Source organism: Thamnophis sirtalis, unplaced genomic scaffold, assembly GCF_051295495.1.
Source record: "Thamnophis sirtalis isolate CommonGarterSnake01/CBP01778 unplaced genomic scaffold, rThaSir2_p1.2 scaffold_1, whole genome shotgun sequence".
Lineage (NCBI taxonomy): Eukaryota > Metazoa > Chordata > Lepidosauria > Squamata > Natricidae > Thamnophis > Thamnophis sirtalis.
The window spans coordinates 171,252,024-171,540,381 of record NW_028261381.1 but is presented as its reverse complement, the minus strand read 5'-3'; the positions used below and the strand labels follow the sequence as shown (position 1 = coordinate 171,540,381).

At 45.5% G+C, this 288,358-nt stretch overlaps 3 protein-coding genes across 5 annotated transcripts; 1 reads left to right on the top strand and 2 right to left on the bottom strand.

The window, feature by feature from the left end:
- Positions 1-770: 770 nt before the first annotated feature.
- Positions 771-70,357, bottom strand: POLRMT (RNA polymerase mitochondrial). The gene is made up of 21 exons (XM_087703299.1): positions 70,248-70,357; positions 65,719-65,811; positions 61,313-61,956; positions 60,362-60,492; positions 55,656-55,839; positions 52,831-52,980; positions 49,064-49,225; positions 44,749-44,922; positions 42,779-43,018; positions 40,485-41,270; positions 36,655-36,777; positions 34,398-34,520; positions 31,969-32,148; positions 28,967-29,053; positions 25,406-25,519; positions 20,746-20,798; positions 18,740-18,838; positions 15,972-16,044; positions 14,858-14,949; positions 9,852-9,946; positions 771-1,379 (listed from the first exon to the last, which is right to left on the bottom strand). Exons 1-21 carry the CDS (start codon positions 70,282-70,284, stop codon positions 1,330-1,332), a joined length of 3,690 nt encoding a protein of 1,229 aa, XP_087559425.1. The 5' UTR covers positions 70,285-70,357; the 3' UTR covers positions 771-1,329.
- A 4,894-nt stretch (positions 70,358-75,251) lies between these two features.
- Positions 75,252-96,134, top strand: GPX4 (glutathione peroxidase 4). The gene is made up of 7 exons (XM_087703298.1): positions 75,252-75,412; positions 86,483-86,577; positions 89,383-89,527; positions 90,473-90,624; positions 92,091-92,115; positions 93,534-93,593; positions 95,882-96,134. The coding sequence occupies exons 1-7, from the start codon at positions 75,338-75,340 to the stop codon at positions 95,912-95,914; spliced, it is 585 nt and encodes a 194-aa protein (XP_087559424.1). The 5' UTR covers positions 75,252-75,337; the 3' UTR covers positions 95,915-96,134.
- A 6,405-nt stretch (positions 96,135-102,539) lies between these two features.
- On the bottom strand, positions 102,540-251,472 carry SBNO2 (strawberry notch homolog 2). 3 transcript variants are annotated; one of them, XM_087703295.1, is made up of 32 exons: positions 251,197-251,472; positions 205,581-205,806; positions 197,671-197,747; positions 186,618-186,741; positions 155,850-156,017; positions 150,770-150,874; positions 146,633-146,729; positions 143,926-144,086; positions 143,660-143,793; positions 142,330-142,420; positions 140,879-141,022; positions 139,243-139,360; positions 137,544-137,649; positions 136,660-136,813; positions 135,092-135,268; positions 133,970-134,067; positions 130,391-130,473; positions 129,341-129,559; positions 127,953-128,128; positions 127,366-127,497; positions 124,234-124,369; positions 122,954-123,066; positions 120,710-120,781; positions 118,730-118,838; positions 117,142-117,216; positions 114,689-114,832; positions 112,984-113,078; positions 111,426-111,518; positions 109,196-109,327; positions 109,019-109,095; positions 106,321-106,511; positions 102,540-103,842 (listed from the first exon to the last, which is right to left on the bottom strand). In XM_087703295.1, exons 2-32 carry the CDS (start codon positions 205,707-205,709, stop codon positions 103,244-103,246), a joined length of 4,329 nt encoding a protein of 1,442 aa, XP_087559421.1. In that variant the 5' UTR covers positions 205,710-205,806; positions 251,197-251,472; the 3' UTR covers positions 102,540-103,243. The 3 variants fall into 3 exon arrangements, with proteins under 3 accessions (XP_087559421.1, XP_087559422.1, XP_087559423.1); XM_087703296.1 differs by having other exon boundaries at positions 150,779-150,874; positions 251,197-251,471; XM_087703297.1 differs by lacking the exons at positions 186,618-186,741; positions 197,671-197,747; positions 205,581-205,806; positions 251,197-251,472 and adding an exon at positions 174,971-175,352.
- Between the last annotated feature and the right edge of the window lie 36,886 nt (positions 251,473-288,358).

The window sequence follows — 288,358 nt, the reverse complement described above, 5'->3', positions numbered from 1 at the left end:
TTTTTTCCTTAGTTCTAAGTTGGATATCTCTTTACTTCTTGTCCTGTCCTCAGCTGCTTCGGAGAACAAGTTTGACGCCCTCTTCTTTGTGAAAACTCCTCAAGTACTGGTATGTAGAGATTCTCAGTCATCCAAGTCAGGGTTGTCCCACAGGTGCTTTTGACCTGGATGACAGAGAATCTCTACGGGCTTTTAGCTCTACAATTTGGGATGAACACCCTGGTGTGGGAGAAGGAATGGCTTTCCAGAGGAAAAAAATGCAGAATGCAGGAACCATTTTGCACCACTCAGGTGACCCTAAGGATACAGAGAAACCTCCAAGCAGCTTCAACGACTCTCAAAATGGATACCAATGACCAGATGACTGCAAGGAATATTATAAATCCTTCCATTCCCCCATTGTCCAGTCAGAGCTGAAGAAGCTTCTTGGATGAGAAGCAAAACATCTTCAAAGAAAAAACAAGGAAGTCCAGTTGCCTCCCAAAAAAAAAGCACCTTTTGGACTCTCAAGTAATGGAAGACAGTTAACGTGTCGCCTCTAATCTTCCCCTTTGATAAGCAGATAGACTTATCTCCCACCACCGTTCATGATGTGATTTAGCCTCCAGAGCCCTCATCATCTTTGTTGCTCTTCTTTGCACATTTTTCTAGGCCTCTGCATCTTTTTTTCTTTTTCTTTTTTTGCATCGTGGTAACCAGCATTTTGCAGCCAAAGACTTTTTCTTTAAGCTTACACGACCCTTTGTAGCAAAACGATCGAAAAACTCAGCTTAAATTTCAAATATTTACTTTATTTGCAACTGCCAGAGGGAATTACCGGGATGGAGGGGCGGACGGCTGGCAAATCCAGCTCCCTCAACAGGAACAAAGTGCATAAAAATTTCAAAAAAGGGGGGGGAGAGGAAGAACGCAGTCTTGGTGGATTCGGTAACCCAAGGGTGAAAACGAATATGAACCTTTTTTCCCCCCTTCCAGAAGAGAACTGAAAGCCCAGCCTTTCTCCAGACAATTTAGGGAGAAACATGCTGTTTGTACCCTTAGACACAATTACCTCATTCCTCTCTAAAAACCCAGGTTTTGGGGGTGATGCGATTCTGCCTCCTCCGGGGGAGGGAGGGGAGGAATTCCTTGTCAGCCTGACTCCCTCCAGAAGCACAGAGGGAGGGACCAGATTTAAAGAACCAAGTAGGTTTTCAGTCCCGTTTTCAGTCCCGTTCAAGGAGACTGGAGAGAAACGGGAAACTGCTCCTTATGCCGGTCCGCCGGATACCCCGGCCGGGTCCAAGTCCGAATGCAGAAGATCAGGAGAAAGAGGACGATCTTGCCGGATCAGTTGAAAAAGTAAATCGATTTCTTCACCTTCTTTAATTTGAAATCGCCTGATGGGGAGAAACGGAGAGATCAGGAAAAAGAAGGTACCGTATTTTTCAGAGTATAAGACACACCAAGGTTTTGAAGAGGCAAATTTAAAAATACAAGTTTTTGCACTCTGCAGACCTCCCCAAAACGGCACATTTTTTTTGCAAAAATGGGCCCTTTTAAAAAAAAACCGGCATGAATAGCCTTTAGGAGGCTTGTAGAGTGCTGTTTTTTGCTCATTTCTGCCCTCCCCAGCCTCCAGGAGCACTCGGCAAGTCTTCTAAAGGCTATGCAGGGCCATTTTGGTGAAGGGGACGAGGTTTTCGGGAAGTAGAAAATGCTGTATTCAGTGTATAAGACGCACCCAGATTTTCAGCCCCTTTTTTGAGGGGAAATTGTGCGTCTTATACTCCCAAAAATATGGTATGCTGGTTGGTGAACATCTTTGCTTAATGACTGCTGCAAAAAAAGCTTGTAAAGGTGGACACAAAAACGGGGTGATCTGCTTAATGACCAACATGACATCACTGCAATTCTGGGATCAATTACAGTGGTAAGTTGGGAACCATTTGTAGTTTAATTAACAGTGGAAATGGATAATCTGGCCCATACAGGCTTGCAGCACTTCATTTAGTGACTGTTTGAAGTTACAAGGGCACTGAAAAAGTAACTTATGACCGTCTTTCGCACTTATGACCATTGCATCATCTCCATGGCCATACGACCAGTGAGTCATGATGGTTGCACTGTCTTGGGGTGGTGGGATCACCTTTTGTGACCTTCTGACCAAGTCAATAGGGAAGCCTGACTCACTTAACAACTGTCTTTTAGCAGCTGCAGTGATTCGCTTAGCAATGTGGCAAGGAAGGTCGTAAAACGGGGCAAAGCTCACTTAACAGCTGCCTTGCTTAGCAATGGAAATGTGGAGTTCAACTGCGATCAAAGGACGACCTGCAAGATAAAATTTAAATCAGCTTTTGAGAGCTCAGGCTTTTTAATCAAATTCCTTCGCTTGAAAAAGCGCCTGGGATTTTCCATTTTTTTCTTTGCTTAACATAAAGATACCCTAAGATGAACACTAAAGAGGATGTTCATTTGAACTTCAAGGCCTGGAGTGGGGAAAGCTACTGAAGAGTCTCAGCTTTGAGTCCAACAGGGACAAAAAAAAAAAAAGAGGAAGTGACAGATTGTAGCTGTGAGCCATGGATTCTCTCCGCAGGTGGGCACATGTCTGCCAACAGGGGCACCCCTAGGACCTCACAGGATGTGCTTGGGAGGGCACCGATATTGTCTTTCAAACCACGAGGCCCCTGTCGTTTGCTTTAATGCCACAGAATGGGCTGGGGGAGATGGTCCTCGGAACACCCCGAGGAGCAGTTTTTTTTGCCAAAAGCAGGTTTGCAGCGAACGCAAGCAAGAGCAGCATGGCGTGTGGCTGGTTGGTTGGTAAAACCGGTAAATCATACGGCATCAGGCCCAAACCGAAGGAGTTTGGTGCCCAGGTGAACCGAGATGCTTTGCTGAGATCAAGTGCAACGCAAGCGAAGGGTTGTAGAACGGGCACCGTTTCTCTTTCAAAAAGAGAAATATTGGGATAACAGCTTTATCCTGATTCCATAGATGCTTAAAATAAACATGAAAATGGAGCCAGTATTATTTTTCTTAGGCTTGATGGGCAAAGAGCTTGAATGAAAATTTGGGGATGGCCTAGAAACCAGGAGACGGTGAGTTCTAGTCCTGCTTTAGGCAAGAAAGCTGGGTGACATTGGGCAATCACCAGGAGACAGTGAGTTCTAGTCCCACCTTAGGCAAGAAAGCTGGATAGATGAGATTGGGCAAATCACCAGGAAACAGTGAGTTCTAGTCCCACCTTAGGTATGAAAGCTGGATGATGTTGGACAATCACCAGGAGACAGTGAGTTCTAGTCCCACCTTAGGCAAGAAAGCTGGGTGACATTGGGCAATCACCAGGAGACAGTGAGTTCTAGTCCCACCTTAGGTATGAAAGCTGGATAGATGAGATTGGGCAAATCACCAGGAAACAGTGAGTTCTAGTCCCACCTTAGGTATGAAAGCTGGATGATGTTGGACAATCACCAGGAGACAGTGAGTTCTAGTCCCACCTTAGGCAAGAAAGCTGGGTGACATTGGGCAATCACCAGGAGACAGTGAGTTCTAGTCCCACCTTAGGTATGAAAGCTGGATAGATGAGATTGGGCAAATCACCAGGAAACAGTGAGTTCTAGTCCCATCTTAGGTATGAAAGCTGGGTGACGTTGGACAATCACCAGGAGATAGTGAGTTCTAGTCCCACCTTAGGCAAGAAAGTTGGATAGATGAGATTGGGCAAATCACCAGGAGACAGTGAGTTCTAGTCCCACCTTAGGCAAGAACGTTAGCTGGGTGACTTTGGGCCAATCACCAGGAGACTGGGAGTTCTAGTTCTGCCCTAGGCCTGAAAGTTGGCTGGGTGACTTTGGGTTGTTGAAGAGAAATGAACAGGAGGAAGGAATATTAGGTATGCCCCCTGGTTTATTTGAAATAATAATAATAATAATAATAATAATAATAATCCATTATTAATAAATTAATAATTAATAATAAACCACAAATGATCCATTGGAATTTGTGCAAAAATTATAATATCAAAACAGCAAAAAACTGGTGGGAACATCAGCCTGAAAAAGTCACCGAAAATCAGATGGTCAAGATCTTGTGGGATTTCCGTATACAAACCGACAAAATACTGGCACATAATACACCAGAAATCACACTGGTTGAGAAAAATAAGGTCACAATCATAGACATCGCAATACCAGGTGATAGCAGGGTCGCTGAGAAGGAACATGAAAAAATCGCAAGATACCAGGACTTAAAAATCGAAATTCAACGACTATGGCACAAACCAGCAGTGGTAATTCCAGTGGTAATTGGCACACTGGGTGCTATTCCAAAAGCACTGGAATTACATTTAAAACAGTTAAAAATTGACAAAATCACCATCAGTCAAATGCAAAAAGCCGCACTGCTTGGATCTGCACGTATATTACGAAAATACGTTACGACGTCCTAGGCCCCTGGGTGGGGCCCGACTAGTAACCAATGCCAAATCCGGCGAAACAACTGGCCGCTGTGATACAATTGTGTAATAATAATAATAATAATAATAATAATAATAATAATAATAATAATAATAATAATAATAATAAGTCTGCCAAATGCAGACTTTGCAAAGAAGCTGATGAAACTGTTGATCACATACTCAGCTGCTGTAAAAAATCACGCAGACTGATTATAAATTGCGGCACAATTCAGTAGCACAAATGATCCATTGGAATTTGTGCAAAAATTATAATATCAAAACAGCAAAAAACTGGTGGGAACATCAGCCTGAAAAAGTCACCGAAAATCAGATGGTCAAGATCTTGTGGGATTTCCGTATACAAACCGACAAAATACTGGCGCATAATACACCAGACATCACACTGGTTGAGAAAAATAAGGTCACAATCATAGACATCGCAATACCAGGTGATAGCAGGGTCGCCGAGAAGGAACATGAAAAAATCGCAAGATACCAGGACTTAAAAATCGAAATTCAACGACTATGGCACAAACCAGCAGTGATAATTCCGCACTGCTTGGATCTGCACGCATATTACGAAAATACGTTATGACGTCCTAGGCCTCTGGGTGGGGCCCGACTAGTAACCAATGCCAAATCCGGCGAAACAACTGGCCGCTGTGATACAATTGTATAATAATAATAAAAGTGATACACCTCCCCAAACGCAGAGAATAAAATAAAATATCAAATAAAAATATTTTTTTCAAATAAATAAATAAAATTTTAAAAAAATATGGGAGGGTGAGGTATTTGGATGGAGCAGGCGGCTGAGAAAATGTCCAGCGCCTTGTACTGCCTCCCTCATTCCCCCCGCCCTCTTCTCATCCGAGCCTTTTCCCAGGGTCAGCCCGACAGAATCGCCAGTAAAGCTGCAACCTTGACACAGGTGTGGGAGCAGCGGCCTGCAGGAGCCCCATGTGGTTTGGAAGCTTTGTAGCCACCGGCAAATCAGAGGAAGCAGCCGAGTAAAAAGGAAGCATTTTTTTTTCCCTTTGAAAGGGAGTGAACGCTGCAGAAGAAAAAGAGGTAGAGAGAGAGACACAGCCGGGAAAAAAGCAAGCATAAAAAAGCAAGACGTGGAAAGTTGCAAATATTCCACAGGCTGGCCAGGAACAGGGAAGAGGAAGGCAAGAGGACATTCCAGGGAGAGGAATTCAGGCAGAACAGTTGGTTTGTCAGAAGAAATCGCTGTTATGTAACGCGGGCAGTCCTCGACTTACGATCAAAATTGAGCCCAAAATATATGTTTTGTCAAGTGAGACGTTGGTTAAGTGAGTTTTGCCCCCTTTTACGACTTTCCTTCACACAGTTGTTAGGTGAATGATTGCACCTGATAAGTAAGTAATCTGGTTGTTAAGCAAATCAGAAGTTGGTCGCATGACAACCCCCCCCCCCCAAAAAAAACAGGGACACTGCAACCGTCATAAGTATGAACCAGTTGCCAAGCGTTTGAAATTTTGATGACGTGATCCTGGGAATGCTGCCAAGGTCGTAAAGTAGCATTTTTCAGTGCCGCTCTAACTTTGACCGCTCCCTAAACAAACTGTTGTAAGTTGTGTAGAGCAGGGGTGTCAAACTCAAGGCTCGCAGATTGGATCTGGCCTGCAGGGTACCTAAATCTGGCCCATGGGGTGGGTGTGGAAATAGCAAAGGATTGGTCCGCAGTGCCTCTGGCAGCCAAAACAGGGCGCAGGTGGGCTGCATGCAGCCCCCCACCTCCCGTTTTTGGCCTGGGCGGACTCCTGCAGCACTCTGCCGGCCAAAACAGGGTGCGTGAGGGCCGTGTGTGGCCCCACCCACATGTAGGCTGTCTGGGGTGCTGCAGAAGGCGTCCATCCCATCTCACCCGCCCCTCCTTTCTGGCCCACAGAGGAGATCTATAAAAAGAGCCGAGGTGGCGCAGTGGTTAGGGTGCAGTACTGCAGGCCACTTCAGCTGACTGTTATCTGCAGTTCAGCGGTTCAAATCTCACCGGCTCAAGGTTGACTCAGCCTTCCATCCTTCCGAGGTGGGTGAAATGAGGACCCAGACTGACTCTGTAAACCGCTTAGAGAGGGCTGAAAGCCCTATGAAGCGGTATATAAGTCTAACTGCTATTGCTATAACGCTGATCTGGCCCTCAAAGAAAACCAGTTCGACACCCCTGCTGCAGGGTGCAGTATTGTAAGTCTCTGAATAGCAATGGAGTATACGAAGTATAGTTGTTATAGTAATTAGTGTACAATGGCTGGAAACTAATCAAGAAGAGGAATTAAGGAGAAACTTCCTAACAGTGAGGACAATTAACCAGTGGAACTACCAGCCTCGAGATTTTGTGCGTTCTCCAGAGAGGTGGGTTGCTGCTGGTTCGGCCCGGTTCGGCTGAACTGGTAGCGGAATTCAGGCGTGGGTCGCGGAACCGGCAGCGACCCAGGCCTAACATGCTTCCGAACCGGTTCCCTCACGGTCGCTTGGATGCCGCCATTTTGAATTTTAGTGACTGCGCATGTGAAGTTCACTGTAAATTGTTCTGCGCACAAGCGCAGGACAATTGACATAGAAAAGTGCATGCATGCGCGGTGCGTGTCAGGCACACACGCATGTTGAAAACTGGCAGTAACGCCGACAGCAACCCACTCCTGGTTCTCCATCCCTGGAGGTTTTTACGAAGAGACCGGACAGTCACTTTTCTGAAATGGTATAGGTTCTCCGGCTTGAGCAGGGGGCTGGACTAGAAGACCCCCAGGGTCCCTTCCAGCTCTATTCTCTTCTAAAACAAATATCAGCCCAAGGGCCCTGGTTGTGTGCGTTCAGGCAACTTCTACTAGAACAATGCAATCGCTTCAGTCTTTAATGCCTGGAAGAAGCCAATGGGGCTGCTTGGACCAAGGAATTTAGCAACTGGAGGTTAAGCCAATGACTCACCGCGTCACCAGGCTGAATCTTGCTATTGTACAGCTGGGGAGGAACATGATTCGAGTCACGGTTAACATTGGGGTGGGGGTGGGGCTGTAAGAGGGGGAGGCGTTGCGCATGTGAGCACAGCTGGCTGCGGAGTCTGTTCAGTGGTAAGGCTATTATAGGCTTAAGAAACAGCTTCTTACGCATGTTGTACCGCAAAACAATTGAGAACAGAGTGCTGTCAATTTTCATCAATCTTGGCCACTACGGGACGTCAATCACCTGGCTTTTGACACCCCCACCTACTCCTAAAACGCCATCAACTCCCCAAACGAACATTTGCAAAAGAAATTAACAAAAGTGCATCGCATTCGCTTGAAAGGACGTGACCCCTGATATTCCCATACAGGGAGTCCTCGACTTACGACCAAAACGGAGTCCAAATTTTCCTGTTTACGTGAATTTTGGGCCCCAGCTGACGACCCGTCTCGCTGCAGTTGTTAAGTGAATCACTGCAGTTCTTAAGTTAATGAGGTGGTTGTTAAGTGAACCCGGCTTCCCCACTGCCACAAAACGGGATTGCGTAACAACCCCCCCCCCGGACACTGCAACCGTCATAAATATGAGTCGGTTGCCAAGCGTCTTGAGTTTTGACGGTGAGAATCAGAAGCATGGAAAATGGTCACAAGTCACTTTTTCGGCGGCCTAACTTCTAACCATCACTAAATGAACTGTTGTAAGTCGAGGATTATCAGCAGAGGCTGTCCTTGACTTACGACCATTCGTTTAGTGTTAAGTGAATCCGGCTTCCTCACTGACTTTGTCAAAAGGTCACAAAAGGGGATCCCATGACCTCAGGACAGTGCAACCGTCACGAGTCACTTGCCAACCATTCGAATTTTGATCGTATGGCCATGGAGATGATGCAACGGTCGTAAGTGTGAAAAACGGCCATGAGGCACTTTTTCAGCGTAGCTTTGGCCCATTATACAGATGCAGGCTCTGCCTTCTCTTATTTGAATGTTCTCTAGGCCAGAAGTCGCCAACCTGGGCAACTTTATGACTTGTGGACTTCAACTCCCAGAATTCCTCAGCCAGGGCATTCTGGGAGTTGAAGTCCACCAGTCATAAAGTTGCCCAGGTTGGAGACCCTTGCTCTAGGCAGTATGGAAATGATTTGAGTGTTGCTGTGTGTGACATCCCTGTCAAAGCAGGACCACAGACTGTCGGTGAGAGAAGAGGAGAAGCAGATAAGATTAACAAGTGGGCTGTGTTGTGGCCCGCTAGCAGACAGTGAGGAGGTTGGGGAGGAACATGGGCCAGTCCTGGAGTCTGGGGAAGGCTCTGATGAGGGCTCTGTGTCAGAGGCAGAGAGGGGGCAGGAGCCCTCTGACAGTTATCAGCTGCCTTCACAGGCAGACATCAGTGAGGCAGAGGAACAGCTGGAGCCTGTTCCCAGTGTGTGCATGTACAGAGTGGCCAGAGGAAGGGAACAGCTAAAGAACAGGGGTCGACCTGGAAATAAGGCCACAGGTGGACGATGAATGGCCCTTCCCAGAGGAAATAAGAGAGGAGCGAAAGGGGAGTGGAGTTTGCAGGAGACAAGTAGGAGACAAATTCTGCAGATATCTGGCCTGGCAGCTCTCCAAGCCAGAGAAGGTCTGTGACCGTAAATCCTCCCTTGAAAAACTTTGCTGGCTGTGAATGAGGAGAATTCACAGTCAATTAATAAAAGGGTTTTTTTGTCAGGACAAGGAGTTTGCTTCATGCTTTTTGGAAGCCTCAGTCAGAACAGTAACAAGGAAGCTCAGAGAGCACCAAGCACCCCTCATTTCAACCCTGAGCTACAAATATTGCCTTCGACTGGTAAAATTTTCATCTTTAAAACAATTAAGCAGGGGCATCCATCGAGGATTTGCACAGCCTTCCCTTACAATCTCCTAAATACTGTATTTTTCGGAGTATAAGATGCACCAGAGTATAAGACGCAGGAAGGTTTTGAAGAGGAAAATTTTTTTAAAGTGTTTGCACTCTGCAAACCTCCCCAAAACGGCCCATTTTTTGCAAAAACGGGCCAGTTCCCCCCCCCAAAAATGGGGCATGAATAGCCTTTAGGAGGCTTGCAGAGTGCTCCTGGGGGGGGGGGCAAAACGAGCAAAAATGGCCCTTTTTCTGTCAAAAAAAAGGGCATGGATAGCCTTTAGGAAGCTTATAAAGCACTGCTGGGGGCTGGGAGGGCAAAAATGGGCTATTTTTTGCTTATTTCTGCCCTCCCCAGCCCTCAGGAGCTCTCTGAAAGCCTTCTAAAAGCTAAGTACGGCCATTTTGGTGAAGGGGGTGGGGTTTCTGGAGGCAAAATAATGCCGTATTCAGTGTATAAGACGCACCCAGATTTTCAGCCTCTTTTTTGAAGGAAAAAGGTGCGTCCTATACTCCGAAAAATACGGTACCTGGTCTCACAAATCAAGGGGCTTTTGAGTCTTACCTTTCTTGGGAATTTTAGGCAGTAAATCTTTCAGCTCCTGGATCCTGGCCTGGACAGCTCGCTGATTCTTTTTCTTTAGCTCGCCTTCAGGTATCCTTTGGGAGAGAAAGGGAACAAGTCAAGCAAAGAGGAGCTCAAGGCCATTTTCCCTCAACCTCATGGGTAAAATCGGTTCCCATCAAACCTAAAAACAGCAGTTTGGGCCCAATCCTTTCAGCAGAAACTTCACCAAACACAGTTGCTTGAACCGCAGGACAGTGCAACAGCCGTAAATCGGTGGTGTTGCCAAACACCCGAAATGTGGCTGCAAGAGTGAGCTGTGGAGTCCAGTTCTCAGACCCTCATCCTTACGCCGTAAATCCCTTTTTATAGGTAAGTCGCCACTTCGAACGGTTGCTAAGTCACCTGTCGTAAGTGGAGGACTACCTGTTTCCCCTAAAATTCGACCTAATCAGGGAAGTAAGCCCTAGCTCCTTGATGGCGAATCTGGGGCATGCGTGCCCAAAGTGGCCCGTGGAGCTAGATTGCCTGGCACGCGTGGCATGGCCTGTTCCTCATGTGCACCCAAAATGAGCCCTAATTAAGATCCCGGCTGCTCCAGGGTGCAGAGGTAAAAATTAAGCTAGGGTAGGGATGGGAGCAGTGGTGGGTTGCAGGCGGTATGCCCCGGTATGTGCGGACTGGTCCCTGCCGGAAGCAGCAGCCACCGTACTGGAACGGTGCTTTGGAGGGCCTGCCTGCCCTCGTTCCTTATCTGTATTTGAAGGAAACGGGCCATCTGCGCATGCACGCACAGCGCCTGTGCAATGCGTGGCTGAGCAGCTAGAGCATTGCAGGTGGTGGGTGTGCATGTGTGCGCAGTGTGCGTGCCCGAGGTGCATGCCCGGCTCCCGTTGCAGCATACCAGTTGTAACAGGAGTTGAAACCCACCACTGGATGGGGGTGGTGGTGTGTGGAGCTGCCCTACTACTTACCTTCGGACAGTTTGCAGCCAGGCTTCACACACCTTGGCCTATTTCTTCTGCAGGCTTTCCTGAAGGCCTCTCAATCTGGAGCTCTGTTATTGACTGAAGAGGCCTTCAGGAAAGCCTTGCTGGCCTAGACAGATGAAGACGTACCTGAAGGCCTCTGTAGCCGATAGCAGATCTCTGGATCGATCTGGAGAGGCCTTCAAGAAAGCCTTGCTGGCCTAGATGGATGAAGACGTACCTGAAGGCCTCTGTAGCCGATAGCAGATCTCTGGATCGACCTGGAGCTCTGTTATCGACTGAAGAGGCCTTCAGGAAAGCCTTGCTGGCCTAGAGGGATGAAGACGTACCTGAAGGCCTCTGTAGCCGATAGCAGATCTCTGGATCGATCTGGAGCTCTGTTATCGACTGAAGAGGCCTTCAGGAAAGCCTTGCTGGCCTAGATGGATGAAGACGTACCTGAAGGCCTCTGTAGCCGATAGCAGATCTCTGGATCGACCTGGAGCTCTGTTATCGACTGAAGAGGCCTTCAGGAAAGCCTTGCTGGCCTAGACGGATGAAGACGTACCTGAAGGCCTCTGTAGCCGATAGCAGATCTCTGGATCGATCTGGAGCTCTGTTATCGACTGAAGAGGCCTTCAGGAAAGCCTTGCTGGCCTAGACGGATGAAGACGTACCTGAAGGCCTCTGTAGCCGATAGCAGATCTCTGGATCGATCTGGAGCTCTGTTATCGACTGAAGAGGCCTTCAGGAAAGCCTTGCTGGCCTAGACGGATGAAGACGTACCTGAAGGCCTCTGTAGCCGATAGCAGATCTCTGGATCGATCTGGAGCTCTGTTATCGACTGAAGAGGCCTTCAGGAAAGCCTTGCTGGCCTAGACGGATGAAGACGTACCTGAAGGCCTCTGTAGCCGATAGCAGATCTCTGGATCGATCTGGAGCTCTGTTATCGACTGAAGAGGCCTTCAGGAAAGCCTTGCTGGCCTAGACGGATGAAGACGTACCTGAAGGCCTCTGTAGCCGATAGCAGATCTCTGGATCGATCTGGAGCTCTGTTATCGACTGAAGAGGCCTTCAGGAAAGCCTTGCTGGCCTAGACGGATGAAGACGTACCTGAAGGCCTCTGTAGCCGATAGCAGATCTCTGGATCGACCTGGAGCTCTGTTATCGACTGAAGAGGCCTTCAGGAAAGCCTTGCTGGCCTAGACGGATGAAGACGTACCTGAAGGCCTCTGTAGCCGATAGCAGATCTCTGGATCGATCTGGAGCTCTGTTATCGACTGAAGAGGCCTTCAGGAAAGCCTTGCTGGCCTAGACGGATGAAGACGTACCTGAAGGCCTCTGTAGCCGATAGCAGATCTCTGGATCGATCTGGAGCTCTGTTATCGACTGAAGAGGCCTTCAGGAAAGCCTTGCTGGCCTAGACGGATGAAGACGTACCTGAAGGCCTCTGTAGCCGATAGCAGATCTCTGGATCGATCTGGAGCTCTGTTATCGACTGAAGAGGCCTTCAGGAAAGCCTTGCTGGCCTAGACGGATGAAGACGTACCTGAAGGCCTCTGTAGCCGATAGCAGATCTCTGGATCGATCTGGAGCTCTGTTATCGACTGAAGAGGCCTTCAGGAAAGCCTTGCTGGCCTAGACGGATGAAGACGTACCTGAAGGCCTCTGTAGCCGATAGCAGATCTCTGGATCGATCTGGAGCTCTGTTATCGACTGAAGAGGCCTTCAGGAAAGCCTTGCTGGCCTAGACGGATGAAGACGTACCTGAAGGCCTCTGTAGCCGATAGCAGATCTCTGGATCGATCTGGAGCTCTGTTATCGACTGAAGAGGCCTTCAGGAAAGCCTTGCTGGCCTAGACGGATGAAGACGTACCTGAAGGCCTCTGTAGCCGATAGCAGATCTCTGGATCGACCTGGAGCTCTGTTATCGACTGAAGAGGCCTTCAGGAAAGCCTTGCTGGCCTAGACGGATGAAGACGTACCTGAAGGCCTCTGTAGCCGATAGCAGATCTCTGGATCGACCTAGAGCTCTGTTATCGACTGAAAAGGCCTTCAGGAAAGCCTTGCTGGCCTAGACGGATGAAGACGTACCTGAAGGCCTCTGTAGCCGATAGCAGATCTCTGGATCGATCTAGAGCTCTGTTATCGACTGAAAAGGCCTTCAGGAAAGCCTTGCTGGCCTAGACGGATGAAGACGTACCTGAAGGCCTCTGTAGCCGATAGCAGATCTCTGGATCGATCTGGAGCTCTGTTATCGACTGAAGAGGCCTTCAGGAAAGCCTTGCTGGCCTAGACGGATGAAGACGTACCTGAAGGCCTCTGTAGCCGATAGCAGATCTCTGGATCGATCTGGAGAGGCCTTCAGGAAAGCCTTGCTGGCCTAGATGGATGAAGACGTACCTGAAGGCCTCTGTAGCCGATAACAGGACATCGCCCTCCCCGCCCCCAAATAAGACCTGGCGGTACATCTAAATGCTTATAAAAGCTGCATAAGGCAAGCATCATCTTAAAAGGGAGTTCCTCCTCTTCTTTTACAGGCAAAAAGACACTTTTAGGCCTGCTGCTCTAAAAGCGATATGGAATAAGCTTTCCTGTTTCCAGTAAGATTTACTCAGGCGCAAAGTGGAGTAAGATTGTACAGAAAGCCCTCGACTTACAAACAGTTCGCTTAGCGACCGTTCAAAGTTACAACGGTGCTGAAAGAAGTGACTGTCAACTTGTAAAGCGTTACCATGACTATTATCAAGTTGACATTGGAGGGAAGATTCCATGCATACCTTTGGCCAGAGTCGGATCTCATATTTCTACAACCTCGTTGGTGGATATGATTTATGACACAGACTGAGGGAGGGGAGAGTTAGGGGTAAAGTGCAAAGACCAATAACAGGAAATCAGTTTCGGCTCCACAGAAGAACATGCCAAAATGTTGATCCTAATAAATGACTGGATTTCTTTTGAACTTTGTCTTGAGGCTCGTAAATTAATTAGGTCATCTTTTGGAAACTTCACAGTGACCTTATGACCATTTTTCACACTTATGACCGTTGCAGCATCCTGTTCTGACCCAGCTCCCCAAACACGACAAACACTCTTTGGTGAAATCAATGATTTCTTTATGCCAGCAGCCCCGGCAAAAAGTTTCTTTCACCTCAGGCTAAAAAGTCTGTCCGTCCGGGGGATGAATAGTTGTCTGCCACTTCTATTCATCTCCAGCCTTTGCCTTTTATCCCCAGAGTTAGGATGGGGCTTTGCTAGCAGCAGCGGCTCTTCCGTCCCGAGGACCGGCCCACGGATTTCCACTGCTCTCCTCTCCTTGGCCTTCTGCGCATCCATGCGTCAGGCACTGGACCCAGCTGTTCCCCCTCTTCCTCATCAGCCACCTCCAGACCTGGGGGCTGTTGACTCTCCCTCTGAGGGCTGACGGATGGCTCAGGCTCCACCTCTGTCTCTGTCTCTCTCTGACAGCTCCATTCTGTCAACTCATAAAGTTGCCGTGGTGAGGAAAGGGGGGGGGAAGCGCATTCCACGCATACCTTCGGCTAGAGTCGGATCTCAGATTACTACAGCAGGCTCGTGAGGCATGCACCTCATTGGTGAATGTGATTTATTACACAGACTGAGGGGAGGGAGGAAACAGGGGTAAAGTTCAGCCATAATTAAAATGAGATGAGATCTGCCTGCAATAGGGTATTGCCGGAATGGTGGTCCTAATAAATGACTGGTTATCTTTTAAAACTTGGCTCGAGGCTCATGAATTAATTAGGGCATCTTTCGGAAACCTGACCCATGCCCTCTCCCTTCCCTGCTGACCCTGACTCCCATGCCTCCTCCTCTTCCTCTGATTCGGCTGCTGGAGGGGCCGAGGCTGGCAGGCCAGAACCCATCCTGATGGTCACGTGATTTACATTCAGCCACTTGACAACTGAACTCACATTTATGACGGTTGCATGTCCCCTTTTGCGACCATCTAAACAAGCAAAGTCAAATGGCACGTAAAAGAGAAAATAAACACCCCAAAAGATTCTGAGAACTTACGCGGTGTTGGAACAATATTTCTCCAACATGAATTTCGAAAGGTCCTCCAAGATGGGTTGGCTGTGTAGTGCTACGAACTGTTCGCGGCATATCTAGGATTCAGAGAATAAATCCCTTAGACATTCTTCCTGAAACATGTAGGAACCCCACCCACCCACCCACAAAGGACAGGGAGTCCCCGAGCTACGACAGTTCATTTAGTGACCATTACAAGTTACGAACGGCACTGAAAACAGTAACTTACAGCTGCTTCTTGCACTTACGGCCATTGGGGCAGCCCCATGATCATGTGATCTAAGAACCGAGGTGGCGCAGTGGGTAGAGTGCAGTACTGCAGGCCACTTCAGCTGACTGCTATCTGCAGTTCAGCGGTTCAAATCTCACCGGCTCAGGGTTGACTCAGCCTTCTATCCTTCCGAAGGTGGGTAAAATGAGTACCCAGATTGTGGGGGCGATATGCTGACTCTGTAAACCACTTAGAGAGGGCTGAAAGCCCTATGAAGCGGTATATAAGTCTAACTGCTATTGCTATTTGAGCACTTGGCAGCCTTCAATTATTTAGAATGGTTGCAACATCTTTTATAAAGAACCGCTTCGTAAAACTCTAGTAAGACCACACCTGGAATACAGGTAATGCACAGATTACTAATGTTATCTTAGCGAACGTTCGAAGTTACCCAATAAGTGCCCCCTAACATTTGCGAACAAGGTCCAAAACTACAAATCTTGCAGCACCAAGACAATTGTTTGAGTCTCTGCAAAATTAGTCCTGCATGTTGCCAGCAGAAATGCAGCTTCTGAGGGGCGGGTGTGTGGTCGTAATTTGAGGACTACCTATTTATAGGTTTATCGTACGCTAATCCTCTCTACGAGAATCTGAACTACTAACAGTCAAAGCAAATTGGAGGTAGATAAGAATTCACAGTGGACTGGACTTAGAACTCTTTGTGGGTGCAAAGGGACTCGAGACTGATGATGTGTTTCACCCCCTCCCCCTTCCTCAGGTTCAGCCTGATCATCTCCTGCACCATCTTGGAGTCGCCAAGTTTCAAAAACAACATCTCGGACCAAGGCATGATACAGTGAGAGGGTGTTTGGGTGGCATTATTCTTACCTTATTCATTAAATCCACCGTGGCTGCATGCGTCCAGAAACAGTCATGCACAGAGACGAAGGTTAGCCCGGCCCTGAAAAAGAAGAGAAGCAGGTGAGTTTTCACACTCTAAGTCAAAATTATACATCTAGAGAACAATCTTTAAGGGAGAAATATTTGATATAAAGAGAGTATCTGGGAGCAATGTCAGCGTTTATCAATAACTAGCTGATATACCCGGAGCTGCCCGGGTATTTATTTATCCCAACCCTCCTTCCATCAATGTCGCTGCAATCTCTAATATTGGATTTCCCCCCTTATCAGAGGGAGCCCCCTTGTGGACTACGGTGAAGCCATTACGATGGCAACTCCACAGTAGAAACCATTTTAAGGCAGTACGGTAGAAGCCATTTTAAGGCACAACAGTCTGTATCTTAACAGAACACACACATTTTGAGAGGTGTTAGGGGTGTCTTATCCCCACAGTATTTGTTTCCAGAGGGTAAGTCATCTGTGTACCAAGTTTGGTTACAATTGCTTGAGGTGTTCCGGAGTTATGCTGGAACATACACACACACAGCTATGTTTATATATATAAAGCCATACAGCCATGTATATATATATATATATATATGTATATGTATATGTATATGTATATGTATATGTGTGTGTGTGTGTGTGCATATATATATATATATATATATATATATATATATATATATATATATGTATGTGTATGTGTATGTGTATGTGTATGTGTATGTGTATGTGTATGTGTGTGTGTGTGTGTGTGTGTGTGTATGTATGTATGTATGTATGTATGTATGTATGTGTGTGTGTATATATATATATATATATATATATATATATATATATATATATATATATATATATATATATATATATATATTATATATATATATATATATATATATATATATACTTAAAGTCACAACCCCTGGTATGCCCAAGTGTGGGAGGAAGGTCACACTTCCACTCTCTGTCATTAGGCTCGTCACAAGAGTCCATCCAGACAGAAACCCAATATTTTTACTGTTGCCTTTGTTATATTTGTGTTTTTTTTTTTATTTGTGCTGATAAATAAATAAAGGAAGACTAGTATAGATCTATTTCAGGCTAGCTGATGAGAGCTAAATAGCTTGAAATAGATCTATACTAGTCTTCCTTTATTTATTTATCAGCACAAATAAAAAAAAAACACATATATATATATATATATATATATATATATATATATATACACATACATACATACATACATACATACATACATACATACATACATACATACAGGCCATTAAGTGCTTATTGATATTTCATTTTCCAGCAAATACAGGTAGTCCTCCATTTACAACAGTTCGTTTACTGACTATTCAAAGTTATGACACTGCAGAAAGTAACTTATGGCTGTTTTTCACCCTTATGACTGAAACGGAGGAAACTGAATCCATTTAACAACCGCCTGATTCGCCTAACAACTGCAGTGGTTCTCTTAATCACCATGAAAAAAAAAAGGGGGTCATAAAAATTGAGTGCGAATCACTTTACAACAACCTGAGAAATTCTGGTCCCAAAGGTGTTCGTAAGTCGTGGGCTTACCTGTATGTCTTTTCTCATTTTTTTTTAAATGTAGTTATTTATTTTTTAAGTGTTTTAAAATAAGCAGAAAGCAAAGGCAAGCAGGTGAGTCGGCAACTGGACTTCCCCTGAACTAGCTATATCTAACTCCGGACTGACAGCGCAAAGTGGAAGATGATAAGCGCGGAAATTCATTACCGAAATGAATTGCTACACTGAATGCCCGTGTGAGCCCTTTATCAGCTTTTTCAGCTGAATGGTTTTGCCGAAGGCCGGTCACGGATCTTGCATTCTTTTCTATGTTTATATGCAATGGTTATTTAGGCTGATGTTTTGCTCGGATGGTATGTATATATGGCCCGTTTTTGGCCTCCAGCAGCACTCTGCCAGCCAAAAACGGGCTGTGTGGAGGCCCCGGGAGGCCCCCTTTTGGCTGGCAGAGTGCTGCAGGAGGCCAAAAATGGACTGTAGGGAGGCCCCACAAGGTCTCCCCCCACGACCCGTTTTGGCCAGCAGAGGCACCTGTAGAGGTTATACAAAGGTTATGTACAGACATGCGCAGCAAACTGCCATGATCCCAGTAACCGATGACCTCAACATCTATGAGCTCACCTAATTAGTAGCCAGGCACTACCAGGAATTGTTGTGTTACCCGAGATTCTAGAGCCAAGGTGGCGCAGTGGTTAAATGCAGCACTGCAGGCTACTGCTAGATCAGCAGTTCAGCGGTTCAAATCCCACCGGCTCAGGGTTGACTCAGCCTTCCATCCTTCCGAGGTGGGTAAAATGAGGACCCATATTGTTGGGGGCAATATGCTGACTCTCTGTAAACCGCTTAGAGAGGGCTGAAAGCCCTATGAAGCGGTATATAAGTCTACTGCTATTGCTAATATTACCCTGGCTGGGATGGCTTTAGCGATTGACAAGAAGAATGTACCAATAGGAGTTGTTGCTACCTATGTTTTTGCTTTGCTTGTTGAAACTGTATAAAAGCGAAATAAACTCTGCGTAAGGCAGACAGATATTTTGGACACCACCTGCTGTGATGGATTTCCGAGACCTACAGACACCGTGGGCCAGTCCTTTGATATTTCCAGGCCAGATTTAAGCACCCCGCGCGTTAGATCCAGCCCACAGGCCACACACACACACACACACCCCTCTCAAATCCCCCGTTCTCGGCCTTCTTACTTTTGACAATACAGAGCCGTCAACATCATGTGGCTGGAATCCAGAGAATGGATGAAGTTGGGCGGGAAGGCGTTTTTCTGCTTTCTCGTGTTTGGCTTCCTGTAGGTAAGGCAGAGCAGAGAAGCTTCTGAATTCCAGGTGCGTCTTACCCACCCCTAATCGAGACCCGTCTGAAGCAGCTACCAACATTTCAATCAAACAATCCTGTTAATCTAGCCTGGGGCTCTCCCAGCTTGGCCACTTGAAGGCTTCTGGACTTCAACTCCCAGAATTCCATGCTGGCTGGGGAATTCTGGGGATTGAAGTCCACCTCTCTCTTAAGGTGCCCAAGATTGAGAAACATCGCACACATGCTTTATCATGGAGCCCCTGAAGAATTCGGTGTATGATTGCTCGCTACAGTCCCTGGTTTGAGATGGGTGCCTAGACAAATCCAATCAATCAATCAATCAATTTTGCTAGAGAAAAGTGAGGTTAACTCTTCAGATGCCCCATTTGATACCAGGTAGGGAGCACATGAATTGATTTCATATATAATGTTAAACCTCTGACAAGAGATGAACAATTAAGAAACAGGAAAATAAACAATCCATATCAGCAATCCATATCAACCATCAGCACCAGTCAATGGTATTTATGATACATTTTTAAATGTTCAGTTAACTGTCATGTTAAATGAATAAAAGTTTATAATAATAGTAATGTCATTTATTAAGAATGATAATCTATCATCCTTTACTTGTACATAGTAGTCATCTTCCATTTTCTAATTTCTACCTCTATTTTCTAACCATGGATAAAACAAATCTCATATTAGAAAAATATTCTATATCTTCCTTATCCCTTAGCTTTACTGTCAACCTACCTATTCCTGCGTCTTCTAATGCTTTTTAAATTATATTTTTATCTGTAGGATTTTCCTCATTTTTGCAATACTGGGCAAATATTTTGGATTTGGAAACTAATAATAGCAGTAGACTTATATACCGCTTCATAGGCCTTACAGGCCTCTCTAAGCGGTTTACAGAGAGTCAGCATATTGCCCCCAACAATCTGGGTCCTCATTTTACCCACCTCGGAAGGATGGAAGGCTGAGTCAACCCTGAGCCGGTGAGATTTGAACCGCTGACCTGCTGATCTAGCAGTAGCCTGCAGTGCTGCATTTAACCACTGCGCCACCTTGGCTCATAAATCAATCAATCAATCTTTGGGGTTGGTAAACAAATCTAATAAACAAACAAAACTCCCTATTTACGACCCTGTAATCCCTTTATTCAAGATGCGAGTCGGGGCGACTGATTGGAGCAGAGCGCTTACTGGCTGGATGCCCTCCCTGATGCCCATGCGGGGTTCGCAGCAGATATTTCCTCTTTGTACACTGATAGAGAAACATCTGCCGGCTGCCTGGAATTGAACTCGCAACCATCTGAGTGGGAGGTGAGCATTTTCACCACCAGGTCACCACAGCGTTCTAAATCAATCAATAAAATGTATATTTCCTGGTTCAAAATCAGGGTTTGAATAATTTGTAAAAAAAATAAACAAACCTCACCACTCATTAAGGGTATCTGATCAATGGCATTTTATTTTTAAATCGGAGGAGGGTGCAAATAACCATAGATGGCATAGATCCTCCTAGACCATGCCAGCTGGAATGAAAGAGATCTTAACAGAATAATAGAATGACAGAGTTGGAAGGGACCTTGGAGGTCTTCTAGTCCAACCCCCTGCTCGGCAGGAAACCCTGTACCATTTCAGATGACTGGCTGTTCAATCTCTTCTTAAAAACCTTCAATGATGGAGCACCCACACGTTCTGTAGGCAAGTTGTTCCACCGATTAATTAATTATTTCTTATTGTCAGGAAATCCCTCCTTAGTTCTAGCTTGCTTCTCTCCTTGATTAGTTTGCTGCCATCTTGTCCTGCCATCCAACAAGTAGTTGGATGGCTACAGATTTCCCACTCTGGGCTTTAGAGAAAAGTATTTACTTCAGACAGATACTCACTGATCCACATTGTAGTTTGATTGTAAGTAGAGGCTCTGCAAGTCACCTTTTACCTGGATGGGAAGAGAGAAAGAAAAAAAACAATTTTGGTTATAAGAAGTATTCCTGGAAGTCAACACAGACACGGATCAAGAGTGAATTTCAGAGTATTTATCTGTAATTAGCCAATAACCTGGCGTTGCCCAGGTATTTATTTATAAGGGGAAAATGTCCAGACCAAATGTAATTTCTAAAGCTGGATTTTCCCCCTTACCAGAGGGAGCCCCCTCGTGGAGTACTGAGAAGCCGTTACAATGGCAACTCCACTATGCTGTACAGTAGAAACCATTTTACGGCAGTACAGTAGAAGCCATTTAAAGACACAACAGGCTGTATCTTAACAGAACACACACCCAAGGGGGGTTAGGGGTGTCTATATATGTATATATGTGTGTGTGTGTGTATCTATATCTATATATGTACATATGTGTACACACACACACACACACACACACACACGGGAAGGAGAATGGAACGCTGTTATCTTCCCACCAAAGGTGGTTCCTATTGTTCTACTTGCATTTTTTACTTGCTTTCGAACTGCTAGGTTGGCAGAAGCTGGGACAAGTATCAGGAGTTCAATCTGTTACGTGGCGCTAGGGAATCGGACCAAACCTTCATAAGCAACAAGCTCAGCATCTTTAGCCACTGAGCCGTGTCCCTCAAATTTAAGAATAGATCATTACAAAGTCATTCCCTCTGCAACCTTAAGGACATGACATAAGAGGGAATGGGAGCAAGGGTGGATGGAGAAGGGGAGGGGGGGGAAAGCAAACTCAGGTGTTGATTCCTCCAAGTGTTGTGTAGTTGCCTCTGACCAGCAGGTGGGGCTGGCTGCCCTCTGTTCCTCTGAAAGAGAGGGCCAGAGCATAAGGTCCTTCCATTCTTCAGGGCAACCGAGGTAATCACAGAGTAAATCCCAGCATTTTATCCGTAGGCCGTCAGACTCCCCAATATGCAATAACACCATAACTACGTGGGCAGGGGGTTGGACTAGAAGACCTCCAAGGTCCCCTTCCAACTCTGCTATTGTAATTGCAATTGCAATAGTACGATGGACTTGCAGGGCCGGCGCAACGTGTAACATGTTCACACGGGTGCAATAGGACTGGGTGTCTGTTAATAGGATTCCCTGGGTTATATGGAGTTCCAGTCTCCACTGTGAGTTGCGTTGTGTTGAGGAGGGGGTGCGTGCACCGAGGGAGCTCAACCAATCTCATTGTATCTATGTTGTGCACTGTCAATAAAGTAGTATCATTAGCATTGGATTCTGGGAGTTGAAGTCCACACATCTTAAAGGGGCCAAGACTGAGAAACACTGGCCCAGAGAAATGGATTGTGTGTGTGGGGGGGGGGGGGAGAAAGTAAGAGATGACCATTGCAAATATAACCAGCTCTGGTTTCTTTTCCTTTAAAAAAAAAAAAAGCTATTTCTTTTTAGAAATAGGTAGGAAGAGGCTGTACGGGCTTGTGTATTTGGAGAAGAAAAAACAAAACAAATTAAATAAATAAATAAACCCACGGAGCAAGACAACATTTCACTCTTTTCTTCCCGAAGCTTCAGCAGCTGTTTGCTCCTCCTGGCAAAATCCCCCCCTTGGCTGTCCTGCCTGCTGAGTCATCCTCCCCTCAATGGCTGACTCATACTTTCCAGCACTGCAAAATGCTGAGTCATGCCACCACTCTCCCCTCCTCCTTGGGTGGGAGGCTACTGCGGGGTGCTGTCTCGACAGTAAGGCTCCCCCCGCACCCCAGAAAAAGCCCAGCACCCACCATTCCTCTGGCCTCAGCTTTCTGTTTGAAGGGGGAGGGGAAGAGGAAAAAGAAGAGGGGGAGGAGGGGAGGGAAGGAAAAGTAAAGGGAGGGGAAGAGAAGGAGGAAAAGGAAAAAGGGAGGAAGTGGAAGGAGGGGAAGAAGATAGATACAGGAATAGGAGAAGAGGAAGAGGAGGAGGAGGAGGAGGAGGAGATAAGTTAGATGGAAGAAGAAAGGAGAGGAAGGTCATCTGGACACTACCCGGGGGAGGGCCTTCTCTGTGGCGGCTCCGGCCCTTTGGAACGAGCTCCCTGCAGAGATTCGGACCTTCACCTCTCTCCAGGCCTTCCGAAAAGCCGTTAAAACCTGGCTGTGTCAGCAGGCCTGGAGTCGATGAGTTCCCTTCCCCTCTCGAATCGTGTGGCTGTTGGTTGTTTTAAATGCCCTGTACTTTTTGTAGTTTTTGTGTTTTTCCCTCCCTCCCTCTTGGGTTTGTGCGCCGCCCTGAGTCCCGCTGGGAATAGGGCGGCATATAAATAAAATGAACCTCAAACCTCGAGGAGAAAGGGAGAAGAGGAAGAAAAGGGGGGTGGAGGAGAAGGAGGAAGAGGAAAAGGAGGAAAGGAGGGAGGGATAAGGAAAAAGAAGGAACAAGAAGAGGAGAAGTAATACAATACAATACAATACAATACAATACAATACAATACAATAGCAGAGTTGGAAGGGACTTTGGAGGTCTTCTAGTCCAACCCCCTGCTTAGCCAGGAAATCCTATACCGTTTTAGACAAATGACTACCCAACATCTTCTTAAAGACTTCCAGTGTTGGGGCATTCACAACTTCTGGAGGCAACTTCTGTTCCACGGATTAATTGTTCTAACTGTCAGGAAATTTGTCCTCAGTTCTAAGTTGCTTCTCTCCTTGATTAGTTTCCACCCATTGCTTCTTGTTCTACCCTCAGGTCCCTTGGAGAATAGTTGTGACTCCCTCTTCTTTATGGAAGCCCCTGAGATATTGGAAGACTGTGATCATGCCTCCCCTAGTCCTTCTTTTCATTAAACTAGACATACCCAGTTCCTGCAACCGTTCCTCATATGTTTTGGTCTCCAGTCCCCTAATCATCTTTGCTGCTCTTCTCTGCACTCTTTCTAGAGTCTCCACATCTTTTCTACATTGTGGTGACCAAAACTGAATGCTGTATTCCAAGTGTGGCCTTACCAAGGCATTATAAAGTGGTATTAACCCTTCCTGTGATCTTGATTCTATCCCTCTGTTGATACAGCCTAGAACTGTGTTGGCTTTTTTAGCAGCTGTTGCACACGGCTGGTTCCTATTTAAATGGTTGTCCACTAGGTCTCCAAGATCCCTCTCACAGTTACTATTATGTGAGAGAGGAGGACTAGAAAAGAGGAGAGGAAAAAGAGGAGGGAGGGAGAAGGAAAAAGAAGACTGGGGAAGGAGCAGAGGAAAAGGAGAAGGGAGATAGAGGAGGATGAGGAGGGGGAAAGACAGAAGAAAAAGGAGTTAGTCCTCTTTCACTGGTAACTTCATTCCTGTTTGTCACAAATTTAGCCAAGATGATTTGCAAAAATTGTAATGATCAAAACTATGGAGGATTCTAATCCCCAAGATCTCTTCTGCAGCCCAAACAGGAAGAACAGGAATTTACTGATTTAAGCCAAGGGTTTAGGTTTTTTGGGGACTGTTTAGGGCCGTGATGGCAAACCTGCGCCATGGGGAGCCATATTGCCGGCATGCCAGTCCTCAGCTCCAGCACGCATCGGCCAGCTGATTTTTGGCCTTCTGGAGGGCCAGGGCAGGCCGTTTTCTCCCTCCCCAGGCTTCAGGAGAGCCTTCAGAGCCTGGGGAGGGTGAAGAGGATCGCACCCACATGTGGGTGGAATGCACTCCCTAGGGGGGTCTGGGCATGTGCACAAGAGCGCATGCGCACAATTTTGGCACGCCTTTACAAAAAGGTTAGCCAACACTGGTACTGGTCGTCCTTGACTTACATTCATAATTGGGCACCAGGATTTCCATTGCTAAGTAAAGCGGCTGTTAACTGAGACAAGCCTGATTTTATGACCTTTTTGGGGAGGAGGGGCTACAGTTGTTATGTGGATCACTGCAGCTCTTAAGCGAATCATACGGCCATGAGCGAATCCGGCTTCTCCCACTGAGTTTGCATGTCAGAAGGGCCCCTGGGATGGTTGCAAAGGGTGATCTCATGTCCCCAGTATGCGCCCACTACAGATAGTCCTCGATTTACATAATTGGCCCCCAAATTTACGTTGTTAAGTGAGACATTTGTTAAGTAAGTTTTGCCCCATTTCACGACTTTTTTTTGGCACAGTGGTTAAGTGAATCACTGCAGTTGTTCAGTTAGTAGCACAGTCGTTAAATGAATCTGGTTATCCCACTGACTCCGCTTGTCGGAAGGTCGCAAATCACACGACCGCGGGGCACTGCAACCGCCATAAACGCGAGTCAGTTGTCAACCATCTGAATGTAAATCATGTGACCATAGGGATGCTGCAACGGTCATAAGTGTGAAAAATGGGCAGAATTCACTTTTTTCAGTGCCATTTTAACCTTGAATGGTCACTAAGCAAACTGTTTTAAGTCGAGGACTATCTGTATTGTAAAAAAAAGTGCCCAAATTTTGATGGTGTGACCGTGGGGATGCCGCAACAGTCTTAAGTGTGAGGACCGGTCTCTTTCCGGTGCCGTTGTCACTTCGAATGGTCACTAAGTGAATGGTCGTAAGTGGAGGATGACCTGTAGTTTGCAGCTAACACCTCCCACCAAGCGAGCGTCTGGATTCTGAGCTTTGAGTGACATAAACAAACATCCTTGAGGGTCTTACCAAAATGGATTTCTTGTTATGGTAAGGCTGAATGATGGGCAGACCCAGTGGGGTCACCCACTCCACCGTCTGGCCGGTCTTGGAAATCAGCCAGGCACTTTCGGTCAGCCAGTTCTGCAAGAACAAAAGAGATGGTGAGCCAGGCGGATTGAAGTAGAGCCGGGGTGGCCCATGTTGTGACCCGCCAGCAAAGCTGGCAGCAGAGTCGGACAGTGAGGAGGTTGGGGAGGAGCATGAGCCAGTCCTGGAGGCTGGGGAAGGCTCGGACGAGGGCTCTGCGTCGGAGGCAGAGAGGGGGCTGAGGCCGTCTGGCAGTGATCAGCTGCCTTCAGAGCGAGACAACAGTGAGGCAGAGGAACAGCTGGAGCCTGTTCCCAGTGTGCGCATGGGCAGAGCTGCCAGAAGAAAAGAACAACTCAGAAATCAGGGTCGACTTGGTAGTAAAGTTATAGGCGGAAGGTGATTGGCCCCTCCCATCGGACATAAAAGAGCAGCTAAAGAGGAGTGGGATTTTGCAGGAAACAATTCCTTCGTTTGGTCGTTAGATCCGTTTCAGGAGTGTGAAGATCTGTCCGTGAATCTCAGAGACTCTGTGCCCAGCCTTTCCTTGCGCAGCACCTCATTTGGGGAAATATTTACATGGCAGCTTTCCAAGCTAGATAAGGTCTGTGGTCATAAATATTCCTTTGAAAGAGAGGTCCTTTGTTTGCCAGGCCTTGGCTGAATGTGAATGAGAGGAATTCACATTCGTTTAACAAAACGAATTGTCGGGACCAGGAGTCTGCCTCGTGTTTTTTGGGGAAGCCTAGGTCAAAATAGTGCAGCGGTTAGAGTGCACTATTGCAGGCTATTTGTGCTTGACTGCCAGAGCCGAGGTGGCGCAGTGGTTAGGGTGCAGTACTGCAGGCCACTTCAGCTGACTGTTATCTGCAGTTCGGCAGTTCAAATCTCACCGGCTCAGGGTTGACTCAGCCTTCCATCCTTCCGAGGTGGGTGAAATGAGGACCCAGACTGTGGGGGCAATATGCTGACTCTGTAAACCGCTTAGAGAGGGCTGAAAGCCCTATGAAGTGGTATATAGGTCTAACTGCTATTGCTATTGCTATAGCTGCCTGGAATTTGACAGTTCGAATCTCACCAGGCTCCAGGTAGACTCAGCCTTCCGTCCTTCTGAGGTGGGTAAAATGAGATAAAATTGGGGGCAAGAGGCTGACTCTGTAAACCGCATAGAGAGGGCTGTACAAGCACTGTGAAGTGGTATATAAATCTAAGTGCTATTGCTGTATTTGGAATTTCAGGAGGCCGAAAGGGAAGAAGGTTTCCACAATGTAGTCTCCATGTTAGTTATGTGAGTTAAGAAGTCCGAGAACTGTACTCCAAATGCATAAGTGATTATAACATATTAAGAACCACTTTGGTCCAGAGGCTAAATACCACCAGGCTAGAATAGCAATAAGACTTAAGACTTGTATACCGCTTCACAGTGCTTTACGGCCTTCTCTAAATGGTTTACAGAATTCGCACCTTGTCCCCAACAATCCAGGTCCTCATTTTACCGACCTGGGAAGGATGGAAGGCTGAGTCAACCTTCAGCCGGTCACAATCGAACTGCTGGCAGCTGGCAGTCAGCAGAAGTAGCCTGCGGTACTGTATTGTAACCACCACAGCTCAAGAAAGTGGGAGATGGTGAATTACAGTCCTGCCTTAGGCACAAAAGCTGGGTGTGTGACTTTGGGCTGATCACCAGGAGACGTTGAGTTCTAGTCCCGCCTTAGGAATGAGAGCAGACTTGGTGACTTTGGGCTGATCACCAGGAGACGGTGAGTTCTAGTCCTGCCATAGGAATGACAGCATGCTTGGTGACTTGGGGCCGATCACCGGGAGACGGTGAGTTCTAGTCCCGCCTTAGGAATGAGAGCAGACTTGGTAACTTTGGGCCGATCACCAGGAGACGGTGAGTTCTAGTCCCGCCTTAGGAATGAGAGCAGACTTGGTAACTTTGGGCCGATCACCAGGAGACGGTGAGTTCTAGTCCCACCTTAAGAATGAGAGCAGACTTGGTGACTTTGGGCCGATTACCAGGAGACGGTGAGTTCTAGTCCCACCTTAGGAATGAGAGCAGACTTGGTAACTTTGGGCCGATTACCAGGAGACGGTGAGTTCTAGTCCCACCTTAGGAATGACAGCAGGCTTGGTGACTTTGGGCCGATCACCAGGAGACGGTGAGTTCTAGTCCCACCTTAGGAATGACGGCAGGCTTGGTGACTTTGGGCCGATCACCAAGACGGTGAGTTCTAATCCCGTCTTGAATATGAAAGCCAACTGGGTGATCTTGGACCAATCACCAGGAGATGGTGAGTTCTAGCTCTGCCTTAGGCATGAAAGCCAGCTGGGTGATTTTGGGCCGGTCCCTCTCTCCCAGCCTAATCTACCTCATAGAGTTGCTGTGTGGGAAACAGAGGAGGAGGAAGATGTATCAGGTATGTTCTCCACCATGAATGACTTATAAACAATAATAAAGGCAGGATTAAAGATCATATAATAATAAATAAACAACTCTACCCAACTGCCTATTTCCCATAATAAGCATAAATTCTGGCTACGTTTATCATCGCTTCACTACCGGGAGCCCCACAACAAATGCAATCTCTGATCCCCCAAAGTTCGTCCTCCTCTTGCTGGTAGCTTCTGCAGAACCAAAGGATTTTGATTCATTGAACAGAGGGAGTCCTCGACTTTCAACCACACACCGAGCTCAAAATTCAGCTGCTAAGCAAGACGGTTGTTAAGTGAGTTTTGCCCCACTTTACGATCTTTCTTGCCACAGTTATTAAGTGAATCGCTACGGCCGTTGACTTAGTAACATGGTTGTAAAGTAAATCCAGCTTCCCCATTGACTTTGCTCGTCAGGAGGTCATAAAAGGGGATCACATGACCCCCCCCGGACACTACAACCGTTGTAAGTACAAGTCACTTAGCAATAGCAATAGCAATAGCAGTTAGACTTATATACCGCTTCATAGGGCTTTCAGCCCTCTCTAAGCGGTTTACAGAGTCAGCATATTGCCCCCAACAACAATCCGGGTCCTCATTTTACCCACCTCGGAAGGATGGAAGGCTGAGTCAACTCTGAGCCGGTGAGATTTGAACAGCTGAACTGCAGAACTGCAGTCAGCTGAAGTAGCCTGCAGTGCTGCATTTAACCACTGCGCCACCTCGGCTCTCCTAGCCAAGCGTCTGAATTTTGATCACATTCAGATGCTGCGACAGTTGTAAGTGTGAAAAACAGCCATAAGTTACTTTTTCCCAGTGCTGCTGTAACTTCTAACATTCACTAAATGAATGGTTGTAAGTCAATGGCTATCTGCAAACCAGCATTAAACTCTTAATTGTTTTAGCACGGCGCTTACACCAAGCCAGAGAGCATGAGAGTAAAAGAGAGAAAAAGGAGCAAGCAAGTTCCTTTTAACGACAATCACAAGTAAGCATAAATAAGTATAATCTTTATTGTCATTGTACTTAAAATACAACGAAATTGCTTCATCAAATCATGAGTTTTACCTGAATTTCCCGAGACCCAGAAAACATTTCGGAGAGGCTCTGAAAGACTAGCTGGACGAGATACTTGGAAGCTTGCCAAACATCCTCCTAGAAGCAGGGAAAAAGAATCCATAAGAATGGTAGGCAGGTGATGCAATAGTCAGAGCACTTAGATTTATACAGTTATAGCAATAGCAATAGCAGTTAGACTTATATACCGCTTCATAGGGCTTTCAGCCCTCTCTAAGCGGTTTACAGAGTCAGCATATTGCCCCCAACAACAATCCAGGTCCTCATTTTACCCACCTCGGAAGGATGGAAGGCTGAGTCAACCTTGAGCCGGTGGGATTAGAACCGCTGAACTGCAGATAACAGTCAGCTGAAGTGGCCTGCAGTACTGCACCCTAACCACTGCGCCACCTCGGCTCTTATAGTTGTATAGACTTATATTCAGTGCTTCACAGCCCTCTCTAAGCAGTTTACGGAGTCAGCATATTGCCCCCGTCCCAACCCAACAATCTGCCTCCTCATTTTACCGACCTCGGAAAGATGGAAGGCTGAGTCAACCTTGAGCTGATCAGGATCAAACTCTTGGCAGTGAGCAGAGTTGCCCTGCAATATTGCATTCTCACCACTGTGCCACCACGGTCCATCCGTCCTCCCTCCTTCCCTAGCACCTAGGCTCATATACTGTTTCACAGTGCTCTATAGTCCACTCTAAGCGGTTTTACAGAGTCAGCCTCTTGCGCCCAACAATCTTGGAAAGATGGAAGGCTGAGTCAACCTTGAGCCGGTCAGGATCGAACTCCTGGCAGTGAGCAGAGTCATCCTGCAATTCTGCATTCTAAACCACTGTGCCTCCACAGCAGTCTCAAAACCTGGGCCTATCTAATCCAAGGATAGGGCTGGATCAGGAATTCTGGGAGTTGAAGTCCACAAGTCATAAAGGGGCCATCGTTCCTCACCTCTGATTTAATCTTTTAAAACGGACTGTCCACCAGGCAATTTAAGAACACCCTCTCCAGACAATCAAAATAATCCACCGTGATCAGCCATATTGGCTTATTGGGCTCAGAGCGGGAATTAATCCTCCCTTCTCCCTTTTGACACAGAGACATACTGTATTTTTTGGAGTATAAGACGCTCTGAAGTATAAGGCACACTTAGTTTTTGGGGAGGAAAACAAGAAAAAAATATCTGGGTCTGCCTCCCAGCAATTTGCCTCCTTGCACCAAACAGCTAGTTTCAGTTTCACTTTCAGCACAAGCAGATAATTGCCAGCTGGATAGGCCTCCCGACTATCAGCTGTTTCACGTTGCAGGGATTGCCATGGGTTATTGCCGCCTCCGGTTGCCCCATTTTCAGTCTCCACATCCCGTTTTCAGCCTCCGCACACCCTGTTTTTGGCTTCTGTGCGCCCCATTTTCCACCCGTTCTGGGCAGCAGGGATCAGAATGGGCAGAAAATGGGACACGCAGAGGCCAAAAGTAGGAAGTGCGGAGGCCAAAAATGGGGTGCATGGAGGCGGCAATAGGCAATCGCATTACCTGCAGCCTGAAACAGCTGATCGAACCAATCCAACCAACAATCAGCTGTTTGTGTTAATCAGGCTGTGCTGAAGCTAAAACTGAAACAGGCTGTTTGCTGCAAGGAGGCAAATTGCTGGGAGACAGAGGCCAAAGGGTGGGGGCCGGTGGGTGGGTGGGGCTATATTCAGTGTATAAGATGCACCCCAATTTCCACTCTCTTTGGGGGGCGGGGAATGCATCTTATACTCTGAAAATAGACCTCCAATAGACCGATCAGATCCCACAGATTAGGCCTCCTCCGAATTCCATCCGCCGGCCAATGTCGACTGGTGACTACCCGGAGGAGAGCCTTCTCTGTGGCTGTTCCGACCCTCTGGAACGAGCTCCCCGTGGAGATTCGAACCCTCACCACCCTCCAGGCCTTCCGCAAAGCCCTTAAAACCTGGCTGTTCCGACAGGCCTGGGGCTAAAGAGTTTTTGCCCCCCTTCTCGAATGGTATGGTTGTTGTGTGTTTTTTAAATTTTTGTATTGTTATGTCTCGTCTTTTTTTTTTTATTCCCTTGTCTGTACCCCCTTCCCTGATTGAATTGTGAGCCGCCCTGAGTCCCCTTCGGGGAAAAGGGCGGCATACAAATGTAATTAATAAATAAATAAATAAATAAATAAATAAATAAATAAATAAATAAATAAATAATACAGTAATCCTAGAAGGCCCTGCAAAAACAAAGCCACTCTAGGCACCCCTTCTCTTTTCCTTTAGTTATTTAGTGTCAGGCCTGCAATTATATCCCTTTTAGAATTTTGGCCTGCCACACTTTCTCGTTTCATTATGCTGTTTCATTAGTGTAGTTGATGGGAGGGGGGAATAGACAGGAGTAGGATTGTGGAATGTGTTGTTGTCATTCTTTTCTAGAAGCCCAAGGTCATCTTTTGTCTCTGCACCTTTGCACCTGACCGGAAGCAGCTGGGTGTAGATGCCAGCGTGGAAGAAGAAGATTGGACCATATGATGGATTGTGGGTGTGGGGACAAGATCATGAACTTTTAATTGGGTGGGATTCTGATGTAATTTCCAGAATTGGGATTACACAGATGTGCTAAGATGTCTGATTTATTAAATTGGAACTTTAAGGACTGTTTTGCCTTGGACTCTGATTTAATTCTACATGATACTTGGAACGCTGACATTTAGTTTTTTTTAACTTTCTGGTTATTATCCAGAAGGGGAGAGGAACCGACCTCACCTCATTCTGTTCATAGCAGCTATAATATGTTTTTCTCTGGAAAGTCACTGCTGTTCAAAAAACTAGATTCTCATCATGAATACATCGTTTAAGGTTAACAATGAATTCTTGAAAACAATGAATTCTGGGTGTTGAAATCAGCTCATCTTAAATGCTGCTGAGGTTGAGAAAGAGAAGAGCTCCCTGCAGCCCAGAAGAATGGGCTTCGTTAATCTTTGTTTTGGAGGGGGGGAGGGTGAAGAATACTCACCTTTGGGAAATTTTCAATCTCCTTGAGCTGCTTTTCTATCTGGAGGCGCCCCCCGTATTGGGTGACTCCGTACACAACCGTCATTACTGTTTGCTTCACCACCTTCCGAGTAACATAGCCATCCAGGACCTGAGCAATTTTGACTCCTTTTTCTGCATCTTTCTTCCGAGATAACTCCACCTGCGGTGGGGAAAACAATGAGGATGAAATGGTAGCAGATGGGAGATGCTTCTAAGCAGGCTCTGAGGAGCAGGGATCTTGATATTGCGTTGGCCGAGTAATGCCCCATATGCATAAGAGAGGTGCAATTGTTGCAGCCGGTGCCTTGTTAATAGATTATTAATATTTAGATAGATAGATGATAGATAGATAGAAAGACAGATAGAGATAGAAGATAGATGATAGATAGATAGACAGATAGAGATAGATGATAGATAGATGATAGATAGACAGATAGAGATAGATGATAGATAGATGATAGATAGATAGACAGATAGAGATAGATGATAGATAGATGATAGATAGATAGACAGATAGAGATAGATGATAGATAGATGATAGATAGATAGACAGACAGATAGAGATAGATGATAGATAGATGATAGATAGAAAGACAGAGATAGATGATAGATGATAGATAGATGATAGATAGACAGATAGAGATAGATGATAGATGATAGATAGATAGAAAGACAGATAGAGATAGATGATAGATAGATGATAGATAGATAGAAAGACAGAGATAGATGATAGATAGATGATAGATAGAAAGACAGATAGAGATAGATGATAGATGATAGATAGATGATAGATAGATAGACAGATAGAGATAGATGATAGATAGATAGAAAGACAGATAGAGATAGATGATAGATAGATGATAGATAGATGATAGATAGATGAGGGAGAGGGAGGGAGGGAGGGAGGGAGGGAGGGAGGGAGAGAGAGAGAGAGAGAGAGAGAGAGAGAGAGAGAGAGAGAGAGGGAGAGAGAGAGAAAGGTGGACCATCTGACAGCCCTCAGATGGAGAGTCAACAGCCCCCCAAATCTAGATATAGCTGATGAGGAAGAGGAGGAGCAGCTGGGTCCAGTGCCTGATCCGTGGATGTGCAGAAGGCATAGGAGAGGAGAGCATTGGAAATCCGTGGGCTGGTTCTCGAGACAGAAGAGCCACCACTAATAGCAAGGCCCCATCCTAACTCTGGGGATAAAAGGCAGGGGGTGGAGATGAATGGATGTGGCAGACAACTATTCATCTCCTGGATGGACAGACTTGTTAGCCTGCATTGAGGGAGAAATTTTTTGCTGTAGTGGCTGGCGCTCCTCATAAAGAAATCTTTTGAGTTAACCTCAGAGGGGTTTGTCATGTTTGGGGAGCTGGGTCAGAACCGTGACCCGTCAAAACCGCGGAGGACAAAATCGCGCTCGACGAAAGAGCGCATGTGACGTCATCACAGCGCGACGAAAAAAATTAAAAATTGAAATAAAATTAAAATTAAAGCAAGCCGATTCACATAAAGGTAAGGGTTAGGTTTAGGGTTAGGTTTGGGGGGGGGGGTTTAGGGTAAGGTTTTCGCTTTATTTTTACATTTTCCGATCACAGCGCGATGTTTTCGTCGCGCTGTGATGACGTCAAATGCGCTCTTTCGTCGAGCGCGATTTTGTCCTCCGCGGTTTTGTGGTGGAACCGGTCAGAACAGGTGTTGCCCCTTTGAATGGCCACTAAACGGATGGTTGTTAAGTCAAGAACTACCTGTATATACCACTGATGTTACGCTCTTCAGGAGTTTAATGTAGGGGGTAGTGTAGGGTTTTTACAGGGAATCATCTGAATGGTCCTTAGAACTGAGGTTACACGTGTAAGTAAAAACTGCAGCAATCTGCAGAAAATATTTGCCTGTCAGCTATTCTTTGCTCGCAGTGTGTTCCCAGGCATGATCAAGGACACGGGATGATGAAACAAAGTAAACCTGCAACATTTTATTCACTCATATGATAATACTTGATTCATTCAGCTGCAACAACATGCACATTCTCACGAACACCAATGATGTAAGGACTAACCAATTATTGTGCCTTGGAGACTTGTTAGCCAATAATGATATTACACGTAAAGTAGGTAGAGCTAAAGAAGCTGCAAACACTATAATAAGAATGATGTTTCATGATTAATAATTTTGCTGTTGATTCTGCTGCTGTTGATTCTGCCATCCATGGCATGATTCTACTTCATGCTGTTGATTCTGCTATCTATGGAATGTTTTGTTCAATAAAATTTGGTTGGTTTAGCTATCCGTGGGTGGATTACTTTGTTTCATCTTCAGCCTCAGGACCCTAAATGCTACAGGGTAGGATGAAACAAGGGGTAGGATGAAAGAAGGCCAAAGATGCTTATGCCAGCTGCTTTTCCCACCCGGCCACAGCCTCACCTGCTGAGCTACTGAAGTGTAGACGTCCTGAGGAAGTGCAGATGGGGTGAGATTGACGGAGAAGGCCCCAAGCATGTCGCGCCCAAGCGCAGCGTAATGCTGAAGCCCATTGCATGAGCCATCCTGCGGAGAGGAAAAGGTCGTCGGAGAGAATTAGCCAATGCCCGCAATTTGGAAACTGCAAAAGACTTTGGACAAAGTGGCGTCTTGACTCCCCACCCAAAAACCTCACCCCAAAACATCCTGATTGGAGTCGCAAATGATGCTAAATCTCAGCTTGAATCACAAAATTCAGGAAGCTCTACAGTGGCCGTCGGGATCTTCAAATAATGTTTTATTATTAATAACAACTATGCTAATAATTATAATTAAATAAAATTAAGACATAATAATGCGTAATTAAAATTATTTATATATTAAGCTTGTATGCCAGCCATAACTGCTGTCATAAATCAGCATGGGCACATGACCTGGCTCCTTTGATTATGCTCCTTACTGATGGGAGTTCCCAGACCCAAGTACGGTCAGTATGTGAGGACTGCCTGAATGGCACCGTTCAAATTTGTATTCATTGCAATCTGGTGTGTAAGTCTCACTGCCCACCAGTCTATGCAACATTGTGGGCGATCTCACCCTAGTACACAAAAGAGGGATTTGTGTATGCCTGTTGCCAAAGTGCCTGAATTTTGATCATCAGGTGATCATGGGGACGCTGCAAAGGTCGCAACTGTGAAAAATGGTCGCAAGTCCCTTTTTTTTCCATTTTGAAATTGATTCCGGATTTTGTGCTTGCGATGGGAAAAAAAAAAGAAACTTTGATTTTTGTTTTTGCTAATTAGATATAGGCTTATTGAATGAGAAATGACTGTTGTGTAAAAGTAAAAAGTTGTGGTTGTTATTAATGTTGTTATCTTCTATGCTAAAGAGCGTCGGAAGATGGTGCCTTTTTCTCCTCCTTTCCTTCTTTCCACCTGATCATTTTTTCCCCTTTTCCCTCACCTCCTCCTAGAATTTTCTATTACTTCTTTGAATTTCTCTTTGCATTTTGTATTTCGATAAACCAATAAAAAAAAGTTTGATAAAAAAATAAGTTGCTTTTCTGCATTTTATCTCTTGATAAACCAATAAAAAAATTTTTGACAAAAAAGAAGTAACTTTTCTTCAATTCCGTTGTAATTTTGAATTGTCACTGAACGAAGTATTGTTAAGTCGAGGATTATCTGTCATCTGACACAAGAAGAGCAAAACCGGGAAAGAAACAAGCAAAAGGAAAGTGATTGCAGATAGTCCTCTACTTACGACCTGTCACTTAGTGACTCTGAAGTTACGACACATCTCAAGGCTACTTACAACCTCTGACAGTCAAGCACATCACTCTCAGGGTCACATGATCGCATGTTGGGCACTATTTATATTTTTTGGGGAAGCAGAAACTGGTGTTTACTTCCAATCCCCAACAAAAAACACCTTTTGTGGATAACGGATTCACTTAAGGACTCTGGCCTTGGTTTGTTGACTGCAACATTTGCTTAACGACGGGCACATCAAAGGTCATAAGAACTCAAGCACGGTCAATAGTGACCCACTTAACAACCAGCATGACTTCCCATCCCAATGACTGTCAGAAGTTGAGGACTACTTATGCTTTAATTACATTTCCTCTCGTCCAAGGAAATCCGAAATGAAATAATTAATGTTTTAATACAGAAATAAATATCACCCAGAGTTGCCTTGTGACGAGATGGGTGGTAAACACATTTAATAAATAATAATAATATTTTTTTTAAAAATCCGGCTGCTGCCTCAAAGCTCCTAGGGCAGTGAGGGTGAACCTTTTTGGCACCGAGTGGGCAAATTGGAATGGGCGCATGCTGGAGTGCCGGAAATTCATAGACCAGCTGGCAAGCGTGTGCATGCCTGTATTTTGGTTAATTGGGGGGTGCTTTTGGCTTGAAAAACAGCCTGCTTTGGGGGCATTTTTGGGCCATTTTCAAGTTATTTTTCAGGCTGTTTTTCGGGCCATTTTTAGACCTTTTTCCGGGCCATTTTCCAGTCCTCCGCGGCCCGCGAAGACCAGCTGGCTGGCGCATTGGAAACCAGAAGAGCTGCTGGCAACGGTGTGCGTCCCCACAAAGAGGGCTCTGCGTGCCACCGCTGGCACGAGTGCCACAGGTTGGCCATCACGGCTCTAGGGGTTCACATCGCTTGCCCCGGTATAAATACAAAGGAGAAAAAGACCTCCAATCACATTCTCTACCTGATGAACGGGGAAATGGGAGATGTATTTCGAAGGATCGGGAGATCGCACCGCCTTGGCAATCTCCATGGAACACGCCAAAACTTGCCAGGGTTCGTCGGTGTCCATCCACCACCTCTTGCCCTGTCACCGGAGAAAGAAAGAAAACCAAATTTGAAAGATGACTGCAGGGAAGAATCGGCAAGCTTGGCTCTGCGGTAGCGGCGAGACTTCAAGAGGGGGGAGAAGCTGGGAAATGGCAACTGGGAAGCAAGGAGGCATCACCAACACCACTCTTGTCAACATCCTCATCGGTTGACAGAGTCCAGAAGGACCGATGGGCAGTTTACACTTTAAAACAAAAAATCAAAAATAAAGAAATTCACTTGTGTTCTCGACTTACCACGGCAATGGAGGCCAAGATTTCTGGTGCTAAGCAAAGCAGGTATCAAGTGAGCCATACCCCGTTTTATGACCTTTTTTTTTTTGCCATGGTTGTTAAAGGAATCGGTGCAGTTAAATGATCGTTAAGCCAATCTGCCTTCCCGCCATGGACTTTGCTCGCGGGAAGCTGGCTGGGAGGGCTACAGACGGTGATCACATGACCTCAGGACAGTGCAGCCATCATAAACACATGCCAGTTGCCAAGTGCCTGGGTTTTGATCACCTGACCGTGGGGTCGCTGCAACGGTCATTAAGTGCTGCAACTAGTCACAAGTCACTTTTTCAGTGCCGCTGCAACTTCAAAACAGTTAGAATGGTTGTAAGGTGAGGACTACCTGTATCAGGATTTCTCAACACAACTTGAAGGTGCGTGGACTTCAACTCCCAGAATTCCTCAGCCAGGATGTGAAGCCCACATATCTTAAAAGGCTGGAGAATTCTGGGAATTGAAGTCCGCACAGCTTCAATCTGTCACGGTCGAGAAACACTGCTCTACCGGTAGTCCTCGACTTACGACCCTAACTGAGCCCAGAAACTACATTCCCAAGCAAGACATTTATTGAGTTTTTGTCCCATCTGACAACTTCTCTTGCCACGTTTGTTAAGTGAATCACCGCAGTTATTAGATTAGTAACACAGTTGTTAAGTGAATCCAGCTTCCCCACTGACTTTGCCCGTCAGAAGAGGGGATCACGGGGATGCTGCAATGGTCATAAGTGTGAAAAATGGTCATAAGCAGTGGTGGGATTCAGCCAGTTTGCACCACTATGGGAGAACCGGTGGTTAGCTTTCTTAGCAGTTTGGGGAACTGGTGGTTGGAAGAAATCACTAGGGCAGAAAACCGGTTGTTCCATTATTTGAATCTCACCACTGGTTCTAAGTCACGTTTTTCGGTGCCGTTGTAACTTCAAACTGTTGCTAAACAAACCATTGTAAATCAAGGACTATCTGCGTAATGTTAATGGCGTGGCTTCTCTTTAAGAAAGGCGGCAACAGGCCAGAGGGGTAGAGAGAGTGTTAGGAATATAATCTAACGGTTGGCAATGTATAAATCACATAGCAATGCTGTACCTGTTTCTTTAAATCATACTGTAAAATGTAATTGGTTGCTGTTTTCCGCAATCGGCCATAAGAGGGAGCCAGAACGACTGTTAGCTCTCTGTTCGTTAGATGCTGGGCTGATCTGATCTGAGTGTTTTGGAAGCTGTTTGTTAGAAAGTGCCGTGAGCTATTGCAGGTTTTGCAACTGCAAGCAAACTTTGAGTACTGAACTGATTGTATGATTACTGGACTATGTTAATTGGATTATCCCTTAACTGAAAGACGTTGATGACTGACTGTCTTATCCGTGTATGACTTGGACTGTTTGATGGACTCTGATACCTCTATTTCCACGAAAGTAAAAGCCTATTTAAACTGCAGTGTCTCTGTATGCGGGTTTGTGTGTTCTCCAACACAACTCTCACAACGCTTCTCTGAACGTACTCGCTCTCCCGACTGGGAGCTTACCTAACAGAGAGATTCAGTTTTGAAAGCACCTAGTAAAGGAACTGGTTTAAAATTATAACATTATTTACTCTCTGCCACTGTGGTTCAGTCAGTCTGAGGCAGGAGTCCCCAAAGTTGGCAACGTTAAGACTTGTGGACTTGTGGAGTTGAAGTCCACAAGTCTTAACGTTGCCAACTTTGAAGACTTCTAGTCTGAGAAACAAACTGTGGCTTAAGGAATGTAACCACGATGCTCAAAATTGCTGTTCCTAATCGACAGAGACAGAGTTACAGGTAGTCCTCAACTTAAACAGTTTGCTGAATGACCAAGATTATAATGGCACTGAAAAAAATCTGCCCTACGACTGCTTCTCACACTTATGACCACTGCAGCACGCCCCTAGTCATGGGATTGAAATCCAGACACTTGACAACTGATTTGTATTTATGACAGTTGTAGTGCCCCAGAGCCACGTCGTTCCCCCGTTGGCGACCGACTGGCCAGCGAAGTCAATGGGGGAAGCCAGAATCACTTCTGCTAAACATCGGAAGGGATTCACTTAACAACCATGACAAGAAAAGTCATAAAATGGGGCAACTCACTTAGCAACAGAAATTTGGCTCAATTTTGGTCAAAGTCGAGAACGACCAATATTTTCTGGACAACTGGGGAGGGTTACTTCTGAAACACTTCCCACATTCCCTCCATCCCCCCCTCCCTGGTTTCACAGGTTATAAAACAGTACAATTTTTAAAAAATATGCCGAATGAATACTTTATTGTATAATAATATCTGGATGCAAGCTGGATCTGAAAATCCTTAACCATGAAAGCCAGTTTTCTGATTGGGCATGGCCAACAAAACCCCACTTTTACAACTGTACAAAGCGCTGGTGCATTTGTTAAAAAATAGTAATGCTGCCCCCCCTACCATTTTGCAGTAAAACATACGCAAACACTCCAATGCAAGCTCTGTAGTAGAAGGAAGGAAAGAAAGAAAAAAGGGAGGGAGAGAAGGAAGGGAAGGAGAAATAGGGGAGAAAGGAAGAAGAAGCGGGGAGAAAAGAGGAGGCGAGAAAGACAGGAAGGAAAGAGAGGAAGAGGAAGTTGGAAGAGTGAATGTTGGCTTTTGTTTTTAAATATGTTGTCTTTGTCCAGTTTTCCCCCTTTCCCCTTGTCTTTTGTGAGCCGCCCGGAGTCCTCCGGGAGTGGGCGGCATACAAGACAAACAAACAAACAAACAAACAAACAAACAAACAAACAAATAAATAGGAAGAAAGCAAGGAAGGGATGGATGAATGAAGGAGAGATCAGAAAAGGAGGGTAGGAGAATAGTAAGGAAGGGGGAAGAGGGGAGGAGAGGAGGGGAGGGGAGAGGAAAGAAGAGGTAGCATGTAGGAGAGGAAGGGGGGAGGGAGGAAAGGAGAGAGGGAGGAAGGAAGAGGAGAAAAGCAAAGAAGAGGTGAGAGAGACAGAAAGGAAGATGATCTAGCAGAGGAAGCAAGCAAGGAAGGAAGGAGAGATCACATAAGGAGGGTAAGAGAATAAGGAGGGAAGAGGGAAGACAAGACAAGAGGAGATGAGAGAGGAAAGGAAGGAAGAAAAGTTAGCAAGTATTAGAGAAGGAAGGAAGGAAGGAAGGAAGGAAGGAAGGAAGGAAGGAAGGAAGGAAGGAAGGAAGGACTCACAAGCTATCTCCAAGAACAAGAAACGTCACAATCCCAGTTCTGCTCACACAGGTTTACCACTGACATTTTCCCCATTCACTAGTGATCTTCCTCTACACATAGTCGCACACAACTTCTGAAGGAACGTCATTCCACGGATTAATTGCTCCCAGCCTACCACGATCTGCCCAGCCCTGTAACCCACAAAGTGCCCGAGTTCCCCAAAACATGGCACCTCCACTGAAGGTATACCGTTAGAGGGTTGTCGGCCGAATCCAAGATGTCCGCCATGATCTGATCAGCGTAGGCCAACCTCTCCTTCAGAGAGCGCTTCTTCCTCAGCCCAGTCAGGTTGACCAGGTGGATCTTCAGCCAATCCAGGCCGCGTGGCCCAAGGGGCTTCCCCTCCGCAAAGAGGAGAATCCCCCGCGTGAAGTCGCCCCCCAGGTGGTTGAAGTGAGGGGGACAGGGGTAGGTCCTCCCGCGGAAATCCAGGTTGTGGGGGAACCAGAAAACCTCGTCTTTCATGTGCTTGGCGATGGACAGCTTATAGAGCATGTCCATCCGCAGACCGTAGGTCTCCCTGGTCTTCTTACGGCATTGGGCCATCCTCCATTTCAGAGCCATCCGGGACATTGGCGCACTCTCGGCCAGCTGCCTGGCCAGCTCTTTGGCCTCCCAAGATGGCGGTGGAGGGACGTCCAATTTCTCATCGCCTTTATCGTTGAAGATGGAGATGATCACATCCAATACGGGTTGGTTGACTTTCCAAGGGCAGTTGCCCAGAAAGTTCAGCGCATCCAGGACCAAGCAGAGATGGTCATGAGGGCACTCGTCCAAAAGGAGATCGTGCTGGATGACCCCGTCTTGGCAACGCATTAGCTTGACCGGAGAGAGAGTGTAAGCCCCGAAGTGGGAAGAGACCCAGGGCACGGGGGGACACTGCATGGGGAGGACGAAAGAGTCAAAGGTGAGGGTCGTCTCCGAAGCCTCCTGAAGAATCCGGATCAGGAGATAGTGGGGTTTAATGAAACCTATCTGCAAAAGGAAAAGAAAGAGAATATATAATTAATAAATTAATTATAAATTAATATATATATAGCTAAAATATAAATTAATTATAATTAATTATAACTATAATAATTAATTATAATACATTAATTATAAATTAATATATATATAGCTAAGTGTTGTGGCCCAGCAGGAACCGTTGGAGCTGCCACCAGACTCCGACAGCGAGGGGCCCTATGAGTCGGCCCTGGAGGATGTGGAGGACCCTGGACAGGGTTCCAACTCAGAGCAGGGCGCAGAGAGACTGGTTGGCCACCAGGTGGCGCATGAGCCTTGGACCAGTGGGGAGGAGACAAGGGAGAGTGATCCAGAAACCAACAGTGAGTTGTTCTGGGATGCACGCCGTCAAAGAGCTACTCGGCGTCAAGAACAACTACGTAATTACAAGAGGTAATTACGCTCAGCTGAGGGTCATTAGGCTCCTCTCCAGACTATAAAAAAGACTGCTTGTGCCACGCCCTTCTTGCAGAAGTCAACGCTTTGACTAAAGAGAAACTAACTGCCAGAGTCTGTCTGAACTGCTGCCAAGATTTGTTGGCCTTGCTACCAAGGTCCTTATCTGTTTGTTTACTTGGCTTTCAGCCAGCGAGATTCTGGTCTTGTTATTAAAGGGCATTCCCATTAAGCGTGTCTCGGCTTTCGTTACTGGACAGAGGAGGGGGTCAGAATAGCTAAGGATCTGCCCACTTTGGCAAACCTGCAAATCCCACCCCTGGCTGGCGCTGCCCTGCCACTCCCAGGTGTCACCACGCGGCACTTTTTGGATGCCAGGTTAAGTGCAGGGCCTGCATGAAGCCTCCGGGAGGGTGACAAACGGGCCTTCCATAAGTTCTGGAAATCCGGAAATGGCCTTGTTTTCAGCCTCTGGAGCCCGAGGCAGGCCATGTTCGCTTTCCCAGAGGCTCAAGGAAAGCCTCCGGAGCCCAGGGAGGGGAAAAAACAGGTCTCCCGCCATAGTGCAGGAGGCCAACTAGGCCACACCCACCCAGCAACTGGGCAGAGAACCCGTTAAAATTTCTGAAGCCCACCCTGCTTGCAACATTTGTTTACTGAACGTACAGGCCAGTACGTTTTCACATTTGGGTTTTCCAATGACATCTCTAATAAAATGGGAATAGAGCCAAGGTGGTGCAGTGGTTAAATGCAGCACTGCAGGCTACTGCTAGATCAGCAGTTCAGCGGTTCAAATCCCACCGGCTCAGGGTTGACTCAGCCTTCCATCCTTCCGAGGTGGGTAAAATGAGGACCCAGATTGTTGGGGGCAATATGCTGACTCTCTGTAAACCGCTTAGAGAGGGCTGAAAGCCCTATGAAGCGGTATATAAGTCTACTGCTATTGCTATTGCTATTGCTATTGAGGAACACAACCCTCGGAGTTTCAGTTTATCGTTGTGTTTTTTTAGGGAACCCCGACATAAGTGAACACAGGAGCCTCGGCGTTTTGCACACTTGACCAGCCGTCCCAAGTTGCTCACCTGCTTGGTTCCGCGGAAAGAATAGACGTGATACAGAACAGGAATGACGGACGTCTCGGGAAGCGAAGGCAGCAGGCTGTGGTCCAGCTTGAGGGTTTGCACCATCAGTTCTATCAGCTGAAAACCCAGCTGAATCAAGAGGCTTGGGGGCCAGACGGACTGCTTGGATATCAAGGAAGGACTATAGCCCACCTCTGCTCTCAGCTTCTCCCAATATTCCCGCGGCAAAAAACCATTCACCTGCAGAGGCAAGGGACAGGGTGGAGTTCATATTCCGGAGGCCAACAGCAATTGCAATAGCACAGTAATGGCTAACATTTTGGTCCTTGCGTGTCAAAAGTTCGTGCCTGCACACATAATACAGTGCACGTGTGACCCCCACCCCACCCCCGTGTGTGTGTCTTGCCCCCCTGCGCATGCGACCCACCCCGTGTATGTATGCACGACTCCCCCAACCCATTTTGGGCTTAGCAGGCCTCCCTGAAGCCTCCTGGCACCTTGCTGCACCCTCCCGTATGTGTGCATGGCCCCGCCCATCCCCGCTCATGCATACACAATCCTCTGCTGCCCCCGTCCCCGTGCATGCGTACGCGTCTCCCGCATGCACGGCAGAGCCCAAAATCAGCTGGCCGGCGGGAGGTGGAGCTGAGCTGGGGCGACAGCTCACATGCCCGCAGAGAGGGCTCGCGGGCCATCGGTTCACTATCACGGCAATAGCACTTAGGCTTCCATACCTCTTCACAGTGCTTTACCGCTCTCTCTTAAGCAGTTCTCAAATGGCAGCCTCTTGTCCCCAACACTCTGGGTCCTCATTTTACTGAGCTCAGAAGGATGGAAGGCTGAGTCAACCTTGAGCCAGTGAGAATCGAACTCTTGGCTGTGGGCAGAATCATCCTGCAGTAGTGCATTCTAACCACTGTGTCCCCATGGCTCTCTCTGACTAAACTGGTTTGGATTCACACTTGAACTTGCTGGAGATGGTTGACGGGATAAGAAGACTGCTGCCAATTACCTCCAATAGACCGATCAGATCCCACAGATTAGGCCTCCTCCGAATTCCATCCGCCGGCCAATGCCGACTGGCGACTACCCGGAGGAGAGCCTTCTCTGTGGCTGCTCCGACCCTCTGGAACGAGCTCCCCGTGGAGATTCGAACCCTCACCACCCTCCAGGCCTTCCGCAAAGCCCTTAAAACCTGGCTGTTCCGACAGGCCTGGGGCTAAAGAGTTTTTGCCCCCCTTCTCGAATGGTATGGTTGTTGTGTGTTTTTAAATTTTGTATTGTTATGTCTCGTCTTTTTATCCCCCTGTCTGTACCTCCTTCCCTGATTGAATTGTGAGCCGCCCTGAGTCCCCTTCGGGGAAAAGGGCGGCATATAAATGTAATAAATCAATTAAATCAATCAATCAAGACTTCACCCTTAATGCCGTCTGTCTCCTTGGTCTTAACTCTTATGCCATGTTAACAGCTTGGTGACGCAGTGGTCGGAGTGCAGTACTGCAGGCTACTTCTGCTGACTGCCGGCTGACTGCAATTTGGCAGTTCGACTCTCACCAGGCTCAAGGTTGACTCAGCCTTCCATCCTTCTGAGGTGGGTAAAACGAGGAAGGTCGTAAAATGGGGCAAAACTCACTTAACAAATGTCTCACTTAACATCAATTTGTTTCAATTGTGTTGCAAGGTGAGGACTATCTTTGAATAGTTTAGTTTACATTATATTGCCAATTTTCAGTTTTCAGGATACTTTATTTTATTTTTTTAAACTAAAAGGTTCCATGAATTGAGAAAAAAACCTGAAAACATCTCTTCCAGATCAGATCAACCTTAGAAAGAAACTCTGAAAATTCTAGTTTTGGCCAAAAATAGCCCCGAGTTGGAACCCCCCCAAAAAACTCTCATCAAAGTGGTCAACCCAGAAACTAGAGATGGTTTAGTTAAAAGTGTCCCCTAAGGCAACTGAAGTTGCATACCTGCTTATTATCCCTGGCCAAAAGTTGGACGTAGCTATCGTAGGTCTTCTCAAAATTGACCTCCGAAATGGTACAGCTTTTCCTAAGGATGGTGTATTTATTGTAGATCCTGGTACCCAGTTCCTTCGCTAAGACGGTGACACATTCCCCAAGAGCTGGCAGGCTGAAAACCGTCTGAAAAGAAGGCAAGATAAATAAAAAAAACGACTTAAAGAGACTCAAGATATGACCTGTAGCAAAATCAATTAAAAATAAAAATAGAAAAGTTAAGAGGCATCGTTTTATTTTTGTTTCAGTTTTACTTTATTACTTAGTGTTTTTACTACCTAGCAAGAGCACTTAAGGCTCCCCAGGGTTTTTGCACACTTGACTGCACATAGCTGTAGGGTTTTTACAGGGAATCATCTGAATGGTCCCTAGAACTGAGGTTACACGTGTAAGTAAAAACTGCAGCAATCTGCAGAAAATATTTGCCTGTCAGCTATTCTTTGCTCGCAGTGTGTTCCCAGGCATGATCAAGGACACGGGATGATGAAACAAAGTAAACCTGCAACATTTTATTCACTCATAATACTTGATTCATTCAGCTGCAACAACATGCACATTCTCATGAACACCAATGATGTAAGGACTAACCAATTATTGTGCCTTGGAGACTTGTTAGCCAATAATGATATTTACACGTAAAGTAGGTAGAGCTAAAGAAGCTGCAAACACTATAATAAGGATGATGTTTCAAGATTAATAATTTTGCTGTTGATTCTGCTGTTGATTCTGCCATCCATGGCATGATTCTACTTCATGCTGTTGATTCTGCTATCTATGGAATGTTTTGTTCAATAAACTTTGGTTGGTTTAGCTATCCGTGGGTGGATTACTTTGTTTCATCTTCAGCCTCGGGACCCTAAATGCTACAGGGTAGGATGAAACAAGGGGTAGAATGAAAGAAGGCCAAAGATGCTTATGCCAGCTGCTTTTCCCACCCGGCCACAGCCTCACCTGCTGAGCTACTGAAGTGTTAGCCAATAATGATATTTACACGTAAAGTAGGTAGAACTAAAGAAGCTGCAAACACTATAAGAATGATGTTTCATGATTAATAATTTTGCTGTTGATTCTGCTATCTATGGAATGCTTTGTTCAATAAACTTTAGTTGGTTTAGCTATCCCCGGGTGGATTACATTCTTTCATCTTCAGCCTCGGGACCCTGATCACTACACATAGCAATAGCACTTATATACCGCTTCATAGGGCTTTTACAGCTCTCTCAAAGCGGTTTACAGCCTATTGCCCCCAAACAATCTGGGTCCTCAATTTACCCACCAAGGAAGCTGTTCTGACCCTCCCTTCTTTGCTCGCTCACAGACGACAGTCAGACAGACTCAAAAGGAAATAACTTTATCAGTCCTGGCTCACGCTGGCTGCGAGCCCAAAAATAAACATAAATAATGTCTCTGGCAAAAAGGTTACGCAGCAGAATGCAAAAACAAAGACCTATTACAGCAACACCAGGTTTACAGAAAGAAAGCAAATCACTTCTCCAAGTGCCTCTTGGAATCAGGGTTACAGAAAGCAAATCACTTATCCAAGTGCTTCTCACAAACAAACCACGACCGATGAACGACGAACCACGAACGAACGAGTGAACGTTGACTTCTGCAACCAGGGCATGGCACCATCAGTCCTTTTATCTCCAGAAGACGACACTAACGAGCCCCAGATGCATTGTTATTCCTGCATCCCGACTCAACTCACAGCAAACTTCTGCTGAGTCACAACAGAAGCATGGAAGGCTGAGTCAATCTTAAGCCGGTGAGAATCGAACTGCTGGCAGTCAGCAGAGTTAGCCTGCAATACTGCATTCTAACCACCGCGCCATTTGTTTGTTTATTCCATTTCCATAGCCACCCAATTCAACCAAAACAATGAAAAAAAAAAACATTAAAACATTAAAAAAAGCAATAAATTATTGTATGGCATCAACCCTGAAGTGAATCTGGCCATCTTTGTGGCTACAGATTTGACACTAGATGGGAGGGGGAGGGAGATAGTTAACTGGGGTTTTGCAGTCAAAACAAAAGGTTTTCCTGCGGGAACCAAGGTCATTCCAACAGGTGACTTGGGAGAGGAGGAGTGAAATAATCTGGCAACTGACCAGCACCTCTATTGGACCATGTGACTGATGACTTGGGGAAAGGGGAAAACTCACTTTTTAATTAGGTGAAAACCGCGGGAACTTTCAGAGTTGGTTTTCAGCAGTTGGGCCAATATGACGTATCCAATAAAATTGCTCTTTGAGGAATCTACCTGCCTCGGATTTCTGCTTTCTATGGGTGCATTACTTGGAACACTAGGATGCTCTGACCTAGGCTTCCATAGCAGCATGAAGCTCAGTCCTTGTCCCGATAAACTCCTGTTATTTAATTTACAGTGAATTCCTCTCCAGCAAAATCTTTCCTCTCCCACAGTCTTTCCAGATAGTTCACAATTACCGACCTTGATCACGCTTGGAGAGTGGCCAGGCGGATATCTTTCAGATGCCGCAATACTTGGCAAGATTGCAGGAATGAACTCATTGTCTCCTTCAAACTCCCCTCCCCTGTCGCTCCCCTTTTATTCCCTATGGGAGGGGCCATTCACCGTCCACCTGTGGCCTCACTCCCAAGTCAACCCTTGTTCCTTAGCTGTTCCCTTCTCCTGGCAGCTCTGCGCATGCGCACACTGGGAACAGGCTCCAGCTGTTCATCTGCCTCAGTGATTTCTGACTCTGAAGGCAGCTGATAATTGACATACAGCTCTGCCCCCCCTTCTCTGCCTCCAACACAGAGCCCTCATCAGTGCCTTCCCCAGACTCCAGGACTGGCCCATGTTCCTCCCCAACCTCCTCACTCTCCGAATCTATTGCCAGCTGTGCTGACTGCTGGTGGTCCAGAACATATGACTTATGACCCAAATGCAGGCAAATTAATTGCAATTCCTGTTTACAGTAAGGATGGAAACCAAAGTGGGGGGATAGCATGACCTCCACAGGGAAGGTGATCTACCTGTCTAGCACTCCTCCTGAGAAACAGCCCGATCCCCTCCTTTTGCAAATGGGTAGACGTTACAAAGGGGCATCGAATGCAAGAACTCTCCCACCGACACTCAGAAGCAGCAAGACGCTATATATAGGTAGTCCTCGACTTACAGCCACAACGTACCCACAATGTATGTGGTTTGGTGAGAGAAAGAGAAGTTTGTTAAGTGAGTTTTGCCCCATTTTACGACTTTTCTTGCCACTTTTTTGTTAAGTGAATCACTTTTAACAAAATTAGGGACATGGCTGTTAAGTGAATCTCGCCTCCTCACTGACTTTGCTTGTCGGAAAGTTGCAAAAGGGGATCACACGAACTTGGGATACTGCAGATGTCATAAATATGAGTCAAGCATTCCCATGATCGTGGGGATGCTGCAACAGCCCTAAGTTTGGCAAGTGGTCATGAGTCACTTTTGTCAGTGCCGTTGTAACTTCGAATGGTCACTAAATGAACTGTTGTAAGTCAAGGACTAACTTTATAAACAAAGAAGAAACCCCACTCCTTCTAGCACTGACGATGTTACCTAGTTGGGTTATGAAACGTCTGCAAGAAAATAGCCAAGGTCAGAGAGCACCAAGGACCCCACAGTCCTCCCCCCACTCCCCCTCTCTGCAAGCCCCTCACCCTTCTAGCACTGACAATGTTACCTAGTTGGGTCATGAAACGTCTGCAAGCAAGCAACCAAGCTCAGATAGAACCAAGGACCCCGCAGTCCTTCCCCCTCTCTGCAAGCCCCTCACCCTTCTAGCATTGATGATGTTACCTAGTTGGGTCGTGAAACGTCTAAAAGAAAACAGCCAAGCTCAGAGAGCACCAAGGACCCCGATAAGATCGCACAGGATGGGCCTTCTCCAGGTGCCATCAGCTGGACAATGTCGGCTGGCGACGCCTCGGAGTAGGGCCTTCTCTGTTGCCGCTCCGGCCCTATGGAATGAGCTACCCCCAGAGATCCGGGCCCTACCCACTCTCAAGCTATCAAAACCTGTCTATTCCGGCAGGCTTGGGGCTGTTGACCTCTTGACCGAGGTCCAGCCCCGATTAGACTGGGTGCATGTTGTGTTTCTTTTAATCTGCTGTGTTTTATTTGCTTTTAATCTTTTCTTAATATTTTTATTTCTGTAAGCCGCCCGAAGTCCTCCGGGATTGGGCGGCCTATAAATTTAATAAATAGAATAGAATAGAATAGTTCAACCCTGGGTTACAAGTATTCTCTTCTACCCGTGTAAATACAACTTACCTGCATCATAAGTTCTACATATTCCTTTTCGCTCAGCACACAAAGAAACGGATAGATGTCTAGTTTGGACAGACGCCAAATATTATCTTGCTTCTTGAGCTTCACCAGGTTGTGAAGCAAAGCTGCCTCCCATCGAGAACGAATCTTGCTCAAAATTTCCCTCTGTGGAAAGGAATGAGAATATAAAAAGATCATTAACCGTATAAGAAGAATTTGATCAATGACTACAATTGGGACCGGAATTTCGCCTGCTGAGTGATGCGGTCCTTAAGTGAGTCATCATGTGACCGTACCCGATTTTCTTATGGTTAGTAAGTGAATCACTGCAGCGGGCAGCAGTGGGGTAATGGGTGTGGTGGGCAATAGCAAGAGCAGTTAGACTTATATACCGCTTCATAGGGCTTTCAGCCCTCTCTAAGCGGTTTACAGAGTCAGCATATTGCCCCCAACAACAATCCGGGTCCTCATTTTACCCACCTCGGAAGGATGGAAGGCGGAGTCAACCCTGAGCCGGTGAGATTTGAACAGCCGAACTGCAGAACTGCAGTCAGCTGAAGTAGCCTGCAGTGCTGCATTTAACCACTGCGCCACCTCGGCTCAGCCTCGGCAGGGGCAGCGTCCCTCCACAACGGCCCCCGTTTCTCAGGTAGCTCCTTGGCAAAGTTAATGGCCCACTCCTGGATTAAGGCCACCCTCTAGCTGTTATTTCAATCACTCTGCTACCAAAACCTCAGCACTTACTACACCCTTGTCACGACTGGCGACTACCCGGAGGAGAGCCTTCTCTGTGGCTGCTCCGACCCTCTGGAACGAACTCCCCGTGGAGATTCGTACCCTCACCACCCTCCAGGCCTTCCGCATAGCCCTTAAAACCTGGCTGTTCCGACAGGCCTGGGGCTAAAGACTCGCTGCCCCACTTCGAATGGTATGATTGTTGTGCTTTTAACTATGTATGGTTTTTATGTTTTGTTATTCTGTTTGTATTCCCCTCCCTTTTGTGTTGTGAGCCGCCCTGAGTCCCTTCAGGGAAAAGGGCGGCATACAAATAAATTAAAATAAAATAAATAAATAAATAAATAAAACTGTTGTAGATCTCAAGCAAGTGTTACTCAACCATGGCAACTTGAAGATATGGGGACTTCAACTTAAGAGAATCTCCCCAACCAGCATGTCAAGGCACTGCCTGAGAAACATCACAGAATACCAGAGTTGGTAGGGACCATGGAGGTCTTCTAGTCCAACCCCCTGCTCAGGCAGGAAACCCTACACCACTTCAGACAAATGGTTGTCCAATCTCTCCTTGAAAACGTCCTGTGTGGCAGCAGCCACCACTTCCGGAGGCAAGTCGTTCCACTGATTTAATTTTTTTTTTCTGTCAGGAAATTTCTCCTTAGTTCTAAGTTGCTTCTCTCCTTGACGAGTTTCCATTCGTTGCTTCTTCTTCTGCTTGGAAAATAGGTTGTTGTGTGGAAGCCCCTCAAATATTGGCACTCTGCTATCATGTCACCCCCCTGCTCCTTCTTTCCACTAGATTAGACTAAGTGAGCATAGGCTCCCCAGGGTTTCGCACGCTTGACTGCACGTAGAAATAACACTTGTATACCGCTTCGTAGTGCTTTTACAGCCCTCTCTAAGCGGTTTTTACAGAGTCAGCTTCTAATCTGGGCCCTCATTTTACCAACCTCGGAAGGATGGAAGGCTGAGTCAACCTTGAACCAGTCAGGATCGAACTGCTGGCAGTGGGCAGAATTAGCCTGCAATATAACATTCCTAACCACTGCGCCGCCATGGCTCATAGCCAATTTCTGCAACTGTTCAGGATGGACAAGGAGTCTTCAATGGACGAACTGGTGGCTTAGTGATTGTTTGAAGTTTCAATGGACCTACCAGAGGGGAACTTATAGCCCAAATTAGAATGTGCAGTGGTCATGTGATTGCGCTTTGCGAGCATGGCAACTGGGCCACATTTACGACAGTTTTCAACATACCACAGACCCCTGACTGCATTTTACAAATGGGTTTGCCGAAAACCGGCATCTGTGTTCAGTTTTGAGCAAAACGGTACCCCATAATGAACTCCTGGTTTGCTTAATGGCTGCCACAAAAAAAAAAGGTTGTAATATTTATTAATAAATTCTTGTTTAGAGCTTGCTATAAAGGTAAAACTTCTTTTGGGCCTGATGAGAGGAGAGGTGATATAAATAGTAAATAATTTTTAGTTAACTACAAGAATTATAAGGAAATGTTAATGGATAATGCTTAATATTATATATATATATATATATATATATATATATATATATATATATATATATATATATATATATATATATATATATATATATATATATATATATATAAAATATTAAATATATTATATATAAATATTATATATATGATTAAAATCTAATAGATACCTTTCACCCTGGCTTATATATAATATTAAATATATTATATATAAATATTATATATATGATTAAAATCTAATAGATACCTTTCACCCTGGCTTCGCTGATAACGGATAAGAGCCTGTGGCCTAATGGCTAAGAAGTCTGCCTAGTATGTCATATAGCCCAGGTTCAAATCCCAGTAAGGGTATGGCTAGCTGATGAGAGCTAAATAGCTTGAAATAGATCTATACTAGTCTCCCTTTATTTATTTATCAGCACAAATAAAAAAACATGTGTGTGTGTGTGTGTTGTATTAGCAAAAGCAAATTGGAGATAAGCTTTAAAGTGTGAGTTGGGGAAAAAGGGGGGGGGGAATGCTTAGATATTTTATTAACTGACTTTGTTTTAGAATATGTTATAAAGGTGTAATGTTGTTGGAGGTTTACTGAAATTGCGAATGAATGCCAGTAGGTGGTTGTGCCTTTAAATACAAATGATTTTAGATAAAAGCACGTCAAAAGAATTGTAATTAAATGAGAATTGTGGTACAGTGATAGTAAAATTCATTAAAAAAATGATTTAAAATGTACAATTCGATTTGAATGAAGTATATGTAATGATTGTGGAAGAAACGCACGAAATGCATTTGTAACCAATCGAAACGCTTTCTACAAGATGTAACGAAAGATGATTTTTTGTGTGTGTTTTTGTTTAATTAAAACAGTAACACTTAAAAAAAAAAAGGTTGTAATATTGGGTCGGTTACATGACCAAACCATTTTACCACAGTCACGTGTTACAACCATGATGGGCAGGTTCCATTATGGTTGTAACTTGAGAACTTCCTGTATTTATCACTTCCCTTTGTGGAGACTCTGGAAAGAGTGCAGAGAAGAGCAACAAGGATGATTAGGGGACTGGAGGCTAAAACCTATGAAGAACGGTTGCAGGAACTGGTTATGTCTAGTTTAATAGAAAGAAGGACTAGGGGAGACATGATAGCAGTCTTCCAATATCTCAGGGGTTGCCACAAAGAAGAGGGAGTCAAACTATTCTCCAAAGCACCTGAGGGTAGAACAAGAAGCAATGGGTGGAAACTAATCAAGGAGAGAAGCAACTTAGAACTGAGGAGAAATTTCTTGACAGTGAGGACAATTAATCAGTGGAACAACTTCCTTCCAGAAGTTGTGGATGCTCCAATAACAGAAGTTTTTAAGAAGAGATTGGACAATCATTTGTCTGAAACGGTACAGGGTTTCCTGCCTAAGCAGGGGGTTGGACTAGAAGACCTCCAAGGTCCCTACCAATTCTGTTATTCTATTCTATTCTTTTTATTCTGGCCAGAAACGCAACTTTCTCCTCAGGAATCAATTTTACCGCTTTGATAGTTGTAGCTGTGATAGGTTTAGTGGCTTCCACCGACTCAACCGTGACCCTGTCGGACGTCTCCAAGTTGTATTGTCTTCGGAACCGCTGCTGAAGCTCTTCTGCTGTGAAATTTAACTTGGCGTAAGAAATGGGAAACTTCTAAGGGGAAAGAAAAGAGGAAGAAATCCGTGATGATGTCTCAGGCATACCCGTAGTCCTTAAAGTTAGACTTGGGACTTAGAATAACTTTGTCATTTTAAATGCACACTAATCGGCATACATTAAAATGAAATTTCGTTGCATACAGCTCTCAAAGGGTCACCACCGCTAATACATACTACAGAAACATGACAAAAATGTAAATAAATAAAAATTATGCATCTACCCACATATATTATATAACACAGAAAAACAACAGTCCAATTCAGATGTACATGGAGAAAAATGAATCTTGCGAGTTTATCAGACGGATGGCATAGGGAACATAGCTGTTACAGACTTGGTAGTTCTTTTAGAAATACTTTGAAACCTTACCCCCACCCCCACCCCCGAGGGGAGCCACAAAAAACAGACCGTAAAGTAGATGTGTGGGATCTCTAACAATGCTTTGAGATCTAAGCACATAGTGCTTATAAGCTGTATCCTGAACAATGGGAAACGAGCTTCCTATAATCTTCTCCACTGTCCTCACTACTCTCTGTATGGACTTTCTATTTGAGCTGCCAGCAAACCAAACAGTGACACAGTTTGTTAAAACAACCTCAATCGTGCCTCGGTAAAAAGTGGCCAGGACAGAACGAGAAAGATGCGCTCTCCTCATCCAATGCAGAAAATGGAGATGCCTTGACTTATGACCAATTGCTTAGCAAGCGTTTGAAGTTCAGACAGTCTACTTGGGGGATACAGGTTGCCCTCAATTTACAACCATACGTTTAGTGACCGTTCAGAGTTATGACAGCTCTGAAAAAAGTGATTTAGGACCGTTTTTCACAGTTATGACTGTTGCAGCCTCCCCACGGTCACATGATCAAAATTTGGATGCTTGGCAACTGGCTCGTATTTATGATGGTTGCAGTGTCCCAGGGTCATGTGATTCTCTTTTGTGACCTTCTGACAAGCAAAGTCAATGGGGAAGCCAGATTCACTTTACAACTCCTGTTAATAACTTAACAACTATAGTGATTCCCTTAACAAATGTGGCAAGAAAGGTCATAAATGGGGCACAACTGTCACACTTAGCAAAAGAAATTTTGGCCTCAATAGGGTTGTAAGTTGAAGACTACCTGTACTTAGGACCCAGATTCAAAATTCTAAAGCTTCCCCTCCCAAAGTCATGTGATCATACCAAACACAAATGGGATGGGATGGGATACGATGGAGTGGGGTAGAGTGGAATAAAGAGTGGAGTGCAGTGGGAATGGGAATAGAATAGAATAGGCTTTATTGGCCAAGTGTGATAGGACACGCAAGGAATTTGTCTCCAGTGTACATACAAACGATGAAGTGATAAGTCACAGATCATAAATCATATTACAGTCCTAAATAGAATAGAATAGAATAACAGAGTTGGAAGGGACCTTGGAGGTCTTCTAGTCCAACCCACTACTTAGGTAGGAAACTCTACACCACTTCAGACAAGTGGTTATCCAATGTCTTCTTAAAGACTTCCAGTGTTGGAGCATTCACAACTTCTGGAGGCAAGTTGTTCCACTGGTTAATTGTTCTAAATGTCAGGAAATTTCTCCTCAGTTCTAAGTTGCTTCTCTCCTTGATTAGTTTCCACCCATTGCTTCTTGTTCTATACTCAGGTGCTTTGGAGAATAGTTTGACTCCCTCTTCCTTGTTGCAACCCCAGAGATATTGGAAGACTGCTATCATGTCCCCCCTAGTCCTTCTTTCAATTAAACTAGACATACCCAGTTCCTGCAACCGTTCTTCATATGTTTTAGCCTCCAGTCCCTTAATCCTCTTTGCTGCTCTTCTCTGCACTCTTTCTAGAGTCTCCACATCTTTTCTACATCATGGAGACCAAAACTGAATGCCGTATTCCAAGTATGGCCTCACCAAGGCCTTATAAAGTGGTATTAACCCTTCACGTGATCTTGATTCTATCCCTCTGTTTATGCAGCCTAGAACTGTGTTGGCTTTTTTGGCAGCTGCTGCACACGGCTGGCTCCTATTTAAATGGTTGTCCACTAGGACTCCAAGATCCCTTTCACAGTTACTACTATGTGAGAGAAGAGGACTAGAAAAGAGGAGGAGGGGAGGAAAAAGAGGAGGGAGGGAGGGAGGGAGGGAGGGAGGGAGAAGGAAAAAGAAGACTGGGGAAGTAGCAAAGGAAAAGGAGAAGGGAGACAGAGGAGGAGGAGGGGGAAAGACAGAAGAAAAAGGAGTTAGTCTTCTTTCACTGGTAACTTCATTCCTGTTTGTCACAAATTTGTTACGAAACTGTGTTGACTTTTTTGGCAGCTGCTGCACACAGCTGGCTCCTATTTAAATGGTGGTCCCCTAGGACTCCAAGATCCCTCTCACAGCTACTATACTATTGAGCTAGGTACCACCTGTACTGTACCTGTGCAAATCATACGGTACAAACAACAAGTGATAAAACATAGGAACCAATAGGAGAAGGTAGTACGGTAGGAAAAATGAGAAGGTGAGAAAGACGAGAAGGATAATAGCAACACAGCCCTATTACATGGGTAAATATCCTTCGGCCCAAGATAGGGCCGTGGGAATTAGGAGCTTAGCAGAAAGATGGCCTGTGGGGGGGAAACACACCTACCAAATCAAACACAAAGACCTCGGAGGTAACAAAGACTTTCAAATTTTACCTTCTTGTAGAATTTGTCCAGTAGCGGGATGGTGGTGGTCGGAGGGGAGAAGAATTCCGGCTGGAAGTCCGGCTTCACCCTTTGGATGGCTGCCAGGATCATCTTGACTTCGTTGTCTTCGTACGTGGAATCCTTGAAGAAGCTTTGCAAGGAGAAACCGTCACTTTCCAGCTGTTCAATGCATCTGTTGGAGAGAGGAGAGAGCCTGAGCAGGAAGCCCTTGACGTACGACCATCTTAGGACCATTTTTCGCACTTAACGATTGCTGCAGCGTCTCCCTGGTCATCTGATCAAAATTCAGACTCTTGGCAACTGGCTCGTATTTATGACCGTTGCAATGTCCCGGGGTGACGTGATCCCCCGTTTGTGACCTTCTGACAAGCAAAGTCAATGGGGAAGCCAGGTTCTTATACGGGAGGATATTCCTCAAGTTACGACCGCAATTGGGATCCGAAGTGTCATTCCTAAGCAAAGAATGGTTTGCTAAGTGACTTGTGCCCAGTCTTACGACCTTTCCCGCTATGGTTGGTAAGCGAATCACCGCAGATGCTAAGACGATGCAGTCGTTATATGAATCTGACATTCCCCGCTGACAAATGGCAATCACATGATCTCGGGAGGCTCATGATTTAATTAGGGTCAGAATCCTGACACAGGGACTGTTACCAAAACAATTTGTTTGAATGCAATAATCATGGCCTTCCGAAAAGCTGTTCAAACCTGGCTATTCCGGCAGGCCTGGGGCTGTTGACCTCATTGCTAAGGTCCAGCCCCAATTAGATTGGGTGCATGGGTGATGTTTTAAATTGTTTTCCTTTATTTTTTATTAATTAGTCTTTTTTTCGCTTTGTAAGCCGCCCGGAGTCCTCCGGGATTGGGCGGCCTAGAAATCCACTAAATAAATAAATAAATAAATAAAAGAGAGGAAAGGGGAGAGAAAAGAAGAAACAGAAGAGGAAGGAGGGAAGGGATAGAAAGAGAAGGGGAGGAGGAGGAGGAAGAAAGGAGGAGGGGAGAAGCAAGGGAAGGAAAGGGAAAGGAGAGGAGGAAGGAAGGAAGTAGAGAAGGGAGGGAGGGTGAAAAGAAAAGAAAAATAGGGTGGTGATAATACAAAATAGGTACATGGGATGGTAATTAAAGCAACTCAGAACGTATATTTTAACCTTTTATAGGGAAAAAAATAGATGTAAAAGTGATAAAGATAAATACGAATAATACCTATGTGAATATATACCTGTAACTATACATGAGAATAAAAATAAAAAACTTTTTAAAAAAAGAATGTAATTGGACAGTTGGAGATAACCGGGAGGGATGGGGTGAGATGGGAAGAAATTAACAGAAGCTTTGCACATGAAAGCTCAGATCCGGCTTTGCTACACTGAAACCACATCTCTAGTAAAGTGTACTTTCACTAACCATGGATTCGAATGTCTTTCTTTTATAGTTGAACAAGTTGGGATGACTGACACAATCAATCAATCAATCAATCAATCAAAGTTTGTGGTGAGTGGTTACGATACCCCCCAAAGAAGCACTTGAGATGGGCTTTGGTCTCTCCACCCTCACAGCTTCTCTGACATAGTTTAAAATAACATTCATTCCCCTCATCCCACCGTCTTTGATTGATTCTGCTCCATCAAGTGGAGCAACCACATAAATACCCCTCCTTGACGTTCTGCGATTATCCTAAGATTAAAGGATAGAAGGTTGGCCAGAGGACAGCACTTTTTCATTTGTGGGTGGCTACAAGTGATTTATCTCGCCTGCAACTGTACTTTTATCTAGACCTTTTATCTGCGCTGGTCTTTGGTAACAGGATTCAATCCAGAGCAATTTCCCCCCCCCCCCCTTGCAGCATTTCAATTACAGAACGGCGTTTTTCTCTTGAGAATTCCTTCCACGGCATCTCAGTGGGTCTCCGTCAGCACTGCAGCTTGTCAGGAGCTGATCGGAGATTCGGACCCTCGCCACCCTTCGGGCCTTCCGGACGGCCGTGAAGACCTGGCTGTCCCAGCAAGCCTGGGGTTGAGTTCCCCCCACCCTACTCGAATTTGCTGTGTCTGTTGTGCTTTTAAATCGTTTGTATTGTCTGATTGTTTTTGTCTTACTTTTTATAATTTCCCCTCCCTTGGCTTTTATTCAGCCGCCCTGAGTCCCCTCGGGGAATAGGGCGGCCTACAAATTGAATAAATTCCAATTCCAATTCTTGCTTGGTCTGGAAACACCTCTCACCATTCCCCAGCAGATGGTACAGGTAGTCGATTGATCGGAACAGAGATGGAAAGGACCTTGGAGGTCATCTAGTCCAGCCCTCTGCTCAAGCAGGAGATCCTATCCCATTCCAGACAAGTGGCTGTCCAGTCTCTTCTTAAAAGCCTCCATTGATGGAGCACCCACAGCCTCTAGAGGCAAGCTGCTCCACTGGTTAACTCTTGTCCCTGTTAGGACGTTTCTCCTTAACTCCTTGACTAGTTTCCATCCATTGATTCTTGTCCTGCCTTCTGGTGGTTGGGAAAATGACCCCCCTCTTCTTTGGGGCAGCCCCTCAAATACTAGAATACCATATCACCCCTTATTTCCTCTAGACTGGTCCTACCCAGTTGATACAACCTTTTTTTTAAAAAAATATACTTTATTTTCCATTTTCATAACATACTATCTCATGTATACTATTACATAGCCAATATCCTATTGTATTAAGTAGCAATTACATCAGTTCCTCGTCATCAACACCCAAAAAGATAAAAACCCATTATTAGCTCTTCTGCTCTCCATACACCTCTTTCTTCTACCTCATTCCTTCCTTCTTTCTTCCCTCCAACATCCTTTCCTACTCTACTTCCCCTTCCTTTCTCCTTCTCCTCTCTCTACATTCCACTCCTCCTTATCCTCCTCATCTTCCCCCCTTACCCTCTCTCCTATCCCTCTCTTCCTATCTTTCTTCTCTCCTCTGTTTCCCACTCTTCCTCTCATTGGTGTATTTCCGCTTCTGAGCAAACTCCAATCTATGTTGATGGTATTTATATTTCCATAACAATATACTTAACATATCCTAGTTTTAAAGAAAAAATAAGAGAAGACAGTATACACGTGCAATCATATTACATTAAAATCTAACACCCCTCGTCAAACCTCCCTCCCTCCCCCCCCCAACCGCTCCCAGCCTTCCCTCCCCCGACTTCCCAGAACCCATACACAGTATAAATCTTTAACAAAAACAATCTAAAATATATTGGAAAAAAGAATAGAAAATTGATAACATCTTTACGTTGAGCTTAGCTCCTCCTTGCTAGGCTAACTTTAAACAATTTATATCATTCCTGATCTTAATCATAAGCTATCTGGAATTTCCTAGTCCTGTATTTATTTTGTATATAATCAATCCATTTTTCCCCGTCTCGTTTATCCATATTTATTTTGTGTATAATCAATCCATTTTTTCCAGTCTCATTTATATCTCTCGTTTATAAGATATGCAGATATTTTAGCCATCTCGGCTAAATTTGTGACTACAACCTTTCTTTATATGTTTTAGTCTCCAGGCCTAGTTGCTCTTCTTGGCACTTTTTCCAAAGTCTCCACATCTTTTTTGTAACATGGCAGTGGTGGGTTCCGGATACCGTTGCAACCAGTACAGTACAACGGGGCCCAGCGGCCAACACATGAACGCGTGCAGAGTGTGTGCATACGTCCTTACCTCCTGCAATGCTCCAGCTGAATTAGTTCACTCCTGCATTCTTGACAAGTATTGTGGTGTCTGAAAGATATGGGCCTGGCCTCTCTCCAAGCCTGATAAAGGTCAGTAATTGTGAACTATCTGAAAAGAAGATGTGCCAGGATTTTGCTGGAGAGGAATTCACTGTATATTAAATAAAAGGGGGTTATCGAGACGAGGACTCGGCTTCATGCTGCTGGGGAAGCCTCGGTCGGAACACCTCCTCATTTGGTGATCGGTATCGTTTTCAGAGCTACATAGCTAGAATGCTATTTTTCTCTTTTTATATTATTGGACTAGAAGACCTCCAAGGTCCCTTCCAACTGTGTTACTCTATGTCCGTCCCACTCCTCAGCTCCTCCCTAGCCCAATTCAAACAGGAACATCATCTCAAGACTGTCCTAAGAGAAAACATTTCTCAACTTTGACAAGAGCTTTAAGGTGTGTGGACTCGTGACCCGTCAAAACCGCGGTCCACTAAAGCGCGCCCGATCAAAGCGCGTACCTGACGTCATCAGCAGCGCGACAAATAAAATTAAAAATAAATTAAATTAAAATTAAAATTAAATTAAAGCAAGCCGATTCACGTAAAGATAAGGGTTAGGTTTAGGGTTAGGGTTAGGTTTAGGGTTACGTTAAGCGTTAGGGTTAGGTTTAGGGTTAGGTTAAGGGTTAGCGTTAGGTTAAGGGTTAGGTTTAGGGTTAGGCTTAGGGTTAGGTTTGGGGGGGTTAGGTTTAGATTTACGCGTTAATTTTAAATTTACCGCTCACAGCGTGCTGTTTTCGTCGCGCTGTGATGACGTCACGTACGCGCTTTCGTCGAGCGCGCTTTAGTCTACCGCGGTTTTGTGGTGGAACCGTGTGGACTTCGACTCCCAGGATTCCCTAGCCAGCCATGCTGGCTGAGGGAATGCTGGGAGAGTTGAGGTGCACACCTTAAAATCGGCAAGGTGGAGAAACGCTATTTAAGGGCATTGCGGCTCGTTACCTTGAAATGATATGGGGCTCGGTTTTGATCCGACCCATGCAGTTTAGCACCGCCATGTAACAATCAAGATTCGGCTTGAGGTCATTCTCCTCCAGCATGCAAAACAGCCAGCCAATTTTCTTAAGCGCGCCCTAAGCAGAGAAGGAAACAGGAATGAAATGCAACCACAGAGTCGATCCGGCTAATGATAGCTACACCCACCCCCAACTCTTAAAAAGAACCATGACACGATCCAGGATACAGAATGAGAGTTCTGCCGCTTGAAATAAAAATTGAAAATACTCCATGGCCCCATTTATATAGCACACTAAACTGTGCTGGGGATTAGCGTGTTGGGAGGACCCAGAAATGTGACCCCAAAAGGTTACCCCAGAAGCCTTCAGCTACAATTAATAGATTATGGCAGGGGTGTCCAAACTTGAGGACTTTTAAGACTTGCGGACTTCAACAATGGGGAGATAACAAGGGAGTGGGACAGAGAAGGGAAACTTAACTAGGAAATATCGTGACCCGACAAAAGCGCGAACGTCATAAGAGCGCTCACACCGCGGCGCTAAAACCGCGATGTCAAAAGCGCGCCGACAACAGTGCGCCGACAGAAGCGCGATTTAATTTAAGGTAAGATTTACAGTTAGGTTTAGGGTTACGTTACAGCGCGCTTCTGTCGGCGCGCTTTTGTTGGCGCGCTTTAGGGCTAATTCGTCGCTCATTCGTTACGTGGTTTTGTCACCGCGCTTTAGACACCGCGGTTTAGTCAGGCGCGCTTTTGTTGTGCGCGCATTTGTGGTGGAACCGGAAATATTTGCGCGTGAACTCTTAGATCCGGCTTTGCTCCCTATAACTAATTGGCTATTAGTAATGGAGTCAAGGGTGTTTCTTTCCTAATGGACCAAATTGGGTTAAGCCTGACAGTATGTATGTGCAAAAGAGGGGGAAGAAAAAAAACCCAACCTGCTTGGCGTAATGACACATGAGGAGACTGAACATCTGTACAGTCAGAAACTTCTTCAGCCCCGGGGTATTGTGGAAATATAACAAGCACTGCAAGGCTTTCCTCTTCTGGTTCTTGAACAGGGAAGTGTCCATGTAGGCTAAAATGGTCATCCGAATATCATCCTGGAAGATTTTCATTTCTGGAAGCGTCCTCCCATTAAGCATCAGCACAGGCTTAGCCGAGGCCTGGACATCAGAAGAAGCAGGATTTCTGTCCCAGACACGGATCCCCGTCATGGCGATTGTGCAGTCCGACTGTGCTTCGGAGCCATCGGCTGTAGTAGGCTGCCTGACAGATTTCAGGGGGTCCCTAACAGCTTTTTCCACCAGAGTTTCAGAACAGAGGATCGCTTCCAAGGTTTTGGCATCCACGGCCCAACGCTTCATTTTGCTGGCTTGTTTTTCCATCTTCACTTTGGCCTTCCAAGCATTCTCTTTGAGGATGCGGGCAGCTTTGTCCGTTGGGAGGGGCTTGCCCTGAGATGTTTGGGGTGCGGCACCCTGAAAGTAATTGAATTTCTTGATCTGGCATACTTGGATCTTGGGCTTCAGGATGTCCGATTCGTTATCAGCCCGGAGTTGCTTCACTCTAGCTTCCAAAACTGAGGGCAGTGTGGATGGGAGGAAACAAAACACAACATGTGATCTCTAATGGTGTAGGATAAACAGAAACAGGGATATACTGTATTTTCCCGAGTATAAGACGCATCAAGGTTTTGAAGGGGCAAATTAAAAAAAAAAAAGTTTTTGCACTCTGCAAACCTCCCCAAAACGGCCCGTTTTTTCACGAAAGGGCATGGATAGCCTTTAGGAAGCTTATAGAGTGTTCCTGGGGGCTGGGGGGGGAATCTTGCTGCCAATTCCACTGGCAGGCCACAACAATTATAAGGTATCTGGACAATGCGCAGAGATTCAAAAGAGCGATCCGGAAAGTAGAGAAGGGAGGGATGGAGAAAGGAAAGGGAAAGGAAAGGAGGATGGAAGGGAGAGAAAAGGAAGGAGAGAGGGTAGGAAGGGAAAGAGGAAGAGCAGGAGCAAAGGAGAGGTAAGGGAAAAAGGAAGGAGAAGGAGAGGAGGAAGGAAGGAAGTAGAGAAGGGAGAGAGGGTGGAAAGAAAGAGGTAAGGAGAGGAGGATGGAAAGGAGTAGGAGAGAGGGTAGGAAGGGGAAGAGGAAGAGCAGGAGTAGGAGAAAGGTACAGGAAGAAGGAAGGGAAAGGAGAGGAGGAAGGAAGGAAGAAAGTAGAGAAGGGAGGGAGGGAGAAAAGAAAGGGAAAATAAGGTGGTGTTATAACAGGAGGAAGGGATGGTAAACAAAGCAACCCAAACTGTATATTATAACCTATTAAATGAAATAATAAATGTATAAGAATGATAAATGTTAAAACACCTGTAACCAAACGACATGCTGTATGTGATGATGGGGGTTTTTTTCTGGTTTTTTTTTCTCCATTGTTGTGTGTATGTGTTGTCTGTGTAATATATATATATATATATATATATATATATATATATATATATATATATATATATATATATATATATATATATATATATATATATAGTGTCACAACCCTAGTAAGCCCAAATTATGGGAGGAAGCTAACAGCTTCTATTATCTGTCAATCGGCTCGTCACAAGAGTTCATCACGACAGAAACCCAATATTTTTACTGTTGCCTTTGTTACACATTTTGTGTTATATTTGTGCTGATAAATAAATAAAGGGAGACTAGTATAGATCTATTTCAAGCTATTTAGCTCTCATCAGCTAGCCATACCCTTACTGGGATTCGAACCTGTGCTATATTACATCTTAGGCAAACGTCTTAGCCATTAAGCCACAAGTTCTCCTCCTTATCAGCTGAAGCCAGGGAAGAAGGTATATATTTAGTGTCACAACCCCTATAGATAGATAGATAGATAGATAGATAGATAGATAGATAGATAGATAGATAGATAGATAGATAGATAGATAGATAGATAGATAGATAGATAGATAGATAGATAGATAGATATAGAGATAGATAGATAGATAGATAGATAGATAGATAGATAGATAGATAGATAGATAGATAGATAAATAAAAAAGAGCGATCCCTTCTCAAAGACTCATGGACGGATACAAAGGGGAAAAACGCTATTCTGATGGGCTCAGTGTTGACTGCGTCTTCCCTCCTTTCAAGGTTGGCAAAATGAGGAGCCAGATTGTTAGGGACAATAGGCTGGCATTGTAAACTGCCCAGAGAGTGCACTATGGGGCAGTTATTACGGTAAGTCTAAATAGCAATAGCAATAGCAATAGCAGTAGACTTATATACCGCTTCATAGGCCTTTCAGGCCTCTCTAAGCGGTTTACAGAGAGTCAGCATATTGACCCCAACAATCTGGGTCACAGATGTGGCTAAATAAACAAGACAAGCAAGTTCTTGATTTTTTTCAGGAAGTATTTCTCTAGCAATTTGGCTTGGAAGAGATTCCTAGGAAAAAGTTATCCACCAACTGGAATGGAGTGCAGGTAGTCCTCAACTTACAAGAGTTCATCTAATGACTGTTCAAAGTTACGACGGCACTGAAAAAACAGTGGCTTAAGAGCGCTTTTCACGTTTACGATCTTTGTAGCGTTTCCCCATGGTCACGTGATCACAATTCAGGCCCTTGACAAAACTGTCTCATACTTATGACCGTTGCTCTGTCCCGGGCGCATGTGAGATCCCCTTTGGCGACCTTTTTGACCAGCAATATCAATGGGGAAGCCTGGTTCACTTAACAACCGGGCGACTCACTTATCAACTGTGATGATTCACTTAACAACTGCGGCAAGAAAGATCGTAAAATGGGGCAAAATTCATTTAACAAATTGTCTCACAGAACAACAGAATGAACATTATTTGTCTGCTGGAAGTCCTCCACTTATGACCACAATTGGGACCAGAATTCCTGTCGCTAAGCAAGGTGGTTGTTAAGTGAGTTGCACCCCATTTTACAACCCCCCCTTTTTTGCCAAGGTTGTTAAGTATATCATTGCCGTTATGTGAATTATGTGGCCATTTTGCGGTCTTCTAACAAGCAAAGTCAATGGGAGCCCAATTCACTTAACAACCGTGTTACTCACTTCACGACTGCAACGATTCACTTAACAACTGCAGCAAGGAAGGTTGAAAAATGAGGCAAAACGCCCTTAGCAACTGTCTCGTTAGCAACAGAAATGGCAACTTCTTATAAAGAAAATCGATTTAAATGCTTTATAGATGGCATTTACCACCTGCCAGGTTAGCTGAAATGTTTAAAAATATGTCCGGCAAATGTTGGAAATGTAATCAAAAGAAGGGCACATTATATCGTATGGGCTGGACCTGTGCTAAAACAAACAAAAAACAAAAAAAATTGGGCAGAGATGGCATGCACAGTTGGCTAGACAAGATGATAGGGAAACATGTGGATTTTAAACCTGAACTATTTTTTATCAGGTATAACATCAGAAAAACCTGATAAGAAAAGTATGTACTTAATATTATATGTTGTAACAGCAGTGAAGATTACATTTACACAACATTGGAAACATGAAGAAACACTGGGAGACGAAGAGATAATTAAGAAGATACTAGACCTGTGATGGAGAACTTATGGCATGCGTGCCCAAAATGGCAGGCGGAGCTGTGTTGCCTGGCACACGCGATGTCGCCTGTTCCTCTTCTGGATTTATGGCCTGCATGCGCGCACGATGATCAGCTGGCCTTCGTGCCTACGGCAGTGCCGGAAACCGGAAGAGTTGGTCATTTATTTCCCAATGTGAGCATGCATGCCGGCCAGCTGATCATCGTGTGAGCATACGCCATTAACCGGAAGACTAGCCGGCTGGTGTGCATACGCGCACCGGAAATGAGAAGTTAATTTTTTGGCGCGCATATGCGCCTAAGAGATCGTCTTTCGGGTTGCACCCCAGATGAGCATGCGCTCTTTTTTCGGCATTCAGTGCCGAAAAGGTTTGCCAACACTGTACGTGCCAAAATGGATAGATCGACATTGAAAATTAAGCAGGAAGAAGACACAGAATACTATCAAACATGGAATCTGTTTTACCAGTAGTTGGAAAAACGGGGGTAGAGAATTGTCAAGCAAATTAAACACCCAGACAACACAATGTTTATTAAGCACTAAAAACGTAATTAATAAAAAAATCAATTAAAAAATTGTGGCTGTAAGTTGAGGACTACCTATATTCCTTTTAAGCTGCTCAATTACTCCCATTGCAAGAGTACAAATCACTGCCATCGATACGTCAAACGCGTAGACATCCAGTTCTGAATACGCACCGCGCATAAATATCTGCACAGCTTATTTTTTTATTCTGGTTTGTTGGCTTACCTTCCAACAGCTCCACCTGCTCATGTAACCATAGTTTCCAGCTTTCTTGCTTCACCCTGGTTGAGTAACATCTCATCCCAACACGGAGCCTCCCTGAAAAGGAGAGAAGGCTGATCATTATGGGAACTGGTTCCAAAGGGCCTGTCAGCCTCTGTTTTGCTGCTTGCTTTTTGGCTGCCATTGAAACGGGGAGGGAGGGCCCATGGTATTTGGGTGAGGAGGGGAGATTCCCACCAAGGCCAACTGTCCAGCATACCAACCTGATGATGATTTTTGAAGATGTCTCCCACCTGACCTCTGTGGAGATATACGATTGGACTATGGACTGGGGTACCAAGCGGAGGGGAATGAATCATGTATTGATATCAGGGGTGGGTTTCTCGCCCCGTTCCAACCGGTTCGGTTGGAACAGGGCCGGTGGCATCCTCGCGCACACGCGCAGCGCACGCATGCGTACTAGCGTCTATGCGATGCTCCAGCTGCTCCTGGAGGATCGCACAGGCGCTGTATGCGTCCTGCGCATGCATGGAAGCGCAAAACTCGTCAAAACCGGGTAAGGAGCGCGGGCGCGCGGGTGGGCGCTTCGCTGTTCCCGGAAGTTACTTACTTCCGGGTTCGCCGACCAACCGGTTCGCAGGGACCGCCGCGAACCGGTTGAAACCCACCCCTGATTGATATCTAATGCTTTCGCGCTCTTTTGCTCAGATCCAGCTTTGCTTGGCTTCTCATTACTTATAATCAGTAAAAGTACACAATTCTGTGAAATGGAGTTGAGTGGTTTCTTTCTTGGTTATTAAGAGACGCCATGACATGGCCATCGGGAAGAGAACAAACCAACATCTTTTCCTCCCTCTTGATTTCCCAGGCAGGGGAGCCTACGAGCAAGGCCCTGTTACCAGAGAAAAGCAGGTATCTTCCACTTGTAAAACACCACCAACGTAACTCCACTGGTGCCTATGTGACAACCTTTCGATCGCTGATATCATCTCTTTTATTTTCCAAAGCGTTTGAGAAACTCTATCAATGTTTCAAAAAACCCCAAAGGGGTGTTACTGCTTTACTGTGATTGGATTTCCTTCCTTCCTTTCCTTTTTTCTCTCTTCCCTTCTTCTTTCTCTTCCTTCCTCTCTTTCTCCCCTTCTTCCTCTCTCGTCACTTCTCTCCCTCCCTTCCTTTCTCTATCTCCCTTATAATTTCAGAAGATACAGTATTGATAAGTGTCGCTGCTTAATGTATTTATTTCTCTACTAGCCGATAACCTGGTGTTGTTCAGATATTTATTTATAGGGAGAGAATGTTCTGACCAAACTTAATTTCGATTGTTCGATTTTCCCGCTTACCAGAGGGAGCCCCATGTGGAGTATTGTGAAGCCGTTAACATGGCAAGTTCGCTGCCCTGTACGGTAGAAGCCATTTTACAGTACAGTAGAAGCCATTTTAAGGCACAACAGGCTGTATGTTAACAGAACACACATCCCAAGGGGTGTTAGGGGTGTCTTACCCCCACAGTATTTTTTCCCCAGAGAGTAAGTCATTTGTGTACCAAGTTTGGTTAACTGGAACACACAGACACAGACACAGACACACACACTTTATATATATAAGAAGATTGTGCTAGCTTTAGTGTGGGTTTTTATATTGTTTGCATCAGTGGTTCTTAACCTTTTCCTTCACCACGGACTCTCTTTAAATGCCTTTTGTGGCCACAGACCATGGCCACGGAACACCCAGATTTAATTCACAACATTTCAAGGCTTTGCAACCCCCCCTGTGGTGACCCCCTCAGGGAACCCCATACCAGAGGTTGAGAACCACTGGTTTACATAACAATTCTATTTTGGGTTTTTGTAAGGCCCTTCCTATCTATCACTCTGAGAACCTGTGTCTCTGGATGTTACAGATGTGCAATCAACCCATTTGTTCCATCTGCACATTTCAGATTGGTAGGGAAGTATATAAGCTTGACAAAGCAAGCAGCGGAAAAGGAGTAACATGGCCTCCTCTGAACTGCAAAGAAAGAATTTCATATCTGGCAAAAATGTTCATTTATTGGGCTCAAGAATGCTTAATATGGTTGGGGTTGGCACTCCAAAAATTGAAGAGGTTCATATATAAGACAGAAAATCAAGGATGAGCACTTTATCCATTATCTCACTCTTTCCCCTACTTTTAAATCAAACTATTATCCAAAGCACCTGAGAGTAAGACAAGAAGCAATGGGTGGAAACTAATCAAGGAGAGAAGCAACTTAAGGAGAAATTTCCTGATAGTTAGAACAATTAATCAATGGAACAACTTGCCTCCAGAAATTGCGGGTGCTCCAACACTGGACGTTTTTAAGATGATGTTGGAAAACCATTCGTTTGAAGTGATGTAGGGTTTTCTGTCTAGGCAGGGGGTTGGACTAGAGGACCTCCAAGGTCCCTTCCAACTCTGTTTCTATTCTATTCTAGCTAGTCTAATTCTATTCTTATCCTATCCTATTCTTTAGAGCAGTGTTTTTCAACCACTGTGCCGCGGCACACTAGTGTGCCGTGACATAGTGTAAGGTGTGCCGTGGGAAAATTACTTTATATATAGTCAATATAGGCATAGAGTTAATTTTTTTTAACATTTTCTAATGGTGATGTGCCTCGTGATTTTTTTCATGAAAAAAGTGTGCCTTTGCACAAAAAAGGTTGAAAAACACTGCTTTAGAGGGATGAGGGAATTAGTTCCTTCCTATTTCATTAAGAAGGTAAAACATCTTCTTAATGGCCATATTCACACCTGCTTTTTAAAATGATAAAACATCTCATCCAATATGCAACTCCAATCCCAAGAGAAATCCAAATCAAGTTTAGGATACTCTAATGTAACTGTTGCAGCTTTCACTGAGCAGGTTATATCTAAAACAACATTATAATACGCCAATTTAATAAAAAAAAAACAGTAAAGTTTGTTCATCTATTTCAGGGGTCCCCAAACTTGGCAAATTTAAGACTTGTGGACTTCAACTCTATGGCTATGCTACCTGGAGAATTCTGGGAGTTGAAGTCCACAAGTCTTAAAGTTGCCAGGTTTGGGGACCTCTGATCTATTTATTTTTATGAAATTTATAGACTAGTACTAATGTTAGGGGTGGAAATACAGGGCCTTATACACCTTTCTCCATTAGAGAGGGCAATGATTTCATTGAGAATTATGGGAAATATATATAGATAGTCAACTTACAAGTCATTCATTTAGTGACCGTTTGAAATTACAGCGGTGACATGACCACTTTTCACATGTAACAACCGTTGCAGCATCTCCATGGTCACAAGATCAATATCTGGACCCTTGGCAACTGGAATGTATTTATGACAGCTGCAGTGTCCCGGGGTTATGGGATCGCCGTTTGCGACCTTTTGACATGTAAATTCAATGTGGAAATCAGATTCACTTAACAACCATGTTACTAGCTTAAAAACCGCAGTGCTTCAGGTGTCAACTATGGTAAGAAAGGTGCTACAATGGGGCAAAACTCACTTAACAACGGTGCTGCTCAGCAAGGGAAAAATTAGTCTCAATTGTTTTGAAAGTTTTGGTCAGTACGATGTAAAAAAGATGTGGAGACTCTAGAAAGAGTTCAGAGAAGAACAAGAAAAATGATTAAGGGATTGAAGGCTAAAACATGTGAAGAACGTTTGCAGGAACTGGGTATGTCTAGTTTAATGAAAAGAAGGACTAGGGGAGACATGATAGCAGTCTTCCAATATCTCAGGGGTTGCAACAAAGAAGAGGGAGTCAAATTATTATCCAAAGCACCCGAGGGTAGGACAAGAAACAATGGGTGGAAACTAATCAAGGAGAGAAGCAACTTAGAATTGAGGAGAAATTTTCTGACAGTTAGAATAATTAATCAGTGGAACAGCTTGCCTCCAGAAGTTGTGAATGCTCCAACACTGGAAGTCTTTAAGAAGATGTTGGATAGCCATTTGTCTGAAGTGGTGTAGGAATTCCTGCCTGAGCAGGGGGTTGGACTAGAAGACCTCCAAGGTCCCTTCTAACTCTCTTATTCTATTCTATTCTGTATTCTATTGTCTATTCTATTCTATATTTTATTCTAATTGTGGACTACCTGTGTAGCAAGGGAGATTAAGTAACAGGCAAGATCTCCCTTCAGCCTGAGACTCTTGATCTCTTCATCTTGCATCCGGGCAAGTTTCTCAGCATCAACACAGGCGTGAGGCTGAATCCCGAGGCATCTAATTCAAGTTCCTCCTCCAGGCAGCCCTCGTGGCTCTCCTGGTGGTCTCCCGTTCAAGCGCCAACCCAATGGGCGAAAGGCTGTCAATCAACGAGGCCATTGAAGGTATCCAAATTTCAAGGCGTCCATAAGTGTGCTATTACCCCCCCTACCCCACCCCAAGAGGGAAATGGGTGGCGAGTTCAAATCCACCCACCTCCAGTAGGGCAAAGCACCCTTCTTCCCCAAAGATCCAGATCGAGGCGAAAGGTTCGCTACTTCCCACCCACCCCCCGCCCCACATGCCCCCCACACTGACCTTTGCCCCACAGCAGCGTCCCTTGCAGCTTCAGCATCGGTTCACCCCGCTGCCCTCTACATTTTATCGCCTGGCCGGGAGAGCACGCATGGTTCTCTATCCCGCTACTGCGCAGGCGCGGCGCTCTGCGCCCGCGAGGAAGACGCGTCTCTGTGGTTCCCTCGCCACCAAATGGGCCCGTCCGCTCGAGCGGCCGGGATAGAGTTGGAAACGACCAATCGTTGGAGGCATGGCGATAACATAGAGATAAGAAAAAATAAGAGAGGGCTGTTGCCTCGGCCATTCATCGCGAGGTTCATATGCAGCTTTCGCCCCCCCTCCTTTTCGTCTCGTTTGTAAGCTGCTCAAAGCCTTTTACGATCATATGAATCATATACGTAGGCAGTTTTTAAAAAATATTAAAAATCATAAGTAATTTAATACCTTTAAATGGTGGGATTTTGTAGAACTTTCATATTTTTATAGGGTTTGGAAAGTAAATACATTGGTAGCCTACAGCAGTGTTTTTCAACCTTGGCAACTTGAAGATGTCTGGACTTCAACTCCCAGAATTCCCCAGCCAGCATTCGCTGGCTGGGGAATTCTGGGAGTTGAAGTCCAGACATCTTCAAGTAGCCAAGGTTGAGAAACACTGGCCTACAGATGTTTTATGTTAGATTTATGCAGCTGTGAGCCTGGAAGCCATTATTTATGTATTAAATTTCTATCCTGCCCACCTGGCTATCAGGTGTTCTAGGCAGCTTACCAGATAAAAAAGAGAATGGAAATCATTAATAGGTTAAAATCATTAATATTAACATTAAAATATAAAAGCAATACAAAGTCAACCACAAAAATTGGAAAGAAACTTTAAAAAGCAGATAGGACTCTTCCTTTTAAAAAGTTCCAACCACTTCCCTTTAAAATATTATTTTATTCATTTATATTCTACCCTTATTATTTTTACAAATAATTCAAGGGGGCAAACACATTCTACACACCTTCCTCCTCACTACCACAACAACCCTGTGAGGTGGCTTGGCTGAGAGAGGACTGATGCAAAGTCACCCAGCCAGCTTTCATGCCTAAGGCAGCATTTGAATTCAAATTCTCTGACTTTCCAGCCTGGTGGCCTTAAATATTAGAACAAACTGGCTGCCAATTATCCTGATTATACCCAGCAATCCTATACAGGTAAGTCCTCAACTTAAGACCAAAATTGAGCCCAAAATTTATGTTGTTAAGGGAAACATTTGCTAAGTGACTTTTGCCCCCATTTTATGACTTTTCTTGCCACATTTGTTAAGTGAATCAGTAACACGGTTGTTAAGTGAACCTGGCTTCCCTATTGACTGCTTGTCAGAAGGTCGCAAAAGGGGACACTGGGTCATAAATGTGAGTCAGTTGTCAAGCATCTGAATGTAAATCACATGACCATGGCGATGCTGCAACAGTCACAAGTGTGAAAAATGGTCATAACTCACTTTTTTCAGTGCCGTTGTAATTTTGAATCATCACTAAATGAACTGTTGTAAGTCAAGGACTACATGTATACAGTATTAGCACTATGGAAGAAAAAGCAGGGAATATTATACGTATCTTTTCCCTCCTATTTGGATGTGGATTTGGTACTATATTCAGTTTTAATTCTGTATTTCCATTTTTATTCATCTTTTGTGGAATGCTGTTCCTAAAGAAATATGTTCATTAACTAATATGTTCATTAACTAGCCTTTTAACCTTTTTAATTTAAGTTTAAAATATCCTTGGCCAATTTGACCACCTCCAAAAGAAAGGCTAGAGTAGTGTTGCCTGTAAACTTAACCTTACTTTAGCCATGGTGGCTCAGTGGTTAGACTGCAGTATTGCAGGCTAACTCATGGCCAGCAGTTCAATCCTCACCAGCTCAATGTTTACTTAGCCTTCCATCCTTCCGAGGTCAGTCAAATGAAGACACAGATTGTTTGGAGTAATACGCTGACTCTGTAAACTGCTTAGAGGGAGCTGTCAAGTACTGAAAAAAGTCAGCACTCACTCCACCCTCCTAGAGAATGAAATGTTTTGGGAATATTGAAAAGGCAGGAGAGAATATTTCCCCTATAAAGAGAAATGGGTTTTTGTAAATAAAAAATTGTGTAAATGTCCCTCAGCATAAAATACATCAAGATTTAAAACATATTGGCATTTCATTTGCTATTTCTAAAATCCTCCAATAACATTGAATCCTTATGGCCTATTCCAGCTAAACATCCATAATATCTAGTAACAAAAATTTATAATTCTCCTTACAGTGATACCCTCTTTACTGTTTACAATTTACATCCAGTTTCCTTATGTTGTACTCATTCATATATATTTTCCTTTGTATCATTATCTCTCCTTTATTTGACTGTATCCTGTATCCTGAGTCTCCTTGAGAGTGGGCGCCATACAAATTAATTAAATAAATAAAATAAATAAATCATAACATTCTTCCCCCTTATAATCTTCGTGACATTGGATCCTCCTCCAGGATTTATTTTCTTTCTTTCTTTTTTTTCTTTTTCTTTTTGGTTTTAAATGTGTTTTTATTTTCCATTTCATTTTCGTACAGTCACATATATACTGTGCATAACCGGGGCCATATAACATTAAACAATAAACACAGCCATTCCTCTTGTCGACAATACCCCCCAAAATAAAAACCCAATGTACCTCTTCGACCCTCCATACACCCTTTCTTTCGCTCCCCTCCAACTTCCCTTCTTCCCTCCATCATTCCCCTCTACCCTACTTCCCCTCCCCCTCTACCACTCCTCTCTCCCGATACACTCCCTCCCTCCCTTCTCCCCCTCCCTCTAGTCCTCTCTCCCACCCTCGCTACCCCTCTTTCTTCTATCCCTCTACTCCTCCCTTTGGTGTATTTCTACAATCTATTAATATATTCAGCTTGTCCTATTTTTACAGTGAAATTAAAGAGCAACAGTATACAAGTGCCGTCACGTTACTTTAAACAGGATTTATTTTTTTAAGGGAGGCACAAACCAGCACCAGTCTCCCCATCCCAAGCAGAAACTGAGGAGGCCATTTTTTAGAAATGCAGATTTGGTAATCCATTCAGAAAGACTAGGTCAGAAACTCCAGATAAGCAACACAATTAGGCAAGACAAAATTAGCTCAGACAAACACCTTAGGATTTGCATTCCCCCTTTTGTCTATAGAGACAGCCATGGCCCCATAGGAATCCAGAAGGTATAAATCCCACCCCCCTCTCAACTCCATGTTTTAAACTGTTCCAGAATTACATGCTATTTGTTGGTAGTTCTGTTCATCAATAAACCAACATTCTTTCCAATCAGCCTCCATTTTATTCCTGGAATTTTTCTTCCTACAGTACCATGGGAAAATATATAAGTCTATATAAGTCTAAGTGCTATTGCTTGTTCTAATAAGACTGCTAATTGAATGATTTTGGGCAATCTTTGTAATTAACAAGGATGATGTACACAAGTACAATTAATTAAGAGTATAGAAGCCACTAAATCATGCTCAGAAAATTGACTGAACTTCTGGGAAGGTACTGTAGGAAGAAATGTCCTTCTGGGTTCGGCTCCAAGTGGGGAAAAAGACACCGGAGACATGGAGGCTGCTTGGAAAGATGGTTTTAATGGTGGACAGGATCACATGGCTTGAGTCCTGAACAGAAAAGGTGATCACATGCTTCAATGTTGGTGGAGAAGAGAAAGGAAGGGCGGAAGAGAAGCTGAGCCCCTGGTTTTATGCCCTCTCTGGCCTTTGATCTTGAGCTTATATTCGGATTGGTTGTCAGACTCCCATGGGCCCATGCAGGGACAACTTTCTAGGCTGCGTTTTGAATCCAGGTTTGGTTGAGTTCTCAGATGCCATGTGACAAGTTGGGTAAAGGGCCAATATTATCATGGCTTAATCCCATCCCCCTGGAGCTGAAGGGGAGAACTCTTTATTATGTAAAGTGGACTAGCTCAGCCTTTAATGGCTCATTGACAAAGAGGGATGGGCAGGAAGCTGCAGGCAGCTATTCTGTCTTTTAAAACATGTTTCTTCCTTTTCACATCCAGAGAAATATTCTGCCTTTTCAATATTTCCTAGGATATTTCATTTTTTCTGGGAGAGGGCTGGGTGATAACTTCCTACAGTACTACACACACCTTGGCTCCAGGTGTTCATTTTGTTGTCACACCTAAATTTTTTTGACCAGCAGATAGGGTGTAAAAATATCCATTGCCCTTATCTTATGATTTTTAAATTCTCAACAAATCTGTTTGTTCTACGGGATTTTGTAATTGAGAGGCTTGTTTTGTGTATTTTGTTATTTGATTTTAATTAGTTTGTTGACAATGAGTTGGGTTTTTTTTAATCTTGTTTAAAAATGTAATTAATCCTAGGTGCTGGGGTTTTAATCCTGTCTTGAATAGATTACCAAATCTGCATTTCTAAACTTGGCCTCTTAAGCAATAGAGCTGAGGCCATGAGTTTCTGTCTTTAGAAACATGTTTCTCATTTAGGGAAAATATAATATTCTGCCTTTTTAATATTTCCTAAAATATTTCATTCTAAGAGGGGTGGGTGCTAACTTTCTTCATATACAATTAAGCCTATCACATTTTGAATGAAAAAAGAGTGATGGGTCATGGGAGGGGAGAGAGAGAGAGAGAGAGGGAGAGAGAGAGAGAGAGAGGGAGAGAGACAGACAGAGTTCTACTACTTTGCTGCCATCTAGTGGATGAGCGCATTTTGGCAGCCCCCAGACACCTTAATTTAAACGTTGCTCGAGCTGCCTAACGGCTGCACCAAAGCAGTTGCGATGCAGTTTTTTCCGATTAGCTCGCTGAGCTGTCAATCACGGTAGGCCTCAGCCAATTGACGACCGTGTTCAAAGAAGCCAGAGATGAGAGGGACCAACCCTCTTGTTGCGCCACGCAACCCCGCCCTCCAACGCCCTTCCATTGGTCAAAGACTCAAGAGAGGCGTTCTCGCACCGGTGGGGTTGGGCGTGGCCAACGAGGATTAGCCATCTTGTGATTGGCCCTGTCGGGGAGGCGGAGGGGCGTGAAGAGCAGATTAAAGGAGGAGCGGAGAGACCTGCAGCTGAGATGAGTTTGCGGCGTTTCGCTTCCAAGACGCTTCTTTGTGGGTTCTTGGTAGGGCGCGGCCTCACAAGAGTGATGGTAAGTTGCCAGGGGGAGTGGGTCTCCAGTCGTAGACGTTCTAGTCATTGGCTGTGTTCTCTATGGTCGGACCATAGAGCGGTCACCTTAAAGGGCTACGTAGGGTCTCCTTGGAGGACCCATATAATCTTTTTTTAGAGCCCCTGGGAGGACTTTCACTCTAATCCGTTGAAGTGGTCGTTTTTACTACTTCTCTTCCAACGAGCATAATTTCCCCAAAACATTAGGCTAGGACGAGGCTGGAGGCCAGTAAGATGGCATATGGATGGAGAGGAAAGTGTTGCCCTGGGGAAGTATGAATTTTTATTGAATGTCATTACCATAATATGGGTTTTTGGAGGTTGTTTTTATTGTTTTGGGAGTGCCTGGGATGGTTGTTACACAAGGGTGTTTATCTAAGTCTTGTGATGTAAATAAAATACAATATAATGCAGCAAAGGTCTTTGCAGGTGACTTAAACCTTAATTCCTCAAAAATAGGGCAAAAACCATGTTTTTTCCCCATAATACTTTGGGCAGGTAGTCCTCAACCTACGGCTACAATTGAATCCAAAATTTCTATTACCAAGTGAGACATTAGTTCAATGAGTGTTTCCCCCCCATTTTACGACCTTTGGTGCCTGTTGTTAAGTGAATCATTGCAGTTGATAAGTGAGTCACACGGTAGTTAAGTGAATCCAGCTTTTGCTTGTCAAAAGCTTCCAAAGTGGGGTCACATGACCTTGGAACACAGCAATGGTCGTAAATGTGAGCCAATTGCCAAGCGCATGATCCTGGGACTGCTAGAAAGCTCGGAAGTGTGAAAAACGGTCAGAAGTAACTTTTTCAGTGGTGTAACTTTGAATGGTCACTAAATGAACTGCTGTAAGTCGAGGATTTACCTGTATTTGGACTTCAGGGTTACTGCTTTTCTAGAGCTGCTTGTCTGTCCCTACTGGGGTAAAGTAATGGTTTTAGGGTGTAAATTTCATTACAGTATAGAAGAATCATGAAACAGAAAGCTATCCCTGATGTCTTCAGGTGTCTCTCAGAGATGAAATTATAGTCTTAATTGTTTATCTTAAAACATGATCTGGGGTTGTTGGAGCTCCTTAGAGAATGGTTCTTGGATGAAGAAACAGCTGCAGCTTAGCTGCATTTGAGCCCTTGGGGTAGAATAAGATAAATTACATGTGTGCAAAAGGCATTTAAAGATTTAAAAGCCGGTTTTTAAATTAGGGACTAGCGCCAAAATGAGGACGTACTGAGCCTCTGCTCAGTGTCCCATAACAGACTCTCTTTCATGCTTTATATTTATGAAACCATTTATTAACTCTGCAAGTCGTGCCAGCAATTCTGGGAGAGTCCCTGAGAGTGGGGTGGATGAAGAAATTATCTTAAATAAAAATAAAATACTACGGATTAAACTTGAATGCCCCAGTCCAGCTGCTTTTTTGGATCAACTATAATCTGAATGATTGAGAAACTTCGCAGATGATTAAAACAGAAGTACAGAGAACTAGGTGGTTCTTTGTACTTCAATCCTCATTGCTTTGCCTCCTAAGGCTAGTTAAATTAGGATTTCACAACTCTTCTGAAGCCGCCTACTGTTTAAAAGGGCCTGCCTACTCCACAACCTTGTCCCTTTGTCATATAGAAAAATCTTCTGAACAGCTTTATGTCTTCTCCTTTGGCAGCCTGTTTCTGAAGACCAACTCTAGTTTGCTAATGGATTTTATAGTAAAGTATATGTATAGTATATGCCTATACATATGCTTGGTGGCTACAAGTTGATAAGAATCTGTTTTGAAACCTCCCTGAGCTGCTGACTTCCCGGCGGAAGCAATTCAGTGTTGCTTTCAGTAATCAAAAGCAAGCCAACCTTACTCAAGGATGCCTTTGTGAAAACATGCAATGTGAAAAACAATATCTGCATCTCAAGGTTGAACTGTGGGGTCCTTGGTGCTCTCTGAGCTTGGTGGTTTGCTTGCAGATCTTTCATTCCCCAACCAGGTAATAGCATCAGTGCTGGTAGGGAGTAGGGTTTACTCTTAATTTATGTCCTAGTGGCTTGCCCTGTCAGTATCTCCCTTCCAGTGCCTTGGACTGCAAGGCCATCCAACTGGTCAGTCCTAGAGGAGATCAACCCTGACTGCTCTTTAGAAGGCCAGATCCTGAAGAGGAAACTCACCTAATGAGAAGGAAGGACTCCCTGGAGAAGAGCCTCATGCTGGGAAAGATTGAGGGCAAAAGAAGGGGACAACAGAGAATGAGGTGGCTGGATGGAGTCACCGAAGCAGTTGGCATGAGCTTAAATGGACTCTGGGGGATGGTAGACAGGAAGGCCCAGAGGACTGTTGTCCATGGGGTCGTGATGGGTTGGACACGACTTTGCAACTAACAACTGTCAGTATTTATTAGTTACACAGCATTCATGCAAGTGACAGTGGGGGATTTGTTCCCTGTTTATATACAGTAGTCGGGCCCCGTGTTGATGGGGGTTGTCCCTTGGTTGGAGAATGCAAAAAAGTTAAATTGCCTTTCTATCCCATTCAAGAGATCCTAAAAACCTTGAGGGGAACAAAAAGACTAGAGAACAAAAAGCCAGCACCCAGTTAAGCAGGGTTTAACCCCAAACAAACAATTAAGTAGAAAGCAATAGCTTAATCAGCCAAGCTCCGAGAGCACCAAGGATTCCACTGAACACAATTAAGTTGTTCCTTTGCTCCACCTTCAATAAACAGAACCATACAAAAAGCAGCTCTTTGGGTCAGGATTATATCCTCCTCTGTGGTGGAATCAGAAAAGATTGTGGTTCTGCCAGAGGATGCCATGTAGGTCAGTTGCTGATGAGTTTGCAGCCTCATTTCATTTAGGGGTGGAGGGGTTGGTTGGAGAAGGGAAACGATCAGCAATGTTCTTGCCAAGATTAAAGCGAGACATTTTTCAGGAATATTTCTAGCGTGCCTTTTGATGTTTACGTGAAGCTCTTGAGTTAATTTGTAAACATTAAACGTAATTGGGATTTCAGGTTTACTTTCAGGTAGAGCAGCTTATTATTTCTTTTCATATTCTGACCATCTTCCCAGCTGGGAGAAATCCCAGCATTTCTAAATATGACAAATTAAGAGCCATTTGGCCATTATGGCTAATAGCTGTAATTATGTATTTTTTAAAAAATGCTGCTCCATATTGCAGCTTGTAGAAGTGAGTACAGATAGCCTTCAACTTACAGCCATTTGTTTAGGGACCGTTTCAAGGTACAACTGTACAGAAAATCGGGATTTGTGATCATTTTTTACAAGGTCATTGCAGCATCCCATAGTCGCCTGATCAAAATGAGGATGCTGGACAACTGGTATGGATTTATTTGCAGTGTCCCAGGTTTATGCGATCCCCTTTTGCCACCACCTGGCAAGCCAAGTGACTGGGGGAAGCCAGATTCACTTAACAACCATGTGACTCACTTAAGTGTTGTGATTCACTTAATAAATATGGCAAGAAAGGTCATAGAATGGGGCAAAATTCACTTAACTGTCTCACTTAGCAACATAAATGTTGGGTTCAATTGTGTCATAAGTTGAGGACTGCCTGTACTGCTAGCTAACTGAGTACAGTGTTTGGCCCTTCTGCTCCTCTTGATCCTTGGATGGTTTTGCTAGTTTAAGATTATAAAAGCTTTTCTGAGCTGTCCTTAGTGTTTAAAGCAGGGACCTTGGGAACATTAAGACCTGTGGATTCAACTCCCAGAATTCCTCAGCCAGCAAAGCTGACTGAGGAATTCTGGGAGTTGCAGTCCACAAGTCTTAAAGTTGCCACAGTTCAAGACCTCTGCTTTAAAGCTTCCAAGCCCTTCTGAATCTGTTTCCACGCAAAACAGAAATTCTAGCAAAACTGTTTTTCTTTTAAACTCCAGGAAAAACAAAGCAACTTCTGGATGAGAAATACATGGGCCTACCCAGTTTTATTCATTTATTTGTTTTATTTTGGGTGCAGTATATTTATTTGCTTCTGGGTGAAGACAAAGGCTGTTTTTGATTAAATGTGGCATGTGTGAAAGCAGCCTCATCTTCTCCCTTCCTCTTTTGCCTGCAATGCAGAAATGCAATTGTTTGCACAGCATCATTTTCAACATAGTTTTTATCTGAAAGTCAGTGGGAAGAGCTGAACAAATCACCAATGCCAGGACTTTGATCTTGTTTGTCCCTGGTTTATCGTGGATTGATAAATGTGATCCATAAAAAAGAAAACAAAAGTCTCAACCAACGTCCCCCTTCTGGCGCAATCCGTTGTTCTCTGTCCCCTTTGTTCTACTAATTGCATCATAATCCGGAGGCTCGTGAGACGGATTTGCGGTTGCGGGGAGGGCAATATGACTCCGCAGTGTCTCAGCTCATGTGATTGGGATGAGAAAACAGGCACAGATTAGATTGAGGAAAGGGGTGGGAAGGGAATTAACTTGCATTTCTGCTTGGTAAGACTGAGTGTTAGGATCAGGTAGTGGAGCCAAAGCTATAGGAAATCCTGAGTAAGAAGCTCCTATTCTTTTCTATTTCTATTATTTCTATTTACTCATTTAGACAGACAGACAGGGAGGAAGAAGAAAAAAGGGAGAAAGGAAGAGATAAAGAAAGAGCGAAAGAGAAATAGAGAGAGAGAAAGGAAGAGAAAAAAGAAAAAAGAGAGAGAAAGAGAGAGAAAGAAAGGGAGAGAAAGAAAAATAATAAAGAAAGAAAGAAATAGATGATCCGTAGACAGATGATAGAAATAAAATGAAACTGATTATCTTTAAAATGATACTGATGGATGGATGTACATAGATGGACAGAGAAAGAGAGAGACAACTAGACACAAACACACACACACACACACACACACACACACACACCACTGTCTATTTTGAATACACAACAGAAAGAGGAAGCTTGAAGGTTCACAAGGCTGATGCCACATGGCCCAGAACTGTGGCTGAATCAAGATGTTCTGCTTCGGATACCAGGAAGCCTTCCTCCCAGGTTGCGAAGAGGATGTGCCAAGTAGCAGAGGCTGTGTAGTGATGCTCACTTCATCAAACGATTGGCTTAACGGATGTTGAAATTAAATTGGGGAGGGGAGGGTGTTGCAGCACACAGAGGCATGTTACGTCGGAGGCACATTCCAGGCACATTATAGATTAGAAACTAATCTGCATCAAAATCTAGTTATGCTTGTTGAGGCCTTCTGAGATAACTTGGTTAGTTTAGAGCAGGGGCAACCTTAAACACACAAAGAGCCACAAACACATACACCCCTTCAATTCTGGAGCTGACCAGAAATCCGGTTCCCCCCCCCCCCCCATAGAGTCTCCTCCTAGCTCCTTTTTCCTCTACCTGTCCTAACCGAAAGCCCTATCTATTGTGGAGCCGACTGGCAATAGGGAGCCGCAGCAGAGGGATGAAAAAGCCACATGCGGCTCCCTGGTTTAAAGCAATGTTTCTCAACTTGACCAGCTTTTAAAAACTATGGACTTCAGCTGCCAGAATTCCCCACTCAGGGTGTTGAAGCTCACACACCTTAAAATGGCTGAAGTTGTGAAACATTGGCTAAGCTACAAAGAGTCCTTCACTTATCACAATGGCTGAAGTTGTGAAACATTGGCTAAGCTACAAGGAGTCCTTCACTTATTACAATTGGGAGCAGGATTTCTGTTGCTAAGCTGGGCGTTATTGAGTTGTGCCCAGTTTTTACAACCCTTTTGTGCCACGATTGTTAAGCAAATCCCTGCAGTGACTCACAGGGTCATTAAGTGAATCTGGCCTCCCTCATTGACTTTGCTTCTCAGAAGCCATTTTGCAACTTTTCCTGCCATAGTTGTTAAGTGAATCAATGCACTTGTCAAGTTAGTAACATGGTTGTTGAGTGAGTCTGGCTTCCCCCCCCCCCCCATTGATTTTTCTAGTCAGAAGGTCGCCAGAGTTGATCCCATGACCCCGGGGACACTGCAAGCATCATAAATATGAGTCAGTTGCCAAGCGTCTGAATTTTGATTGTGTGACTGTGGGGAATGCTGCAGCGGTCACAAGTGTGAGGACTGATTGTGGGACACTTCTTTCTGTTGTAACTTTGGATGGTCGCTAATTGAATAGTTGTAAATCAAGGACTTAACTTTCCAGATTAATTTATATATTATTAAAAAACTGAAGACAGGAAGCATGTGCCTTTTCATAATCTTTGTTAGATATTATTCCTCCTGATTTTGTGAGCATACTAAGAGGTTAATAAAATAAATAATTATTAATCAACTTATTATATAGGTTGCAGGTAGTTCTCGACTAACAATTAATCATTTAGTGACTGTTTGAAGTTACGACACTGAAAAAGTTACTTATGACAGTTTCCCCACACTTATGACCATTGCAGCATTCCCCTGGTCACGTGATCAAAATTCAGATGCTTGGCAACTGACCTATTTATGACGGTTGCAGTGTCCTGGAGTCACGGATCCCCTTTTGAGACCTGACAAAGTCAATGGGGAAGCCTGATTCACTTAACAACCGTGTCAGGAAAGAGAAAATGGGGCAAAACTCATGTCACAACTGTCTTGCTTAGCAATGGAATTTTTGATTCCATTGGGTACATTATTTGAGGACTATCTGTATTGATTACTACTACAGATAGTCCTGTCTGTTACTAATTATATGTATTCTCACTCTCTATATAACATCTGTGTCTTCTCCATCTCCCACCTCCCCCCCCACCCCCCAGCCTCAATCCATGGTAAATCCTACATCACTTTAGCTCTTCCAGGCCTCTAAAAAAAATGAGCCTACGGCTTTTAATAAAATTTGCAGAGGAACAAAAGCGCTCCTTAATGACATGACTCAGTCTATCTCAATCTCTGAAACAGGATATATTCTAATTATTTATAAAAGCTGGCTCTTTGGCTGGCACACCTTATAATGGTGCCAAATGGTTGGCTTGAAGACGCAGGAAGGGTTTTTATGACCTCACCACCAAAATTCCCCCCCCCCCCCAATCCAGTTATAACATCTTATGTATGTTATAATTTGCCTTGGTCTCTTCATATGTCATTCTTAGTGAAGCGTGCAAACCAGCATTTCCTGCATCGGATGAGGAGAGCACATCTTACTCCTCCTGTCCTGGCCACTTTTTACAGAGGCACAATTGTTTTAACAAACTGCATCACTGTTTGGTTTGGTGATGGCAGCACCTCAGATAGAAAGCCCATACAGAGAGTGATGAGGACAGTGGAGAAGTGTCAGGCCTGCGGTGGTTCCTTTAAGAATCTTTGGCCTGCCACACACTCATTAAGGGGGGGGGGCGGATTAGCAAGGGGTAGAATGTGTTGTTTTCAAAATAAATAAATAAATCCTTTCTAGAAGCTCAAGGTCATCTTTTGTCTCCGAAACCTTTGCACCTGATCGGAAGCAGTTGGGCGTAGGTGCTAACGTGGAAGAAGAAGATTGGACCATGTGATGGACTGTGGTATGGGGACAAGATCATGAACTTCTAACTGGGTGGATCCTAATATAACTTCCAGAATTGGGATTCCATAGCATGATGCCAACATGCCTGCCTTATTAAATTGGAACTTTAAGCATAGTTTTGCCTTCGACTCTGATTTAATTCTGCATGATATTTTGGAACGCTGACAAGAAGATTATAGGAAGCCCGTTTCTCATTGTTCAGGATACTGCTTATAAGGGCTATGTGCTGAGAGCTCAAAGCATTGTTAGAGATCCCACAGACCCACTTCACAATCTGTTTCTATTGCTGCCCTCTGGGAGGAGGTTTCAAAGTATTTCTAGCAGGAGTACCTTAGTGTGTAACAGCTTTGTTCTCTAGGCCATTCGTCTGGTAAACTCGCAAGATTCATTTCACTCCCATCATGTATAGGGATGCATTTGAATTACAGGTAGCCCTCAATGTACGATCACAACACAGCCCCAAATGTATGTTGCGACGTGAGAGGTTTGTAAAGTGAGTTTTGCCCCACTTTGCAACTTTTCCTGCTATGGGTCGTTAAGGGGGAATCACTGCGGTTGTGAAATTAGTAACACCGTTGTTAAGTGAATCTGGCTTCCCCGTTGACTTTGCTTGTCAGAAGGTCGCAAAACGTAGATCCCACAGGCCCCTGGGACAATATAAATATGAACCAGTTGACAGGCATCCGAATTTTGATCATGTGACCATGGGGATGCTGCCACGGTCGTAAGTGAAAAGTGGTGGTAAGTCACTTTTTTCAATGCCGTTGTAACTTCAAATTGATAAGAGAACTGTTGTAAGTTGAGGACTACCTGTAGACTGTGATGTTCCCTCCTGCGTTTTTTTGTGTGTGTGTGTGTGTGTGTGTAATGGTTATCTTTTGAGAGCCGAATGCAATTAAATTTCATTTTACTTTATGCTGATCAGTGTACATTTAAAGTGACAATAAAGTATTTATTCTTATGCCAATTTTTCTCAATCATGGAAACTTTAAAATGGCTGGACTTTAACTCCTAGAATTGAATTCCAGTTGTTTTAAAGTTGTGAAGATTAAGAAACATATTATAGGTTTAATGTCACTCATGTGATATCCATTCTTCTTAAAAAAATGTTAATTTAGACATTTGGATCCAGCCGGTGCAAATGTACAGATGAAAAATAATTGCATCTCTCCCAGGAAGTATCCCACTCATGCTATCTCTTGCAGGCAGATCTTGCTAATGATAGGTGTCGATCTGACAACAACAACAAAAGGACACAATTATTGTGCGCACACTCAGAGAGACACAGGAGAAGGACCCAATGAAATGAACGGTTTGCCCTCGATGTATGACCCCAACTGAGCCCAGAATTCCCGTTGCTAAGCAGGACAGTTGTTAAATGAGATTTGCCCCAATTTACAATCTTTTTCCACAGTTGTTAAGTGAAACCCTGACGTTAATAACACGGTTGTTAAGTGAATCTGGCTCCCCCCCATTGACTTTGCTTGCCAGAAGGTCACAAAAGGGGATTGTGTGACCATGGGACACACTGCAACCTTCATAAATATGAGTCAGTTGCCAAGCGTCTGAATTTCGATCATGTGAACAAGGGGATACTGTCATGGTCGTAAGTGAAAAACAGTCATAAGTCACTTTTTTCAGTGCTGTTTGTTAACTTTGAATGGTTGCTAAACAAATGGGCATAACTCAAGGACTACCTGTGCACTTGCAATCCTTATAGGATTAGATTTAGGATTTAAAGCAGAGGTTCTCAAACTATGGCCCGCGAGCATATACAGCCGCCAACACAATGTATCCAGTGCGCACAGTGGTGGGATTAAGCCCTGCCCCTCACTCCCAGCCACTCCTTTTCCCACCACCCTCATCGCCCCTCCTCCAGCCGCCAGCCTTATTATTTAAAGATTTAATTAGCATTATTCGTAATCGTTTTTGCAGTTCTCAATATTTTACTTTGGGGTATTTTCCATCCTTTTTGCAGGATTTCCCCTTGCAGAAGTAATGCTTCCCTTCTTCTTGCAAATAAAACTTTTGTTTCCTGTCCTCTGTTGAGTGGGGTAACGAATAAGCTCATACCGAAACTAGCAGCAATCCACTTCATAAGTTTCTCGTGTGAAATAAATTGCCCTTGGGAATCTACTGTGCGAAAGGCCCTGAACCTTTAAAGCAAGATTTGTCAAGCTTGGCAAATGTAAAGTTTGTGGACTTCAACTCCCAAATATCCTCAGCCAACATGGTGGCTGGGGGATTCTGGGGGATGAAGTCCACACGTCTTAAAAGTGGCCAAGGTTGAGAAAGACTGTTTAAAATAATGTCACGTGGGCCCTTTGAGGGTGAGGCACTGAATCTGAGTTTGCAAAGGTAAAGATTCCCCTCGCACATATGTGCTAGTCGTTCCAGACTCTAGGGGGCGGTGCTCATCTCCGTTTCAAAGCTGAAGAGCCAGCGCTGTCCAAAGACGTCTCCGTGGTCATGTGGCTGGCATGACTAAACGCCAAAGGCGCACGGAACACTGTTCCCTTCCCACCAAAGGTGGTTCCTATTTTTCTACTTGCATTTTTATGTGCTTTCAAATTGCTAGGTTGGCAGAAGCTGGGACAGGTAACGGGAGCTCACTTGTTGCACGGTGCTAGGGATTCGAACTACCAACTACCAACCTTTCTGATCAACAAGCTCAGTGTCTGAGCCCCTGAGCTACTGCGTCCTCTGAGTTTGTATTTGATGCCAAATCATGGTTTGATTCAAAAGCGGCTTGTTTGGGGCTTCGCATAAAACATGTGCCCAGCCTTGGGGTTGACAATTTTCACAGGCTGCCCTGCTAATGGGTCGCAATTGCAAAACTCAGAATTCCCTAGGTAGCTTCTTGGGTAAGAATTCTGGGAGCTGCAGTCCTCACATACCCAATGTTGGAGAAGACTAAAATATTACAGACCCCTTGACCCGCAGCGGCCCAGAGACCCCCCCTTGGTTGCAAGTTGTCTCAAAGTGTGGTGGAATACAGATTGTCCTCGAGTTACGACCACAACTGAGCCCAAAATTGAGACAGTTTTTCAGTGAGTTTGGCCCCATGTTATGTTTCTTTCCATAGTTGCTAAGCCAATCACAGCAGTGGTTAAGTTGGTAGCGTGGTGGTAAAATGACTCTGGCTTCCCCACCGAAGGCCCCCAGGTTACTGCAACCGTCATAAGTACAAGTCAGTGGCCAAGCATCTGAAATTTGATCATGTGACCCCCAAGGATGCGGCAATGGTCATGAGTCACGTTTTTCAGCGCTGTTGTAAATGAACTGTTGTACATCAATAACTACCTGTATAGTCCAGGCAGAGTCACAGGAGGGAGGGGCTCTTTTCCAGAGGGCGGAGCCTGGACTGTCTGGTGGGCAGGGAGAAAGATTGGGGGGGCACCCACCTTAACCATTTACAAGGACTATCTGTAATTATTGCAATAATAGTGGCTTTAATCTGGCACAGTTTCTGTTTGCAGGGGTACAGCAATAAAGGAACTATTCAGAAGTCACTCCGCTTGTCGTTCTTGATTTTGGGGGCCTGACAAGAAGGGAGATTCATTTTTCTCTAATTTCTCTCCCCCCTTTATATTTCTTCCCTGCAGTGTGCTCGGAAGGGTGAGTGGCAGTCGGCCACGTCGATGTACGACTTCCACGCACTGGATATTGACGGCAACGATGTCTCGCTGGAGAGATACAGGCAAGTTGTTTTCCCATCTGGGTTTGTTTGCTATCGGGCAGTAGGTCCAGCAGATGTGTCCAATCTTGGCGGCTGTAAGATGGTAACTTTGGTAACTTTGTGACTTGTCGACTTCAACTCCCAGAATTCCCCAGCCAACCAGCTATGCCATAATCCAGGGGTGTCCAAACTTGGGAACTTTAAGACTTGTGGACTTCAACTCCCAGAATTCCCCAGCCAACCAGCTATGCCATAATCCAGGGGTGTCCAAACTTGGGAACTTTAAGACTTGTGGACTTCAACTCCCAGAATTCCCCAGCCAACCAGCTATGCCATAATCCAGGGGTGTCCAAACTTGGGAACTTTAAGACTTGTGGACTTCAACTCCCAGAATTCTGGGAGTTGAAGGCCACACATTTTACAGCCGCCACGATTGAACACATCTGCTGGACCAATAGTCTTCGACTTTTCAACCATACCTTTGTGGGGGTACTTAACAATCTGGCTCCAATACCCACTGCCCCCTGCAGTCATGTGATGATATGCCGGACTCTTTGACAACTGACCCACACTTAAGGCCATTCGCAGCGCCATGCAGCCGTGTGTTTTAAAGCGGCTTCGTCAAAAACCAGCGTTTACTTTCTGGTTTTGGCAAAACCACCATTGGTTCACTTAACAACTGGCACGGGAAAGGTTGTAAAATCATGAATTGGAGCTATGGCGGGCAGGCTTCATTATGGTCATAGATCGAGAACTGCTTACATCTAATACAGGAGGAGGAGGAGGAGGAGAATGGGCCTCGGTTGAAGTTTGCCTGATTATGGCCTTTCCCTGCTAGGTTAAGTCCTGGATGGCATTTGATTTGCAAGCCAACATTGCTTGTTTGTTTTTTCCAATGGTGTTTGGAAGAATAGGTTGACAGTCCTGGCTCCTAAATATCCCATTTTTTTCCTTAAGTCTGTTGCCAATCAACTCTCTTCTGGGTGTGCATTTTTAAAAAACTACGAGTGTGTTTGACACATTTATTATTTGATGCTGTTTACCATCCGAAGTCACATTGTGTGGGATGGGCAACTGTAGAAGCTTGATAAATAAATAACACAACTCAGCATGAAAGCAGAAGTGCAGCTAGTGGAGAAATTCTGTACGATTCTGGGAAGAAAGGTTTAGAACCCATCAGTGTGCCTGGAATTCCCGGTGGCCCTAGTCCTCGACTTACAAAAGTTTATTTAGCGACCATTGGAAATGACAATGACACTGAAAAAGTGACTTACAGCTGTTTTTCACACTTAACGACTGTTGCATTATGACTCCATGGTCACATGATCCAAATTCAGACGCTTGGCAACCAACGTATATTTATGACGGTCGCAGCGTCCCGTGGTCATGGGATCCCATTTTGCGGCCTTCTGACAAGCTAAGTAGGGAAGCCATATTCAGTTAAACAAGCCTGTTGCTAACGTAATTACTGCAGGGATTCCTTTAATAGCCGTGGCAAGGAAGCTCGCAAAATGGCAGCAAAATTCACTCATCCGCTGTCTCACTTAACTATGGAAATGTTGAGCTCTGTTGTGGTTGTAAGTCGAGGACTACCTGTGACCCTCAATTATTCTGCTATGCATTTTCTATTGTGGGAAAATGGGGGAGGGGGAATTGTAAAGAGTTGCACACTACGTAGCCATAACCAAATTATTTCTAGAAAGCCAAGGTCATCCATTGTTTCTGCCCCTTTGCACCTGGCCGGAACTGGATGGATGGAACTGCCAGCATGGCAGCGGGAGCATACCACCCCTGGTATGCCCAAATATGGGAGGAAGCATACTGCTTCCTTTCTCTGTCTATCGTCTCACCCCAGGAGACCATCCAGACAGAAAGCCATTATTTTTACCGTTGCCTTTGTTACATTTATGACTCTGTTTATTTATTTATCGGCACAAATGCAACACACACCCCGCACGTGCGTACACACACACACACACACACACACAGTATTCTGTCACGACCCCTGGTATATGCCCAAATATAGGAGGCAGCATACCGCTTCCCTTTTTCTGTCTTTTGGTTCACCCTAGGAGCCATCCAGGCAGAAAGCCATTTTTTAGGTTTAGGTTTAAGCTAAACCTAAACCTTATGTTGCCTTTGTTGCATTTTATGTTGCCTTTGTTACATTACAGCACAAATGCAACACACACACACACACACACCACACACTCTATCTATCTATCTATCTATCTATCTATCTATCTATCTATCTATCTATCTATCTATCTATCTATCTATGTTTTCTGAGGTTTTCGCCGGTGTTAGTATGTAGGTCTCTAGTTTTCGCGGGTGTTAGTATGTAGGTCTCTAGATTCTCCAGACCATCTCCAATTCTACGCGGGAGAAAACCCGAACAACTAGAGACCTATACACACACACACACACACACACACACACACACACACACACACATAATATATATACACACAGACACACATACACACATATATATATACATACAGTATATAAAATACTTTTTTTAATAAACAAAAAAATCAATGTCTACATGAACAGTGTGTTGTCTGGGTATAGTTAATTTTGAGAAACAGTAATAATGATATTCATAACATTGATAATGATCACACAATAGTAATATGTACTTATCCACTTGAATAAACCTTCCTTATATAATTAATCATTCTCTTAAGCTTCTACATTTCTAACTTCTGTTTCTGTCAGTTAGCCATTGGTAAAACAAATCCCACGTTAAAAAAATATTCTGTTTCTTCTCCTTAATTTTAAGTCTTAATCTATCCATTTCTGCATTTCTGTCTCTCTCTCCAGGGGCACCGTCTGCATCATCACCAACGTGGCCTCCCAATGAGGCAAGACTGACGTAAACTACACTCAGTTTGTCCAACTGTATAGTAGATACGCTGAGAAAGGTTTACGCATTCTAGCCTTCCCCTGCAACCAGTTTGGCAAGCAGGTAGGAAAGGGGAGGGGGGTTGTTTGTGTGTATGTGTGTATGTTAATGTCTCAATGAAATGATCCCCCCCCCCCAAACACACAATTATCCTCTAAGGCAGTGGTTCTCAACCTTCCCAATGCCGCAACCCTTTAATGCAGTTCCTCGTGTTGTGGTGACCCTCAACCATAAAATTGGTGTCTCGGTTCCTAAGACCATCGAAAATATGTGTTTTCTGATGGTCTTAGGCGACCCCTGGTTGAGAACCCCTGCTCTAAGGAGAACCAACATGACACAGTGGGGAAAGTGATGGGCTAGGAGTGAGGATACCCAGGTGTTTTTCTCCCTTAGCCATGGAAGCTGATTGGCTGAATTTGGGCCAGTCTGTCCATCCCAGCAAAGAGCCAATCAGGCATAATGCAGAAAGGGCTGGAAAAAGGAATGGGAGACGCAGGTTCTATCCCCCTCAGCCATGGAATCCCATTGGCTGAATTTGGGCCAATCCTTCCATCTCCGCCCAAGAGCCAAGAGTAATTATGGAAGGGATGGATGAGATGTGAGGAGACCCACATCTGCACCTGAGGAAGGGTTCTAGTCCCCTTCTCAAATGCAGAAGCTCATTGGTGGACTTCGGGCCAGTCCTTTCCTCTCAATCCAACAGCCAATCGAGGAGTAGGGAAGGGGCTGGACTAGGGCTGGGGAGACCCAAATTCTATCCCCAGAGAGGAGACAGCCAGTGTGACATACATGGGGAAGATACTGGATTAGGAAAGAATCTATGACAAGCTGGCTAAAAAGAATCTTCAAACCTTCATTACATGATGCATTGATAGGTTCACCGTAAATGGTGAGCGAACGCAGTTCAGAAACATCTGGATCTACAACTTAAACAGACTGAAAGCTAAAGGCAACTGTTTTAAGATCGGTTTAACCATCTGTCTCCCTTTTGTTCTTGTTTTTTAATAGGAGCCTGGTACCGAGGAAGAAATTAAAGCATTTGCTGAAGGCTACGGGGTGAAATTCGACATGTTTAGCAAGGTTGAAGTCAATGGGGATAATGCTCATCCTCTCTGGAAGTGGCTGAAAAACCAACCCAAAGGCAGAGGCACTCTAGGAAAGTGAGTTCTCGCTGCCCCCAGTTCTGAACAAGTTTCTGAAATAGGCATAGCTAATATACCACACACACTGATTGACTTATTTTTAATTAAACTAAATGTCATAAAACAAGGGTTTTTAGAAGTTGACAACTTCAATCCGTGTGGACTTCAACTCCCAGAATTCCCCAGCCAGCCTGTTGTAATCTATTTGAAGGTTTAATAATGATATGAGGATGTTAGTTGCAAAGTCATGTCTGACCCATCGCGACCCCATGGACAACATTCTCCAGGCCTTCCTATCCTCTACCATCCTCTGGAATCCATTTAAGCTCACGCCTGTTGCTTCAGTGACTCCATCCAGCCCCCTCATTCTCCGTCGTCCCCTTCTTCTTCTTCTGCCCTCCATCATTCCCAGCATGAGGCTGTTCTCCAGGGAGTCCTTCCTTCTCATTAGGAGGCCAAAGTACTTGAGTTTCCTCTTCAGGATTTAGGACCTTCTAAAGAGCAGTCAGGGTTGATCTCCTCTAGGACTGACCGGTTGGATGGCCTTGCAGTCCAAGGGACTCACAGGAATCTTCTCCAGCACCAGAGTTCAAAGGCCTCCATTTTTTGGTGCTCAGCCTTCCTTATGGTCCAAACTTCACAGCCGTCCATTGCAATTGGGAAAACCAGAGCCTTGACTAGATGCACTTTTGTTGGCAGGGGGATGTCTCTGCTTTTTAGTAGGCTGTCTAGCTTTCCTGCCCAGGAGCAAGCGTCTTTTAATTTCTTGGCTGCAGTCCCCATTTGTGGTGATCTTGGAGCCCAGGAAAATAAAATCTGTCACTGCCTCCATTTCTTCCCCAACTATTTGCCAGGAATTGAGAGGGCCGGATGCCATGATCTTAGTTTTTATTTTAGTTTAATTGATATGATATCGACTTCCCAAATTTCTCTTTTTCTCTGCCTTTCTGGAGTGTGGTATTATTTTTATTTTTATATTATCTCTTTTATTCATTAAACATGAAAGCCAGCTGAACATTTAAAAATGTTATTCATGTTTTTATTATTAGCATTCTTGTTATTCCTGCTTTTCCCCGTTGGGTGTGTTTTAAGAATTCTGGGTCGGCTGGCATTATGGTGTCCGGTACCTGCTGCGTCGTACTTTTGCAATGGCATGTTTCTGTGTCACATTCCAACTCTGCTTTCCAAAAGCTAAGCTGCTAGTCCTGATGGTGGCTGGTTTGAAGAAAATACGATAGTTTTTGACTGGGAGGAAAAAATGGAACAAATAAATGGGCCATTGTGTTTCTTGGACTTTGACCCCATTTTCAAACAGGCTCTCTTTACTGGCAACGGATACCAGCCACTGTTCGTTTTGGTTTTAGTGTTGTTTTGAACGAAATATTAGAAATAAAAGTAATAAAGTAATTACTAGTTTATTACTAGAAGTAATAAAAACCTTTAGAGGTAAATGCTGTTTTTTTTCTTTCTTTCTTTCTCCCTAGTGCTATAAAGTGGAATTTTAGCAAGGTGAGTACCTTCAAATTTTTTTTGTGGCTGTATAATTTTTATTAAAACTTTTAAGCAAAAATGGGGCAAAGCTCACTTAACAACTACCCTGCTTAGCAGTGGAAACGGTGGGCTCAATTGTTGTAAGTCAAGGACTCCTGTATGTCGTTGGCTTTTTGTTCGGAAGTGTAGCACAAGGCGATATGAACGGTGCTTCCTCCAGTTTTTCTCCCCCAACAAACAGCCAGGGTGCTTAAGCTGGGGTGAGAAGGAGGAACCAGCCCCAAAATCCCTCTGAGAGCTGAGGAAGGACCAAAGCTGGTTGTCCCCACTTTTAGCCACTTTTCTACCCCCCCCCCCAAAGTGCTGGTTGAGTCTAATTTCTTTCCTAAGCTAGTAAAGAAAACAAAAATAAATCCCTGCGGATTTTACTCCGCTAGTCATTGCTGACTTTAGGCGGGGCAGTAATCCTCTCAATTTCAAGTCCATTGAGCCAGTGCTGTGTGAAGACATTTCTGTGGTCATGTGGCCAGCACGACATCGCAGAGCCCACCGTTGCCTTCCCACCGAAGTGGTACCTATTTATCTACTCGCATTTGCATGCTTTGGAACATGGCAGGAGTTGGAGCGAGGACAGGAGCTCCCCCTCGTCACATGGCGCTGGAGTCTCGAACCTGGGCTGCTGGCTTTTCAGCAGACAAGCACAACGTTGTAGCCGCTAAACCACCGTGCCATCTTTCCTAAGTTGGGTAGCCAAATAGCGTGTTTTCAAAGCCTTTCCTGGGTTAGATCTGCCTTTTCCCCAGCCCTTCCAGGTATTCTTCAGCCTTCAGGAAGCACACCTCCACCGAGTTTACTCCTTACTCCTAAGGACAGATGGAGCTCAGAGGAGGGGCAGGATGCAGTTAGTCCTCGGCTTACGACCGGTCACTTATTGACCATTGGAAGTTCTGACGCAGCCCCCATAAAGAGCTTGCAACCAGGTTCTGAAGTTCTGATGGACACACACACACACACACACACACACACAGACAGACACACACACTGGCCGTGGGATCATGTTTTGGACACACAACGATGCTGTTTGCAGTGTCATCCGGTTGTATGAAAACCTCGATTTGCAATGTTTTTTTTGCTGAAAACTGCTTTTCACTTCCATTTTTTGGCAAAAAATGCTCCATTGTAAAAACTATGGGTTTGCTTTACGATTGTCGTATTCGCTTTATGGCCATCATTGCCAAGCTCAACTATGATCATAAGTTGAGGATTGCCTGTACACATAATTCTGGGAAGCTGGAATCGCTTTACAGCGTATTGCTAGGCATTCAATCCAGCCCCCCTCGAATTGGGCGGTGGTCTTGTGGTCTTTGCAAATTTCCTGCCCCGATGAAATTTGGGCTTCCTTAATGGGTCACCTGCTCTCCCTTCTCTCCTTGCAGTTCCTGATCAACAGGGAAGGACAGGTGGTCAAGCGATTCAGCCCCATGGATGACCCCTTTGTAAGTTGTGTGTATTATTACGGGTTGGTTGCGCAGTCAGCCAGGTGTTTAGACTGGATATTAAGACTTTTTAGGCCACCCATCGAGACTGTTCCAAGGACCTGGGACATTGTCCAGTTGCAGAACTCAGCCTGAGCATCTGGCCCCAAAGCTGAGTTAGGTGCTTCACACACCATGCTAAACCCAGCCAGGCTGGGTTGAAAACCATGGTTGATAGCAGCCTTTCTATAGAGATAATCCAACCAACTGTAGACCCAATCCAGATGGAGGTCACTCATTTTTTGGTGGTGGTGGGGATTTATAGCAATAGTGCCTAGACCTATATGCCCCTTCTCAGTGCTTTCCAGCCCTGTGGCTCCCCAACAATCTGGGTCCTCATTTTACTCCGTCTTCCATCAGAAGGAGGAAAGGCCGAGTCAACCTTGAGCCTGGTGAGAGTTGAACTGCCAAATTGCAGGCAGCCGAAGTAGCCTGCAGTGCTGCACTCTAACCACTGCACTGGTGTGGCTCATTTAGGGCCCAAAACACCTTGCAAATCAAGCTAATGGTGCTTCATTCAATAATGTAAAGCAGTGCTTAGTGTGAATGCAAAAACACCCATCTCTTCCCCCCAAGTGTGACTGCCAGAAGGGTGTTTTTGGTCCAGTGCCTGCTGACATTTTAGGGAAATTTATACTGCTGCCCCTTTGCACGTGGTGACTCAAGGCGGCTTACAGGAGCATCAAAGCCTTAATACGGGCTGACGTGAGGGCAGTAATGACAAACCTTTTGGGCATGGCATGTAAAAAAACCCCCAGAAAATGCCTGATTTAACTCTGCTGGCATCTCACGGCTTCTCTTTCAACAAAAGCGGAGAATTCTCTCTCCTCTGAACCATAGCACTCAGTGGTAGTGCCGGAGCCTGGGTTGAGGTAGGCTTCAACTTGACTGCCACTTTGCATTGTTCTCCAAAAAGGATGAGCCTTGTGGAACGATGGCATGTCATGTGTCCCCCCCCCTCCCCCCCGTGCGGTTCAGTGCTTCCCAAGATCTGCCATGCGCTGCTTACCTTCATGGGGTGTTCTCTGCAGCCCTACCTGAGGCTGCTCCGGGTTGCACGAGGCCTTTATCCTTGAAGCCCCCTTCAGAGAACACCCTTCCGTGGCCTTTGAAACCCGCAAAAGCACGCCCCATTCTTGCACCCTTTTTGTAGCCTGTCAGAGGCCGTACAAGAGCACGGCCATCCTGCCCAACCTCCGAAGCTCCAAAAAATCAGGACGTTTCCATGTTTTGAAAAGGATAATTGTTGGGTGCTGGTGGGTCACTTGAAATGTCACAGCGTGTCATCTTTGAGATGAGTCTCAAGTGGTTTTTTTTTTTTTTTCAAAAGGCAGCGGGCCTATGTTCTTTTTTTTCCCCTTCAGCAAGAACCGATGAAGCTTCTTGGATGAGAAGTGAAACCTTTTCTTCTCCTTCAAGGGAAAAAAAAAACATAGGCCGGATACCTTTTGAAAAAGCACCTTTGAGACAATCCTGATTTGGATGACTGAGAATCTCCATGGACGTTGGGGCATACTGTATTATTTGGAGTATAAGACACACGTTTTTGCCCTCAAAAAAGAGGCTGAAAATCTGGGTGCGTCTTATACACTGAATGCAGGATTTTTGGCCTCCCGAAACCCTGCCCCCTTTGCAAAAATGGCCATGCATAGCTTTTAGGAGCCTTGCTATGCTTCCTATGTAGCCGAGGTGGCGCAGTGGTTAGAGTGCAGCACTGCAGGCCACTTCAGCTGACTGTTATCTGCAGTTCAGCGGTTCAAATCTCACCGGCTCAGGGTTGACTCAGCCTTCCATCCTTCCGAGGTGGGTGAAATGAGGACCCAGACTGTGGGGGCGATATGCTGACTCTGTAAACCGCTTAGAGAGGGCTGAAAGCCCTATGAAGCGGTATATAAGTCGAACTGCTATTGCTATTGCTATTGCAAAGTACTTCTGGCGGCTGGGGTGGGTAGAACTGAGCGAAAAACAGGCCATTTTTTTGCCCCCAGGAGCACTCTACAAGCCTTCTAAATGCTATGCACGCCCTTTTTTGTCAAAAAACAGGCCCGTTTTCACAGGCTGTTTTTAGGAGGTTCGCAGGGTGCAAAACCTTTTTTTTTTCATTTGCCTCTTCAAAATCTTAGTGCGCCTTATACTCTGAAAAATATGGTAAGTTTGCCATCGCTGCATTAGGCCAGATGCAGCCATCTCTCTCACACACACACACATACACACCTACCTGTTGTTTTCTCTTGTCTTGTCCTCTGCAGACGATGGAAAAGGACCTGCTCCGTTTCCTGTAAGCCCTGCCTGCCTCTTGCCAGCTCTGGCGGTGCTCTGCCAGCGTTCCTCTGCTTTGCCTGTGAATTTTGCCTGGATGACGGCCTGCCTTCAAGCCAAGCCTACTTGGTGAGGCCGGTCCGAGAGATTTGGCACGAGTTCACATGGGAGGCCAGCTGGAATGTCTGCATTTGCACCTCACCTTCCATCTTGCACAAATAAAGATGTTGTTTTTCCAACCAATTCAAGTGTCTTTGAGATCTGTGTGTAAGTGGCCTGTATCAGGCTTTGGGCTGAGGGGGGTGGGGGTGAGGGGAGGCAGCCATTTTAGGAGGGCAAAGTTACCTCAGATCTGCAGGTGAGACCCCCGTGCTGTCGAATGGGGAATGGAGGTCAACTTCATCTGTTAGCCTTGGGTGGGTTAGGGCAACTTCAGGCGCTCCAAAAGTTATTTTTTTATTTTCTTTATTGGTTATTTTTACAAATAACTCATGGTGGCAAAACATATCCTTCTCTTCTTCCCACCAGAACGCTGTGAGGTGGGTTGGGCTGAGAAATTGAGTGGCTCAAAGTCACCTTGCCAACTTCCATGCCTAAGGCAGGACTAGAACTCAGTCTGCTGGTGATTGGCCCAATCACCTAGCCAGATTTCATGAATAAGGCGGGACTAGAACTCAGTCTGCTGGTGATTGGCCCAGTCACCTAGCCAGATTTCATGCCTAAGGCGGGACTAGAACTCAGTCTGCTGGTGATTGGCCCAATCACCTAGCCAGATTTCATGAATAAGGCGGGACTAGAACTCAGTCTGCTGGTGATTGGCCCAGTCACCTAGCCAGATTTCATGCCTAAGGCGGGACTAGAACTCAGTCTGCTGGTGATTGGCCCAGTCACCTAGCCAGGAACAATTACGCAATTACAAGAGGTAATTGCACTCAGCTGATGGTCATTAGGCTCCTCTCCAGACTATAAGAAGGCTACTTGTGCACACACCCTCTTTGCAGAAGTCAACACAGAATCGAATGTTGGAGAACTTTGTGTGAGCTTGGCAGGCTGGATTGCTGCCAAGCCTTATCTGTGTTTATTGCTGCCCAAGCTTGTCTGTGCTGGTTTACTGCCAAGGACCTGTCTGTCTGTTAATTAAATGCTGTAATTTATCTCTAGCTCGGTGTGCTTTGGTGTGGAACGAGGGGGGGGGGTCAGAACACCTACCTACCTACCTTTCTCCTCATTCTTCATTTTTCTTGCCTTCTCTTTTCTCTCCCTCCCTCACTCCTCTTCCAATCCCCTTTTCTCCTCCCTCCTTCCCGCCTATTCTTCCTTTCTTCCTCCTATTCCCTCTTCCCTCTCTCCCTATTCTTCCTCCCTCCCTCCCTGCCACCTCCCCCACGTACATACACAAATCCTTCATTTCTTCAACTGAAATGCCAATATTTTAATCCTTCTGATGCAAGTACAAAATCCTGAAATCATTAGTCAAAAGGCACATTGTTCAACAGGGAAAAGGGAAAGAATCCTCCCCCGCTCTTTACATATATACATTTTTTTTTCAATTCATTATAAATATGCATAGGAATAAAACAAAATCAGGAGTCATTGAAAATCGGTTAAAAAGTGCCACGGGGTGGTAGGAAGAAAAAGGGTGGGGTTTTTTCCCCCCCATTTACAAAATACAATCAATAGAACAAACAACGTAATAATTTAATCAAAAAGTAGCTATGACATCATCTTTTTTCCCCCTTTCCTGACAAAAAATGGAGACAGGCCATTTTGGGGGGGGGGGGTTGGTTGGATGTCCTCTGTGGGGGGCCTCCTCGGCTTTATTAGCCCACCTTTCTGAGAAAGCCAGAAGAAAAATTGCATATTTTTTACTTCTCAGCTGAATGTGAAACAGCCACCCGACATTCTGAAGATCATGGAGAAAGAGGACAGGAGGCACTCAAAACATCTTAAAATCTTTCCTGAGTCGTAAGGCTTTTTAAAAAGTTCGCTTGCTGCTCGTCGGCCTGAACAACCTCCAATCGAGCTAACTGGGTTTATTATGGCTATTACGTTTTTTTTTTAAAAGGGACGCCGTGGCTCGGTGGCTAAGACGCTGAGCTTGTCGATCAGAAAGGTCGGCAGTTCGAATCCCTAGCGCCGCCTAATGGAGGGAGCTCCCGTGACTTGTCCCAGCTTCTGCCAACCTAGCAGTTCGAAAGCACGTAAAAAATGCAAGGAGAAAAATAGGGATCAGCTTTGGTGGGAAGGGAACAGCGTTCCGTGCGCCTTCGGCGTTTAGTCGTGACCACGGAGACGTCTTTGGACAGTGCTGGTGAGCACCGCCCCCTAGAGTCAGGAACGAGTAGCACATATGTGCGAGGGGAACCTTTACCTTACGTTTTTAAAACTTACTGGTTGGTGGGTCAGATGCTTAGTTTGGGGATTTCAAATCAGTTGTACCTATTTTGCATAGTTTTCTGGTTTTTATGCACCCATCGCCCAGCTCTTTCCAATCGTTATTTTCAAGGGGAAATTAAGTCACAAGGACCGAAAATCTAAGCAGGTAAAAAAGATCTGAAGCAGTGATTCTTAAGTTTAGCAAGTTTTAAGACACATGGAGAGCTCGGCTCCCAGAATTCCCCAGCCGCGGCAATGCTTAAATAAAACTGATTTAAAACACTTGTGGGTTGGGGGGGCAAGAAGAGCAAGGGGTTGGACTAGAAGACCTCCAAGGTCCCTTCCAACTCTTGTTAATCTGTTAAAAATATATATTCCTAATTTTTTGGTTCTTGGCTATTTAGAATGTGTGTCCCTCACACGGTTGTACCGGCAACGTGTGGTTGGGATACAGTGTGTGCATGTGTGTGTTTGTGTGTGTGTAAACTGCACAAAAGTGTCCAGCTTCATGGGAAGAAACTCGGAGTTTACTCTTGTACACATTTGATAATTGCCATGCTAGTTAGTTTAAAACCAGGGTTCTTCAGCATTGGCCAATTTAAGCCTGGGGGGACTTCAGCTCCCAGAATTCCCAACTCCCAGCGAAGCTGGGAGTTGGGAATTCTGGGAGTTGAAGTCCACCAGGCTTAAAGTGGCCAAGGTTGGAGAGCCCTGGTTTAAAAGGTTTAACTAGTTTTTTAAGAAGGTACAAAAGAGCTGAGTGGCAAGAATTATCCAAGAAAATGAAGATGCCTTTCCTATACGAGGAATCTTTTTTTTAAGATAAAAGAGTTGAAATTTCTCTGGACGTCACTGGCTAGGCCGAGGCCCGGCCGAATGCCTGCTGAAATGCAATGTTAGAGCCCTCCAACCCACGGATACAGGTAGTCCTCGGCTTACGACCATTCGCTGGGCGACCATTCAAAGTCATCACTTGGGGGCTACTTATGACCCGGATCTGAAGATCCGACGGTCACCTCCCCTGCAGTCACGCGAGCGGGTTTCATTCGCGTTGGAGAGGCCATCGCAGTCTCGCGATCAACGTGACTGTGTTTTGCTGAGGGGAAACTAGGCAAAACTAGCCCCCCCCCCCCCGGAGGATCATTGGTTCGCTTAATGACCGTGACGCTCGCTTAATGACCATGGCGGCTGCTTTAGGACTGTTGAGTTCACTTAATGACCACTAAGCTCGTAAAATCGGGTTGTTCCCATGACTGACCCATTTTAACGGCTGACACGATTGATGTCCAGGATGTGCAAGCTCCACCGTGGTCGTAAGTCGAAGACTACCTGGAGTGAAATGTATGAAAACAATGTTCCTTCTGGGGCAGATTTAGGAGGGCACCTAGGAACCCTTTGCATTGCAAAGAAGAGTTTGGGATGATATCCAATAACTTAGGAAATTTGCACAAAGGCTTTAATGCCAAGGATGGAAGAGAATTTGGTCTAGCAGCAGCTGTGAGTCAAAAAAAAAAAAAGGAAAATATTTGCAGCAGAAACAGACAAAGGAGTCCTTAAGGGTTTTAGCACAGCCTGCCAGCTGTGTTGAGAAGCGCCTGGTGTTTCTTTCTTTTTTTTTTGCTGTGGTAGTCCCCACACATCTGGGGAAGGGGAGGGCTCCATCCCAGAGCAGAGGCGGGCAATTACGGCACGTTTACGCCTTGTGGACTTCAACTCCCAGAATTCCTGAGCCAGCCATGTCTCCCAGGGCGTCATGTGATCAATGCTGGCTCGGGAATTCTGGGAGGTTAGGTTTAGGTTTATTGGATTTACATGCCGCCCTTCTCCCAAGGACTCAGAGTGGCGTACAACATTAAAAAAAAAACACATATTACAAAAATTAAAAGGGACATTAAATAAAGTATCCAAAAAAAAAACCCCAATTGATATTTACAATAAAAATTTAAAAATTAAATTAAAATTAACAACCAAATTAATCCTATATTTTATTCTATTCAGGCCAGGCCGGCTTGCTGGAAAAGCCAACTTTTTAGGGCGCGTCGGAAGGACCGGAAGTCGGGGATTATGCGAAGCTCCGGGGGCAGCTCATTCCAGAGGGGTGAAGTCCACAGGGCGTAGAGTGGAGGTGGTTACACACTCCTAGACTAGACCCTCAGCAGGAAAGACACACAGAAGAATCAGCACTGGAATAATCTTAGTTGCATGCAAACACCCCCCCCAACATTGGGTATGTGCAATCAAGAAGAGATCTGCCTTTAAAATAAAATAAAAAAATCTTTTGCATAGGACCCTGATGACGAATCTATGGCAATGCCTGCCACAGGTGGCACCTGGAACCCTCTCTGCGGAAACGCAAGCCGTCGCCCAGATCAGCTCCACCACGATGCGCGCACACCTCCCGCTAGCCAGCTCATTTTTGGGTCTCTGCCAGCACGTGGTAGACGCCCGTGCGGGGTTGCATGCACAGGGTGCGGGAGAGTATACAGTGGGTGCGATACCCCCTCTGCCCCATTTTTGGTCCCCGGAGGCTTCAGGGAGGCCTGCTAGGCCCAAAACAGGGCACGGTATGTGTGTGGGAGGGTTAGCGCGTATGCGTGGGGCAGGGGTCATGCGCAGGGGGCGGTGTGTGTGTGTGCACACATTGCACTATGAGTGTGGGCACACCCGCGCACGCTTTCGGCAGGCGAGGGCAAAAAGGTTTAGCCAACACTGGTGCAGGACATAAGCCACCTCTTTGGAGCTAGCCACTTTTGCAATGTTAATACCCTGAATTTTTGAAATGGGGAGGAAGCTGGCTTAGCCGTAAAGCTAAGCGGGTTATCCTAAGCTGCTCACACCTCTTCCCACCAACCGATTTTCCTGCCTTCATAAGATGAGGCTGGAGCCAGGAGATTCGGCCTGACCTCTTGAGCAACTCAAGCAAAGGCAGGTAAAGGTTAAAAAAAAAACCCAACAACTAGAAAGGGTGCAAGAAAAGTGTGGGAGATTAAGCATCCAAGTGCCTTCAACGACCATTTCTCACACGCAAGAAAACTCGGGTGTTTTCCTAAATCTTACCAGGGCAGGAAAAAGGGTAGAGAGAGAGTCCTGGACTTACAGGCCACAATTGAGCCTAAAATTCCCACTGCTAAAGCAAAACAGCGGATGGGCGAGTTCTGCTCTTATTTTACAACTTTTCTTGCCACGGTTGTTAAGTGAATCGCTGCAGTTGTTAAATTAGTAACCCGGTGGTTAAGGGAATCGGGCTTTCCCCTGAAGCACACAGTGAAAGCGTGCAAGGCTTGGAAAATACGGGCCCGAATCCCAAACGTGTGACTGGTAAACGAATGGTCGTAAGATCGAGGACCCCACTGTAGCCGAGAATCTACCGCTAATCTGATTGTGCAACATTTTTCCATTTGTGCAAAAAAAAAAAAAAAAAAAAAATTAAAATCAAACGAAGGACTTTGAGAAAGCTTTCTCCCCCACACTTTGGACTGTCACTTGACTTCTTTTGACAAGTCAGGTAGAAGGGATACAGGTAGTCCTCGGCTTATGACCACAGCTGAGCCCCAAACTTCTGCTGCTAAACGAAACATACGTTAAGTGATTTTGCCGAACTCCTTTTGCAACCTTCCTTGCCACAACTGTTAACTGAATCGAAGTAGTTTGTTCAATGAGTCAAACTGGTGTTAAAGTGAATCTGAGTCCCCTCCAATGGGCTTGTCAGAAGGTCGCAAAAGGAGAGATCGTGTGGCTCCAGGACACTGCAACCGTCGTAAATAGGAATCAAGAAGTGCCACAGGTCTGGATTTTGATCTCAGGACCGTGGGGCTGCTGTAACGGTCGTTAAGTGTGAAAAAACGGTGCTAAGTCACTTTTTTCAGCGCTGTTGTAACTTGGAATGGTTAATAAAAGAATTGTTGTAAGTCAAGGACTACCTGTATGCCTGTGGGCATCTATGTCTGAATGAATATATATAACTACACCTGGAACTCCTATTTTAGGATACTTCATATATATATATATATATATATATATATAGCACAGGTTCGAATCCCAGTAAGGGTATGGCTAGCTGATGAGAGCTAAATAGCTTGAAATAGATCTATACTAGTCTCCCTTTATTTATTTATCAGCACAAATAAAAAAAACCATTATATATATATATATATCCTATATATATATCCTATATATATATCCTATATATATATATCCTATATATATATCCTATATATATATCCTATATATATATATATCCTATATATATATCCTATATATATATCCTATATATATAAGAAGTATCCTAAAATAGGAGTTCCAGGTGTAGTTATAAAAGAAGAAACAGAGGTTGTGATCTCCGGAACTTACAATATATGGCTCACAGCTTTCATTAGTCTCTGCTAACATCAGGTGAGAGGTGGGAGGCGGGTGAATGGGCCTATCACATGCGCAATTGTCAAATTGATTAATGGTGTATAAAGGCAGATATCTCTTTAATGGGAGTTTTTACACTCTGGCGATGTTAGCAGAGGCTAATGGAAGCTAAGTGAGCAATACAACCATTTTATGATTCTCACTTTTCAAAGTCAGTAGTTTTTTGTTGTTGTTGTTGTTGTTGTTGTTGGGTAGCCCAGCCTGGTACTGAGAAGCAACAGGTGGATAAGGAAGCCGGCACGTAGCCGTTTTTCTAAAGTGCCCGATTCCCCTGGTATTTCGGCATAATTTTCCCTTCCCCCCACCCCTTCCATTTCTCTTCTCCCACAACCCTTCTTTGTACATATCTCTCTGTACATACATATAAAAAAATTAGTACAGGCTTGACTGTATATTATATATAAATAAACTTTGTTTCTCTTAAGTAGAGTTCTCTGCGCCCAGCCCCCCCTTTTTTTTGAAGTGGTCCGTTCCAACCCAGGATTAAAAACAAACACCCCCTCCCACGCATGGTGTAAAGAAGCCCCCCCCCCTCTCTTCTCCCCTCCCATTTCCCCAACTCAGCTGGCATCATAGAGGTCGGAGAGGGGTCCGCTGAACTGGATGACGCTCTGGCGCTCCTGCTCGCTGTTCTCGCCCACCAAACCGTTGGAGTTCAGCATCATCTCCTCCAAGAGTTCCCGGAAGTTCAGGCTGGCTGGGGAGAAATTGTCTGCCAGGGGGAGGGGCAGGGCTGGCGTCGGGGGCAAGGGTTCGTGCTGGGAAGGGGAGCCGCCGAGCGCCAGGCTGCCCACCAACGCTGCGCTGCTGTCGTAGGGCGCGTGGAAGTTGAACTGCGAGGGGGCAGGGGGGAGTGGAACGTTCGGCGGAGGAGGTGGCGGAGATGGGTGCGTCCAGAAGTCAGGAAGGACTTCCCCGGGTGGGCTGTTGGTCAGATCCCAGACCTCGTCCTGCAGCAAGGAAGTGGGCTGGGCAGAGAGAAATACTGGAGGCTGGCTGAGGTCCAGTGGTGGGACGACCTGCGGGTAGGGCTGGCTGGCCATCATGGGGCCCAACATGGCTTGAAGCTGCTGCTGCTTCTGCTTCTGCTTGACGTTCTCGTCCATCTGCTTCAACTCCTTCAACACCTGATGGACGCAATTTTCCGGTATCTTGATCCCTGCAGACGGGATAAAATGTACTGAGTCAACTTTTCGGCAGGAGGAGAGACGCTCAAATGCCACCCGCCCTCCTCCCGGTTACAGAGAAAGGAAGGGAAGGAAGTCGGCCAGTGAGGAATGAGAGGAGAATATGGGAAAAACAGGTAGTCCTCGACTTACAACCATTTACTTGTAACTTACAATCGTTTAGTGCCTGTTCAAAGTTACAAGGGCACTCTGTGAAAGATTAGAGAACTGGTGAATAGACCGGTTCCTAGTTGAGAGTGGGCAGGAAATCGTTCACAGGTGCTCCGGGTGGCTGCTCCTCATTAGGGAACCACAAAAAGTTATTCAATTTATCTAATATTTGTTGCAATTGGAAGATCGGAGGACACTTCTTTATATACGTACCGTATTTTTCGGAATATAAGACGCACCTTACCCCCCCCCCCAAAAGAGCGTGGAAGTGTTGGTGCATCATATACACCAAATGCAGCCCATTTTTGGCCTCCTGAAGCCCCGTCCCCACATCCCATTTTTGCAAAAAACGGGTCTTTTTTTGCAAAAACGGAGGCTTTTCTGCCTTCCCTCAGGCCCCAGAAGCACTGTGCAGGTTTCAGCAGGGCTGGGGGAAGGCAAAAATACCCCCATTTTTGTGAGAAACAACGCGTTTTCTGCCCATTTTTCACAAAAACGGGGGCTTTTTTGCCCTCCCGCAGCCCTACTGAAGCCTGCACAGTGCTTCTGTGGGTGGGGGAGGACAAAAACTTTTTTTTCTTACTTACCTCTTCTAAATCTTGGTGCGTCTTGTAGTCTGAAAAATACGGCATTTCCTTTAATCTTTAACATGTTCTTTTTCGTGCACTTTTTATTCTTTCTTACTCTTCTTTCTCCTTTAAGTATATCTTGTATTAGTTTCTTTTACAGGTAGTCCTCAACTTAGTGATGCTAAGTGACACCTTTGTTAAGTGAGCTTTGCCCCATTTTACAACCTTTCTTGCCACAGTTGTTAACTGAATGTCACTGCAGTTGTTAAGTTAGTCACACGGTTGTTAAGTGAATCTGGCTTCCCCACAGACTTTGCTTGTCAGAAGGTCACAAAAGGTGATCACATGAACCCAGGACACTGCAATAGTCGTAAATATGAGTCAGTTGCCAAGCGTCTGGATTTTGATCATGTGACCGCAGGGACGCTACCATGGTCATAAGTGTGAAACATTGTCATAAGTCACTTTTTTCAGTGCCCTTGTAACTTCGAGCAGTCACTAAATGAACTGTTGGTAAGGCAAGGATCACCTTACTGCAATCAATCTCTCTCTCTCTCTCTCTCTATCTATCTATCTATATCTCTCTTTCTATCTATCTATCTATCTATCTATCTATATCTCTCTTTCTCTATCTCTCTCTCTCTCTATCTATCTTCTATCTATCTATCTATCTATCTATCTATCTATCTATCTATCTATATCTTTCTTTCTATCTATCTCTATCTATCTATCTATCTATCTATATCTCTCTTTCTATCTATCTATCTATCTATCTATCTATATCTCTCTTTCTATCTATCTCTTTCTCTCTCTATCTATCTCTCTATCTATCTTCTATCTATCTATCTATCTATCTATCTATCATCTATCTATATCTCTCTTTCTATCTATCTATCTATCTATCTATCTATCTATCTATGTATCTATCTATGTATCTCTCTCTCTCTCTCTCTCTCTCTCTTCTATCTATCTATCTATCTATCTATCTATCTATCTATCTATCTATCTATCTATCTATCTATCTATCTATCTATCTATCTATCTATCTATCTATCTATCGCTGTGTATGTGTGTATGTATGTATGTTCCGGCATAACTCTGGAACGCCTCAACCAAGTTCAATCAAACTTGATACACAGATGACTTACTCTCTGGAGACAGGTACTGTTGGGGTAACACCCCTCAGCGTGTGTGTTAAGATGCAGCCTATTGTGCCTTTAAATGGATTCTACCGTACTGCCTTTAAATGGATTCTACTGTACAGCACAGTGGAATTGCCATGGTAACAGCTTCACACTACTCCACAAGGGGGCTCCCTCTGATGAGCGGGAAAATCCAGCATTAGAAATTACATTTGGTCTGGGCATTTTCCCCCTATAAATAAATATCCGGGCAACGCCGGGTTATCGGCTAGTCCTTAATAAAAGTTATAAACCCCCCCTCCAAAAAAAAAAAGGCCACCTTTATGTTCCTAAGGCAAAGATCCTTTGAACGCTCTGGCCCAGCTGAGTGGCTGGCTATGAGTTGAGCTCAAGCTTTTTGTGGTTTGCTGTTTTTACTGTTAATTGGCTGCTCTCTTTTCCATCCCTTTCTCTCCATCCCCAGCGACTCTCAACCAGGTTTCCATGGACTTAGGGGCCACTTCCAAATCTGGCAATTGATTGTCAGGATCTGGGATTGAGGCGATTCCACCCTTTGCCCCAAGGAGAACAGCTTGAGTTGGCCACTCACCCACTTGCTTCTTCTTCTCTTTGGTCTTGAGGCGGACGATCTGCAGGTAGCTGGTGTTGGTGATATTAGCCATGATGCTAGCGATTTTGGTCCAGACGCGCAAGAGAGCCCCGCAGAGCATGTAATAGTGCCGTAAACGCGTGCCTTGGAAACATTCCTTTCTTTCCTGGACAACCTTGCAGTTCCTGTTCCTGGGAGGGTGAGGGTTGTTAATGGGGAAGGTTGCGGGAAGCGGGGGGTGGGGAGGAAACACAAGAAAGAAAACACACCGTCAGGTGCAAAAGTTCATGTCCACAGGTCAATCTTCGATTCAACTGATTTATTGCTGTAGCCTTCGCCCAAGAATCTTCTCAACTAACAGTTGGCACCTGCTTGGAGTTAGATAAGCGTCAACAGCACTCAAGGAGGGGCTGGACTTAGTTCGTTTCTGGCTATGCAGGGATTCTAGGCTGATCCCTCTTTTCACACCGCCTCCCTCATCATGCTGCTAGCCTGCAAGGGTGGCTGTATGAAAACAGACACTGCTTTCTTCTTGCTCTTCCTCCCTTCTGTTGTGGCCTGTCGGCCGCCGGCCCCTCCAGCAATTGAATCAGATGAGGAAGAGTCAGGGTCAGCTTCAAGGCTGGGCTCCGAGGGGGAAGAGGGAATGGAACTGGCAGAGAGAGAGACAAATCCTGGGCTGTCCATCAGCCCGCAGATGGAGAGTCAACAGCCCCCAGGTCTGGAGGTGGCTGATAAGGAAGAGAAGGAACAGCTGGGTCCAGTGCCTGACGCGTGGATGTGCAGAAGGCAGGGGAGAGGAGAGCAGTGGAAATCTATGGGCTGGTCCTTGGGGCGGAAGAGCCACTGCTGCTAACAAAGCCCCACCCTAGCTTTGGAGATAAAAGGAGGGGGTGGAGATAAATGGGGCAGCCCTTGAAGAGCATTCAGAGACTTCAGCTTGTCCAGAATGCAGCCGCGCGAGCAATCGTTGGTGCACCTCGGTTCACCCACATAACACCTATCCTCCGCGAGCTGCACTGGCTGCCTATTGGTCTTCGGATACGATTCAAGGCACTAGTCGTCACTTATAAAGCCCTTCATGGTATTGGACCTGGGTACTTGAGAGACCGCCTGCTGCCAATCACCTCCACTAGACCGATTAGATCCCACAGATTAGGCCTCCTCCGAATTCCATCCACCGGCCAATGCCGACTGGCGACCACCCGGAGGAGAGCCTTCTCTGTGGCTGCTCCGACCCTCTGGAACGAGCTCCCCGTGGAGATTCGAACCCTCACCACCCTCCAGGCCTTCCGCAAAGCTCTTAAAACCTGGCTGTTCCAACAGGCCTGGGGCTAAAGAGCTTTTGCCCCCCCACCCCTCGAATGGTATGGTTGTCGTGTGCTTTTAAATTGTGTATTGTTATGTTCGTCTTTTTATCCCTTGTCTGTACCTCCTTCCCTGACTTGGATTGTGAGCCGCCCTGAGTCCCCTTCGGGGAAAAGGGCGGCATATAAATGCAATAAATTCCAATTCCGATTCCAATAAATAGATGTGGCAGACAACTATTCATCTCCCGGCCAGATTTGTTAGCCTGCTGTGAGAGAGAGACTTTTTGCCAGGACACTCCTAATAAAGGAATCGGTGATTAAGTACAGAACGTTTGTCGTGGTTGGGGAGCTGGGACAGAACACCTTCCTTCACCTCCTGAGCTCACCTCCAGATCTTTGCAAGGTAAGTGAGTGGTTGTGAGGGGCAGAGGAGGCCGAAGTGGCTGTGGGGACACCAAGGAGTCAGAAGTGGCTGTTGCAGGGGGGGGGGGGGGGGGGGCTTGGGAGGTCCAAGGCACGCATCCTCAAGGCATCCCATGCACACTTAACAATCCATGTATTCGGTTAACAAATGCATTGGGGAGAGAAGGGATACGGGCCAGTCATTAATGACGTGACTCATTTAACATCTTGACTTCCCACAATAATGGGCAGGCTCCATTGCTGTCATAACGTGAGGATTTCCTGTACATGCTAGTTGCCAAGCAGCCTATTTTCTCAGAGTGCTCACAGTGTGACTACTATTTCGAGACAACCCAGGAGCAAAATACAGTACACAGAGGTTTGTCTTTCAAACAGTGGTTTACAGTATATACAGGACTTATGTATACATACATACATGTGTCCGGCAAATACTAGGCAATCAATCAATCTTCAACTCTACACGGAGAACCACAATGGAGAGAGGTACACGAGGAGAGAGATACAGGAGGAGAGAGATACAGGAAGAGAGAGATACAGGAAGAGAGAGAGAGAGAGAGACGCCCTCACATGGCCTCTCTTATATATACAGCTTCTTAAAGTGGCAGTAACCCTGCTGACTCAACCTCATGTCATCATCTCAGTTTACAGACTTATAGCAGCTATTAAATCGTCATTACCCCAACATATTTTGGTCATCACCCTAGGGACACGGTGACGGTTGAAATCATTTTTTTTTCAGCACTGTTGTAATTTTGAATTAATTAATTAACTAACTAACTAATTAAATTAATAAAGGGTCGGACATTGAGGGATGTCTGTAAACATTACAACTCTATCAACATCGCCATCAGAAGGGCCTAACAATCTAGCAACCTACGTGCATCTTCTTCATTGTCTAAGAAACTAAGAAGCCTCTTGTTTTCTCAATGTTTCTGTCTTCGGAGCAACCCTCGAAGGTGACTTACCTTGCGGTGTGGTTGCAGTGCTTCAGGGAGAATTCGTAAGTGCTCTTCCAGTGGGGCTCAGCATCCGCCGGTGACACCTGCAGGGAAGGCCAGCGAGAAGGAACCATCAAGGAATGGCGGAGGAGGAAAAAAATGGATCTGCGGTCAGAACCGCCACTGCTGTAGACTGGGCCTTACCGGCTGGTACTTTCTAAAAAGGCTGTCCATGGTCTCCAGCTGGCTCTGCTTCCCGATGTTGGGCTTGTAGAGGGTGAAGTATTTCCCACGGGTCTGTTCGGCTAGGAGGCTAATATATTTGTTGCTTCGGAACTGCAGGGGGGCAAGAGTGCTCGTAGTTAGTTTAGGGAGTGGGGGAGAGAGAGTGGTGCTCCCCAAAACTAGGTACTGCAGATTAGGAACCTGGAGTCAGAGGTGGGCCAATGAGCTCAATGCACGGACGATTAGGTCCTTAAAAAGGTGGCAATGATCAGGTAAATCTCAAGACCTTAAATCAGGTAAATCTCAATACCCAAGATGGACACCTAACATCAAAAACGTCATCAAAAAAGCACAAGAAAGAATGTTTTTTCTGCGTCAACTCAGGAAGCTCAAACTGCCCAGGGAGTTGCTGATTCAGTTCTACAGAGGAATTACTGAGTCTGTCCTCTGCACCTCCATAACTGTCTGGTTTGGCTCTGCAACCCAACAAGACAGACACAGACTTCAGAGGATAATCAGAGCTGCAGAAAAAACAGGCCCGTTTTTTGTCCAAAAAAAAATTGCATGCATGGCCTTATAGAGTGCTGCTGGGGGCTGGGAGGGAAAAGGCCCATTTTTTGCTCATTTCTGCCCTCCCCAGCCCCCAGAAGCACTCTGAAAGGCTCTGCACGGCCATTTTGGTGAAGGGGCGGGGCTTCGGGAGGCAAAAAATGCTGTATTCCGTGTATAAGACGCACCCAGATTTTCAGCCTCTTTTTTGAGGGAAAAAGGTGTGTCTTATACTCTGAAAAATACGGTAGCTACCAATCTGCCCTCCACTGAGGACCTGTACACTGCACAAATCAAAAAGAGGGCTGTGAAAATATCTACAGACCCCTCACATCCTGGACATAAATTGTTTCAACTTATACTCTCCTAATGAGGCTATAGAGCATTGCACACCAGAACAACTAGGCATAAGGACAGGTTTTCCCCCCCGAATGCCATCATTCTGCTTAATAACTAATTTCCACTACACTGTCAAATAATTTACTAAGAATGTATTACTATTATTCTTCTCTCCCTTCCTAGTACCTATCTCTTCCCACTTATGACTATAACCATGTTGCTCGTATCTTTCAATTTATATTGTTTTTATTTGTTTCCTAGTATGATTTGATAGCTTATTACTAAACTTGACTATCACTAAGTGTTGAATCTTTTTATTCTTAATGAATGTATTTTATTCTCCTATGTACACTGAGAGCATCTGCACCAAAGACAAATTCCTTGTGTGTCCAATCACACTTGGCCAATAAAGAATTCTATTCTATTCTATTCCAATTCTAATTCTATTCTTATTCCATTCCATTCCTATTCCATTCCTATTCCATTCCTATTCTTTTCTATTCTAATTCTATTCTATTCTATTCTTATTCTCTCTATTCTATTCTATTCCAATTCTAATTCTATTCTTATTCCATTCCATTCCTATTCTATTCCTATTCTTTTCTATTCTAATTCTATTCTATTCTTATTCTCTCTATTCTATTCTATTCCAATTCTAATTCTATTCTTATTCCATTCCATTCCTATTCTATTCCTATTCTTTTCTATTCTAATTCTATTCTATTCTTATTCTCTCTATTCTATTCTATTCCAATTCTAATTCTATTCTTATTCCATTCCATTCCTATTTCTATTCTATTTCTATTCTTTTCTATTCTAATTCTATTCTATTCTTATTCTATCTCATTCTATTCTATTCCATTCCATTCCATTCTTATTCTTATTCTATTCTATACTGTAACAACTAGCAAGCCTGAAGCAGAATCACCACACAACCCAAAGTGGCTTGAGCAGAGAGTATATAGTAGAATCTCCAGCTAAAGTAGAGGGAGGTGTTAAGAGGGGGTCAAGATTAGAATCCTTGCACTGCAGAAAACTTGACCTTTGCCACAATCCCTTAAATCTTATCTGATCGTTCCCAAGAGATTCTTGTAACAGAGGTGACTAACAATAAAACGTTTTCTAGAGATTAATGGCTAGGGTGTGGAATGGAATATATGCCAGAATAACCTCCTCCTCCTCAAATCCCCTGAAAACAGAACAACTAAAAAGGGAAGATTTTTCACTTCTGATGAAGATCCCTGCCAACCTCTTTTTTCCTTGCGGAAAAAAACTATCACCCCAAAATTCCCACCAGTCCATCCCCACCAATTTGTCTTACCTTGTGGGACAGGTAGAACCCATCATTGGGGCCCGTCAGATGAAGTGACTTCTCGTAGGCCTCCTCCCACTTCAACCCTCTGTCCACACTGATCTAAAGGCAGGGCAGAAATAAGCAAAGAAGCTGTTTAGAGCAGTGTTTCCCAACCTTGGCAACTTGAAGATGTCCGGACTTCAACTCCCAGAATTCCCCAGCCAGCGAATGCTGGCTGGGGAATTCTGGGAGTTGAAGTCCGGACATCTTCAAGTTGCCAAGGTTGGGAAACACTGGTTTAGAGTACAGGTAGTTGTTGACTCATGCCCATTCGCCTAGCAAAATTAGAACCACACTTAAAAATAATGACTTATGGCTGGTCATCACACTTATCACTGTGGCAGCATCCCTATAGTCATATGATCAAAATTAGGCGCTCGGCAACTAGCGTGTATTTATAATCATTGCAACGTCCCACAGGGCCCTGTGATCACCAAGAAAGTTTAAAACGGTTATGAGGAATCTGCAGAATTGTACAGGTCATGAGAAAACAGGCAGAGGCCTTCTTGGTTTCAGCTTGGAATACTTTTTGTTATTGTGTTGTGGTCCGTCGGTGGCTTGCGGAGCTGACAGCAGAGTCGGACAGTAAGGAGGTTGGGGAGAAATATGAGCCAGTCCTGGAGTCTGGGGAAGGATCGGATGAGGGCTCTGCGTCGGAGGCAGAGAGGGGGCCAGGGCCATCTGGGAGTTATGTGCTGTTTCCGGAGCCTCCAGAGATGGACATCAGCGAGGAAGAGGAACAGGGGGAGCCTATTCCCAGTGTACGCATGCACAGATCTGTCAGAAGGGCAGCTAAGACAAAAGGGACGACTCAAGAGTAAGGCTTGGAGATGATTGGTCCCTCCCATAAGACAATAAAGGAGGATCACAGGCACATGAGCCTTTGCAGGAAGCAACTTTGTTCCTTCTGGCCGGTTTAAATTCTGAAGCTCCGTTTTGACTCTGTCCTCCATGTGGCCTTGCAAAGCTAATTGGCAATTAGGTCTTTGGCAGCATTTCAAGGGAGATAAAGGTGGGTGCTTGGTGCTTATCAGCCTTATCAGGAAAGATTGTGGCAGACTTCTGTTGGACTCTTTACAAACTATTTGTGACTCATTACGGGCTGTGAATGAACGTAATTCACAGCCGTTGAAATAAAAAGAGGGTCTTTGGGACTAAGTGTGTGCTTTGTACCGTCTTGGGAAGCCTAGGACAGCACATATTGTGAGCTCAAAATATTTTGTCACTAGCGGCATCTTACTGAAAGTACACAAGCTTTGCAAGTAGAACAGTGCTTCTCAACCTTAGCCATTCTAAGATGTGTGGACTTCAACTCCCAGAATTCCCCAGCCAGCCGCTGGCTGGGGAATTCTGGGAGTTGAAGTCCACACATCTTAGAATGGCTAAGGTTGAGAAGCACCAGTGGCATCTCCAGACAAAGCTAGGAAAATTCCAGTCTGAGGCTTGTAAGAGGCAGCCGAGTCAGAAGAAACAAAGGTGGCCCATTGCCAAAAAGAGGTTGGCGAACCCTCTTGCGAAGTCTTACCTTGTAAAAGACCACCTGGCCATCCTGTGGGTGGCCTGGCGTTAGGAAAACCTCTTTGCTCTCTTCGTAGATTTCGTCAATGCCCGGAGCCAAGTCTGAGGAATGGAGAAGGCGGTGAGAATGAGGAGGATGATATCTTGGGTTGGATGAAGCTCAAAAAAAACCCCAGATAACTTCTTAACTTATCTCTCCCTCCCCTGACATGCACATGTATGACCATTGTTCCATCTCCCCTTCCATTGCAGTTGTGTAATGTTGCAGTGTAGCCGGGGCTGCAAATTTAACAAATTGAGTCCACCCCTTTCGCCAAGTAATCTGACTTACGGGACACCACAGAATAGCGTGACCCAACAAAAGCGCACCCGACAACAGCGCGCCGACAAAACTGCGTCGATAAAACCGCGACGTCGATAGCGCACCCACAAAGGCGCGCCGACAGAAGCGCCATTACGGTTAAGGTAAGGGTTAGGGTTAGGTTAGGGTTAGGTTTAGGGTTAGGTTTAGGGTTACGTTTAGGGTTAGGTTAAGAGTGCGCTTCTGTCGGCGTGCTGTTGTCGGCGCGCTTCTGTCCTCATTCTTCGGCACGATTTTCAACTCGTGCTTTTGTCCCCGCGCTTTTGTCGGTGGGCTTTTGTCGAGGGCGCATTTGTCAGTGAACCCAGAATAGGTAAGGTTCAATTCAATCCAATTCAGAATGGAGCTGGAAGGGACCTTGGAGGTCCTCTAGTCCAACCCTACGCTCAAGCAGGAGACCCTATACCATTTCAGACAGGTGACTGTCCAGTCTCTTCTTGAAAACCTCCTGTGATGGAGCACCCACAACCTCTGGAGGCAAACTGTTCCTCTGGTTACTGTGTTTCCCCAAAAATAAAACAGAGTCTTATTTTCTTTTGACCCCCGAAATAAGCACTTAAAACCTGGCTGTTCCGACAGGCCTGGGGCTAAAGAACCGTTGCCCCCGTCTCGAATGGTATGACTGTCGGGTGTTTTAAATCATGCATTGTTTTGTGTCATTTTTAATTTTGTCTGTATCCCCCCCTTCCCTGGTTTGAGTTGTAAGCCGCCCTGAGTCCCCTTTGGGGGAAAAGAGCGGCATATAAATAAAATAAACATTCAAACATTCAAACACTTGACCTTATTTTTGGGGAGGCCCTATTGTTTTTGAGGTGCCTGAGTTGGCGAGCGTGGTCACCTCGTAGCTGCTGCTGTGTTGCAATATTTTTGGGGAGGTCTTATTTTCGGGGAAACAGGGTATTTGTCCTCACTGTTAAGAAATTTCTCCTTAATTCCAGGTTGTTTCCCTCTTTGATTAGTTTCCGTCTCCTGTTTCTTGTCCTGCCCTCAGGTGCTTTGGAGAATAAGGGAGTCAAACTATTCTCCAAGGCACCTGAGGCTAGAACAAGAAGCAATGGGTGGAAACTAATCAAGGAGAGAAGCAACTTAGAACTGAGGAGAAATTTCCTAACAGTTAGAACAATTAATCAGTGGAACAGAAGTTGCCTCCAGAAGTTGTGAATGCCCCAACACTGGAAGTCTTTAAGAAGATGTTGGATAGCCATTTGTCTGGAATGGTATAGAGTTTCCTGCCTAGGCAGGGGGTTGGACTAGAAGCCCTCCAAGGTCCCTTCCAACTCTGCTATTGTATTGTATTGTATAATCTCTCTCACCAAAAGTGTTGCCACCTCGGTGTGAGCCTCCTGCTTACCCAGAATCCCCATGTCGTATTTGCCATCTTTCTTGTCCCGCTCGATCAGGTAGTCGAAAGTGTCATTGAAGTACTGGAAGAGCAGGTTCTGTTTGTCAACCTCCAGGCCCAAAATGCGATTTAGGAACTTGGTGATGGAACAGTCTGTGAAGGGGGGGAAATAAAGAGAGAGAGAGAAAATGACATCATGCATTTCGTTCATCTCGGACACCAGTTTCCTAACTCGCAAAGATTTATCCAAGGTCCAAGTTATGAGTTATGAGTTTATGAGTTTATTATTTATAGGCCGCCCTTTTCCCTGAGGGGACTCAGGGCGGCTTACAATTTATAGGGAAGGGGGGGTACAAGACAATAAAACAATAAACATAAAAACAGTGCAAGTAAGAATAAAACACAACATTCATCATTCGGGTGGGGCTAGTTACGATTTTTATCCCCAGGCCTGACGGGATAGCCAGGTCTTGAGAGCTGTGCAGAAGGTCTGGAGGGTGGTGAGGGTACGAATCTCCACGGGGAGATCGTTCCAAAGGGTCGGAGCTACTACTGAAAAGGCTCTCCTCCGCGTAGTTGCCAGTCGGCACTGACTGGCGGATGGAACTCGGAGTACATCTCAGGTCTGAGAAGGTGCTCCACATCTCTTAACATACTCCATGCGTATGTGCATATTCACGTAGACTCAAACTCAAGGCCTGCAGGCTGGATTCAGCCCGCGAGGTGCTTAAATCTGGTCCGCAGGGCTGGCCTGGAAATATCAAAGGACCGGCCTGCGGTGCCTCACTAAGGTCTGTTTTTGGCCACCCCAGCCTCCAACAGCGCTCTGCCAGCCAAAATGGGCCAGACAGAGGCCTCGCGCATGGTTTTTGGCTGGCAGAGTGGTGCTGGTAGCCGGGGAGGCCAAAAACAGGCTGCGGGGGACCCTCGCAGGGCCCGTTTTTGGCCAGCAGAGTGGTGCAGAAGGCCATGGAGGCGCCTGTCCTTTCCCCCCCTCCCCCCCCGGCCCACAGAGCAGAACTACAATGCTGATCCGGCCCTCAAAGAAATCCAGTTTGACACCCCTGGTGTAGATCTTTAGTGCAAAATAAACTACAGGTAGTCCTCCACTTATGACCACAATTGAGCCCACAATTTCCACTGCTGAGCAAGACAGTGGTGAAATGAGTTTTGCTCCATTTTCCTCTGACCTTTCTTGCCAAAGTTGTTAAGCGAATCACTGTAACTGTTAAGTTAGTAACATGGTTGTAAAGCGAATCTGGCTTCCCCCTCGTCTTTGCTCATCGGAAGATCGCAAAAGGGGGGAAAATCACACAACCCCAGGACACTGCAGCCGTCATACATTTGAGTCCGGTGCCAGGGGTCTGAATTTTGATCACGTGACCGCGGGGATCCCGCAACGGTCATAAAAGCGTGAAAACGGATCATGGGTCACTTTTTTCAGGGGCTGTTTTAACTTTGAACGGTCACGAAACGAATGGTTGTAAGTCGAGAACCGGCTGTATCAGTTGCCTAAGCTAAGAGTAAAGAAACACGAACAAAGGTTTTGTTCCAAATTTGTGATCAACGCTGCAATTGAGTTTTGCAAGCCCTTCTCACTCAAAATCATGTCCACGTTTTGTTTCGAAACACGTGAGAACCAATGTGATGGCATGGCACAAAGGCCAAACAGTCAGAGAACTGGTAGGAGTCCCTTGATTGGCTCCAATTTTGCTCCCAATGTTCTGTTACACTCCGACCTCTCTCACAAACCTGGAGCAGCCTCTGACTGCAGATACTCCAGTCCAAACGCTGTAAGCAGAATGACTGCAATCAATCACTCCAGCAGGGCAAAATAATGAATCCCAGAAGAATAATCCCAGCAAGACAAGATAAGCACACCAAAGGAAGGAACGAATCCAAACAGTCCAGAAGGATGCCAGGAAGGCAGGCCACAATGCTAGATGAATTCGGTGTTTGTTCCCGACAAATGCCCCTCCCAACTGCCTCTCCTTTAAACTCCATCCCCAGGTGTGCCTTGTGAAAGGAATCAGGGCCCTTTACTTCCTTGTAAGCCATGCAACCCACGTTGCTCTCTTCTGCGTCCTTCCCTGTGCGCCCTAGGATGAGGAGGGGGTGGCCCTTGGTCTTCATCGGAACCCCCCTCTCCCTTGTTCTACCTCTCCCCTGCTCTGCCCAGGCCGACTTTGCCCTTCCCCAGTTTCCTCCACAGCCACTCTCCCGCTCTCTGTCAGCTGTTCGTCTTCCATCTCAGAATCAGAAGACTCCAATGGGGGCATGACAACCGAAGGGTCGAGATTTTAAGAAAGAGTGTGGGGTTTTCACAAAGAACTGGAGAATGATTTATAATCAAACGAAAGTTCATTATAACTTTCCCCCGACTCGTACCGCAGGCCGAGAGAAGCACAGACGAGAACCACCGTGTAGAACAGAAGCTGAGGGAAAGGGTGCATGCAGCTTACCTTTCTCCATGGTCATGAAGCCATATCGCATCTCCTTGCAAGAGATTCCCACGGAGAGGAGGGACTGCTTCATTTCTGAAAACCAGGGATTAATTTTAACAGATGGAAAGCAGGTAATTGACAAGGCATATTACATTGACTTCCCTGCGGATTAACTGTAATGCGGCGTTTTAAAAATGCAGCGGCCTCAAAAACCAAGGTAAGGGTTTTCAACCAAGTCGGAATCAGAATAGAGCTGGAAGGGACCTTGGAGGTCTTCTAGTCCAGCCCCCTGCTGGGGCAGGAGATCCTATAATCATTCTGAACAAACGGCTGTCCATTTGTCTTTTCCTGAAAAATCTCCAGTGTTGGATCACCCACAACTTCTGGAGGCCAGCTGTTCCACTTAATTGTCCTCACTGCTAGGAAGTTTCTCCTTAATTGAGGTTGCTTCTTTCCTTGATTAGTTCAATCAATTCAAGAATTCTGCAAGGAAGCGGGACGCCATTGGTTTGGGGGCATATGCTTGACTAATCCTCAGGGTTTCGAATTAATCATTTAACCAATGGAATCCTGAATTCTGTCTAGTCCCCAAACTTCATGTACTTGTGTGGCCAAAATGGGAAGATACTTTTTGTGGCTAATCATTACCAGAAACTTTTTTTTTTTTTTTTAAATCACAGCTTTTTGGCAGCAGAACATCTTTCTCTACCAACAGAAACAAAATATTTCTTTGTCTGCAGGTATTCCAGCAGATAGTGGCCTCCAATTGCAAAATCCTCAGATATGGCATGGGATAAAGAATGCAGGATAACAGAATTGGAAAGGACCTTGGAGGTCTTCTAGTCCAACTCCCTGCTCAAGCAGGGGCCCCTGGCCTATTTGATTCCAGACAAGTGGTTGTCCAATCACTTCTTAAAAGCCTCCAGTGATGGAGCACACCCACAAGTTCTGGAGGCAAGTTGTTCCACTGATTAATTGTTCTTTTTTTTTTTTGTATTTGTAAATTTTTATTTTATTTTGATCCAAACAACATCTTGCATTAAACAGTGTGTCGTCCGGTACATTTATTTTGTGCAAATATTTTATACAATAACAATTACAATTTACAGCCATATTTATTATTGTATCTATTCTTAACTTCATATTAATACTAATATATACCATACATAATACTATAGCAATCCTCTTCTTAACTTACTTAATTTTGTTAAAGTATTGTCTCTATTTTACTCTTCTGCTTTTTTCCACTTTTCATATTTATTCTCTGACCATTGATAAAATAATTCCCATGTATTATAATAATCAGATTGTTCCTTCTCTTTAATTTCAAACGTTAGCCTATTCATTTCTACACATTCTAATATCTTCCTGATCACTGATTTAATTGTTCTCGGTGTCAGGAAATTGTCTCCTAAGTTCCAGGTTGGTTCTCTTAAACTTGTTAGGTTTCCATTGCAATGACCTCTGAATCCCTTCTCCAAGGTTAAGTTTTGATTAGATGGTGGGAACCATCCAGAAGCTTTATACCTCACATCTTTCATTACAGCTAAAGATCAGCATTGCCCTCGTCTTTATTAACATTATAGTCCATCCCGTCCTTGCTTACCGCTGAAAAAAGCCGCATCCCCTTCTTGATAAATCTCTGGCACGGGGACTTTGCTCTCCATCTGCTGGAAGATGGTGCGCAGGACTTTATCGAGCGCTCTGATTCCATACTGGGGAGAGGCAGAGAAAGGCATCAAAAATCTAGGCCCTACACCGGGAAAGAGCATCCTGGCTGGATGCAACTCACATTAAGGAAATCAACCCCTTCCCCTGTTCAGCCACCCCAGGTCATAAAATGGGGCAAAACTCAGCTATCAAAAGCTTGGCATACTACCACATGTGGTGGATTTGCATTGAAGCTAAAAGATACTGGACTAAAATCCACATGTGGTTGGAGAAAATGACACACAAACAAATAGACTTTAAACCAGAGGTCTTCTTATTGGGGATCATACCAGAAATCTACAACAAAGACTTAAAATATTTGATTGTAAATGTGTTAACAGCAGCCAGAATTGTATTTGCAAAAAACTGGAAAAACGAAACAATACCAAAACAGGAAGAAGTTATCCGAAAAATAATGGACTGTGCTGAAATGAGTAAATTGACACTTGAAATTAGAGAACAAGAGGATGAGCAATTTTATAAGATATGGGATTTGTTTTATCGGTGGCTAGGGGGGGGGGGAACCTTGGAAATGAAAAATGATATACTTATGCTTTAATTGAAGAAGTTGAATGATGATATAACTAAGAGCCAAGGTGGCGCAGTGGTTAAATGCAGCACTGCAGGCTACTGCTAGATCAGCAGTTCAGCGGTTCAAATCTCACCGGCTCAGGGTTGACTCAGCCTTCCATCCTTCCGAGGTGGGTAAAATGAGGACCCAGATTGTTGGGGGCAATATGCTGACTCTCTGTAAACCGCTTAGAGAGGCCTGAAAGGCCTATGAAGCGGTATATAAGTCTACTGCTATTGCTATTGCTATGCTGTGAAATAATCTAACAATGATACAATGAAAAATTAATATAAGGTCTGGTGATATAATGTATAATGTTAAGAACATATTATAATGATATTTCGCTGCTGATAAACAATTTTAACAAGGGAATAATTGAAAACTGGTATATATATGCAGTGACGTTTTGATGAAAAACGAAGGAATAAGATCTCTGTTTGAAGGTATGAAATACAAGGACAATAATGAACATAAGTATATTTTCTGAAAAAAATAATACTGAATATATATTGTAGAATGAAAATGAGGTTTTTAATTTTACTAGATGAAAAGTTTGAGACTGTAAATATTATTCGAGGATGTGGATGTTAAAACACTTGTAACCAAACGACATGTTGCATGTGATGATGGTTTTTTTTTCATCCCTTCCTTTTTAATTTTATTTTATTGTTGTGTCTATTAAATATATAACAGAGAGATACGGGTTGTGTATGTGGGGGGAAACATAGTTGGGATGGACTGCCACAGGTAGGGGAATAAGAAACGATACTAAATTATAATCTATTAAATGAAACAATGAATCTATAAGAATGATAAATGTTAAAAGACCTGTAACCAAACGACATACTGTATGTGATGATGGGCTTGGGGTTTTTTTTTGCTTTTCTTTTTCTATTGTTGTGTGTATATGTTGTCTATGTAATAAAAAAAAACTTTTTTTATATATATATAAAAAAGCTTGGCTTAGCAAGAGAAAACTTGGGCTCAATTGGGGCCGTAATCTGAAGATGACCTGTACTTTGTTGGGTAATGAATGAGATGTTTGAAAACAACCAAGCTCAGAGAGCACCCAAGGTTGTATGTTTTAAGGATTAAACTCCTGTCCTCATTTAACCCGAAGAAAATACAGCACTAGCTGCATTTTCCACCATGCGCATCTGCTTGAAATGTTATCCTTTGAGGACCCCACGCACCAGATGCCGTGAAAAATAAAGGCAAAGGTTACGAATCCATAGCAACCTTTTCTAACCAACAGATTTTACCGAAAGGGCAGGAGTTTTGGAAGAGCTTCAGATATAACCTCACCTTATTCTCAAAGTTGTATTTGCTGAGGTCCCGGGATTCAGTCGCTCTTCGGTCACCGTGAGTTAAGGCACCCTGTGGTCAAGAGAAGGTCACACATGAAACTGGACACAACAACAACAGTTTGTGTTTTGCTGTGGCTTATTCTATGTTTTGCTAACACAATTAAGAGCCCGGCTTGACTTCTATTCTTGGAGTAATTTCCTATCGGGGGAAAAACCCAAATCATTTAAGGGTTCATCTCACTTTTTCTCCGCTGTTTTCTTTCTTGCAGAGTTAACTTTTAATGTTAAAGTTTTTAACATTCTAATTGTTTCATGCTGTTGCTTTATGGTGTTGTAAGCCATCCAGAATCACTTGCTGGTGAGATAGCCGGTATATAAATTTAATAAATAAAATAAATAGTCGTTGTTAATTGACTGGAAATGATAATCAAATGAGAGTTACCTGTTTAATAAATAAAATAAAATAGTCGTTGTTAATTGACTAGAAATGATAATCAAATGAGAGTTACATGTTTGAAGAGAGTATTTCTTATAAGGTCACCAGCTGGAGGTGGATCAAAAAAAGGGCTTGCATCAGTGGTGAAATTCAAATTTTTTCCCTACTGGTTCTGTGGGTGTGGCTTGGTGGTCATATGACTGGGCGGGCATGGCTTGGTGGTCATGTGACCGGGTGGGCGTGGCTGCACAACTGACTCAGCACACAATATAAAAGGAGCTGGGTTTCACACAAAATATCCTCTGCAACAAGCAGGAACCTCACAGACAATCAGGCACAGCTGATTGTCACACAGCTGATTGTGGGAACTTTTCAAAAACTTTTAAAAGCCTTTTTTTACTACCGGTTCAGGCGAACCAGCCCAAACTGGTAGCATTTAAACCCTGTCTCACATCCTGCTCCTGAGCTAAACGGCAAGAGGCCAAGGAACCGCATGTCCTTTTGATGTTTCAGACTACAACCCCCACAATCCTTTACTGTGGTGCTTGGAGTTGATACGACAAAAACTGAACTAGGTTTGAAACAGGAAAGCAGCTTGGGAGAGTTTCTCCCTCCCGTTTTCATTTCAGTTTTTAATGCTTTTAATCTAATTTTAATTGGTGTTTGTTTTGTTTTTTTGCACTTTTAAACTTCCTGTTACTTTGTAAGCCACCCAGAAACGCTGAGTTAATGAGATGGGTGGCATAGAAATGTAATAAATAAATACATTTCCCAGATAAAAACTTTTACAAGTCCCTGTGAAGCTGACTGGGCCAAGTGGCCGCAGATGATTCCACGTGGGATAACTCAATGCGATCGATATTTCTTCGACAATATTTGCCTTGACAAAAATGGAAAGAATGTCGAAGAAACAGTGGCGCATAACATTTATCACACGGAGTTATCCTGCACGGAATCGTCTGTGGCGAGTTGTCTATGGTGAGTCGGCTGCGGCAAATTGGCCATGCCAAGTTGGCTGCAAAGAGTTGTCCTAGATCGGGGGTCGGCAACGCGCGGCTCTGGAGCCGCATGTGGCTTTTTCATCCCTCTGCTGTGGCTCCCTGTCGCTCAAAATACGTGTCACAGCCACCAATGTTGCACACCTGCGTCACACGATTGATTGAGCTTTCCGATCCCCAGTAGTTTTGGGGGTTCCCGGTCTTTTCTTTACTTGAGAGACCGCCTACTGCCAATAACCTCCACTAGGCCGATACGAACCCATAGATTAGGCCTCCTCCAAATTCCATCAGCTGGCCAATGTCGGCTGGCAACTACCCGGAGGAGAGCCTTCTCGGTGGTTGTTCCGACCCTCTGGAACGAACTCCCCGTGGAGATTCGTACCCTCACCACCCTCCAGGCCTTCCGCGTAGTCCTTAAGTCCTGGCTGTCCCGACAGGCCTGGGGCTAAAGATTTCAACCCCACTCGAATTGCATGACTGTTGTGTTTTTAATGATGTATCGTTTTTCATGTTTGTGACTTGTTTGTCCTCCCTCCCCTTGAGTTGTGAGCCGCCCTGAGTCCCCCCAGGGAAAAGGGCGGCATACAAATAAAGCATCTCAATCTCAATCTCTCTTTCCTGTGGGAAACTGATCCCAATGGCTCTTTGAGTGTTTAAGGTTGCCGACCCCTGTCCTAGACTCCCTATAAAATAGGCTCAATATTATTATTCTCTCCCAAAGGAAGCGGAGCAGGAGGTGGAAAAAAAGGTGACTTTTCTCAAGGTTTCTGGGTAAGGAGAAAAAAAAAAGAGAGAGAGAGTAACTTACAAGGCTTTCTAGGCGTTTCGCCACAATAGATGCAAACCGCCGCTCCCCAGCCAGTTCGGAGATGAGAAAAATGTACTCTGGAGCAGAGACCTGGTTGGAACGGTGTGTGCGGCCTGGAAGGAAAAGGCAGGTCGTGAACGGACTATCCCACATATAGATTAACAGAGAGGGAAGGGACCTTGTAGGTCATTTAGTCCAGCCCCCCCCTGCCCAAGCACCATTTCTGACAGTGTATTTTCTTTGTCAAACAAAAATAGAAACTCCTTTTCCCCCCACAAACCCAACTCTATTTTTAGGAAGCTGAATGCGGCAACCAATATTTTATTCTATATTTCCCTTCCACAACCCTTCCCTTCCGAGCAGAACAACAGAGTTGGAAGGCAACTTGGAGGTCTTCTAGTCCAACCCCCTGCTTAGGCAGGAAACCCTACACCAGATGAATGGATATCCAACATCTTAAAGACTTCCAGTGTTGGGGCATTCACAGCTTCTGGAGGCAAGCTGTTCCACTGATTAATTGTTCTCACTGTCAGGAAATTCCTCCTCAGTTCTAAGTTGCTTCTCTCCTTGATTAGTTTCCACCCATTGCTTCTTGTTCTACCCCTCAGGTGCCTTGGAGAATAGTTTGACTCCCTCTTCTTTGTTGCCAACCCCTGAGATATTGGAAGACTGTTATCATGTCTCCCCTAGCCCTTCTGGTTAGGAATATAATTTTAACAGTTGGGTTGGCAATATATAAATCATATAGCAATGCTGTAACTGTGTCTTTAAATCATACTGTAAAATGTGATTGGTTGCTGCTTTCCCTCAATCGGCCATAAGGGGGAGCCAGAATGACTGTTAGCTCCCTCTGTTTGTTAGATGCTGGGCTGATCTGATCTGAGTGTTTTGGAAGCTGGCTGTTAGAAAGTGCCTTGAGCTATTGTAAGTTTTGCAGCTGTTATCAAACTTTGATTACTGGACTGATTATATGATACTGGACTATGTTATTTGGATTATCCCTTAACTGAAAGACGTTGATGACTGACTGAATTATCCGTGTATGACTTGGACTGTTTGATGGACTCTGATACCTCTATTTCCACAAAAGTAAAAGCCTATTTAAACTGCAGTGTCTCTGTATGGTGGTTTGTGTGTTCTCCAACACAATTCTCACAATGCTTCGCTGAACGTAATTGCTCTCCCAACGGGGAGCTTAGCTAACACTTCTTTTCATCAAACTAATTTCCTACTTCTGGACATTCCTACAGGAGACACCAAAGGTGGCTCGAATGTCTTACCAAACTGCTGTATGGCTCGGTCAGCACTCCAGGGCAATTCCAGCGTCATGTGGACCCGCCGTTTCTGATTCTTTACCCGTCTGTCTGCTTGGAGAGAAATCCCTGAGCTGGAGGCCTCCGAGATTATTGCTACGAGCTAAGAGAGAGAGAGAGAGAGAGACAGGAAGCGAGAGAGAAGAGTGTCAATTTTGCCAGATGGCTCTTTGGAAGACGGCAGCCTCCTTCAATGTTTCCAAGCAAGTTGGCTCAACCCCTGCCCTGTGCGTTACGTTGGCCCGGGGGGGGGGGGGGGGGGGCATTTTCAAATTAAAAGTGGAAAGGAATTATCAATCGACGAGCTGCTGTAATCCACCCCTTTGGTTCGTTCAATGAACCTATTTTTTTCAATGGGGGTTTTGAGTCAGAAATCGGAAGAAAAGCCATACCCTGATAACAGCCATCAAAATTGCAGTCCAACAACCGTGGCTGTTAGGAATATAATTCTAACGGTTGGGTTGGCAATATATAAATCATATAGCAATGCTATACCTGTTTCTTTAAATCATACTGTAAAATGTGATTGGTTGCTGTTTTCCTCAATCGGCCATAAGAGGGAGCCAGAATGACTGTTAGCTCTCTGTTTGTTAGATGCTGGGCTGATCTGATCTGAGTGTTTTGGAAGCTGGCTGTTAGAAAGTGCCTTGAGCTATTGTAAGTTTTGCAGCTGTTATCAAACTTTGATTACTGGACTGATTATATGATACTCAAGAGCCAAGGTGGCGCAGTGGTTAAATGCAGCACTGCAGGCTACTGCTAGATCAGCAGGTCAGCGGTTCAAATCTCACCGGCTCAGGGTTGACTCAGCCTTCCATCCTTCCGAGGTGGGTAAAATGAGGACCCAGATTGTTGGGGGCAATATGCTGACTCTCTGTAAACCGCTTAGAGAAGCCTGAAAGGCCTATGAAGCGGTATATAAGTCTACTGCTATTGCTATATTGCTATTGCTATACTGGACTATGTTAATTGGATTATCCCTTAACTGAAATACGTTGATGACTGACTGAATTATCCGTGTATGACTTGGACTGTTTGATGGACTCTGATACCTCTATTTCCACGAAATTAAAAGCCTATTTAAACTGCAGTGTCTCTGTATGCTGGTTTGTGTGTTCTCCAACACAACTCTCACAATGCTTCACTGAACGTACTCGCTCTCCCAACGGGGAGCTTGCCTAACAGTGGCAATGGCTGCCAATGTGAGCTGTTTGCCAAGCACCCAAAAGGCAATCCTGTGACTTGGGAGTGGGGGCAACCATCAGAATTCCAGAGGCAGGTCAAAAGTAGCTCCAGGAAGGTCCAAGTTTAACAATCAAAAGGTAAATAGCAATAGCACTTAGACTTATACACCGCTTCACAGGGCTGTTTGTTACAGCCCTCTCTAAGCGGTTGACAGAGTCAGCCTCTTGCCCTCAACAATCTGGCTCCTCATTTTACCCACCTCGGAAGGATGGAAGGCTGAGTCAATCTTGAGCCTGGCGAGATTCGAACTGCCAAATTGAACTGCAGGCAGCTGGTAGGCAGGAGAAGCAGCCTGCAATACTGCTCTCTAATCACTAATCAATTGCTCTACATGGGGCAGCCCTTGAAGAGCATTCGGAGACTTCAGCTTGTCCAGAATGCAGCCGCGCGAGCGATTGTGGGTGCACCTTGGTACACCCATGTTACATCTATCCTCCGCGAGCTGCACTGGCTGCCTATTGGTCTTCGGATACGCTTCAAGGCGCTAGTCGTCACTTATAAAGCCCTTCATGGTATTGGACCTGGGTACTTGAGACTGCCTACTGCCAATTACCTCCCTACGACCAATTAGATCCCACAGATTAGGCCTCCTCCGAATTCCATCCACTGGCCAATGCCGACTGGCGACCACCCGGAGGAGAGCCTTCTCTGTGGCTGCTCCGGCCCTTTGGAACGAGCTCCCCGTGGAGATTCGGACCCTCACCACCCTCCAGGCTTCCCACAAAGCCCTCAAAACCTGGCTGTTCCGACAGGCCTGGGGCTGATGAGTTCCTGTCCCCGCTCGAACTGTGTGGCTGTTGAGTTGTTTTAAATTGTGGTATTGTCTGTCCATGTCTCTTTTTTCCCCTATTTGTATCCCCTACCCCCCCCCCCCCATACGGGTTGTGAGCCGCCTTGAGTCCCTTCAGGGAAAAGGGCGGCATAGAAATATAATCAATTCAAATCAATTCAATTCAATTCACTGTGCCACCTTGGCTCATATAATAGCAATAGCAATAGCAGTAGACTTATATACCGCTTCATAGGCCTTTCAGCCCTCTCTAAGCGGTTTACAGAGAGTCAGCATATTGCCCCCAACAATCTGGGTCCTCATTTTACCCACCTCGGAAGGATGGAAGGCTGAGTCAACCCTGAGCCGGTGAGATTTGAACCGCTGACCTGCTGATCTAGCAGTAGCCTGCAGTGCTGCATTTAACCACTGCGCCACCTTATGCGATACCCCAATCAAGGAACTGCTAAATAAGCTAACTGTAAACATCCCAATCAAGGAGCTGCCAAGACCCATCAATAGCACGAGAATATAAACTGAGAGCAAACCTCACTCCCTACTAGCACTGATAATGTTACCTAGTTGGGTAATGAAATGTCTGCAAAGAAAACAACCAAGCTCAGAGAGCACCAAGGCTCCCAAGGTACACAACAGCCTAATCAAGGAACTGCCAAGGCTACCCCCACCAATACTGACAGGCCAATCCACTAGAATATAAATTGAGAGCAAACCCCACGCCCTACTAGAGCACTGATGATGCTACCTAGCTGGGTAATGAAACGTCTGCAAAAAAGCCACCCAGCTCAGAGAGCAGCAAGGATTCCTTGTTTCATTTCAACCCTGAGCTACAAATATTCTATCAGCTTCTAACAATGACTGAGCGATCGGTCATTAAGTGAGGACTACCTGAATTCAGCCTGCGTGAGCATTCAAGAGAAATCAGTGCTTCCTTGATCATTTCCAGCCACGGGGAGCTCAACATCAAAACATAAGAGGGGTCCAATGCCTATCATGACTCTGGAAAGGCGGGGGGTCCCTCCCAATCCCATTCCTGGGCAGTGTCCCCACCCCACCCCGGCACTCACTTTGTCTCCATTCATGAAGCGCTCCTTCTCCTTGAGGTTCACGTGGTCGATCGAAAGGCTTTGCTCAGCTCGCGATTCAAACACCACAGAGCCACCGGGCCTCCGCACGACTCGTCCCTTCCGCCCGGTCATCTGGGGAGGGAAAAGGGGACATGGAAAAGTGACCCTTCAGATGGGCAAATCGTCTCTAAGGAATTAATTAAATCTATTTTATCTATCTATCTCTGAGGAAAGCATAACTGCCCAGAGTCACCATGGAGGGGTGGAATGGGACAACTCAACGCAGTCAAATTGTTGCGGCCCGCCAGCGGCGTTGGCAGCAGATTCGGACATGTTCCTCCCCAAACTCCTCACTGTCCGAATCTGGCAGGCCACAACAGGGCCACCAAAGTTGGCCACTTTAACCCTTGTTGACTTCAACTCCCAGGATTCCTCAGCCACAGCTGGCTGAGGAATTCTGGGAATTGAAGCCCACGAGTCTTAAAGTGGCCAACTTTGGAGGCTCCTGGTCTAGGCCAGGAATTGACTTTGTGAGACATAGAAGACAAAAACTTTCTGCGACCTTTCTCTGGTCCCTAATGTTTTACCTCTGCTACTTTTTCCGGGCCTCCAAAGTAGTCGATCAGTTCATCCAAAGTGTTAAGAGGTAGCTCTTTGCCCAGTTTCTTCACTTGAGACAGCAGTTCCTGCTTCATGTTCTCCACGCATTCCGGAGTCCCTAATCCGTTCATCTCCTTTTGGGGGTTCGGCCAATATAGGCCAACTGCAAAGGGGAAGAGGAAGAGATTGTAGCTCGTCTTCTCTTTTTTTCTTTTCTTTTCGGAGAGAGGAAAACAAGAAGGCAGAGTAGGGCAAAGGTAGCCTTGTAGCTTGCATCGGTTGTAGGATTAGAATAGAATAGAATAAGAACAGGATAGGATAGGATAGGATGGAATGGAAATGGGAAGGGGAATAGGAATTAGAATAGAATAGAATAAGAACAGGATAGGATAGGATGGAATTGGAATGGGAATAGGAACTAGAATAGAAAGGAATAGGAATAGGAATAGGAATAGGAATAGGAATAGGAATAGAATAGAATTAGAATTAGAATGGAATAGAATGGAATAGAAAGGAATAGGGAATAGGAATAGAAAATAGAGAATAGAATAGAATAGAATAAGAACAAGAACAGGGTAGGATAGGACGGAATGGGAATGGGAATAGGAATGAGAACAGAATAGGAATAGGAAGAAAGAATAGAGAATAGAATAAAAAGGAATAGGAATAGAATAGAATTAGAATGAGAATGGAATGGAATAGAAAGAAATAGGGAATAGGAATAGGAATAAGAATAGAACAGAACAGAACAGAATAGAATATTGGAATGAAGAATAATATATATTAGAATGTGTGTGTGTGTGTGTGTGTATGCAGGGAGGGAGGGAGGGAGGGAGAGGGAGAGGGAGAGGGAGAGGGAGAGGGAGATATAGATATAGATATAGATATAGATATAGATATAGATATAGATATAGATATAGATATATAGAACCTTAGCTCTGGGGATGAAAGGCAGGGAGTGGAGATGAATAGGTGTGGCAGACAACTATTCATATCCCTGAAGTTAGCCACTGATAGCCTGCACTTCTGACTCCTGTCTGGAAATTATCAGAATTCGTCTTGGAATCTGTAGTGGGGTGTGTGTGTGTGTGTCTGTCTGTGTGTGTGTCTGTCTGTCTGTCTGTCTGTCTGTCTGTCGGAAGAAAGTGAGCACATCCTCCAGGACTTCCTTTGCAAGTATGGGAAGAGAGATAAAGAGATTCCTGGTGTGTTGGGCCAGTCCAGGGGGAAAGGGAGCGAGAGCCACTTTCCACAGGACGTGGAGACTTCCTAGCCTGTTGTGCGAGAAAAGTGGCTGCCGGCACTCCTAATAAAGGGGACGTTTCATTAACTACAAAGGGCTTGTCGTGTTTGGGAGCTGGGTCTGAACACTTACGTGGTTCGTTACACATGGTGCCATTGATGGGCTTGTATCTGCTGGCCACGTCCTCCATTTCCATGAGGGACTCCGGAGAGGAATTGAAATCGCTCTCCAAACCCGGCTCAGAATCGGTGCTGCTCTCGGAGCTGATCTTAATGATGTCGCTGCTGCTGTTGTTGTAGTGGTCGTGGGTGGTTCTCATCACTTTGTTAAGGCCTCGGACTCTCTGCTTCACTGGAGGGAAAGAGGGGAGAGGGAAACAGGATGGAAGAAGAAGCGTTGAAAGATCAATTCCATGCAGATCGGCGTTTCTCAACCTGAGCAACTTTTAAGACTGGTGGACTTCGACTCTCAGAATTCCCAAGGTCAGCACACTGACTGAAGAATTATGGGAATTGAAGTCCACTCCCGTGGTTCACATTGAGCAGGGGTGTCAAACTCAAGGCCCATGGGGTGCTTACATCTGGAAACAGCAAAGGTCCATGGTGCCTTTGCCAGCAAAAACAGAGTTTTTGTCAAACTCAATTTGGGCAGCCTCCCCCACGCCCCGTTTTCAGCAGGGACGGCCTCCGTCGAGCTGGCCACGCCCACGCCCACCCGGCCCTCCGAGGTCAAACACAACCTCGGTGCGGCCCTCAATGAAATTTGAGTTTGACACCCCTGATGTTGAGAAAAAACTGCATCAAGGACTACCCATTAATGAGAAACTTTGGGAACACGACAGGTTCTTCACCCCTCAGTGAAGAAGGAGGAAGGGACACCGCAGGCCAGGATTAGACGGGAAAACCGTACCAGAAATTGCGTGAATGTGAAAAGCACAGGAGACCTAGAACAAGCCCCAGCTGCAAATGGAAGGGATGAAACAGCTAGAAATTATAAACAGTGGAAAGAAAAAGGAGTTTGGAAGAGCAAAATGGAGGAATGGGAAAACGGGGACAGGAATGAGGAGGGAGAGAACAGGATATAAGCTGCAAGGGCCCCCCCCCCCCCCGCAGAAGGTCTGAGATATCAGGGTTTTGTTTAAAGGGGGAAGGGGGTGGGGAGTGAGGATAAGAAGGCTCTTACGTTTTCTTTTATTGTTACTTCCTCTTTCTCTTTTTCGTTTGGTTGAAGGAAAGTGCTTCTGAATTAGTGAAAGGAAGACGCCTCTGAAAGTTAAGAGGGGATATTTTATTCTAGCTGCCCAGGACAACCAAAGTGCTCACTTGAAAATGACAAAACGACCCCCCCAAAAAAAAAAAGGCACAGAGAAAAATCAAAACTTAAAACAGACAACCTAAAGGAGGCTTTTTTTAAAAAAAAAAAAAATTGCAAAATGAAGGGTCCGGAGTCTTGAACCTGCTCTTGTTTAGCCGCCCTAAAATTGGTAGCCGTTACGCTTTTCAAAAACAAGTGTGCGTGTGTGTGTTTGCAATGCTGCCTAGGATATCTAGGCATGGTGGGGTTCTTATAGAGCCAAGGTGGCGCAGTGGTTAAATGCAGCACTGCAGGCTACTTCAGCTGACTGCAGTTCTGCAGTTCTGCTGTTCAAATCTCACCGGCTCAGGGTTGACTCAGCCTTCCATCCTTCCGAGGTGGGTAAAATGAGGACCCAGACTGTGGAGGCGATATGCTGACTCTGTAAACCGCTTAGAGAGGGCTGAAAGCCCTATGAAGCGGTATATGTCTAACTGCTATTGCTATTGCTATTTGGTGCTCTCTTGAGCATAGTTGTTTTTCTTGCAGACATTTTCATTACCCATCCAGGTAACGTCATCAGTGCTAGAAGGAAGCGAGGTTTCCTCTTTTGTATACAGGTGGCTTGCCTTGCCGGTGTGGTTGAAAGTGTTCTTGGCAGTTCCTTGCTTGGACATTTCTTTACCGTTTGTTTGTCTGAGTTGCTGATGGCAAGCCCCTGTATACAAAATGAGAGCAAACCCCACTCCCTTCTAGCATTGATGGCGTAACCTAGCTGGGTCGTGAAATGTCAACCAAGCTCAGAGTGCACCAAGTTCAATCCTGAACTACAAATATTATCTTCTATTGATAAGATACGGAGTTTCCTGATATATAATGGTCATTTGGACATTATTTTCACAATGTGTGTATTTCTTTCCAGGCAGACCTTCCCAATTAGCAATAGCAATAGCAATAGCAGTTGGATTTATATACCGCTTCATAGGGCTTTCAGCCCTCTCTAAGCGGTTCACAGAGTCAGCATATCGCCCCCAACAACAATCTGGGTCCTCATTTTACCCACCTCGGAAGGATGGAAAGCTGAGTCAACCTTGAGCCGGTGAGATTTGAACAGCCGAACTGCAGAACTGCAGTCAGCTGAAGTAGCCTGCAGTACTGCACCCTAACCACTGTGCCACCTCGGCTCAGTAACGGTTAATGCTGCACTGCCACGAACAGTAATTAACATTAAGAAAATTGAATGGTAACTAATTTTCCGTTGCAGCAGGGGTTCAAAATATAAAATACCGTATTTTTCGGAGTATAAGATGCACCTTTTTCCCTCAAAAAAGAGGGTGAAAATCTGGGTGCATCTTATACACTGAATACAGCTTTTTATGCCTCCTGAAACCCCGCCCCCTTCACCAAAATGGACGTGCAGAGCCGTTAGGAGGCTTTCAGAGTGCTCCTGGGGGCTGGGGAGGGCAGAAATGAGAGGTAAACTGGCAGCTTTTTGCTCAATTCTGCCCCCACCAGCCCCAAGAGCACTCTGAAAGCCTTCTAAAGGCTATGCATGCCCTTTTTTTGACAAAAAACTGGCCCATTCTCGTGAAAAACGGGCCATTTTTTGCTTCTCTCTCCGCCCCCCCCCCCCCCCGCAGGAGCACTCTACAAGCCTCCTAAAGGCTATGCATGCCCTTTTTTTTTTAAGAAAAAAAACCGGGCCGTTTTTGGGAGGTCTGCAGAGTGCAAAAACTTTTTTTTTAATTTGCCTCTTCAAAACCTTGGTGGGTCTTATACTCTGATGCGTCTTATACTCCGAAAAATACGGTAGATTTGCATTCAAATGCCAGCTTAACAAACATTTCCATGGTCTAGACCAGGGGTCTCCAACCCCTGGCCGCAGCCGAGTACCGGGCCATGGCCCATTCGGAACCTGCAGGCGAATGTGTGTGTGTGTCTCCGCAGCTCCACTTCTACGAGCGGCGGGCGAGCAGGGGCACACGTGCAGCTCCATTTGCGCGAGCGTTGTGTCTGTGAGTGCCCACCGCTGGCGCAAATGGAGCTGCGTCCTTACCCACCCCTCGTGCAGAGCCATCCCCTCTCCCCACCCCCTTGCTGGTGAGCATGCCGGTTGGGGGAATTCTGGGAAGTTGGAATCCACCCATCTTAAATTGGTCAAGGATAGAGAAAGGCCACTCTAGGCAGCCCAGATTCCTGGCTTGGCAGCTCTTGATGCCAACTGCTATGATGTCAGAGAATGCTATTGTATCAAGCAAGGTAAAGCCAACAGAAAGGGGCATTTTTAATGTGAGAGAATCTAGGGCAGTGATGGCAAACCTTTTTGGCTCCGGTGCCCAAACCGGAACATGTGTGCATGTGAGCGCATGCACACTGGAACCCTAAAGACCAACTGGCCGCCTCACACATGCCTATTTTGGGAGCATTTTTTTTGCCCATTTTCAGAGCATTTTTCAAAAACAGTCTGAAAATGGGCCGAAAAATGCCTTGAAAACAGCCCAAAAATGGCCTGGTTTTTTGGCTGTTTTGGGGGACTGTTTTCAGGCACCTGTGAAGTCTAGCTGGCCAATGCGCGTGTGAGCGCCAGAAACCAGAGGAGCAGCTGGTGAGGGCATGCGTGGCCACAGAGGGGGCTCGGCGTGCCACCTCTGGCACGCATGGCATAGGTTCGCCATCAGGGGTCTAGGGGAAACTCTGGAAAGGTTTGTTCTGAGGCAGGGAAGGTCTGGGAGGGGGTGGGACTCACATGTAAGGCCTTACATAAGCAAGCAGCTGATGAGAAGGACGGATAACGACATGCTCTCTTTCAAATTAGGCAAGCTTTGTCCTTCTTGCTTGGCTACAGACCGGAGTCTTCACAAGACCAGATAGGAAAGGACTAAACAATGCAAAAAAGGGGGGTGGAAAGAGGGTTGTGGTGGGATGGTCTCGATGTTGATGACAGAGCTTTTGGGGGAAGGGGGTGGGTGGGGGAATGCGCCTGAGATGTCTCCCGTCTTCACACACCCACACACGCCCCTCCCCAAATGCATGGTAGGTCATGGAGGAAGCAGCGAGGGCGCGCACACAATCAAGATGGCCAAAGGGAGGGGGAAAAAAACAAAACACCAGAATGAGGTGGCTGTGGGAATGGCGTGGCCTGAGCTTGGCGGCTTGTTTCAGACAGAAGATGCAGAGTTTGGGAAACTCTAAGGCAGCCAATTGAATGGCATTTCCACCGGGTGCCAATCAAAGGCCAAAAGGAAGCGCAGCTTCGTTCAGAATGTCAATCATGGAAAGGAAGTTCCGGGTTTCTTAAAGGCCGCATGAAGGGTAACGTCCATATCACAAGGCAACGGAGCAGTGACTTTCGGGGGCTCCCTCCGAGCTTTCTGCAAAATTGGGGGGGGGATTTCCTAGCCCCAACATCTTGGGCAGGGACAGTGATGGACTTTACAAAACGTGCATCCTCCCCCATGGAAAACTCACTCGGCTGCCGAGACAAAGTAGTTCAGGTGCCCCTCGTTCTCATCCAGGACTTCCCGGGTGCGGGCTTCCCCCGTCGACTGCAACCCGATCACCACGCACTGCGGAAGGCAAGCCGGGGAAGAAATGAGACCAAGGATGGCCAGCATGTGGAAAAGAGCAAACATCAAGATGTGGAACAGAACTGGCTGATAAAACTCAGGAATTGAAAGTGATGGGAGGAGTGGGAGGGGTGGGGAAAGGAGGAAGAGGAGACAGAGGAGGAAGAGAAAGGAAAATGGGAAGGAGGTAAAGGAGGAGGGAGGGGGAGGGGGGAAAGGAGAAGGAAGATGAGGAGGAGGAAGTGAGAAGGAAAAGGACAAGGACAGGGAGAAGGAAGAAGAGAAGAAGGAAGAGAAGGAAAAGGAGGAGGAGGAGAGGGAGGGAAAGGAGAATGAGAAGGAAAAGGAGGAAGAAGAGAAAAAGGAGGAGGAGGAAGAGAGGTGGTGAAGGAGGAGGAGGGAGGGAAAGGGAATGAGAAGGAAGAGGAGGAGGAAGAAGTGAGAAGGAAAAGGACAGGGAAGAAGAGAAGGTGGAAGAGAAAGAAAGAGGAGAGGAGGAGGAGGAAGAGAAAGAAAAGGAAGAGAAGGAGGAGGAGGAGGAAAAGGAGAAGGAGGAAGACAGGGGGTGAAGGAGGAGGAGGAGGGAGGGAAGGAATGAGAAGGAAGAGGAGGAGGGGGAGGAAGGGAAAGGAGAATGAGAAGGAAAAGGAGGAGGAAGAGGAAAAGGAGGAGGAGGAAGAGAGGTAGTGAAGGAGGAGGAGGAGGGAAGGAGGAAGGGGAAGAGAAGGGGAAGGAGAAGGGAGAGGAGGAGGAAGTGAGAAGGAAAAGGACAGGGAGAAGGAAAAGGAGGAGGAAGAGGAGGGAGGGAAAGGAAAACGAGAAGGAAAAGGAGGAAGAGGAGGAGGGAGGGAAGGAGGGAAAGAGGAGGGAAAGAGAAGGAAGAGGAGGAGGAGGAGGAGGAGGAGGAGGAGGAAAAGGAGAATATTTGAATGGTTAATCGAAAGAAAAACCTTCTCGCTCACATTCATGAAGAACGAGAGGCAGAAGGAAGGGAAAGGACAGGCTCTCCCTTCTCCGTCCTCACCTTGCCCTTGCTGAGCTCCTCCTTGGCCAGCTCCACCAGGCGCCGGACTTTGGCAGCAATGCAGAGGTACTTGAAGAAGCGCTGGTGAGCCCCCCAGAACTGACCCCACAGAGACTTCCGGGACTCCAGGCCAATGAGGTCCGCAGCCTTTTGGAAAACCACCAGGGCTTCTGCCCACTGCAGACAAAGGGGGCGGGGGAGAGTGTTTTATTTATTCTACTTTATTTAATAGCATTTTCAAGATTTTATTTAGTATGAGTTTTATACTGTATTTAACCCTGTGAGAGGGGAGGGACTTGCCCAAAACCAGCCAATGAGCTTCCGTGCCTGAGGAGGGATTAGAACCTGGGCCCTCCCACTCCTAATCCATCTTTTTTTTGCCCTATATACCTGATTGGTTCTTGGGCTGAGAGGGAGGGAACAGCCCAGGGTCAGCCAATGTTTGAGGGGGGAACAAGGAACTGGACTTTTCCTCTCCTTCTTCACTATACTGGCTAAGTAGGTGGGACTGGCCTAAAATCAGCCAACAAGCTTCTGTATCTGAGGAGGGATTAGAATCTGGGTCTTCCCACTCATAATCCGTTTTTTTAATTATTTATTTCATTATTTTATTTATTTAGGAAAAAAAATCTAGAATATTTTTTTTTGCCCTATTGGCTCTTGGGCTGGGAGGGCGGGGCCAGCCCAGAGTCAGCCAATGAGTTTCCGTGGCTAAGGGGGAAGGGGCGGAGAAACTAGATTTTCCCTCTCCAAGTTCCTGGCAAAATGGGAGGGACTGGCCCCAAGTCGGCCAATGAGCTTCATAGTGGTGGAGTAGAGTGTGGATCTCCCTCTTCCTAGACCAGCCCCCTTCCCCACTCTGCTTCATTGGTTCTTGGGCTGAGAGGGAGGGTCTATCCGAAAACTTTGAGGGCTCCTGGGGCTAAGCAGAGATTTGGACCCAGGTCTCACTGCTCCTTCTCTAACCATTACACCACACTGTCCCAAAACCCCGATTAGGGACCCAAGAGATGCTGAGGGGGTCCATACTCTGGACTCTCCTCTTCCAAACCAGCTACAGCAGTGGTGTCCAAACTTGGGAGCTTTAAGACTTGTGGACTTCAGCTCCCAGAATTCCCCAGCCAGCCATGCTGGCTGGGGATTTCTGGGAGTTGAAGTCCACAAGTCTTAAAGTTCCCAAGTTTGGACACCCCTGAGCTACAGTGTTGGCTCTACAACTTGTAACAGAATAACTGAGTTGGAAGGGACCTTGGAGGTCTTCTAGTCCAACCCCCTGCTTAAGCAAGAAACCCTGTACCTAGCAAAATAGGGGAGCGCCAGTTCAATAGCATTACAAAACCCATCCTGCAAATATTACAAAGTCCATATTGCTTGGCCCTCAGGAGAAAAGAGGGGGGGGGAATACCAGTATCCCCCCCCCCCTATAGCAGAGCTCTCCAACCTTGGCAACTTTAAGCCTGACGGACTTCAACTCCCAGAATTCCCCAGCCAGCTGACCATAGACTCCAGGTGGCTCCAGCAAGTGAGTCCAGCTATATCAGAAGAGCCCCCAAAGCATAAAAGCTTACCAGCTTCGCTGCCTTGTTGTACACATCCTTATATGCCGCGTCCAGGGGGATTTCTTCTATCCGGAACGTGACTCCGGAAAAGCTGAGTTGTCGAGCGATGTACATCCCATTCACTTTCATATCCATGGCAACGATCTCCATAGCCCCAACACCTCTGTGGTGGTAGTGGTGGTGGTGGTGGAGGTGGAGGAGGAGGAGGAGGAGGAGGAGGAGGAGGAGAAGAAGAGGTACAGGTGACCTTTAGAGCTGCGGATTTTCCATCACCACCACAAATTCATTCATTCATTTATTCATTCATTCGTATTTATAAGCCCTTTTTCCCACCCCAAAAAGAAAACAATCAAAACACCACAAGCAGAGTTTGGAGATAGCGTGTGACGTCAATGTTTGTTAGAAAAATACATTGCTAGGTGTGTTGGAAAAACTCCCAGGCCTCTCAAAAGCCAGACACACAAGTCAAACAGATGAAACGAAGATAAGGCTGCACAAACAACTGAAACCCCTTTTGCAGCCTGATATAATGTTGATGGAGACAGGTGAAGTTAGGAAAAAATAATATCCTTTTCCAGCTTGGGTCAGCTTTAGCCTTCAAAATCTAAAAAAACCTGTCAAATGGAAAATGCAATGGGGTTTATTTTTAATGCCCCAGAGGCATTAAACCTACAAAGGTGGCCATTCGGACCAAACATCAAGAGGAAGTGTTGGCCAGTGGAACAGGCTGCCTCATGAACTGGGGGTTTCTTCACTAGAAATAGAGGAGGAGGGGGAGTCATCTGCCAGAGGTGCTAAAGGAGATCCTGCACTGAACAGGAGGTTGAACTAGATGAGCCCCCCCCCCCCCCCCCCCAATTCTGGGGTTCTGTGATAACCGGATGCAGCTTTACCTCTTTTCGATGGCATGGAGGAAGTCATCAAAGGAGCGAAAGGGGGTGCCTTCTCCCCATATTCCCAGCCGACTCATGTAAATCATATTCTTTGGCTCAGAGGCACCTGCCGAAGAAGACAGGCCGGTGGGTTGGATGGGAGAAGGAATTGTTAGATGCATTATTTCAGTGGATCAGGCCTTCTACCTTCTCCCATGCTAGCTGAGGAATTCTGGGAGTTGGAGTCCACAAAAAGTTGCTGAGTTTGAGAAACTCCTCTCCTCTCGGCTGTGCCTGCTACCTGCCTGTCTACCTACGGTACCTACCTATCTCTATCAGCTACCTACCTACCTATAGATCTATATCTATCTACCTACCTATATCTCATCTATCCTATCTGTCATCTATCCTATCTATTCTATTCTACTCTGTCTATCTATCACGCTATCATCTATCTACCTATCTATATCTAATCTATCCTATCTGTCATCTATCCTATCTATCCTATCCTATCCTATCCTATCCTATCTATTCTATCTATCACTCTATCATCTACCTATCTATATCTAATCTATCCTATGTGTCATCTATCCTATCTATCCTATCCTATCCTATCTATTCTATCTATCACTCTATCATCTACCTATCTATATCTAATCTATCCTATCTGTCATCTATCCTATCCTATCTACTCTATTCTATCTATTCTATTCTATTAGATTCTGTCTATCACTCTATCATCTATCTACCTATCTATATCTAATCTATGGTATCTGTCATCTATCCTATCCTATCCTATCTATTCTATCCTATCCTATCCTATCTATTCTTCTATTCTATTCTATTCTATTCTATTCTATTCTATTCTGTCTATGTATCACTCTATCATCTATCTACCTATCTGTATATATCATCTATCCTATCTATTCTCTCTCTCTCTCTTTCTCTCATGTATCTCCTATCTGTGCCTATCATTTAGTCTGTCTGTCTGTCTGTCTGTTTGTCTCTCTACCTACCTTTCTATCATCTATCTACCTGTGTCTATAATCTAGTCAGTCAGTTTGTCTGTCCGTCTGTCTACCTACCTTTCTATCATCTACCTACCTATTTGTGTCTATCATCTAGTTTATCTGTCTGTCTGTCTTATCTTTCTATCTGTCTGTCTGTCTATCTATCTATCTATCTATCTATCTATCTATCTATCATCTATCTATCTATCTATCTATCTATCTATCTATCTATCTATCTATCTATCTATCTATCATCTATCATTTACCTACCTACCTACCTACCTACCTAATCTATCTATTCTATCTATCTCCTAACTTCAGGTCCATTTTCCTTTCTCCCATCCTTCCCTTTGTCTCGCTACCATTTTTAAAACCACAACCCTCCCACATGGTCCGGAATAGAGAAATGTGTCACAGTTTCTGGGAAGTCTAAAGACCACATCCTTTGTTCCCCAGAAACGGATGTTCAGAGCTAGCCTGGCTACACACACTTGGGAAAAAAGGGTGTGTTAAACAAGAAGCTCGTGTGTGAAATGCTGGGTGAGGCTAGCCTTCTCTAGCTGGGTTCATGCTGGATGGAGCTTCGACATCCAGAAACAGTCTACCCCCTAGTGTCAATGTGTCTTGATTTAAAGCTGCCCAGAGATGATGCTCTAGCTATAGGGCTGCCCTCCCTCTAAAATGGGCTCAGCGCGATGTGCATCGCTCACCTGTGGCACTGGCGTAGACGACCCTCGCCTTAGGCAGGTTTTTCTGCAGGTCCAATACTGCTTTGCCCATCTTGGTAGAGCTGGCATTTTTGGCTTTGTGGCATTCGTCGAACACAATCTGAGAGCGGAAGTCTCGTTAAGGAGAGACCTTTAAAAAAGGGCGGAGGGGTTCTGGCAGATGGTGGGGGTGGGGGGTGTACGACAAATGGAAGCAGTTCTGAAGGCAAGGGGGGTGTTCTAACCAAGGCTTCCCCAAAAAGCACGAAGCAGAGTCCTGATCCCAACAAAACCCCTTTTGTTAAACGAAAGCAAAGTCCTGGCAAACAGTCTTTCAAAGGAGTATTTATGACCACAGACCTTATCTAGCTTGGAAAGCTGCCATGTAAATATTTTCCAAAGGAGGTGCTATGCAAGGAAAGACTGGGCACAGAGTCTCTGAGATTCACGGACAGATCTTCACACTCCTGAAATGAACGAACGAATAAACGAATTGTTTCCTGCAAAAGCCCCCTCCCCTTTCACTCCTCTTTTATTTCCTATGGGAGGGGCCATTCAGCATCCATCCACCTGTGGCTTTACTCCCAAGTCAACCCTGATTTCTGAGCTGTTCGTTTCTTCTGGCAGCTCTGCGCATGCGCACACTGGGAACAGGTTCCAGCTGTTCGTGTGCCTCCCTGATGTCCGACTCTGAAGGGAGCTGATAACTGTCAGAGGGTCCTGGCCCCCTCTCTGCCTCTGACACAGAGCCCTCATCAGAGCCTTCCCCAGACTCCAGGACTGGCCCATCTTCCTCCCCACCCTCCTCACTACAGGAGGGGAGAGTAAATCATGACTATGGGCAGGTGTGGTCAAAAAAGTCAAGATGGCAGCCAGCCACAAGAGTACAAATGAAGATCTACCTGGAATAGCCTGAGTTGAGTGGGGGAGGGAGAAAACTATCCCCCGTTTCAGGGCTATAAGAAAAATTAAAGCAGTCAATAAATCCAACACTTATCATCTATAAGCCGCCAAAAGGAGGTCCAAAGTACAGGTAGTCCTTGACTTACGACCACAATTGAGCCCCAAATTTCTGCCGCTAAGTGAGATGGTTCCGAAGTGGGTTTCTGTCACATTTTACGACCTTTCTGGCCGCAGTTCGTAATTGAATCACCGCCGCTGTTAAAGTGAGTAACCTGGTTGTTAAACCAATCTGGCTTCCCCATTGGCTTCCCTTGTCAGATGGTGGCAAACCGTCTGGGAATCTGGGTCCCTGAAACCGTCATAAGAAGGGGCCAGTTGCCAAGCATCTGAATTTTGATCATGTGACCACGTGGATGCCGCAACGGTCGTAAGTGTGAAAAATGGTCACCGGTCACTATTTTTCAATGCTGTTGTTGTAACTTCGAACGGTCACTAAATGAAATGGTCGTAGGTCGAGGACCACCTGCCACCTGTGCATTAACCAAAGCCCCTAAAGCAGTGTTTCTCAACCTTGGCAACTTGAGGTCCTGTGGACTTCAACTCTCAGAATTCCCCAGCCAGCTATGCTGGCTGGGGGATTCTGGGAGTTGAAGTCCACAGGACTTCAAGTTGTCAAGGTTGAGAAACACTGCCCTAAAGCCTACAGAGACTTGCTAGTTTATTTCTGTCAGGATACAACACCATCGAAATCATCCTTGCACCAATCCAGAATCTGGTTCAACCGTGTCCTGTGCTGGCCGCCCGCTTGGCTTTCACCGATCAAGGCGGAATAAGTGGCGAATAAAATCCCCTCCGAGGTAGCCGTGTCACCGTATTTAATCTGCAGCAGGGAAAGGTTTTTAAAAATGCAAAATAAATATAAAAAAAAAGATGAGAGGTTTTCACATGCTTCAATGCTGATGCTTTCGGCACAGAAAGGCATCCCAGGTATATGAACAGAGGTCGGGGGGGGGGGGGAATCACGGATGACATATTTCAGTGTTTCCTTAACCTTGGCAAATGTAAGGCAGGTGGACTTCAACTCCCAGAATTCCCCAGTGAGCCAAACACGGACATATTTAATGCAGGGCCATTGAGTGTGAGTGAGCGAGTGAGTGAATGTGGGAAGGAAGGAAGGAAGGAAGGAAGGAAAGAGGGGGAGGAAGGGAGGGAGAAAAGGAAGGAGGGAGGGAAGGAAAGTGGGGGAGGGAAGGCGGAAGAAATGGAAGGCGGGAGGGAAGGAAGGAGGGAGAGGGAGGGAGGGAGGGAGGAAGAAAAGAAAGGAGGGATGGATGGAAGGAAGGAAGGAAAGAGGGGGAGGGAAGGAGGAAGAAACAGAAGGAGGGAAGGAAGGAAGGAAGGAAGGAGGGAGAGGGAGGGAGGAAGAAAAGAAAGGAGGGATGGAAGAAAGGAAGGATGAGGGGGAGGGAGGAAGAAATGGAAGGAGGGAGGAAAGGAAGGAAGGAAGAGGGGGAGGGAGGGAAGGAAGGAAGGAAAGAGGGGGAGGGAAGGAGGAAGAAAGAAGGAGGGAGGGAAGGAAGGAGGGAGAGGGAGGGAGGAAGAAAAGAAAGGAGGGATGGAAGGAAGGAAGGATGAGGGGGAGGGAGGAACAAATGGAAGGAGGGAGGGAAGGAAGGAAGGGGGGGAGGGAAGGAAGGAAGGAAAGAGGGGGAGGGAGGGAGAAAAGAAAGGAGGGAGGGAGGGAAGGAAAGAGGTGGAGGGAAGGAGGAAGAAACAGAAGGAGGGAGGGAAGGAAGGAGGGAGAGGGAGGGAGGAAGAAAAGAAAGGAGGGATGGAAGGAAGGAAGGAGAAGAGGGAGGGAAGGAAGGAAGGAGGAGGGGGAGGGAAGGAAGGACATTTTTCTCTCTTTCTCTCAATAACTATGCAATGCCATCCAATCTATGATATTCTCAAAGGCACCAAAACACAAATAAAACATCCAAACTCAAGAGAGTCCATGGTTACTGGTATCTCAATTTCTGTAAATGAAACCATCTATTTATCATAAACAAACGTTAACAAGAATAAATATGGGCAAATGCAGAATCCCCCGTGCCGAGTTCCCGGTGCTGCCAGTCAGCTTTCCCCATGGGGGTTGGGGTGGGAGGGAAGAGAAAGGAAGCAAAAGGAGAGGGAAAAAAAACGTACCTTGTTTAAAGCATGGACAGGGAGGTGAGGGGCTTCAATATCCTTCAGGTCCCTCTCAGCATCGTATTTCAGATCATTTGAGACGCTGAACCTGAAAAGGGGGGGTGGGGGTGGATGAGCGGAAGAACCAGAAAGAACAGGGGGAGAGGTTTACAAAGGAAGCCGCTTGACTGGCCTCTCAAATACCATACTTTCATTTACAGCCAGTCCTTGACTTATAACTGAGCCTAAATGACAATTACAAGCTACTTTTGAAAAACCTTGCCAAGAAAATGCCAAGAGTATTGGACTCAACAGAATGTAAAAGAGATGGGGGGAGGGAGAGAGAAAGGAGAGAGGAGAGGGAGAGAGAGAGAGAGAGGAGAGGGAGGAGAGGAGAGAGGAGAGGAGAGAGGGATGGAGACGAGAGACAGAAAGGAGAGAGGGGGAGAAAGGGAGGAAGGGGAAAGGAGAGAGATGAGAGAGAAAGAGAGAGGGAGGAAGAGAGGGGAGAGAGGAGAGACAGAGAGGAGAGAGAGAGACAGGGAAGGAGAGAGGGAGGGAGGGGAGGGAAAGGACAGAGACGAGAGAAAGAGAGAAGAGAGGGGGAAGAGAGAGAGGAGAGAGGGGGGGAGAGGAGAGAGAAAAGGGGAGGAGGGAGGGAGGGGAGGGAAAGGAGAGAGAGGAGAGAGAAAGAGAGGGAGGGAGCAATGGAGAGAGGAGAGAGGGGGAGGGAGAGAGAGAGGGAGGGAAAGAGAGGGAAAGGAGAGAGAGGAGAGAGAGAAAGAGAGTGGGAGGGAGGGAGGAGAGAGAGGGGGAGTGGAGAGAGAGAAGGAAGGAGAGAGAGAGGGAAAGGAGAGAGAGACGAGAGAGAGAGGAGGGAGAGGGAGGGAGAGAGGAGAGAGAGGGAGGGAGAGAGGAGAGAGAGTGGGAAGGAGAGAGAAAGGAGGGAGAGAGGAGAGAGAGGGAGGGAAGGAGAGGGAAAGGAGAGAGAGGAGAGAGAAAGAGGGAGGGAGGGAGAGAGGGGAGAGAGGGAGAGGAGAGAGAGAGGGAAGGAGAGAGGGAGGGAATGGAGGGAAAGGAGAGAAAGAGGAGAGAGGAGAGAGAGGGATGGAGAGAGGAGAGGGAGGGAGAGAGGAGAGAGAGAGGGAAGGAGAGGGAAAGGAGGGAGAGAAAGAGAGGAGAGAGTGAACTCCTATTATAGAATGGCTACTCAAATTCTCTTTCTTGAACTAAGTTGGGGGGGGGGGGATAAGCCTTGGGAACCCTATTAATTGGGAAAGGGATACAGAAAAGAGATTTCAATGCAATTCCTGAGAGCTTTAAAACAGAACACGAGGCGATCACTCACCACAGAGCCTTCTTCCTTCCCTTCAGATAATTTTCATAGATGATCCCTGCAACGGTCCGGCCTTTCCCTACGCCCGCCCCATCTCCTATCAGGAATCCAGCTCTCTGACCGCTGGGAAGCAAGTTCTCGTGTTCCTAGAAACCCAGCAAAAAGGAATCAAACAGGGGGGAATCCAGCACTACAGGAGCAAATCCCAGCCACTCGGAAACCTATGACCCCTCTCGGCCGTGTTTCATCAGAACCGCCCAAACCCGGGTCGTGCGTACCTGGCAGGCGTAAACGATGGCTTCCAGCTGCAGTGCAGAGAGCAACCCGTTTTCGGCAATGGATTCGGGGAGGGAGAGGACATAGGTGATATCTGGAGGAGGGACACTGGAAAGCGTGCTGGTTTCTACCACCCGGTCAGGGTGCTGCTTCCCAATTCTCGCTGCGAGACGAAGCAAAAAGACAAGCGTCAAAACCCTTCGAAGCTATTTTTCCAGCTTCTCTGCAGAAACTTTCAAGTTCTCTGCAAGGATCAAATGGCGTGTTCGACCCAAAAAGCCAACAATTCAATGAAAACCCTATTTGAGGCGGGAGGGATTAGGGGCCCTTACCAGCTTTCATTCATATATATGTATATATATATGAATGAATGTCCATTTTGAATTGATTTCAGGCCACCATCGCCTCTGGCTGTTGTTAACTGCCCTATTCTGAGCCTTCAAATCTCCCAGGGGCCATCAGTGGTTTCTCCATAGCTGCTAACCAGTGCATGCGCGCGAAACCACCCGCCCCACCACAGTCCATTTTGGGCCTAGCAGGCCTCGTTGAAGCCTCCTGGGACTAAAAACCGTCGTCCCCTCTCTCTCCACATGCGCGCGTGACCCCTCCCACACACCCCACACATGCGCACGGGTCTTCCGCATGTGCCTTCCCCTGCGCACATATGCGGCAGAGACACAAAACCCAGCTGGCCAGTGGGAGGCACGCACGCGTGGTGGAGCTGTGCTTGGGAGACAGCTCGGGTGCCCGCAGAGAGGGCTCCATGTGCCAATTGTGGCACCCATGCCATAGGTTCGCCATCACGGAGGTAGGGTATTAACTGCCTCTTTAATAGCCTCTTCAGTCATGCCCAGAAGGCAAACAATGATCTAAGACAGGAGGAGGCAGGAGTTTTGGCAAAAATGGGACGCACTGGGCGGAGTTTCAGGAGGCCAAAAATAGCCATATTTGGTGTATAAGACGCATTGACATTTCCTACTATACAATACAATACAATAGCAGAGTTGGAAGGGGACTTGGAGGACTTCTAGTCCAACCCCCTACCTAGGCAGGAAACCCTATACCGTTTCAGACAAATGGCTATCCAACATCTTCTTAAAGACTTCCAGTGTTGGGGCATTCACAACTTCTGGAGGCAACTTCTGTTCCACGGATTAATTGTTCCAACTGTCTGGAAATTTTTCCTCAGTTCTAAGTTGCTTCTCTCCTTGATTAGTTTCCACCCATTGCTTCTTGTTCTACCCTCAGGTGCCTTGGAGAATAGTTTGACTCCCTCTTCTTTGTGGGAACCCCTGAGATATTGGAAGACTGTTATCATGTCTCCCCTAGTCCTTCTTTCTATTAAACTAGACATACCCAGTTCCTGCAACCGTTCTTCATATATTTTAGTCTCCAGTCCCCTAATCATCTTTGTTGCTCTTCTCTGCGCTCTTTCTAGAGTCTCCACATCTTTTCTACATCGTGGCGACCAAAACTGAATGTCGTATTCCAAGTATGGCCTTACCAAGGCATTATAAAGTGGTATTAACACTTCATGTAATCTTGATTCTATCCCTCTGTTTATTTAGCCTAGAAATGGGTTGGCTTTTTTGGCAGCTGCTGCCCATGGCTGGCTCATATTTAAATGGTTGTCCACTAGGACTCCAAGATCCCTCTCACAGTTACTACTGTTGAGCAAGGTACCACCTATACCGTACCTGTGCATTTCGTTTTTGTTGCCTAAATGTAGAACCTTACTCTTTTCACCACTGAATTTCATTTTATTAGATAGTGCCCAATGTTCAAGTTTGTCAAGATCCTTCTGTATCTTGAGCCTATCTTCTGGAGTGTTGGCTATTCCTGCCAGCTTGGTGTCATCTGCAAATTTGATGAGTTCCCCATTTATTCCCTCATCCAAATCATTGATGAAGATGTTGAAGAGTACTGGGCCCAAAACAGAGCCTTGGGGTACTCCACTGCATACTTCCCTCCATGAAGATGCAGCTCCATTGAGGACTACTTGTTGAGTACGGCTTGTCAGCCAGTTGCGAATCCATCTAGTGGTGAAGCTCTCTATCCCACTTTTTTTCTAGCTTACGAAAAAGTAGGTTGTGGTCTACCTTGTCAAATGCCTTGCTAAAGTTTAAGTATATTATGTTCACAGTATTTCGCTGGTCTACTAATTTAGTCACTATGGTTTCATTGCCCCTTGTTATGCTACTATCATGTTGAAACCAAGGAAGCACTTATGGTTATCCTGTTTACAGATATGCTAAGAGGGAAACGGTGATTTGGTTGTAAGGAGTTCTGGGGGATTTCCTACTCACAAAACCTGCCCCACCCACTACCGCCCACACAGTTTAGGCTTCAAATATTTGCAGAGTCAGGAAGTTGAACAACACAACATTACCCCTGCCTTCCATTGGTTGCTTAGAAAAGGGTTTCCCAAACTGGGCCACTTTAAGAGACATGGACTTCATGGCCGGCTGGGGAATTCTGGGAGTTGAAGTCCATATGTCTTAAAGTGGCCAAGGTTAGGAAACCCTAGAAAGATTAAATTTCCCACTTCCTAAAATTGTCAACAGCTTTGCCGCTTGAGGATTCTGGGAAGCGAAGTCTAATAGAACTGGGAGCACCAAGCTGGGGAAGACAGGGCTACCCACATAAGAAAATGCCTGGGAGCAGATCTGCTAAATCTGAAGCAGAAACCAGTTGGGTTGATCCACTCACATTTGGAAGGGATATAATCGGCATACGTCTCTGTGTGACCCAGTTCCTCTGTTTCGTCATCGTCACCCTCCTCTTCCTCTTCTACCTGAGTTTGGGACTGGAATGGAATGGAAAAAAAACCAGAAATGTCAAGACAGGCGAGTAGCAAAATGGCAACAGAGCAAGTCCATGAGTGATGCTTGAAGAATCAGAGGTGAAGATACGGAAGGGCTAGTATTTGGAGAGAGATTGAGAGTGGGTGGAGTCAAACGGGAAATTAGCTTAGAGTCTCTACATACTCCCGAGAGGACAAACTCCAACTTCCCTTGAGTACCGTTGAATCTTACCTAGTTTTACCCAGGTGCAAACTGTGAGTCCAAGAAGATTCCTGTATGTGGGCTTGAGCAATAAAACAATAAATTGAAACCTTCGCAGGTGGACCTAATTGTTCATACCTGACATTATTTATATTAGATTCTCTAAAAACATTAACAGATTTTTTTAGATTCTCTAAAAACATTAACAGAGCTGAGGTGGCGCAGTGGTTAAATGCAGCACTGCAGGCTACTTTAGCTGACTGCAGTTCTGCAGTTCGGCTGTTCAAATCTCACCGGCTCAGGGTTGACTCAGCCTTCCATCCTTCCGAGGTGGGTAAAATGAGGACCCGGATTGTTGTTGGGGGCAATATGCTGACTCCGTAAACCGCTTAGAGAGGGCTGAAAGCCCTATGAAGCGGTATATAAGTCTAACTGCTATTGCTATTAATGTTGTCTCGGCAGCTGTTAGTCTTAAAACACATGTTCATGGGCTTTCAATAAAATATAGGAAGTGGGAGAGGCTGCACGGGATGCAGTTACTCTCTGAATGCTATAACCCAAAGCCTCAGGAAACCTATTGTTGAAAAGTCTTGACTTCTGTTAAGGAACTGGAAATACGATTTTTCATAACAAAATCTGGAAGTGAGTGAAAATGTGGGCTGGATCAAACCTTGGGATCAAGAAGGAAATATCATGCTTGTTCTATTATTATTATTATTATTATTGTGTGGTTAATCTTTGGGGAGATTCACAGCCTTTGGGGCTGGTTGGTAGCTCAACAGCTCGAGTCCTAACCAAGGACCTAGGAACTGTTAAGGTAACGTCAGAGGTTATTAGCTGTTCCAAGTAGGGTGGTTTTTTGTAGAATCGGAATGTTCAAGTCTGATAAATTTAGAATTTCCAAATAGCGAGGTAGCCCTTTGGGTATTGCTCCAAGGGCTCCAATTACAATTGGGACAACACACGATTTCTTTTTCCACAGTCGCTCAACTTCAATTTGCAAGTCCCGGTACTTTGTGGTTTTTTTTTCTTGCTGTTTATCTTCAATTCGTGCATCTCCAGGTATTGTAATGTTAATGAACCATACTTTTTTCTTTTCAACTATTGTTATGTTGGGTGTGTTGTGGGCCAAGTGCCTGTCAGTCTGGATTCTGAAGTCCCACAAGATCTTGACTTTCTCATTCTCTAAAACCTTCTTAACCTGACGGTCCCAGTGGTTTTTGCTATACTCAAATCCAAACTTTTGGCACAATTTCCGGTGAATGATCTTAGCAACGCGGTCATGGAGTTGTAGGTAGTCAGTTTGTGAAATTTTGCTGCATCCACTGATCAAGTGGTCAACTGTTTCGTCTTTCTCATTACAAAGGCGACATTTGCTGTTGGTGGTAACATGTTGAATTTTTTCTTTCATGCAGTTTGTGGCTAAGGCTTGTTCTTGAGCTGCCAAAATAAAGCCTTCTGTTTCTTTTTTCAGTGCTCCTGATCTTAACCAGTTCCAAGTTAGCTTTTGCTCAGCTTTGCCTTCAATACTTTTCAAGTATTGGCCTTGCATAGCTTTGTTTTTCCAATTTTCAGCTCGCTTCTCAATTACTTCTTTCTTATATTCAGCTTTTGACTTAGTTGTCTTTAAAAGGCCTCCTTTATTTACTTCCTTAATCATTGGTTCTTCACTTTTCTGGATGTAATCATTCAAGCTGTGTTTTTCTTCTTCCACAGTCTGTTTTACTTGTAGGAGTCCTCAACCACCCTCTGCTCTTGATAGATATAATCAGTCAACATCACTTTTAGGGTGCAAAGCATGATTCATTGTCATAAGCTTCCTTGTTTTTCTGTCCAAATCGTCCAACTCCATCTGGGTCCAGTCAATTATTCCTACGGAGTATCGAATCACAGGTATAGCCCAGGTATTTATGGCTTTTATGATGTTTCCTCCATTCAACTTGGATTTTAATATCTTGCGAATTTGTCAAATGTACTTGGCTGAAGTTAATTCCTTGACTTTATTATGCATTAAGTCAGAGGCCTCTAAACTCCCCAAGTACTTGTAGCCTTCTTCTGGTTTTACTGCCTTTATCATTTCTTCATTCTCAAGTTCTATTCCATCATCTTCTATGACCTTGCCTGCTTTGGTTGCCATTGTTGCACATTTGTCAATTCCAAACTGCATCATCATCATCATCATCATCATCATCATCATCATCATCATCATCATACTTTATTCATTAAATATGAAACTCTGTCAACTGAACATTCAAAAATGCCTCACAAATACCAGTGACTGGTGCTAATGGTTGATGCAAAGTTGGGTGGGCATAACGCATCTGGCACGCGGGCTGCCAGTTTGACACCCCTGCCATAGATGAATAAAAATGCCAACTACAACCAGTCTGGATGTGGCTGACTGTGCATTCAGCCATAATACAGGCAGTCCTCGACTTACGATCATAGCTGAGCCCAACATTTTTGTTGCTAAGCAAGACACTAGTTAAGTTTTACCATGCCATGGTTGTTACGTGAATCACTGCAGTTATTAAGTCACACGGTGGTTAAGTGAATATGACTTCCCCGTTGACTTCGCTTGTCAGAAGGTTGTAAAAGGAGGAAATCACATGACACTGCAGCCATCATAAATAAGAGTCAATTGCCAGCTGTCTGAATTTTGATCATGGAAATGCCGCCATGGTTGTAAGTCAGAGGTGGGTTCCTGCCAGTTCTAGCCTCTTCTATAGAAGAGGTTACACAAACTACAGTGCCGTTTAGAACCGGTTCCAGCTCCCTCCCCCCGCCCGTTCCCACATCATCAAGATGAAGAGCGAGAGGAGGAATTCTGGGAGTTGAAGTCCACAAGTCTTAAAGCTGTCAAGTCTGAACACCCTGGGGTTTTTTTTTCCTAAAGGGTTAGGGGTGCAAGGGTCTTGTAACTTAACAGCTTTAAGACTTGCGTGCTTCAAATGCCAGAGTTTCTGAGCCAACATTTTGGTTGCTAAGCAAGAGCGTTGTTAAATGAGTTCCACCATTTTACAAGATGGCCACGCCCACCCAGTCACATGACTGCCAAATCACTCCCACCCAGTCACATGGCCGGCAAACCACTCCCACCTGATCACATGGCCAGCAAGCCACTCCCACAAAGCAGGCCACACCTACAGAAGAGGTTCTAAAATTTTTTGAAACCCAGCACCGTTGTAAGTGTGAAAAACGGTCATAAGTCCCTTTTTGCGGTGCTGTTGTAACTTAGGCTGGTAACTACCATATTTTTCAGACTGTAAGATGCACCTTTGTCCCTCAAAAAAAAAAGAGGCTGAAAATCTGGGTGCGTGTTATACACTGAATACAGCATTTTTTGCCTCCTGAAACCCCGCCCACTTCAACAAAATGGCCATGAAGAGCCTATAGGAGGCTTCCAGAGTGCTCCTGGGGGTTGGGGAAGGCAGAAATGAGTGAAAAACGGGACTTTTTCGCTCAATTTCCCCCCCAGCCCCCAGGAGTATAAGCCTCCTAAAGGCTATGCAAGCAATTCTTTTGACCAAAAAATGGGCCTGTTTTTGCAAAAAACACGCCGTCTTTTGCTTGTTTGGGGGGGGGGCACCCCCTAGGAGCACTCTGCAAGCCTCCTAAAGGCTATTCATGTCTTTGGGGGGGAGGGAATGGGCCCGTTTTCGTGAAAAACGGGATATTTTGGGCATGTTTGCAGAGTGCAAAAACATTTTTTTTTTAATTTGCCTCTTCAAAACCTTGGTGCGCCTTGTACTCCGGTGCTGCTCACACTCCGAAAAATACGGTAAATGAATTATTGTAAGTCGAGGACTACCTGTGATAACGACTGGCCTGCCTTCATTACCTTTATTACCTGAATGCTTGAAAGACGAGGGATGTCCTGAGTGGCAGTGATGTGGTTTTCTATTCCCTGTAAGCCTTCTAGACTTCCCAAATCGGGAGGCAAGACCTGAACGGAAAAAGAAATATGGAAATTACCGTATTTTCCCCAAAAAGAAGACAGGGTCTTATTTTCTTTTGACCCCTGAAATAAGCGCTTGGCCTTATTTTCGGGGAGGTCTTGTTATTTTTGAGGTGCAGGAGGCTCCTTAACCTTGGCCTGCGGCCCATGACTCAGCTGATCCAAGGTGATCGCAGTGGTTAAATGCAGCACTGCAGGCTACTGCTAGATCAGCAGGTCAGCGGTTCAAATCTCACCGGCTCAGGGTTGACTCAGCCTTCCATCCTTCCGAGGTGGGTAAAATGAGGACCCAGATTGTTGGGGGCAATATGCTGACTCTCTGTAAACCGCTTAGAGAGGCCTGAAAGGCCTATGAAGCGGTATATAAGTCTACTGCTATTGCTATTGCTATTGCTATTGATCCAGAGAGGGCCGGAAGTTCTGTCTCTGTTTGTGGCACACTCTTGCCAGCCCTAGCGTCACTGAGCCTGGTGCTCTTTTTGCGACCGCCACTAAGAGAAGGGGCACTGTAGCTAGGGCTTGTGGGAGTGACCTCTGCGAGGCCGTTCTGCATGGATGGCAGGTATATACGGGGCACGTGCGCATGTTCCCCCTCCTTTCCCCCCCAGGAAATGGCGGCAACTAGCTGCGCATACGTTTAAATATTTTAGGGGAGGGCTTATTTTAGTGCATGCGCTCAAAAGCCCGATTTGGCTTATTATCCAGGGAGGTCTTATTTTCAGGGAAACAGGGTAGAACCATGTTAGAGCAAATCCCAGCCAACCTCATTGGGGTGCAGAAGCTAATCTTGTTAGTCAGAGGATGGGAAGGTACCAGCGGCCTTTAGGGTTGTAGTCTAGATTGAAAAAATGGGGGTTTCTTACACGCCTTTGCTGTTGTTTTTTTTCTCACTGCAACATTTGTGATTGTTTAGTTCAGTTGGAGATTGGGAGATGCTACAGCTGTTCTGAGGGCAGAAAGGGACGTATGCACCCCATTGAATTTTTGGGCAGAGGTTTTTTTTAAAAAAAAGCTCCCAAGAGTTCCCAGGAGTCCTAGGAGCATCCCAGCAAAAGGCTGAATGAACTACTGATTCAACAAAATAGAAAACATATGCTGGTTGTTGTTGTTTGGCTGGAAAGTTGTAGAATTGCTCCTGAGGGTGAGATGGGCAGCGTATCAATTTAATAAATAAATAAATGCACACCAACAGATTGTGGTTGATACTCTGATCAATTCCTGAGCAGAAGAAAGTATAGGTTGGTTGCTGATTCCAGAGGAGAATATTATCTATCTATCTATCTATCTATCTATCTATCTATCTATCTATCTATCTATCTATCTATCTATCTATCTATCTATCTATCTATCATCTATCTATCTATCATCTATCTATCATCTATCTACCTGTGTCTATAATCTAGTCAGTCAGTTTGTCTATCCGTCTGTCTACCTTTCTATCATCTACCTACCTATTGTGTCTATCATCTAGTCTGTCTGTCTGTCTGTCTCTCTCCCTACCTTTCTATCATCTACCTATTTGTGTCTATAATCTGTCTGTCCTATCTATCTATCTATCTATCTATCTATCTATCTATCTATCTATCTATCTATCTATCTATCTATCTATCTATCATCTATCTATCATCTATCTATCATCTATCTATCTATCTATCTATCTATCTATCTACATTATCAATCATCTACGTCTGTCTGTCTGTCTGTCTGTCTGTCTGTCTGTCTGTCTCTCTCTATCTATCTATCTATCTATCTATCTATCTATCTATCTATCTATCTACCTACCTACCTACCTACCTACCTACCTACCTACCTACCAACCAACCAACCAACCAACCAACCAACCAACCTACCATCCCTCCCTCCCTCTATCACCTTCTCTCTCCCATCCATCCATCAATCCATCCATCCATCCTATTGCACTATCCAAAGCCACTCTGGGTACTGTATAAATCCATTCATTTGTTCTTGTTCCTTTATTCATCCGTTTGTTCAATTTCTGCAGTCGTAATCCTGACAAGGGGAAGGCCCACCAAGCCCCCTCCATCAGCCAGGTGGGCACCATTGTAGGAGGATTTGCTTTCTTGTACTCCGTCCAGTCAGGATTAACACCCAGGCGACAAATGTCAACAGCAGCCCTGGGATAACTACCGTTGCCAAGAACCCACAACCTTTTTCCTCTCCGGCCCTTGACCAAAGAGAAGAATATCAAGGAGGTTAACCTCTCCCGACTTATCAGCAGAGGGAGTTGCTGCCCCAAATTGGCTCTTTCCCTTCCTCTTCCCTCCCCCTCCATTCTTTCTTCTTGCATTGCATGTTAAGTTGCTCAATGTGTGAGACACATCCTCCCTTCTGGGGTTTTGTTTATATTTATTGTTCAAATTGGTTCTGTGGGTTGTTTTACGAGTGTTTTAAATGTTTGCTTTATTGTGCGCAGCCCAGAGTCACATGCCTAAGAGGGGAGGATATGTAAATTAGATAAATAAATTGCAACCCATCTTACTTTTATGTATCTTGGATATGGGATTTTTTTATATATATATTGGCACCAGAAGAGATTTGAAGATTCTCTAATTTCAGTTGCTCATTTTATTGTTCTCTATTCATGCTATTTTGAATAGAAAAGAATAGAAAAGAATAGAAAAGAATAGAATAGAATAGAATAGAATAGAATAGAATAGAATGGAATGGAATGGAATGGAATAGAATGGAGTAGAATAGAATAACAGAGTTGGAAGGGACCCTGGAGGTCTTCTAGTCCAACCCCCTGCCGAGGCAGGAAACCCTACAGCACTTCAGACAAATGGTTGTCCAAGCTCTTCTTAAAAACTTCCAGTGTGGGAGCATTCACAACTTCTGGAGGGAAAGTTGTTCCACTGATTGATTGTTCTAACTGTCAGGAAATTTCTCCTCAGTTCTAAGTTGCTTCTCTCCTTCATTAATTTCCACATTTATAATGCATGTTAATGTGCAATTGGGGAAAAACAGTACAATAAACAAAAACAGCACTTGTTCTTGTGATGTTGAACTAAATGTAGTCCTGGACTCACAACTTTTCATTTAGTGACTGTTCAAAGTTCCGAGGGCACCGAAAAAAAGCGACTTATGACCACTTTTCCACACTTGTGACTGTTACAGCATCCCTTTGGTTAGGTGATCAAAATTCAGATAGGTGGCAACTGATTCGTATTTACGACGATTGCAGTGTCCTGGGGGGGGACACGTGATTCCTCTTTTGCGACCTTCTGACAAGCAAAGTCAATGGGGAAGCCCGATTCACTTCACGACCGTGTTTCTAACTTAAAACAACTTGCAGGGGTTTACTTCAGCAAGAAAGGTCGTAAAATGGGGCAAAAATTACAACTGTGTCACTTAGCAATTCCACTTTTGGGCTCTATTGTGGTTGTGTGGGAAAACAGGGATGCTGCACCGGTTGTTAAGTGTGAAAAAATCATCCTGAATCACTTTTTGTCAGTGCCATTGTTAACTTTGAGCAGTCAGTAAATAAATGGTTGTAAGTTGAGGACTATCTATATCTAAGAGGAAGCTCGTGCATCTAACCACAAATACAAGAAAAAGGATCCGGCAACTAAATTCATCCATCAGTGCTTTGAGTAATCAAAACCACACAGTACTTCTTAAGTTTGAAGCAACACTGCCAAAAAAACAACCCCAAAAATAAACCAGCATAACCCAACAATTGCTAGAATTAAAAAAAAAGCCTTTTTCAAAAGTTCTTCTTCAACTTTTATAGCCAGATGCTGATTATCTCTATAAAAGAATAAAAAATGCATTCCTGAACTGAAATCTGGATAAACCCTAAAAGCACAAATATGCTGTAATTATTTCCCTTTTTGTTCACACACACACACAGACAAAAAAACCCACCCCTTTTACAAACTCTCTTCCATTACTGGAAGTCTGAGTCACAATTACCAGCAGGAAGTTGGACGGCAAAGTGGGGGAAGTTTTGCGTATTTTCAAGGCTGACGAACGGCAAACTACAGGTAATCCAGCTGTTGTTGTTGACTGTGCCTAGCAGCCCTTCAACCGGTTGGTTAATCACCCCACAGCCCCACATGGACAGATTTTCCCCCTCCCCAAATTAAAAGATCACTGTGGTGGCAACCTTAGGATTGATTTTTCAATAAAAGGCAGTTGTTTTCTCATCAAACAGGGCAATATTTTAAGCATTTATGCAAAGAAGATGTATCTGATTCCACAAATGGTTCTAAGCAGGGGTGAGGTATGCAATTAGAATTAGAATAACAGAGCTGGAAGGGACTTTGGAGGTCTTACAGTCCAACCCCCTGTTTAGGCAGGAAGCCCTACACCACTTCAGACAAATGATTATCCAACATCTTCTTAAAAATTTCCAGTGTTGGAGCTTCTGGAGGCAAGTTGTTCCACTGATTAATTGTTCTAACTGTTAGGAAATTTCTCCTCAGTTCTAGGTTGTTTCTCTCCTTGATTAGTTTCCACCCATTGCTTCTTGTTCTGCCCTCTGGTGTGTTGGAGAATAGCTTGACTCTCTCTTCTTTGTGGCAACCCCTGAGATATTGGAAGACTGCTATCATGTCTCCCCTAGTCCTTCTTTTGATCAAACTAGACATACCCAATTCCTGCAACCGTTCTTCCTATGTGTTAGCCTCCAGTCCCCTAATTATCTTTGTTGCTCTTCTCTGCACTCTTTCTAGAGTCCCCACATCGACAAGAGAAAGACAGGGAGGGAGGGAGGGAGAGAGGGAGGGAGTGGGAGAGACAAGGAAGACAAAGAAAAAGAAAGAAAGAAAGAAAGAAAGAAAGAAAGAAAGAAAGAAAGAAAGAAAGAAAGAAAGAAAAAGAAAGAAAGAAAGAAAGAAAGAAAGAGGTCAGAGGCTGGCCTCCATATGGTTGAAGAGAAAGAAAAAGAGAGAGAGGGAGGGAAGGAGGGAGAGAGGGAGGGAGAGAAAGATCAGGGGCTGACCTCCATATGGTTCTGCTGTGGCACATTGACGTTGACGTCCCATATCGTTGGCACCTGGGTGAGGCTGTCAGCAGGCAGGAATTCCTGAGCATCGGCAATATCCGAGAGAGAGTCAGCGGGAGAGGAGAAGAGGGAATTGTTGGAGAGTTCATTGAGGTATGCAGAATCCTGGAGGGTTAGTAGGGGAAAACAAACAAACCAGCATTACCTTTCAGTCATTACAGCAACATGAGGACTACCCATATCCCCAGAACATTCCTGAAACCACAGGGTCTCCAGCCTTGGCAACTTCACGACTTGTGGACCTCAACTCCCAGAATTCCTGGGAGTTGAAGTCCATAAGTCATAAAGTTGCCAAGGTTGGAGACCCCTGATTTATAGGATCTAGAAACCAGACGTAGTTTGATATTTTTCAATTATGTTACACAACCCTGCTTACACTCTTGCTGGCCACAGATGTAGTTGTACTTCCCATTGTCTTAAACACACCAGTCTGGGGAAGGCTGATCCCTGATATTGCTATTTGTTTTTTATTTGCAATGATTTATTTATTTGAATAGACTAGACTAGTCAAGACTAGAATATACTAACAGAGTTTGAAGGGACCTAAGAGGTCTTCTGGTTCAGCCCTCTGCTTAGGCAGGAAACCCTACACCACTTCAGACAAATGGTTCTCCAACATCTTCTTTAAAACTTCCAGGGTTGGAGCATTCACAACTTCTGGAGGCAAGTTGTTCCACTGATTAATTGTTGAATTGTTGACGATGTTCAACCTATGGCACATGTGCACTTGCCACCTGGTCTTCCGGTTTCTGGCATGCATGCTCATTTGAAGACCAGCTGGCTGGTGCACGTATGGGCTCGGAAACTGGAAGAGCAGCCGCCCCAGTGGTGGGTTTCAATTTATTTTACTACCAATACAATACAATGCAATGCAATGCAACGCAACGCAACGCAACACAACACAACACAACACAACACAACAATACAATACAATACAATACAATACAATAGCAGAGTTGGAAGGGACCTTGGAGGTCTTCTAGTCCAACCCCCTGCCTAGGCAGGAAACCCTACACCACTTCAGACAAATGGCTATCCAACATCTTCTTAAAGACTTCCAGTGTTGGGGCATTCACAACTTCTGGAGGCAATTTGTTCCACTGATTTAATTGTTCTAACTGTCAGGAAATTTCTCCTCAGTTCTAAGTTGCTTCTCTCCTTGATTAGTTTCCACCCATTGCTTCTTGTCCTGCCCTCAGGTATTTTGGAAAATAACTTAACTCCCTCTTCTTTGTGGCAGCTCCTGAGATATTGGAAGACTTCTATCATGTCTCCCCTAGTGCTTCTTTTCCTTAAACTAGACATACCCAGTTCCTGCATATTAAGCCAGTGAACTCTAATGGTTTGCGAGCATGGAACAAATGACCAACCACATTTAATTATTCACATTTCCTGGATGAAAGCAGAGGCATTGCTTACAACAGGGGTGTCCAACCTTGGCAACTTTAAGACTTGTGGACTTCAACTCCCAGAATTAACCTAGCTGGCTGGCTGGGGAATTCTGGGAATTGAAGTTCACAAGTTGCCAAGGTTGCGTCCTTCTGCTCTACAGTCTATCTGGGAGTTGAATATGCCCACGCGCCCACGCACACAAAACATGCCCCAGATAAGGTAGGCGGAGCAGAAAAGCTGAGGCAGAATGGTGTGAATCAATAGCTGCAAATTAAAGCAGCAAAATTATCTTGATGGCTTAAACCAGTGGTAGTCAACCTGGTCCCTACCTCCCACTAGTGGGCGTTCCAGCTCTCATGGTGGGCGGTAGGGGTTTGCTGTAACTCTGCTTTATAAATTTGATATAGAAAAGTTACTGCCCTACTTTATAAATCACCATTACTGTGGAACTGGTGGGCAGTTAGAAAATTTTATTACTAACAGAGATACAAAAGTGGGCGGTAGGTATAAAAAGGTTGACTACCCCTGGCTTAAACAAATGGAACTTGAGGGCTTCAGCTCCATTAAGCTTAATGCGAATAAATAGCAGTTAGACTTATATACCGCTTCATAGGGCTTTCAGCCCTCTCTAAGCGGTTTACAGAGTCAGCATATTGCCCCCAACAACAATCCGGGTCCTCATTTTACCCACCTCGGAAGGATGGAAGGCTGAGTCATCCCTGAGCCGGTGAGATTTGAACCGCCAAACTGCAGAACTGCAGTCAGCTGAAGTAGCCTGCAGTGCTGCATTTAACCACTGCGCCACCTCGGTGTAGAAAGCTACACAATTAGCTGGAGGGCTAATTGTGAATTCGAGACATAACCTTGTCCCTAATTCAAAGCACATCTCCTAGCACGAAACCAACTAGTCATGAGGCAGTTTGGTCTAGTAGTTAGGACACCGGGCTGGAAAGAGGAGACAGTGAGTTCAAGTCCTATCTCATCTATGAGAGCCGTGGCTGGGTGAGCCCCAACACACCTCACTGGGTGGAAGTTGTGGGGGAAATGGGAGGAAGAAAGGTCTGTTGGATATGACTGTTGCCCTGTTTGTAAAAATAATAAGGGCGGGGTGCAAACAAATCAAACAGAAAATCTTGTCAAGTGAAGAAAATGTGTACAGTAGAAGCAATAGCAATAGCAGTAGACTTATATACCGCTTCATAGGCCTTTCAGGCCTCTCTAAGCGGTTTACAGAGAGTCAGCATATTGCCCCCAACAATCTGGGTCCTCATTTTACCCACCTCGGAAGGATGGAAGGCTGAGTCAACCCTGAGCCGGTGAGATTTGAACCGCTGACCTGCTGATCTAGCAGTAGCCTGCAGTGCTGCATTTAACCACTGCGCCACCTTGGCTCTTAGGACAGATGGAACCTTAGGGTGGAGGAGTCAAGGAAGAGATCAGCCTGGAAGTTTTACTTTCTCACAAATGTTCTCAGTCCTATCCATCTTGAATCCTGTTAACTTTTATCTAGCACCAATTTAGTGGACTACAGGTAGCCCTCGACTTACAACGGTTTGTTTAGCGACCGATCAAAGTTACAATGGCACTGAAAAAAACCATTTTTTAAAAAAAACATGTAACGACAGTTGTAGCATCCGAGTGGGGTCACGGGTTCAAAATTCAGACGCTTGGCAACCGGCTCGTATTTATGACCGTTGCCGTGTCCCCGGGGTCGTCCAAAGTCAACCGGGGGAAGCCAGATTCACTTAACAACCATGTTCCTAATTTAATAACTGCAGGGATTCACTCAGCCATGGTGGCAATTGAAGATCGTAAAATGGGGGGAAACGATTGAAAAGAATTGACGGTAGAGATTCTCAGTCACCCAGGTCATGGTTGCCCCAAAAGTGCTTTTTCAGGAGGCAACTGGACCTTTTTTGTTTTTTTCTTTCAAAGACATTTGGCTTCTCATTCAAGAAGCTCCTCAGGTGACCTGGCTGGGGAATTCTGGGAGTTGAAGTCCGGAACATCTTCAAGTTGCCACGGTTGAGAAACACTGCTCTCAAAGGATGCAAATACCCAGCTGTCTGCCAGGAATATAAATCCTTCCATTCCCCACAATCCTGTCAGAGCTGAAGAAGCTTCTTGGATGAGAAGGGAAATGTCTTCAAAAGGAAAGAAAAAGTGCCGTCTTAATTTCGAACGGTCGCTGAACAAATAGGAAAGATAAGAATACACAGTCTGGTTCTTTGTAGGATGATATTCCATCATTGCAGCCATCATGGATCTGGGTAGATTCGAACCCACTTCCTGGAGCCTTAAGGGCAAATTTGTTTATTTATTAAATGCACATGTCGCCCATCTCACTCTCCAAAGCAACTCTGGAGACCTTATTCTTATTTTATTAATGATTTATAGAGCTGACCATCTCACAGCAGTCTCTCATAAACTCAAGACCTTCCAGTTAAACATTAACTCTCCCCACAAAAAAAACATAGCATCAACAGAGCCCGCACTAACTGCCTGACCCAGAGCTCTTGAAAAAGGTAGGTCTTCAGAGACTCCCAAAGGCCAAATACAATTTTATTACTGGTCTCCATTTCCCAGTTTAAGGTCTCCAAAGAAAAAATTCCATTCATTTTAGGATGAATCCAACTAAAAGTGACTAAGAAATCATCATGTTTTTGCTTATATATATCCCATCTTTATCATTTTTTATAAATAACTCAAAGTGGAGAATATACATAATTATTTCCTCCTCCTATTTTGCCCACAACAACAACCCTGTGAGGTGAGTTGGGCTGAGAGAGAAGGATTGGCCCAAAGTCATCCAGTGGGCTTTCATGCCTAAGGCGGGACTAAAACTCACAGCTTCCTGGTGATTGGCCCAAAGTCACCCAGCTGGCTTTCATGCCTAAGGCGGGATTAGAACTCACAGTCTCCTGGTGATTGGCCCAAAGTTACCCAACTGGCTTTCACGCCTAAGGCGGGATTAGAACTCACAGTCTCCTGGTGATTGGCCCAAAGTCATCCAACTGGCTTTCACGCCTAAAGTGGGACTAGAATTCACAGTCTCCTGGTGATTGGCCCAAAGTCACCCAGCTGGCTTTCACGCTTAAAGCAGGATTAGAACTCACAGTCTCCTGGTGATTGGCCCAAAGTCACCCAACTGGCTTTTATGCCTAAAGTGGGACTAGAACTCACAGTCTCCTGGTGATTGTCCCAAAATTACCCAGCTGGGTTTTATGCCTAAAGCGGGATTAGAACTCACAATCTCCTGGTGATTGGCTCAAAGTCACCCAGCTGGCTTTCATGTTTCTAAGGCAGGACTAGAACCCACAGTCTCCTGGTTTCAAGCCCAGATGCCTTAAACCTAAACCCAACTGGTCTCAGGATCCTTGGAAATACAAAAATTCAGAGATCCTGGAAGAACAGCATATAAATCCTTGCGCTTTCAGATTGAGACGCTGCAATAAAAGAATGCTAAGATTGTTTTGATCGATGCAATTATTAAAAGAATCCTAAGGCTGTTTCGGGCTTTGAACCTTTTTGAAATAGGCAATAATTTCAACTGTACTACTTTGGATGCATTTGTCCTGAAGGTATCACTCTTGCATTGGTTGTTAGGTTAATCTTTTAATTTGCTAGTCTTTTGACCATCATGAAATAAAGAGCAAAATAATATTTGGCACACACAGTTCTGCAAGGCCAGATTTTTCAAATTTCCTCTATTTCTGTTAAGAGAGTAAATTTAGGGCCAAAGTGCCAAGAAATGGCATGAAATTTGCAGGACGGCTGTCTGTAACAGATTATACAAAAATGTATTAATTATCTCCACCAAGCAGAGTTTGTTATGTCGATGATGTTGAAACAATTTCTGAATGTAGATGAAATTTCCTGTGATTGGGTTGCCCAACCCTTTTCCATATAAATCTGCTATTGAAAGGGAGGGAAATACAGGTAGTCCTCGACTTATGGCCATCCATTTAGCAACCAAAGTTACAATGGCACCGAAAAAAGTGAATTATGACCGGTTCTCACACTATAACAATGACAGTCTCCCTATGTTCATATGATCAAACTTTGAACGCATACACTTATAATACATAAATATTAGATATACCGGTATTACATACAAATAAATGTATGTATGTATCAGAGGTGGGTTCCTACCAGTTCGCACCTATTCGGTAGAACCGGTTTGTCAAATCTACCAAACCGGTTAGAAGAGGTTCCACCAGTGGACCCGGAAAGCAGGCCACACCTACAGAAGAGGTTCCAAAAATTTTTGGTCCTTGGATATGATTATTCTACACTATCATGCTCCTATTTATAAAACTCAGTGCCTCTGTGAAAGGTAAGGATGACTACTGCGTTTGTGGTGCAATCAGAACATTGCGTGTGTTGAAGTTGTTTTAACGCAAACCAAAGATGCCTTTTAAAAAACAAGTTTACATCATATTCTGATGCATGCCAGTGTTGTGTGTGAGGTAATTTGAGGTGGTTCTGACAAGTGTCGTCAGCATCTTCATATCCGGGGCGGCAAGCCACTCCCATCCGGTCACATGGGCAGCAAGCCACTCCCACAAAAGAGGCCACACCCACAGAGTAGGTTTGAACAATTTTTGAAACTCATCACTGGTATGTATGTCTGTATGTATGTATGTATTTATTGTGTCATTGTGTCACAACCCCTGGTATGCCCAAATATGGGAGGGAGCATATATACACATACATACATACGTGTTGTGTTTGTGCTGATAAATAAATAAAGGGAGACTAGTATAGATCTATTTCAAGCTATTTAGCTCTCATCAGCTAGCCATACCCTTACTGGGATTCGAACCTGTGCTGTATTACATCTTAGGCAGATGTCTTAACCATTAAGCTTAACCATGTAATACAGCACAGGTTCAAATCCCAGTAAGGGTATGGTTAGCTGATGAGAGCTAAATAGCTTGAAATAGATCTATACTAGTCTCCCTTTATTTATTTATTAGCACAAATACAACACAAATGTAACAAAGGCAACAGTAAAAATATTGGGTTTCTGTCGTGATGGTCTCTTGTGATGAGCCGATGGACAGAGAATGGAAGCAGTTAGCTTCCTCCCATAATTGGGGCATACCAGGGGTTGTGACACTAAATAAATAAATAAATAAATAAATAAATAAATAAATAAATAAATAAATAAATAAATACATACATACATACATACATACATACATACATACATACATACACACACACACACACACACACACACACACACACACACACACACATATACATAGAAATATGTGTGTGTGTGTGTGTGTGTGTATGTAATACCAGTATATATCCGTGATGGTGCCATGATTAGAATGCAGTATTGCAGGCAAATTCTGCTGACTGCCAGGAGTTCGATCCTGACCGGCTCAAGGTTGACTCAACCTTCCATCCTTCTTGAGGTCAGTAAAATGAGGAGCCAGACTGTTAGGAGCAAGAGGCTAACTCTGTAAACCTCTTAGAGAGGACTGTAAACCACTGTGAAGCGGTATATAAGTCTTAAGTGCTATTGCTATCATCTATCTATCCATCCATCCATCCATCCATCTTCAGCCTATCTACAATCTCTCTCTCTTTTCCTCTCTCTCTCAAGAGCCCTGGTAGAGCAGTGGTTAGAATGCCAGGAGTTGGATTCTGACCGGCTCAAGGTTGACACAGCCTTTTGTCCTTCCAAGGTGGTTAAAATGAGGACCCAGATTGTTGGGGGCAAGAGGCTGACTCTGTAAACTGGTTATAGAGCGCTGTAAAGCACTATGAAGCGGTATATAAGTCTTAAGTGCTATTGGTATTGCATATATTTCTAATGGTTTGCAGTCTCCCAGGGTGATGTGATTATCATTTGTGACTTTCCCAGCTGGTTTCCGACAAGCAAAGACAATGGAGGGAAAGCCAGATTCATTGAATGACAATGTTGTTCACTTAACAACTGCAGTGATTTGGCAAAATGGTCATAAAAATCGGGCGTGACTCCCTTGGTAACATCTTGCTTATGAATGGAAATTCCCATCCCAATTGTAGTTGTAAGTTGAGGGCGAAGCTGTAGTGTTTTTCATCGGCTTTCCAATCCTCTCTAATATCTTGTCAAACAACCTGTGATGATGCTTAAAGTATAGTTAGTTCTCCACTTATGACCTCAACTGAGGCCAAAATTTCTGCTGCTAAGTGAGACATTTGTTAAGTGACTTTTCCCCCCCATTTTACGACTTTTCTTGACACAGTCCTTGAGTGAATGACTGCAGTTGTTCAGTTAGTAACAAAGTTGATTCTGGTTTCCCCATTGACTTTGCTTGTGAGAAGATCACAAGATATGATCATATGATCACGGAACTCTGCAACCGTCATAAATATAAGTCAGGGGTCCTTGGTGGAAGCTCAGAGAACACCAAGGAAACCTTATTTCAACCCAAGAACTATAAATATTCTCCTTTATTGATACCGAATATGAGTCAGTTACAAGGACCTCAATTTTGACTGTGATCATGGGGGGGGTGCTACAATCGTCGTAAATGTGAAAAACAGTCGTAAGTCACTTTTTACGGAGCTGTTGTAACTTCAAGCAGTCATTAAACAAATTGTTGTGAATACAGGTACTCCTCAACTTACAATAGTTCATTTAGTGACCATTTGAAGTTACGATGGTACTGAAAAAAAGTAACTTATGACCGTTTTTCACACTTATGATGGTTGTAGCACACCCATGATCTCGTAATCAAAATTCAGACGTAGGGATATGATTAAGAAATAGGGAGAAAGTAGTGAGATATAAGGTGGGAAATGTAGTTAGGATAGGTTAGCGAAGGAAAGGGAATAAGAAATGAAATCAAGCTAATTGGGTTTGCGGGAATACCATCCCAAGAAATATAAATTGAGAGCTGAAAAGAGACAATCACAGCAACAGAAAAAGAAAGGAGGAGAGGAGGAGAGGAGAAGAGAGGAAGAGGAAGAGGAGGGAAGGAAGAAAGAGGAAAGGAGAGGAAGGCTAGAAGGGAAGGGAAGGGAAGGAGAGAGGGTAGGAAGGGGAAGAGGAAGAGAGGAGTAGGGGAGAGGTAAGGGAAGAAGGAAAGGAGAGGAGGAAGGAAGTAGAGAAGGGAGAGAAAGGAAGAGAGGAGAAAAGATGAGAGGAAGAGGAGGGAAGGAAGAAAGAGGAGAGGAAGGCTGGAAGGGAAGGGAAGAGAAGGAGAGAGGGTAGGAAGGGGAAGAGGAAGAGAGGAGTAGGGGAGAGGTAAGGGAAGAAGGGAAGGAGAGAAGGAAGAAAGTAGAGAAGGGAGGGAGGGAGAAAAGAAAAGGAAAAATAAGCTGGTGTTAAAATAGGTGTATGGGATGGTAAACGAAGCAACCCAGAACGTATATTCTAACCTTTTATATGGAATAATAAATGTATAAGAATGACAAATGTAAAGAACAACAACTATGTGAATGTAAACCTATAATTGTATATAAGAGAATAAAAAATAAAAAAAAATAAAAAGAAATATAGAGAAATTAGGAGAACAACGAAAGGTAATTATCATTCCTGGGTATTAAACTGAACACATTCCATTCATGCAGTTCATCCCTAACAAAGCCATAAATTGCAAATGGTATGTGAGTAAAGGTTATTGATTGTTCCACAGATAAGGAAACACAAATTTCGGATGTGGCACAAAGCTGAATTCCACATCCGATTTAGTTTTTTATGGGGTTACTCATGAGGTGGAAACATACTCCCAGAATTTATTTATTTATTTATTTATTTATTTATTAAATTTATTTATTAAATTTATTCACTGCCCATTTTACGGTCTCGTGACTCTGGGCAGCTTACAATAAAACAATATTATAAAAGAATTAAAACGGTAAGGTAGTAAATGCACATTAAAATGCACAAAGAAATAGCGAACATGGTAGATGGGAGGGATATACAATAGAGAGGAGGTGGGATCTTCTCATCTACTAACCAATCCCAAGATGACCTACGCCCCCCACACACCCCGTCCGGGCTTCAGGCCAATCAGAAGAGCCAGGTTTTAAGGCCTTTACGAAAGGTCGAAAAGATGCGGAGTTTAATTATTTGTTTTTAGTTAAATTTGACTTATTTAGTTAGGACTAATTTAATTTAATTAGTGATTCTTCCAAAGAAGGAATGAGAGAAGAATTTTGATGGAAAGCGTGGAAAACCCTTATAAAAAAATAACAAACACGATGCCAATTTGGTATATTTTCAAGGGATTTATAATTCAGTGAAAGTAAGATTATTCATATTTTTAGTGATCTATGCTGCCCTGGGTTGTGTGCTGAATATGTAGCTATATAAATTCACAATGTACAAAACATATAAATGGAATAAATAAATAAATAAATACTCCATTTACAAATAAATACTGTAATAAATAAATGCTGTATTCCCTCTTTTATTGAGGATCCTTCTGGAGCAAGCAAATACTAACACTGCAAATCTCTGACATTTTCCTCCTGCTATAAGAAGTGCTAATCAACTTCAACAACTTTAGGAAGTGTGGATTTCAATTCCCAGGATTCCCCAATCAGGAAGGCTAACTGGGGGATTCTGGGAGCTGTAGTCCACTCATATTAAAGTTACTGAGGTTGACAAACACTGTTCTGTTGTTCTGTTGTTGTTGTTATTGTTGTTGTTAGTTCTACTGTTTTAATGAATGTTAAGAAAGCCAATTTGGGGTAATGGTTAAGGCACCATGCTAGAAACTGGGAGACTGTGAGTTCTAGTCCTGCCATAGGCATGAAAGGCTGCTAGGTCATTCACCAGGAGACTGTGAGTGCTAATCTGGTCTTAGACGTGAAAACCAGTAGGGTAACTTTGCACCAATCACCAGGAGACTGGGAGTTCTAGTCCTGTCTTAGACATGAAAACCAGTTGGGTGATTTTGCACCAATCACCAGGAGACTGGGAGTTCTAGTCCCGTCTTAGACATGAAAACCAGTTGGACGATTTTGCACCAATCCCAAAGACTGGGAGTTCTAGTCCTGTCTTAGACATGAATCACCAGTTGGGTGATTTTGCACCAATCACCAGGAGACTGGGAGTTCTAGTCCTGTCTTAGACATGAATCACCAGTTGGGTGATTTTGCACCAATCACCAGGAGACTGGGAGTTCTAGTCCTGTCTAAGACATGAAAACCAGTTGGGTGATTTTGCACCAATCACCAGGAGACTGGGAGTTCTAGTCCTGTCTAAGACATGAAAACCAGTTGGGTGCGTTTGCACCAATCACCAGGAGACACTGAGCTCCAGTCCTGCCTTAGACATGAAAACCAGTTGAGTGATTTTGCACCAATCACCAGGAGACTGGGAGTTCTAGTCCTGTCTTAGACAGGAAAACCAGTTGGATGATTTTGCACCAATCACCAGGAGACACTGAGCTCCAGTCCTGCCCTTAGCCATGAAGCTGGAGATGACCTTGAGCCAGTCAGTCTCCCTCAGCCCTGAGCAGGAGGCAATGGTAAAGCACTTTTAAAACACCTTTCCAAGAAACCAGAAGGGACTTCTCCGAGAATCGGGAACGACTGAGCGGGGAAAAAACCATCCATGTTAACTGTTCAGTCTCACACGTGGGGAATTGTAAAGGTTAAAATTACAAATAAATTCAAAAAATGAATTTGGATAGCCTTGGTGGAAGGTTCATTCAAGGCAGGAGGATGGGTGAAGACATTTTTAAAAAACGCAAACAGGAAGACAGTGCGCGATTTCTGGCAAGCGATGATATTTGTGGAAACGTAAAGCTAAAATGGTTAAGTTTAACAGCGCGCTATTGCCAATTTTGTTTTTATTGAAAGAAGAGTTGGATATGCCAGGATAAATATAAAATAACATGAATGCGAACAGGCTAAAATGAGAAGACGTTGGCTAAAATAAAAATAAATCAATGGATGTAGATACGAAGTGTCTGCCATGAAAGAATTGGGTCCAATTTCAGGTTACTGATGATAAGAGCCTAAAAAACTGGAGGTGAATACAGCGCATGGCAAATTTAGCTATATTTCCTTATCTTTTTCTTGTGGGATAATTTGGCTTGCTCTTTTCTACTTTTCCTTAATCAGGGAGAGAAACAACCTAAAACTGAGGAGAAACTGCCTGACAGTGAGGAATAATTAATCAGTGGAACAAATTGCCTCCAGAAATTGTGAATTCTCCAACACTGGAAGTCTTTAAGAAGATGTTGGATCACCATTTGTCTGGAACGGTATAGGGTTTCCTGCCATTCAGGGGGTTGGACTAGAAGACCTCCAAGGTCCCTTACAACTCTGTTATTCTATTCCTATTCCTATTCCTATTCTATTCTAATAAAGTGTTGTACCTTATGATTCTTGATGAATGCATCTTTTTATGTACACCGAGAGGATATGCACCAAAGACAAATTCCTTTTGTGTCCAATCACACTTGGCCAATGAAGAATTCTATTCTATTCTATTCCTTCCCTTTCCCTATCCCATTCTATTCCTTGTGGCTTGGCATCCTGTTCCTTACTCCCAAATAGGAATAGGGTAATGGCTATGAATGGGGTATACAAGTAGTCCTCAATTTACAACTATTTATTTTGTGAACGTTCGAAGTTACAACAGCACTTAACTATCATTGCAGCATCCCCATGGCCATGTGATTAAAATTTGAACGTTCGGCAATTGGCTGATATGACGATTGCAGCGTTCTTTGGGCCACATGATCCCCTTTTGCGTCCTTCTGACCTGCAAAAGTCAATGCGGAAGCCAGATCCACTTCACAACCACGTTACTAACTTAAAAGCTGCAGTGATTCAACAACAAGAAAGGTCGTAGAATAAGGCAAAATTCACTGAACCAATGTCTCGCTTGGCTAGAGCAATGTTGGGGTCAACTATGGTTGTAAGCCGAGGACTATCTGTCATAAGGGTGGGATAAATAAATAATAAATAATATAAATAATAAACAAACAATTCTCCTGTCATAAGGTGGAATCAATCAATCAATAAATCCTATTGTGCTTAATACAATACAATACTATAGCAGGGTTGGAAGGGACTTTGGAGGTCTTCTAGTCCAACCCCCTGCCTAGGCCGGAAACCCTATACCATTCCAGACAAATGGCTATCCAACATCTTCTTAAAGACTTCCAGTTGTTGGGGCATTCACAACTTCTAGAGGCAAGTTGTTCCATGGATTAATTGTTTTAATGTCAGGAAATTTCTCCTTAATTCTAAATTGCTTCTCTCCTTGATTAGTTTCCACCCATTGCTTCTTGTTCTACCCTCAGGTGCCTTGGAGAATAGTTTGACTCCCTCTTCTTTGTGGCAACCCATGAGATATTGGAAGACTGCTATCATGTCTCCCCTAGTCCTTCTTTCTATTAAACTAGACATACCCAGTTCCTGCAACTGTTCTTCATATGTTTTAGTCTCCAGTCCCCTAATTATCTTTGTTGCTCTTCTCTGCACTCTTTCTAGAGTCTCCACATCTTTTCTACATCGTGGTGACCAAAACTGCCAAGGTGGCGCAGTGGTTAAATGCAGCACTGCAGGCTACTGCTAGATCAGCAGGTCAGCGGTTCAAATCTCACCGGCTCAGGGTTGACTCAGCCTTCCATCCTTCCGAGGTGGGTAAACTGAGGACCCAGATTGTTGGGGGGCAATATGCTGACTCTCTGTAAACCGCTTAGAGAGGCCTGAAAGGCCTATGAAGCGGTATATAAGTATTTAGGTATTTAGGTATTTATTGGGATTTATATGCCGCCCTTTTCCCTGAGGGGACTCAGGGCGGCTTACAACCACAAGGAAGGGGAGGTGCAAGGTCAAAACAAAACAATATGTGAACAACAGAAAAGTAATAAAAACCCAACTTTCATTCAACAGTCAAACACTCGGGCGGGTAATTAGGAGCCTATCCCCAGGCCTGCTGGGAGAGCCAGATCTTGAGGGCTGCGCGGAAGGTCTGGATAGTGGTGAGGGTGCGGATCTCCATGGGGAGCTCGTTCCACAGGGTCGGGGCAGCAACAGAAAAGGCTCTCCTCCGCGTAGTCGCCAGTCGGTATTGACTGGCGGATGGAATTCGGAGGAGGCCCAGTCTGTGCGATCTAATTGGTCGATTTAGGGAGGTAATCGGCAGAAGGCGGTCTCTCAAGTACCCAGATCCACTACCATGGAGTGCTTTAAAGATGGTCATCAGTATCCTGAAGCGCACCCGGAGACCAACAGGTAGCCAGTGCAGCTCGCGGAGGACAGGTGTAACGTGGGCGAACCGTGGTGCGCCCACTATCACTCGCGCGGCTGCATTTTGGACTAACTGTAGTCGCCGGATGCGCTTCAGGGGCAACCCCATGTAGAGCCCATTGCAGTATTCCAGTCTAGAGATCACAAGGGCTCGAGTGACTGCTGTGAGAGCCCCCCGATCTAAGTAGGGCCGCAACTGGCGGACCAGGCGAACCTGGGCAAATGCCCCCCTGGTCACAGCCGACAGCTGGTGATCAAAAGTCAGCTGTGGATCCAGGAGGACTCCTAAGTTGCGGACCCTATCTGAGGGGTATAGAATTTGACCCCCCAGTCTAAGCGTTGGTGTGTTAGCCAAATTATTGGGGGGGAAACACAACAGCCACTCGGTCTTATCCGGGTTGAGTACCAGTTTGTTAGCACTCATCCAGTTCCTAACGGCCTCCAGACCCTGGTTCATCACGTCCACCGCTTCATTGAGTTGGCACGGGGCGGACAGATACAATTGTGTATCGTCCGCATATTGGTGGTATTTTATCCCGTGCCTCCGAATGATCTCGCCCAGCGGTTTCATGTATATGTTAAATAGTAGGGGTGATAGGACCGAACCCTGGGGTACCCCACATGTTAGGGGCCTCAGGGACGATCTCTGCCCCCCAACTAACACCGACTGCGACCTGTCCGAGAGGTAGGAGGAGAACCACCGTAGAACAGTGCCTCCCACTCCCACCTCCCGCAGTCGTCGCAGAAGGATACCATGGTCGATGGTATCGAAAGCCGCTGAGAGGTCCAGGAGAACCAGGATGGACGCATAGCCTCCATCTCTGGCCCTCCAGAGATCATCGGTCAATGCGACCAAAGCGGTTTCTGTGCTGTAACCAGGCCTGAAGCCGGACTGGAAGGGGTCAAGATAACTAGCTTCCTCCAAGGCCCGTTGAAGCTGAAAGGCCACCACCTTCTCAACAACCTTCCCGATAAAGGGAAGGTTGGAGACAGGACGAAAGTTATTTAAAATGGCTGGATCTAACGATGGCTTCTTCAGGAGGGGTCTCACCACCGCCGTTTTAAGTACGGCGGGGAAGTGCCCCTCCCGAAGGGAGGCGGTGACAACCGCCTGGATCCAGCCATGTGTCACCTCCCTGCTGTTAGCCACCAGCCAGGAGGGACACGGGTCCAGAATACAAGTGGAGGCACTTACAGCTCGAATGGCCTTGTCCACATCCCCTGAGGCAACTTCCTGGAACTCAACCCAGAGCTGATGTAACAGATGATCCTCCTGCGTCTCAGCTGGATCTACTGCGGTGGAGTCCAGGTCCGATCGAAGCCGAGCTACTTTGTCCGCCAAGAATTGAGCATAATCCTCAGCCCTACCCTGCAAGGGGTTTCCCGCCTCCCTCCTATTAAGGAGGGAGCGGGTTATCCTGAACAGGGCGGCTGGGCGTGACTCGGCGGACGCAACCAAGGAAGAAATATATGATCTTTTCGCAGCTCTTAATGCTCGGACATAGTCCTTGGTGCAGGTAGTTAAGAGTGCTCGGCTTGCCTCGGACCTATCGGACCTCCACTGGTGCTCTAGGCATCTCCTCCGGCGTTTCTTCTCCCGGAGTTCCTCGGTGAACCAGGGAACTCTCCGGGATCCACTGACCCGGAGGGGCCGTAGTGGCGCAATCCGGTCGAGAGACTCCGACGCCGCCGAGTACCAGGCGGCAGCCAGAGTCTCCGCCGAACTGTGGGCGAGGGTATCAGGAATAACCCCAAGCTCCGTCTGGAACCTCAGAGGATCCATAAGTCGCCTGGGGCGGAACCACCTGGTCGGTTCCTCCTCCCTACGGTGGGGGTTTGGCTACTGCTATTGCTATTGCTATTGCTACTGAACGCCGTATTCCAAGTGTGGCCTTACCAAGGCATTATAAAGTGGTATTAACACTTCATGTGATCTTGATTCTATCCCTCTGTTTATGCAGCCTAGAACTGTGTTGGCTTTTTTGGCAGCTGCTGCACACAGCTGGCTCATATTTAAATGGTTGTCCATTAAGACTCCAAGATCCCTCTCACAGTTACTACTGTCGAGCAAGGTACCACCTACACTGTACCTGTGCATTTCATTTTTCTTGCCTAAATGTAGAACCTTACTCTTTTCGCTGTCGAATTTCATTTTATTAGATAGTGCCCAATGTTCAAGTTTGTCAAGATCCTTCTGTATCTTCAGCCTGTCTTCTGGAGTGTTGGCTATTCCTGCCAGCTTGATATCATCTGCAAATTTGATGAGTTCCCCATTTATTCCCTCATCCAAATCATTGATGAAGATGTTGAAGAGTACTGGGCCCAAAACAGAGCCTTGGTTTACTCCACTGCATACTTCCCTCCATGAAGATGCAGTTCCATTGAGGACTACACGTTGAGTGCGGTTGGTCAGCCAGTTACGAATCCATCTGGTGGTGATGCTGTCTAACCCACATTCTTCTACTTTATCTAGTAGTAGGTTATGGTCTACCTTATCAAATGCCTTACTGAAGTCCAAGTAAACTATATCAACGGCATTCCTCTGCTTCACTAATTTTGTAATTTAAGACGCTAGTGATGTAGAAAGCACTACATACTGCATACTCCAGGGATAGCTAATTTTTTGTCATTGCGTCTATAATGTAATGCATACGTGACCTCCCCTGCGCAACCCCCACCCCCGCATATGCACATGCACTCCCCTCCGTGCATGCATGCGCAAACCCCACACATCCCATTTTGGGGCTAGTGAGACCAAAAATGGGCCCCGCAGGGGGGTGCACACCCTCCCACATGTGACCCCCCGTTCCCATGCACATGACACAAAAATCAGCTGGTTGGCGGGAGGCGCATGAGCTGTTGACTTCAGCTAGGGCGACAACTCACGTGCCCGCAGAGACGGCTCTGTGTGCCACCTGTGGCATAGACTCGCCATCACGGGTATACGCCATTGCATGTAATACGTGAACTGCAAGAAACCCTCACCAAAAGCATCTTAACAATGAATTCACATGGAATTAACCCTTCTTGGCACTGCTTTCCAAGAACAAAGCGGTCGCTAGTCACAGCAAGAACATCTTCATCGGATGCCCCAGGTTGAAAAAACAAGAACTAGGAGGAAAAATGAGGAAAGAGGGCATTTTGGGGAAGTGGGGAAAAGGGGCTGGGTTTTAAATCCTTCCTTGAAAAGTGTGGGCTGGCTGCTTCCCACTCCGGACAACTTCCTAAATTTTCCCATCCCAGACAACTGACAAAGCTTGTCAGTGCAAAACACTGTAGAAGAAACTTGGTCCGGGCACGGCAAGTTTATTGGCTAAAAATTCAGGGGCGCCTATGAAAATTCAGAGGCGCTGTCTGCCAAAAAATCGGTGAGCAAATTGGAGACTTGTAGTTAAACTAGGGAAGACGTTGAGGTGGGAAAAGACACATTTCCATCAACGCTGCCAAGTCCTTTTCGGAGCTTTGGTGGCCGAGCCAAATGACTGAAATAATTTCATATTAGGAGATCTTAGCTAAAGACATTCTTTCCGATGCAAGTTGCATGTTTCACAGAGATCAAGGCCACCACCTGTTTCAAGGGATTTAAGAAAGACGCAGGGTGGAGATCAACATTCAAAAGCAAATTAGTACGGCCGTGGCTGAGCTGTACTTCCAACCCATGCTAGAAACTTAACAATACTTGTGTGCTGCTCCTGGGCAGAGAAGAAGCTTCAAGCAGCTATTAAACATAATCACCTTTATTCTGTTAATTATATAAACCTCCAGGGAACCAAAAATAAATACAAATGAAGCATGCCTTTTGATCGTGCCTTTCTCCTCCTCCAGATCCAAGTAATTTAAGCCCTGCATCGTTTTAATAGACCTTTAATCCAAGTTAGCCTAAATTAAGAGGAGTGGCGTCTCTGCTCAACTTTCTTTTTAATCGGCTTTCCCTAAAACCATCTTTAACCCTTCTAACTGGAAGACAGAATAATCCATCGGCTAATTCATCTGCTTTTGGTTTACGCTGCTTATTTTATTTTTTTAACAAAAAGAGAGACCTTCCAAGGGATGCTTTCAACTCAGGATTTCTTAACTTTTTCCTCATCATGCAACCCCCTTTAAATGCCTTTTGTGGCCACGGACCCCCAAGATTTAAGTCAAAATTTTAAGCACCGGAATTAACAATTTGCAACCCTCCTGTGACATTGAATCCCCCCAGGGATCAGCAAATTCGAGACTGAGAACCACTGCTTTAACTACTATTTCGAGATCAAAATCTTTCTGCCCAATTTATATAGTTCTCGTCCTTTTTATCCAATGAGATCCTATTTTATTCTCACGACAGTCTTGTAAGGCGGAGCAGGCTAAGAGGTAGGGATAAAACAAGGATTGGTGTCCAGTTTTGTTTTTTTTATGACACCCAATTGCATGAAATGTCACTAGGGTTCTGCATTATTTCAGTCAGAGTTTTGGTACGAATATAAAATGGTGCTCTAGATATAAGCAGACCCCACTAATCTACAGCAGGGAATTAAAAGGCGAATAATTTATTGGCATCACACCTTTCGTTCGCTGATGGCATGCAAAGAGAAATATTAAAAAAAAACAACTCTAAGGCAGCAATGTTTAGCAACTGATCTGAATATATACCGATTTTATGTAGGCAAGAGTTTGAAAGAAAGCCAAACTGAAGCTGAGGGTATTTTTACAACCTTTCTCATTTCAAATCATTCCGATTTCTTGACTAAGCTTCCTCCTCTACCCATCCCACATGGAAAAACTTTTGAGGAGTCCCTGCAATTTTGGGGGAGAAGACCTTATCTAAACCCATGGAAGGCAGAGAAGCAAACTTCACACCACACACACTTTCGTGCCTTTTTCCTGATGCAGAGTTTCACTTAATCCTAGCTCCAGGGGGGGAAAAATATTTCAGGAAACAAACCAAACTTGGTTTTCCTGTCTAATGCATCTTTTTCTTTTTTATGTACACCGAGAGCCTATGCACCAAAGACAAATTCCTTGTGTGCCCAATTACACTTGGCCAATAAAGAATTCTATTCTATATATTTTTTTCAGAACCAAAAAGCCAAATGTTCTTCCCGGAGACTTTTTTTTTAACCAAATAAAACCACTGGAGGGGAAAAAACCGCTGTGCAGAAAACTCTCCCTGTCTTTTCCTTCAAACAAATGCCCATCGATGCTTCCTCTCCTGCAAAGCACCGGAGACCTTGGCCAAGGGGCAAGGCAACCTAACCTGCCATTTGCCAAGTGAGTGGAGAATTCAGAGCTTCTGAACGGCCCCCTTCACCACCTGCCCACCATCACCTCCGTTTCCCCTCCAACCTACCCCTCCTCTTCTAAGGAAAGGAAACCCCCCACCCACCCCCCAAAAAAAGACATGTGCGCACACATTCCACGGTCAGCCTCCTTCCTTCAACGGGGAGGGTTGGGAAAAAAATTACCTTGAAGAGCGAAGCGTACTTGAGCCAAAATTGCACCTGGGACATGTTAAGCCAGCGTGCAGCGAAACCCGACACAGGCTGGACTCCGGCAGGGTGGCTAAGCGGACGTTTCCTAGCGTGGAAGTTGGCAAGGCTAGACTCATGACAGCTCGCGTGTCAGGGTCCAGCCCAGAAAGAGCCACGGAGCCTGAAGATCTGGCATGAACTTCGAAAAAGAGAGGAGAGACACACACCAAGAATGGGGTCTTTTAGGTGGGGAGACGGAGGAGGGAGATGGTAGCGGAGGAGAAAGGAGAGAAGACCGTAACGTCAAGCGAGATTGGGAGAAAAGCCAGCTCTTTTCTCTCCCTACCACTAAAAGAGAAAAGGAGAAGAAGCACGAAGCGAATTCTCTTGCTGGTAGTGATTGGTTTAGTCATCAAGGGGACGGGCGCTTTCTTCCTCTAAGCCCTGCCCGCCTGATTTTCAGGAAATAAAGCCTGCTTGGTAAGTCAGTGAAATTACTGGCAATGAGCACAGAATTACTGTACTGCTGTGTAATTTAAACCACAGAGTCAGTGTAAACACGGCAGATATGCACCCAAGGGCTGGAAGTAAAAAAAAAAAGAAAAAAGAAGAAGAGGACGACGGTGGGGAGCAAGAAAGTTTATCTCCACCAGCTCCAATCTCAGCTGCTCCCTTTTCTCTCTCCCTCTGGAGTTCTCGGTTTCCTAAAGTTTGGGGTTTTGTCCTGTTCCCTCCCCCCCCTTTTATTTGGTGCAGACATTTCCCCCCACCCCCCAGCAAACTAGCACCAAAGGTTAAAATTAGAAGGGTCACGAGGCTTCGCCGAAAAGCTGACCGAAAAAGAAACCAGCCTAAAAAAAACACCACGAGGTGCAGAATTCAAAACCGTGTCATGTGAAGCTGGGAGTCCCTCGCACCCCGAAGGGAGCTAGCTTTGTGCCCTGACCTGAATTAACCTGAGTTTGGAGTCATCGGCGAACCTAAAATGGAACAAAGGAAATGCGGAGGGGGCGGAGGGGGGGGAGGGGGGGGAGGAAGACAAAAGTGTGTAGTTTGTGATTAATGGTTCCAATAACTTGCAGAAGTGATGGGGCATCGTTTGCATAAACCACGAACGTGTGCAAACAAATTGCTCGGCTTCGGCAACTGGGGACTTCAATTCCCAGAATTCCCCAGCCAATAAAAGGCTGACTAGGGAATTCTGGGAGTTGAAGTTCCACAGGTCTTGAAGTGGTTAAGGTTGAATGGGGCAATACATTTTTTTTTAAAGGAACTAGCTGATAACCCTGGGTTGCCCAGGTTTTTATTTATAGGGGGAAAATGTCCGGAACAAACGTAATTTCTAATGTTAGATTTTTTCCCCTTATCAGGAGGAGCCCCCTTGTGCAGTACTGTGAAACCGTTACCATGGCAACTCCACTGGCTGTACAGTAGAAGTCAGTTTGTGGCAATACAGTAGAAGCCATTTTAAGGCATAACAAGCTGCATCTTTTAAGGCATAACAGGCTGCATCAAAGAGCCGAGGTGGCGCAGTGGTTAAATGCAGCACTGCAGGCTACTGCTAGATCAGCAGTTCAGCGGTTCAAATCTCACCGGCTCAGGGTTGACTCAGCCTTCCATCCTTCCGAGGTGGGTAAAATGAGGACCCAGATTGTTGGGGGCAATATGCTGACTCTCTGTAAACCGCTTAGAGAGGGCTGAAAGCCCTATGAAGCGGTATATAAGTCCACTGCTATTGCTATTGCTATCTTAACAGAACACACACCCTGAGGGATGTTAGGGGTTTCTTACCCCCCACAGTAATTTTCTCCAGAGAGTAAGTCATCTGTGTACCAAATTTGGATGAAATTGCTTGAGGTGTTCCAGAGTTAAGCTGGAAAACACACACACACACACACAAACACACACACAAACACACACACAGAGCCATTTAGGTAGGTAGGTAGGTAGGTAGGTAGGTAGGTAGGTAGGTAGGTAGGTAGGTAGGTAGGTAGATAGATAGATAGATAGATAGATAGATAGATAGATAGATAGATAGATAGATAGATAGATAGATAGATAGATAGATAGATAGATAGATAGATAGATAGATAGATAGATAGATGATAGAAGTCAGACTTCTGGAGTTGAATATGGAGCTCCACCACTTTGGGAATAATTCCAGACAAATTACTACTGTTCTGATTTTTAATCAGACAAATGAAAGAAAATTGAGTATGTTACCATATTGACTGCAGGTAGTCCTCGACTTACGGCCAACAATAGAGCCCAACATTTCTGTTGGTAAGTGCAATAATTGTTAAGTGACTTTTGCCCCATTTTGCGACCTTTCTTGCCACCGGTGTTAAGGGAATCATTGCAGATGTTAAGTTAGTCACAAGGTTGTTAAGTGAATCTGGCTTCCCCACTGACTTTGCTTGTCAGAAAGTCGCATGGTCCTGGGATACTGCAACCGTCATAACTACGAGTTGGTTGCCAAGTGTTCAAATTTGTTCCCCGACGACCAAGAGGAGGCTACGTCATCGCGAGTGTGAAAAGGGGTCTTTTTTCACTGCCCTTGTAACTTTGAACTGTTGTCAGTCAAGGACATATTTTCCTTGGAATTTCATTTAACAATACAGGAAAGGAATTTAAATAACCTATTTCGCCTGGGGTCCTATATTGCTTTGGGGGTGTTTATAGTGGGGTGTTGCACAACCTTGGCATGGGATTAACTTCCCTCCTAAAAAGGGATCTTCTAAAAGCAGGATTAACTCTGCAGTGTGTTTAAAGTCGAAAAGCCATCGGCTAGAATCAAAGAGTACATTTTTTTTTAAATAAAACTTTTACAAAAAATGTGAGGATCTTAACAAAAGGGGCTGTTTTGGGTTCCTTGCCTGCCCAATGGCACTTTGGATGCAAAACCATCCGTATCTCTGCAATACTTTCAAACCGGGCTAGAAAAATTCCTGCTCGGACAAACTATTGGATTAGGTATAAACTGCTCTATTTGGGGAGGGTGCAAAATACAGACACTCTATCGTTCAATTTTGGATTTATTCCCAATTATAAACAGGATGCTACCTCCACGTGGTTTCCTCCAGATTTCATAGAATCACAGGAGCAACCTAAGAAGTCATCAAGTTCAACCCCCTATAGCCGTGATGGGGAACCTTTGCCACGCGTGCCACAGGTGGCACGGAGAAACCCTCTCGGCGGGCACGCGAGCCGTCGCCCCCTAGCTCAGCTCCACTGCACATGTGAGCACCCTCCCGGCTGCAGGGAGGCCTCTAGGAACCAAAACTGGGGAGGGGATGTCATGCGCATGCGCGGGAGGGGACCGGGCGGGGAAGAGTGCGTATGCATGGGGGGAGGGAACGCAAGGGGATCATGCGTGCAGGGGGGGCACACAGGGGGGTTGTGCATTATGGGTGAGGGCACAAGCACGGGCTCGGCACGCAACAATAACAACTGGGCATGGGGAGGTGTCGCGCGCATGCATGGGGGGAGTGCAGGGCGAGCATGCGCATGCACAAGGGGGAGCACGAGGGGGTCGTACACACAGGGAGGTTGTGCATTATGGGTACGGGCATGCGCACAGGCTATTGTGTGCACGTGCACACTCTTTCGGCAGGCAACGACAAAACGTTTAGCCGTCCCTGCCCTATAGCAAGCTTTCTCAACTGTAGCAGCTTGAAGGTGGGTGAACTCCCCGAACTGTCCCACCAGCACGCCGGCAGGAGAATTCTGGGAATCAAAGTTCACCCACCTTCCAAGTTGCCAAGATTGAGAAATACTGCCCTACACCAACCTCAAACCGATTCCCATCCAGCGCCTCTTTGAAAAGCTCCAGCAATAAAGAGCCGCTTCTGAACTTTGTGCTTGAAATGGGAAAGAGTGAAAGTTTGATTTTGGCTTTTACTGAGTAGATTGATAGAACTTTACAGAAATGGCTGGTTCATAATTATTTTGTATTTGTTTATTATTTATAGGCCGCCCTTTTCCCTGAGGGGACTCAGGGCGGCTTACAATTTATGGGAGGGGAATACAAGACAAGACATGAGACAGTACATAAGTAAAAATAGAACACAACATTCATTCATCATTCGGGTGGGGACAGATTATAATCTTTATCCCCAGGTCTGACGGGATAGCCAGGTCTTGAGGGCTGTGCGGAAGGTCTGGAGGGTGGTGAGGGTGCGAATCTCCACGGGGAGATCGTTCCAAAGGGTCGGAGCGAAAAGGCTCTCCTCCGCGTAGTTGCCAGTCGACACTGACTGGCAGATGGAACTCGGAGGAGGCCTAATCTGTGTGATCTAATAGGTCGTAGGGAGGTAATTGGCAGGAGGCAGTCTCTCAAGTACTCAGATCCACTACCATGGAGGGCTTTATGGGTGGTAAGTAGCACCTTGAAGCGCACCCGGAGATCAACAGGTAGCCAGCGCAGCTCGCGGAGGATAGGTGTTATATTATTACGAAAAAGAGAAAAAAAGTTCCATCAACGTAGAATGGAGGTTGCTCAGAAGCTGAAATGCACCAAGTGAAGGAGAGGAAGAGTGGGAAACAGAGGAGAGAAGAAAGAGAGGAAGAGAGGGATAGGAGAGAGGGTAAGAGGGGGAAGATGAGGAGGATAAGGAGGAGTGGAATGAAGAGAGAGGAGAAGGAGAAAGGAAGGGGAAGTAGAGTAGAAAAGGATGACGGAGGGAAGAAAGGAGGTAGGAGAGAGGTAGAAGAAACAGCTGTATGGAGAGCAGAAGAGCTAATAATGGGTTTTTATCTTTCTGGGCGTTGATGGCAAAAGGAACTGATGTAATTACTACTTAATACAATAGGATATTGGCTATGTAATAGTATACATGTGATTATATGTTATGAAAATGGAAAATAAAAAGTATATTTAAAAGAGGGGGGGGAAAAGAAAAAAAGAAAAAGAGAAAAAACTTGTCATTTAATGCCTCAATTTACTGCAACAGAGAGAGTCAATGCTCCTTTTTCTTTCTTTTTTTCTTATCCTTCCTCACCTCTCTTCTTCCTTTACCTCCCCACTGTTTTTCTATTTGTTTTTGTATTTTACATCTCAATTAAATGTTAAACTGCGAAAAATAAAAACTCCAGCAAAGGGGAAGAAACCACTCCAACCAGTAACATGTTCCACTAAGGAAGAGCTCTTCCGGTCAAGTTCCTCCTAATGTCTAATCCGGCGTTTCTTAACCTTAGCAACTTTTAAGATGCCTGGACTTCAACTCCCAGAATTCCCCATAACTCAGCACATCACTTCCACATCTGAATTAAAGCGCGAGGGGAATTAGAGGTAACCCAGAACCGCCTCCGTTGCGGTGGACAGAATGAAGGCCCAAACTTTTATAGGTTTGAAGGCCGATTCATGCTCGGCTTGCCAGTAGTGGCAAGTTTTGGTGTGGAGTTGACTTCGTCACAGTTGTTAAGTGAATCCCTGCAGTTGTTAGATGAGTAGCCCGGCTGTTAAGCCAGTGTTTCTCAACCTTGGCAACTTGAAGATGTCTGGACTTCAACTCCCAGAATTCCCCAGCCAGCATTCGCTGGCTGGGGAATTCTGGGAGTTGAAGTCCAGGCATCTTCAAGTTGCCAAGGTTGAGAAACACTGTGTTAAGCCAATCTGGCATCCTTAATGACTTTGCTTGTCAGGAGGTCGCAAAAGGGGATCACGTGACTCCAGGACACTGCAACCGTCATAAATATGGAACAATTGCGCCTGGAATTTGATCACATGATCATGGGGGGTGCTGCAAAGGTCGTAAGTGTGAAAATGGCCGTAAGTCACTTATTTCCTTGCCATTTTAACTTTGAACAGTCACAAAATGAACTGTTCCAAGTCAAGGACTACCTCCACTTCCTCACCATAAGTACAATTTGACAATAGCACTGCAGGTAATCTACACCTTACAACAGTTCATTTAGTAACCGTTCCAAGTTACAACGGCACTGAAAAAAAGAGACTTATGGCCCTTTTCCACATTTATGATCATTGCAGCATCCCCATAGCCTCACGATCAGAATTCAGACACACGGCCACTGCTTCATATTTATGACGGTTGCGGTCTCCCGGGGACCTATGGTCTCCTTTTGCAACTTTCTGACCAGCGAAATCAATGGGGAAGCCAGATTCACTTAACAACCGTGTTACTAATGTAAAAACTGCAGGGATCCACTTAGTGACTGTGGCAAGAAAGGTTGTAAAATGGGCCAGAGCTCACTTAACAAATGTCTCGCTTAGTGAAAGAATTTTGGGGGTCAATTGTGGTCATAAGTCGAGGACTACCTGGAATTATGGATTAATAGCTAGCATCCTGCTTAAACCCATCTTGACAAAATGTGTTTTGGGGTCAGCATTTACAACCTATACAAGGTTGAAATTTGGTAGTTAGGAGAAGGAAGAGAGGGAGGGAGGGAGGGAGGGAGGGAGGGAGGGAGGGAGGGAGGAAGGAAGGGAGGAAGGAAGGAAGACAGGAAGGAGGAAGACGGGAAGGAAGAAAGAGAGAGAGAAAGAAAGAGAGAGCGAGAAAGAAAGGAAGGAAGGGAGGAAGGAAGGAAGGAAGGAAGGAAGGAAGGAAGGAAGGAAGGAAGGAAAGAAAGACAGAAAGACCTGAAGACAGGAAGAAAGAAAGACAGGAAGAAAGAGAGAAAGAAAGAAAGAAAGACAGGAAGGAAGAAAGAGAGAAAGAAAGGCAGGAAGAAAGAAAGAACAGGAAGGAAGGGAAGGAAAAGGAAGAGAAAGAAGGGAGGAAGGAAGGCAGGAAGGCAGGAAGGAAGGAAGGAAAGAAAGACAGGAAGATCAGAAGACAGGAAGAAAGAAAGACAGGAAGGAAGGAAGATAGGAAGGAAAGAAAGAAAGAAAGAAAGAAAAGAAATAAATAAAAGAAGGAAGGAAGGAAAGAAAGACAGGAAGATCAGAAGACAGGAAGAAAGAAAGAACAGGAAGGAAGGGAAGGAAAAGGAAGAGAAAGAAGGGAGGAAGGAAGGAAAGAAAGACAGGAAGATCAGAAGACAGGAAGAAAGGAAGACAGGAAGGAAAGAAAAGAAATAAATAAATAAAAGAAGGAAGGAAGGAAGGAAGGAAGGAAGGAAGGAAGGAAGGAAGGAAGGAAGGAAGGAAGGAAGGAATGTGGTACTGAAAACATGGCGAAGGCCCTCCTGCTCAGTCCAGAGAGGGCAAGTCATCTTTGGACATACATAAAAATAGCAATTCCTAATTTAATTGAATTAATTCTCAATGTAAAGTTCAGGAGAGAATCTGATCACTGGCAGGGGGGGTGGGAAGGAAGATCTTTTCTTGAAAGCCCCTGCTGCGAAATCTGACTTGAATCATTCAGGGGCAAGAAGTCCATGGGGCATATTCTGAGAAGCCCTCCGCCACCAATGCTCACACCTCTTCCCATAATCAACCACAACCATGACTACCACTAGGAGCAGCATGGGGTTTTCGGCCAGCAAGACTTATCTTTATATTCTTATGCTTTGTTTGCAAAATAACTTATGATTCAGAAAGCAATTTTGCAGCGAAGGCAGCTGCCAGCTCGGTCTCAAGCCAGAGTAGAATCTGAGTAAGTCAGTGGGAGCAAGGACCCTCGCAGGTGTTTCTAAGCTAGAACAGATAGTCCTCAACTTATAACAGTTCATTTAGTGACGGTTCAAAGTTACAACATCACCAACAAAGTGACTTAGTATGGCCATTTCTGACAATTATGACCCTTGCAGCATCCTAGTGGTCATGTGATCAAAATCCAGGCGCTTGCCAACTGACTCACAGTTATGACGGTTGCCGTGTCTCAGGGTCACGTGATTCCCCTTTGCGACCTTCTGACAAGCAAAGTGAATGGGGAAGCCAGATTCACTTAACAACCGTGTTACTAATTTCACAACCGCAGTGGTTCGCTTGGCGAGACCCCAAGGTGCTTTTTCAAGAGGCAACTTGGGACTTTCTTGGTTTTTCTTTGAAAAGGTTTCGCTTCTCATCCGAGAAGCTTCTTTGGCTCTGCTTCAGAACGTCTTCTTCAACTCTTGGAAAAAGCACCCGTGGGACAACCATGACCTGGGTGACTGAGAACCTCCATAGATCTGGGGTCTCCAACCTTTGCAGCTTGAAGCCTGGCAGACTTCAACTCCCAGAATTCTCCAGCCAGTTGGCTGGTGTGTATGTGTGCGCCAGCCACCTGCTCTTTGGGTTTCCAGCGCGCACATGCATGCCAGCCACCTAGTCTTTGCACATGCTGGAGCGCTGGAAACCCGAAGACCAGGTGGCCAACACGCGCATGCATGCGTTGGAAACCAGACGAGCAGATGGCGACAGCACAAGTGCCCACAGAGAGGGCTCTGCATGACACCGCTGCCATGCAATAAATACAATAGCAGAGTTGGAAGGGACCTTGGAGGTCTTCTAGTCCAACCCCCTGCCTAGGCAGGAAACCTTATACCGTTTCAGACAAATGGCTATCCAACATCTTAAAGACTTCCAGGGTTGGGGCATTCACAACTTCTGGAGGCAACTTCTGTTCCACTGATTAATTGTTCTCACTGTCCGGAAATTCCTCCTCAGTTCTAAATTGCTTCTCTCCTTGATTAGTTTCCACCCATTGCTTCTTGTTCTGCCCTCAGGTGTCTTGGAGAATAGTTTGACTCCCTCTTCTTTGTGGCAACCCCTGAGATATTGGAAGACTGCTATCATGTCTCCCCTAGTCCTTCTTTTCATTAAACATTAGACATACTCAGTTCCTGCAGCCGTTCTTCCTATGTTTTAGCCTCCAGTCCCCTAATCATCTTTGTTGCTCTTCTCTGCACTGTGTCTCAACATCTTTTTTACATCATTGCAACCAAAACTGAATGCCGTATTCCAAGCGTGGCCTTACCAAGGCATTATAAAGTGGTGTTAACACTTCACGTGATCTTGATTCTATCCCTCTGTTGATGCAGCCTAGAACTGTGTTGGCTTTTTGGCAGCTGCTGCACACGGCTGGCTCCTATTTAAATGGTTGTCCACTAGGACTCCAAGATCCCTCTCACAGTTACTACTATTGAGCAAGGTACCACCTATCCTGTACCTGTGCATTTCGTTTTTGTTGCCTAAATGTGGAACCTTACTCTTTTCACCACTGAATTTCATTTTATTAGATAGTGCCCAATGTTCAAGTTTGTCAAGATCCTTCTGTATCTTGAGCCTGTCTTCTGGAGTGTTGGCTATTTCTGCCAGCTTGGTGTCATCTGCAAATTTGATGAGTTCCCCATTTATTCCCTATGCGTGCCATAGGTTTACCATCACAGATATAGGGTCTCCTGCCTGAGCAGAGGGTTGGACTAGAAGATCTCCAAGGTCCCTTCCAACAACTGTTCTGTTCTGTTCTGTTCTGTTCTGTTCTATTCTATTCTATTCTATTCTATTCTATTCTATTCTATTCCATTCCATTCCATTCCATTCCATTCCATTCAATTCCATTCTTATTACTCCTGTTTTTCTGCTGTTTTGGTCCCTTTTAAAATGTGTGGTCTTCAACTCCCACACTCCCAGAACTCTTCAATGGGGATGGCTTGCTGAGGAAGTCTGGGAGTTGAAGTCCAGGCATTTTAAAGTGGCCACACTTGAAAAACATTGGTCCAACCCATCGGGAGGTCGACATTTCTGAAAGGTTAAGAAATTTACAAGCAGGATCTAAGCAAGGCAGTACAAATACACTTCCCCCACCCCCACCTGGATGTCTACCGACTTCAGTGTTACGGGAAGCCATAGCTTGTTTCTCCATGATTGCATCAGCCAAATTGCACAGGTCATTTTTGAAGTGTCCGGTTCCTGTTTGATCAAAACACTTGAGAAACAGACTCCAACCATTTTAAGAGAACCTGGCTCTAACCGGACAGCAGCTGAAGCTCAAAGACCAGAAAAAGAAAACTTCCAATTTTGAATCGTCCAACCTATGGATTCTAGATAGAAGGAAGTGCAGTTTAAGCCAAACAGGAATTCCTTCAGAGGCACAGTGCCTGGTGGTGGATCGTACAGGAAAACAAAGAAATCAACATTGATTTTTTTTATTATTTTGTTCCTATTAGGTAAAGGTTCCCCTCGCACATATGTGCTAGTCGGTCCCTGTTCTAGAGGGCAGTGCTCATCTCCGTTTCAAAGCTGAAGAGCCAGCGCTGTCCGAAAACATCTCTGTGGTCATGTGGTCAGCATGACTAAATGCTGAAAGCGCATGGAACGCTGTTACCTTCCCACCAAAGGTGGTTCCTATTTTTCTACTTGCATTTTTTACATGCTTTCGAACTGCTAAGTTGGTAGAAGCTGGGAAAAGGAATGGGAGTGTCAATCGAGTTTGACACCCCTGATTTATGTTATTCCTAGAATTAACATACAGATAGTTCTAGGTTAGCGACTATAATTGGGACGAGCAACTTGGTCACTAAGCAAAGCAGTCTCTAAATGAAACTGTGACCGTGCTTAAGGTTTTGCTTCCCCTTTCCTTTCCAACCCGCACAGATTGCCAACATGAGGTTTGGTTGGAAAGTTTACTTTTTCATCGTAATTGCGAATGGTTGCTAAATGAGACAGTCACTAATTAAGGACCTGTCGATGTCTGGGATTGTTGAAAGGTGTGCTTCAAGTGCCTGGGAGCAAGGAAAAATGGGCTATCCTTCCTTGCCCTACAAGGGTTATCAGCTTTCTTGAAAATAGCGATAAATCCTTCAAAAGGCAAGCCTTGATGGTTAAGGGCCTTGTTTTCCTTGGACGGGTGCCCTGATCTGCAGCTTACAATTAAGCGAACTTTAATTGCTTCCCGGTAATTGGTTACACGCCCTCAAATCTGCCAGTTCATTCATAAGTGTCAAAGCAAAAGATCGGTGAGATCACCAGAGTCCCAGTGATAAACTTCAGACTCAAGTAAAAAAGGCCAATAGAAGCTATTTTTCTGTACAGGTAGTCCTTGACTTACGACGGGTAACAGGTTTTGTCAGAGTTACCTGGGGGGGAATTACCGTATATTTCAGAGTATAAGAGGGGGCAGAGGGAAAGACAGTTTTCACTCTCCTCAGGATCCTAGAAAGCCTCTGGAGCCTGGGGAGGGCGGAAAATGGGTCCATCATGCCTTCATAAAAGAGGGGGGGGAGGACAGAGGATTGCGCACACATGCGGGGGGGTGCGCGTGCATGCACAGGGGGAGGGCATGCACGCGCACAACCCCCCCATGCTCCACACCCTTTTGGTAAGCAATGGCAAAATAGTTAGCCATCACTGCCCTATACCACTTCAGACAAATGGTTGTCCAATCTCTCCTTAAAAACCTCCAGCACCCACAACTTCTGGAGGCAAGCTGTTCCACCGATTCATTGTCCTGTCAAGAAATTTCTCCTAGGTTGCTTCTCTCCTTGATTAGTTTCCATCCATTGTTTCTTGCCCTGCCCATTTAGGGTGGTCGCATGGCCCCAGGACGCTGCAGCCACCATAAATATGACTGAATTCCGATCAGGTTAACTGTGGGGATGCTGCGACGGCCACTAACGTAAAAATCCCATCATCCCGTCGGTTTTTCAGCGATGTTTTAACTTCAAACGACCACAAAGCGAATAGCTGTAAGTTGAGGACCACCTGCCAAGCTTTGCCTTCGCGAAAGAAGGAAAAAAAAAAACAGTTTGGCCTTACCTGAGGGAAGTCGCCATTTCTGGGTAAGAAATCAGCAAGGCCTTGAGGTGTGAAGTTGGGATCCGAGAAGAGCTGCCCGTTGGTGGGATTTGTGTAGAAATCCGGAGGATTATTAAAATATTGCCTGCAAAGGAACGAAAAGTATTATCGGATCCGTCATTTTGAAAGCGCTTTCCCCTCTGACCGCAGAGGCAGGGGTGGAGTGGGGCTTTTATTTAAACAAAACTGAAAAAAATATAGAGGGGAAAAAAGATGGGGAGGGAAGAGGTGATAAACAAGGAATAGAAAACCACAATCAAAAATGAAAAACAAAGAAGACATTACCACAGCCAAATTTATGTATATAAGAACTACGCCCTTCTATACGTATATTATTCAGGGGGTCCTCGACTTACAACCACCACTGAGGCCAACATTTATCTTGCTAAGGGAGACATCTGTTAAGTGGTATTTGCCCCGTTTCACACCCTTTCTGGCCACCGTTGTTAGTGGGTAAGTGGGTAATTGAGCAATATGGTTGTTAAGTGAATCTCGATTCCCCGTGGACTTTTGCTTGCCCGAAGGTCGCAAAACAGGATGGCGTAACCCTGGGACAGCGTGACCCAACAAAAACGCGCACGACAAAAGCACGCCAACAAAACCGTGTTGCTAAAACCGCGATGTCATCACCGCACCGACAACAGCGCGGCAACAACAGCACGGCGACAGAAGGGCGCTTTACAACAGCGTGGCGACAGAAAGCCGATTTAAGTTAAGGTAAGGGTTAGGGTTAGGTTTAAGGTTAGGTTTAGGGTTAGGTTTAGGGTTAGGTTTAGGGCTAGGTTTAGGGTTAGTTTTTGAATGCTAGTAAAAGTTTATTTTGTTGCATCAAATGGAATAAATATATCAATTACAGAGAGTAAAATGTAGTACTGATGTCGGCGCGCTAGGGTCGCATTTTGCTGAGTGCTTCAGAAGGCGCGGATTTGCCCTCCGCGGTTATGTCAGTGCGCTAGGGTCGCATTTTGCTTAGCGCTTCGGACGGCACGGATTTGCCCTCCGCGGTTATGTCGGCGCGGAAAAGGGCTTCGCAGTTTTGTCGGTGAACCCTGGGACAGTGCAACCATCATAGATATGAGCTACTTGCCAAGGGTCTGAATTTTGATCACATGGCCATGGGGATGTTGCAACGGTCGTAAGTATGAAAAATGATTATACGTCACTTTGTTCAGTGCCGTTGCAACTTTGAATGGTCGCTAAATGAACTGCTGTTAATCGAGGACTACCTGAATGTAAAAAAAAAAAAGGATGACTATATTTCACTAGTATATAGACAATAAATGCTTGGAAAGATACAGGATTTAAATATTTTGGCACATGGCTACCAGTCACGCAAATGTCCCTAAAAGTTTTAGATGACCTGATTCTATCCTTACATTCTACCCCCCAGTCAGCAGCTTTCCAGAAGTTTGAAATTACTAGGTACTATTGCTTTAGTTGCTTGCAATAATGTACTCATCAAGAGGCTAGTCCTCATCCTTGAAAGGGAAAGCATCTGAACGATTACAGAACAGGAAGGAAAAAGAGAGATCTCACTATCCCAGCTGATCTGGAGGGTATCGGTTAATTATCAGAATCCGGATTTACATTCGCCGAAATGTAGTCCTCGACTTACAAACATTCATTGAAAATTAGAGCACTGAAAAAAATGATTTATGACCAGTCCTTGAACTTATTAATATTGCTGCATCTCCCCGCCCCCTCCAATAGTCACAGGATCAGAATTCAGGAGTCTGCACACTGGCATTTCAGATAGTACTTGACTTACAACATTGTTCATTTAGTGATTGTTAATGGCACTGAAAAAAGTAACTTATGACCATTTTTCACACTTACGACTGTTGCAATATCCCCATAGGCACATGATCAAAATTCAGACGCTTGGCAACTGACTCACATTTATGACCGTTATAGTGTCCTGGGGTCATTTTGAGACCTTCTGACAAGCAAAGTCAATGGGAAAAAGCAGATTTAACAACTGCAATCATTCACTTCACAACGGTGGCAAGGAGGTCGAAAAACAGAGCAAAATTCGACTTCTGGCCACAATTGAGCCCCAATTTTCTGCTGCTAAGGGAGACATTTGTTGAGCTTTGCCCCATTCTACGTCCTTTCTTGCCTCCGTTGTTCAGTGAATCCCTGCAGTTGATAACTTAAGAAACCCAGTTGTTAAGTGAATCTGGCTCCCCCCCCCATTGATTTCGTTTCTCAGAAGGTGCAATTTTGAATGATCACTAAACCAACTTGTATCTTTCAATTTATATTGTTTTTATTTGTTTCCTAGTGTGATTTGATAGCTTTTTAGTAACCTTGACTATCACTAAGTGTATCTTTTATTCTTGATGAATGTATATTTTATTCTCCTTATGTCCCTACCTGAACCGGGAGGCCCTCACAACAGTCACTCGTGCCCTTGTGACCTCTAGGCTGGAGTACTGCAATGTGCTCTACATGGGGCTGCCCTTGAAAAGTATTCGGCGACTTCAGCTGGTCCAGAAAGCGGCCGCGCGAGCGATCGTGGGTGCACCTCGTTTCACCCACGTAACACCTATCCTCCGCGAGCTGCACTGGCTGCCTGTTGATCTCCGGGTGCGATTCAAGGTGCTACTTGTCACCTACAAAGCCCTCCATGGTATTGGATCTGGGTACTTGAGAGACCGCCTACTGCCAATCACCTCCACTAGACCGATAAGATCGCATAGATTAGGCCTCCTCCGAATTCCATCAGCCAGCCAGTGTAGACTGGCAACTACCCGGAGGAGAGCCTTCTCGGTGGCTGCTCCGACCCTCTGGAACGAACTCCCCGTGGAGATTCGGACCCTCACCACCCTCCAGGCCTTCCGCGCCGCCCTTAAAATCTGGCTGTCCCGGCTGGCCTGGGGTTAACGATTCTAACCCCACACGAATTGTATGACTGTTGTGTTCTTAAATGATGTAGTGTCTCCATGTTGTAAATTGTTTGTCCTTCCCCCCCCCCCTTTTGAACTGTGAGCCGCCCTGAGTCCCCCCAGGGAAAAGGGCGGCATACAAATAAAGTGAAAATGAAAATGAAATGAAAATGTACACTGAGAGCTTATGCATCAAAGACAATCACACTTGGCCAATGAAGAATTCTATTCTATTCTAAGTTGAGGACAAAGGGAGGAACTATCTTGGATAAGTTATCTCTCTTTAAACCCTGTGGTGCTTAATTTGAGAGCCAGATAAATGCAGGACAGGGCCATTGAGGGTGGGCGGGGGGAGGGATCAAGTCTTCAAGATTTAATATTAAATCTGGGTAGGGTGTCAGAGAAGTGGCTTAGATCCACAAGACTGTGTTGAGGATCATTATTTTTTTTAACTATTTTAAATCTCCCTGCCCACACATCCGTCCCTTAAGCACACACTCATGAATTCCACCTCCAGCCAACGGTGAGGACCAGCCACCTGATGAGTCCTCCTTCAACAAGAGAGAGAGGGAGGGAGGGAGAGAGACACACAGGCACACAAAGCCGCCCCCTCGGCTTAAGCAAAGCAGGATCAACAGTGGCCGCTTCACATCCTGGAGAGCGGGGGCTGGAGCCACGATAAGGAGGAGGACACTGACGCCAGATTTCCACCCTTTAAAAACCTCTCGGTCAAAAGGGCGAGTGTGCCTGGCGAAATCTCTGCCCACAAAGGCCTGACAACATGGCACCACCTTAAGGTTTGCTTTTACTCTCCCCAGCCTGGCTGGTGGGAACGTCTCCGTTTCAGATGCCTCATCTTTCCAGTAAAAGGACGGCGGCACGCTGCTATGTGACGGGGCTGAGCCACAAGGGCCAGGCAGGGCGCCAAAGGCTTACGTCCTGCAGAGCGGCTGGCAGCATGTGGGGACCCCTGCAGGAAGACTGGTGCATCCCCCCGGGGGGCTGGTCTGCTGGAGAAACTGCTACTGTGTTCAGGTCCCAATCGCAGGAGGAAGGGAGCCTAAAGCAGGGCTGGCTGATTTATGAAACCGTGTTTAGTCCTCTCTCTGTTCTGACCGAGGCTTCCCGAGAGATTAAGCCAACTCCTTGTCCCGACAAAAAACCCTTTTATTAATTTGCTCTGAATTCTGCTCAATCATATCCAGCCAAGTCTTTCAAGGGAGGATTTACAGCCACAGAGCTTATCTGGCTTGGAGAGCTGCCAGGCCGAGATCTGCATAACTTGGCAAGGAATCTCGGTAAGCAAACTAATTGTCTCCTGCAAACTCCACTCCCCTTTTGGTTCCACCACAAAACCGTGGTAGACTAAAGCGCGCTCGACGAAACCGCGTACGTGACGTCATCACAGTGCAACGAAAACAGCACGCTGTGAGCGGTAAACTTAAAATTAACGCATAAATCTATACCTAACCCCCACAAACCTAACCCTAAACCTAACCCTAAGCCTAACCCTTAACCTAACCCTAAACCTAACCCTTAACCTAACGCTAAACCTAACGCTAACCCTTAACCTAACCCTAAACCTAACCCTAACGCTTAACGTAACCCTAAACCTAACCCTAACCCTTAACCTAACCCTAAACCTAACCCTTACCTTTATGTGAATCGGCTTGCTTTAATTTTATTTTAATTTAATTTGTTTTTAATTTTATTTGTGGCGCTGCTGATGACGTCAGGTACGCGCTTTAATCGGGCGCGCTTTAGTGGACCGCGGTTTTGTCGTGCCACGCCCCTTTTGCTCCTCTTTTATTTCCTCTGGGAGGGGGACATTCATCGTCCACCTGTGGCCTTACTCCCAAGTCGACCCCTGTTCTTGAGCTGTTTCCTTCGTCTGGCAACTCTGCGTATGCGCACACTGAGAACAGGCTCCAACTGTTCTTCTGCCTCACTTGTCTCCAACTCTGAAGGCATCTGATAATTGTCAGATGGCCCTGGCCCCCTCTCTGCCTCCGACACAGATCCCTCATCAGAGCCTTCCCCAGACTCCAGGATTGTTCCCCCTCAACCTCCTCACTGTCTGACTCTGCTACCAGCTCTGTGGGTGGTTGTTGGGCCACAACACTCGTGAGCCAAGGGAGGTTCCGAACGCAGCCAGGTGTGTAGGAAGAACCTGGTTGATCTAGCTATCTATGGGTTTGCGTGTTTTAATTCTTAAATGTTTTTAATCTTCTGCATATCAGCAAAGAGCCAAGGTGGCGCAGTGGTTAAATGCAGCACTGCAGGCTACTGCTAGATCAGCAGGTCAGCGGTTCAAATCTCACCGGCTCAGGGTTGACTCAGCCTTCCATCCTTCCGAGGTGGGTAAAATGAGGACCCAGATTGTTGGGGGCAATATGCTGACTCTCTGTAAACCGCTTAGAGAGGGCTGAAAGCCCTATGAAGCGGTATATAAGTCTACTGCTATTGCTATAAACACAGGTAGTCCTCGACTTTAGTGACCGTTCGAAGTTACAACAGCCCGGAAAAAAGTGACTTAGGAGCCCTTTTCCCACATAGGACTGTTGCAGCGTCCCTGTGGTCATGTGATTTTTGCATTCGGATGCTTGAAACTGGTTCACATTTATGACGGTCGCAGTATCCCGGGGTCACGCGATTCCCTTTTGGCGACCTTCCAACAAGCAAAGTCAATGGGGAAGCCAGATTCCCTTAACAATTAGTGGTGTTACTAATTTAACCACTGCAGGGATTCACTTAACAAAAGTGGCAAGAAGAGTCGTAAAGTGGGGCAAAACTCAATCAACAAATGTCTCACTTAGCAACATTCTGGGCTCAACTGTGGCAAAAGAAAGCTCCGGACCGTATGGGTTGAAAACATGAGGAAGAGGCCTTCATCCTGCAGTGGATAGGCCCGTGATGGTGAACCTATGGCATGTATGCCAGAAGTGATATGCAGAGCCATCTTTCCGGGCACTCGAGCCGTCGCCCGTAGCTCTTCCAGGTTCCGGCACAAAGACCAGCTGGCCGGTGTGCTTCTAAGCGCCAGAAACCAGAAGATCATCTTCACGGTGCGCACATGCACGCCGGGCAGCTCAGAGGTGGGTTTCTGCTGGTTCACTCTGGATTGGGCGAACCTGTAGTGGTGGTGGCAGGAGGCTCCATCCACCGGCCTGGACGCTTCTGTGCATGCATAGAAGCGTCATGCGAGCGTGCACGTACGCATGCACGAGCGAACTGGTAAATGAAATGACAAACGAAAACGAAATGCACAGGTACAGGATAGGTGGTACCTGGCTCAACAGTAGTAACTGTGAGAGGGATCTTGGAGTCCTAGTGGACAACCATTGAAATAGGAGCCAGCCATGTGCAGCAGCTGCCAAAAAAGCCAACACAGTTCTAGGCTGCATCAACAGAGGGAGAGAATCAAGATCACGGGAAGGGTTAATACCGATTTATCAGGCCTTGGTAAGGCTACACTTAGAATACGGCATCCAGTTTTGGTCACCACGATGTAGAAAAGATATGGAAACTCTAGAAAGAGTGCAGAGAAGAGCAACAAAGATGATTAGGGGACTGGAGACTAAAACTTAAGAAGAACGGTTGCAGGAACTGGGTAGGTCTAGTCTAATAGAAAGAAGGACTAGGGGAGACATGATAGGAGTCTTCCAATATCTCAGGGGTTGCCACAAAGAAGAGGGAGTCAAACTATTCTCCAAAGCACCTGAGGATAGAACAAGAAGCAATGGGTGGAAACTAATCAAGGAGAGAAGCAACTTAGAACTGAGGAGAAGTTTCCTGACAGTGAGAACAATTAATCAGTGGAACAGAAGTTGCCTCCAGAAGTTGTAAATGGCCCAACACTGGAAGTCTTTAAGAAGATGTTGGATAGCCATTTGTCTGAAATGGTATAGGGTTTCCTGCCTAGGCAGGGGGTTGGACTGGAAGACCTCCAAGGTCCCTTCCAACTCTGCTATTGTATTGTATTGTATTGTATTGTATTGTATTGTATTGTATTGTATTGTATTGTATTGTATTGTATTGTATTGTATTGTATTGTATTGTATTGTTGTGTTGCGTTGCGTTGCATTGCATTGTATTGTATTGTATTGTATTGGTAGTAAAATACATTGAAACCCACCACTGGGGCGGCTGCTCTTCCAGTTTCCGAGCCCGCATGTGCACTGGCCAGCTGGTCTTCAAATGAGCATGCATGCCAGAAACCGGAGGACCAGGTGGCAAGCGCACATGTGCCATAGGTTGAACATCATCTGTCCATTACAAGATGAAGGTCTCTTCCCCATGTTTTCAACCCATACAGTCCTGAGCTTTCTTTTGCCAATTGGGCCCGCAATACAGTTAGTCCTCCACCTACGCCCACAATTGAGCCCAAAATGCATGTTGCAAAGTGAGACATTTGTTAAGTGAGTTTTGCCCCATTTCACAACTCTCCTTGCCACCTTTGTTAAGTGAATCCCTACAGTGGTTCAATTAGTAATCCCGCTGTTAAGTGAGTCTGGCTTCCCCATTGGCTTTGCTTGTCAGGAGGTCACAAAAGGAGAATCACGTAACCCTGGGATACGATGACCGTCATAAATGTTGTCAAGCATCCGAATGCAAAAATCACGTGACCGCAGGGATCCTGCAACCGTCCTAAGTGTGAAAAGGGCTTCTAAGTCCCTTTTTTTCCTGGGCCATTGTAACTTCGAACGGTCACTAAATGAACTGTCCTAAGCTGGCCGGCTGCATTTCTGCACTTATGACGCTCCCGTGCACATGAATACCAGCTGGCTGGCATGCCGGAAGAGGAATTGGCAACGGCTCACATGCCCGGAGAGATGGCTCCGCGTGCCACTTCCGGCATCCGTGCCATCGGCTCGCCATCACAGGTCTAAGGGTTATTGCTATGAACAAATGTCTCACTTAGCAACAGAACTTTTAACACGTGTCTCATTTGACCACAGGAATCTGGGGCTCAATTGCGGTCGTTAAGTCGAGGAGTGCAGAGTTTAGAATCCTCGACTTGTGCCGAAGGAAACCGAGGTTACGTTAAACCCAGGTGCTGGTGTTGAGCAAGGCTGGGTGAGAAGAGGGAGAGTTGAATCCAAATCAATAACCTTCATCCACCATCTGCTACTCAATAGAAAGTAGTAGGAGTAAGTAGGAGAGGAGCCTCTCTTATCATCCCCCAAGAGGGTTGAGAAAGTAGGATTTACAGTAATACTCTTGGAGAAAAAACGACCTATACACTCTGTTCCAAGCATAGGCGGTGTCCACTGCAGCCCTCCAGCTGCAGCTAGAGCTGAAGCTGCCGCACTGAAGCCTCAGTTTCTTTTCCTCTCTCCCCCACGCTGCCTCCCCCCCGCCCAGAGCTAGATAGAAAAGCACTCCTTGCAAGCTCTTTTCAAGCGGTGCCGAGTTCGAAAGACACGAAAAGCTGAATGGTTGCTGGCCTTGGGTCGGCTAGCTGGATTTATCAACGGTTTTATCCTATTTTATCTGCACCTTAAATGATTGTATTTTATTCCAATTTCATTTGAGAGTATATTTTATTCCAATTTCTTTGGAGACTGTATTTTATTCCAATTTCATTGGAGATTGCATTTTATTCCAATTTCATTAGAGACTGCATTTTATTCCAATTTCATTTTAAACTGCTTTCATCAAATTTTAGTAATAATTTGTTTCTAGAACTCTGCACTTTGATACGGCCCAAGGGCTAATCAATCAATCAATCAGTCAGTCAATCAATCAATCAATCAACTCTTTTCAGCATGGATGCCCTGAAAGATAAATTGGGATCTGCTGAACAGGTCTCTTTTGGGAAGGTTGCAATAACATGGGTGGACTTCAACTCCCAGAATTCCCCAACCTGGCTGGGGAATTCTGGGAGTTGGCTGGGGAATTCTGGGAGTTGAAGTCCACCGATCTAAAAGGGGCCAAATTTGAAAAACATTGCTCAAAGGGTAGGCTTAGAGAAATGAAGCAGGATTAACGACCATTGTCTTGCACAGGACTTACAATAGTTCCTTTAGTGACTGTTCAAAGTTGCAATGGCACCAAAAAAGAGACTTAGGACCATTTTTCAGACTTGTGACCATTGCAGCATCCCCGTGGTCACAGGATCAAAATTCAGGCATTAGGCAACTAGTTCGTATTTATGATGTTTGCATTGTCCCGGGGTCACACAAGGTCATTTTTTGCGACCTTCTGAATAGCAAAAGTCAACGGGGAAGCCAGATTCACTTAACAACCGTGTTACTAAAATAACAATGCAATGATCCACTTAACAATTTGGCAAGAAAAGTGGCAGAATGGAGCAAAACTCACCTAACAAACGTTTCACTTAGCAACATAAATTTTGGGATCAATTGTGGTCGTAACCCAAGGGTTACTTGTAATTAGTCTGGGCCATGTTTGGCCAAAGAGAACTGGACTCATCTCTGGATGCTTGACTAACAGAGAATCACAACATCCAAGCCACAGTTCCTTGTGGTATTTCTCTCCCAGGGCGCAAAGAAAAAATATCTGCTGTGAACTCCACATGGCGTCAGGAAGGGCACCCAGTCAGTAAATTCTCAGCTCCATTCCGTCACCCTGACTCTTGACCAAATTAAGGGATTACAGCAGGGTGGGATTGAAAAATTTTAGCAACCGGTTCTCTGCCAGGTTGCTGGGTGGGCGTGGCCATGGGGGCGTGGCTTAGTCAGCTTCTTGCACCATGCCGTGGGGGGGGGGGGGCGCACCAGGCGGCTGCTCTTCTTGTTTCCGGATCATCCCGCACACGTGAAGACCAGCTGGCCGATGCACCGGAACCAGGAAGAGCAATGGGCGACGGCTCGCATGCCTGGAGAGATGGCTCTACATGCCACTTCCGGCATGCGTGTCATAGGTTCACCATCATGGATATAGTGAGTCACAAGACAGCCAACACTGACAAGTTCTATAATGTGCATTGAGTACCAAACAAATGATGAGTATCAGGACAAAAATTTAGTGTCAAAATGCGTTGAGTACAAAATTGAGCAAAAAAATTCTTTCCAAATCAGACAATTTGATTGTCTGGATTTGTTTTTTCATTTTGTCTCTCATATATACATACAAACACACACAAACACACACACAAACACACACACAAACAAACACACACACAAACACAAACACAAACACACACACACACACACACACACACACACACACACACACACACACACACACACACATATATATATATATATATATATATATATATATATATATATATATATATATATAAAAACCAATTTCATTGTATTTATTTTGTATAATGACAATAAAGGCTATATATAATTTATAGGTAGTCCTCGACCTACGACCACAATTGAGGCCAGCATTTCTGTTGCTCAGTGAGACATTTCTGAAGTGATACGGGCCCCATTTTGGGCCCTTTCTTGCCACAGTTGTTAAATGAATCACAGCAGTGGGTAAGTTAGCACCCTGGTTTTTAAGTGAATCTGGATTCCCCATTGACTTTGCTTGTCACAAGTCACCAAAGGTGATGACATGACCCCTCCCAGGACAATTTCGCTTATGCGACCATGGGGATGCTGTAATGGTCGTAAGGGTGAAAAATGGCCATCGGCTTCTTCTTTCAGTGGCACTGTAACTTTGAATGGTCACTAAATGAACTGGTGTAAGTCGAGGACTACCTGAATGTTTCCAAAAAGGATGACTATATTTCACTAGCACTGACAATGGATGCTTGAAAAGATTCAGAATTAATTTAATTAATTACGGACAGAAAGGAAGAAGAGATCTCTCATTATCCCAGCCGATCTAGATTGCATCAATTAGTTAACAGAATCTGGATTTACATTCAAGATAGGTGTTAAGTAGATTTTGCCCCATTTTACGACCTGTCTTGTTGTTAATTGAATCTGGCTTCCCCATTGACCTGTCATGTGGTGGCAAAAGGGGGTCATATGACCCTGGGATACGGCGATCGTCATAAATATGAACCGGTCCCCACTTCCAAGGCTTGCCATTGCGGCTATGGGGTCTCCGACTCAAGGCGTGGGTTAGACTAGAAGACCTCCCAGGTCCCTTCCAGCTCTGTCCTATCATGTTTTGTGATCTCCCACAAAGGCACTTACTGGTTTTCATTCAGGAAAAACGGTGCTGAATATGAAGGTGCAAACAGGGATGAACTCCAGCAACCGGAAGGAGAATTCTGCAAAACGACAAAAGGAGGTTTCAAAATACGTGTGGAAGGTTCAGGAACGTTCCAAGCTTTTTCAGAGTCTGACTGCAGTAACCGTAGTTGATAATTCAAAGGATGCAGACCGTGTTTCCCCGGAAATAAGAAAATATATTATTTTGACAACCCCGCCTCCCCCCCCCCCACTTTGGTCTTATCTTTGGGGAGGTCTTGTTATTTTTGAGGTGAAGGAGGAGGGGAGCATGGTAAACTCATGGCTGCTGCTATGTTGCAATATTTTCAGGGAGGGCTTATTTTAGCGCCTGCGCTCAAAAGCCCGATTGTGCTTATTATCCGGAGAGGGCTTATTTTCGGGGAAACAGGGTATATAATGTAGAAACAATGCTCCTGAGGAGCAAGAGAAGCATTGAAAGAAGCCAGCAGTTTGCAGAAATATTTTTTTTAAAAAAAAACTTTGGGGGGAGCAAAATGACAACCCACCCCACTAGGACTGGCCCATCCTACCCGTGCTGGCAGAGGAAGCATGCTACAGGTCCCACCAGACCAATTATTCCGGCTGGTGGGGTCCATGAGCAGGGCCTTCTCTGCTGTGGCTCCTGCCTTCTGGAACATTTGGCTCCCCCCCACAATGTGAGTTTGCCCCCCACCCCAACCCCCATCCTCTCGTAAGGGCCTGAAGGCCTGGCTCTGCCACTTGGCCTGTGGCTCCAGTGGGGGAACAGCACAATGGACGAGGTCGACTGAATAACAGATCTAGGTATTTAGGTATTTAGGTATTTATTGGGATTTATATGCCGCCCTTTTCCCTGAGGGGACTCAGGGCGGCTTACAACCACAAGGAAGGGGAGGTGCAAGGTCAAAACAAAACAATATGTGAACAACAGAAAAGTAATAAAAACCCAACTTTCATTCAACAGTCAAACACTCGGGCGGGTAATTAGGAGCCTATCCCCAGGCCTGCTGGGAGAGCCAGATCTTGAGGGCTGCGCGGAAGGTCTGGATAGTGGTGAGGGTGCGGATCTCCATGGGGAGCTCGTTCCACAGGGTCGGGGCAGCAACAGAAAAGGCTCTCCTCCGCGTGGTCGCCAGTCGGTATTGACTGGCGGATGGGATTCGGAGGAGGCCCAGTCTGTGCGATCTAATTGGTCGATTTAGGGAGGTAATCGGCAGAAGGCGGTCTCTCAAGTACCCAGATCCACTACCATGGAGTGCTTTAAAGATGGTCATCAGTATCCTGAAGCGCACCCGGAGACCAACAGGTAGCCAGTGCAGCTCGCGGAGGACAGGTGTAACGTGGGCGAACCGTGGTGCGCCCACTATCACTCGCGCGGCTGCATTTTGGACTAACTGTAGTCGCCGGATGCACTTCAGGGGCAACCCCATGTAGAGCCCATTGCAGTATTCCAGTCTAGAGATCACAAGGGCTCGAGTGACTGCTGTGAGAGCCCCCCGATCTAAGTAGGGCCGCAACTGGCGGACCAGGCGAACCTGGGCAAATGCCCCCCTGGTCACAGCCGACAGCTGGTGATCAAAAGTCAGCTGTGGATCCAGGAGGACTCCTAAGTTGCGGACCCTATCTGAGGGGTATAGAATTTGACCCCCCAGTCTAAGCGTTGGTGTATTAGCCAAATTATTGGGGGGGAAACACAACAGCCACTCGGTCTTATCCGGGTTGAGTACCAGTTTGTTAACATCTAAACTGTTATTAAACTAGATATGTCCAGTTCCTGCAACCGTTCTTCATATGTTTTAGTCTCCAGTCCCCTAGTCATCTTTGTTGCTCTTCTCTGCACTCTTTCTAGAGTCTCCACATCGTTTCTACATCGTGGCGACCAAAACTGAATGCAGTATTCCAAGTGTGGCCTTACCAAGGCCTTATATAGTAGTCTTAACATTTCAATATCTTTGGTTTTAGTTTATTTAGGTTTTAATTTGTTTAGGTTTTAATGTGCATGTATTTTTATGTCTGTAAATCACCCAGGAGTACCTCATGGTATCTTGGATGGATGGATGGATGGATGGATGGATGGATGGATGGATGGATGATAGATAGATAGATAGATAGATAGATAGATAGATAGATAGATAGATAGATAGATAGATAGATAGATAGATCTTTTAAAAAATCATTAGACATTTTAAGAGAATTCAAACATACAAATGTTGAAAACAATAAAGAAAAGCAACAAGAAAGGGGGAGAAAACGATGCGAAGAAAGAGAGAGAGATAAGGAAAAGGAAGAAACGTTATAACTTCTGCTCTTCTTAACAGCAATTACTAATACAATTTACATTTCACCTTCTCTAGGGGGTTACATCATGACAGGCGGACAATGTTTGGGTTTAATTTATTTAGGTTTTAATGTGTATGTATGTCTATAAACCACCCTGGGTTACCCTGGGTTGGCCAATAAAATTTATAAACAAACAAGTAGGGATGTACTCTACTTAAAATGGTTGCTGAGTATCTACTTGCAACTGGAAGCATAGAATGACTGAAACAGCAACAGCAGAATGCACAGCAAAGAATGATAAACCAAAATCCTTTGTGACAGAAGATCCCTCTTTATTTCACAAGTTCAGGTAATCCTTGACTTAACGGCCACAGAATTCCCATTGCTAGTGCAGCGAGTGTTAAGTGAGTTGCACTCTGTTTTAGGACCGTTCCTGCCAGTTGGTTGGTAAGCAAACTTTTCAAAAGACCCTCGAGGCATGATTTTGACAGTGGGCCTGGGGACCCCAGGGTAGCAACGGAGCCCAGGAGGGGGTCAGCCTAATGGTTGCTGCCAGAGAGGTTGGGGGTTTAGTGGGTTTTGCAATGGGGGGGGGGGTGGTGTTATTTCTGTAAACTGCCCAGAGAGATTGTAAGTGAGTTGGACGACCATATACGTTTTCTTAATAAATAAATATATTTGGAGTATAAGACGCGCCTTTTTCCCTCAAAAAAGAGGCTAAAAAACTGGGTGCGTCTTATACACTCATACAAAAATACAGCATTTTTTTGCCTCCTGAAACCTCATCCCCTTCACCAAAATGGCTGTGCAGAGCCTTTAGGAAGCTTAGACAGTGCTCCTGGGGGCTGGGGAGGGCAGAAATGAGTGAAAAATGGCCTGATTTTGCTCAATTTCCCCCCCCCAGCTCCCAAGAGCACTCTACAAGCCTCCTAAATGCTATTCCTTTTGAGGGGGTAAATGGGCCCGTTTTCATGAAAAACAGGCCGTTTTTTGGAGTTTAGTTTAGTTTCCTTTATTTGTATGCCGCCCTTTTCCCTGGGGGGACTCAGGGCGGCTCACAATTCAAAAAAAAAAGGGGGGGGAGACAAACAGTAGACAATACAACATGTTAAAAAAGAGCACAACAGTCACACAGTTCAGGTGGGGCTACAATCTTAACCCCAGGCCAGCCGGGACAGCCAGATCTTTAAAGCGGACTGGAGGACTGGAGGGTGGTGAGGGTCCACTCTGGAGGTCTGCAGAGTGCAAAAACTTTTTTTTTAATTTGCCTCTTCAAAATCTTAGTGTGCCTTATACTCCGAAAAATACAGTACCTTTATTTATTAAGCCACTCAGAGTTACAGCAGCCTATACATCTCGTAAACAAGCCAATCCATAAATAAAGAAGACCATTAGGGAACTCAGAACTGGTGCCGCTTCCCTAAACATGGAAATATGGGAAGCAGCAAATTCCCTTTTTAAATTTCCTCTTGGGCATGTAGTTTCAATTTAATGACTTAGAATTCTGCTAAAGCGAATTCTAATAAATACTACTAAAGCACAACTCCCAGATCCATCTAACCATCCTCTCCTTGATTAAATCTACCATATTTTTCGGAGTATAAGACGCAAAGGGGACAGGGTTTCAATAGGCCAAAACTGCTGCATTCAGTGTATAAGACGCACCCAGGTTTTCAGCCTCTTTTTTGAGGGAAAAATATGCGTCTTATACTCCGAAAAATACGGTATATCTATATACTACTAAAATTCTTGTCTGTCTGTAACAGAATAATAAAACAAAAGTAGCTAATACCACTCTATAATGCTTTGGTAAGACCACACTTGGAATGTTGCATCCAGTTTTGGTTGCCAGGACATAAAACAGATGTTGAGACTCTAGAAAGAGTGCAGAGAAGAGCAATAGAGATGATTAGGGGACTGGAGGCTAAAACATAGGAAGAACCCTTGCTGGAGCCTAAAATATATGAGGAACAGTTGCAGGAATTGGGCATCTCTAGTTTAATGAAAAGAAAGACCTGGAGTGACATGATAGCAGTGTTCCAGTATTTGAGAGGCTGCCATAAAGAAGAGAGAGTCAACTTATTTTCCAAAGCACCAGAAAACAGGACAAAAAGCAATGGGTGGAAACTAATCAAGGAGAGAAGCAACCTAGAATTAAGGAGAAACTTCCTAACAGTGAGGACAATTAATCAGTGGGACAGAAATTGCCTGCAGAAGTTGTGGGTGCTCCATCACTGGAGGTTTTAAAGAAGAGATTGGACAGCCTTTTGTCTGAAACGGTATAAGATTTCCTGCCTAGGCAGGGGGTTGGACTAGATGACCTCCAAGGTCTCTTCCAGCTCTGTTATTCTGTTAAAAAATCATTTTATGTCATAACACAAAATGTCATATAATGGTGGTTCTCAACCTTTTCTTCACCAGGGAGACCCTTTCAATGCCTCTGATGAACCATGGCCACAGACCACCAGGACTTAACTCAAGATTTAAATCTTCAAGCCAGTGTGGACCCCGTGACAACACTGCAGGCCCCAGGGGTCTAGGACCACAGGTTGAGAACCACTGTCATAGAACATTTCCTGTGGTCAGTGCGTAATATTTCACTGGGCGAGGCAGCTGTATGAGAGCTACGTTCAAGGCAAGTACACCTCTGAGTATTTCCCTGAATTTTTAAGAACTTGTTGTGGCCCACCAGCGGAGGCGGCAGCAGAGTCAGACAGTGAGAAGACTGGACTACTGCAATGCGCTCTACATGGGGCAGCCTTTGAAGAGTATTCGGAGACTTCAACTCGTCCAGAATGCAGCCGCGCGAGCGATTGTGGGTGCACCTCGGTACACCCACGTTACACCTATCCTCCGCGAGCTGCACTGGCTACCGATCCGTCTCCGGATATGCTTCAAAGTGCTAGTCGTAACTTATAAAGCCCTTCATGGTATTGGACCTGGGTACTTGAGAGACCGCCTGCTGCCAATTACCTCCCAAAGACCCGTCAGATCACACAGGGTCAGCCTCCTCCGGGTTCCGTCTACTAGCCAATGCCATCTGGCTACTACCCGGGGGAGGGCCTTCTCTGTAGCAGCTCCAGCCCTTTGGAATGAACTCCCCGCGGAGATCCGGACCCTCACCTCTCTCCAGGCCTTCCGGAAAGCCGTCAAAACCTGGCTGTGCCGGCAGGCCTGGGGTTGATGAGTTCCCCTCCCCTCTCGACTGGTATGACTGTGTGATTTTCGTGTATTTTAATTATGTGTACTGTTGTTTATGTTCCCTTTCCCCTTTGAGTTGTTCGCCACCCTGAGTCCCTCCTGGAGAAGGGCGGCATACAAATAAACCGAAACTGAAACTGAAACTGAAGGAATACAGGCTAGTCTTGGGGGCTGAAGAAAGCTCAGATAAGGGCTCTGTGCTGGAGGCAGGGGGGGGGCAGGGCCATCTGGCAGTTCTCAGCTGCCTTCTGAGTCAGACATCAATGAGGCAGAGGAACAGCTGGAGCCTGTTCCCAGTGTGCGTATGCGCAGAGCTGCCAGAAGACAAGAACAGAAAAGAAATCAGGGCCGACTTGGTAGTAAAGCCACAGGTGGACGGTGAATGGCCCCTCCCATAGGAAGGAAAAGCAAAGCAAAAGGGGAGTGGGCTTTTGCAGGAAACAATTCATTCGTTTGTTTGTTTCAGGAGTGTGAAGATCTGTCCGTGAATCTCAGAGACTCTGTGCCCAGTCTTTCCTTGCACAGCAGTGCGTTTGGAAAATATTTACATGGCAGCTTTCCAAGCTAGATAAGGTCTGTGGTCATAACTTCACCTTTGAAAGATTGTTTGCCAGGCATTGGCTGAATGTGAATGAGAGGAATTCACATTGGGTTTGTAGGGACCAGGAATCTGCTTCGTGCTTTTTGGGGGGAAGCCTAGGTCAGAATAGAACTGTTCCAGCGAAGACAAGGCGCCACTTTGAAGGGATTGAGAAATCTGGTAAATTAATACCACTGAAACAATGATCCCAGGGATCACGGTCTGCAGCTAAATATTAAGCTGCTGATTTAAGCTTTTCAAAGCATCTAGGGCAGAGATATTAGGCCTTTGTGTTGCTTCAATGGCAAGAAGTACAGATAGTCTTTGACTTAACGACAATTGAGCCCCAAATTCCTGTTACTAAGTGAAACGGTTGTGAGGTCAGTTTAGGGGCATTTTACAACCTTTCTTGCCACCGTTGTTAAGTACTGTTAGGTTACTGCAGTTGCTAAGTTAACAACACAGTTGTTGAGTGAATCTGGCTTCCCCACTGACTTTGCTTGTCAGAAGGTCGCAAAAGGAGATTGCGTGACCCCGGGACACCACCACAACTATCATAAAGATGAGTCAATTGCCCAAACATCTGAATTTTGGTCAAGGTGACTATGGGGATGCTGCAACAGTCATAAGTGTGAAAAAGGGTCATGTCACTTTTCTCGGCAGCGTCATAACTTCAAACGGTCACTAAACAAACTGTTGCAAGTCGAGGACTACTTGTATTTTGGCACACACTGAGGAACAGTTCCAGCACCTGTCCGCAATGATTTAAACCAGATGTGCCTTTTCTTAAGGCAGTTTTCCCGACTTTGGCCACTTTCAGATAGGTGGACTTCAACTCCCAGAATTCCTCAGGCAGCAGAGCCAACCGGGGAGTTGAAGTCCACGTAATTTAAAGTTATTAACGTCAGGAAACGGGGTCTTAGAGTCAGGTAGCTATCCTCAAAGAAAAGGCTTGTTGCATTTTAAAGGCATGTCCTTCCTTCGGTGATCAAAAGGGGGCCCCCTCTGCATATCTGGGCTGATAAAAACAGAGTCGAACATAACCAAACTTCACAATTCTGGCTCTCTCTGTTGGCCAAGACTGAATTTGGAAGGCCACCTGCAGCTGCTCTCAACCTGAAGTTGATTCAGGCAGTCCTTGACTTACGTCTGTTCGTTTAGTGACCATTCAAAGTTACAAAGGCATTAAAAGAATTGACTTACGACCATTTTTTCACACAACTGTTGCAAACCCTCCTGCCTGAGGAATTCTGGGAGTTGAAGTCCACCCATCTGAAAGTGGCCAAGATTGACAAACCCTCCTGCCTGAGGAATTCTGGGAGTTGAAGTCCACCCATCTGAAAGTGGCCAAGATTGACAAACCCTCCTGCCTGAGGAATTCTGGGAGTTGAAGTCCCCCCCATTTGAAAGTGGCCAAGATTGGCAAACCCTCCTGCCTGAGGAATTCTGGGAGTTGAAGTCCCCCTATATGAAAGTAGCCAAGATTGACAAACCCTCCTGCCTGAGGAATTCTGGGAGTTGAAGTCCACCCATCTAAAAGTAGCCAAGATTGACAAACCCTCCTGCCTGAGGAATTCTGGGAGTTGAAGTCCACCCATCTGAAAGTGGCCAAGATTGCCAACCCTCCTGGCTGAGGAATTCTGGGAGTTGAAGTCCACCCATCTGAAAGTGGCCAAGATTGACAAACCCTCCTGGCTGAGGAATTCTGGGGGGTGATTAGGACTTAGTGCAAAAGGTGGACCAAGTCTTGAGGTGAGGAATAATCTCAGAAAGGCTGACCTGTGGGTAAAAACCCATTAGAACTGAGGACTCATCTCCCAGGGACACTCACCTCACTGGTGGGCAAGCCAAGCGGGGTTTGAAGGGTGGGTGTCCTATACAGTGTATTGCCGGGCTGCTGGTGCGTACATGGCGGGTGGTAACTCCTCCCCCTGTCCATGGTGAGGGGCAAAGTGGGCATCAGGCTTTGTGCTGCTTCATGGAGGAATCGGAAGCCAGTCGGGTCACTGGAGGTCCAAAGAGATCCCTTATCTCAGCTCTTCCTTCTGCAGCATATCCTGAGGGGCCAAAAAGAAAGGGAAAAGATTAGGAGCAGAGCAAATTTGCATTAAAGGGGACGTGGGGACTCAGTGGCTAAGACGCTGAGCTTGTCGATCAGAAAGGTCGGCAGTTCGGCAGTTCGAATCCCTAGCTGGGGAATTCTGGGAGTTGAAGCCCACCCATGCTATTGCAACCTTCCCAAAAGAGACCTGTTCAGCAGATCCCAATTTTTTTTCAATGCCGTTGTAAGTTTGAACAGTCACTAGATGAACTGTTTTAAGTCGAAGAACTACCTGTAGTGAGAGTTATACCGCTTCATTTTCAAAGTCTCATTTTCTCCCATCTAAAATATATCACGAAGGGAAAGAATGAAGGCGACTTTTCAAATTAGCATTTTTTTAAAAAAAAACCTTAAATGAGATGTTGGAACCGCTACAATTTCCAAATAAATCTTGATTTGCTGGGCTTTTGGGAACTCATTTAGCGCATGTCATCTAATTTGAATAAAAAAAATTCTGTATTCTTAGAAACGCTTTGGGATAAAATGAAGAAAAATTAATGTATTTGTGTAGCAAACAAAATTAATCTGGGATAATTTTTAAGTTATTTTACTAAACAAAAGGCATCAATAATGCTTAATTAAATTCCAGACCATTGAGGACATTGGAAAAAAATTTTTTTCCAAGAAATCCAACGTAACTGCAGTCTCCTCTACTGGAAATGAAAGTAAAAAATTGGTCTCAACTGTATGAATCAAACAGTTCATATAATTGCTTCCAATTGTAGTGTTATTTTAAAAAATTAAAAATACAATTATTTGGAACATTGTCTTGAATAAGTCCCCTTGTGACCGGAAATTGCCAAGCACTTGGCAAAAAAATGTTTCTTTTTTTGTTCTTTTTTAAAGATTTCTACAAACTGAACTTGACTACATCCATCCTGTTTTTGGGGCAATAACATGTAAGCAACTTCCTAAACACTTCCCCCAGGATAATTTCCAAATTCGCAATCTGATCAATGTTGGCAAACCTATGATAGAGATGACAGAACCATGACATTTTGAGTGACAAGCCAGTGTCCACCAACACTGCCTGGAAAGGACTAGGAGGGTGACATGATAGCAGTGCTCCGATATCTCAGGGGCTGCCCCAAAGAAGAGGGGGGGCCAACCCTTTCTCCAAAGCACCTGAGCGCAGGATGAGAAATAATGGGTGGAAATTTATATGTACTAGATTGATAATATGAAATCTTATACAAACTGTAAGTGAGGATTATGGAGATGATGTTGAAAAGTCTTTTTATAAGAGATAAATAAGATAAACAATTCTATATAGAACAGATTAGAAAGACGTAATATCATTGGATGATTTCAGGATAATGTAATAAAATGTTATGATATAAATTTACTTCAAATTTAATATGCCTTATGTTGAAAGGATGTAATAATAGCTGGGCTTAATGGATGTTTAATAAGTATAACAATTTGCATATGTTAGGAATATAATTCTAACGGTTGGGTTGGCAATATATAAATCATGTAACAATGCTATACCTGTTTCTTTAAATCATGCTGTAAATGTGATTGGGTGCTGTTTTCCTCACTCGGCCATAAGAGGGAGCCAGAATGACTGTTAGCTCTCTCTGTTTGTTAGATGCTGGGCTGATCTGATCTGAGTGTTTTGGAAGCTGGCTGTTAGAAAGTGCCATGAGCTATTGTAAGTTTTTGCAACTGCTAGCAAACTTTGAGTATTGAACTGATTATACGATACTGGACTATGTTATTTGGATTATCCCTTAACTGAAAGACGCTGATGACTAACTGTCTTATCCTTATATGACTTGGACTGTTTGATGGACTCTGATACCTCTATTTCCACGAAAGTAAAAGCCTATTTAAACTGCAGTGTCTCTGTATGCTGGTTTGTGTGTTCTCCAACACAACTCTCACAACGCTTCTCTGAATGTACTCGCTCTCCCAACAGGGAGTTTACCTAACACTATACATGTATGTTAGATTGATAATACTAATAATGGGGAAAAAACATGGAATTGGAAACTATTAGAGAATGTTATCAATGCTAAAATGATTGAATGACTTAGAATAGGAGGAAGCATAATAACAAGGTATACAAAGACATCTTGACTGTCAATATGTGAATTTTGATAAAATTCAAGTGAGGCCCATGGAAAGGACACAGAAAGACTTTGTAACCAATTGACACACTGTGTGTAATTGAAGAGGCTTTTATGTTATATGTGTTGTGTGTTTGTGTTTGAAAATAAAAAAAATTATTAAAAAAAAGAAATAATGGGTGGAAACTAATCAAGGAGAGAAGCAACCTGGAATTAAGGAGAAACTTCATAACAGTGAGGACAATTAACCAGTGGGACAGAAGTTGCCTTCAGAAATTGTGGGTGCTTCATCACTGGAGGTTTTTAAGAAGAGACTGGACAGCCTCTTGTCTGGAATGGTACAGACCAGGGTCTCCCGCTTGGGCAGCGAGAGTTGGACTAGAAGATCTCCAGGGTCTCTTCCAACCATAGTATTGTGTTAACACCTGAAGGCAATTATCCTTGGACGGACACACCCGGTTCTCACACAGTTTTGGGGACTGTGGAGACCGCACAAGATAGGTGTGCTCTCTTGTAGCCTCTGGAAGTGAAATATGTAAAGAATTGTTTCTCTTTTCTGTGTGGGGGAGGGGGGGAAGGAGAGAGGGAGGGAGAGGGACAGAGAGGGAGATAGAGGAAGGGAGGGAGAGGGAGGGAGGGAGGGAGGAGGGGGAGGGACAGAGAGGGAGAGAGGGAGGGACAGAGAGGGGGAGGGAGAGAGAGAATGGAGGAAGGGGGAGGGAGGGGGAAGGAGGGAGGAAGGAGAGGGAAAGGGAGGGAGGGAGAGGCAGGAAGGAGGGAGGGAGAGGAAGAGAGGGAGGGAGAGAGAGGGAGGGAGAGGGAGGGATGGAGAGGGAGGGAGAGAGGAAGAGGGAGGAAGGAGAGGGAAAGGGAGGGAGGGAGAGGCAGGAAGGAGGGAGGGAGAGGAAGAGAGGGAGGGAGAGGGAGGGAGGGAGAGGGAGGGAGAGAGGAATAGGGAGGAAGGAGAGGGAAAGGGAGGGAGGGAGGGAGGGAGAGGCAGGAAGGAGGGAAGGAGAAGAAGAGAGGGAGGTAGAGGGAGGGAGGGAGGGGGAGGGAGGAAGAGGGAGGGAGGAAGGAGAGGGAAAGAGAGGGAGGGAGAGGCAGGAAGGAGGGAGGGAGAGGAAGAGTGGGAGGGACAGAGAGAGGGAGGGAGAGGGAGGGAGGGAGCAGGAGGGAGGAAGGAGAGGGAAAGGGAGAGGGAGGGAGGAGGGAGGGAGGGACAGAGAGAGGGAGGGAGAAGGAGGAGGAGGGAGGGAAGAAGGGGAGGGAGGGAGAAGAAAGGGAGGAAGAGGGAGGAAGGAAGGGGAGAGAGGAAGAGAAGGAGGGAGGGAGGGAAGGACAGAGAGAGGGAGGGAGTGGGAGGGAAGGACAGAGAGAGGGAGGGAGTGGGAGGGAGAGGAAGGAGAGGGAGGGAGAGCGGGAGATCATTCAGACCAAACCATCTCCTCTCCACCCACAGCCCTGCCCGTATGCAAAGCCAGAGAGGGTTTGGGGCTGCTGTGCTAAGGAATTCATGATGAAACTGAAGGTGAAAACAAGAGGGCAAAAAGAGGAAATCCGTGGAAGACCAATCTTCATAACTATGAGTCGGTTGCCAAGCTGTGACCATGGGGATGCGGCAAGGGTTGCTAAGTGTGAAAAACAGTCCTAAGTCACTTTTTCCAGTCCCACTGTAACTTTGAACAGTCACTAAGCGAACTGTTGAAATTCAAGGACTACCTACTTACAGCCACAATTGAGCCCAACATTTCTGTTGCTAAGCGAGACGTTTGTTAAGTGAGGTTTCTTCCCACAGTTGTTAAGAGAATCCCTGCAGTTCTTAAGTTAGTATAACACGACCGTTAAGTCAATCTGGCTTCCCCTTTGGATTTTGCTGGCCAGAAGGTCGTAAAAGCGGATCACATGACCCCGGGATGCTGCAACCGTCATAAATCTAAGCCAGCTGACAACCATCTAACTTTTGATCACGTGATGCTGCAGCAGTTGTAAGTGTGAAAACTGGTCGTAAGCCTCTTTCTTCAGTGCTGTTATAACTTCGAGTGGTCACTAAATGAACTGTTGTAAATCCAGGACTAAAAGTAAAGGTTCCCCATGGACATATGTGCTCGTCGTTCCCGACTCTATGGGACGGTGCTCATCTCCGTTTCAAAGCCGAAGAGCCAGCGCTGTCCCAAGACATCTCCGGGGTCACGTGGCCGGCATGGCTAAATGCCAAAGGCGCACGGAACGCTGTTCCCTTCCCACCAAAGGTGGCTCCTGTTTTTCTACTTGCATTTTTTACGTGCTTTCGAACTGCTAGGTTGGCAGAAGCTGAGACAAGTAACGGGAGTTCACTCTATTATGCGGCGCTAGGGATTCGAACCGCCAAACTGCCGACCTTTCTGATGGACAAGCTCAGCGTCTTAGTCACTGAGCCACCACATCCCTGTCCAGGGCTACCCGTCCCTAAATTTTCAGCTATGCAATCCTGTAGTAGTAACCAATCCGATAGAGAAGCATCTTTCGGCCGCCTGCTGGGAGGTGTAATTAGTCAATTAAAAACCATCCCTATCGCAGCTTTCAAAAAGACCCAGAGTTTTATTGCTGTCATCCTTTATTTATCGCCACGAATGTAAAATTAGCCGTCGCTTGCGGGAAAGCAAACGAGATACCAGAAAACCAAATGGGAAAGCAGCAGCTGAAAAAAAAAAACTGACGTGAAGCTATTGGCACATGGCTGGGTCCTTCTTGGTTTTCGCCCACCCCACAATTTCTAAGTCTTAAGTAAGCAGTTCTGCTCCCCACACACACACACACACAAACACACTCAACCCCTCCTTGTTTTCCCAAGTTTGCAAACTGCATTTGATAGGAAATCTAGAGCCGGCGATTCCGGTAAGAGCCGCAAAGGACGAGCTTCGCTTACTTACGGTTTCGCGGAGGGTAACCGATTATACAGAGGGGAGAAAAAATCAATAAGGGAGAAGGAAAGAAACCTCCTTCTGCATTAGCTTGCTGTCACTACAAGCTCGGAGCAGATAGGGGTTTTTCACTGGGGGACTAATTCTGCTGTGAAGGGCCTGAATAGAATAGAATAGAATAGAATAGAATAACAGAGTTGGAAGGGTCCTTGGAGGTCTTCTAGTCCAACCCCCTGCTTAGGCAGGAGACCCTACACCACTTCAGACAAATGGCTATCCAACATCTTCTTAAAGACTTCCAGTGTTGGAGCATTCACAACTTCTGGAGGCAATTTCTGTTCCACTGGTTAATTGTTCTCACCGTCAGGAAATTTCTCCTCAGTTCTAAATTGCTTCTCTCCTTGATTAGTTTCCACCCATTGCTTCTTGTTCTACCCTCAGGTGCCTTGGAGAATAGCTTGACTCCCTCTTCTCTGTGGCAACCCCATTATTTCCATTAGTTCCTTTCTGACCAATAAGTAAAAGTACATTGGGTGTCGAATGGTGGGGGTGGGGGAGAGACAATGGTGATTGAGAGACCTCCAGAGTTTGATGGGCGATAGTCTGAATCAGTGGTCCCCAACCCTTCTGGTTCCAGGGACTGGTTTTGGAAGAAAAATTGCCTTCCACGAACTGGGAGGGATAGGTAGGTGGGAAATGGTTTCATTGTGCGCAACCCAGGACTGTCTTAACAGCGTTATGGGCCCGGAGCAAAGCATGTACTGAGTCCCCTATGACAATTAAGTAAAGGTTCCCCTCGCACATATGTGCTAGTCGTTCCCGACTCTAGGGGGCGGTGCTCACCTCCATTTCAAAGCCGAAGAGCCAGTGTTGTCCGAAGACGTCTCCGTGGTCATGTGGCTGGCATGACTCAACGCCAAAGGCACACGGAACACTGTTCCCTTCCCACCAAAGGTGGTCCCTGTTTTTCTACTTGCATTTTTTACGTGCTTTTGTACTGCTAGGTTGGCAGAAGCTGGGACAACTAACAGGAGATCACTCTGTTACGCGGCGCTAGGGATTCGAACCGCCGAACCGCCAACATTTCTGATGGACAAGCTCAGCATCTTAGCCACTGAGCCACCTTATGAGAACTACTCACAGGAACCAAAATGTAAATGGTCGATAAAATTAAACATATATTTATTTTATTGGTACTTCCAACAAAATCGGTGTTGAAGCTTTAAAAACATGATGGGCAGCAACAACTAATCATCCCGATAAATACCTGAACAATACACGAGGCTTGAAAAACACAATAATACTCCGTAAAGCCATAAAGTTTCTGTATTTATGTGATTCGAGGAGCATGGAAGGGTTAACATACACAAATTAGTATGGGGCACCTATGCTTGTGGGGCCCAGAGACAAGTGCCCATCAGACAGCCTCGCGCAACCCAGAACGCACCCATTCGCCTTCACCCATCCGCCTGCTGCCTCTGTGACCTGGTTCCCAAGAGGCCACGGACTGGTACCGGCCCCTGGGCTCAGGAATTGGGCACCTCTGGTTGGGAACCTGCAATCAAGGAGAGGCGCAACCTGGAATTAAGGAGAAACTTCCTAAACGGCGATAACAATTAACGAGGGGAACAGCTTTGCCTTCGGAAGGAATAGGAATAGGACCTTGGGAGGTCTTCTAGTCCAGCCCCTGCCCAAGCAGGAGAACCTATACCAGCCATGGCTAACCTTTTGGTCGCCGCGTGCCAAAAGCACCCATAATGCAATGTGTGTGTGACAATCTTCCCCCGGTGCGCCCTACCGCCCACGTGGCACTCCCATGCCCTGTTTTGGGCCTGCACCAATCTGGAAGCCAAAACGGGGCACAGGGGTACCACGCAAGGCCCCAAAATGCAATATGAGCACCACCCACAAAGGCACCACACACCACCACGCAGGCACGTGACCCGTTCCCAGTACATGCTCAGCAGAGACCTGAAGATCAGCTGGCCGGCGGGAGGTCCGTGCACATGCTCGTTGGAGCTGGGCTGGGGCGACGGCTGGCATGCCCACAGAGAGGGCTCTGCGTGCCACCTGTGGTACGTTTCCCATAGGTTTGCCATCAGGGACTTGTAGCATTTCAGACGAATGGCTGTCCAGCTTCTTCTTTAAAAACCTCCAGCGATGGAGCCCCCACGATTTGTGAAGGCCAAGCTGTTCCGCTGGTTAATTGTCCTCACTGTTAAGAAGCTTCTCCTTTGTTCCAGGTTGCTTCTCATTTTGATTAGTTTCCATCCATTGTTTCTTGTTCTGCCCAGTAGTGAAATTCATTTTTTTTACTACTGTTTCTGTGGGCGTGGCTTGGTGGGCGGTGCTTGGTAGGCGTGGCAGGGGAAGGATACTGCAAATTCTCCAGTCCCTCCCCACTCCTGGAGCCAGCCAGAGGTGGCATTTGCCGGTTCTCCGAATTACTCAAAATTTCTGCTACCGGTTCTCCAGAACGTGTCAGAACCTGCTGGATTTCACCCCTGGTTCTGCCCCCGGTCCCCCCACCGGCCCATTGCTTTGGAGAATATTTTGACCCCTCTTCTTTGTGAAGCAACAAGAGGGGTTTTTTTCCTACAAGTTTTCTTTCTTTACAGTAAGAACTTCACACAATTTCTAGTCCTCACGGTGCAAAGAGAATCTGTAGCCAGAATCTGGGAAGAACTAGAGCAAGGCCTAGAGGGCCCTATCCCTTCTAGGGAACGCGCTGGAAACAGAGAAGGACTGGCCCACGGTGCCTCCACCAGCGAAAACGGAGCATGTGGGCGGCCCTCCCGAGCTCCATTTTCGCCGCAGAGGGTTGCAGGAGGCCGTTGCAGCTGAAAACGGAGCTTGGGAGCCCGTTTTCTCTAGCAGAGCGCTTGGGCCACCACAGGCGCCTCCGGACATGAGTGACGTCAAGCTGGCCACGCCCACCCTGGCCACAGTCGATTTAGTAACTGTTCAAAGTTACAACACGACTGATGTGACTTATGACCAATTTTCACACTTACGACTGTCACAGCATCCCCACGGTCATGTAATCAAAGTTCAGAGGCTTGGTAGAAGTGCCTTGTATTTATGACGGTCGCAGTGTCCCGGGATCCCCCTTTGCAACCTTCTGACAAGCAAAGTCAATGGGGAAGCCGGATTCACTCAAGAATCATGTTAGTACCTTAAACGTGAGGATTCACTTAACACCCCTGGCAAAAAAGGGGTTGTAAAAATAGGGCCAAGCTCACCTAAGAACTGTCTCACTTAGCAATGGAAATTTTGGGCTCAACTGTGGTCGTAAGCCGAGGACTACCTGTAATCCCACATTCTAGATGGATTCTGCTGCACCCCGCCGAATTTAAGAGATTTTGCAATTCACTCAGTTTACTGTTCTGAACAGCACAAGAATACTCTGAAAACAAGACAAATTTTCTTGTACTATTACGAAGTGTAGCAGCCCCAAAATATTTTCACTCGCCATGGGTCCACAACTATCGGCAGGCCTCTGACCCACGGGTTACCAACCTTTCGGACCTCAGGGACCACTAAATTCATAATTTTAAATCCCGCGGACCACTAATATAATCTGAATAATGACCAGGTGGGTGTGGCTAGGTGGTCATGTGGCTGGGTGGGTGTGGCCAACTCGATGTCACTCTCATTGAGGGGCACCTCGACAGCCTTTACTCGCCCGTCCCTTCCCAGCCACTCCTCACCTGCCCGCCCAGGCTCCTTAGGGCCCCAACAGGAAGCAGTTGCTGGAGCTAAGCAGCCCCCATGAGAAAGAGTCGGCAAAACAGCTCAGTCCAAACTGGATCTGACCGAGAAGGAAGCTCAGCAGAAGCACCTCAATGAGGACTAGGAGCATAGGCTTTCCAAGCAGAGGGAAGACCTGTGGGAGTGCAAGGCCAGGTACCGGCACCTGGAGGCTCACTGGGCTGAGATGGTCAGCCAGTTCCAGGCCATGATGCAGTCCCACTGGAACGAGGCCCTCTGGCTCTTCGCCACCAGCGGTGCTTTCCTCCCGCCTTCGCCCAAAGCCCCCCATCAGGAGTCTGAAGAAGACCCCAAGTCGGAATTTCTGCCCCCCTCCGACCCACACAAAAAGACCCCAAAGAGGGAGACTCTCTGCAGCAACACAAGCGTTCATTGCACGTATCCGTCCCATCGGTCGTAGTTTGAGGACCCCTGACTTAGTGCAATATAAAAAATGCAAATAACTTTTCTGCGGACCACCAGTTAGTGACCATTGCTCTGACCTACAACCTGCAACCAAGAGCTTCTGAGTTCTCCTATTTTTAAAGCCAGGGCCTTGATTATTTTCTTTATTCCGGTCCCTGATAAAAAATAAAAAAAAAATCAAATTCTTGGAATTCTAAAGCCTGCTGCAGGAAGACATACGTAATGCAGATTAGCTCAAGGGCCAAGGAAGATTTATTCCCAGATGTTTTAGGACTATAAACCAGAATTTCAAACCAATATCAACGCACCTGGAGACCACCAGATTGGGAAGGGCTGAGCTGCCCACAAGAGGGGAAGAAAACTGGGGTGTTAGGGGGGAGGGGGGATATATAGTATGTGTTAGATTTTATAGTAACGCGATTGCATTTGTATACTGTTGCTCTTTAATTTCACTGTAAAAATAGGACAAGCTGAATATATTAATAGATAGTAGAAATACACCGAAGGGAGGAGTAGAGGGCTAGAAGAAAGAGGGGTAGAGAGGGTGGGAGAGAGGACGGGAGGGAGGGTGAGAAGGAAGGGAGGGAGTGTACTGGGAGAGAGGAGTGATAGAGGGGGAGGGGAAGTAGGGTAGAGGGGAATGTTGGAGGGAAGAAGGAAAGTTGGAGGGGGAGGCGAAAGAAAGGGTGTATGGAGGGTCGAAGTGGTGTACATTGGGTTTGTATTTTGGGGGGTATTGTTGACAAGAGGAATGGCTGTGTTTATTGTTTAATGTTATATGGCCCCGGTTATGCACAGTATATATGTGACTGTACGAAATGAAAATGGAAAATAAAAACACATTTACTGGGGGGGGGGGGAAAGAGGGGAAGAAAACGATACAGGTAGTCCTCAACTTAATGACCACAATTGAATCCAAACTTTCCATTGCTAAGCAAGATGGTGGTTAAGTGAGTTTTGCCCCATTTTATCACTTTAAAAAAAAAATCTTTACTGTATGTTTTTCTTCATTTTATATCACAATTTCAACTTTGCAACAGCAATACACTGACTGCATCAGCACTTTTTAAAACATACATGATGTTATATATCCTAATTACGTCCCTTTTTCTCTTATTCATACAACATTCAACTTATTAACAAAATATAGGAACTGGATATACGACATGCTTATATTCTATTGTTTCCATAGTTCTAACATAGTTCTCTATATACATTTATCATTCTATATATTTTAATTTGCATTGTGTACATTCTGGTAGTGATATTGCTTATTTCTTCTATATAACTTTATACCTATATTTATTTCTGGCTTGTTAATCACCTTTCATCATTCGTTTTCCAATCTTTCATCTATTATTTCATTTGCCACCTTTCTTCACACAGATCTTAAGTGAATCACCACAGTTACTGTATTTTTCGGAGTATAAGATGCACCCCCCCAAAGAGGGTAAAAATCTGGGTGCATCTTATACACTGAATACAGCATTTTTGGCCTCCCCAAACCCCACCCCCTTCACCAAATGGACATGGGGGGGGGTTTGGGAGGTCTGCAAAGTGTTCCTGGGGCTGGAGCGGGCAAAAATAAGCAGCAAATGGGCCGTTTTTTGCTCGTTTTTGCCCCGCCAGCCCCCAAGAGCACTCTACAAGCCTCCTAAAGGCTATGCATGCCCCTTTTTTGGCAAAAAATAATAATAATCAGTAACTGGGTATTTCTAATCTAGAGAAAAGAAGGGCTAGGGGTGACTGATAGCAGTATTCCAATATTTGAGGGGCTGCCACAAAGAAGAGAGGGTCAACTTATTCTCCAAAGCACCAGAAGGCAAAATAAGAAACAATGGATAATGTTGTGGCCCAACAGGAGCCGTTGGAGCTGCCACCAGACTCCGACAGCGAGGGGCCCTATGAGTCGGCTTTGGAGGATGTGGAGGACCCTGGACAGGGTTCTGACTCCGAGCAGGGCGCAGAGATGCTGGTTGGCCACCAGGAGGCGCCTGAGCCTTGGACCAGTGGTGAGGAGACAAGGGAGTGTGATCCGGACATCAGCAGTGGGGAGGAGCCAAGGGAGTTGTTCCTAGATGCCCGGCACCAGAGAGCTAATAGTTGTAAGGAACAATTACGAAATTACAGGAGGTAATTGCACTCAGCTGGTGGTAATTAGGCTCCTCTCCAGACTATAAAAGGACTGCTTGTGCACACGCCCCTTTTGCAGAAGTCAACGCAGGAACTAATGTTGGAAAACATTATTGTGAGCTTGACAGGCTGGATTACTGCCACGGCTTATCTGTGCTGGATTGCTGCCAAGGACCTGTCTGTCTGTTAATTAAATGCTGTAACTTATCTTTGGCTCGGAGTGTGTGTTGGTGTGGGACGAGGGGGGTCAGAACAGATGGAAGCTATTCAAGAAGAAAAGCAATCTGGAAATAAGGAGAAACTTCCTAACAGTGAGGACAATTAATCAGTGGAACAACTTGTCTTGAGAAGTTGTGGACGCTTCATCACTGGAGGTTTTTAAGAAGTGACTGGACGGCATTTGTCTGAGCGGGTATATGGTCTCCTGCTTGAGCATGGGGTTGGACTAGAGCAGGGTGTCAAACTCAAGGCCTGGGAGCTGAATCTTAGGACGCCCCCAACACGAGTGACATCAAGCTGGCCATGCGCACCCTGGCCACGCACCCCCCTCCGTCCTCCTGAGGCCAAACACAACTCTGAAATCGAGTTCGACACCTCTGGACTAGAGCAAGGGTCTCCAACCTTGGCAACTTTAAGACTTGTGGACTTCAATTCCCAGAATTCCTCAGCCAGCTTTGGAGGGGTCTCCAGCCTTGGCAACTTTAAGACTTGTGGACGTCAGGGAGTTGAAGTCCACAGGCCTTAAAGTTGCCAAGGTTGGAGACCCCTGGACTAGAGGACCTCTTAAGGTCCCTTCCAGCTCTATTCTGAATTGAAATGAATAAAGGAGAATATTTGTAGCTCAAGATTGACCTGAGGGGGGGGTTCCTTGGTGTTCTCCGAGCTTTCTTGTCTTCTTGCAGACGTTTTTATCACCCAAACTAGGTAACTTCATCACTGCTAATGATGTTAGCTCATTAGCGGTAAGGAACTTTAAATTGAACCTGGAGAACCTGGGGAGCCAGCCAGCAAGCGCACCACCAAAACTCTGCTGACCCAGCATCCGGCTAACCATTAACCAATGCTTCCCTGCGAAATGTCTCCATTATGACACCGAAATACAATCCCTGTGGGGCCGTATCCGATTACCCAGGGCGCATTTAAACAGGCAGGAGCGATTTCTTGAAGAAGCAGCATTTAATTAGTTGCATTGATAAAAAGTTTTGGCTGACTCTGACAAACGGCTGTAGAGATTTGGCCGCACAGAGCTCAGAGCGCGCCGGAGGGGGAAGGGGAGGGGGAGGGAGAGGGGGGGAGAGATCCTCACCGCTGGTAATTTACTCCATCAAAGGCACGTGGGACAGTCTTCCCCGTAAGAAGGCACAATAGCAGTTAGTTAGACTTATATACCGCTTCATAGGGCTTTCAGCCCTCTCTAAGCGGTTTACAGAGTCAGCATATCGCCCCCAACAACAATCCGGGTCCTCATTTTACCCACCTCGGAAGGATGGAAGGCTGAGTCAACCCTGAGCCAGTGAGATTTGAATTTCGGACAGCAGGAGGAAAACTCTATTTTTCATCTCCTAGAGCAGTGATGGTTAACCTTTTTGCTATCGCGTGCCAAAAGTGGGGGGAGCACAGGGGGGTCATGCGCGGGCGTGCCCACACCCATAATTCTATGCGTGCGACCCCCTCTGCCCACGCACATGCGCGTGTGACTCCTGCCTTCCCCCCGCTTTTGGCACATGATGGACCCTTTTTTCACCCTCCCTAGGCTCCTCCTGAAGCCTCCGGAGAGCGAAAAACAGCTCAACAGGCAAACCGGAAGTTTGGGAATGGACTTCTGGGTTGCCCGTAGGGCCATTTTTCGTCTTCAGGAGGCTTCCCTGAAGCCTCCAGAGGGTGAAAAATGGCCGAAAGTGAAGGCAAAATTCAGCTGGCCAGCACATGCATGCAAGCTGGAGCTAATACTTGAGAGACCACCTTCTGCCAATTACCTCCCTGCGACCAATTAGATCTCATAGATTGGGCCTCCTCCGAGTTCCATCTGCCAGCCAGTGCCGGCTGGCAATTACAAGGAGGAGAGCCTTCTCAGTAGTAGCTCCGACCCTTTGGAACGCTCTCCCCGTGGAGATTCGTACTCTCACCACCGTCCAGGCCTTCCGCATAGCCCTTAAGAACTGGCTAGCCCGTGAGGCCTGGGGACAAAGATAATTGCCCCTCCCGAATGATGAATGAATGTTGCTCATTATTTTATTCTATGTTTGTCTGCGTTATTGTTTGTATATCCCTCCCTTGATTTTATGTAAGCCGCCCTGAGTCCCCTCAGGGAAAAGGGCGGCCTATAAATGTTAATAAACCTCTAAACCTCTAAACCTCTAATAGGGCAATGCTTTGCATGCCCTAACACAGTGGTTCCCAAACTTGGCAACTTTAAGACTTGTGGACTCTCGCTGGAGAATTCTGGGAGTTGAAGTCCACAAGTCTTAAAGTTGCCAAATTTGGGAACCACTGCCCTAACAAATGGCTCTGCGTGCCACCTGCGGCATGCGTGCCATAGGTTCACCATCACAGTCCTAGAAGTATAGCTATGTTAGATTTTAGAGTGGGCGAACTAGGCGAAACCTGGCTCACAAATAGTAACTTGAGGGGGGACGTTGGAGTCCCAGTGGACGATCACTTAAACATGAGCCAGCAGTGTGTGGCGGCAGCCAAAAAAGCTAATACAAAAAAGCTAATACAAATATAAAGAGAGGCACAGAATCAAAATCACGTGAAGTATTAGTACCGCTTTATCAAGCCTTAGTAAGGCTTGTTGATCAGAAAGCATACAGTTTGCCGGTTCGAATCCCAAGTGCTGAGTAACGGAGGGAGCTCCTGTTACTTGTCCCAGCTTCTGCCAACCTAGCAGTTTGAAAGCACATAAAGAATGCAAGTAGAAAAAATAGGGACCCCCTTTGGTGGGAAGGTAACAGCGTTCCGTGCGCCTTCGGCATTGAGTCATGCCGGCCACATGACCATGGAGACGTCTTCGGACAGCACTGTCCCTTCGGCTTTGAAACAATGAGCACTGCCCCCTAGAGTCAGGTACGACTAGCACATATGTGCGAGGGGAACCTTTACCTTTTTAAGGCCATACCTGGAATCCTGCATGTAGTTTTGGTCACCACATTACAAAAAAGATGTTGAGACTTTGGAAAAAGTGCAAAGAAGAGCAACTAAGATGATTAAAGGCCTGGAGACAAAAACATATGAAGAACGGTTGCAGGAATTGGGTATGGCCAGTCTAGAGAAAAGGCAGACTAGAGGTGACGTGATAGCAGTATTCCAGTATTTGTGGGGCTGCCACAAAGAGGAGAAGATCTACTTATTTTCCAAAGTACCAAAAGGCAGGACAAGAAAGAAGGGATGGAAACTAATCTAGGAGAGAAGCATCCTAAAATTAAAGAGAAACTTCCTAACAATGAGGACAATTAACCAGTGGAGCTGCTTGCTTCCAGAAGATGTGGTCTCCTGCTTGAGCAGGGGGCTGGACTAGAAGACCTCCAAGGTCCCTTCCAGCTCTATTCTGAATGATTGACTACCTTTGAGAAATTGATTAAGGACATTTTTACAGCAAATGCAGCAAAGAAGTGACACGATAGGGCATCCTAAGCCCAAAGTGGGACAATGTTGCATGGCCAACTCTCCAGAGAGCAATTGCTGCAGGACAATTCACCAAATAAAAAAGTTCATTTCAACGGCACCGTGGCCAATAACAACCAAATAAACTCAACCCAGAAATATAGAGAGTTGCAATAATTTCGACGAAAAAGTGGCGACTCGTAATAAAAGTAATTGAACGAAACGATTCATACCGGCAGTCCTCGATTTGCAACAGTCCGTTTAGTGACTGTTCAAAGAGCCAAGGTGGCGCAGTGGTTAGGGTGCAGTACTGCAGGCCACTTCAGCTGACTGTTATCTGCAGTTCGGCTGTTCAAATCTCACCGGCTCAGGGTTGACTCAGCCTTCCATCCTTCCGAGGTGGGTGAAATGAGGACCCAGACTATGGGGGCGATATGCTGACTCTGTAAACCGCTTAGAGAGGGCTGAAAGCCCTATGAAGCGGTATATAAGTCTAACTGCTATTGCTATTGCAACGGCACTAGGAAAAATAATGACCATTTTGCACAGAGGAATGCAGATAGGAGCCCACGCATCTTAAAAGTTGCCAGGTGTGAGAAACGCTGGCGTGTGCAGGCATGAGAGTCAACACTGCCGCCCCAAATTCTCAAGAACCGCCACGGCTGCCCACTCGCCCGTTTGCAGGAGGAAGCAACTACTCACAAATTCCTAGTAAGAGCAACACAGATGGATCGTTTTTCAGCCCTGCTGCCTCTCTTTCGGCTCTAACTTCCTCCTCCGAATTTCTGTTTCCAAAGTGGCGAAGTTAAAAAAAAAAACTTAAATATAAAAGATCAACAAATGCAGAAGCAGCCCTTCATGAGTGGGACGGCCAAAAAAGCAAGACAGAGATTGTCCAATTCATCACTGTCGGAGGTTTGGTTTTTTCCCCCCCAAAATAACAAAAAACAAATGAGAACTATGATTATATTTAAGGGCTTGAGTGATCATCTCAGGAATGAGACAAAACCTTAGAGGCCATTAGAGCAGGAAGGAAGGGATACAGGTAGTCCTTGACTTACAACAATTCGCTTAGTGACCATTTGAAGTTACAACGGCATTTTTAAAAGGGACTGTTTTTCACTCTTACAACCGTTGCCACATCCCCGTGCTCGCGCGATCAAAATCCGGATGCTTTGACAACTGATTCATATTTATGACGGTCGCAGAGTCCCAGGGTTGCGACCTTCTGACAAGCGGAGTCAATAGGGAAGCCGGATTCGCTTAAAAACCCGTTGTTGTTCCTAACTGCAGTGATTTCACTTAACAACTGTGGCAAGAAAGGCCATAATTGTCTTGCTTGCCAATGGAAATTGTGGGCTCCTTGTGGGCCGTAAGTTGAGGACTACTTGCAATCTGCCATGGGCTTCAAGGCATCAGTTCTCTTCTTGCTAGCTGTAGTTCTGGCCAGCCCTTTGCAAATGACCTGGCAGTGAGACAGGAGCAGCCTTGCAAAACACGCTGCAAAGTTAGGAAACGCCTCTTCCTAGAAATTCAAACTCTCCTCTTGCAAAAGACAAATCCAGCTTTCGTAGTTGTTTACTTCCTTCTGAGTACAATCAGTGTTTCTCAACCTTAGCGCCTTCAAGACGGGTAGACTTCAACTCCCAGAATTCCCCGGCCAGCTTTGCTCTAAAACAGGGGGGGGGGTCAAACTCAATTTCATGGAGGGGGCCACATCAGGGTTGTGTCCGACCTCAAGGCGCTGGGGTGGGTGTGGCCAGGGTGGGTGTGGCCAGATTGACATCACTCATGTTGGCGCCTATGGCAGCCTGAGCACTCTGCCAGCGGAAAACGGGCTCCCAAGCTCGGATCCAGATCCGGGATGCAGACCGGATCCTGGGCCCCAGGCCTTGAGTTTGACACCCCTGATCCCAAAGGATAGCAATAGCAATAGCAGTTCGACTTATATACCGCTTCATCGGGCTTTCAGCCCTCTCTAAGCGGTTTACAGAGTCAGCATATCGCCCCCACAGTCTGGGTCCTCATTTCACCCACCTCGGAAGGATGGAAGGCTGAGTCAACCCTGAGCCAATGAGATTAGAACCGCCGAACTGCAGATAACAGTCAGCTGAAGTGGCCTGCAGTGCTGCACCCTAACCACTGTGCCACCTCGGCTCTTATGCAAATGACCAGCTGTCTGCAAGGAATAGAAACCCTTCCATTCCCCACCATCCAGTCAGAGCTGAAGAAGCTTCTTGGATGAGAAGCAAAATGTCTTCAAAGAAAGTCCAGTTGCCTCCAGGAAAATCATCCTTGGGATGACATGCAGCAACACAAGTGTTCATAGCATGTATCCAGCCCAGGGGCCGTAGTTTGAGGACCCTTATATTTAGTGCCATATAAAAAATGCTAATAATTTTTCGGCGGACCACCAAACATTTCTCAGTTGGTGACCGCTGTTACAGAGCAACCAAAAACGATGCATCGCTCAGCACCACAAAGTCGTGCCTTTCCAGAGTCAAGGTTTTAAGTGTCCTGATCTGAACTTTGTCACGGTTGGGGTTTTTTTGGGGGTCCTGGCAGCAACTTTTTAGATTGAGGATTCTCTGAATTCCAGAGGTTGCCCATGACCTGCTGAATTTTATACAAGCTGCAGCTCCTGCGTCATCCCACAAGAACCAAAAACACTTCCAGATCCCAAGGATGCAGTTGAAGAGCGCTGTGCTTCCTCGTGACGCCCAAGCCAGAAAAATAACAACATCAACCCGGGTTGCAAAACAACAGGGCAGCGTTTAAGGCCAAGGAAACAAGGAAAACAGGACCTGCAAAAATATTGCACTCCTGATACATTTTCCCCAGCACTGAGTTTTTCTTACAGTGACATTATTTTACCCTGTTTCCCCGAAAATAAGACGTCCCCAGATAATAAGCCCACTCGGGCTTTTGAGCGCATGGCTAAAATAAGCCCTCCCAAAAAAACAGCCATGAGTTGACCATGCTCACTGCCTCCTGCACCTCAAAAATAATAAGACTTCCCTGAAAATAAGGATACTAATAAGCACTTATTTCAGGAGTCAATATATAATGCCTTCTATCCGGGATGGCGAACCTATGGCACGCGTGCCACAGGTTCCACGCAGAGCCATTTGTCAGGGCACGCGAAGCGTTGCCCTGTTAGCTGGCCAGCTGAGTTCAGCCTTTTTTAAAGCCATTTTTTGCCCTCCCCAGGCTCCAGAGGCTTTATAGGAGCCTGGGGAGGGTGAAAAGAGCCTCCCCCCCCCACCCCCCTGGAGGCCCTCCGGAGGCTTCAGGAGCTTCCCTGAAGCCTCCGGAGCGCAAAAAAACAGCCCTATGGGCAAACCGGAAGTTCGGGAACAGACTTCCAGTTGCCCGTAGGGCCGGTTTCAGCCCTCCGGAGGCTTCAGAGACTGTTCGCCCTCCTCAGGCTCCCCATGCTCCTATAAAGCCTCTGGAGCCTGGGGAGGGTGAAAAAAGCATGCAAAAAATGGGGGGGACTCACGCGTTGCATTATGGGTGTGGCACGCCCACACACGACTCCCCCCCCCCCTATGGCACGTGAGCCAGAAAAGGTTCGCCATCACTGCCTTATATAAAACACTTCATCGGAGGCATGCCTCGTGCCTTGCCTGGTCAGGGAACAATCCCATCCTTGTAGGACCAGGCGTGCAGGAGACATTCTTCGCAAAACTAAGACAAGAGGCTGCCTGCAACCCAAGGGTGAAATGCTACCAGTTTGGGCCAGTTCGCTCGAACTGATAGTAAAAAATGCTACTGGTTTCCAGAACCGGTAGTAAAAAAACACTTTAAAAAGTTTTTTTTAAAAAAAAAAAAAGTTCCGACGATCGGACATCGCACAGCTGATCTTCAGAATGTTTTAAAAAAAACTTTTTAAGCATTTTTTTTAGTACAGGTTCTCTGGAAACGAAGGGGTGGGGGTCTGTTTTTACTCCCAGCAGGCTTCCCTGAGGCCTGCTAGGCCAAAAACTGGGGGGGGGGGATTGGGGGGTACTGAGAAAGAAGGGGGAGAGAGAGAGAGAGAGAGAGGGAGGGAGGGAGGGAGGGAAGGAGGGAAAAAGGAGAAGAAGGACTACGAACCTGGCACCAGACACAGCTTCAGAGGATAACCCAGGGCTGGAAGGGACCTGGAGGTCATCTAGTCCAACCCTTCTCCAGCCGGACATTGTTAAAGCAAATTTCTGTCTTTTGATCCCCCATTTACACGACTACATAGCCACGCCCACCCAGTCACATGACCCCCACCACCACCAAGCCACGCCCACAGAACCAGTAGCAAAAACAATTAGATTTTACCATAGCTGCAGCCCCAAAAAGGGAAATCTCCAAAAGGGAGGGGGAAAAAACCCTCCTCAGGCATGAAAGACAGGATTTAGTCGTTCACCAGCCGGACGGGTTCAAGAAAAAGTCACTCTGGTTCCGGAGAACAAGCCTCTATTTCTAGCTTAACACTCAAAAGAAGAACCAACTGCTGAATCCTTTGGATATTTCACACGCACACACACATCCAGCCTTTATTATTTTCACGAGCAACTCAAGGCAGCGAAAATATCCAACAAGTCTTCCATCTATTATCCCCACAACAACAACCCTGAAAGGTGGGTTGGGCTGAGAGAGAGGGACCACTCTAAGGTTACCCAGCCAGCTTTCATGCCTAAGGCAGGACTAGAATTCACCGTCTCCTGGTGACTGGCCCAAAGTCACCCAGAAAGGCTTTCATGCCTAAGGCAGGACTAGAATTCACCGTCTCCTGGTGACTGGCCCAAAGTCACCCAATAGGCTTTCATAACTGAGGTGGACTAGAATTCACCGTCTCCTGGTGACTGGCCCAAAGTCACCCAATAGGCTTTCACAACTGAGGTGGACTAGAATTCACCGTCTCCTAGTGACTGGCCCAAAGTCACCCAATAGGCTTTCATAACTGAGGTGGACTAGAATTCACCGTCTCCTGGTGACTGGCCCAAAGTCACCCAGAAAGGCTTTCATGCCTAAGGCAGGACTAGAATTCACCGTCTCCTGGTGACTGGCCCAAAGTCACCCAATAGGCTTTCATAACTGAGGTGGACTAGAATTCACCGTCTCCTGGTGACTGGCCCAAAGTCACCCAATAGGCTTTCACAACTGAGGTGGACTAGAATTCACCGTCTCCTAGTGACTGGCCCAAAGTCACCCAATAGGCTTTCATAACTGAGGTGGACTAGAATTCACCGTCTCCTGGTGACTGGCCCAAAGTCACCCAATAGGCTTTCACAACTGAGGTGGACTAGAATTCACCGTCTCCTAGTGACTGGCCCAAAGTCACCCAATAGGCTTTCATAACTGAGGCGGGACTAGAATTCACCGTCTCCTGGTGACTGGCCCAAAGTCACCCAATAGGCTTTCATAACTGAGGTGGACTAGAATTCACCGTCTCCTAGTGACTGGCCCAAAGTCACCCAATAGGCTTTCATAACTGAGGGGGGACTAGAATTCACCGTCTCCTGGTGACTGGCCCAAAGTCACCCAATAGGCTTTCATAACTGAGGCGGGACTAGAATTCACCGTCTCCTGGTGACTGGCCCAAAGTCACCCAGAAAGGCTTTCATAACTGAGGCGGGACTAGAATTCACCGTCTCCTGGTGACTGGCCCAAAGTCACCCAATAGGCTTTCATAACTGAGGCAGGACTAGAATTCACCGTCTCCTGGTGACTGGCCCAAAGTCACCCAATAGGCTTTCATAACTGAGGCGGGACTAGAATTCACCGTCTCCTGGTGACTGGCCCAAAGTCACCCAATAGGCTTTCATAACTGAGGTGGACTAGAATTCACCGTCTCCTAGTGACTGGCCCAAAGTCACCCAATAGGCTTTCATAACTGAGGGGGGACTAGAATTCACCGTCTCCTGGTGACTGGCCCAAAGTCACCCAATAGGCTTTCATAACTGAGGCGGGACTAGAATTCACCGTCTCCTGGTGACTGGCCCAAAGTCACCCAATAGACTTTCATAACTGAGGTGGGACTAGAATTCACCGTCTCCTGGTGACTGGCCCAAAGTCACCCAATAGACTTTCATAACTGAGGTGGGACTAGAATTCACCATCTCCTGGTGACTTGCCCAAAGTCACCCAATAGACTTTCATAACTGAGGTGGACTAGAATTCACCGTCTCCTGGTGACTGACCCAAAGTCACCCAATAGGCTTTCATAACTGAGGTGGACTAGAATTCACCGTCTCCTGGTGACTGGCCCAAAGTCACCCAATAGGCTTTCATAACTGAGGCGGGACTAGAATTCACCGTCTCCTGGTGACTGGCCCAAAGTCACCCAATAGGCTTTCATAACTGAGGCGGGACTAGAATTCACCGTCTCCTGGTGACTGGCCCAAAGTCACCCAATAGGCTTTCATAACTGAGGTGGACTAGAATTCACCGTCTCCTAGTGACTGGCCCAAAGTCACCCAATAGGCTTTCATAACTGAGGCGGGACTAGAATTCACCGTCTCCTGGTGACTGGCCCAAAGTCACCCAGAAAGGCTTTCATGCCTAAGGCAGGACTAGAATTCACAGTCACCTGGTTTCTAGTCTGATGCCTTAATCACTAGACCAAACTGGCGATATTGACCAATTACCATATGCCCTACTTCTAAAACTATTCACTTGGTTCTGCCTATAGGCCCGTGTCTGACTTGGATTTTGAAGACCTGACATAAATCAAAAACCAACCCCATCATCATCAGGCCCAATATTCCTCCACCGTGGCCATCTTGAGTTAGGTGGACTTCAACTCCCAGAATCCATCTCAAAGTTGCCAACGTGAGGAGATACTGAGGTAGCTGAATGCTACTTATAGGAGAGAGTAGCTTCTCGTTGGGGCTCCAGACAGAGAAAGGTCTATTTCAGTGGTCTCCAACCTTGGGCAACTTTAAGACCTGTGGACTTCAACTCCCAGAGTTCCTCAGCCAGCAAAGCTGGCTGAGGAACTCTGGGAGTTGAAGTCCACAAGTCTTAAAGTTGCCCAAGGTTGGAGACCACTGCTCTATTTCACTGCTGGCTTCCTTTTTTCTATTCCAAGTGGTTGGGAGAACTAATATTTGGCCTTTTTCTGAGAAAGAAATAAGAAACTGATTTGGGTAGCATGCAAACCATAACCTCCTCCAAATGACTTCCTCTCGAAGCTTCACGCTGTGTCCCAGGAGAAGCAACCACTAACTTTTCATTTGACAACCGCAGAAACACTCCAGCTGGCTGTGTTTACAGAGACCCAGCTCTTGCCAAACAGGCCTTCCATGGAATTGCCCATTTTTTTCTGAAACCCCAGTGAGGGTGGTGCCATCGGTAACAGACCAAGTTATATTACTCGTGAACGGCTGATTATTTGAAGACAGAAATTCCTCCTTTTGCTGTACCAATTCGTGTTCTGGCCAAGGCTTCCCGAGAGCATGAAGCAAACTCCTTGTCCCGACAAAAAAACCCTTTTATTAATTTACAGTGAGTTCTGCTCATTCACCTCCAGCAAAGTCTTTCAAGGGAGGATTTACGGTCACAGACCTTATCTGGCTTGGAGAGCTGCCAGGCCGATCTCTGCAAAACTTGGCAAGGAGTCTGGGAGAGTCACAAACCAATTAAGGGAACTAATTGTCTCCTGCAAACTCCCCTCCCCTTTCGCTCCTCTTTTATTTCCTCTGGGAGGGGCCATTCATCGTCCACCTGTGGCCTCACTCCCAAGTCGGCCCCTGTTCTTTAGCTGTTCCCTTCATCTGGCAACTCTGTACATGTGCACACTGGGAACAGGCTCCAGCTGTTCTTCTGCCTCACTGATGTCTGACTCCGAAGGCAGCTGATAACTGTCGGACAGCTCTGGCCCCCTCTCTGCCTCCGACACAGAGCCCTCATCAGCCTTCCCCAGACTCCAGGACTGGCCCATGTTCCTCCCCAAATTCCTCACTGTCTGAGTCTCTGCTACCAGCTCTTCTGATCACTGGCGGGCTACACCATTTCACGATGAGGCCCAGAGTTCTAATATAGCATGGAAAGTCCCCAATTGCGACCATTTCGTTTAGCGACCATTGGAAATTCCAGTGAAACTGGGGGAAAAGTGACATAGGACAGTTCTTCAAACTTACGACCGTTGCAGTGTCCCGGTGGTCACGTGATTTGCAATCAGATGCCTGACAATTGGTCTGTATGTATGACGGTTGTAAGTGTGAAGGGGTCATGTGATTCCCCCCTTTTGCGACATAGCAATAGCAATAGCAGTTAGACTTATATACCACTTCATAGGGCTTTCAGCCCTCTCTAAGCGGTTTACAGAGTCAGCATATTGCCCCCAACAGTCCGGGTCCTCATTTTACCCACCTCGGAAGGATGGAAGGTTGAGTCAACCTTGAGCCGGTGAGATTTGAACCGCCGAACTTCAGCTAGCAGTCAGCTGAAGTGGCCTGCAGTACTGCACTCTAACCACTGCGCCACCTTGTCTCCTGACAATTCTGACAAGTGAAGTCAATGGGGAAGCCAGATTCATTTGAGCAACCGTGTTACTAATATAACAAATGTGAGAATTCATCTAAAATATATGAAGAATGGTTGCAGGAACTGGGCATGGCTAGTCTAAGTGAAGAGAAGGACCAGGGGAGACAGGATAGCAGTCTTCCAATATCTGAGGGGCTGCCACAGAGAGGAGGGGGACAACCTATTTTCCAAAGCACCTGAAGGCCAGACAAGGAACAACGGATGGAAACTGATCAGGGAGAGATTCAACCTGGAAATAAGGAGAAATTTTCTGACAGTAGTGAGAACAATCAACCCATGGAACATTTCTACCTTCAGAAGTTGTGGGAGCTTCATCTCTGGAGGTTTTCAAGAAGAGACTGGACTGCCATCTGTCAGAAATGGTGTAGGGTCTCCTGCTCGGGCAGGGGGTTGGACTAGATGACCTACAAGGTCCCTTCCCACTCTGTTAATCTGTTAAAGGTTGTGAAATGGAGCAAAACTCACTTAATAACTGTCTTGCTTAACAACAGAAAATTGGGGCTCCATTGTGGTCATTAAGTCAAGGACTACCTGTAAAGCTGAGGTTACCTCCCTGGTAAACAGGGCCTTTCCCACTTTTCAGCCAACAGAGCGATCATTGTCCTTACATTACAGTTTTCTATCCAGAAGGCTGAGCTGTTTAAAGGAACCCCTCTCGGTCCTCAGCAAACGGCTCCATTTCCAGAAAAAACCACAAACTTCCTAGGAAGATTAACATCGATTGCCAACCATCGAAAGCCACTTTTTTTTATCAGCAGCATAAATCCCGAACAACTTCCCCACCTAATTAACTCATACGCCAATACACTGACGTTAAAAATTTGCACGAAATGAGCAACACTGGAACGGAGACGCTTAGAATTTATCGCCGAACGAGATAAATCAGACTTAAACGAGATTTCTCATCCCCGAGTTAATTTTTCACAACTGCGAACTTGCGGAGCCTAAAAAGACACCCAAGATGTTTCGTGCACCGTGTTGCCTGGTGTTGCCTGATCAGCAGAAACGGAGCCACACAGGCTGTTTTGAGCTTTCCCTCCACTTCCCAAAGGAGTTTAAAAAAATCAAGATGGCAGCCACAATGAATAGAATAGAATAACAGAGTTGGAGGGGACCTTGGAGGTCTTCTAGGCCAAACCCCTGCTTAGGCAAGAAACCCTACACCAGTGATGGCAAACCTTTTTTGGTTCGCGTGCCAAAAGCAGGGGGAGCGCATGGGGGTCGTGCACGGGTGTGCCACACCCATAATGTTATGTGCACGACGGCAGCACGCATGCGTGCATGTCCAGCGCTTCCCCCCTCATTTTTGGCATGCTTTTTTTGGCCTCCTCAGGCTCCAGAGGCTTTATAGGAGCCTGGGGAAGGCGAAAACAGTCTCCCCCGCCCTCCTCCTGAGAGGCCCTCCGGAGGCTTCCGGAGCTTCCCTGAAGCCTCCGGAGTGCGAAAAACCACACCTATGGGCAAACCGGAACTTCAGGAAGGTTTTAGCCTTCAGGGGCCTTCAGGAGGCTTCCCTGAATGCCCCGGAGGCCTAAAACTGGCCCCACGAGCAAACCGGAAGTACGTTCCTGAACTTCCGGTTTGCCCATAGGGCCGGTTTTTCGCACTCCGGAGGCTTCAAGGAAGCCTCCAGAGGGCGGAAAATGGCGGCCTCAAAAGAAGGCCAAAGTCAGCTGGCCAGCACACACACGATGTCTTCCATGCCCTGACAAATGGCTTTGCATGCCACCTGTGGCATGCGTGCCATAGATTTGCCATCACGGCCCTACACCACTTCAGACAAATGGCTATCCAACATCTTCTTAAAGACTTCCAGCGTTGGAGCATTCACAAGTTCTGGAGGAAAGTTGTTCCACTGATTATTTATTCTAACTGTAAGGAAATTTCTCCTCAGTTCTAAGTTGCTTCTCTCCTTGATTAGTTTCTACCCATTGCTTCTTGTTCTGCCCTCAGGTGCCTTGGAGAATAGTTTGACTCTCTCTTCTTTGTGGAAGCCCCTGAGATATTGGAAGACTGCTATCATGTCTCCCCTAGTCCTTCTTTTCATTAAACTAGACAAACCCAGTTCCTGCAACTGTTCTTCATATGTTTTAGTCTCCAGTCCCCTAATTATCTTTGTTGCTCTTCTCTGCACTCTTTCTAGAGTCTCCACATCTTTTCTACATCGTGGCAACCAAAACTGAATGCCGTATTCCAAGCGTGGTCTTACAATGATGTAATCAGATCCTATTGTGACCCGCCAGTGGAGTTGGCAGCAGATTCAGACAGTGAGGAGGTGGGGGAGGAAGATGGGCCAGTCCTGGAGTCTGGGGAAGGCTCTGATGAGGGCTCAGTGTCGGAGGCAGAGAGGAGGCCAGGGCCATCCAACAGTTATCAGCTGCCTTCAGAGTCGGAGACAAGTGAGGCAGAAGAACAGCTGGAGCCTGTTCCCAGTGTGCACATGCGCAGAGTTGCCAGACGAAGGAAACAGCTCAAGAACAGGGGTCGACTTGGGAGTAGGGCCACAGGTGGACGGTGAATGGCTCCTCCCAGAGGAAATAAAAGAGGAGCGAAAGGGGAGTGGAGTTTGCAGGAGACAATTAGTTCCCTTAATTGGTTCGTGTCTCTCCGAGACTCCTTGCCAAGTTTTGCAGACATCATCCAGGCAGCTCTCCAAGCCAGATAAGGTCTGTGACTGTAAATCCTCCCCTGAAAGACTTTGCTGGATGTGAATGAGCAGAACTCACATTAAATTAATAAAAGGTTTTTTTGCTGGGACAAGGAGTTGGCTTCCTGCTCTCGGGAAGCCTAGGTCAGAAGAGATCCCTCTCAGCTTCTGAACAGTCCTCTGCTCTACAGGCTTCGAGTCACAACAGGAAAAAGGGATGAAGAAAGGGCTGAGTGATTAGCACACTCCTAAAGCAACGAAACTGCTGACTGGCTGGAAGGAAGAGCGGATTCCTCATTTCTCAGGAAATACCGGCGAAAATGGTAGCTGAACACAGGAGGCGTTGGGCTTCCCTGCCCTATTTGTGGCACGGCTGTAGCTAGAACGTGACCCTTGGCCATGGGAGGACCTCAGTGGTGAAATCTAGTTGTTGTTTTTTTTGGCCACCGGTTCTGTGGGCGGGGCTTGGTGGGGAGGTCATGTGACTGGGTGGGTGTGGCCAACTTTTTTTCACTTTTTAAAGCATTTCTTTCCTGCTGGTTCAGGCGAACAGGCGGTTCCACCACAAATGCGCGTACGAGAAAAGCGCGTGTGACTAAAGCGCGGTGACAAAACCCGCCGTCAAAACCGCGGAGACGAATGAGCGCTGAAGCGCGCCGACAACAGCGCGCCGACAGAAGCACGCTGTAACATAACCCTAAACCTAACCCTAACCCTAACCCTAAACCTAACCCTAAACCTTACTTTAACTTAAATCGCGCTTCTGTCGGCGCGCTGTTGTCGGTGCGCTTTTGACATCGCGGTTTTAGCGCCGCGGTTTTGTCGGCGCGCTTTTGACGTTCGCGGTTATGTCGTGCCACGGAACAGGCAGGGGGGAAAAGGCTTTAAAAAGTGAAAAAAGAGAGAAAATTCTTCCGACCATCGCATGGATCAGCTGTGAGCCACGCAATCCACAGAAGTTTCCCCACACACACACTTTTTAAACATTTTTCCCTGCCTATTTGCCTGAACCTGCAGGAAAAATAATGCTTTAAAAAGCGGGGAAAAAGCTTCTGACGAGAATCGCTGAGCCACGCGATTCTCGGAAGCTTTTTTTTTTTTTTTTGCTACTGGTTTGCAGGACCAACAACAATTGTCCTGACCGGTTCGGCCGAACTGGGCCGAACCAGGAGGATTTTACTCCTGGAGGACCTCCAACCCAACAAGACAGCAGTTATTTAAACAGAAAGTGTGCAAGACTCAACTTTGACCATCAGAGAGAAGGGACAAGCAATCCCTTCATCTCTGACCGTTCAATACACCAATATTTATTGCTCCATAATGGCCACAACCGAGCCTAAAATTTCTGTTGTTAAGCGAGTTTTGCCTCCATTTCATGATTTAGCAATTTAGCAATTTAATGGGTTTATATGCCGCCCGGTTCCACCACAAATCCGCGAAGCCCTTATCCGCGGAGACATAAGCGCGAAGACTAATTTGCGCCGTTCGAAGCGCTAAGGAAAAACACGACCCTACCGCGATGACATAATCGCGGAGGGCAAATTCGCGCATTCCCAAGCACTCAGTACCCTAAACCTAACCCTAAACCTAACCCTAACCCTAACCCTAAACCTAAACCTAACCCTAAACCTAACCCTAAAACAAACCCTAAAACAAACCCCTAAACCTAATCCTAACCCTTACCTTAATTGAAATCGGCTTTCTGCTGCGGCGCCGTTTTAAAGCGCCCTTCTGTTGCCGCGCTGTTGTCGCGGCGGTGATGACACGCGGTGATGACGTCGCAGCTTTAGCGACGCGCTTATGTCTCCGCGGATAAGGGCTTCGCGGTTTTGTCATGCCACGATGCCGCCCAATCCCGGGGGGGACTCAGGGCGGCTTACAAGTACGAATAAAATAAAATAACATACAGTGGAAGAACATAAAACAATACAAACATTTTAAAAAGACAACATACATCCGGATTAATTGGGGGTTGACCTGGTTTGAATCAGCAACCCAAGGCCTGCCGGAAAAGCCGGGTTTTGGTGGCTTTTTGGAAGGCTGCAAGGGTGGGGAGGGTCCGGATCTCTGTTGGTAACTCGTTCCACAGAGCCGGAGCAGCAACAGAAAAGGCTCTCCCCTGAGTGGTCGCCAGCCGGCATTGTCCGGCAGACGGCACCCGGAGGAGGCCTAACCTGCGAGTTCTTATCAGACGTTGGGAGGTGTGTAGCAGGAGACGGTCTCTCAGATATCCAGGTCTTTTTTGCCATGGTTGTTAAGCGAATCGCTGCCGTTGAAAAGTTAGTAACTTGGTTGTTCAGTGAATCTCGCTTCCCCACTGACTTTGCTTGTCAAAGGGTCGCAAAAGGGGATTGCGTGACCTCGGGGCCCAGAACGGCCATAAGTATGAACCGGTTGCCAAGCATCTGAATTTTGTTCACATGATCATGGGGATCAAGGTTGTAACAGTGAAAAAATGGTCATAGCAATAGCAATAGCAGTTAGATTTATATACCGCTTCATAGGGCTTTCAGCCCTAAGCGGTTTACAGAGTCAGCATATTGCCCCCAACAATCCGGGTCCTCATTTTACCCACCTCGGAAGGATGGAAGGCTGAGTCAACCTTTGAGCCAGTGAGATTTGAACCGCCGAACTGCAGAACTGCAGTTAACTGAAGTAGCCTGCAGTGCTGCATTTAACCACTGCGCCACCTCGGCTCTTTTCTATTCATGTGTCATGAATCACACTTTTCAGTACCGCTGTAACTTTGAACCGTCGCTAAATGAGCTGTTGTAAGGCGAGGACTACCTGTATTTCAACTTTTAAGATGTGTGGACTTCAACTCCCAGAATTCCCCATAACAGCACCTTGAACCCGGAAGGAAACTAGGAGCCTGCGCAGCTCACACAATAAAGACGCAACATGCGTTGAGCACTAAATAACAAGTTACACATATAATCCTTGACTCACCATTTACAACTGAGCAAAAAAAATTTCCCTGCTAAGCAAGACAATTGATCCGGGAGTTTTGCCTCATTTTGCAGGCTTGTTTGCAACCGTTGTAAAGTGAATCAGCGCAGCTGCTAAGTTAGCCACAGGCCCGTTAAGCGAATTCCCCATTGACTTGGCTGGTCAGAAAGCCATAAAAGGGGGGGGGGATGTCACGTGACACCCCCCCCAAGACAATGCAATTGTTATAAATGCGAGCCAGTTGCCAAGGGTCCCAAATTTTTTTTTTGTATTTATTTGTATTTTTTTTTATCAATTTCATATATACATTCACAATTATATGATCTCATAACTGTTATTAATAATATGTATTTATAACAATTTTTCCTACTGTTGACAATATACTTCAAGATTGCTTTTTTAACATCCCATAGATCCATCTTATCTTACAACGGTCCTACTTCTTCTTCCCTCCTCCCTCTTTCCTTCCCTCGTTGCTTCTCTCCTACTCCCCTTCCTTCCCCCCCTCCTTCCCCTTCCCTCCTTCTCTCCTTCCCTCCTTCCTTCCCTCCTTCCCTTTCTTTTCTCCTTCTCTCCTTCCTTTCCCCCTTCCTTTCCTCTTTCCTTCCCCTCTTCCTTCTCTCCTACATTCCCTCCTTCCTTCCCTTTCTTCTCTCCTTCTCTCCTTCCTTCCCTCCTTCCTTCCTTCCTTCCTTCCTTACTTCCCTCCCTCCTTCCTACCCCCCTTTCTTCTCTTTCTTCTCTCCTTCCTTCCTTCCTCCTCTCCTTTCCCTTCTCTCCTTCCCCTTCCTCCCCTTTACCCTTCCCCTCTTCTTCCCATTCCTCCCCTCTTTCCTACTCTTACATTCCCTCCCATTCTTCCTCTGCCTTTCCCTTTCTCCTATTCCTCTCCCAATTTTGATCACGCGACCACGAGGATGCTACAACGATTGTTAAGCGTGAAAATTGGTCATAAGTCGCTTTTTTCAGTGGCCCTGTAACTTCGGGCTGTCATTGAAACGAATGGTTGTAAGTCCGGGACTAGTTGTATCGACTTGTGGACCAGTTGTAAACTGGAGTGGTCTTCCAGGGCAGCCCCATTTAAAGCTCACTGCGGTAATCCAACCAATTTTGGGTGTCATTTGGAACCTCTGACATTGTGACTACAATATGAGTGATTGCGAGCAAGGCCTCCCACTCCAGGAATGGGGGCATCTCTAACCTCCCCTTCCGAATCCCCTTCTGCTGAAAGTGAATCACCCTACCCACACACCCCTGAATCCACTACGGATAGTCCTCGACTTACAACAATTCATTTAGTGACCGTTCAAAGTTACCACAGCACTGAAAAAAAGTGACTTACGACCCTTTTCCACACTTAACAATTGTTGCGGCACCCCCACGTGATCCAAATTCCGAAGCATGGCAACTGACTCCTATTTATGACCATGATCCCCCTTTTTGCGACCTTCTGATCAGCAAAGCAAATGGAGAAGCCAGATTCATTGAACAACCGGGTTAAGGAACTCAGTTGTAGCGATTCACTTAACAACTGTGGCAAGGAAGGTCGTTAACATGGAGAGGGTGGGGGGAAGAAGCTCGCTTAACAAACGCCTCGCTTAACGATGGAAATTTTTTGCTCGATTGTGGTCATAACTCGAGGACTACCTGTACAATACCAATCCACGTTTCAGGAGCATGCGTCTGGGATTTCTGCAGAGTCAACTGATTTCGCACGACATGATTGCAGAACTAAATCTTCGGGGACGTAGCCTGCACGCTGCTCCCTGTCTCCCCCACCCCACCCCTATTTAAATCTTTGCCCCATGGGATCGAGAGGAAATATTTGGGAAAACCACACATTCAAATCTCAGTCGTGCAGAGATGATTTTCTCCCCGAAGCCAAATACTCCTTGCCAAGTTTTGCTGCTCTTATCTATGCCTCCGTTCCATTGCCAGGGGCTAAACCGAGCAAGATTCACAGGTTCTGTGTAGGCTGGAGGCAAGAATAGCAGGGCTGACGGTTTGACGGCTAAAAGAGGAGGGAGAGGTTCAAAACCACATAAGCCCTTCCCTTGGCTCGTCTCTGTCTGAGGAGGTTTGGCTGCAATTGCTTGTGGTTGTAGAAACGTGTGGTGGAGAACGCCATGAGCATCTTGCTTTTAATAAGAACGACCGTATTTTCCGGCGTATAAGACGACTTTTTAACTCCAAAAAATTATTTTAAAAATCGGGGCTCGGCTTATACGCCGGGTATAAGAAAGGCCATACCAAAAAACCAAGACAAAAGAAAAAGCAATGCCGCCAAGCAAAAAGCCACGCTGCCACCAGTGCAGACGCCGGCCTTTCAATCGGCGCTCCTCGCCTGGGCATGTGGATGGATAAGCGCTGGGATGGCTTAGTAAGGTCTGGCTCGCGGTCTGGAGGAGAAAGGCGCTGAGCTCAAACTACGAAAGCCCGGCAGCGCGGAGGCCTTCTGTCAGCTCACGGGCGCCTGAAATTAGGGGGTCGTCTTATACGCCCAGTCGCCTTATACGGCGGAATATACGGTAGCTGATAACCTGGCATTGCCTAGGTATTTAAAGATGTCGAAGCGTTTGTGTGATAGGGAGCCATTGAGAGGGGCCTTTACTCCCATGCCCATCATTCTTGCCCTCTTCCTTCCCCCTCCCATGCGCTCCTCTTTCCCGCCCTGTCTACAACCCTGGCACTTTGCCCCAAATCCATCAGGCGCTTCCCCATTGGTCCACTGGAGGGGGACATTGCTCCAGGCACTCCAGAGTTATGCTGGAACATACATACATACATACATACATACATACATACATACATACATACATTAAGATGATAAGATAGGATAGGATAGAAAATAGATAGAATAGAACATAGAAGATAGAAGATGATAGATGACAGAAGATAGAAGAAGATAGAAGATAGAAGATAGAAGATAGAAGAAGAAGAAGAAGAAGAAGAAGAAGAAGAAGAAGAAGAAGAAGAAGAAGAAGAAGAAGAAGAAGAAGAAGAAGAAGATAGGAGGAGGAGGAGGAGGAGGAGGAGGAGGAGGAGGAGGAGGAGGAGGAGGAGGAGGAGGATAGAAGACTGACATGGATTTTCTTTTCAAAAGTCCAGTTGCCTTTTGAAAAAGCACCTCTGGGAGAACCATGACCTGGATGACTGAGAATCTCCATAGATAAGAATAGTCAGGCTTACTAAACAACAGTACAGTGTTTAAGTGTTTTTCTTTTTATCGGGGCAACCTGATCTACCCAATTATGGGATGGAGCATACTGTTCCACTTTCAGAAAGCGGAGCAGTATGCTCCATCTCATAATTGAGTAGGCAGCTTACCCTGATTAAAAAAAACACTTAATCTTTCCCCTGATATAGCAGACAAAGTGAGGAAAACCCATGGCTTAGAGGTTAATACATATATCTAATATGCAAGTGGTCCGAGGTTCAAATCCCAGAAGGGAATGGCTAGCTGATGAGTGCTAAACAGCTTGAAATAGATCTAGTCTCCCTTCTTTGTCGGTAGAATCTAAATTCAACAGTACAGTGTTTAAACAAGGCATCCCCATCTAAAAAAATGGACACGTCCTCTTCATTTATTTATGATTTACAGTCCTTCCACTTACAACTATTCGTTTAGTGACCATTCAAAGTTACGAAAGCACTGGGGGGGAAATGACATCACTGCTTTTCACACTTATGACCATTGCTGCATCCCCATGGTCATATGATCCAATTCAGACGCTTGGCAAACTGACTCATATTTACGACGGTTGTAGTGTCCCCAGGGTCAGGCGATTCCCTTTTTGCGACCATCCGACAAGCCAAGTCAATGGGGAAGCCAGGTTCACTTAACAACCGTGTCACCAACTTGGCAAACACAACGATCCACTTAACAATTTGGCAAGAAAAGTTGGAGCACAACTCACACACACACACACACACACACACAATTGTAAAATGGAGCAGAACTCACAACTGTCTCGACTGGCAAACCGAAATGTTGGGCACAATTGTGATTGCGAGTCGGGAATGACCTTTTTAAAGAAAGTTTACATGGCCAACCAACTCACTCACAGTGACTCCAGGTGGGTGACAAAATACAATCAATACAACACAAAAAAACGATACACGCTCATCCACCCCAAGCAACCACAATCAAACCAGCCACTTGATGGGGTCCGTATTACCCTGGGGTCCTCAGGCCTGCTGGCAAAACCATGTCTTTGGGGCCCTTCAAAAAAGGTGACAAAGTGAAAAGATATGGTTGGGAAAGATAATAAAAGAACTTATTGAGTTAAAAACGGAAATATTTTTGCTGGGGATATTACCTGTAGTAGTCAAGATGGGAAGCAATTAAAGGGCGTGTGATTGTGAGCAGGGATTGGGAGAGCGTAGCCATGCTTGTAATTCTTGGCACCTGTAGTCCAACATCAGGGAAAGGCGCACCAGGTTGAAAAATGTGCTTTTGATTTGGGAGACAACTTCATCCATGGAGCAATCCAGGTGAGGAGATGGTCGGTTCCACCACAAAACCGTGGTAGACTAAAGCGCGCTCGACGAAAGCGCGTACGTGACGTCATCACAGCGCGACGAAAACAGCACGCTGTGAGCGGTAAACTTAAAATTAACGCGTAAATCTAAACCTAACCTCCCCAAACCTAACCCTAACCCTAAGCCTAACCCTTAACCTAACCCTATACCTAACCCTTAACCTAACGCTAAACCTAACGCTAACCCTTAACCTAACCCTAACGCTTAACGTAACCCTAAACCTAACCCTAACCCTTAACCTAACCCTTACCCTAACCCTAAACCTAACCCTTACCTTTATGTGAATCGGCTTGCTGTAAAAGCGCTTTTTAAAGCGCCCTTTTTTATCCGCGGTCGTATTTGTCGCGCTGCTGATGACGTCAGGTACGCGTTTTAATCGGGCGCGCTTTAGTGGACCGCGGTTTTGACGGGTCATGGAGGAGATGTCTTTTTTTTTTTTACTTCCCATATACAGCTTACATCCATGATGGAGAACCTGTGGCATGCAGGGCCCACTTTCCTGGCACGTGGGGCGTCGCCCCAGCTCAGCTCTACCGCACATGCACAGGTGCCTCCCGGCAGCCAGATGATTTTCAGGTCTCTGCCGCGCATGCATGGGGGCGGGGTCTATGCAAGATATGCACGTGCACGCATGGGGCTGGGGGGAACAGGACAGCCTCCCCCGCAGGGTGTTTTTCCTCCCAGGAAGCTGCAGGGAGGCCTACAAGATCCAAAATGGGGCACAGGGGAGGGTCGTGTACGCACGCATAGGGATGGGGGAGTGCGGTGGGGAGGGGGGTCACATGTGCATGCGCAGTGGGGGCGGGAGGGTTGTGTGCACATTGAATTATGGCTGTGGGTGTACACGCACACTGTCACGCACGCACACACGCACTTTCGGCACGTGACAACAAAAAGGTTAGACATCACTGGCTTACATCACCTCCCAAAACTACTACAGCACTGCATTCAAAGTGAAGTAAAGCTACAAATGCCCGCAAGTCACACTTGACTTCTCATGATTCCTCCGACAAAACCCCACTTTTTCTTGGCATGGAAATAATTTGCTTTTGCAGCCCTTTGGGGATGACTCCCCCCCGCCCAGTCGAGGTTTCAGTTATATTCACTAGTTGTAGCCCATCCAAGCACTAACCAAGGCCAGCCCTGCTTAGCTTCTGGATCCAGATATGGTTGGTCAGGTGTTGACCTGTGTTGGGGCATATAAATTTCGTAAACTAAAAAATAGTCTAGGACTGGGTTTTGAGATAGAAGGAAAAGAGGAAAAAGCACAAAATTGGGTTAGGTAGCTTGGGAAGGAAGGAAGGAAGGAAGGAAGGAAGGAAGGAAGGAAGGAAGGAAGGAAGGAAGGAAGGAAGGAATGATTAGCCTCCACTTCAGTGTTTAGCCTGAACCCAGAATATTGATTTAATTGAATAACCCAATTCAAAACTTTCCAAATGTGCTAAGTAAATTCAGTAACCAAATGAGTCATTTACCCAAGTTTAACTCAATCATGGTTCAGTTGACCCAATTTTCTGGATTCACACAATATACTGAAACGTAAAGTCACCTTTTTGGGTTCAAACAACACATTAGGCCTGGGGTCTCCAAACTTGGTAGCTTTTAAGACAAGCTGGCTGAGGAATTCTGGGAGTTGAAGTCCACAAGTCTTAACGTTGCCAAACTGAACTACCTGGACCAGCAGGCTAGCCTGCATTAGGCTAAAGCAAGATGAACTAGCCAGTGCTTCAGTGTGTGGCAGGAACACAACCACAGAACTGGAAGGAGAGCATTAGGCCATTGAATCTAATAACCCACTGGCTGGTTGAAGCCAAATTAAAGTACCTCCAACTACTTAGTGGACAACTTAGTCCTAGTAGACAACCATTTAAATAGGAGCCAGCCGTGTGCAGCAGCTGCCAAAAAAGCCAACACAGTTCTAGGCTGCGTAAACAGAGGGAAAGAATCAAGATCACGTGAAGGGTTAATACCACTTTATAAGGCCTTGGTAAGGCCACACTTGGAATACGGCATTCAGTTTTGGTCGCCACGAGGTAGAAAAGATGTGGAGACTCTAGAAAGAGTGCAGAGAAGAGCAAGAAAGAGGATTAGGGGACTGGAGGCTAAAACATATGAAGAATCGTTGCAGGAACTGGGCATGTCTAGTTTAATGAAAAGATGGACTAGAGGAGACATGATTGCAGTCTTCCAATATCTCAGGGGTTGCCACAAAGAAGAGGGAGTCAATCTATTCTCCAAGGCACCTGAGGGTAGAACAAGAAGCAATGGGTGGAAACTAATCAAGGAGAGAAGCAACTTAGAACTGAGGAGAAATTTCCTGACAGTGAGAACAATTAATCAGTAGAACAGCTTCCCTCCAGAAGATGTTGGATAACCATTTCTCTGGAACGGTATAGGGTTTCCTACCTAGGCAGGGGGTTGGACTAGAAGACCTCCAGGGTCCCTTCCAACTCTGCTATTGTATTGTATTGTATTACTTTAGAACAGTATTTCTCAACCTGTGGGTCGGGACCCCTTTGGGGGTCGAACAACCCTTTCACAGGGGTTGCCTAAGACCATCGGAAAACACATATTTTTGAAAAAATACGGAAAACATAAAACAATTTTATGGTTGGGGGTCACCACAACATGAGGAACTGTATTAAAGGGTTGCGGCATTAGGGAGGTTGAGAACCACTGCTTTAGAAGATTGCAGGAACTGGGTATGTCTAGTTTAATGAAAATAAGGTCTAAGGGTGACATGATAGCAGTCTTCCAATATCTCAGGGGTTGCCACAAAGAAGAGGGAGTCAAGCTATTCTCCAAAGCACCTGAAGGCAGGACAAGAAGCAATGGGTGGAAACTAATCAAGGGGAGAAGCAACTTAGGAGAAATTTCCTGACAGAGAGAACAATTAATCAGTGGAACAACTTGCCTCCAGAAATTGTGAATGCTCCAACGCTGGAAGTTTTTAAGATAATGTTAGATAACCATTTGTCTGAAGTGGTGTTGGGTTTCCTGCCTAAGCAGGGGGTTGGACTAGAAGACCTCCAAGGTTCCTCCCAAATCTGTTATTCTATTTTTACTTCCAAATGAAGTCTTTTTCTTTTTCATCAGGCCAATTGCATGGTTTCCTTCAAAACATCGTATGGGATGCCCAAAGCACTTTGTTTTCCATTTCTGGCCCTCAAATGCTCTCCCAAAGCTTTCTTCCCTTTGCTCCATATACCATCCAAAAACCCATTAAGGAGGGAAAGGCTGAACAGCTAAACTGAGCATCTGGATCAGTTCTAGATCACTAAATTAATGCTTGCCTTTTCCTTTTTGTCAAGTCTGCTATGAGTCAATCCAATTCCTGGAGATTTCGTGTAGTTTATTTGGTAAGATGTGAGGGGTTTTATTTTCTCTTTTAAAATGTGTGTTTTTTCCCTGACTTTGTAGTTTAGTCGACTGGTTGGTCATTTTCGGATGGCCTCCCTTCCAACCACTAACCAAGCCAGGCCCTATTTAGCTTCTGAGCATAGATGAGGCCAGCCAAATGTTTTTAGAAACCACCAAACAGCAGAGCTGAAAAGGAAATTCACACACAAATTGAAAAGGGGGGAGGGGGAATGCTAGATATCTAATGGATCGATTTAAGAGGTGAGGCCCAAAGTCGCCTCTATATGAGATGGGCAGCATGTAAATCTCATAAAATAGCAATAGTTAGGCCTATATACCGCTTCATAGGCCTTTCAGCCCTCTCTAAGCGGTTTACAGAGTCAGCATATTGCCCCCAACAACAATCTGGGTCCTCATTTTACCCACCTCGGAAGGATGGAAGGCTGAGTCAACCTTGAGCCTGGTGGGATTTGAACAGCCGAACTGCTGAACTGCAGTGCTGCATTTTAACCACTGCGCCACCTCAGCTCCTAATATAATAAAGTAGAAATAAAATAAGATATGGTGGCCTGTTGCTGGAAACATAGTATGGTACAAGTAATGCTCAACGTACCACAATTGAGCCCAACACTTCTGTTGCTAAGCGAGACGCTTGAATTTTGCCTCTTTTCATAACCTTTTCTTTGAGCAGCTGTTAAGTGAAACACTGCAGTGGTTAAAATTAGTGACACGGTTGTTAAGTGAATCTGGCTTCCCCCACTGACTTTGCTTGTCGGGAGGTTGCAAAAAGTGATCACATGACCCCAGGATACTACAATTGTCATAGATATGAGTCAGCTGCCAAGCGATGGTGTCACCATGGGGATGCTGCGACGGTCGTAAGTGTGAAAAACGGTCATCATTCACTTCAAGGTGGCGCAGTGGTTAAGAGTGCAGTACTGCAGGCTACTTCAGCTGACAGCTAGCTGCCGTTCAGCAGTTCAAATCCCACCAGGCTCAAGGTTGACTCAGCCTTCCATCCTTCCGAGGTGGATAAAACGAAGAGCCAGATTGTTGGGGGCAAATATGCTGCCTCTGTAAACCACTTAGAGAGGGCTGTAAAAGTACTATGAAGCAGTATATAAGTCTTAAGCGCTATTGCTATTTTTCAGCGCCGTTGCAACTTGAAACGATCCCTAAACGAATTATTGTTAACTTGAGGACTACCTGTATATAACAGCTCGTACAGAAGATAACTAGTTCTAATCCACCATAACCTGATTTTATGCTCTCAACGCAGATGTAGGCACTGAACCACACTATCCCTTGGCCTGTTATGCTGGGAATTTACAGACTGAGAGGCAAAACTGGAGCAACATCTGTTCCTCTCGTTTGCTAATAAATAAAAGTGAAGTACCCACGCCAAAGCATACCGAAGCAACTGAGGAATCGGTCAGCATCCAGAGCACACTTTCCCAGAGCCTTAAGTTCCATTGCCCTGATGTTACCTGCACACACACAAAATCAACTGCCCCACCCAAGTCACGCCCTCCTGGCCCTAGGCGGCCTGAAGATAACTCCAGGAAGTGACTCAGATCATTCAACCTCCTGGGTATTCCCTGAGATTTTCAATGGAACTCAACAATGTTGTTTTTTTTTAAAGGCGAAAGGGGGGCAAACAGAAATAAAAAGATCTGAAATGGGGAAAACACAGGTAAACCAATCCAGGTAATCCTCGCGCTTACAACCAGTGGTTTAGTTCAGGGGTCTCCAACCTTGGCCACTTTTAAGCCTGGCGAACTTCAACTCCCAGAATTCCCCCGTCTGCCAGGCTTTAAAGTGGCCAAGATTAGAGACCCCTAATTTAGTGACCAGTTACAACAGACCTCCCTGGGGGTATTTACGACGTAGGTGCGAAGTTACAAATGGTTGCCCTGCCCCCACAGTTACGCGACCACTGCATGTAGGATGGTCATAGCAATAGCACTTAAGACTTATATGCCGCTTCATAGGGCTTCACAGCCCTCTCTAAGCGGTTTACAAAGTCAGTCTCTTGCCCCCAACAGTCTGGGTCCTCATTTTATCCACCTCGGAAGGATGGAAGGCTGAGTCAACCTTGAGTCAGTGAGATTTTAACTACCGAACTGCAGCTAGCAGTCAGCTGAATAGCAATAGCAATAGAAGTTAGACTTATATACCGCTTCATAGGCTTTCAGCCCCCTCTAAGCGGTTTACAGAGTCAGCATATTGCCCCCAACAGTCTGGGTCCTCATTTTATCCACCTGGGAAGGATGGAAGGCTGCGTCAACCTTGAGTCAGTGAGATTTTAACTACCGAACTGCAGCTAGCAGTCAGCTGAATAGCAATAGCAATAGAAGTTAGATTTATATACCGCTTCATAGGGCTTTCAGCCCTCTCTAAGCGGTTTACAGAGTCAGCATATTGCCCCCAACAATCTGGGTCCTCATTTTATCCACCTCGGAAGGATGGAAGCCTGAGTCAACCTTGAGTCAGTGAGATTTTAACTACCGAACTGCAGCTAGCAGTGAGCTGAATAGCAATAGCAGTTAGACTTAAATACCGCTTCATAGGGCTTTCAGCCCTCTCTAAGCCTTTTACAGAGTCAGCATATTGCTCCCAACAATCCGGGTCCTCATTTTACCCACCTCGGAAGGATGGAAGGCTGAGTCAACCCTGAGCCGGTGAGATTTGAACAGCCGAACTGCAGAACTGCAGTCAGCTGAAGTAGCCTGCAGTACTGCACTCTAACCACTGCGCCACTCGAGGCTCTTGTTATGTTTACCAAACATCAGCATTTACTTCCAGTTTTTGGCAAAAACAGCTCCCACCGGTTTGCTTAACAATCACAGCCTAGTACAGGCAGTCCTCGACTTACGACTACAACGGAGTCCAAAGTTTCCGTTGCTAAGCAAGGGAGTTGGTTAAGTGAGTGTTGACCCATTTTGCCCCCCCCCTTTTTTTGCCACAGTTGTTAAGTGAATCTCTGTGTTTAAGGTAGTAAACCTATTCTTAAGTGAATCTGGCTTCCCCATTGCCTTTGCTTGTCAGGTCGTCGCGAAAGAGGATCGCTCGACCCCAGGGCACTGCACCCGTCATAAATGCACACCAGTTGCCAAGCCTTCAGATTATTATTTTTTAATAAAACAGTTTATTAAGGTTATAGAGAAAAATACAAAAATACAGAAGCAAGGAGTAGGACATAGTGGGGAGGAGAAGAAAGGGAAAGAAAAGTGAGGAGGGGAGAAAGGAAAAAAATGTTGTGTTAGTTGCAGCAGAATAAAGCATTCACATCAAACCACAGCTTTTTCCTTTTCCATAATAATACAAACTAGCCGTTTCTATAACAACAAATCAATCTAATCAGTAAAATCAAAGTGTCATCCTCCCCCCCCCCCCTTTTGCCTCAAGCACAAAGTCCAGAAATGGTTTCCATGTAGCGGTAGCAACAAAAGTACTTACATTCTTTTCTTTTGATCAAAACGGTCAATTTTGATCAAATGATCATGGGGATGCTGCAACAATTGGAAGTGTGAAAGATGGTCATAAGTGCCTTTTTTCCCCCCTCCTGTGCGGTTGTAACTTCAAATGGCCATTAAACAAATAGCAATAGCAGCTTTAGACTTATATATCATATATAAGAGCCAAGGTGGCGCAGTGGTTAAATGCAGCACTGCAGGCTACTGCTAGATCAGCAGTTCAGCGGTTCAAATCTCACCGGCTCAGGGTTGACTCAGCCTTCCATCCTTCCAAGGTGGGTAAAATGAGGACCCAGATTGTTGGGGGCAATATGCTGACTCTCTGTAAACCGCTTAGAGAGGGCTGAAAGCCCTATGAAGCGGTATATAAGTCTACTGCTATTGCTATTGCTATATATCGCTTCAAGTGCTTTCTCTTTTTTTTAGCAGATTTTTTTATTATCTTCTCCCTTCTACAACACCTAATAGTCATTATATCAACATTGTTATGTCATCACATCTGTACATGTATATCATATTTCGCTTCTATATTTACACACATTTATACACAGTTCTATATATATTTATATATAGTTTTTTGGCTTAGTTAATTTTATTCTTGTTTTGCAGCCATTTGTACCAATTGTTCCAAATTTCATAATATTCCGACTCTTCTTTATCTTTTAATTTCAGTGTTAATTTGTCCATCTCTGCACAATCCAAAGTTTTTTTTAATCACTAATTCGTCCAAGGGGGTATTATTTTGTTTCCAGCATTGGGCAAATGCTATTCTGGCTGTAGTTAGCAGATGTGTTAATATGTACTTAATTTTCTTTGTGTATTTTCCTTTGATTATTCCCAGCAGAAAGATTTCAAGTTTGTATTTTATCTGTTCTCCTGTAATTTCTTGCACCCATTTCCAAATTTTTGTCCAATATTTTTGCCTTTCCGGGTAGGTCCACCATATGTGATAATAAGTCCCTTGTACTTTTTTACACTTCCAGCAGGTCGGCTTCATGTTTGGGTACATTTTAGCCACTCTTGTTGGTGATAAATGCCAACGATAAAACATTTTGTATATATTTTCTTTAAGTGCTGCTGATCGTGTTAGTTTATAATTTGTGTTCCAAATTCTTTCCCAATCCACTAGATCTATGTTGTAACCAAAGATGGTCATAAGTGCCTTTTTTCCCCCTCCTGTGCGGTTGTAACTTCAAATGGCCATTAAACGAATAGCAATAGCAGCTTTAGACTTATATATCGCTTCAAGTGCTTTCTCTAAAGCGGTTTACAGAGTCGGCCCATTGCCAACAATCTTCGTCCTCATTTTACCTACCTGGGCAGGATGGAAGGATGAGTCACCCTTGAGCCTGGTGAGATTCGAACTGGCAAACTGCAGGGAGCAGGCAGCAGAAGTAGCCTGCAGTACGGCATTCTAACCACTGCACCACCTCGGCTCAGCATGGTTGTAAATTGAGGACCACCTGTAAAAGCTTCACCTTTTCTTAGTGTGCAAGAGAATACCAACAGTAATGAATTGGAAGTTGTTGGAAAAGAAGGAAGAACTTTTCCCATTTCTACCTATCAGGCCAATGAATCAAGGCCAACATGGAATTTTTCCCAATGCCTCTTGAGACAAGCCTTTCTTTTGAAAACAGGTGTGGCCCTGATTGCCTTCCATCAGAAATGGTCTCCTCCTTAATCAGCGACCAGGTAGGAAAGCAGAGACGCCACACCTTAGCAAGACACAAAAGTTTCCATCCCCATGTTAGCAATGGATGACCTTTAAATTGTCGCCGGGCGACAATTTCCAACAGACTTTGCCATTAGTCACGTTAGCCACGCCAACTGAGTCTCTACCGGGTGCTGTAATTCAGAAACATCTGGATACCACCAATCCAGCAGCAAAAAAAAAATGCAATCCAAAAGGCAAAAGAAGATGAAGCAGCAGCAGTAGCAAAGTAGGCTGTTTTCTTTGTTTTCAAAAATAACTTGACAGAACTAAACTTTGAAAAAGCAGGAAGAGTTATTTCTACAAACTCAGAAACCTGCCCACACAATCCATCCAACAAAAAAACCCTTATTCCCAAAATGAATAAGCCTCAAGGGTGAAACACAGGCAAGAGAGAAACTGGGAAAGATAAGGAGCCGTTTTCTATGATTTCATTCACTTCCTCATCCTTTCAATCAAGTGGAGCAAAGACCTTTGCTCAGGAATGGAGAAATGCTTTCTTCACACACAGATACACATAATTATCCCAGGAAACATCCCCTGAAGTGTTGTAACCCAGAAAGATTATCTCCTTCCCAGGAGATCTGAAGATGAAGGGGACTCTATCACAATCAGTCCTCCAGATACAGCGAGGATGCACCATAGTTATACACCATTAAAGTCAGTGCTATAAAGCAGTGTTTCTCAACCTTGGCAACTTGAAGATGTCCGGACTTCAACTCCCAGAATTCCCCAGCCAGCGAATTCTGGGAGTGGAAGTCCGGACATCTTCAAGTTGCCAAGGTTGAGAAACACTGCTATAAAGAATTATATTATCTTCAGGTAAGACAAGGAAGATTCCACAGAAAACTGAACATTTTAGAAAGGGATATTGAACTGGAATACAGCCTCAAGGTGGTCAAATAATTTATTTGGCACACTGCAGGGGCAAAACAGTTCAATCAGGCAGCCTCAGAATACAAGTAGGCCATAATGCCCCAGCAACCAAGGTGAGGGGGATCCTGGGAAATTCAGAATAACAGAGTTGGAAGGGACTTTGGAGGTCTTCTAGTCCAACCCCTGCTCAAGCAGGAAAACCTATACCATTGCTGTCCAATCTCTTCTTAAAAACATCCAGTGCTGGAGCATCCACAACTTTTGGAGGCAACTTCTGTTCCACTGATTAATTGTTCTAACTGTCAGGAATTTTCTCCTTAGTTCTAGGTTGCTTCTCTTGATTAGTTTCCATCCATTGCTTCTGGTCCTGCCTTCAGTTCAACATATGGTGACTGTGCCAAGCTGGGAAAAGTTGAAGAGGAACAGAAGGTTCTGCTTCCCCAAATCCTTTCCTTAAAACCTACCTGAAGGGGAAGAAAGAACGAGGAAGCAAATGTGCCCTCAAGGTCCCAGAAATCAGCAGCAGGAAGAGAGGAAAATAGGATTGGTAAACGAGAGACAGAAAGCGCTATAGTATTCCTGCCTGGGCAAGCTAAAATCCAACAGGGTTGTCCAACAAATTTCATGATGAGAAATTTCAAGAATGAAAAGAAAAAAGAGCCTTTATTTTTTCCTCCCAGAGAAAATGTCCTAAACCGCAGAATTTGCTATTGCACAAGGAATCTAATGACGGATATGGAGGTGGGAAAGCTGCTGGCTTCCAGGCCAGCCTAATCATTTTGGCTTTCCATTAACTCTTTAACATCTCAGCCCACATAGTCTACATTCCCGTTGCTAAGAGCTGGAACAGGAAGATGGCCTCGCCAAAAGATCTGGGGACAGAATCCAAGACTCGATCCAAGCCTGATCCAGCACTCTTGCTCTTCTTACAACCTTATTAAAGTTGTCGTTATGTGTCGCTTTGAAGAGGTGTTTCTTTTGCCACTCGCTTTTGCCACTGTCCCATCAGGAGGTGACAACAGGAAGAAAGGAAGTAAAGCAGCAGGGGGGGGAGTCTGCTTTCCCCCTATTTGATGCTTGCAGGAAGGAAGAGGGAGAGTCAACCACGAGCAAAGAAGGGAAGGAACCCCCCAATCTCACTAAGGGGAACCCAGACCTATTCCCAGCCCTGCCCCAAAGAAGCCTTCTAAAAAAACAACAACATTGGCTTGTCTTCCCCGGACCCCAAAATGACACAATCTCCTTTCCTCCCCCTCCCACACAAACATATGGGGAAGGGGAGTTGGACTACAACTCCCACGCTGGGTGGGGATAGTGGGAACTGTAGTCCCGCACAAACTTTTCAGCAGGGGATTGAAAGCGTGTGACAGGTTGGACTAAACCAGTAGTTCCCCACCTAAGCATCTCTAAAACGCGCCCCTCCCTCACATATAATTCTTACTTTACTCAAAAAGTAAACTCTACTTACGCGGAGGAAGCCTAAAAGGCCATCAACTTAAGTTTAAACAAGGTTCAATTTGCCCCCATTAGAAATCAAGTTGCCCCCCCTTGGGAACCACTGCACTAAGGGGATCCCAGACCTATTTCCAGCCCTGCCCCAAAGAACTGGATCCTTCTTTAAAAAACAACATTGGCTTGTTTTTGTCCCCCACCCCAAAAAAACACAACACAATCCCCTTTCCCCCCCTCACACACAAACATATGGGGAGGGGGAGTTGGACAAATCCCATGCTGGGCGGGGAGGGTGGGAACTGTAGTCCCAGCACAAACTTTTGAGCAGGGGATTGAAAGCGTGCCACAGGTTGGACTAAAGGGAAGCGACTCTTCCTAACTCGGTGCTTGTCGATCAGAAAGGTCGGCGGTTCGAATCCCCCCTAGTACAGGACTCCTGCGTGAGCAGAGGGTTGGGCTAGATGACCTCCAAGGTCCTTTCCAATCGTTACTGTTACTGACTCTTTTTGGGGGGAGGGCAACTGAACCCCCTCCCCCAAAACTTCCTTTTCTCAGCCGGGACTTTGCCTGGCAGCCTGGAGGAGACAGGAGCCTCCGAGTGGGAACCCCATCATGAAGTGGGGAGTGAAGGGTTTCCCCCGGGGTCAGCGGCCAAGGAGCGAGCCAGGAGTCAGAGGAGGTTGGAGGGGCGCAGGGCAAACCCCCTCCCCAATTTCAGCGGCTCTAAAGGGGAGGCCTCCCGCCTTCTCCGAAACTCACAGAGGAGGGGGTCAAATAGAGGGGGAGTCTCTTAAGAGGAGGGGCTTCTTCTCATGAGGCGAGGGACCCCATTCCGCCAGAAGAGAGGAGGGGGGCTCCGGTGGGAGGGGGCTCGTGAGGTCATTGAAGGGAGGGGTCCGCAGGAGGGAGGGGGTCCCGCTCACCTGGTCTTCGCGCTCTCCCCCAACACACCAACAGGGACCCTCAGCCGGCGGGAGGGAGAACCAAAGGCCGCGAGGCAGCGGCGGCGGCGGCGGACTTAAGGCTGCCGGCTTCGAGCTCGGCGGCGACAACTTCGGCCTTGACCAACTTCCGGGTTTGCGGCCGCCATCTTGAAACTCACGCGGACTTCCGGATCGGGGAGAGGCGAAGGGGAAAGCCCGATAACTACGAAAAGACTTCCGGTTCTCCCCCCCAAAGCGCTGAGTGCTGATGCACGGACGTCGCCTCGAGTTCTCCAATGAGGGGCGCGCCCGCCCAAGGTGAGAGAGTCCAGCTGACGCACGCGCAACCCGGATGCCCGGTTCCCAATCGACAGGATGAGTGGAGCTCCCCCCCCCCTCAAAACGGGGTGGGGGACCCTTTTCCTCACGGGGATAGGGCAAGGATAGTCAAATGCCCTGAGCGATCCGGAGGTGTAAGAGAGGGGAAATACGTGGCATCGACTCCACCGAGAGATAGATAGAGCGGGTCTTTTTAAATACCTCGTCGTGGAATAAAAACCAGACGTCGATGCGAAAGTTTTGTCCGTTGTTTTTTTTAATCTCTTTGCTTCCGGACTTCGTTTGAAACGCGGAAATCAGGCCATAGAGGGCGGGGCTAGAGAGGAGAGGGCGGGGCACTGGCAGAAAGATGGGAGAAGGAAGTGGGGAGTTTGAGAAATGCTGTTGATTTTATTGCTGTCATTCAACTTTTGCAGCATTAATGCTATGAATAATGTCAGCAAAGCTTACTGGGATTTTTATGCTCCCATAAAGTATGCAGGGCGCAAGTTTCATTGAGTGAGAATGAAACCTATGGAAGTTTGGGGCTCCTTATTAGGGCTAAAAGGTAAAGTTTCCCCTTGCACATATGTGCTAGTTGTTCCCGACTCCGTTTCAAAGCTGAAGATCCAGTGCTCTCCGGAGATGTCTCCATGGTCATGTGGCCGGCATGACTAAACCCATGGAACGCTGTTACCTTCCCACCAAAGGTGTGTGGGAAGTTATCATCCAGCCCTCTCCCAGAAAAATGAAATATCCTAGGAAATATTGAAAAGGCAGAATATTTCTCTGGATGTGAAAAGAAAGAAACATGTTTTAAAAGACAGAATAGTTGCCTGTAGCTTCCTGCACATCCCCACTGTTAATGGGCCATTAAGAAGGCCAAGCTAGTCCCTTTTACATAATAAAGACTTCTCCACTGCAGCCCCAGGGAGGATGGGAGTAAAGGCATGATAATATTGGCCCTTTACTCAACTGACCACATGGCATCTGAGAACTCAACTAAATCTGGATTCAAAACACAGCCTAGAGAGTTGCCCCTGCATGGGCCCATGGGAGTCTGACAACCAATCAGAATACATTTCTTACACAGGATCAGGAAACAGAGAGGTGTTACTGAACAGGTTATAAAAAGCCTAGCAAGCCCCTCCTTCAGCCCTTCTCTTCTTCTCCACCAACATTGAAGCATGTGATCACCTTTTCTGTTCAGGGCTCAAGCCATGTGGCCCTGTCCAACAATAAACCATCTTTCCAAGCAGCCTCCATGTCTCCAGTGTCTTTTCCCCCACTTGGAGCCGAACCCAGAAGGACATTTCTTTCACCAGGTGGTCCCTATTTTTCTACTTGCATTTTTTACATGCTTTCGAACTGCTAGGTTGGCAGAAGCTGGGACTAGTAACGGGAGCTCACTCCATTACGCAGCGCTAGGGATTCAAACCCCTGAAATGCTGATCGACTTTCTGATCAACAAGCTCAGCGTCTTAGCCACTAAGCAACTGCATCCCTAACTTTAACTCTGAACTTTAATAACTCACAAAATCATTATAATGTGGGAAACACACCACCTGAATATGACAAGTATTAATAAGATCATACTAAGAATATTATGGGATGCTATGAAATGCTGCATGGTACAGCAAAATGTATGGGTAACAGTTTGATCCTGAGCTACAAATATTATCTATTATTGGTATGCAGCATGATTTCATCCTTGTTCTGGGGCCAATACTGCAACCCAAACAAAGTATCTCTTCCTGCACTCCTTTTTGAATAATACAGACGGTCCTTGACATATAACTATTCATTTAGTGACTGTTTAAACTTACAGTAGCGCTAAAAAAGGGGACATATGACAGTTTTTCACTCTTCCCACCATTGCAGCATCCCCATAGTCACGTGATCAAAATTTGTATGCTTGGCTATTGGTTGCCAAGTCCAGGGATCCTGTGATCCCTTTTGTGACCTTCTGACAAGCAAAGACAATGGAGAAGCCAGATTCATTTAACACCTGTGTTACTATCTTAACAACTGCAGCAATTCTTTCAACCACGGTGGCAAGAAAAGTAAAGGAGGGGGAAAGTCACTGCATAACTATCTTGCTTAGCAATGAAAAATCTGGGTTCAATTCTGGTTGTAAGTCGAGGACTATCTCTACAGGTAGTCCTCAATTTACGACCACAATTGAGCCCAAAGTTTACATTGCTCAGTGAGTTTTGCCCCATTTTGCAATTTTTCTTGCCGCATTTGTTAAGTGAATCTCTGCAGTTGTTAAGTTAGTGACATGGTTGTTAAGTGAATCTGATTTTGCTTGTCCGAAGGTCACAAGAGGGGAATCGCACGACCCCAGGATGCTGCAACCGTCATAAATGTGAGTCAGTTGTCAAACATCCAAAAGTAAATCACATAACCTGTGAGGATGCTGCAGCGATTGTAAGTGTAAAAAATAGTCTTAAGTCACTTTTTTCAGTGCCATTGTATCTTTGAAAAGTCATTAAGCGAACTGTGTAAGTCAGGGACTCCCTGTATTAGCATCTAATACACCTCCTGGTGAATTGGAAGTACTGGCAGGAGTTCATGAATAAAACAGAAGCATCATCTGAGAGCAGCTTAATTGAGAAACTGGATACCAAGTGTGTCAACTGTAAGAGAGCTTCAAGTTCACCCAATGCCCAGCTCAGAAAAGAGAATTCTCTTAACAGAAAGCAAAATATTTCTAAAAGGGTAAAGGTAAAGGTTCCCCTCGCACATATGTGCTAGTCATTCCTGACTCTAGGGGGCGGTGCTCGTCTCTGTTTCAAAGCCGAAGAGCCAGCACTGTCCGAAGACGTCTTTGTGGTCACGTGGCTGGCATGACTCAACGCCGAAGGCGCACAAAACAGTTACCTTCCCACCAAAGGTGGTCCCTATTTTTCCACTTGCATTTCTTACATGCTTTCAAACTGCTAGGTTGGCAGAAGCCGTGACCCGTCAAAACCGCGGTCCACTAAAGCGCGCCCGATTAAAGCGCGTACCTGATGTCATCAGCAGCGCAACAAATACGACCGCGGGGAAAAAAGGGCGCTTTAAAAAGCGCTTTTACAGCAAGCCGATTCACATAAAGGTAAGGGTTAGGGTAAGGGTTAGGTTAAGGGTTAGGGTTAGGTTTAGGGTTAGGTTAAGCGTTAGGTTTAGGGTTAGGTTAAGGGTTAGCGTTAGGTTTAGCGTTAGGTTAAGGGTTAGCTGTAGGGTTAGGTTTAGGGTTAGGTTAAGGGTTAGGCTTAGGGTTAGGTTTAGGGTTAGGTTTGGGGGGGTTAGGGTAAGGTTTTCGCGTTATTTTTAAGTTTCCCGCTCACAGCGTGCTGTTTTCGTCGCGCTGTGATGACGTCACGTACACGCTTTCGTCGAGCGCGCTTTAGTCTACCACGGTTTTGTGGTGGAACCGGCAGGAGCCAGCTCACTCCGTTATGCGGCTGTAGGGATTCAAACCGCCAAACTGCTGACCTTTCAATCGACACACTCAGCGTCTTAGCCACTGAACCACCGCATCTAAAAGAGTATTTCACTGCAAAGCAGGACTCCCTCTGACAAACCAAGAGGTGCCTCCTCTTCTAGCATAAAGTAGTTTTCAATCTTTCATTTAGTGAACCATTTGCAGTTATAACCAGTGGTGAGCTGCTGCTGGTTTGGACTGTTACGGGCGAACCAGTAGTTGCAACCTGTGAGTTGCAACCTGCGGGTGAGCCTCCCCCTGCCCCGCCCTGGCGCTATGTTGTCCTACTTAGCCTTGTTTTCGATGTTGCCTGCATGCGTGCAAGGCACACGCATGAGCGAAGCATGTGCAAGGAAGGCCACACGCATGCATGGATGGTGCATGCGTGGGCAAAGTGAGCATGCACACGCAAGTGTTCACAACAGCAAACAGGTGGTTAAGGTAAGCGCAGCCTACATCTGGTTATAACCATAGTGAAAAAATGACTTATGACTGGTCCTCGCACTTACAACAGACGCAGCATCCCCGCGGTCATGTAATCAAAATTTGAGCACCATATCCCAGTGCAAGATGAGCTACACCGCCTGGATTCTGTCTTAAGACTTCTCCTCGGTCACTATTAGCAGCCGCTGACCCACCCGAACATTTTAAGCAGGGGTGAAATCTACTTAACGTTCGCTAACAGTTCGCAAATGTGAGCGCACCACCTCCGTGCATGTAAAGAACCTTCTGTGCATGCACAGAGCATCAAAAATGGATATGATGACATCCGGGCTGGTGGGCACAGCCTGCCACTGAGAGCATCTGTTAAGGTAAGAAGAACAGCGGGGGGGGGGGGAGTGGGGAATCCGCTGTGCCACACAATTATTGCATGTCACAGGTGATCGTTGGAAATACCAGTTCGCCTGAACCAGTAGCATTATTATTTTTTTTACTACCAGTAGTATTTTTTAAAAAAGCTACCGGTTCGGGCGATCCGGTTTGAACTGGTAGCATTTCACTTTTTAAAATATTTCTTAACACTGTTTTTTTTTTTTTAAACAGTGGTCATGGATTTTAGGTGCCATATTTGAAAGCAGGGCAGCTGTTTTCATGAGCGAAACCTACAATGGCTGCGCTGGCAAAGTATAAAAGAGAAAACGAAAGAGAAACTGAGGTAAGATGGCTACAGCAGCCATTTTCTAAACCTCCGGTAGCCTCCTCCCATTCCTGAGTCTGGAGAAGAGAAAAAGAAAGTTCATTTCACAACGACCCTCCTAAGTTCAGTTCACTTCTATTAACCTCGAGTCAAATTTGTTCTTAAGGCATTTTTGCAATGGTTCGAACCAAGATCAGAGCTGAAGTCTAAAAATATCCTAGCTTAGGGAAGAAAAGCCACAGGCCATACATACATACATACATACATACATACATACATACATACATACATACATACATACATACATATATATATATATATATATATATATATATATATATATATAAAAGATTTTACAACCCCTGGTATGCCCAAACATGGGAGGAAGATCACTACTTCCATTCTCTGTCCTTCGGCTCCGTGACCCGTCAAAAGCGCGGACGGCAAAAGCGCGATCGACAAAATCGCGCCTTTGACGTCATCACAGCGCGACGAAAAAGATCGAAAAATTCAAATAAAAATTAATAAAAATTAAATTAAAGCAAGCCGATTCACACAAAGGTAAGGGTTAGGGTTAGGGTTAGGGTTAGGGTTAGGGTAAGGGTTAGGGTTAGCTTTAGAGCGTTAGCGTTAGCGTTAGGGTTAGGATAAGGGTTAGCGTTACGTTTTTCGTTACTTTAACGGTTAGGTTTAGGGTTAGGTTTAGGGTTAGGTTAAGAGTTAGGGTTAGGGTTAGGTTTAGGGTTAGGTTTGGGGGGGTTAGGGGAAGGTTTTAGCTTTATTTTTACATTTTTTCGATCTTTTTCGTCGCGCTGTGATGACGTCACAGCGCGCTTTTGTCGAGCGCGATTTTGTCCTACGCGCTTTTGTGGTGGAACCCTTCGGCTCGTCACAAGAGACCATCCAGACAGAAACCCAATATTTTTTACTGTTGCCTTTTTGTTACACAAATATAACATATATATATGTGTGTGTGTGCGCGTGCGTGCGTGCGTGCGTACGTACGTACGTACATACATACATACATACATACATACATACATACATACATATATATATATATATATATATATATATATATAGTGTTACAACCCCTGGTATGCCCAAATATGGGAGGAAGCAGACTGCTTCCATTCTCTGTCTATCGGCTTGTCACAAGAGACCATCACGACAGAAAGCCATTATTTTTACTGTTGCCTTTGTTACATTTGTGTTGCATTTGTGCTGATAAATAAATAAAGGTCTCCCTTTATTTATTTATCAGCACAAATGCAACACACACAAACACACAAACACACACACACACACACACACACACACACACACACACACACACACACACACATATATATATATATATATATATACACACACATACATACATACATACATACATACATTCATATACATTAAGATCCAAATGTTTCTAAGGTCAAGACAGACTAGGCCACACAACAGGTGTTGTCATTTTTTTAACACACAACCTTCCTACCCCCACTCCTTTTTGCCAGCACCTGGGGTTAGGAAAAAAACAGGCATGGAAGAATTATTTTTATCAGCTGTTATGTAACCACCGGGAACGGAAAACTCCTACCGAAAATCAACCTACCTGCCTAGTCCCACTTGCTACCTGTTCTGATTTGAGGGGGGGGGGGTCTCTTCATCCAAATTTAGTTTGCAGGCTTACCTGAGATTATTAAATTCCTTCGCTGGGTTTATTATTATTATTATTTTTGCGGATTTCTTCTCTCCTTCAGACGAACCGTGTCAAGTCACCCTTTGCTTCTCTCAGTCTCCTGTCATCACCCACTGAGTTTCACTTTCATCTTTGAAGACACTCCTAGTTTTTTTTTTTAAGTCCTCTTTCAAGGTTCCTGCTAAAGATTAGTTTCTAATTCCCAGCATCCAATACTTACAGGGAGCCCTCGACTTATGACTGTTCAGAGTTACAACAGTTCTGGAAAAAGGGATGGATGGATTTCCACGCTTATTGGGAGCGTTCCCCGTGGTCATGTGATCAAAATTCAGGGACCATCAATTTAAGGAGTGCTGGCTGGTAGAGCCCACCCTTTGGAACATTATCTCCCCCCCCACCTCTTGGCCTTTCACAAGGCCTTAAAAACCTGGTTTTGTTCTGAAGCCTGGGGCCCTGAGATAGAGCTGTGGGAATGCCTGAATGTATAGAGTCCAGTTGCTCTGTGTTTCATTTCATTTTATTTTTATATCGTGTTTTTGATGTATTTTATCGCAACCTGCCTAGAGTCATGAAAAAATAGTGAGATGGGCAAGGATGGAGGGATGGGTGGAAAAGGAAAGAAGGAAGGAGCAAAATGAGAGGGAGGGAGGAAGCAAAAGAAGGAACAAGAAGAAGGAAAGAAAAAGTATGGGAGAGAGGGAGGAGAAGGAAGGAAAACGAAGAATGGGAGGGAGGGAGGGAGGGAGGGAGGGAGGGAGGGAGGGAGGGAGGGAGGGAGGAAGCAAAAGAAGGAACAAGAAGAAGGAAAGAAAAAGTATGGGAGAGAGGGAGGAGAAGGAAGGAAGGAAAAGGAAGAATGGGAGGGAGGGAGGAAAAAAGAAGGAAAGAGAAAGAATGGGGGAGGGAGGAGAAGGAAGGAAAAGAAAGAATGGGAGGGAGGAAAGAAAAGAAAGAAAGAAAAAGAAAGAAAGAATGGGAGGGAGGGAAGAAAAGAAAGGAAAGAGAAAGAATGGGAGGGAGGAAAAGAAAGTAGGAAAAGAAAGAATGGGAGGGGTGAGAAGGAAGAAAAAGAAAGGGAGGGATGGAGGAAAAGAAAGTAGGAAAGAGAAAGAATGGGAGGAAGGGAGGAGAAGGAAGGAAAAGAAAGAATGGGAGGGAGGAGAAGGAAGGGAAAGAAAGAATGGGAGGGATGAGAAGGAAGAAAAAGAAAGGGAGGGATGGAGGAAAAGAAAGTAGGAAAGAGAAAGAATGGGAGGAAGGGAGGAGAAGGAAGGAAAAGAAAGAATGGGAGGGAGGAGAAGGAAGGGAAAGAAAGAATGGGAGGGGGGAAGGAAGAATGGGAGGGAGGAGAAGGAAGGGAAAGAAAGAATGGGAGAGAGGGAGGAAGGAAGGACATCAGCCTCTGTGGAGAGATCATTCCAGAGGGCTGGAACTGCCCCTGTCAACCCTCTCAGGGAAACAATGCAGGGAACATGACCGGATCAGCTAATTCTATTGTAATGTAGGGCTCTTAATAGAATCTCGCAAGTCTGAAGTTAAAATGGAATACAAATTGGAGTCATCCCGCATAGAATCAAGGTTAGCTCACCTTCACTTTCTTTGCCCTACAGATAGTCCTTGACTTATGACCCTAATTGAGCCCAGAAAGGTGCCCATAATCTCTCTCTTCCACACGAGAGAAACAGCTGATCTCAGAGAATAAACATGAACATGAACTTAGCAACCAGATAAGGAAGCTCCGGGCTCTATAAAGTTACCAAATGGGGCATTAACTGTAGGGCCCTACAGAAAAGAAAAAATATAGGAAGTACCAGCATTACGTACTCCGAAAATAGGAGGCTGGGGAACAAAAGGTGCTTTCCAGATGATTGCGTCAGGTATCAAAGTACGACTCTCTTACCTGTTGTATTCCAAATTGGGACTTCCGCTTGGTGGAATTATTCCCTGGCTGGCTATTCCCATTTAACCTCAAGACGGTTGAACTAGAGATGTTGAGATCCGTGTTTCTCAGCCATGGTGGCTTTAAGATGTATGGACTTCAACTCCCAGAACCCCCCAGCAACCACTCTTGAAGCCCACACAGCTTAAATCCACCAAGATTGAGAAACACTGCTTTAGATGATATGAAGAAGATCTTATTCTAAGGCAGGGATGGCTAACCTTTTTCCTATCGCCTGCCACAAGCAGGGGGAGCGCAGGGGGGTCGTGTGCGTACGTGCCCACACTCATAATATTATGTCCGTGACCCCCGCCTTCCCCCGCCGCTTTTGATGCACGATGGACCCGTTTTTCGCCCTCCCCGGGCTCCAGAGGCTTTCTAGGGGTTCCACCACAAAACAGCGTTCGACTAAAGCGCGCTCGACAAAACCGTGTAGCTGACGTCATCAACAGGGCGACAACAGCACGGAGACAGAAGCATGCTGTAAACGCTAAACCTAAAATTAACCCCTAAACCTAACCCTTAACCTAACCCTAAACCTAAACCTAACCCTTAACCTAACCCTAAACCTAATCCTAACCCTTAACCTAACCCTAACCCTAACCCTTAACCTAACCCTAACCCTAAACCTAACCCTAACCCTTAACCTAACCCTAAACCTAACCCTAAACCTAACCCTAAACCTAACCCTAAACCTAACCCTAAACCTAACCCTAAACCTAACCCTTACCTTAAGTTGAATTGGCTTGCTTTCAAAGCGCTATTTAAAGCGTCCTTCTTTCTCCGCGCTCACTGTTGTCGCCCTGTTGATGACATCAGCGACGCAGTTTAATCAGGCGCGGCTTAGTCAAGCACGGTTTTGTCGTGCCACGCTTTCTAGGAGCTTGGGGAGGGGGAAAACAGCTCCCCCCCCCAGAGGCCCCCTCAGAGCCTTCAAAAGGCTTCCCTGAAGTCTACGGAGTACAAAAAACAGTCCATTCCCAAACTTCCGGTTTGTGCGTTGAGTTGGGAAGGAAGCTCCGGAAGGCGAAAAACAGCTGAAAAAGAGCTGAAAGGGCAACGCCTTGAGTGCCCTAACAAATAGCTCTGTGTGCCACCGGTGGCATGCATACCATAGGTTCACCATCACAGTTCTAAGGGGTCTTGGGTGCTTTGTGAACTTGGCTGTTTTCTTGCAAACTTTCATTACTCAAATTAGGTAACATCCCCCAGTCTTGATGATGTTACCTAGCTGGGTAACGAAATGTCTGCAAGAAAACAACCAAGCTCAGAGAGCACCAAGGACCCTTCATCTCAACCCTGAGCTACAAATATTTTCCTTTCTGGAGAACTTGTTCCTTACGTCAAGAAGCAATGGGTGGAAACTAATCAAGGAGAGGAGCAACTTAGAACTAAGGATAAATTTCCTGACAGTGAGGACAATTAACCAGTGGAACAGCTTGCCTCTAGAGTAGACATTGTGAATCTTCCAACACTGGAAGTTTTAAAGAAGAGACTGGATAACCGTTTGTCTGAAAGGGTGTAGGGTTTCCTACCTAAGCAAGGGGTTGGACTAGAAGACCTCCAAGGTCCCTTCCAACTCTGTTAATCTATTCTATTCCACTCCATTCCATTCTATTCCATTCTATTCTATCCTAAGAACAGTATGAATATACTAAACAAAATATAATAAACAAAATGGAAGATGTGAAGTTTCCATAGAATCTATGGAAGTGGCCTGCAGTACTGCACTCTAACCACTGCGCCGAGGTGGCGCAGTGGTTAGGGTGCAGTACTGCAGGCCACTTCAGCTGACTGCTATCTGCAGTTCGGCGGTTCAAATCTCATCGGCTCAAGGTTGACTCAGCCTTCCATCCTTCCGAGGTGGGTAAAACGAGGACCCGGATTGTTGGGGGCGATATGCTGACTCTGTAAACCGCTTAGAGAGGGCTGAAAGCCCTATGAAGCGGTATATAAGTCTAACTGCTATTGCTATTTAAATGTGACACCATCTGGCTACAAAATTCAATAAAATATAGGGGTACACGATTAACCAACTGAATAAATTATCAAGAATGATCCAAAGATGATGAAAGAAATCAGAAAGGCATAGAGACAGAGATACAGGTAGTCCTCAACGTATGACTGCAATTGAGGCCAAAATTATTGTTCATTAACTGAGTTTTGCCCCATTTTACGAACCTTTCTTGCCACAATTGTTAAGTTACCAACACTGTTGTTAAGTGAATCTGGTTACTCCATCGATTTTGCTTCTCCAGAAAGTTGCAACAGGCGATCAGACATGACGCCGGGACATTGCAACCGTCATAAATACGAGCCAGCTGCCAAGCATCCGAATTTTGATCACGTGACCATGGGGATACTGCAATGGTCGTTAAGTGTGAAAAACGGTCTTGAGTCCCTATTTTCACTGCCATTGTAACTTCAAATGGTCACTAAGTGAACTGTTGTAACTCAAGAGCAGTGGTGGGATTAAAATAATTAAACAACTTGCCCTAATGACCATAGCATGGCTTTGTGGTCGTGACTGAGTGGGTGTGGCCAACTCTATGTCACTCCTGTCAATGGGCGCTTCGCCTTAGCTGTTACAATGTCATAAGGGTTAACCGAAGAGGCAGTTTCTGTAAGCAGGGCAATAAAGATTAGGCTAGAAGCAACACCAGAATGTCTCCTTCCTGCCTTCATTACAGGATTAGCCCTGTAAAGTGGAAAAAAACAAAAGGAGATTTCTTCCAACAACCGGTTCTCCGAACTGCTTAGAAAGTTAACAACCGGTTCTCCCAGATAGGTGCGAACCGGCTGAATCCCACCACTGCTCAAGAGCTAATTGACTTGTAGCCCATCTTGGTCAGGAGCATCTGCAGAGTTTGTGATATTGTGATATTGAGAGTCGGATGAAAACAACAGAAAAAAAACAACAACAACATGCAAGCCAGCGTGAGTGGGTTACTCCCGGCATTACTGCCAGTTGGTGCGCACAAAAAATTGTGCATGCACGCTTGCTTCTGCTCATGCGCAGAAGTTTAAAAAGGAAAAAGAATTCAATTTGTGCAATTACAATTGTTTTGCGCATGCCCAGAACCGAAAATCAAGATGGCAGCCCCGTAGGATAAGGGGTTCAGGGGCGTGGCAGGCCTGGGTCACTGCCAGTTCCAGCAATCCAGGCCGCCAAATCACTACCGGTTCGGCCAAACCAGGAGTGGGTTCCTGCCAGTCCTAACCTCTTCTATAGTTGAGTTTGAGTTTTTTGAGTTTTATTTCATTTGTATGCCGCCCTTTTCCCTGAAGAGACTCAGGGCGGCTCACAACTCAAGGGGAAGGGGGATACAGACAGTTAACAACAACAGAAAAACAATACATAATTTAAAACACACAACAGTCATACCATTCGAGACGGGGGCAACGATTCTTTAGCCCCAGGCCTGTCGGAACAGCCAGGTTTTAAGGGCTTTGCGGAAGGCCTGGAGGGTGGTGAGGGTGCGAATCTCCACGGGGAGTTCGTTCCAGAGGGCCGGGGCAGCCACAGAGAAGGCTCTCCTCCGGGTAGTCGCCAGTCGACACTGGCCGGCGGATGGAATTCGGAGGAGGCCTAATCTGTGGGATCTAATCGGTCTGGTGGAGGTAATTGGCAGCAGGCGGTCTCTCAAGTACCCAGGTCCAATACCATGAAGGGCTTTATAAGTGACGACTAGCGCCTTGAAGCGTATCCGGAGACCAATAGGCAGCCAGTGCAGCTCGCGGAGGATAGGTGTTACGTGGGTGAACTGAGGTGCACCCACAATCGCTCGCGCGGCTGCATTCTGGACAAGCTGAAGTCGCCAAATGCTCTTCAAGGGCTGCCCCATGTAGAGCATTTGTGGAAGAGGTTCCACAAATCTACAGTGCCGTTTAGAACCGGTTCCAGCTCCCTCCCCCACCACTCGTCTGCACATCATCAAGATGAAGAGCGAGAGAAGGAATTCTGGGAGTTGAAGTCCACAAGTCTTAAAGCTGTCAAGTTTGAACACCCCTGGGTTTTTTTTTCTAAAGGGTTAGGGGTGGAAAGGTCTGGTAACTTGACAGCTTTAAGACTTGCGTGCTTCAAATGCCAGAGTTCCTGAGCCAACATTTTGGTTGCTAAGCAAGAGCGTTGTTAAGTGAGTTTCACCACATTTTACAAGTTTGGCCACGCCCACCCAGTCACATGGCCAGCAAGCCACTCCCACAAAGGAGGCCACACCTACAGAAGAGGTTGTAAAAAAAATTGAAACCCACCACTGGGCCAAACCAATCCGAACCGGTAGGAACCCACCTCTGCAAGCCAGTTGAATGAAGTGGAAAAGAAGGAGATAAGATCTGTGGATGACAAACCAGATCAGATCAGCCAGGCATGAATGAGTCCTCCAGCAATGCGGCTTGACTACTGTATAAAAGGGAGGGCCCAGCAATCTAGAAATAGATTCTGAGTCATCCAGGGAGAATAAATGAGGACTGAAAACACAAATATGGACGACAAGTGAAAGTTGCAAGGCCTCTTCTCCGGGATGTCCTGCCCTCCGCCATCTCCCTGAGATACAGGTGGTCCTCGACTTACAGCCATTCATTTCGTGACCGTTCAAAGTTACAATGGCGTTTAAAAAAAGTGATTTATGGCCCTTTCTCATATTTACAACTGTGGCAGTTGTTAAGCAAATGCCTCAATCATAACACAAATACTTCAGTCTTAAAGCAAATACATTGGTTGTTAAGTGAATGTCATGGTCGTTAAGCCAACCCATTGTTTGCTCTGGTGCCGATTTTTGCCAGAAACCATGGGGAGTAAACCCTGATTTCTGGCAAAGCCGTCCTAAATGGTGAGAAGAGTAAAGTTCTACATTTAGGCAAGAAAAACGAAATGCACAGGTACAGTATATGTGGTATCTTGCTCAACAGTAGTAACTGTGAGAGGGATCTTGGAGTCCTAGTGGACAACCATTTAAATAGGAGCCAGCTGTGTGCAGCAGCTGCCAAAAAAGCCAACACAGTTCTAGGCTGCATCAACAGAGGGAGAGAATCAAGATCACGTGAAGTGTCAATACCACTTTATAAAGCCTTGGTGAGGCCACACTTGGAATATTTGCATTCAGTTTTGGTCTCCATGATGTAAAAAAGATGTAGAGACTCTAGAAAGAGTGCAGAGAAGAGCAACAAAGATGATTAGGGGACTGGAGACTAAAACATATGAAGAACGGTTGCAGGAACTGAGTATGTCTAGTTTAATAGAAAGAAGGACTAGGGGAGACATGATAGCAGTCTTCCAATATCTCAGGGGTTGCCACAAAGAAGAGGGAGTCAAACTATTCTCCAAAGCACCTGAGGGCAGGACAAGAAGCAATGGGTGGAAACTAATCAAGGAGGGAAGCAACTTAGAACTGAGGATAAATTTCCTGACAGTGAGAACAATGAATCAGTGGAACAGCTTGCCTCCAGAAGTTGTGAATGCCCCAACACTGGAAGTCTTTTAAGAAGATGTTGGATAGCCATTTGTCTGAAACGGTATAGGGTTTCCTGCCTAGGCAGGGGGTTGGACTAGAAGACCTCCAAGGTCCCTTCCAACTCTGCTATTGTATTGCAAATTATGGCCATGTGACCACAGGTCACTGCAAGTGGTCACAAAGGCAATAGGCCAGTTGCCAAGCATCCAAACTGCAGTCACATGACCACGGGTGTTTTGGGGTTCTCAGCTTCAAAAGTGGATCCCAAGAAGCTTTTCGTGGAGGGCGGGAGTCTGTCTTAGGTTTGAACAGCTGCTAAGCGATCAGTTGTAAATCATAAGCCCATAGCTTATTTAATCATGCGCTGTGGGCAGGATGGATGGATGGGGGATAATTGTTTTCTTAATTTTTTATTTTTAGGTGTTTTTTTCTATTTTGTATATTTTTACTTCTTTGTAAGCTGGCTAGAGTCTCTGCTAGCTAGAGTCTCTGCTGTGCGAATAGGCAGCTATATAAATGTTCTAAAATAAGTAAGTAAGTAGCACTTAGCAATAGCACTTAGACTTATATACCACTTCACAGTGCTTTACAGCCCTCTCTAAGTTTACAGAATGACCCTATGGACTCTCAACAATCTGGGTCCTCACTTATTGACCTCAGAAGGATGGAAGGCTGAGTCAACCTTGAGCCGGTGAGAATTGAACTACCAAACTGCTAGCAGCTGGCAGTCAGTAGAAGTAGCCTGCAGTACTGCATTCTAACCACTGTGCCACCGCAGCTCTTAAGTCCGTCAGTCAATCAAGGACTATCTCTCCAAGCAATCCTGGCACCCAACAGCTACATTATTTAAAGAAATAAACACATAAAAATCCATCCTAAAGAGCAACAAAGATAATTAGGGACTGAAAGCTAAAACATATAAAGAAGAGTTACAGGAACTGGGACAGAGGTGGTATTCAGCAGGTTCTGACCAGTTCTGGAGAACCGGTAGCGGAGATTTTGAGTAGTTTGGAGAACCGGGAAAGACCACTGACTCGCCCCGCCTCCATCTATTCTCTGCCTCCCGAGTCCCAGATGATAGGGAGGAAATGGGGATTTTGCAGTAACCTTCTCCTGGAGTGGGGTGGGAAGGGAGATTTTACAGTATCCTTTCCCCTGCCATGCCCACCAAGGTATCCCACGCCCACCGAGCCACGCCCACAGAACCGGCAGTAAAACTGTTTGAATCCCACCGCTGAATTAGGTATGTCCGATGTTTGATGAAAAGAAGGACCAGGGGTGACATGATAGCAGTCTTCCAATAATTGATGGGCTGCCACAAAGAAGAGGGAGTCAAGCTATTCTCCAAAGCACCCGAAGGCAGGACAAGAAGCAACGGGTGGAAACTTGTGAAAGAGAGATCCAAACTAGAATTAGGGAGAAATTTCCTGACTGTGAAAATAATTCATTGGGGGAATGGCTTCCTCCAGACGTTGTGGCTGCTCCGTGACTGGAGGTTTCTAAGAAGACATGGGACAGTCATCCCATAGGGCCGTGATTCAGATTCAGATTCAAATTTAATTTATTTGTATGCCGCCCTTCTCCGGGAGGGACTCAGGGCGGCAAACAACTCAAAAGGGGAAAGGGGATACAAACACAATACATATAATTAAAATACACAAGAGTCATACGGCCATACAAGTCGAGAGGGGAGGGGAACTCATCAGCCCCAGGCCTGCCGGCACAGCCAGGTTTTGACGGCTTTCCGGAAGGCCTGGAAAGGGGTGAGGGTCCGAATCTCCGCGGGGAGTTCATTCCATTGTGATGGCAAACCTATGGCACATGTGCCATAGGGGGAACACAGAGCCATTTCTGAGAGTTCGTGAGGCATTGCTCTGTCAGCTCCAATGCACATATGCACGCTGGCCAGCTGATTTTTAGCCTTGATTTCCAGCCGCTTTTCGCTCTCCGGAGGCTTCCCTGTGCAAACCGGAAGTTCGGGGATGGACTTCCGATTTTTGCGTTGGGCTGTTTTTCACCCTCCAGAGGGAGAAAAATGGTCCAACAGCAACCCGGAAGTCCATTCCCGTACTTCCGGTTTGCACGTTGGGTGGTTTTTCGCCCTCCGGAAGCTTCAGGAGGCTTCAAGAGCCGAGGTGGCGCAGTGGTTAGGGTGCAGTACTGCAGGCCACTTCAGCTGACCGTTATCTGCAGTTCAGCGGTTCTAATCCCACCGGCTCAAGGTTGACTCAGCCTTCCATCCTTCCGAGGTGGGTGAAATGAGGACCCAGACCGTGGGGGCGATATGCTGACTCTGTAAACCGCTTAGAGAGGGCTGAAAGCCCTGTGAAGCGGTATATAAGTCTAACTACTATTGCTATTGCTATTCAAGGAAGGGGGGGCAGGGAGGCCATTTTTGCCCTCCCCAGGCTCCAAGAAAGCCATGTGCGGGGAAGTGGGGGGGAAGTGTTACGTGTGCATGTCCAGGGAGCACACCATGGGGGGGGGGCATTAAATTATGGGGGTAGTATTTGAGAAGTATTTGAGTTTAATGGTGTTATAGAAAGGTTTGGATATTTGGATAAAAAAGAGATAAATTAAAGGTCTGCATAGATAGACAAAGCAATGAGACTTTTAGTTGGGGAATCCTAATTGATTAACTTACCCGGCTCTAATACAGTTTGAAACCCTGCAAGTAGTAAAATAACCGAAATTTGGAATGAGCTACATTGTTTAAGATTTACAGATAATGGGAAGCTGTGTTAACGTAGTGGGTTTATTGACCCTTTTTGTTTCTTTCTTCTTTTTGTGTGTGAGTGTGTGTTTTTTTTTTAATTTGTTATTTTCTACTATTTTTCCTTTTTCTTTTTGGCTTTACTTTTATCTTATTTTTTTAATTTTAAAGTTAGCTGGCCTTATTATACTTAAATGCTTGTTAAAGAATTATGCCGGGTATGGGACCTGCGAAGCCCTAAGGAGGTTAGGGAGGGGGGATTATAGGGGGGAGGGGGGAGGGTGGAATTACAGTTTCAATCCTTAGAACAATAAGAATTCACTTGTATACTGCGGCTCGTTTTTCTTTTTTTTCTTTTTTTCTTTTTCTACTTTTATTTTAAAAATAAACTGAATTGTATGGATACACCAAAGTGAGGAGAAGAGGGAAAGAGAAGGGAGAAGTAAAGAGGGAGTGAGAGGGAATGTAAGGAGGGTGAGATGGAGGGAGGGGGAGATGTCTGAGGGGGTAGGGAAGTAGAAGAGGGGAATGCTGGAGGGGTGAAAGGAAAGTTGGAGGGGGAGAAGAGAGGGTGTATGGGGGAATGAAGTGTTATGTTGGGTTTTTTTTTTTTCCTTTTTTTTTTTATGCACAGTATATAAGTGATTGTATAAAATGAAAATGAAAATGAAATAAAAAAGTAAAAAAAAAATAATTATGGGGGTGGGCACGCGAGCGCGCTCGATAGCGCGCATGCGTATCTTTTTGGCATCCGAGGCGAAAAAGTTTGCCATCACTGGTATAGGGTCTCCTGCTTGAGCAGGGGGTTGGATCAGAAGATCCTCCAAGGTCCCTTCCTTATTCTGTAATCTGGAAATTGAATGTCATGGTCCATCCAGCCTTGGTCCCGGAAAGGAGGATCATCCATGCTCTAGATCCAAAGGGCACTTTTCATTCCCTGCCTCTTCCAAGGCAGCCTTGCAAGGTTAGCTCGCCCTACAAGCCAACTTTAGTTTTTGCAAAGGCAGCTGCCTTGTGAGATTTTTTTTTTTTTGTCCCGGCTCCATATCCTGCAGAGAGAGACAGACAGGCTGGCTCTCGGGAGGCGGAGTGTGTGTGTGTGTGTGAGAGGGTGGCAGTATCTTGTTCAGATGCAGCCCGATGCAGCCGGGCTTCTGCCTCATGGCGGTTTGCACCCTCTGCAGCCAAGTCCAGTTAATCCTGCCCTCCCCACTTCTGGGAACCAGCTTACCCTGGAAGGTAGATTTCCCAGCAGTTCACTCAGGGGGCAGTTTCCAGAACTTTCAATCAGAGGCCAAAAATGGATCACCCGAGCTAAAGGGACCACCTTGGCACCAAAAGAGATGATGAAGGAGGCTTTTTTGGGGGGGAAGACCCGTCCATACATTGCTTTTGAGGTGTGCCAGCAGATTCCAGGATATGAGAGCATTTCCCAGATGCTCTGTCGTAGGCAGCTTTGGGTTTTGATCCCCCCCCCCTTAAGTTGCTCTGCAGCCTGGCCACGATGCGAGCAGCGTACAAATGTAATACAGAATAGAATTAGAATAGAGCAGAATAAAATAGAATAGAATAGAATAGCATAACAGAGTTGGAAGGGACCTTGGAGGTCTTCTAGCCCAACCCTTTACCTAGGCAGGAAACCCTACACCACTTCAGACAAATGTTTGTCCAATCTCTTCTTAAAAACTTCCAGTGTTGGGGCATTCTTAACTTCTGGAGGCAAGTTGTTCCACTGATTAATTGTTCTAACTGTCAGGAAATTTCTCCTTAGTCCTTTGGAATGAACTCCCCGCGGAGATCCGGACCCTCACCTCTCTCCAGGCCTTCCAGAAAGCCGTCAAAACCTGGCTGTGCCGGCAGGCCTGGGGTTGATGAGTTCCCCTCCCCTCTCGACTTGTATGGCTGTGTGATTTTCGTGTATTTTAATTATGTGTATTGTGTTTATGTCCCCTTTCCCCCCTGAGTTGTTCGCCGTCCTGAGTCCCTCCTGGAGAAGGGCGGCATACAAATAAACTAAATACAAATACAAATACAAGTTGCTTCTCTCCTTGATTAGTTTCCATCCATTACTTCTTGTCAGGTTGTTGTACAGGTTGTTCTTGACTTACAATCATGTGTTTAGTGACCATTCAAAACTAGAACCACTGTGAAAAAAGTAACTTATGGCTGATTTTCACACTTATGGCCCTTTTAGCATCCCCATGGTCACACGATCAAAATTTAGACGTTTGGCGACTTGTTCATATTTATGACAGTCGCAATGTCCCGGGGTCACATGATCCCCTTTTGCGACCTTCTGACTAGCAAAGTCAATGGGGAAGCAGGATGCACTTAACAACCAGGTTACTAAGTTAGTAACAACTGCAACTATGGTGCTGGAGAAGACTCCTGCGAATCCCTTGGACTGCAATGTAGTCGATCTTAGAGGAGATCAACCCTGCCTGCTCTTTAGAAGGCCAGATCCTGAAGAGGAAACTCAAATCCTTTGGCCGCCTAATGAGATGGAAGGACTCCCTGGAGAAGAGCCTCATGCTGGGAACGATAGAGGGCAAAAGAAGAAGGTAACGACAGAGAAGGAGGTGACTGGATGGAGTCACTGAAGCAGTCGGCGTGAGCCTAAATAGACTCCAGAGGATGGTAGAGGAACAGGAAGGCCTGGACTCCCACCCACTGCCCGAATGTGTGAAGGAAGGAAGCTGCAGGCTCATTTGCCTTGGCTACGCGACCTCCTTTCGTTCTCTGCTGTCCAAACAAGTGTGACCCGTCAAAAGTGCGTTCCACAAAAGCGCGGTCGACGAAATCGCGTATGTGACGTCATCACAACGCGACGAAAAAGATCGAAAAATTGAAATAAAAATTAAATTACAGCAAGCCGATTCACATAAAGGTAAGGGTTAGGTTAAGGGTTAGGGTTAGGGTTAGGGTTAGGGTTAGGATTAGGGTTAGGTTAAGGGTTAGGGTTAGGGTTAGGGTTAGAGCGTTAGCGTTACGTTTAGCGTTAGGTTAAGGGTTAGCGTTAGGTTTTTCGTTACGTTAAGGGTTAGGTTTAGGGTTAGGTTTAGGGTTAGGTTAAGGGTTAGGTTTAGGGTTAGGTTTAGGGTTAGGTTTGGGGGGGTCAGGGGAAGGTTGTAGCTTTATTTTTACATTTTTCGATCTTTTTCGTCGCGCTGTGATGACGTCACATACGCGCTTTCGTCGACCGCGATTTTGTCGTCCGCGGTTTTGTGGTAGAACCCAAACAAGTGAAGTAGGCAGACAGAGAATGAAAGGAGGTCACGTAGCCAAGGCAAAGGAGCCTGCAGCTTCTTTCCTTCATACGCTCGGGCAATGAGTGGGGGGGTTTCTCGCATGCCTTTGGAGAAAGAAAGAAGGCGTGCAAGAAAGCCCCCCCCACTGCCTCTCAGAGGTGGGGCGATTGGTGAGCTAGCCAATCAATGAGTGGCGGGCAGGGAAAACATGGTGCGGACGGATGGGGCAAGCGAGAGGCGACTGCACGGGCGGGGGGAGTGAGCGAGGGGGGGCAGGCGGGAGGGACAAACGGGTTCCAAAAGGTACGCTAAATTTCACGAACAGGTTCTAGCGTACCGGTGGAAACCGGCTTAAACCCACCCCTGGCCTGGAGGAACGTTGTTCATGGGGTCACAATGGGTCGGACACGACTTCGCAACTAACAGCAACAACAACAAACAACTGCAGTGATTCACTTAATAACTGTGGCGGGAAAGATCATAAAATGGGGGTAAAACTGACTTAGCAACAGAAATAGTAGGCTCAATTGTGGCTGTAAATCGAGGACTACATCTACAGGTGGCCCTCAATTTATAACCATTCCTTTAGCATCTGTTTAAAGTTACAATGGCACTGAAAAAAGTGACTTGTGGACCCACCCAGGATTTCAGGTACTGGTTTTGGGCGAAAAGGTCCAAACCGGCTGAATACTACCTCTGGAGCTACATCAAAAACTATCTGTAAATAAAATTTAAAAAGTACTAGAAAGAACAAACTATGATCGGGATAGACAACGTTATAAAGGCTTGGATTTCCAGGGACCTCTAATTCCAAAGCCTTCTGAGATGTACTGTATTTTTCGGAGTATAAGACTCACCTTCCCCCCCAAAAAAAGAGGGTGAACATCTGGATCTGTTTTATACACTGAATACAGCATTTTTGGCCTAATGAAACCCCGCCTCCTTTGCAAAAAAGGGCGTGCAGAGGATTTGGGAAGCCTACAAAGTGCTCCCGGGGACTGGGAGGGCAAAAATGAGCAAAAAACAGGCCGTTTTTGCTCGTTTTTGCCCCCCCCCCCGCCCCCAGCAGCACTCTACAAGCCTCCCAAACCCTCTGCATGGCTTTTTTTGCAAGAAATGGGCTGTTTTTTGCTCATTTTTGCCCCCCCAACCCCCAGGTGCATTTTACAAGCCTCCCAAAGCTCTGCATGCCCCCCCCCCTTTTTGTGAAAAAAAACGAGGCGTGCAGAGGGTTTGGGAAGCCTGCAGAGTGGAAAAACCTTTTTTTTAAATTTACCTCTTCAAAAACATGCTGCATCTTATACTCCGGTGCGTCTTGTAGTCCGAAAAATATGGTATCAATAAGCCTGACATCTGTCCAAGAGCATAGCGACATGGATCTGGGTGTCCTATTGAACCATCAATGGAATGTGAGCCAACAGGGTGCTGCAGCTGCCCCCAAAGCCAATGCAGTCCTCGGTTGCATCAACACAGGGTCCGAAAGGGGCTTTTTCAGGAGGCAACTGGACTTCCTTGTTTTTTCTTTTGAAGACCTTTCACTTCTCATCCAAGATTCCATTCCATTCCCGACTATCCTGTCGGAGCCGAAGAAGCTTCTTGGATGAGAAGCGACACATCTTCAAAAGGAAAAATAAACAAATAAAGTCCGGTTGCCTCCTGAAAAAGCACCTTTGGGATGACCATGACCTGGATGACTGAGAATCTCTACAGACTTTTAGCTATGCAATTTGGGATGAATACCCTTTGAATTGTGGGGGGAAAGAATGGAATTCCAGAGGAGAAATTATAGACTACAGGAACCATTTGCACTACTCAGGTGACCCTGAGGACAGAGATAAACCCCCAAGTGCTTCAACCACCCTCTAAAAGGATGCAAATGACCAGATGTCTACAAGGAATATCAATCCTTCCATTCCCCACTGATATCCACTTATATTGACATATAAATCCAATAAACCAAACCAATCCTTCCATTCCCCACTATTCTATCAGAGCTGAAGAAGCTTCTTGGATGAGAAGCGAAACATCTTCAAAAGGAAAAACAAAGGAAGTCCAGTTGCCTGGACTATCTACAGACACCAACAGAAGGAGGTCTCAAAATCACATGAAGTCATAGTACAGTACTTTGCACTCTGCTGATAAGACCACACTTGGAATCGGGTCACCACAATGCAAAAAAGACACTGTGACCCTAGAAAGAAATGCAGAGAAGAGCAACAAAGATGATCAGAAGAGGCCATGGAGGCTAAAGTGTACGATGAACAGTTGCAGGAACTGGATATATCTAGTCTAACGAAGAGGACAAGGGTTGATGTGATAGGGGAACTTCATGGGCTGTCACAGAGGGGGTCAACCTATTCTCCAAAGCACCTGAAGGCAGGACAAGAAGAACCGGATGGGAACTAATAACGGAGGGAACCAACTTAGAACTAAAGAGAACTTTCCTCACAATGAGAATAATTAATCAATGGAATAGCTTGCCTGCCGGAATTGTGGGTACTCCATCACTAGAGGTTTTCAAGAAAAGATTGGACATCCTTTTGTCCGGAATGAATAGAATGAAATGGAATAGGAATAGGAATAGGAATAGGAATCGGAATAGGAATGGAATGGAATGGAATGGAATGGAATGGAATGGAATGGAATGGAATGGAATAGAATAGAATAGAATAGAATAGAATAGAATAGAATAGAATAGAATAGAATAGAATAGAATAGAGGAATGAAGAAGAAGAATAGAGAAGAGTAGAGTTGAGTCGAGTCGAATAGCAGAGTTGGAAGGGACCTTGTAGATCATCTAGTCCAACCCTCTGTTGAAGCAGTAGACCCTAGTGATGGCAAACCTTTTAGGCACGAAATGCCCAAACCAGAACGTGTGTGCATGTCCGTGCGCTGGAGCATAGGAAACCCAAAGACCATCTGGCTGGCACGTGCATGCCTGTTTTTTAGCCTGAAAATGGCCAAGAAAACAGCCTGGAAAACAGCTGGAAAATGGCCTGGAAAACAGCACCCAAAATGGCCCGAAAAATGGCCTGAAAATGGCTCAAAATGGCCCGGAAAACGGCCTGAAAACAACCCAAAGAACTGGCTTGGAAAACGACCCCAAAAAAGGCCCAGAAACAGCTCAAAAAACACCCTGGTTTTTGGCTGTTTTCAGGCCATTTTCCAGAGCTCCAGCTAGCCAGACAAATGTGCTTGCCAAAAACCAGAAGAGCAGCTAGTGACGGCACACGTGCCCACGGAGAGCGCATGCCAGTGGTGGGTTTCAAAAATTGTTCAAACCAGCTTCCTGGGGGCGGAGCCTGTCACCGAAGGAGCTCAACGGAGCCCCTCTCAGAGTTCTGGTCTGTATATCTAATTAAGATCAATAGATATCACCCCTTTCTGGCAGAAAGGGGCAGGCAGAAGCTCAGGTGCTAGGATTTATTCGTAGTTCACAGCCCTTTTTCTTTTTTTTTTGGGCTGCGAACGGAGAAGAGATCCAGCGTAACTGAGCTCTTATCTCCAGCCAGTTCCTCGCAGCTGCCTTTTTGCGGCCCTAGACAGGCGATCCCCCCCCCTCAGGACAATGATAAATTGCTTAAAGTAACTTAAGGCTAACACGAGCGGGTCTTACTCCTGTGAAGTTTTTTTTTTTTATAACTATCTAAACACCAGCCTTGTTTTTCCTTTGAAACTTCTTTGTTCAACCGGGTTACAAAATGGCGTTTTTACTGTGTTGGTGATTGATGACGTAATTAACCGGCTTTATCTCCCCGGAGACTGCTACTCATTAACAAGCAAAATCTACAAATAATTTATTGAGAACTGACCAAGTGAAGACACTGTTTATCTGTTTATTCTCAGCTTTCATCTATAATGCCTCCCAGGGCTAAGCAGGCAAAAAAAATCCCCCCCGCATGTGTTTAAAGAACTTGTTAGTAAATCGCTGCCTTTGCCTCCTACACCCCCTACTGGAGATTCCTTGACACAGGAGCTTCTTTTTCAAATACTCAATGACTTTAAACAAGAAATCAAAGAATTTGTGCTGGATTTATGCGACAAAATACAGACTAAAATTGCCCAAATAAAGGTGGATATGTTTGAAGTTATGTCTACTTTGACAGATTATATCGAAGAAATGGAGACTAAACTGGAAACTTTGGAGGAGGCTAATTTTAATTTGACTTCCAACATCCAAGCATTACAACAAGAGATTAGAGATACTCAAACACAACTTATAATGATAAATTATAACAGAAAGGCGTCTGCAATAAGAGTCAGAGGACTGCCCGAAAAGAAAGGAGAGAACTTGAAACAGACGTTTGTAGAAGCTTTCAGCCAAGCGGTGGGAGGTCCGGGATTCAATTTTGATTGGAATATTTGAAAAATCTATCGCCAGAATTCGTGTGTAGCAGAACAACGACAGCTTCCAAGAGACATAATTATATACTTTTTCACAAGAGAATCCAGAAATGCGATCATCCAAAAGTTTCACAACAACAGGCTCCGAATCAAGGGCCATGATTTGTTTGTCTTTAAAGAAATCCCGCTCCAGATGCTGCAAGCAAGGAGAGGCTATACTTTTTTAACCCAAGAACTTAGAAATCGTCAAATACAGTATAAATGGGAAGCTCCAGTTGGAATCACAGTTACACTCGAAAATCAAAGATTTCGTATTAATTCTGTATCAGAAGCTCGGGACTTTTATTATAAAACTCTGAAGGCGGGGCTTCCTGACTCACTCGGAAATGCGGAAGGACAAGGTGAAGGAAAGATAAGCAGCAATTCACTTGGTTACAAGAAGGAGGGAGTTGTTCTCCCCCTACTGGAGAGGCAGAAGAGCGGAAACTGAGGATTTAACCATATTTTCAAAGCAGCGGGACACGTGGTTATAAGGCAGAGGGTTGCCTTCTCTTTCCGGAAGGGCAGAAGAGTAAAGAATATAGATCCAGCGATGTCTTTAAAATACTTTCTAAGCTTTTGGACTGATTAAAATTTTAGGATTTCTGTTTGGTATGAAATGGTAAAGCTGTGTACCAATGGGGAATGGAAAGAAGCATTGCTTATTTTGGACAGATATTATACGGGACTTTTATAAGACTTATTTGAATTTCAATCCAAACTGCGCATGAATTGTTTTATGTGAGGAAAGCGGGGACTAAGATTTATTTGAATTGCGGTTTGGGATGAATGGAGTCGGGAGGAGTGGGGCAGAAGGGAAGGTGGAGCGGGATATTGATGAAGGGATCTTGGGATTGAATGAAGTGGTATGGATTTTGGGCACACATTTTATGGATTTACATGCTTGAAGTATAACATAAAAAGCTCAGGATCTTAAAGTGAAGAGCGAGATCCTAATCTTATGGAATTTGGGCTTGGGAGGAATGGAGATGAGAAACGAAGGGTAGGAAGATGAGTAGCGAAAGTATGACTAGACTGCTCTGTATTTGAAGATAAATTGATTTTTGTATAAACTAATATTTGAATATAAGGTTAAGAAAGGCTATCTGGAGAGTCTACAGGAAGAAGGGGGTAAATATCAAAGAAGTAAGGGACGAGGACAAAATATAAATGGAATGATTTATACTGTTTAAATTTTTAAGAATGATGGGAGGCTGAGCATAATGCAAAAGATTTTTAATTTATTTTTTAATTTATTTTTTCGTTTTTTTTCTTTTTCGGAGTGTTCTTTTTATTTTATTTTCATTATTATTGTTAATAAGATATTGTAGAAGGTGAATGGTACTGAACTGTGCCGGGTGTGGGACCTGGGAAGTCGGAGGGGATTAGGGAGGGGGGTTCATTGGGGGTGGGTGGGTGGGTGGAGATATAGTTTCAATATATAGAATAAGAAGAATACACTTGTATACTGTTGATCCTTATCTTTTCTTTTTCTTTCTCTCTCTTTTTTTTTTTTTAGGAATAGAGAAATGCACCAAAGTGAGAAGTAGAGGAAAGGAAGAGGGAGAAGTAAGGAGGGAGGAAGAGGGGAATGTAAGGAGGATGAGAGGGGAAGGAGGGTGAGGAAGGCGAGAAAGGAAGATAGGAGGGGAAAGGGAAGTAAGGGGGGTGATCGTTGGAGGGAGAAAGGAAAGTTGGAGGGGGAGAAGAAGGGGTGTATGAAAGTGATAGGTTGGGTTTATGATGAGTTGTGTTTAGGTTGGGGTTTTTCTTTTTTTATTATTATATTATTATTATTATTGCAAATATTCAGTATATGTACAAAATTGAAAATGAAAATGAATAAAACATTTAAATACAAAAAAAAAATTGTTCAAACCTACTCTGTGGGTGTGGCCTCCTTTGTGGGAGTGGCTTGCTGCCCATGTGACCAGATGGGAGTGGCTTGCCACCCATGTGATCGGATATGAAGATGCCGACGACACTTGTCAGAACCACCTTAAATTACCTCACACACAGCACTGGCATGCATAAGAATATGGTGTAAACTTGTTTTTTTAAAAGGCATCTTTGGTTTGCGTTAAAACAACTTCAACACATGCAATGTTCACGCAATGCAGTAGTCATCCTTACCTTTCCCAGAGGCACTGAGTTTTATAAATAGGAGCATGATAGTGTAGAATAATCATATCCAAGGACCAGTGGTGGGTTTCAAAATTTTTTGGAACCTCTTCTGTAGGTGTGGCCTGCTTTCCAGGTCCACTAGTGGAACCTTTTCTAACCGGTTTGGTAGATTTGATGAACCGGTTCTACCGAATAGGTGCGAACTGGTAGGAACCCACCTCTGGCGCATGCCACCTCTGGCACACGTGCCATGGGATTGCCATCACGGCCCTTTACCATTTCTGACAGAGGGCTCTTCAGTCTCTTCTTGAAAGCTTCCAGTGTTGAAGCTCCCACAACTTCTGAAGGCAAACTGAAGGCAAACTTCCTGTTTTGTGGGGGGTGGGGGGGTTGGACCACAAAACTTCCAAAGTCCCTTCCAACCTTATGATTCTAGACTGGACGACAGTTTGGTGAAAACTATGGGAGGAAAGAATGGTGGAGTTGCAGCAGGACCAAGAGATGACATATGCAGAAGAAAAATGAGAACAGGGACCATTCTCCTTTCTGCAATAATTGGCCTGCTGCCAATTACCTCCCACAGACCCATTAGATCACACAGGGTCGGCCTCCTCCGGGTTCCGTCTACCAGCCAATGCCATCTGGCTACTACCCGGGGGAGGGCCTTCTCTGTTGCAGCTCCGGCCCTTTGGAATGAACTCCCCGCGGAGATTCGGACCCTCACCCCTCTCCAGGCCTTCCGGAAAGCCGTCAAAACCTGGCTGTGCCGGCAGGCCTGGGGTTGATGAGTTCCCCTCCCCTCTCGACTTGTGTGGCCGTATGACTCTTGTGTATTTTAATTATATGTATTGTGTTTGTATCCCCTTTCCCCTTTTGAGTTGTTCGCCGCCCTGAGTCCCTCCCGGAGAAGGGCGGCATACAAATAAATTAAATCTGAATCTGAATCTGCAATAGAAAATAAAAAATAAAATAAAATAATCCGGAGGACTTGGTTCTTAGTCATTGCGTGTCTTGACTGCCTCTTAGTGGTCTGTGCCTTATATACAGTAAGCAGGATGAAAAAGGTACTTCTGAACTTTACTTTTTTTATTCACTCAGATTATCTGCAGTGCAACGCAAAGGGCAGAGAAAACAAAAAAAAAAGGTTAAATTTGGTATAAATTCTAAATGGTGATCCTGAATGGAGGTTTAGAAATTTTGTTATGTATAAAAGTTTATAATATTGATTTTTTTTTAGTTGAACTAAGACCGAAAAATAAAAAAAATAAAAATGAAATGATGATGGATGTTGTTAAATAAATGATTGATAATGATAATAATGTAATATTTGTATTGACACGGCAAAAGGGAAATTGGATATAAATTGTAAACAGTGATTAAGAAAGGAGGTCTAGAAACTCCTCTTCTGTAGGTGTGGCCTGCTTTGTGGGAGTGGCTGCCGGCCATGTGACCAGGTAGGAGTGGTTTGCCAGCCATGTGACTGGGTGGGCGTGGCCAACTTGTAAAATGTGGTGAAACTCACTTAACAAGGTGGTGAAACTCACTTAGCCGCCCGGAGTCCTCCGGGATTGGGCCGCCTATAAATCTACTAAATAAATAAATAAATAAATAACAACGCTCTTGCTTAGCAACCAAAATGTTGGCTCAGGAACTCTGGCATTGAAACATGCAAGTCTTAAAGCTGTCAAGTTACAAGGCCCTTCCACCCCTAACCCTTTAGAAAAAAACCCCAGGGGTGTTCAAACTTGACAGCTTTAAGACTTGTGGACTTCAACTCCCAGAATTCCTCCTCCAGCCATGTTGGCTCAGGAACTCTGGCATTGAAACATGCAAGTCTTAAAGCTGTCAAGTTACAAGACCCTTGCACCTCTAACCCTTTAGAAAAAAAACCCCAGGGGTGTTCAAACTTGACAGCTTTAAGACTTGTGGACTTCAACTCCCAGAATTCCTCCTCTCGCTCTTCATCTTGATGATGTGGGGACGGGCGTGGGGGAGGGAGCTGGAACCGGTTCTAAACAGCACTGTAGATTTGTGGAACCTCTTCTATAGAAGAGGCTAGAACTGACAGGAACCCACCCCTGGGAGGAGGGGAACACAAAGCACATGGGGAGTCTAATCCAATGGCTTCTTCCAGAATGGTGCATCTCCATTGGGGCTTCAGGCCAGGTCTTTCTGAAGGCTCTTTCAGAAAGCCAAAAATATGGGTCCCTTCCAACTCTGTTGATCTCTGAATGCACTCCTCCTCCTCCTGGTGGTATTCTACCCGTTTGAACTGAATCACCCGAATTGGGATCGGTACCTGTTTGCTGGAGCTACCGGTTCACCTGAACTGGTCTGAACAGGCTGAATCCCACCCCTGGAGGTGTCTGTTGTAACTTTGAATGGTCATTAAGCAACTGGTTGTAAGTCGAGGACTACCTGTACTGCCTTTTAGACGGAGACTGAGACTTAGAATAACTTTATTGTCCCTTTAAATGTACACTAATTTACTTGCAATCAAATGAAATTTCGTTGCCTACAGCTCTCAAGGGGTCCCCACCTCCAATATACACTACATAAACACGACAAAATAAATAAACAAATACAAAATTATGCATATACCCACATATATTATATGACACGGAGAAACCACACAGTCTAGTGCGGAGGTATACACGTACATGGTGAGCAAAACAAATCTTGTGAGTTTACCAGATGAATGGCCAAGGGAACAAAGCTGTTATAGGATCTGGTAGTCCTACTAGAAATATTTGGAAACCCCCACCAGAGGCTTTAGTGAGCTTTGTAATCTGGGTCTGCCAATCCAGGATCTTCTCCTCCTCCATTTTCAACTCTGCTTTAAATCGCTGGAAGAGGATGAATGCATCCATGACCACATCTGTACAGTTTGTGGCAGCAAGAGCAGGTGTTCATCCTAATATGTACACTGAGAGCATATGCATCTAGTGTGTCCAATGATCACACTTGGTCAATAAATTATTCTATTTGACTCTACTCTACTCTTCATTCCAATACCCTAGCCTAGCCTAGCCTATTCTATTCTTCATTCCAATATCTGTTCTATTCTATTCTATTCTACTCTACTCTTCTTTCCAATATCTATTCTATTCTATTCTATTCTTCATTCCAATATCTGTCCTATTCTTTTCCTTTCTGTTCTTTTCTATTCTATTCTACTCTTCATTCCAATATCTATTCTATTCTATTCTTCATTCCAATATCTGTCCTATTCTTTTCTATTCTATTCTATTCCACTCTACTCTTCATTCCAATATCTATTCTATTCTATTCTTCATTCCAATATCTATTCTATTCTATTCTACATTCAAATATCTGTTCTATTCTATTCTATTCTACTCTTCATTCCAATATCTATTCTATTCTATTCTTCATTCCAATATCTTTCTATTCTATTCTATTCTATTCTGTTCTTCATTCCAATATCATATCATATCCTATTCTATTCTTTTCTATTCTATTCTTCATTCCAATATCTGTTCTGTTCTATTCTATGCTATTCTATGCTATTCTATTCTATTCTTCATTCCAATATCTGTTCTATTCTATTCTTTTCTATTCTATACTACTCTACTCTTCATTCCAATATCTATTCTATTCTATTCTATTCTATTCCATTCTTCATTCCAATATCTATTCTATTCTATTCTATTCCTCATTCCAATATCTGTTCTGTTCTATTCTATTCTTCATTCCAATATCTGTTCTGTTCTATTCTATTCTTCATTCCAATATTTATTCTATTCTATTCTATTCTATTTTATTCTTATTTTATTCTTCATTCCAATATCTATTCTATTCTATTCTATTCTATAACAAAATTCTTTCTCACCTTTTCCAATCTAGTTTAGCCCACCGGTCCTGCAGTTCTTAAAAACCCACAAGAATATTTCTCCATCAGCCCTCCCAAGGAAAGCATCTTTGAAAAGCCAAGTTGAAGCGAGGCAGGGTACATTGCTGAGGTTTCACACCTGCTAAATTTAGTGTTCAGGGTTACAGATCAGGAAAAGAGGCCAGAGGAACATGAAAAAAGGAAGGGGTTTGTATGAGTTATGGTTGACAGCAGCTTTCAGCATCAGACATAAAGATAGTACATCTTTCGTTTTTCCTGATTTTTTTTGAATTGGAGGATTGTACGGGATATTTCTCATTGGCAAACTGGGATTAATTTTTTCCCCAAAGTTTTCTTTTTTACAAATATACCAAATCAATGCATGAACAGTGTGGCACTTGGGTGTCATACATTCTAATGCAAATAAAACTAATAAAGTTAATCATAATTATTATATTCAATCAGCTGTATATTTCTAATAATGATACACATGTATACTAGGTTGCAATCTGTCATTATTCAATTATGATGTTTTCTCTTGTAATTACTTTTATTTTATTATCTAAAAGTGTATATATACACTAATGTTCCCCCTTCTCTTATTTCTATCACTTAGTCTAGCTTTTAATCACGTCACCCTTTATTAAAAGACTTTTCCTTTCTAAACTGGGATTAATTTTGAAATACTTTCTCCTAAAACATCTTTTTTCACAGGCGCAATAATGTCAACGCCTGTTTGAACATCTGGCTGTGTGATGAACCATAATAATACAAACTCTAGTCTAAACTTCTGGATGACTGTGCAATGAATAATGATGATGATGATGATGATGATGAAATAATACCAGGTTCCCATAAGGCCTGGCAATGACTAAGTTGACTAAATAGAGCCGAGGTGGCGCAGTGGTTAAATGCAACACTGCAGGCTACTTCAGCTGACTGCAGTTCTGCTGTTCAAATCTCACCGGCTCAGGGTTGACTCAGCCTTCCATCCTTCCGAGGTGGGTAAAATGAGGACCCGGATTGTTGTTGGGGGCAATATGCTGACTCTGTAAACCGCTTAGAGAGGGCTGAAAGCCCTATGAAGCGGTATATAAGTCTTAGCTAACTGCTAAGTGCAGGAAAATTGAAGAAAGAGACAGATTGGCTAATTCTGGCTACTGTTCTGCCTTAAGCTTCCTGAGAAAGTTAAAGTCACATGCTTAGTCCCCAAAACCCTCTTTTTATTTCAATGGCTGTGAATTACGTTCATTCACAGCCCGTAATGAGTCCCAAATACTTGGTAAAGAGTCTGACAGAAGTCTGCCGCAGTCTTTCAAGATAAGGCTGATAAGCACCCACCTTTATCTCCCTTGAAACTCTGCCAAAGACCTGATTGCCAATTAGCTTTGCAAGGCCAAATGGAGCACAGAGTCAAAAGGGAGCTTCAGAGTTTAAACCAACCAAAATGAACAAACTTGCTTCCTGCAAAGGCTCATGTGCCTTTGCTCCTCCTTTGGGAGGGGCTAATCATCTCCAAGCCTTACTCGCGAGTCGCCCCGTTTGTCTTAACTGTTCTTGCTTTCTGGCAGCTCTGCCCATGCACGCACTGGAAACAGGCTCCCCCTGTTCCTCTGCCTCGCTGATGTTCGATTCTGGAGCAGGGGTGGGTTCCGGCAGAGACTACTGCCGGTTTGTTCAGGGACAACCCCCCCCCCCGCCGTGCGCATGCGCAGTAGAACTAAAATAGCTCTGTGCATGTGCAGAAGAAAAAAACAAGATGGCGGTCCCTATGGTGCCACCCGGAGAAATGGTTCAGGGGTGTGGCAGGCCTGGGTCGCTGCCAGTTCCAGTCACCTAAGCTGCCAAGCTACTACTGGTTCGGGCGAACCGGTCCGAACCGGTAGGAACCCACCACTGTTCTGGAGGCTCTGGAGGCAGCACATAACTCTCAGATCGACCTGCCCCTCCCCTCTGCCTCCCACACAGAGTCCTCATCTGAGCCTTCCCCAGACTCCAGGACTGGCCCATGTTCCTCCCCAACCTCCTCACTGCCAACTCTGCTGCCAGCTCCACAGGCCGCTGACAGACCACAACCGCTATACATAAGACCAAGCCTTAAGAACAAATGCATGCAAACCGGTAGTGGAAATCGTGGGTAGCCTTGCCCGCCAACCATGGCTTTATAGCATCTCGTGGCCCGACAAAACCGCACTCGTCAAAATAGCGGCGACAAAACCGCGTCGCTAAAACCGTGACGTCATCACCGCGATGTCATCAGCGCAGCGACAACAGCGCGACGACAGAAGGGCGCTTTAAAACAGCGCGCCTTCAGAAAGCCGATTTAAATTAAGGTAAGGGTTAGGATTAGGTTTAGGGGTTTGGTTTAGGGTTAGGGTTAGGTTTAGGTTTAGGTTTAGGGTTAGGTTTAGGGTTAGGGTTAGGGTGAGGTTTAGGGTTAGGTTTAGGGTTAGGGTTAGGGTGAGGTTTAGGGTTAGGTTTAGGGTTAGGTTTAGGGTTAGGTTTAGGGTGCTGAGCACTTCGGAAGGCGCGGATTTGGCCTCCGCGCTTATGTCGTCGTGGATAAGGGCTTCGCGGTTTTGTCGGTGAACCATAGCATCTCATTTAGGCCCCTTTTTAGCCAAAAGCTCATGTGCACCCTCACGTTTGAGAACCGGTAGGGAAGGTAAGGGAATACCACCCCTGATGGAAAGCCAGAATGGAGAAGACAGCAACAGAGAGCAAACAAATTTCTCATTGAGCAATCTCAATTTTAAGCTCGATTGTGGTCGTGAGTTGAGGACTACCTGTACCACTAGTAATAGGCAGTTTGGGTGTAATCCCAAAGCAACAGGAATATCCCTTGAATACCATCGGCATTGACAAAATCCCCATCAGTCAATTGCAAAAGGCACTTTTGCGTGGAACAGCTGACATCCTGCAACGAAACCTTTTACATTATGTCCTTGGGAAAGATTTGATAGATGCACAAAAATGCTAAATCCAGGCTTAACATTTGGCTGACTGTGTGACAAATTGTAATGATGATTTTTATTGTTAGAAAATGCTAAACTGTAAGGGAATCGTTTACAATTGGAACAAAAAAAAAAGAAGCAGCTTGATATTGGTTGTGCAAGAGGAAGCTGTTCAAATTAATGTCATCCAAGCCAGAACTGGGGGAAAAAAATGTCAAATGATTCAAAGCGCAGATTGTGCAAAGAAGCAGAAGAAACACTAGTTCAGCTTGTGCAAGACGATTGCACAAAGTTATTCCCAAAAATGAATACATAGTTGTCAAAATTATTTACTGGAACATCTGTAAAAAAAAACAAAAAACTATCGTGTGCCAGTAATGAAAAATTGACGAAAACGTAAGGAGTTGAGAATGAGCAGGTTAAAATATTATGAATTGTCCAAATTTAAACACCACCAGATAATACACCAGTTGCAACTAATTGAAAAGGAGAAAGTGTGGATAATTGATGTGGCAGCACCAGGGGATAAGGTCACTGTAGATAGGAGTGCATCCATCCTTAATTATCTGAAAAGTCATTAAAATCAATTAAGTTACATTTCCAGGAATTAGTCAAAAATACATGGTTAAACTTAATCACAATGTACTTATGTCATACAAATTTCAGTGCTCGGTTTCACCCAAGCAATAAAGCATGAGTTGTTGGAACATCACACTTGCTTATAGTGAATATAATCATCTTTATATAATAATGTTTAACAATAAGCCCAGTTTTTATGTTGCTTATTTTTATTTTATTTATTGCATTTGGATACTGTCTTAACTCCCACTGGTGTTGCAACTCACTGAATCATAAACTATCCTCACAAGCTAGATTGAACTAGAATAGCAATAGCAGTTAGACTTATATACCGCTTCATAGGGCTTTCAGCCCTCTCTAAGCGGTTTACAGAGTCAGCATATTGCCCCCAACAATCCGGGTCCTCATTTTACCCACCTCGGAAGGATGGAAGGCTGAGTCAACCCTGAGCCGGTGAGATTTGAACAGCCGAACTGCAGAACTGCAGTCAGCTGAAGTAGCCTGCAGTGCTGCACTCTAACCACTGCGCCACCTCGGCTCATGGTTTGGCCTAGCAAGTATGTGGAATAAATGAAAGGCTAGGCTTGAGGATTACAGGCAGTCCTCGATGTATGACTAGATTTGTTTAACAACTGAGGTGTTTGCTTAACAACCATGTAAGCGGCTTGACAACTGTGTACTCTTAACAACCACTCCAAAAAAGATCCTAAAATCGGTCAGGATCACATGGTGGCCTGATTAATGACCTTGATGACTTACGATCATAATTGCAGGCACAATTATGGTCCTATGTTGACAACTACCTGTGTTCCTTTCCACAGAGTTGTGAAGTTTTTCACTTAAGAAAAATTCAGGGCTAGGTTAGACTAGGAATCTAGAAAAGCATTCCAGAATTTCCATTCTATTCCTTCAACCCTCCATTATATAGAACCGTGGCTAGGAGACTTAATTTTCCCCAAAACAAATAGAAGAGGGTCATAATTGTGTTGCAATTTATATCACAATAATGGTTTTTACTGTTTTTTTGTTATTACTGTTATTTTGTTGCTTTGAGTCAAGCTGGCTGGGGAATTCTGGGAGTTGAAGTACACAAGTCTCAAAGTGGCTAAGGTTGGACATCGCTGGTTTAGTGTCTTGTACAAACACAGTTAACTATCATTTGTTCCATAAACTGCAGTTAAGGATTTCCAGTTGTAGCATGATGTGTGAACAATGTGTCTTTCCCATCTCATTTGGGCTCCTGCAACACACTGAGCCATAAAGGTGGTGGTTTGCTTTGGCTTAGCTTTAATTCATTGTGTGACTAACAGAATAGAATAGAATAGAATAGAATAGAATAGAATAGAATAGAACAGAACAGAATATACTGCCAACTCTGTGGGATCGCACTGGACAGTGGGAGGCTACCGGTGACAGTAGGTGTGATTGGACACACAAGGATTTTGTCTTTGGTGCATATGCTCTCAGTGTACATAAAAGAAAAGATACATTCATCACGAATCATAAGGTACAACACTTAATGATACTCATAGGGTACAAATAAGCAATCAGGAAACAATCAATATAAATGGTAGGGATACAAGCAACAAAGTTACGGTCCAGCAGTTGTAAGTGGGAGGAGATGGGTGATAAAAACGATGAGAAGACTAATAGTAATAGTAATGCAGCCCTTAGTGAATTGACTAAGTGGTAAGAGAGACAGTGGTAAGGGAATAATTTGCTTAGCAGAGTGATGGCATTTGGGAAAAAGCTGTCCTTGTTTCTAGTTGTCCTGGTGTGCAGTGTCCTATAGCATCTTTTTGAGGGTAGGGGTTGAAACAATTTATGTCCAGGATGCGAGGGATCTGTAAATATTTTCACAGCCCTCTTTTTGACTCATGCAGTGTACAGATCCTAAAAGGAAGGCAGAAGTTGGCAGTAATTGTTTTTTCTGCAGTTCTAATTATTCTCTGAAGTCGGTGTCTGTCTTGTTGGGTTGCAGAGCCAAACCAGTTATAGAGGTGCAGATGACAGACTCAATAGATGACAGACTCAGTAGAATTGAATCAGCAGCTCCTTCTTCCGTTTTGAGCTTCCTGAGTTGGCGCAGAAAGAACATTCCTTGTTGTGCTTTTTTGATCTTAGGTGTCCGTTTTAGGTCTTGAGGAGATATGGTTTAGATTTAGGTTTATTGGATTTATATGCCGCCCTTCTCCCAAGGACTCAGGGTGGCGTACAACATAAAAGAAAACACATATTACAAAAATTAAAAGGGACATTAAATAAAGTATCCAAAAAAACCCCAATTGATATTTACAATAAAAACTTAAAAATTAAATTAACAACCAATGAATCCTATATTTTATTCTATTCAAGCCAGGCCAGCTTGCTGGAAAAGCCAACTTTTTAGGGCGCGTCGGAAGGACCGGAGGTCGGGGATTATGCGAAGCTCCGGGGGCAGCTCATTCCAGAGGGAAGGCGCTCCCACAGAGAAGGCTCTCCCCTTAGGGGTCGGCCGACGGCACCCTGAGGAGGCCAACTCTGTGGGATCGCACTGGACGGTGGGAAGCTACTGGTGGCAGTAGGTGGTCTCGCAGGTACCCTGGGCCTAAGCCATGGAGCGCTTTAAAGCTCATAATTAGTACCTTGAATCGCACCCGCAAGACCAGGGGTGGGTTTCTCGCCCCGTTCCAACCGGTTCGGTTGGAACGGGGCCGGCGGCATCCTCGTGCACGCGCGCGGTGCATGCATGTGTACTAGCGTCTGCGCGACACTCCAGCTGCTCCTGGACGATTGCGCAGGCGCTGTATGCGTCCTGCGCATGCGTGGAAGTGCAGAACTCGTCAAAACCGGGTAAGGACCGCGGGCGGGCACGCCCTTTGCCGTTCCTGGAAGTTACTTACTTCCGGGTTCGGCAACCAACCGGTTCGCAGGGACCGCCGCGAACCGGTTGAAACCCACCCCTGCGCAAGACAACCGGCAACCAGTACAGGCCACCTAAAAGGGGTGTAACATGGGAGCACCTAGATGCCCCCATGATCACCCGTGCAGCTGCATTCTGGACCAGTTGAAGCCTCCAGGTGCTCTTCAAGGGCAGCCCCATGTAGAGAGCGTTACAGTAGTCCAGGCGAGAAAGGACAGGGCATGAGTGACTGTGCACAAGGGCAGCCCCATCCAGAAACCTAGAAACATGAAGGTCTCTATACTGTTGATATTGTCTAGTATTGTAAGAAGTGGTAGTATGGCTAGTTTGATCAACTGTGGTTCAACTAATAGTGTGAACACAGCCCTCCTTTCTTTCTGACACTGCCATCCACAC

Bases quoted from the DNA above. Each gene is read 5' to 3' on its own strand.
- POLRMT (XM_087703299.1), bottom strand. From the start codon at position 70,284: ATGCTGAAGCTGCAAGGGACGCTGCTGTGGGGCAAAG. The intron at 44,923-49,063 runs GTAAGTTGTATT...CCTTCTTTTCAG, and splicing joins ATGTAGAACTTATGATGCAG to ACGGTTTTCAGCCTGCCAGC. The intron at 32,149-34,397 runs GTGAGGCTGTGG...TCCCCACCGCAG, and splicing joins ACACTTCAGTAGCTCAGCAG to GTGGAGTTATCTCGGAAGAA.
- SBNO2 (XM_087703295.1), bottom strand. From the start codon at position 205,709: ATGCCCACTTTGCCCCTCACCATGGACAGGGGGAGGAGTTACCACCCG. The intron at 146,730-150,769 runs GTAATGAAGGCA...ATTCCATTCCAG, and splicing joins CAAGCATTCAGGTAATAAAG to TCCCAAACTCAGGTAGAAGA. The intron at 134,068-135,091 runs GTGAGGACGGAG...TGCCTTCCGCAG, and splicing joins AGGAGCTCAGCAAGGGCAAG to TGCGTGGTGATCGGGTTGCA.